The 284,772-nt window shown below is 49.7% G+C and overlaps 4 protein-coding genes across 16 annotated transcripts; 1 reads left to right on the forward strand and 3 right to left on the reverse strand.

Moving 5' to 3' along the window:
* Nucleotides 1-12,320: 12,320 nt before the first annotated feature.
* Nucleotides 12,321-34,297, forward strand: Cpt2 (carnitine palmitoyltransferase 2). Of its 2 annotated transcripts, XM_045139390.1 has the most exons (6): nt 12,321-12,502; nt 18,112-18,192; nt 19,147-19,253; nt 25,671-26,975; nt 29,885-30,223; nt 34,186-34,297. In XM_045139390.1, the coding sequence occupies exons 1-5, from the start codon at nt 12,336-12,338 to the stop codon at nt 30,214-30,216; spliced, it is 1,992 nt and encodes a 663-aa protein (XP_044995325.1). In that variant the 5' UTR covers nt 12,321-12,335; the 3' UTR covers nt 30,217-30,223; nt 34,186-34,297. The 2 variants fall into 2 exon arrangements, with proteins under 2 accessions (XP_044995325.1, XP_044995324.1); XM_045139389.1 differs by lacking the exon at nt 34,186-34,297 and having other exon boundaries at nt 29,885-30,512.
* A 2,472-nt stretch (nt 34,298-36,769) lies between these two features.
* On the reverse strand, nt 36,770-49,230 carry Czib (CXXC motif containing zinc binding protein). The gene is made up of 8 exons (XM_045139382.1): nt 49,127-49,230; nt 48,815-48,898; nt 45,607-45,663; nt 45,129-45,210; nt 44,902-44,933; nt 42,972-43,049; nt 42,145-42,210; nt 36,770-36,933 (listed from the first exon to the last, which is right to left on the reverse strand). Exons 1-8 carry the CDS (start codon nt 49,130-49,132, stop codon nt 36,856-36,858), a joined length of 483 nt encoding a protein of 160 aa, XP_044995317.1. The 5' UTR covers nt 49,133-49,230; the 3' UTR covers nt 36,770-36,855.
* A 1,583-nt stretch (nt 49,231-50,813) lies between these two features.
* Nucleotides 50,814-61,557, reverse strand: Magoh (mago homolog, exon junction complex subunit). The gene is made up of 5 exons (XM_004671336.3): nt 61,387-61,557; nt 57,789-57,847; nt 56,344-56,454; nt 52,716-52,798; nt 50,814-51,043 (listed from the first exon to the last, which is right to left on the reverse strand). The coding sequence occupies exons 1-5, from the start codon at nt 61,472-61,474 to the stop codon at nt 50,944-50,946; spliced, it is 441 nt and encodes a 146-aa protein (XP_004671393.1). The 5' UTR covers nt 61,475-61,557; the 3' UTR covers nt 50,814-50,943.
* A 9,992-nt stretch (nt 61,558-71,549) lies between these two features.
* On the reverse strand, nt 71,550-181,286 carry Lrp8 (LDL receptor related protein 8). Of its 12 annotated transcripts, XM_045139296.1 has the most exons (21): nt 181,113-181,286; nt 180,071-180,190; nt 134,048-134,170; nt 117,536-117,664; nt 113,826-114,230; nt 112,796-112,921; nt 111,750-111,872; nt 108,888-108,926; nt 107,084-107,203; nt 106,881-107,006; nt 102,569-102,743; nt 99,363-99,590; nt 98,508-98,626; nt 97,401-97,540; nt 92,198-92,339; nt 88,527-88,679; nt 86,320-86,541; nt 83,247-83,315; nt 77,569-77,741; nt 75,390-75,566; nt 71,550-71,961 (listed from the first exon to the last, which is right to left on the reverse strand). In XM_045139296.1, the coding sequence occupies exons 1-21, from the start codon at nt 181,240-181,242 to the stop codon at nt 71,923-71,925; spliced, it is 3,078 nt and encodes a 1,025-aa protein (XP_044995231.1). In that variant the 5' UTR covers nt 181,243-181,286; the 3' UTR covers nt 71,550-71,922. The 12 variants fall into 12 exon arrangements, with proteins under 12 accessions (XP_044995231.1, XP_044995237.1, XP_044995236.1 ...); XM_045139302.1 differs by lacking the exon at nt 113,826-114,230 and having other exon boundaries at nt 112,796-112,918; XM_045139301.1 differs by lacking the exon at nt 113,826-114,230.
* Nucleotides 181,287-284,772: the final 103,486 nt, after the last annotated feature.

Consider the following 284,772-nt stretch of genomic DNA (forward strand, 5'->3'; position numbering starts at 1 on the left):
AAACTCTGTATTAGTTTCTCCAGAGAAGCAAAACCAATTTGCATCTATCTCTCGTTATCTATGTCAACATTTCAGAGAAAGCGGGGAGAGCAGTGTGTGTTTATTAGAATGAGACAGTCTAATGAAAGAAGTCAGTGTTTCAAACTTTGTTTTTGTTTTTCGAGGCAGGGTCTCACTCTAGCTCACACTGGCCTGGAATTCACTATGGAGTCTCAGGGTGGCCTCGAACTCACGGCGATCCTCCTACCTCTGCCTCCCGAGTGCTGGGATTAAAGGCGTGCGCCACCGTGCCTGGCTTGAAACTTACTCTTAAACTCTCGTGTACCTGCAGATGTTCAAATATTGATTGTGTACTGCTTTCTGTTTTGTTTTGTAAGACTCTGTGGCTGGAGAGATTGTTTAGCGATTAACGTGCTTGCCTGCCTAAGAATGCTTGTTCAAATCTCCGGGTCCCACGGATAGCCAGATGCAAAAGTGATGCAATTGTGCAATGTTGCACACGTGCCCAAGCGGGTGCATGCCTCTGGAGTCCTTGCACAGTGGCTGAAAGGCCCTGGCATGCCAATTCTCTCTATCTCTCTCTGCCTCTTTCAAAAATAAAATAAAATGAGCCGGGCATGGTGACGCACACCTTTAATCCCAGCATTCGGGAGGCAGAGGTAGGAGGATCGCCGTGAGTTCGAGGCCACCCTGAGACTATATAGTGAATTCCAGGTCAGCCTGGGCCAGAGTGAGACCCTACCTCAAAAAGCCATATAAATAAATGAAATGGGAAAAAAAAAAAAGAAAAAAAAAAGGACTCTGGTGCCCTGGCTGACCTGGAACTCACTGCGTGGACAAGGTGGGCCCAATATTTGCAAAAATCCTCTTTCTGCCTCCCGAGTGCCAGGACTACAGGCGTGTACCATGCATCACATCCAGCCAAGGTTCTGCAGTTCTAAAGAGCTCCCAAATGATTCCAATCCACCACTGGACGCCCAAGATATTTAGCAGCAATCCTAACCAGATTGCATATGGGAATTATCCACGGGGACACCAAATACACACTTTGCACCTTGCAGTAGGTTCCACTGAATCAGAATTCCCAGTGGTGTTCAGGCACCAACAATTTTAAATATTATGTATTTATTTATTTGCGAGAGAGGAGAATGAGAGAAAGAAAGAGGCGGAGAGAGAGAGAGAGAATGGGCGCATCAGGGCCTCCAGCCACTGCTAACGAACTCCAGACGCATGCGCCCCCTTGTGCATCTGGCTAACGTGGGTCCTGGGGAATCAAACCCGGGCCTTTAGGCTTTACAGGCAAGCACCTTAACCGCTAAGCCATCCCTCCAGCCCTGGGCCTAGAGTTAATTATTTTTAAAAATTAATTAATTTACTTTTATTAGCAACTTCCATGATTATAAACAACATCCCATGGTAATGCCCTCCCTCCCCCCCACATTCCCCTTTGAAACTCCACTCTCCATCATATCCCCTCCCCCTCTCAATCAGTCTCTCTTTTATTTTGATGTCATCATCTTTTCCTCCTATCATGAGGGTCTTGTGTAGGGAGTGTCAGGCACTGTGAGGTCATGGATATCCAGGCCATTTTGTGTCTGGAGGAGCACGTTGTAAGGAGTCCTACCCTTCCTTTGGCTCTAACGTTCTTTTTGCCACCTCTTCCTAGAGTTTTTAATTCTTATCTCCGGATGATTCTGTTTCATCCATCAGCTGATATCTGCTGCGCTTGTACTTCCGGTCAGGCACTGACCACGGTGAGGACGCCAGCAAAAGGGCTGGTGATGAAAGAATGTGGGAGAAATCCTGGGCGCGGGGTGCTTTGTGTATGTGGGTGGGTGGGGGGCCAGGACAGGGGTATAGGATTCAGCCAGCTTGACCAGTGAGAAGCTGGGAGGCTTCTGTGTGTAATGAGAAGGTAGGCCAGAGCTTAAAGGATCATCAGAAGTAAAAACGAGACATTTTACAGCCTGAGAAAGTTCTGAGTTCACCCAGGCAGGGGAAAGCACCCCAGCTAGAGAAGCTTCGAGGGCAGGATCGTGAAGGATGCTAAGCTGAGGAGTCTGACCCTCATTCTCCAGGCTAGAATTTTAAGAAGTCTGAACGGGGCTTGGGAGATGGCTTAGCGGTTAAGGCGCTTGCCTGCAAAGCCAAAGAACCTTGGTTCAATTCCCCAGGACCCACGTTAGCCAGATGCACAAGGTGATGCACGTGTCTGGAGTTCGTTTGCAGTGGCTGGAAGCCCTGGCGTGCCCATTCTCTCCCTCTCTCTCTCTCTCTCTCTCTTTCTCTCTCTCTCAAAAAAAAGAGGTGTAACATCTGCTGCTGTCTGGCTCAATGCTCACCAAACTGCCCCCTAAACACTTCTCTTAATGTTCATAGCCTTATATTAATGCTACTCTCACTGTTGGTTAGAGAAGCTTCTCTTTTCAGATGGCAGTGACTTTGGGATGACTCTGAAGGCACCATGGTGCTAAGAATTAGCAAAGGAGTGCTTAGTACTGAAATGCCTCTATTATATCTTGCAAGGCTCAGGGTCCATTGCAGAAGAGGTGGTGGAAAGAATGTGAGAACTGGGGGGAGTGGAGAAATGGCTTAGTGGTTAAGGCGCTTGCCTGTGAAGTCTAATGACCTAGGTTTGACTCTCCAGGTCCCATGTAAGCCAGATGCACATAGTGGCACATGTGTCTGGAGTTCGCTTGCAGAGGCTGGAGGCCCTGGCGCACCCATTCTCACTCCCTGCCTATCTTTCTGTCTCTAATATATAAATAAATAATTCTTAAAAAATATGTAAGTACCTTGGGCTAGAGAGGTGGCTTAGCGGCTAAGCGCTTGCCTGTGAAGCCTAAGGACCCCGGTTCGAAGCTCGATTCCCCAGGACCCACGTTAGCCAGATGCACAAGGGGGCGCACGCGTCTGGAGTTCGTTTGCAGTGGCTGGAAGCCCTGGCGCGCCCATTCTCTCTCTCTCTGCCTCTTTCTCTCTCTGTCATTCTCAAATAAATAAATAAATAAAAATGAACAAAAAAAATTTTTTTAAAATATGTAAGAGAGCCAAAGGAAGGGTAGGACTCCTTACAACGTGCTCCTCCTGACACAAAATGGCCTGGATATCCATGACCTCACAGTGCCTGACACTCCCTACACAAGACCCTCATAATAGCAGGAAAAGTTGATGACATCAAAATAAAAGAGAGACTGATTGAGAGGGGGAGGGGAAATGATGGAGAGAGGAGTTTCAAAGGGGAAGGTGGGGGGAGGGAGAGAATTACCATGGATTATTGTGTATAACTATGGAAGTTGTCAATAAAAGAAAATTTTAGGGCTGGAGAGATGGCTTAGCAGTTAAGCGCTTGCCTGTGAAGCCTAAGGACCCCGGTTCGAGGCTCGGTTCCCCAGGTCCCACGTTAGCCAGATGCACAAGGGGGCGCACGCGTCTGGAGTTCGTTTGCAGAGGCTGGAAGCCCTGGCACGCCCATTCTCTCTCTCTCCCTCTATCTGTCTTTCTCTCTGTGTCTGTCGCTCTCAAATAAATAAATAAAAATTAAAAAAAAGAAAATTTTAAAAAGAAAGGAAAAGAATCTGAATGCTGACAAATAGCAAACACAATAAACGCTAGTCACGCTTACCATTGTCGCTGTTTTGTTCCTGTTGAAGTCACTGGCAGGCACGAGAATGGAGACTGGGTTAGGGGTAACCTAGATTGGAAACAGAGAAAGTGGTCAAAGGCATCACTCAGCTGATCTGGTTAAGGATCAGGAAAGAAATAGAGATGGTGGGTTTCACCAGGTTCTTGAACCAATTAAAAACCCCACAGCTGCCGGGCATGGTGGCGCACGCCTTTAATCCCAGCACTTGGGAGGCAGAGGTGGGAGGATCACCGTGAGTTCGATGCTACCCTGAAACTGCATAATGAATTCCAGGTCAGCCTGAGCTAGAGTGAGAGCCTACCTTGAAGAAAAGAAAAGAAAACCCCACAGCTGTGTGTTCCCGTTAGCAAAGACCTTTCACACATCAATCTTGAGACAGACTCAGTATAAGAATTAGTCCAGGATTGGAGAGCTGGCTCCCCAAGACCCACGTAAAGCCAGATGCACAGAGTGGCACATCTGGAGTTTGGTTTGCAGCCGCAGGAGGCACAGGTATGTCTCCCTCCTTGCAAATAATATATTTTTTTAAAAAGTTAATCTAATTTTACAAAATAAATGAAATTAAGCCAAGCACTATGGCTCATGCTCATAATTCCAGCACTAGGGAGGCTGAAATAGAAGGATCAAGAGTTTGAGGCTATCCTGGGCTACACAGTGAGTTCCAGGTCACTGTGGGCTAGAGTTGGATCAGAAGGAAAGAAGGGGCTGGAGAGATGGCTTAGCGGTTAAACGCTTGTCTGTGAAGCCTAAGGATCCCGGTTCGAGGCTCGGTTCCCCAGGTCCCACGTTAGCCAGATGCACAAGGGGGTGCACGCGTCTGGAGTTCGTTTGCAGAGGCTGGAAGCCCTGGCGCGCCCATTCTCTCTCTCTCCCTCTATCTGTCCTTCTCTCTGTGTCTGTCACTCTCAAATAAATAAATAAATAAAAATTAAAAAAAAAAAGGTATGTGCCACCACACCCGGCATAAATAAAAGAAAGAAGGAAAGAAAGAAAGAAAGAAAGAAAGAAAGAAAGAAAGAAGGGAGGGAGGGAGGGAGGGAGGGAGGGAGGGAGGGAGGGAGGAAGGAAGGAAGGAAGGAAGGAAGGAAGGAAGGAAAGAGGGAGGGAGGAAGAGAAGAAAGGAAGAAAAAAGAAAGGAAGAGAGAAAGAAAGAGGGAAGGAAAGAAGGAAAAAGAAAAGAAAGGAGGAGAGAGAAGGAAAGAGGGAGGGAGGGAAGGAAGGAAGAGAGAGAAGAAAAGAGGGAGGGAAGGAAGGAAGAGAGAGAAGAAAAGAGGGAGGGAAGGAAGGAAGAGAAAGAGAAGGAAAGAGTGAGGGAGGGAAGGAAGGAAGGAAGGAAGGAAGGTAGGTTAAGGCACTTGCCTGCAAAGTCTAATGACCCAGGTTCCATTCCCCAGTAACCCACGTAAAGCCAGCTGGGCTAGAGGACAGGAGAAAGGATGAAAATGGAACTAAAACGTTTTCATCCACAGCTGGGCTTGCGGCTGGGTTAAGCCTTCCTTCCCCCAAAGAGTCCTTTCCAGGAGTGTGGAACGTGGAAGGAAGATGGGTCAGGCTACCTAGCTCCATCCACCCTTTTCAATTAGCCAAGTAAACCATCCTGACTCCCCGTCCGGTCCGCACTTAGCTAGGTGGCACCCTCATGATCTGTGAGTCATCTCTGCATGCTTGGTGCTCTTTCCCTCTCACTGGTCTTTCAGTCACCCACCGGCCACCTATAGCTCGGTCCAAATGATGGCAGTTGGAGTGAGCTGGAGGTGAGTTTAGCTTGCTGCATTGTGTTTTTATTTTATTTTATTTTTTGAGGTAGGGTTTCACTCTAGCCCAGGCTGACCTGGAATTCACTATGGAGTCTCAGGGTAGCCTCGAACTCACTGCGATCCTCCTACCTCTGCCTCCTGAGTGCTGGGATGAAAGGCGCCACACCTGGCTTATTTTATTTTATTTGCAAGCAGAGAGAGAGAGAGAGAGGAGATAGACAGGGAGAGAATGGGTATGCCAGGCCCTCTAGCCAGTGCAAATGAACTCCAGATGTATGCACACCCTTGTACATCTGGCTTATGGGGGTCCTGAGGAATTGAACCTGGGTCCTTTGGCTTTGCAGGCAAGTGCCTTAACCACTAAGCCAGCCCTCCAGCCCAGCTTGCTGAATTTTGCAAGTGCTAACTGCGCACACAAAATTCGGAATATACTGCCAACGGGTCCGGAGAGAACTTCTGCCTCCTACCCTACTTTTTTTTCTTTTCTTTTGGTTTTTCAAGGTAGGGTCTGCTCTAGCCCAGGCTGACCTGGAGTTCACTAGGTAGTCTCAGGGTGGCCTTGAACTCACGGCGATCTTCCTATCTCTGCCTCCTGAGTGCTGGAATTAAAGGCATGTGCCACCATGCCCTGCTTTGCCTGCTCTATTGTATCCTTCTGAGGCCCAGAGGTCTGTCAGCTCAGAGGACCACAATGCACATCCAAGATGCATAAATGTGGCCATCTGGCTGCTTTAAAAATGCACTCTAATGCCGGGTGTGATGGTGCCTGCCTTTAATCCCGACACTCAGGAGGCAGAGGTAGGAGGATCGCCATGAGTTCGAGGCCACCCTGAGATTACCAAGCAAATTCCAGGTCAGTCTGGGCTAGAGTGAGACTGTACCTCAAAAGCAACAACAACAATAACAAAAGCACTCTATTTGTCCATAGTCTTATATACTAAGCTCCAATAGCTCTGAGAAATACTTCAAAAAATAGACGCTTGATTCATTGTAAAGCTAAAAAGGACAAGTTTCCCATACCAATTCCTTCTGGACTGGTTCAGTGAAATATCTGGTGTCTCCACACATCATATAAGTTTCTTTATAGGGCTGGAAAGATGGCATAGCGGTTAAGGAACTAGCCTGTGAAGCCTAAGAACCCAGGTTCAATTCCCCAGGACCCATGTAAACCAGTTGCCTAAGGTACATGGAGTTTGTTTTTAGTGTCTGGAGGCCATGGCATGCCCATTCTCTCTCTTTCCCTCCCTCTCTCCCTTTCTCTCTCTCTCTTTCTCAAATAAATAAATGAATAATAAAATATTTTTAAATTCCTTTATAAAGCCAGGTATGGTTGTGCAAACCTTTAGTCCCAGAACTCGGGAGGCTGAGATAGTTTCATGGCTATGAGTTCGAGTTCTGGTCAGCCTAGGGTAAAGACCCTGCCTCAAAAGAAACAGGACTAGAGAGATGGCTTTAGAGGTTAAGGTGCTTGCCTGCAAAGCCAAAGGACTGACCTCAGTTCGATTCCCCAAGACCCACGTAAGCCAGATGCACAAGGTGGTGCAATGCATCTGGAGTTTGTTTGTGCCCATTCTCTCTCTTTCAAATAAAATAAAAAATTAAATCGGGAGTGGTGGCACACGCCTTTAATCCCAGCTCTCGGGAGGCAGAGGTAGGAGGATCGCCATGAGTTCGAGGCCACCCTGAGACTACGGAGTGAATTCCAGGTCAGCCTGGGCTAGAGTGAAACCCTACATAGAAAAACAAAACAAAAACAAACAAACAAACAAAAAACTTTTACATACACTCAGTTTCTTTAAAACTCAGGTTTATTTATTTGAGAGAGATCTAGAGAGAAAATGGGGACACCAGAACCTCAAGCCTGATGCATGTGCCATTTTGTGCAGCTGCCTTATATGGGACCTAGAGAATCGAACGTGGGCCCTTAGGCTTTGCAGACAAGTGCCTTAACCACTAAGCCATCTCTTCAGCCCTCAATTTCTTTTTAAAGGATTGGAGTTCATTCTAACACATCCCATGGAATCAGACAATGCTTTTCAAAATCTGGCCTAACTATTTGTTGTGAACAGTATTTGACCCAGGAAAGATCTGGTAGAATCTGGGAACTGGGAATCTAGCCAGTTGTAGATATCACTTACTGTCATTTAAAAAAAAATAATAGGGCTGGAGAGATGGCTTAGCGGTTAAGCGCTTGCCTGTGAAGCCTAAGGACCCCGGTTCGAGGCTCGGTTCCCCAGGTCCCACGTTAGCCAGATGCACAAGGGGGCGCACGCGTCTGGAGTTCGTTTGCAGAGGCTGGAAGCCCTGGCGCGCCCATTCTCTCTCTCCCTCTATCTGTCTTTCTCTCTGTGTCTGTCACTCTCAAATAAATAAATTAATTAATTAAAAAAAAATAATTGAAGGCTGGAGAGATGGATCAACAATTAAAGGCACTTGCTTTCAAAGCCTCATGGCCTGAGGTCAATTCCTCACTTCCCACGTAAAGCCAGATGCACAGGGTGGCACATGCATCTTGAGTCTGTTTGCAGTGGTAAGAGGCTCCTGTGTACCCATTCTCTCTCTCTCTCCCTCCCTCTCCTTGCAAGCAAATAAATAAAACTATTTTTAAATATTTTATTCTTTTGTATTGATTTATTTGACAGCTACAGAGAGAGAGAGAGAGAGAGAGAGAGAGAGAGAGAGAGAATGAGCACACCAGGACTTCCAGCCACTGCAAACGAACTCCAGACATGTGTGCCCCTTTGTGCATCTGGCTACCGTGGGCCCTGGGGAACCAAACCTGGGTCCTTTCGGCTTTGCAGGCAAATGCCTTGACCGCTAAGCCATCTCTCCAGCCCTATTTTTGTTTTCTTGAGGTAGAGTCTCGCTCTAGCCCTGGCTGATTTGGAATTCACTATGCAGTCTCAGGGAGGCCTCCAGCTCACAGTGATCCTCCTACCTCTGCCACCTGAGAGCTGGGATTAAAGGTGTTCACCACCATACCTGGCTCAACTTTTATTTTTATTTTATTTTTTAAAAAATATTTTGTTTGAGAGAGAAAGAGGCAGATAGAGAATGGACGCATCAGGGCCTCCAGCTACTGCAAATTAACTCCAGATGCATGTGCCACCTTGTGCATCTGGCTTTATGTGGGTACTAGGCAATTGAACCTCGGTCCTTACGCTTCACAGGCAAGCACCTTAACCACTAAGCCATCTCTTCAGCCTGTGAATTCCTTTTGATTTATGTTATTTATTTGAGAGAAAGAGAAAAAAGAGAGAGGGGTGCAGATAGAGAGGCAGAAAGACTGTGCACGTGCCAGGGTCTAGGCACATGTACCAACTCTAGACACATGTGCCACCTGTGTATCTGGTTTATGAGGGTGCTGGGGAATCAGACCTGGGTTCTTAGGCTTTACAAGCAAATGGCATAACTGCTGTGAGCTTTCATTCTGATTATCAATACTCCCTTTATCTTGCAAGCGTGTTCTGCTCTTTCATAGTTGGTTCAAAGCAGCAAAACTCTGGGGATTATTTCCATACAACTCATTCATTCTGTAGGATTTTTCTCTAATTAGAGGAACTTTCTTGATCTTTACATTAGAAAAAAAAAAAGTGATCTTGGGCTGGGGAGATGGCTCAATGAATAAAGGTGCTTGCTTGCAAAACCTAACCACCTGGGTTTGATTCCCCAGAACCCATGTAAAGTCAGATGCACAAAGTGGCACATGTGTCTGGAGTTCGTTTTGCAGGGGCAGGAGGCCCTGGCATGCCCATTCTCTCTTTTCCTCTGAAATAAATTTTTTAAAAAAACTATTTTTTTTTAATGTGGTCTTCTGGGCTGGAGAGATAGCTTAGCAGTTAAAAAGCTTGCCTGCAAAGTCAAAGGAGCCAGCTTCGATTCCCCAGGACCCACGTAAGCCAGATGCACAAGGGGGCGCATGCATCTGGAGTTCACTTGTAGCAGCTGAAGGCCCTAGTGTGCCGATTCTCTCTTTCTCTATCTGCCTCTCTTTCTCTCTCTCTCTCAAATAAATAAAATAAATTAAAAAAAAAAAGTTCAAGCCGGGCATGGTGGCGCACACCTTTAATCCCAGCACTCGGGAGGCAGAGGTAGGAGGACCGCCATGAGTTCAAGGCCACCCTGAGACTCCAAGTGAATTCTAGGTCAGCCAGGGCTAGAGTGAGATCCTACCTTGGAAAACAAAACTAAAAGTTTGCTGTAAGGACAAGGGTGGGAAACAGTGGTACTGAGTACTTGGGATGACGTGTGTGTGTGTGTGTGTGTGTGTGTGTGTGTGTGTGTGGGCCGGGGTGGGGGTAGGGGAGCAGAAGTAAATAGGGCCAGAAAGTAACGGCCTAGGATGCCAGGCTGGGACCTGATTTGTTCTACCTATGCATTTACTTTTCACCCTTGTTTTAAAATATTTGGCTGAATAGGCCTTCTCATCCTTTTGCCTTGTTTTCAGGATTGAGCCATTGCAGAGCTGGAGAGATGGCTCAGTGGTTAAAGCCTAATGATCTAGGGTTTGATTCCCCAGTACCCATGTAAAGCCAGACACAGAAAGTGGCGCACACGCATCTGGAGTTCTTTTGCAGCAGCTGGAAGCCCTGATGTGCCCATTCTCTCTCTCTCTGTGTTTCTCTCTGCTTGAAAATAAATAAATTATAGATACAATATATAATATGTTGAGATAGGGTCTCATTCTCTAATGCAGGCTGACCTGGAATTCACTATGTAGTCTCAGGATGGCCTTGAACTCCCAGCGGTCCACCTACCTCTGCCTTCCTAGAAAGCTGGGACTAAAGGCATGTGCTACCATACCTGGCTAAATAAAAATATGTTTTTGAAGAAAGAATTGAGAGCGGGGCACGTTGCTGCATGCTTTTAATCCCAATACTCAGGAGGCAAAGGTAGGAGGATCGCCTTGAGTTCGAGGCCACCCTGGGACTACATAGAAAATTCCAGGTCAGCTTGTGATAGAGTGAGACCCTTTCTTGAAAAACCAAAATATAAAAAATAATAATAATAATAATAATAAATGGCAAAAGGGCAATGGCTCCTTATTTTTTTAGGTTTGGGAGGTAGGCTCTCACTCTAGCCCAGGCTGACCTGGAATTCACTAAGTAGTCTCAGGGTGTTCTCGAACTCACGGCAATCCTCCTACCTCTGCCTTCCGAGTGCTGGGATTAAAGGCGTGCAGCTCCACACCCGGCTTGCTATTTATTTATTTTTTTGTTAAATATTTTATTTATTTATTTGAGAGAGGGAGGCAGAGCAAGAGAGAGAATGGGTGCACCAGCGCCTCTAGGCACTGCAAACAGACTCCAGACCGCACGTACCATCCTTCAGGTCTGATTGAGAGATCGCAATATATGCATTTCTGCATTTCTTTCTTAAATTTTTTAATTTTTATTTATTTATTGACAAGTTCTATGATTGTAAACAATATCCCATGGTAATTCCCTCCCTCCCCCCCACTTTCCCCTTGGCAACTCCACTCTCCATCATATCCCCTCCCCCTCTCAATCAGTCACACTTTTTTATTTTACTTATTTTTATTATATATACTTTTTTTTGACAACTTCTATACGGACAACAAACTACGGTATATCCCTGCGCACCCCCCCCCCCAGTTTCCCCTTCATAACTCCGCTCTCTGTCATAGCCTCTCCCTCCCTCTATCCTTTAGTCTCTCTTTTATTTTGACTTCATGATCTTTTCCTCCTATTGTGATGGTCTTGTGTGTAGCTAGGGGCTGGAAAGGCCTGGAGTGGGCGTGGCCTCAGAACGAGTGGGCGTGGCCTCGTGGGGCGCTGTGGCTCGGGAGGGGCGTGGCTTGAGGGAGAAATGGCTCGGGAGGGGCGTGGCCTCAGGCAGGGCCGTGGCTGGAGAGGGGCGTGGCTTGAGGGAGAAACGGCTCGGGAGGGGCGTGGCTTCAGGCAGGGCCGTGGCTGGAGAGGGGCGTGGTTTGAGGGAGAACCGGCTCTGGAGGGGCGTGGCCTCAGGCAGGGCCGTGGCTGGAGAGGGGCGTGGCTTGAGGGAGAACCGGCTCGGGAGGGGCGTGGCCTCAGGCAGGGCCGTGGCTGGAGAGGGGCGTGGCTTGAGGGAGAGTCGGCTCGGGAGGGGCGTGGCTTCAGGCAGGGCCGTGGCTGGAGAGGGGCGTGGCTTGAGGGAGAGCCGGCTCGGGAGGGGCGTGGCTTCAGGCAGGGCCGTGGCTGGAGAGGGGCGTGGCTTGAGGGAGAGCCGGCTCGGGAGGGGCGTGGCTTCAGGCAGGGCCGTGGCTGGAGAGGGGCGTGGCTTGAGGGAGAGCCGGCTTGGGAGGGGCGTGGCCTCAGGCTGGGCCGTGACAGGAGAGGGGCGTGGCTTGAGGGAGAGCCGGCTCTTGAGGGGCGTGGCCTCAGGCTGGGCCGTGGCTGGAGAGGGGCGTGGTTTGAGGGAGAACCGGCTCTGGAGGGGCGTGGCCTCAGGCAGGGCCGTGGCTGGAGAGGGGCGTGGCTTGAGGGAGAACCGGCTCGGGAGGGGCGTGGCTTCAGGCAGGGCCGTGACTGGAGAGGGGCGTGGCTTGAGGGAGAGCCGGCTCGGGAGGGGCGTGGCTTCAGGCAGGGCCGTGGCTGAAGAGGGGCGTGGCTTGAGGGAGAACCGGCTCGCGAGGGGCGTGGCTTCAGGCAGGGCCGTGGCTGGAGAGGGGCGTGGCTTGAGGGAGAGCCGGCTCGCGAGGGGCGTGGCCTCAGGCAGGACCGTGGCTGGAGAGGGGCGTGGCTTGAGGGAGAGCCGGCTCGCGAGGGGCGTGGCCTCAGGCAGGGCAGCGGCTCGGGGTGGGCGTGGCCTGCGCACGGGAAGGGCGTGGTCGGAAGTGCGCTCCTGGGCGGGGACGAGCTGGCCTCTGACCGCTGCGTCCAGCAGCTCTTCTTGGTCGCTGCTTTTGCAAAGGCTCCGGGCCGCCCGGCACCATGGCGCCCCGCCTGCTGCTGCTGCAGCTGCTCCGCTCCGGGCCCCGCGGCGTGGCGGTGAGCCCGGGAGTCGTCCCCTGTCGGTCCCTGAGCACCGGCCCCGGCTCCGGCGAGTATCTGCAGCGCAGCATCGTGCCCACCATGCACTACCAGGACAGCCTGCCCAGGTGAGGGAGCCCCAGGATCGATCCTTCCCCTCCGCTCCTCACCCCTTTCCTGATCCCTCTTTGGATGATTGCGGAAGACATTTGCACCCCACACCCCCCCTAAACCCAAGCTTTCTAACCTTGGCGGGGGGAGGGGTAGTAGGCAGCCGTGTTGCACCCATGTCTGCAAAATCCCTGTGATTTCTCTGCCTGATGTGAGTTCGAGGCCAGCCCTGACAGTAACTCCAGGTCTGCCTGGGCTAGAGTGAGGCCCCAACTCGAAAAACTAAAACAAACAAAAAAAATAAAGAAAGAAAAGAAAGGGGGGGGGGAGGAAAAAAATCAATTGACTAATTGACTCCTCTTCCTGTAATTGTTTTGTTTTTTCAAGGTAGGGTCTCACTCTATCCCAGGCTGACCTGGAACTCACTATGTTGTCTCAGGGTGGCCCTGAAATCACGGTGATCCTCCTACCTCTGCCTCCCGAGTGCTGGGATTAAAGGCATATGCCACCACGCCTGACTTAATTTTTTTAAATTTATTTTATTTATTTGAGAGAGAGAGAGAGAGAGAGAGAGTGAGAATGGGCACGTCAGGGCCTCCAGCCACGGCAGACAACCCCAGACGCATGCGCTCCCTTGTGCACCTGGCTTATGTGAGTCCTGGAGAGTCGAACCTGGGTCCTTTGGCTTTGCAGGCAAACGCCTTCGCCGCTAAGCCATCTCTCCAGCCCCAATTATTTATTTATATGCAAGGAGAGAGAGAGAGATGGAGAGAAATGGGCCCTCCAGGGTCTCCAGCCTGTGCAAACAAACTCCAGATACACGTGCTGCTTGGTGTATGTGCTTTATGTGGCTACTATGAAATTGAACCGGGGTCTCTAGGTCTTAGCAGGCAAGCAACCTTAACAGCTAAGCCGTCTCTCCAGTTCCTAGAGGATCTATGACCACTTGGAATATAGGAAGCCAGTTCCTGGCCCTAGTTACCCTAGGTCAACTCCCAGGACTCCATCTTCTATGCCCATGACTACAACCTTCAGCCCATTCTCCTTCCAGTACCCTCCTCTTTTAGTACCCCATGTTACCACAGTCTTTCCCTCCACCTCGACTAGATGCACCATTACCCTTCATTTAGCCCTCTCCTCCTATCCTAATTCATTCTTTTTTTTTTTTTCGAGGTAGGGTCTCACTCTGGCCCAGGCTGACCTAGAATTCACTATGGAGTCTCAGGGTGGCCTCGAACTCACGGCGATCCTACCTCTGCCTCCCCAGTGCTGGGGTCAAAGGCATGTGCCGCCATACTCAGCCAGATCTACTCTCTCTAAAGTCAAAGCCACGCTGTCTTCTCTAGTCAGCTTTTACTTCCTGAAGCCAAGCTCAGGAAAATCCCCTTTCATTGCCTTTCTGGTCAAACCTGGATGCAGTGGGCATCCAGTCCAGGCGCTGAAGGCCAGGGCTCCCTTTAGCTCCCTCGAAGAAAAGAACGGACATTTTTTCTCCCACATCCAGCATAATTCCTGCTCATCTTGCCTCTCTCAGCAATGTCCTCCACTGTACAAAAATGTAAGACAAGAGCTGGGCATGGTGGCGCACGCCTTTAATCCCAACACTCGGGAGGATCGCAATGAGTTCGAGGCCACCCTGAGACTCCATAGTGAATTCCAGGTCAGCCTGGGCCAAAGTGAGACCCTACCTCGAAAAACCAACAACAAAAAAAAACAAAACTATATATATATGTATATATGTGTATATGTGTGTGTGTGTGTGTGTGTGTGTGTGTGTGTGTATATATAGTGTGTGTGTATATACACACACATACACACACACACACACACACACACACACATATATATATATTTTATATATATATATATATATAAAACAAGGGCCGGAGAAATGGCTTAGCAGTTAAAGCGCTTGCCTGCGAAGCCTATGGACCCAGATTCGATTCCCAAGGACCCACGTAAACTCGATGCACAAGGTGGCGCATGCGTCTGGAATTCAGTTGCAAGGCTTGAGGCCTTGGTGTGTGTATTCCCTCTTATCGGCACCCCTTCTTTCTCTGTCTCTCAGATAAATAAATAAAAATAAAGTAGGGCTGGAGAGATGGCTTAGCGGTTAAGGAGTTTGCCTGCAAAGCCGAAAGACCCAGGGTCAACTCCCCAGGTCCCACGTAAGCCAGACACACAAGGGGGCACACACGTTTGGAGTTCATTTGCAGTGGCTGGAGGCCCTGGCGCACCCATTCTCATTCTCTCTCTCCACCTGCTGCTTCCTCTCTCATTTTTCTCTCAAATTAAAAAAAATATTTAAGGGCTGGAGAGATGGCTTAGCAGTTAAGCGCTTGCCTGTGAAGCCTAAGGACCCCGGTTTGAGGCTCGATTCCCCAGGACCCACGTTAGCCAGTGCAGAAGGGGGCGCATGCGTCTGGAGTTCGTTTGCAAGTGGCTGGAGGCCCTGGTGTGCCCATTCAATCTGCACCCTCCTTTTTCTCTCTCAAATAAATAAATAAAAGAGAAAATATATTTAACAAGTAAGACAAACAAAAATGAGATTATCTGAATAATCCTGGCTGGGGAAGAGGGAAGAACAAAAGGTCGTTGCTCCCCCAGGATGAACCTCCACCCTGCCCTCTCCTTGTCAGCCTGGTTGACACAGGGCACCAGGATGTGGGGGAAAGGTGACAGCTGACAGCCTGTCCCGGCTTGCTGAGTCAGGTGATTGTTGCCGTCCCACCCAGGTTTCAGATCACTGGGACTGCCTGCATTTCAGAACTGGAAAGCTGTGAAGAACATTCACGCTCATCCACTCACTCCTGACCCCCGTCCACAGCACAGAAAGCTCTAGGCACCTGGGCGTGTACAAACTGTTAACTTGTCCCCTCCCTGTCCTCCTTTGTTCTCTCCCACGCGTCCAGCGCCTCATCTGTGAGTGGGAGTTATGAGAGATGAAATGTTTTGTATGCCTCAGCAGTTCTGGGCTAGTAAAAAAAAAAAAAAAAAAAGTATTCTCTTTGACACGCATGTTGATGTCACACTTGGCAAGGAGCCCCGACCTTGAGGTCTGGTGGAACTGACTTTCAGATTCGGCGGCATCTGAAGGTTTGGGTCATTGAATCCCAGAGCCACGGTAACCTGTCAAGTGAGTGGCATCTCACGCAGCTCTTTGAGTTATATTGAGAGGGTACTACTGAGATAAGATGCCAGAGGTAGGAAATGGCATAATCACTCTTTCCCTATCATTCCTTTCCTCATGCTGCTCCCCCTTTTTTAAAAAAATATTTATTTGACAGAGAAAGAGAGAGAGAGAGAGAGAGAGAGAGAGAGAGAGAGAGGGCTGGAGAGATGGCTTAGCGGTTAAGCGCTTGCCTGTGATGCCTAAGGACCCCGGTTCGAGGCTCGGTTCCCCAGGTCCCACGTTAGCCAGATGCACAAGGGGGCGCACGCGTCTGGAGTTCGTTTGCAGAGGCTGGAAGCCCTGGTGCGCCCATTCGCTCTCTCTCCCTCTATCTGTCTTTCTCTCTGTGTCTGTCACTCTCAAATAAATAAATAAATAATTTTAAAAAAAATAAAAAAATAAAAAAGAGAGAGAGAGAGAGAATGGGTGCACCAGGGCCTCCAGCCACTGCATATGAACTCCAGACTTGTGCATCTGGCTAACATGGGTCCTGGGGAATTGAACCTGGGTCCTTCGGCTTTGCAGACAAGCAAGCGCCTTAACCGCTAAGCCATCCCTCCAGCCCGGTTACTGTCTTTTTTTTTTCCCCCATTTTTTATTTTAGGATGGGGGGACCAGAGAATTGGCCTCAGCCGCTGCACTGGAACTCCAGACGCTTGCGCCACCTAGTGGGCACGTGCGACCTTGTGTTTGCCTCGCCTTTGTGCGTCTGGCTTATGTGGGGTCTGGAGAGTCGAACCGGGGCCCTTAGGCTTTGCAGGCAAGCGCCTTAACCACTAAGCTGTCTCTCCAGCCCCGTATTTATTTCAATCCCTACTCACCTTAACTGATAGCTGGTGGTCAAAACATAATTGGCAGACGTCTCATGCGTGGGAGGCAGAGTTGGCAGGGTTTTGAGAATGACAGGGTTAGGGACAGACAGGGTTCTTAAAGGCATGCCTCTCAGGCTAATCATCTCGAGCGTGAGCATTACTCCAGTAACACGCGAGCAAAGACAAGGCCTTGTAGCTTGTTGGATGGTGTGAGAGCCGTTGGGCGATGTCACCTGCACTAAATCTGCTTAGCACAGTTTCCTTCCTCTTTGTTAGGGCCCGTGGGGATTAGACGGGTGGGGGGGTGGTGGGCAGGGATTAGAGTCCACGTGGTTGAGATGATTAACTGTTGGGCATGTCTCCCATGGTGCCTCTACCTCTTCTGAGGCCAAGTGCATCCCACCACAGGGGGCCAAAGGAACTGTGCACATGCACCCACCTCTGGCTTTCTTTGAGGAAGGTAGAGGAAGCAGGGTGCTGCATAGGAACGGCAGGTGGACGGGCTGGAGAGATGGCTTAGTGGTTAAGACACTTGCCTTTGAAGCCCAAGGACCCAGGTTCGAGACCCCTGATCCTACATAAGCTGGATGCACATAGTGGCACATGCATCTGGAGTTCGTTTAAGAGGCCCTGACGGGCTGGAGAGATGGCTTAGCGGTTAAGCGCTTGCCTGTGAAGCCTGAGGACCCCGGTTTGAGGCTCGATTCCCCAGGACCCACGTTAGCCAGATGCACAAGGGGGCGCACGCGTCTGGAGTTTGTTTGCAGTGGCTGGAAGCCCTGGTGCCTTCATTCCATTCTCTCTCTCTCTCTCTCTGCCTGTTGCTCTCAAATAAATAAATAAAGATAGAAAAAAAAAAAAAAGAGGCCCTGACATTGAAACTGGAGGTGTTTGTTACATCTGTTTTTTTTTTTTTTTAATTTTTATTTATTTATTTGAGAGCGACAGACACAGAGAGAAAGACAGATAGAGGGAGAGAGAGAGAATGGGCGCGCCAGGGCTTCCAGCCTCTGCAAACGAACTCCAGACGCGTGCGCCCCCTTGTGCATCTGGCTTACGTGGGACCTGGGGAACCGAGCCTCGAACCGGGGTCCTTAGGCTTCACAGGCAAGCGCTTAACCGCTAAGCCATCTCTCCAGCCCCTTACATCTGTTTTTAAAAAAATATTTTATTTTATTTATTTGACAGAGAAAGAGGCAGAGAGAGAGAGAGAGAGAGAGAGAGAATGCGCATTCCAGAGCCTCCAGCCACTGCAAATGAACTCTAGACACGTGCGCCCCCTTGTGCATCTGCCTAATATGGATCCTGGGGAATCGAACCTGAGTCCTTAGGCTTTGCAGGCAAACGCCTTAACCGCTAAGCCATCCCTCCAGCCCTCATCTCTCTCTTTTTTCTTAATTTTAGGTTTCATTTTATTTTATTGTTTATTTATTTATTGGCTTTCCAAGGTAGGGTCTCACTCTAGCCCAGGCTGACCTGGAATTCACTGTGGAGTCTCAGGGTGGCCTCGAACTCACGGCGATCCTCCTACCTCTGCCTCCCGAGTGCCGGGATTAAAGGCGTGCACCACCATGCCCGGCTAAAAACTCACTCGTGTCTTCTCCCTATTGTGAGCCTCGCTCTGACCTTCCCTTCTTCCTAGGCTGCCCATCCCCAAACTTGAAGACACCATGAGAAGATACCTCAGTGCACAGAAGCCTCTCTTGGATGATGACCAGCTAAGGTAAAACACTGAGAACCTTTACTAACCGTGGCTGCGAAGTGGGGGGTCAGGAGAGACTAGAAAGTAGCGATCGACTGTCGCAGGCAGGTTTGCATTGCTGGCAGAAAACATTTGACAAAGAGCAGCTTTGGGCGGGGGGGAAAGGGTTGATTTTGGCTCAAGGGGAAGCTCCATGATGGCAGAGGAAAACGATGGCATGAGCAGAGGGTGGACATCACCCCCTGGCCAACATCAGGTGGACCATAGCAACAGGAGAGTGTGCCAAACACTGGCAAGGGGACACTGGCTATGACACCCATAAGCCCGCCCCCAACACTACACCGCCTCCAGGGGGCGCTGATTCCCAAATCTCCATCAGCTGGGGACCTAGCATTCAGAACACCTGAGTTTGTTGGGGACACCTGGATCAAACACCCACAAGGGCCAAGCTTCAGAACCTGGAGCCTCAGTACATTTGCAGGTTTAGGAAATAGCTTTTGATTTGCAAAGGGCTAACCAAGCTTGGCACAAGCCTCCCTCTGGCTAAGCAGACTCAACATACGGTTGATCTATAAGCCAGAGAACGGGGCGTGGTGGCGCATGCTTTTCATCCCAGCACTTGGGGAGGCAGAGGTAGGAGGATCCCCACAAGTTCAAGGCCACCCTGAGGCTACATAGTGAATTCCAGGTTAGCCTGGGGTAGAGGAAGACCCTCTCTTGAGGAAAAGAAAAAAAAGAAAAGAAAAAGATTTAGAATATGCCAGGGTGGGGTGGGGGTCGACTGTTCTCTTGGAGGGAGGGCCATTGGGGACCATGGGAGGACGGGGTGAGGGGGGCAGGGACTGGAGTGTTGCCTTCATAAGCCAGGAATTGGTGGCAAGGCCGAAGTTGAGAGAAAGGTGTGGGATAGATTCTTTCCCAGGGTGGATTGAGTCTTATCTTTTGTGTGTGTGTGTGTGTGTGTGAACTTTTCAGGAAAACAGAACAGTGCTGTAAAAGTTTTGAAAGCGGGACTGGAAAAGAGCTTCACGAGCTGCTGGTTGCTCAGGACAAGAAGAATAAACACACAAGCTACATTTCAGGTGGGTAGCTGGGGCACAGAGCTTCGGTCATGGAAAAGAAGGCGTCTGTTTTGTTTGTTTCTCGAGGTGCGGTCTCATGCTGGCCTCGAACTCGCGGCGATCCTCCTACCTCTGCCTCCTGGGTGCTGGGATTAAAGGCGTGCGCCACCACGCCTGGCTCTCTCTTCTATTTTGATATCATCAATTTTCCCCCTTGCTATTATGCAGGCCTTGTGTAGGCTAACCTCTTGTTAGGATTTGTCTCCAAATATAGTGACATTAGAGTTTGGGCTGCACAGGAATTTGGGGAGACATGACTGAATCCATAGAGAACTTCTAGAGAAATCTTTACATTGCAGAATTGGCAAGGGATGCAAACATCATGATTTGATTTTATTTTTTTCCATCTGACATTCCTTCCTAGTAGATCATCTCTGCTCAGTCTCTTTTCCTGAAGTGACATTGGGGTGGGGCAGGTGGGTGAGTAGACACACTTTTAGGTCTGGGTTCAAGCCTTGGGCTCCAGAAAAGACAGCAATTGTTCTTTTCAAAGGTCTTGACAGCCTGTAGGTTGGTTTTTCAAAGGCCCCAGGAGTTCCGAGGGAAAGCCCCTCTCCCTCTTACCCTGAGCTCTAAGGAGCTTGGCTTCCCCTCTCTTCACTCTGCTACGCTTTCCAAATGAAGGAAAAGAGGAAAATGAAATCGACAGGCAGCTTTTCTTATATCTGGAGCCACTTTAGACTCCCAAGAGAGAAGAGGATGTTGGGCAATGGTCCCAAGTATTAAGACTGTAGTGTTTGCAGTAACCTTTAGAAAGCGTCCTCAGTGTGAGGCCAAAGGTTTAGCTTCTCCCATTTTGTACTATGAGGTCTTTTCTTTTTCTTTTATTATTTTATTTTTTTAGAGAGAGAGGATTAGTGCGCCAGGGTCTCAGCCACTGCAATCGAATTTCAGACACTTGCACCACGTAATGGGCATGTGCAACCTTGTGCTTGCCTCTGGCTTACGTGGGATCTGGAGAGTCAAACATGGGTCCTTAGGCTTTGCAGGCAAAGCCATCTCTCCAGCCCCCTATGAGGCATTTTCTTATTAAGTTGCTGGAAGTAGGCTGTCTGAGACCTTAAGAGACCCTAGTGGTAAAATATTTAAGAAGCTTAAAGTGTAGCAATATCAGTCGACATTGCTGAACAGTTAGAATGAGTGCCTTTGTGGGTGTGGGTGTGCATGCACACACGTGCCTCCTTAATTTGCTACCTTAGGTCCTTTGCTCTCCTCACCCTAGAACTGCCCTAGATACAAATATCTTCCTTATAAATATTTGTGAAAATGAAATTATATGATAACTGAAAAGCACCTAGTACACAGTATACATTCAATAGATGCTAATGTTTTCTTCTTTTAAAAAACTTTAAAAAATATTTTTTGTTTATTTTTATTTATTTGAGAGCGATAGACAGAGAGAGAAAGAGGCAGATAGAGAGAAAGGGTGTGCCAGGGCCTCCAGCCACTGCAAGCAAACTCCAGATGCGTGCGCCCCCTTGTGCATCTGGCTAACGTGGGTCCTGGGGAATCGAGTCTCAAACCGGGGTCCTTAGGCTTCACAGGCAAGCGCTCAACCGCTAAGCCACCTCTCCAGCCCCTAAAAAACTTTTTGTTTGGAAGCTGGGCATGGTGGCTCACCTAAGCCTCCTCTTCCGCCCAAAATATTTTTATTGATTTGAGAGAGAAAGAGGAAGGGTGTGCCAGGACCTCCAGCCATCACAAATGAACCGGCTTCCATGGGTACTGAGGAATCGAACCTGGGTCCTTAGGCTTCCCAGGCAAGCGCGCCTTAACCGCTAGGACATCTTTCCAGCCCCGAATAAGGCATCTTCTGTCCACTTTTGGTCTCAGAAATGTTTCTAGTGAGACCAGCATTGAAGGAATGCCCCCTTGCTAATATAAAGTTCAAGGTTGCCCCACTAAGGTGTTGGCTGGCACATTCAGTAGCCTGCCCTCTCTTCGGTGGGGTGAAACAGAACGTGACAGATTGTCCCGTTGGAAAGGATGCCGGGTTCAGTCCTGGGTCCTCAGGTGTCATTGCAGTCCCTCACAGTCTGCCCTAACTGCCTGGTCAAGCCTCGTGTCCTGTGGCTGCACGCATCAACACCTGTGCCCCACATTGCCCCCCTGAACACACCATCTTCACCGGCTGTGCCTCGGTTCATACGCTCCCTTCCCTTCTTACCTGGCATTGTCTTTGTGTGGCTGGTCTGCAAGACTGCAGTCCTTTTCCCTCCCTACCCAGCACTTCTTTGTTTTCCTTCCTTCCTTTTCATCCCTCCCCTCCCCTCCCTTCCCTATCCTCCTTCCTTTCCTTCCCCTCCTCCTCCTTCCCTCCCTTTTCTCTTTCTTTCTTTCTTTTTTTTTTTTTTTTTTTTTTGAGGTAGGGTTTCACTCTGGCCCAGGCTGACCTGGAATTCACTAGGTAGTCTTAGGGTGGCCTCGAACTCATGGTGATCCTCCTATCTCTGCCTCCCGACTGCTGGGATGAAAGGCGTGCACCACCATGCTTGGCTTTTTTTTTCTTTTAAATATATATATTTTTTAATTTATTTGAGGGCGACAGACACAGAGAGAAAGACAGATAGAGGGAGAGAGAGAGAATGGGCGCGCCAGGGCTTCCAGCCTCTGCAAACGAACTCCAGCCACGTGCGCCCCCTTGTGCATCTGGCTAACGTGGGACCTGGGGAACCGAGCCTCGAACCGGGGTCCTTAGGCTTCACAGGCAAGCGCTTAACCACTAAGCCATCTCTCCAGCCCTTCTTTTAAATATTTTATTTCTATTTCTTTATTAGAAAGAGAGAAAGAGAGAGAATAGGTACGCCAGGGCCTCTAGCCACTACAAAGGAACTCCAGATGCATGCAGCACTATGTGCATCTGGCTTTCCGTGGATACTGGGGAATCAAACCTGGGTTCTTAGGCTTTGCAGGCAAGTGCCTTAACCGCTAAGCCTTCTCTCCAGCCTACAGCACTTCTAGTGGCCTTGAACTCATGGCGGTTCTCCTACCTCTGCCTCCCAAGTGCTGGGAATAAAGGCGTGAGGCACCATGCCTGGCTAAAATAGTATTAAAATAAATATGCTTATTTATTTGCAAGGAAAGAGAGAGAGAGGAAGAGAACAAACACATGAACAGATCTCTTGTCACTGCAAAGAAATTCCAAATGCATGAGCTACTTTGTGAATCTGGCTTTACATGGGTACTAGAAAATTGAACCTAGGCCATCAGCTTTTCCAGCAAGCATCTTATTAATTCCCTAGTCCCAGGATTTTTTTTTTAATTGACAACTTCCATGATTGTAAACAATATCCCATGTTAATGCCCTCCCTCCCCCCACTTTCCCCTTTGAAATTCCACTCTCCATCACATCCCCTCCCCCTCTCACTCAGTTTCTCTTTTATTTTGATGTCATGATCTTTTCCTCCTCTTATGATGGTCTTGTGTAGGTAGTGTCAGGCACTGTGAGGTCATGGATATCCAGGCCATTTTGTGTCTGGAGGAGCACGTTGTAAGGAGTCCTACCCTTCCTTTGGCTCTTACGTTCTTTCCACCACCTCTTCTGCAGTGGACCCTGAGCCTTGGAAGGTGTGATAGAGATGTTTCAGTGCTGAGCACTCCTCTGTCACTTCTTCTCAGCACCATGGTGCCTACTGAGTCATCCCAAGGTCACTGCCATCTGAAAAGAGAAGCTTCTCTAACCAAAAGTGAGAGTAGCATTCATATATGGGTGTGAACATTAGGAGAAGTGCTTACTGGGCAGTTTGGTGAGCAGAGTACATACAGCAAACATGGTAACTTTTACTCACAGGTGTCCCTGTGTGGCCGTCTTGGGCTGCCCCTAGTGTCTGGGTCAGCCTTTCTAGGAAATGTTTTCTAGTCAGCCTCCCATTGCTTGTGTTGTAGAAGTTGGGTAACCGAGAAGGCTTGTGAGCTTTTTTTTGTGGCTTGTGTCTCCCAACTTGACTTGATTCAAAAATAAATAAATAAAACGTGTCTTCCATCAGAGGGTAGAAGGAATCGTGCGGGGCAAGTATCTAATTAAACCAGTTTCCCCCAGACCCTCTGGAGGGGTCTGCCGTGTCAACCAGATTATTTCTTGCCTTCCTCTGGCCAGTTGATGATGGTCATTTCCAGTTGCCTAAATACTCACATGCTTCCACTGTCCCACTTTCTCGTTTTCTTGGCCTTTTGGTCTTGTATTTCTGTAATCCCAGCTGCGACGAGATCATCGGAGGCTAGCCTAGGCAACAGAGACACCGTTTGAGGGTGGGAGAAATAGATACAATCGCAAGTGAAAGGCTGTGGAAATTGGAACTCTTACATAGGGCTGGTGGGAATAGTGTAGCCATTTGGGAAAGCACAACTGTGTGTTACTCAAAAGGTTTAATACTAATCCAAGCACTGACGATGCTGAGGTAGGTGGATCGCCAAGAATTTGAGGCCAGCCTGAGCTACAGAGTAAGTAACAGGTCGGCCTGGGCTAGCAGAGAGATGCTGCTTCCAAAAAGTAAAAACAGGGGCTGGGCAAGATGGCTTAGAGGTTAAGGTGCTTGTCTGCAAAGCCAAAGGACCCACATTCGATTCCCCAGGACGCATGTAAGCCAGATGCACAAGGTGGCATGTGTCTGGAGTTCATTTGCATGTAGCTGGAGGCCCTGGCATGCCTTTCCTTTCTCTCTCCCCCTCTATTTCTCTGTGAAATAAATAAATGAAAAAAAAATTATTGCCGGGCATGGTGGTGCACACCTTTCATCCCAGCACTCAGGAGGCAGAGATAGGAGGATCGCCATGAGTTCAAGGCCACCCTGTGACTCCATAGTGAATCCCAGGTCCGCCTGGGCTAGAGTGAGACCCTACCTTGAAAAAACAACAACAAAAAAATATATTAAAAATTTGAAAATAATAAAAACAGGGCTGAAGAGATGCTTAGTGGTTAAGGCGCTTGCCTGCAAAGCCTAAGGACCCTGGTTCAACTCTCCAGATCCCATGTTAGCCAGATGCAGAAAGGTGAGGCAGGCACAAGGCCGCACATGTCCACTAGGTGGCGCAAGTACCTGGAGTTTGATTGCAGTGGCTGGAGGCCCTGGTGTGCACCAAGTGTCTCCCTCCCTCCCTCTCTCTCTCTCTCTCTCTCTCTCTCTCTCTCTCGCGCGCGCGCGCGCTATGTCTAAAATAAAATAAAAATCCTCATGATCTTAGCAGTTCTACTTCTTATATAATCTCAGAGAAATGAAAACGTATGTCTACCCCCAAAATTTTGTCTATAAAGGGTCACAGGCATATCACTTGTAATAGCTAAGAAATGAGAACCACCCAGTTGTCTGCTAACTAGTGGACAGATGATCAATGTAGTGTATCCATATAATGGAACGTGATTCAACAAGAGGAAATGAAGAACTGATGTGTGCTGTAACACGGCCGGACCTCAAAAACATGATTAAAAACTATAGACTCCAGATGCATAAGACCACATTGTATGATCCCATTTTTATGTCATGAATTATTATTATTATTGGGTTTTTTTTTGAGGTAGGGTTTCACTTTAGCCCAGGCTGACCTGGAACTCACTATGTAGTCTCAGGCTGGCCTCAAACCCATGGAGATCCTCCTACCTCTGCCTCCCCAGTGCTGGGACTACAGGCATGTGCCACCACACCTGGCTTAATATTTATTTTTTATTAATTTTTTTTGTGCGGGGGAGGAGGCTTCGAGGTAGGATCTCACTCTAGCCCAGGCTGACCTGGAATTCACTATGTAGTCTCAGGCTGGCCTTGAACCCACAGTGATCCTCCTACCTCTGCCTCCCGAGTGCTGGGACTAAAGGCATGTGCCACCGTGATTGGCTTAATATTTATTTTTTATTAATTTTTTTGTGGGGGTGGGGTTAGAGGTAGCCCAGGCTGACCTGGACTTCACTATGTAGGCTCAGAGTGGCCTCAAACTGACGGCGATCCTCCTATCTCCGCCTCCCGAGTGCTGGGACTAAAGGCGTGCGCCACCATGCCCTACCCAATGTTATGGATTGTTGTGCAGCCAAAATATAACCAGGAGATCCCACTCTTTTGAAGCTGGTACCATCTACCTGTGCTTGAACTTTTTTTTTTTTAATTTTATTTTTTAAATGATTTATTTATTTGGCAGAGAAAGGGGAAGACAAAAAATGAATGGGTGCGTCAGGACCTCCAGCCACTGCAGTTGAACTCCAGACATGTGCACCCCCTTGTGCATCTGGCTAACGTGGGTCCTGGGGAATAGAACCTGGGTCCTTTGACTTTGCAGGCAAATGCCTTAACCGCTAAGCCATCCCTCCAGCCCCAAACTTTTTTTTTTCCTTTCTTTCTTACATTTGATTTTGACAGATTAATATTTTATTTTATTTTATTTTATTTTTTCCAGGCCCTTGGTTTGATATGTATTTAACCGCTCGAGACTCTGTCGTTTTAAACTTTAATCCATTCATGGCATTCAATCCTGACCCGAAACCGGAGTATAATGACCAGCTCACCCGGGCCACCAACATGACCGTTTCTGCCATCCGCTTTCTGAAGACGCTCCGCGATGGCCTTTTGGAGCCGGAAGTTTTCCACTTGAACCCTGCTAAAAGTGACACGGATGCCTTTAAGAGAGTCATCCGCTATGTCCCTTCCTTTCTGTCCTGGTACGGGGCCTACCTCGTCAATGCATACCCTCTGGATATGTCCCAATATTTTCGCCTTTTCAACTCGACTCGATTACCCAAACCCGGTCGGGATGAACTCTTTACTGATGCCAAGGCCAGACACCTCCTGGTGCTAAGGAGAGGGCATTTCTACATCTTCGACGTCCTGGATCAAGACGGGAACATTGTGAGCCCCTCCAAAATTCAGGCCCACCTGAGGTATATTCTCACAGACAGCAGCCCGGTGCCCGAGTTTCCCCTGGCATACCTGACCAGCGAGAACCGAGATGTCTGGGCAGAGGTCCGGCAGAAGCTGGTGCACGGTGGCAACGGGCAGACCCTGGAGAAAGTCGACTCTGCTGTCTTCTGCCTCTGCCTGGACGACTTCCCCATCAAGGACCTCGTCCACCTGTCCCATACCATGCTGCATGGCGATGGCACGAACCGCTGGTTTGACAAGTCCTTTAACCTCATCGTCGCCAAGGATGGCACCGCCGCGGTCCACTTCGAGCACGCTTGGGGCGACGGGGTGGCGGTCCTGAGGTTTTTCAACGAAGTCTTCAAAGACAGCACCGAGACGCCCGCCGTCACCCCCCAGAGCCGCCCGGCGGGCACCGACTCCTCTGCCGCCGTGCAAAAGCTCCGCTTCGAGCTGAGCGACGCCCTGAAGTCGGCCATCGCCGCTGCTAAGGACAAGTTCGAGGCCACCATGCGGACCCTGGCCATCGACTGCTTCCAGTTTCAGCGGGGCGGCAAGGAGTTCCTGAAGAAGCAGAAGCTGAGCCCCGACGCGGTGGCCCAGCTGGCCTTCCAGATGGCCTTCCTGCGCCAGTACGGCCAGACGGTGGCCACCTATGAGTCCTGCAGCACGGCCGCCTTCAAGCACGGCCGCACGGAGACCATCCGCCCGGCCTCCGTCTTCACCAAGAGGTGCTCCGAGGCCTTCGTCAGGGAGCCCTCCAGACATAGTGCCAGCAGCCTGCAGCACATGCTGGCAGAGTGCTCCAAGTACCACGGCCAGCTGACCAAGGAGGCAGCGATGGGTGAGGCTCGGTGGGTGGGGTGGACACCCTTGGTGGCGGTGTCCTCCGGGCTCGGGTGAGACTCAGCAGGATCGCACCCACGCTGGATTCCTAGCCCATCCCTAGATGTCACCTACCTGCCCACTCCCAGGATGATTGACTTCAAAAAGTTTTGAGAGAGGGCTGGAGAGATGGCTTAGTGGTCAAGCGCTTGCCTGTGAAGCCTAAGGACCCCGGTTCGAGGCTCGGTTCCCCAGGTCCCACGTTAGCCAGATGCACAAGGGGGCGCACGCGTCTGGAGTTCGTTTGCAGAGGCTGGAAGCCCTGGCGCGCCCATTCTCTCTCTCTCTCCCTCTATCTGTCTTTCTCTCTGTGTCTGTCGCTCTCAAATAAATAAATAATAAATGAACAAAAAAAAAATTTTTTAAAAAGTTTTGAGAGAGAGAATGGGCGCGCCAGGGCCTCGGTCATTGCAATCCAACTCCAGACGCTTGCGCCACCTAGTGGGCACGTGCGACCTTGCGCTTGCCTCGCCTTTGTGCGTCTGGTTTACGTGGGATCTGGGGAGTCGAACGTGGGTCCTTAGGCTTCGCAGCCAAGCGCCTTAACTGCTAAGTCATCTCTCCAGCTCCCCCCCCCCACAAAATAATTTTTATTTCTGGGTTTTCAAGGTAGGGTCTCACCCTAGTCCAAGCTGACCTGGAATTCACTATGTTGTCTCAGGATAGCCTCAAACTCATGGCAGTCCACCTTCCTCTGCCTCCCGAGTGTTGGGATTAAAGGTATGCACCACTATGCCCAGTTTCCCCACAACGATTTTTGTCCAGTATTGTCAAGAATTAAGCAGACATAGGGAACTTTCCCCTCATTCACATCACTTTCAGCCATGACACAGTTCTTCCTTTTCTTTTTTTTTTGGTTTTCTGAGGTAGGGTCTCACTGTAGCCCAGGCTGACCTGGAATTCACTATGGAGTCTCAGGATGGCCTCGAACTCATGGCGATCCTCCTAACCTCTGCCTCCCGAGTGCTGGGATTAAAGGCGTGCGCCACCACGCCCGGCTCCTTTTCTATCTTTTTATTTACTTGTTTGTTTATTTTTTTGAGAGAGGGGCAGATGGAGAGAGAATAGACACTCAAGGGCCTCTAGCCACTGCAAACCCTGTGCATCTGGCTTTTATTTTTATTTATTTTTTATTTTTTGGTTTTTCAAGGCAGGATCTTGCTCTAGCCCAGGCTGACCTGGAATTCACTATGTAGTCTCAGGGTGGCCTTGAACTCACAGCGATCCTCCTACCTCTGCGTCCCGTGTACTGGGATTGAAGGTGTGCACCACCACGCCCGGCTTGTATCTGGCTTTATGTGGGTACTGGGGAATCCAAACCACTTTGCAGGCAAATAAGTGCCTTAACCACTGAGCCTGCTCTCTGGCCCCCTTTCTATCTCGTAATTGATTGCCAGATGCATTTTGACAGTTTAGGGTTCCTATACCCACATCTCTTAACATTACCTCAGATGCAGCGTCGACTCCCTGTGAACAGGACATCTCAGAAGTTCCTCTCCAGTTTCAGCTCTTTGTGGTAAAATTGAAGACCTGGAAAGGCTGTAGAGGGTCCCATTTTCTTAATTTTTTAAAAATTTTTTATTTATTTATTTGAGAGCGACAGACACAGAGAGAAAGACAGATAGAGGGAGAGAGAGAGAGAATGGGCGCGCCAGGGCTTCCAGCCTCTGCAAACGAACTCCAGACGCGTGCGCCCCCTTGTGCATCTGGCTAACGTGGGACCTGGGGAACCGAGCCTCGAACCGGGGTCCTTAGGCTTCACAGGCAAGCGCTTAACCGCTAAGCCATCTCTCCAGCCCCATTTTCTTAATTTTCAATTTTAATTTTAATTTATTTATTTAAGAGTGACAGAGGGAGAGGGAGAGAATGAGCGCGCCCGGGCCTCCAGCCACTGCAAACAAACTCCAGACACATGTGCCCCTTGTGCATCTGGCTAACATGGGTCCTGGGGAATAGAGCCTCGAACCGGGGTCCTTAGGCTTCACAGGCAAGTGCTTAACTGCTAAGTCAGCTCTCCAGCCCTCCTTTACAAGTTTTTATTTAAGCTATAGTGAGACCCTACCTACCACCCCCCAAAAAAATGTGCCTAGAAAGATGGCTTAGCAGTTAAGACACTTGCCTGTGAAGTCTAAGGACGCAGGTTTGATTCCCCAGTACCCACATAATCCAGATGCACATGGCAGTACATACTTCTGGAGTTCATTTGCTCCTGGCATACCCTCTCTCTCTCAAATAAATAAAAATAAAATATTGAGCTGGGCATGGTGGCACACACCTTTAATCCCAGCACTCGGGAGGCAGAGGTAGGAGGATCACCATGAGTTCGAGGCCACCCTGAGACTCCACAGTGAATTCAAGGTCAGCCTGAGCTAGAGTGAGATCCTACCTTGACAAACAAAACAAAACAAAACAAAACAAAATAATAATAATGAAATATTTTAGGAAAAAAAAAAAGAAAGTGTTCTGGAATAAGCTGTCCAGTAGGCTAAGAGCTAGAGGCTTGCATACTTCACCCAACTCTCTGGGATGCTGTGAAGAGAGACTCCTGTCCTGGCTGGGAGGTCAGCCTGAGCCCTTTTCAGGTGTGTGAGATGTTGACAGCCTTTTTTTTTTTAATAATTTTATTTATTTATTTATTTAAGAGTGACAGACAGAGAAATAGGCAGAGAGAGAGAATGGGCGCGTCAGGGCTTCCAGCCGCTGCAAATGAACTCCAGACGCGTGCGCCCCCTTGTGCATCTCACTTACGTGGGTCCTGGGGAACCGAGCCTCGAACCTGGGTCCTTAGGCTTCACAGGCAAGCGCTTAACTACTAAGCCATCTCTCCAGCCCAACAGTCTGTTTTTTTCCTTGTCTCTCTCCCTGCAGGCCAGGGCTTTGACCGCCACCTGTTTGCTCTACGCCACCTGGCGGCAGCCCGAGGAATTGCCCTGCCCGATCTCTACCTGGACCCCGCCTATGGGCAGATCAACCACAACATCCTGTCCACCAGCACCCTGAGCAGCCCAGCCGTGAACGTCGGGGGCTTTGCCCCAGTGGTCCCCGATGGCTTTGGCATCGCATACGCCGTTCACGACAACTGGATCGGCTGCAACGTGTCCTCCTACCCGGGACGTGACGCCCGGGAGTTTCTGCACTGTCTTGAGAGATGCTTGCAAGACATATTTGATGCCTTGGAAGGCAAGTCCATCAAAACGTAGCTTCCAGGTGGGTGAGAGACACCTCTCTTTGCTTCCTCGGTTCCCGAAAGCGGGGGCCCACGTAGCCAGCAGGTGCTCCTCTGTGCCTAAGAAAACTAACCATGCGGTGCCTAGGCAGCCTTGAACTGTAAGAGCAGCTTTAAAGCTAAACAGTGTCCTTCCTGGCCGGGGCTGAAATCAATCACAGTTGCAGATCATGAGAAACTTCCGTTTAAAAGTCCTTTGTTCAGGTCTGGCAAAAAAACTCAGGTGCATTTATTGTTTAAGCAGAAATAAAACTTTAATTGTTGCTTAGATAATGGTTTCCCCACCTTTTTGAACCTTGTTTCTTTCTTTTTTCTTTTTTTTTTTTTTTTTTTTTTTTTTTTTTTTTCCTTTTCGAGGTAGGGTCTCACTCTGGTCCAGGCTGACCTGGAATTAACTCTGTAGTCTCAGGGTGGCTTTGAACTCACGGCAATCCTCCTACCTCTGCCTCCTGAGTGCTGGGATTAAAGGCGTGCGCCACCACGCCCGGCATCTTTCTTTTTTCTTTTTTGAGGTAGGGTCTCACTCTAGTTCAGGCTGACCTGGAATTCACTATGGAGTCTCAGGGTGGCCTCGAACTCACGGTGATCCTCCTGCCTCTGCCTCCCAAGTGTTGGGATTAAAGGCATGCACCACCATGCCCGGCTTCTTCTTCTTTTTTTAATGTTTATCTTATTTATTTATGAGAGAGAAAGAGGCAGATAGAGAATTGGCACGCCAGGGGCCTCTAGCCACTGTAAACAAACTCCAGATGCATGTGACACTGTGTGCATCTGGCTTATTTGGGTGCTGGGGAATTGAACCTGGGTCCTTCCACTCTGTAGGCCAGGGCCTTAGCTGCTAAGCCAAGTTTCTTTTTAAAAAATTTTAACAATATTTATTTATTTATTTGAGAGAGGCCTCTAGCCACTGCAAACGAACTCCACCAGATGCAAGCGCCACTTTGTACATCTGGCTTTACGGAGGGACTGGGGTAATCGAACCTGGGTCCTTAGGCTTTGTAGGCAAGCGCCTTAGCCACTAAGCCATCTCTCCAGCAGCCCCCAAGGCAGCTTTTTTCCTAAGTGGAAAGCAGGGGCCCAAATGAGAGAGCTCTCATAGATAGATACATGGTCTGAGGCTGTGAGAGGCTTACCTAGTGGGAGCCAAGTGAAGCCAGTTGAAACTTGTGTTTCTCAATGACACAGTTTCATGCTTATGCCCGCTTGCCCTCTTTCCTAAACGAGGGTGCCTATGTCTGTGTTGGCTCCTCTCTCAAGTGTTCAGAGAAGTCCTCGGGGCAGATGTGCCGAGTGTGTGTCCAGATGCACAAAAGGTGCTGGGATTCAAGTGCAGGACCAAGAGTCCTACAGCCTTCTGAAGGCCAGGCCAGGAAGTGGCCTCCTCAGAGGCCTGGCTCGCTGAGGCATGGGGACTGTCATGCAACATGGCTAACAGCAGGCATGGCCCGATGCCCAGCATACCCATGGTTCATTTACAGGCCTATTTAGGAAGAATGCACTGGATAAGCATGGCACATCTTAAAAACTTTTTCTAAATATATTTTATATTAAAAGCTGGTCATAGTGGCGCACGCCTTTAATCCCAGCACTCAGGAGGCAGAGGTAGGAGGATCGCCGTGAGTTTGAGGCCACCCTGAGACTACGTAGTGAACTCCAGGTCAGCCTGAGTTAGAGGGAGACTCTACCTCAGAAAACCAAGATAAATAAATTTTTATCTATTTGAGAGAGAAAAGAGGCAGAGAGAGAGGGAGAGAATGGGCGCGCCAGGGCCTCCAGCCACTGCAAATGAACTCCAGACGTGTGCGCCCCCTCGTGCATCTGGCTAACGTGGGTCCTGGAGATCAAACCGGGGTCCTTTGGCTTTGCAAGCAAACACCTTAACCGCTAAGCCATCTCTCCAGCCCTATTTTAGTTTATTTTTATGTGAAAGAGACAGTGAGAGAGGGAGGGGGGGGAGAGAGAGAGAGAATTGTTGTGTCAGGGCCTCCAGCCACTCCAATCAAACTCCAGACACGTGTATCACCTTGAGCATCTGGCTTATGTGCAATCTGGGGAGTCGAACCTGGGTCTTTAGGCTCCGCAGCCAGGCGCCTTAACTGCTAAGCCATCTCTCCAGCTCCAGCGTGGCACTTTCAAACAGCTGCTCTGGGTACTTCAAGCGCAGCTGAGAATCTCTACTTAATGTCCAAGAGGAAAAAAGCAGGAAATTATGATTCACACAGTCTGCTCTTCCACTGTCCCCTTCCAGAAGCCTCAGTGTCTACCTGGTCAGGGTAGCACTGGAGCGTGCCGTGGGGGAGCTACCTCTTGTTACAGGTGAGGGTAAGGGTCAGGCTTACCATTAGGACTGGTAGCGAGTAACCCAGTGCCTCCATTTTTTTTTTAAACTTTTTAAAATTTTTTTTTTGTTTATTTGAGAGTGACAGAGAGAGAGTCAGAGAGAGAGAGAGAGAGAATGGGCGCGCCAGGGCTTCCAGCCAATGCAAACGAACTTCAGACACGTGCGCCCCCTCGTGCATCTGGCTAACATGGGTCCTGGGGAATCGAGCCTCGAACTGGGGTCCTTAGGCTTCACAGGCAAGCGCTTAACCGCTAAGCCATCACTCCAGCCCTCCATTTTTATTTATTTTATTTATTTTTTTTTTTAATTTTTTATTTATTTATTTGAGAGAGACAGACACAGAGAGAAAGAGAGGTAGAGGGAGAGAGAGAGAATGGGCGCGCCAGGGCTTCCAGCCTCTGCAAACGAACTCCAGACTCGTGCGCCCCCTTGTGCATCTGGCTAACGTGGGACCTGGAGAACCAAGCCTCGAACCAGGGTCCTTAGGCTTCGCAGGCAAGCGCTTAACCGCTAAGCCATCTCTCCAGCCCTCCATTTTTATTTTAAGAGAGAATTGGTGCGCCTCAGCTAGAGTAATCAAGCTCCAGATGCTTGCGCCACCTAATGGGCACGTGTGACTTTGCACTTTGTGCATCTGGCTTCCTTGGGATCAGGAGAGTCGAATGGGTCCTTAGGCTTTGCAGTCAAGTGCCTTAACCACTAGTCCATCTCTCCAGCCCCCCTTTTTTAAAAGTACCCCCATTTTTCAGATAGAGAAAATTAGTCCTGAGAAAGAGACACTTGCCCTCCCCTCCTCCTCCGGGGTTTGCCGTGGGCGCAGTAGCCAGCCCTGGGATCTCCTACTTCCTGATACCTCAGGAAGTTCATTGACCCTTGGGTAACATTTTTTTTTGGGGGGGGGTTTCAAGGTAGGGTCTCACTGTGGTCCAGGCTGACCTGGAATGAACTGTGTAGTCTCAGGGTGGCCTCGAACTCTCGGTGATCCTCCTACCTCTGCCTCCCAAGTGCTGGGATTAAAGGCGTGCGCCACCATGCCTGGCTTGGGTAAGATATTTCTGTGAGTGTAGAGTGAAGCAGAGTTCCAACCTTCATCACACAAACCTGAGCAAATGCCCTCCTTCCTCCCCCACCCACCCACCAGAGGTAATAATTAACATGGTGGCCAGCCACACCATCTGTCAGTAATCAAATTTCATAGGTCGATGGGTGTGTTTGTGTATCACAGGGCCGGAGTCATACTGGCTTAACTGCAATTGCTTTGCACGTTGTGGCGCTTGGACCTGTGTCTCAGACTGTAGAGTCCATGTAGGTTCTAACGAACAGGTGAGACTTCAGCCAGAACCCATCAACACAGAGCCGTTGAATCTTCCTTCACATCGGTAATACTATAGGCCTTTAACTGCTTTTAGTAAAGCTTGGCAGTAGTGTCCATTGTGATGTGTGTCTGAGACTAATGCCAACTTAAAAAAAAAATTATTTGAGAGAGAATGGGCGCGCCAGGGCCTGCAGCCACCGCAAACGAACTCCAGACGCATGTGCTTCCTTGAGCATCTGGCTTACGTGGGTCCTGGGGAATTGAACCAAGATTCTTTGGTTTTACAGGCAAGTGGCTTAACGGCTAAGCCAACTCTCCAGCCCAATGCCAACTTTTGAGGACTTTTTTGGGGGCCGCTGTTTATTTGCAATCTTGGGGATTGAAACTAGGGACTTAATACTTGCTAAGGTAAGTGCTATGTGCCTGAGCTACACCACCCTCTTGGCTATTTATAAAAGACATCTTTCCTTTTTATTTTAATATTTATTTATTTGAGACAGAAGGAGGCAGAAAGACAGAGAACAGGAAAATGGGAGCACCAGGGCCTCTTGCTGTTGCACAGTAACGCCAGCTGCACGTATCAGTTTGTGCATCTGGACCTGTGTGGGCACTGGAGAACTGAACCCTGGTCATCAGACTTTGTAAGCAAGCAAACCGCTGAGCCCTCTCTCTAGACCAAAAGGTATCTTTCCTTAAATATTCATTGAGATGTATTTGATTTGTACATAGACCTTTTATGGTGGGTGGGGGGCAGTATATTTAGAATTAACCAACTGGATCCAGTTGAGATGGTCTCCGTTTTGTTGGCAACATCCAAGCCATCATGATCGGGAGCCATCCAGACATTCCTTCTCTCCATTGGGACTGATCAGGGTAGTGACTTTGGCCACGTTTAGCGTCACACAGTTTCTTCACAGCCTGTCTGATCTGGTGCTTGTCAGCTTTGCGGTCCACAGTGGACACAAGTGTGTTGTCTTCTAGCTGACTTGGTGGTCAGGGGGAGCTGGATGATGGCAGAGCGGTCAAGCTTGTTTCACCTGGGGGCACTTTTTAAAAAAATAATGTGGGCTCTCACTTTAAAAATATATGTATTTATTTATTTCAGAGTCAGAAAGAGGCGGGGGGGGGGGAACTGGGCATGCATGCGCCCCCTTGTGCATCTGGCTTACGTGGGTCCTGGAGAATCAAACCAGGGATCCTTTTGGCCTTGCAGGCAAACGCCTTAACCGCTAAGCCATCTCTCCAGCCTGGGGGGGTGGGGGGGGGGCGGAGAGGCACTTTTCTTAGGGTATTTAGGCTCCCTCCAGAGAGGTGCAGTGCCTTGGGACACCGGCAGGTGGTGATGTGCAGATCATCTTGGGGCTGTGGACGACTTTCTCAGCGCTGCCTTGTGTGGCTTTCAGGACCTTTGTTTTGGCTGCAGTTTTGGTGCCATCTTGGGGGAAAAGCTACAGAGTTTGTGTGTGTGTTTTGTTTACTTGTGAGAAAGAGGCAGATGGAGAATGGGCACGCTTAGGGCCTCTGGCCACTGAAAACGAACTCCGGACATATGCGCCACCTTGTGCCTCTGGCTCTATATGGGTTCTGGGGAATTGAATCCGGGTCCTTAGGCTTTGCAGGCAAGTGCCTTAACTGCTAAGCCATCTCGCCAGCCCTGCACAGATCTTAAACACATCATTTGTTCATTTTGTTGTTGTTCATTTTTTTGATTTGATTGTGACAGAGAGAAAGAGGCAGATAGAGAGAATGGGCGTGCCAGGGCCTCCAGCCACTGCAAACTCCAGATGTGTGCGCCCCCTTGTGCATCTGGCTAACGTGGGTCCTGGGGAATCGAGCCTTGAACCGGGGTCTTTTTAAAAAATTATTTATTTATTTTAGAGCAACAGACACAGAGAGAAAGACAGCTAGAGGGAGAGAGAGAGAATGGGTGCGCCAGGGCTTCCAACCTCTGCAAACAAAATCCAGACGCGTGCGCCCCCTTGTGCATCTGGCTAACGTGAGACTTGGGGAACCGAGCCTCAAACCGGGGTCCTTAGGCTTCACAGGCAAGCGCTTAAGCGCTAAGCCATCTCTCCAGCCCTGAACTGGGGTCTTTAAGCTTCACAGGCAAGCGCTTAAGTGCTAAGCCATCTCTCCAGCCCTAGTTCTTTCTTTTGAAGTGGAAATCTGTGAAAAGCCAGGTTGCTGCTGACATTTGTGTCTGTGGTGGTTTGAATATAAATGCCCCCCAATTAGACGTATGTGTGCGCCTAATCCCCAGTTGGTGGTGCTGTTTGGGGAGTTTGTAGAGCCTGTAGTAGGTGGGTCTTTGCTGCTGGGGGCAGGCCTTGGGCTGTCAAAGTCCAGCCCCCGCTTGGTGCGTACTCTGAGTCCTCTCTGTTCACGTCTGCTCCTGCTGTGGTAGACTGACCCGGGAAACTCTTTCCTTCTGTAAGCTGCTTCCGGTTGGGTGTCTTGTCCCAGCGAGGAGAGAGGCCAAGTGCACCACCCATTCGTCCTTTTATACCTTGGCAGGTGGACAGAAGGCTTCCCATCACACCGTGATGTCGAGTGTTCGACTTCAAGCGTTTCTTCACTTAGGAAACATGACACTTGCTCTTGGTTTTCTATTTCAATTTTTTTGATAATATTTATTATTTTCAAGCAGAGAATGAATGGAGGAGAATGGGTGCACTAGGGCCTCTTGTCACTACAAACAAACTCCAGGTGTAGGCACCACTTTGTGCATCTGGCTATATGTGGGTAGCGGGGAGTCACACCTGGGTTGTTAGGCTTTGCGGGCAAGTGCCTTAACCGCTAAGCCACCCTCCAGCCCCAGAGTGCACTCTTCTCTGCAGAGGGAGGAGCTGTTTTGGTTCTACGTCCACGCAGCACGGTACACACAGGCTTTATTGATGGGGCTTGGGACAGCGACAGAGCCCTGCATGGCGACTGTGGGTTACAGGCGTCTGTTAGGCTCAGCACTTCACAAACTGGTGGGTGACCTCGTAGATCCCCACAGACTCCTGGGCCTTTTCATCATAGTCTGTCCAGTCCTGTGGAAGAAGACAGGCGGTCACTAAGGGTCCGGGTGTGTGGGTGCAGTCTGTCACTAAGGGGCCGGGTGATGTGTGGAGGCGGTCACTAAGGATCCAGGTGATGTGTGCAGGTGGTCACTAAGGGGTGGGGGGGGTCGGTGTCGTCTGTCACTATGGGGCCGGGTGAGCGGGTGCTGTCTGTCACTAAGGTAAGGGTGTGCGGGTGCAGGCGGTCACTAAGGGTCCGGGTGAACGCGTGCTGTCACTAAGTGTCCAGGTGAGTAGGTTCTGTCGGTCACTAAGGGGCCGGGTGTGCAGGTGCAGTATGTCACTAAGGGTATGGGTTAGGGTATGCGGGTGCAGGTGGTCACTAAGGGGGGGGGCCGGTGTCGTCTGTCACTAAGGGGCCGGGTGATGTGTGCAGGCGGTCACTAAGGGTCCGGGTGAATGCGTGCTGTCACCTAGTGTCCAGGTGAGTGCGTTCTGTCGGTCACTAAGGGGCCAGGTGATGGGTGCAGGCGGTCACTAAGGGTCCGGGTGTGCGGGTGCAGTCTGTCACTAAGGGTCCGGGTGTGCGGGTGCAGTCTGTCACTAAGGGTCCGGGTGTGCGGGTGCTGTCTGTCACTAAGGATCCAGGTGTGCGGGTGCAGTCTGTCACTAAGGTTCCGGGTGAAGGGGTGCAGTCTGTCACTAAGGGGCCGGGTGAGCAGGTGCTGTGTGTCACTAAGGGTCCAGGTGAGAGGGTTCAGTCTGTCACTAAGGGACCGGGTGAAGGGGTGCAATCTGTCACTCAGGGTCCGGGTGTGCGGGTGCAGTCTGTCACTCAGAGGCCAGGTGTCCGGGTGTAGGCGGTCACTAAGGTTCTGGGTGTGCGGGTGCAGTCTGTCACTCAGGGGCTGGGTGATCGGGTGCAGTCTGTCACTAAGGTTCCGGGTGAGGGGTGCAGTCTGTCACTATGGGTCCGGGTGATCGGGTGCAGTCTGTCACTAAGGGTCCGGGTGTGCGGGTGCTGTCTCTCACTAAGGGGCCGGGTGAACTCGTGCTGTTAATAAGTGTCCAGGTGAGTGGGTTCTGCCGGTCACTAAGGGGCCAAGTGACGGGTTCTGTCGGTCTTTAAGGGGCCGGGTGAGCGGGTGCAGGCGGTCACTAAGGGGCCGGGTGTGCGGGTGCAGGCAGTCACTAAGGGGCCGGGTGTGCGGGTGCAGGTGGTCACTAAGGGTCCGGGTGAACGCGTGCTGTCACTAAGTGTCCAGGTGAGTAGGTTCTGTCGGTCACTAGGGTCCAGGTGACGGGTGCAGGTGGTCACTAAGAGGCGAGGGGGGCCGCTGGCGTCTGTCACTAAGGGGCCAGGTGACATGTGGAGGCGGTCTCTAAGGGTCCGGGTGAAGTGTGCTGTTGGTCACTAAGAGGCCGGGTGTGAGGGTGCAGGCGGTCACTAAGGGGCCGGGTGTGCGGGTGCTGTCTGTCACTAAGGGGCCGGGTGACAGGTGTAGTCTGTCACTAAGGGGCCGGGTGTGCGGGTGCAGGCCGTCACTAAGGGGCCGGGTGAACGTGTACTGTCACTAAGTGGGTGAGTGGGTGCTGTCGGTCACTAAGGGGCGAGGTGACGGGTCCAGGCGGTCACTAAGGGTCCGGGTATGCGGGTCCAGGCGGTCACTAAGGGGTGGGGGGGGGCCGGTGTCGTCTGTCACTAAGGGACCTGGAGTGCGGGTGTAGTCTGTCACTATGGGGCCGGGTGAGCGGGTGCTGTCTGTCACTAAGGTAAGGGTGTGCGGGTGGAGGCGGTCACTAAGGGGCCGGGTGAACGCATGCTGTCACTAAGTGTCCAGGTGATGGGTTCTATCGGTCACTAATGGGCCAGATGAGCGGTTGCTGTCTGTCACTAAGTGTCCGGGTGAAGGGGTGCAGTCTGTCACTAAGGGACCTGGTGAACGGGTGCTGTCTGTCACTAAGGGGCTGGGTGTGCGGGTGGAGGCGGTCACTAAGGGGCCGGGTGAACGCATGCTGTCACTAAGTGTCCAGGTGATGGGTTCTATCGGTCACTAAGGGGCCAGGTGAGCGGGTGCTGTCTGTCACTAAGGGGCCGGGTAGCGGTTGCTGTCTGTCACTAAGGGGCCGGGTGAGCGGGTACAGGCGGTCACTATGGGGTCGGGTGTTGCCTGTCACTAAGGGACCAGGTGAGTGGGTGCTGTCTGTCACTAAGGGGCCGGGTGAAGGGGTGCAGTCTGTCACTAAAGATCCGGGTGTGCGGGTGCAGTCTGTCACTAAGGGGCCGGGTGTGCGGGTACAGCCTGTCACTAAGGGGCTGGGTGTGCGGGTGCAGTCGGTCACTAAGGGGCCGGGTGTGCGGGTGCAGGCGGTCACTAAGGGTCCGGGTGAACGCGTGCTGTCACTAAGTGTCCAGGTGAGTAGGTTCTGTCGGTCACTAAGGGTCCAGGTGACGGGTGCAGGTGGTCACTAAGAGGCGAGGGGGGCCGCTGGTGTCTGTCACTAAGGGGCCGGGTGACGTGTGCAGGCGGTCACTAAGGGGCCGCGTGTGCGGGTGCAGTATGTCACTAAGGGTATGGGTTAGGGTATGCGGGTGCAGGCGGTCACTAAGGGGGGGGGGCCGGTGTCGTCTGTCACTAAGGGGCCGGGTGATGTGTGCAGGCGGTCACTAAGGGGCCGGGTGAATGCGTGCTGTCACCTAGTGTCCAGGTGAGTGCGTTCTGTCGGTCACTAAGGGGCCAGGTGATGGGTACAGGCGGTCACTAAGGGTCCGGGTGTGCGGGTGCTGTCTGTCACTAAGGTTCCGGGTGTGCGGGTGCAGGCGGTCACTCAGGGTCCGGGTGTGCGGGTGCTGTCTCTCACTAAGGGGCCGGGTGAACTCGTGCTGTCAGTAAGTGTCCAGGTGAGTGGGTTCTGTCGGTCACTAAGGGTCCGGGTGGGCGGGTGCAGTCCGTCACTAAGGGGCCGGGTGGGCGGGTGCAGTCCGTCACTAAGGGGCCGGGTGGGCGGGTGCAGTCTGTCACTAAGGGGCCGGGTGAAGGGGTGCAGGCGGTCACTAAGGGGCCGGGTGACTGGTGCAGGCGGTCACTAAGGGGCCGGGTGAAGGGGTGCAGTCTGTCACTAAGGGGCCGGGTGACTGGTGCAGGCGGTCACTAAGGAGCTGGGTGAAGGGGTGCAGTCTGTCACTAAGGGGCCGGGTGAGTGGGTACAGGCGGTCACTCAGGGTCCGGGTGTGCGGGAGCTGTCTGTCATTAAGGGTACGGGTGAGCGGGTGCAGTCTGTCACTAAGGGGCTGGGTGTCTGGGTTTAGGCAGTCACTGATGGGCCGGGAGTGCAGGTGCTGTGTGTCACTAAGGGTCCTGGTGAGCAGGTGTGGTCTGTCACTAAGGGTCCGGGTGTGCTGGTGGTGTCTGTCACTAAGTGGCCGGTGAAGGGATGCAGTCTGTCACTAAGGGTCCGGGTGTGCGGGTGCTGTCTGTCACTAAGGTTCCGGGTGAGGGGTGCAGTCTGTCACTATGGGTCCGGGTGATCGGGTGCAGTCTGTCACTAAGGGGCCAGGTGATCGGGTGCAGGCGGTCACTAAGGGTCCGGGTGTGCGGGTGCAGGCGGTCACTAAGTGTCTAGGTGAGTAGGTTCTGTCGGTCACTAAGGGTCCAGGTGACGGGTGCAGGTGGTCACTATGAGGCGAGGGGGGCCGCTGGCGTCTGTCACTAAGGGGCCGGGTGACGTGTGCAGGCGGTCACTAAGGGTATGGGTTAGGGTATGCGGGTGCAGGCGGTCACTAAGGTGGGGGGCCGGTGTCGTCTGTCACTAAGGGGCCGGGTGAATGCGTGCTGTCACCTAGTGTCCAGGTGAGTGCGTTCTGTCGGTCACTAAGGGGCCAGGTGATGGGTGCAGGCGGTCACTAAGGGTCCGGGTGTGCGGGTGCTGTCTGTCACTAAGGTTCCAGGTGTGCGGGTGCAGGCGGTCACTCAGGGTCCAGGTGTGCGGGTGCAGTCTGTCACTCAGGGGCCGGGTGTCCGGGTGTAGTCTGTCACTAAGGGTCCGAGTGAACGGGTGCTGTCTGTCACTAAGGGTCCGGGTGTGCGGGTGTAGGCGGTCACTCAGGGTCCGGGTGTGCTGGTGCAGGCGGTCACTCAGGGGCCAGGTGTGCGGGTGCTGTCTGTCACTAAGGGTCCGGGTGGGCGGGTGCAGGCGGTCACTCAGGGTCCGGGTGAAGGGGTGCAGTCTGTCACTAAGGGGCCGGGTGAAGGGGTGCAGTCTGTCAATAAGGGGCCGGGTGAGCGGGTGCAGTCTGTCACTAAGGTTCCGGGTGAAGGGGTGCAGGCGGTCACTCAGGGTCCGGGTGTGCGGGAGCTGTCTGTCATTAAGGGTACGGGTGAGCGGGTGCAGTCTGTCACTAAGGGGCTGGGTGTCTGGGTGTAGGCAGTCACTGATGGGCCGGGAGTGCAGGTGCTGTGTGTCACTAAGGGTCCGGGTGTGCGGGTGGTGTCTGTCACTAAGTGGCCGGGTGAAGGGGTGCAGTCTGTCACTAAGGGGCCGGGTGTGCGGGTGCAGTCTGTGACTAAGGGTCCAGGTGTGCGGGTGCTGTCTGTCACTATGGGTCCGGGTGAGGGGTGCAGTCTGTCACTATGGGTCCGGGTGATCGGGTGCAGTCTGTCACTAAGGGGCCGGGTGATCGGGTGCAGTCTGTCACTAAGGGGCCAGGTGATCGGGTGCAGTCTGTCACTAAGGGTCCGGGTGTGCGGGTGCTGTCTCTCACTAAGGGGCCGGGTGAACTCGTGCTGTCAATAAGTGTCCAGGTGAGTGGGTTCTGTCGGTCACTAAGGGTACGGGTGAGCTGGTGCTGTGTGTCACTAAGGGTCCGGGTGTGCGGGTGTAGGAGGTCACTGATGGGCCGGGAGTGCGGGTGCTGTGTGTCACTAAGGGTCCTAGTGAGCAGGTGTGGTCTGTCACTAAGGGGCCGAGTGAGGGGTGCAGTCTGTCACTATGGGCCGGTTGTGTGGGTGGTGTCTGTCACTAAGGGGCCAGGTGACAGGTTCAGTCTGTTACTAAGGGTATGGGTGAGTGGGTGCTGTCTGTCACTTAGGGTCCGGGTGTGCGGGTGCGCTCTGTCACTATGGGGCTGGTTGAGCGGGTGCTGTGTGTCACCTAGGGGCCGGGTGACGTGTGCAGGCGGTCACTAAGGGGCCGGGTGAGTGGGTTCAGGGAAGTAGCCTGACATGGCCACGGGCCTCATACCTTTTCCTGCAGGTTTATGTCCATGAAGACTGTCCCCGACTCCACACCCTCAGCAGCAAACCCGGCCTGCAGGGGCAGGAAGGCAGTTGTTAGTGAGACAGAAGGCGCTGGGCCGGCAATGCCAACCCTGGCCTCGTTGTCAGCTCTTCTAGCAAAGGCTGTTATAAAGGGCAGCTGTTCTGGAAAAGGTGCTGAGCCGCCAGGACCTGGCAGCAGCCTGGGTGGCTACCATGGCTTCCCCAAATTTCAGCTCTGGGCTCCAAGGCAGCTGTGAGGTAAACTTCCACTCCCCCTGGATTACTTTGAAGGGCCCCAGGCACACGCTCACGGGTGTATCTGGATCTTAGGTGTTCTGCGGTTTGTTTTTGTTTTGAGGTGTGTCTCAGGCTGGCTTTGAAGTTACTGCGTGGCTGAAATTACACCCCTTGAACTCCGGATTCTCCTGCCTCCATTTCCCAAGTGCTGGGATTAAAAGCATGTTTTGTGGGACTGGAGGGACGGCTGAGCGGTTAAAGCGCTTGCCTGCAAAGCCAAAGGATCCAGGTTCAACTCCCCAGGTCCCACGTTAGCCAGATGCACAAGGGGGCGCACGCGTCTGGAGTTCGTTTGCAGAGGCTGGAGGCCCTGGCGCGCCCATTCTCTCTCTCTCTCTCTGCCTTTCTCTGTCTATTGCTCTCAAATAAATAAACAAACATGAACAAAAAAATTGTTTTTAAGTAAATAAAAGGAAGGAGAATTCCTATACACTGGCCTCTACATGTCTATAAGAAGCCAGCTTCTGCTGCCGTTTCATGTATCCCTCCTGAAAGACACCGAGAGGCACGTACCTGCGGCTGGAAGTCCACGGGTTCCAGGCCCCGACACTCAAACTCTACTATCGTCTTGAACCTCTCACTGTCTTCAGCCTACAGAGGAAAAGTGTGTTGAGGAGGCAGGCCTAGCTGCGCCCCATCACCCACCCCCTAGGTGCTTCCTGCCATGTGCGTCTAGAAGAGGACTCAGGAACAAACCCATCCCCTTCTGAAGGAAACCTGCCTTGGACTCTGCCCCCACAGGACACGGACCAGCAGGAGACTTAGCAACCTTGAACAGAGCTCAGCTCTCCCTCTTCTCGCTTTCTGGGCGTGATTCCTGAGCAGTCAGCAGAGCTGAGGGAAGCCTCCACACGTCTACTGTGAGAATTTGAGACATGCATAAAGAATCCAGCATAGGCCGGGCGTGGTGGCGCACACCTTTAATCCCAGCACCTCGGCACCTGCCAAGGCAGAGATCCAGAGGCTCCCAAGAGCTCATCCCCTAAAACTTAAAACTCACCCACCACGCCTCAGGGAATTTTATGGAAGAGGGGGCAAAATGATCATAAGAGCCACAGGTTGGGACATCATGCCCAAAAAAATAACTGCTCCAAGCTGGGCGTGGTGGCGCACACCTTTAATCCCAGCACGGGGGGGGGGGGGGGGGGCAGAAGTAGGAGGATCACCGTGAGTTCGAGGCCACCCTGAGACTCCATAGTGAATTCCAGGTCAGCCTGGGCTAGAGTGAGACCCTGCCTCAAAAAACAAAACAAAACAAAACAAAACAAAAAAAAAGAATCCAGCATAGGACCTGACATGATGCCCAAATGGTAAGTTATTAGTACCAAGGTACAAACAAGAGGGCTGGAGAGATGATGGTGTCATGGTTAGGTGCTTGCCTGCAAAGCCTAAGGACCCAGGTTCGATTCCCCAGTGTCCACCAGATACACAAGATGGTACATGTGTCTGGAATTCATTTGCAGTGGCTAGAGGCCCTGGTGTGCCCATTCTCTTTTTTTCTATCTGCCTCTCTCTCTAATAAATATAATACCATAAAAAAACAAAACACAAAAGTTAAGCTGGGAAATCTCATCATTCAGATTGACAGTCCCAGCATGCTTACCCATAGCCTTTTTTTTTTTTCCCCCCAATTTTTTTGAGATAGGGTCTCACTCTAGCCCAGGCGGTCCTGGAGTTCACTATGTAATCTCAGTGTGGCCTTGAACTCGTGGCGGTCCTCCCAACTCTGCCTCCCGAGTGCTGGGATTAAATGCGTGTGCCACCATGCCTGGCACCCACAGCATTTTTAAAAGACAGCTTTTATTTATTTATATTTACTTGAGAGACACAAAATGGATATGGGCATGCCAGGGCCTCCAGCCACTGCAAATTAAGCCCAGATGCACGTGTCACCTTGTGCGACTGACCGACGGGGATAGTGTGGAACTGAACCTGGGTCCTTGGGCTTTGCAGGCGAGTGCCTTTACCACTAAGCCACCGCAGCAGTAGTGTTTTGATGAACCTCCACCATCATGCTGTGAGCACACATGCCCGACTTAAGATCTTTGAAGGATATGGGTATGAAGAGGGTGCCTGTTGGGGGAGGATGAGTAGCTAGGAGATCCAAGCCTACTTCTCTCATTGGCTCAGTGACCCCAAGGCACCATGTCCACCCACTGGCACCCACTGAATGGTGAAGATGGACCGTGTGAATAACTGAGCTCAGTGGATTCAAGAAGGAAGAGGAAGCGTGGACTATGGGTGTCACGTGACTGTGATGTCTGCATTTGGGAGACGGAGGGAGGGAGGAGGAGGAGTTCAAGGCCGGCAGGGGCTACATGGCCAGGCCCTATCTCAAAACAAAAAGAATAAAGATACCCGCGAGACGGTGTCCTGCGGCAGGCCACTCGTGTGGCTGCGATCCCAGTTCAGATCCCATCCCACCCCACTGCACCCAACTTACGTTGTAAGACTTGATGGCACTGCTCAAGATCTCTGAAACAGAAAAAAGAAGAACTGATGTGAATCCACACCCTGGCTATCACCTGGCTATGTGCCTGGGAAACAGCAGGTGCACAGTTTTTTGTTTTGTTTTTTTTTTTAAAAAAAAGCATTTCGAGCCTGCTCTGGGTCTACCACAGAAAGCTGTGGGCTAGCTTGGCAGAACTCAGCCATCACAGCCTGACCTACCAATGGAGTTTTCCCGTGCACACAGCTTGCACTTTTGGACCATGGAGGCACTGCCACGGCCTCCCTTCAGTGCCACGCTGTCCTGACAAGGAGCAAACAGAGCCTTCAGTCACACAACGGTTAGATGCAAGGGGTTACTTACAAAGACGTCTCATCTGTGATCGAGATGGACAGACCGGGACCCACAGAAGTGAGTGACTTGCTGGTAAGAATCTTAGGGGTTGAGGCGCAGCTCGGTGGCAAAACACATTTTGTATGTGCAAATGCCTGAATTCAATCCCAAGCAGACATATTGGGGGGGGGGAGGAATCCCAAAGAGACCTATTGAGAAAGGAGTTCCCCTTGATTTTGAACTTTGCCTCATATCTCAAGATGCCTGCCCTCTTAAATCCCTAAAACCAGGGTTCAAAGGATGGAGAAATAAGGGCCAGTTTTCCCAAATCCCTACCAGGAAGTATAATGGGGGGGGGCACATTACCATCACCCGAATGTACTGCCACTTCTCTGAAATTTCACCACAGTTGCCGCATTTCATCTTGTGGGAGAGAGAAGATATTAAGACAGCTAGCCTCACTGCAGAGGCACCCAGCAAAGGATCAGGACTGTGCAAATTGGGGGTCTCAGTCTAGCCCAGGCTGACCTCAAACTCACAGCAACCTTCCCAGCTCTGCCTCCTAAGTGTGGGGATTAAAGGTGTGCGCCACCACGCCTGGCTTTCTTCGTTGAAAAAAAAAAAAAAGTAAAATAAAAAACAGCCGGGTGTGGTGGCACACGCCTTTAATCCCAGCACTTGGGAGGCAGAGGTAGGAGGATCACCGTGAGTTTGAGGCCACCCTGAGAATGCAGAGTGAACTACAGGTCAGCCTGGGCTAGAGTGAGATCCTACTTCGAAAACCAAATAAAAAGAAAAAAAAAAAAAATGAAGCTGGAGAGATGGCTTAGTGGTTAAGGCATTTGCCTGCAAAGCCAAAGGACCCAGGTTCGATTTCCCCAGGACCCACGTAAGCCAGATGCACAAGGGGGCACATGTGTCTGAAGTTCGTTTGCAGTGGCTGGAGGCCCTGGTGCGCCCATTCTCTCTGCCTCTCTCTCTCTCAAATAAATAAATAAAAATAAAGTTTTTTGTTTTTTTTTTTAAAGTAGCTCAAGATGGCCTTGAACTTGAGATTCTCTTGCCTCAGCTTCCTAAGTACTAGGAGTGTTATGTGCCACTGTGCCTGGCACAGCTGCCCTCTGGATGATTCTTGCTTCATCTCTGCAGCCAGCCCCAACAAGAACAAGTCCCCCACCTTCTCTAAGAATTGCGCCCTTTGGCTGGGCTTGTGTGGTACTGAAATGGCCTTGACAGGTGGCAGCCACCTGCTTGGTGAGAAGCTCCGCATTCCCACAGGCCCTCTGGGTGCCCTGATTAAGAATTCAACACTGGGCTGGAGAGATGGCTTAGCGGTTAAGCGCTTGCTTGTGAAGCCTAAGGAACCTGGTTCAAGGCTTAATTCCTCAGGACCCACGTTAGCCAGATGCACAAGGGGGCGCATGCATCTGTCTGGAGTTTGTTTGCAGTGGCTGGAGGCCCTGACGCGCCCATTCTCTCTCTTTCTCTCTTTGTATCTGTTGCTATCAAATAAATAAATAAAAATAAAAAATACATGAAAATAAAATATAGCAAAAATAAATATGAAAAAAAAAAAAAGAATTCGACACTTTGAGCTGGTGAGTAGGCTTAGTGGTTAAGGCAAGCCTAGAAACCCATGTGAATCCCCCAAGACCCATGTAAAGCCAGAGGAACAAGGTGGCACGTGCATCTGGAGCGCACTTGCAGTGGCTGGAGGCCCTGACATGTCCATTCTCTCTCTGCTTCTCCTTCTCTCGAGATAAATACAATTAAAAAACACAACTCAACATTTTGTTCTTACTCAGATTTCTGCACCCAACATTCTGTGCTCTATGGAGTCAAAGGACACTCACTGGTTCCCTGAATGAGCTCTTCAAAACATTCAAAACATTGGGAAGTCGTGCCTATGGCTTAGCTCGATGAAGTTTGCACCTGGCTCTGGGTTTGCTCCCCAGTACCAGACCAAAAAAAAAAAAAAATTGTGAGTAAAAGTGGCCAAGGGGTTGGGGGAGATGGCTTAGCTGTTAAGGCGCTTGCCTGCAAAGCCAAAAGGATCCTGGTTCGACTCTCTAGGACCCAAGTGAGCCAGATGCACAAGGGGGTGCACACATCTGGAGTTTGTTTGCAGTGGCTGGAGGCCCTGGCACACCCACTCTCTCTCAAATAAAAAATAAATAAATAAATGAAATATATTTTTAAAAGGTGGTCAAACACAGTCTCCTACAAACAGGGCTTGTTTTTTTGTTTTGTTTTTTTTTTTTTTGTTTCAAGGTAGGGTCTCACACTATCCCAGGCTGACCTGGAATTCATTATGTAGTCTCAGGCTGGCCTCTTGGAAGTCACAGACATCTCCTACCTCTTCCTCCCCAGCAGTGGCTGACTAAAGCTGTGCGCCACCGTGCCTAGCGCAAGCCAGGGCTTTGAAAGGATATGAAAGATTGCTGGGATTCAGAGAATACAGCGGGCGCCCTGAGATGTGGGACAGCTCATGGGCTTCATGTTGTTGAGACCTTTACATGCCACACCACTAGGGTAACAGTGAGGGCCAGGAGGATCATGCTCTAAATTATTTAACAACAAACAGAACCAGATCAACGCTGTGAGTTCTAGGTCAGCCTGGGCTAGAGTGAGTCCCTACCTGGAAAAACAAAACAAATAAACAACAACAAAAAAAAGCAGGTCAACTAATTCACATTAAATACAAGGCTCTTTCAAGCAGCAAATTTGTTCAGTGTCTGTGAACAAACCACAAAGGGAAAATAAAGTGAGCCCCAAGGGCCGGAGAGATTGCACCGTGGTAGAGTGCTGGCCTAGCATGTTTGATGTCCTCAGTTCAATCCTCCATACAGAAGAGAGGAGCGAGGGAGGGAGAACTCTGGGGAATGGTGGCAATCGCCTACAATCTCATCACTAGGAGGCTGGGAGATCGCGAGTTCAAACTCATCCTTGGATACATATCGAGTAGGAGGCCAGCCTGAGGTACGTAAGACCCTGTCTCAAATGTTACAAAACTTTCAATTAAAGATTAACCAATATTATTTATTTGATACTGAGAACGAGAATGGGAGCGTCAGAGCCTCCAACCACGGCAAACCAACTCCAGACGCAGGCGCCACCTTGTACCATCTGGCTTAACGTGGGTCCTGGGGAATCGAACCTAGGTCCTGTGGCTTTGCGCGCGCCTCAACTGCTAAGCCATCTTGCCAGCCCTTTCTTTATTATTTTTTGAGAGCGAGAAAGAAGAAATACTTCATTTTGGAGGTTAGGGTCTCACTCTAGATCAGGCTGACTTGGAGCTCACTCTACAGTCCCAGGCTGGCCTCGAACTCGCAACCCATCATCCTCCTACCTCTGACCCCCGAGGGAGGGCTGGTATTAAAGGTGTGTGCTGTCATGCCCGGCCAATAAATAAAAACATAATCTAACACTGCACCCAGAGGAAACGTGAGCACTTAAAATAAGTCTGGTTAGAGAGCGTGATGCCACAGAGCATGGGCCCCGGGCTCAACACCCTCATCAGGCCAGGACAAGCCCCGGCTGCGTCCAGCTGCTCCTCCCCCTTCCTCCGTCCTACCTTCAGGTACCACCGGAAGTCCTCCCCGACAGGCCGCACGTTGGTGACGTTCTCCAGCGTGGCTTTCAGCTGCAGGCCGATTTTCTGCAAGGAGACCGGACCCGCCTGAGCATGCGCGCCCGCGCGGCCCTGCCACGCCCACCCTCCCAGTTCAAGCCCGGCCCGCTCCCGCCGCCCACCCCGACCCGGGGCTTGGGCGCGAGCCCAAACCCTGGCCTTCCCTCCCGGCGCGAGCTCCTGCCTCAGCTTCTCTCCCTCTGCTCGCCCGCGGCCCGGCTCCCCGGAGAAGGACGAGTCCGCCTTTCCCCTTACCCCCATGGCTGCGGGATCCGAGGACCAGCCGTGCTGAGCACGCTGCTTTCCGACCCGTCGCAATAAGCCGGGTGGGCGGAGCCCGCTGCTGCTTTGCGGCCCGTCGTAATATAGGCTGGGTAGGCGGAGCGCTGATGAGCACGCTGCTTTCCGGCAGGTCGTAAACGGCCGGGTCGGAGGACCGCTGATGAGCCGCCACCTGCTTCCCGGCCCGTTATAATATGCGGGGTCGAATGAGCGCAGCTGAGCTTGCTGCTTTGCGGCACGTCGTAATAGGCCAGGTCCTCAGAGCGCTGCTGAGCACGCTGCTTTCCGGCTCGTCGTCACCTTTGGGGTGGGAGCAGTGGACCCGCACTCCCTGCCCCGAGCCCCTAAGCCCCGCCCTTTCGACCCCGGGATGCTTTTCCAGGGTTGGGAGTCTTTCATCTCAAACTCTCTTTCTTTTCCCCCCTTGACCTGTTATGTGGGATCCTTTTCAGAGTGATGCCCTGTGTCCGCGGCCTTCTTATGGCCCCTCTTCCGAGCACCTCAGCAGCTTTTTTTTTTTTTTTAATTTTTATTTATTTATTTGAGAGCGACAGACACAGAGAGAAAGACAGATAGAGGGAGAGAGAGAGAGAATGGGCGCGCCAGGGCTTCCAGCCACTGCAAACGAACTCCAGACGCGTGCGCCCTCTTGTGCATCTGGCTAACATGGGACCTGGGGAACCGCGCCTCGAACCGGGGTCCTTAGGCTTCATAGGCAAGTGCTTAACCGCTAAGCCATCTCTCCAGCCCCTCAGCAGCTTTTTACCCGTATGTGTAAATTTATTTTTCAAGCAGAGAGAGGAGAGAGAGAATGAGTGGGCACGCCTGGGGCCTCCAGTCACTAGTAATTTAACTCCAGATGCATGCACCGCCATGTATATATCTGGCTTATGTGGGTCCTGGGGAACCGAACCTGGGTCCTTCAGCTTTGCACACAAGTACCTTAACCGCTAAGCCATCTCTCCAGCCCAACTTTATATTTTTGTTTGTTTTTTCGAGGTAGAATCTCACTCTAGCCCAGCCTGACTACGTAGTCTCAGGATGGCCATCCTATCTCTGCCCCCCAAGTGCTGAGATTAAAAGGCGTGCACCACCATGCTCGGCTTCATCTTTATAATTCTTCATCAAAGTAGGATCGAAATTGTTAGGGCCAACCCATGATTCCTTGTCAACCTGTGCTCGTCATGAATTCTGGAGTGCAGAAAACCAGACAGCTGCTGTGGCTGGGATGGGAGGAATGCGTGTGGAGGAGGCGCATGTCCCTGTCCCCAACACAATACGGTCTGTCCCAACACAAAACATAACGTCCCCACCAGTAACCAAACAACAAGCCCAGATAGCTTGTCCTGGAATCACTTTTGAATATTGCTGAATAGGTTCTCATTGCATTTTAAAAACAGATATATTTTTTCATTCTTCTTCTTTTTGTGTGTGTTTTTGAGGCAGGGTTTTACTTTAGCCCAGGCGAAGCTCCTGATCAGTCCAGGGCTGGGACCAAAAGCATGTGCCACCCCACCTGACTGCATTCTCTTTTATAAAATGGTGGTTATAAGCAGCTGGGCAGTTTTTTGTTTTTGTTTTGGCTAGACTTACACAGCGTGTTTGTATTTTACACACTGAGACGAGCTTACACATACAGGCCTTTAAAAAATAGTAAAAATTGGATTTTATCACATTTATTAAAGACATTCATTGTTAATAAAAAATTGCCCCAATATACACAAAAAGTTCCTGATCATAGTAACTTAAACCCACTACTCCCACCCCTAGTGTCCACAGCAATATTCAATCTAGATTGGCTTGATCTTGAAGTGTAATCCAATGAGGCTGAAGACTAAACACTTCAGATCTTGGACAAGGTAATAAAATACTCGTAAGCCTTCTGGATCCCTGAAACACAAGAGAAAAGCAAGTGTTAGTAAGCTTAGAAAAATCAGCACATTAAAAAGTATAACAAGAATTAACAACACTGATTATTTACCAAATATATATATATTATTGTTTCTGAGATTGCAGCTTGCTATAAGCCAGGCTGGCCTCAAACTTGAGATCCTCCTGCCTCAGCGTCACAAGTGTTTCGATTACAGGTGCGCACCATGATGCCTAGATCCTACAGTATTTTCTAATGTGTACGAAGGCTTAAAAAATACATTGCAAGGGCTGGAGAGATGGCTTAGCGCTTAAGCGCTTGCCTGTGAAGCCTAAGGACCCCGGTTCGAGGCTCGATTCCCCAGGACCTACATTAGCCAGATGCACAAGGGGGGGCATACGCATCTGGAATTCGTTTGCAGTGGCTGGAAGCCCTGGCATGCCCATTCTCTCTCTCTGCCTCTTTCTTTCTCTGTCGCTGTCAAATAAATAAATAAAAATAAAAAAATATATATTTATTATATAAAAATAAATATAATAAAATAATATATAATATATATTATATATTAAAATAATATATAATATATATATATATATATTTATATATATATTGCAAGAGCCAGGTGGGCGTGGTGGCACACGCCTTTAATCGCAGCACTCGGGAGGCAGAAGTAGGAGGATCGCCATGAGTTCGAGGCCACCCTGAGAGTACATAGTGAATTCCAGGTCAGCCTGGACTAGAGTGAAACACTACCTTGAAAAAAAAAGCAAGATATTAATTGGGCATAGTGTTACAAAGCTTTATCCCAACACTCAGGAGTCAGAGGTAGGAGGACAACTGAAAGTTTTAGACAGGCCAGCTCGACATGATGAGATCCCATCTCTAAGAACCAAAAAGATATTAACAATGGTTGTCTAATAAGATCATGGGAGAATCTTTCTGCCTTTCTCCATCTCCTGTATTTTCTATTATGAGCATGCATTACTTTCAGAATTAGGGGAGAATGTGTATGTATGTGTGTGGATATGTATTTTTTTTTTTTAAGTTTTTCAAGGTAGTTCTCACTCTATCACTCTAGCCGAGGCAGAGCTGGAATTCACTATGTAGTCTCATGGTGGCCTGAGCTGCTCCTATGCGCCACACGCTGTGCTACTGGGGAGCTGGAAGGTGCAATGACTGAAACGCAAAAGGAAAGGAGGCAACCTGTGAAAATACTGCCCGCCTGCACCCACCGGCTCGGCGCCAACCACCGAGCGTGCAGCAGAGCCTGTGCCCGCTCCGTCTGCCCTGCACACGCCCTGACCACTTTCCCTGACACGAGGCGTTAGACAACACAGGGCAACGTCTACTTGTGTCGCCTTTACACGGATTAGCTACTACACTCTGCAGGTGACTTAAAGTGTACAGAAGGAAGGAGCACGCAGGGTATATGCAGACGTGGCCGCATTGTACACAAGGGACTTCAATAGTCAAAGACTCCGGTGCCCGTGGGGGCTCCTGGGAGCAACTCCTCCTGGATACTGGGTGGGTGGGGGGCGACTACTTTGAGTCCCTTCCTAACAAGGAACAACACCGCCCCCTTCTGCCTTGCATTTGTACCTCATCTTCCTATACTGGCCCCAACCTGGTCTAGGGTTTGTTTTTAATCAATCTCCAAAAGGGATAGTAGATACAGGGATCACACATTCTTACTTGGACTGATTAACATCAATAAGGGAGCCGATTTTTGATGTTGTGAAAGAAATGTGTTCATCTCCAATGACGATTTCAAGCTCCTAGAAACATAAAAACAAACAGCACCTAAGTTGGGCAGAAATGAAGGACTCCTCACACACAGAAGGGCTCACCGCTTGCCAAATCACCCAGACTCTGGCGCAGATGGTCATGTGCGCCAGGTCAGCTTGCTGTAAGCACTGATCTGCCGAGCACTACAAACAGCCATGACTGGTCTTGCTGGAGAAAATCATTCTCTTAGAGCACAAGGCACAACTAAGATTTCCCAGACGGGAATTTATATGCCACCGTGTAGCTAGGTTTTCACTGTTAATAATGTGGTGGAATACCACAGACAAGAATGTTTTTAAAATACCAAAGGAGCTAGAGAGGGCTCAATGGTTAAAGGCACTTGCTTGCAAAGCCTGATAGTCTGTGTTTGACTGAATCCCCAGTACCCACGTAAAGCTAGATGCACAGAGTGGTGCATGTGTCTGGAGTTCATATGCAGTGGCAGAAGGCGCTGATGTGTCCATTCTGTCACTCAAACTAATAAAAATATTAAAATACCAAAGGATGGGCTAGAGAGATGGGTTGAAATTTAAGGCACTTGCCTTCAAAGCCTGAAGGCCCAGGCTTAACTCCCCAGTTCCTACGTAAAACCAAATGCACAAAGTGACACACGCATCTGGAGCTTATTTGCAGTGGCAAAGGCCCCAGTGTGCCCATTCTCCCTCTTTTTCCGAGTATAAATAAAAATAAAAAAAAAATTAAACAAACAAACAAACAAAAAAACGGGGGAAGAGGACAGAAAAGGATAATGCTATGAGGCCATGACCAAATTGCAGTATGTTCATATAGCAAAGTTGTCAATAAAAAATAAAGCTGGGCATGGTGGTACACACCTTTAATCCCAGCATTTGGAAGACCGACGTAGGAGAGGATTACCATGCGTTCAAGGTCAGCCTGGGCTACAGAGTGAGATGTCCTTGGGTGGCCTCAAACCCATAATGATCCTCCTACCTCAGCCTCCCGCATGCTGGGATTAAAGGTATGTGCCACCATGCCCAGACCTTGTCCATTCTTGCCTTTTTGATTGTTCCCATTCATGTAATGCTCATCCTGTTAGGCTATAGAGAAGCTTCTCTTGTGACGCGCCTTGACCTGGAGTGGACTGGCTTTGGCTGCAGTTCAGAGGCTCATGCCTGTAGCCGGCACCTGGGAAGCTGAGGGAGTCTTCCACAAGCGCAAGGCCAGCCCGGGACATGGCACAGTGCGAGAGGGGCTCACAGACCGCGGACAGCACCCACACTTGCTGGCTGACTGTACAGGGCACTACAAATTACACAGACAAAATGATGCCAGCCGGGCACGGGGGCACACGCCTTTCATCCCAGCACTTGGGAGGCAGGGGTAGGAGGATCGCCGTGAGTTCAAGGCCACCCTGAGACTACAGAGAGAATCCTAGATACTTAGGAATTGAACCTGGTTCCTTTGGCTTTGCCAGCAAGTGCCTTCACTGCTAAGCCATCCTTCCAGCTCCCTAGTTAATTTGGAGGCTGAGGCAGGAGGATCACAAGGCCTTCCTGGACTACATAATGAGTTTGAGGTGAGGCCAGTCTAGCAAGACCTTGTTGAAAAAGAAAGAAAACACTGGAGATGTATCTCAGTGATAGCTTGCCTCGTATACACAAGGCCCTGGCTTTAATTCCTAGTGCCACCAAAAAAAAAAAAAAAAAAAAACAAACACAAAAGAATTTCTGGTCCTCAAAGTGAATTATAGAAACTCAGATCTTCCTCTGCCTTTCTGTGTTGACCTACCTCTGATGCATGAGGCTCCAAGTCCTCCTAATTCAAGAGGGGTCCTACCTCATGCTGGAGGAAAGAGCATTGCATACAGGGAAGAATCTGAGTAGACAGACCTTACTTGGTTCCCCAGTGTGGAAGCAATACAATCTCCCTAAAAACCCAAAAGATAGGGTTTGAAGACACATGGAGATTCCTGGAGCTGTGCCCAGACCTTAAACCTAGGTGAGATGGCACACGCCTTTAATCCCAGCACACTAGAGGCAGTGGTAGGAGGATTGCTACGAGTTCAAGACCACACTGAGATTACATAGTGAATTCCAGGTCAGCCTGGGCTAGTGAGATAGTAAAAAAAAAGGGGGGGGGGCAGGACCCTTAGATTAGATGGGCAGACAACAGGGAGGAAGTGACATCTGAAGACCCTAGAAACATTGTACATACTGGGCAGAATATCTCAAGATTTAGGGCTTATTCAAGGTCCTGAAGAAAAGGTTAGGTGGGCTGGAAGTATAGCAACGAGTGAGTATAAAGTGAGAGACTGTCAGTGACAAAAATAAGAGAGGAATTTGGAGTTTTTGCAATGAGGAACCACTGGTGAGGTTAAATCTGTAGAACAGATAAACATGTTTTGTTTTTTTTTAATCTATTTATTGGTGGAGGAGGAGAATGGGTGAAGCAGGACCTCTAGGCACTGCAAACAAACTCCTCCCAATGCATGCGCCACCTTGTGCATCCGGCTGACGTGGGTCCTGCAGAATTGAACTTGGGTCCTTTGGCTTTGCAGGCAAGCACCTTAACCACTAAGCCAGCCCTCTGTCTCCCCAGCCCAGTAAACGTTTTTTTTTGGCTTTTCAAGGTAGGGTCTCACTCTAGCCTAGGCTGACCTGGAATTCACTATGGAGCCTCAGGGTGGCCTCGAACTCACAGCGATCCTCCTATCTCTGCCTCCCGAATGCTGGGATTAAAGGCATGTGCCACCATGCCCAGCTTGATAAACATGTTTTTTAATCCCACTGGACTTAGGAAATGTGGACTGTACAGGTCGAGAGAAGGAACAAGGAAATCAGACATCTAGATGGAGATGATAGCAGTCAAGGCAGAATGGCATTAACAAAACGGTGATTGTTTGAGAGAGAATGGGGGCTCTCGGGCCTCTTGCACTAAGTCAGATGCACCACTTTGTGCAGCTGGCTTTGAGTGGGCACTAGGGAGCCAAACCCTTAACAGGAGGGTTGGCATGCACGCGCCTCAATCTGCTGAGCCACACTCCTAGCCCTCAGGAATTTCGATACATTCATCTACTGACCTGCCTGTGTGACCCTCCTTCTGTCCCAGTGCTGAAATAACTGCTTTACTCATCGTCCATCTCCTACGATGCTGTCCATAGTAGCTCTCCACTGAGGTGGACAGCAAAAGCTTCAAGGGGAAGGGCTTAAGAAGAAACTCATAGCTGGGCGTGGTGGCACACGCCTTTAATCCCAGCACTTGGGAGGCAGAGGTAGGTGGATTGCCATGAGTTCAAGGCCACCCTGAGACTATATAGTGAGTTCCAGGTCAGCCTGGACTAGAGTGAGACCCTACCTGAAAAACCAAAAACAAAGAAGAAGAAACTCAGGCCTGGGCTCCGGGGCCCAGCAGCACTGCTCCGCCTGTTCTCTCTGATCCTCCCTAAGGCGCTAACGACGCCTCAGGCCATGGGGCTCCTGGTCTGCTCCGTGGGGGTCAAGCACCCACATTTGCCCTCGCCTCTCAGGAAACGCTCGTGGGCCGCACAGCGCAGCGCAGCCCAGCACACACTCACCTGGCGGCCTACGCGGTCCGGAGGCGGCCACAAGGCGTCGTCTTCCTTGGTGATCTCACTGTCGTCGATAATCCGCTTTAGCTCCTCCATCACACTTTTATGTACGTAAGCCTGGAATCGAGTTGGAAAATTGAGGTTCAGTGGTGCCCCTCAACTACCCTGGGGTCCACAGAGTGATGGAAGGAGGACGGGTCACCAGGACCTATTCCGGGAACCTCCGTAGCTGGGAGGGCGCTCGTGCCTGAGGCTCGGAAGTGACAAATGACAACGCCCCGGTTCCGCAGCTGGCTGCTACCATGGCACGGTCGCCATCACGTTCACGCAGATCAACCCCGGCTCGCACACGCGACTCACACCCGGAACCCAAACAAATGGCCCTTGCTTGTGCCTGGGGAATGTGTGTGTCCTCTGCAAGGTTTATGCTGAAACTTAGCCACCACATGAAGAGATGTGGCCTGCAGGAGACGACCAGAGCACAAAGTGGGTAGAAGTACGGGGCGGCTCTGACGGCCTTACGGCCTGCGGAGATCACAGCGGGGGGCGCGCTTGAACTTGACCTGAGCTGTGCTCGGGCACGGCTCCCCACCGCCGTCTCTTACTAGCAGCAGTGCCGCCAAACAAGCTTCCTATGGAACTGCTGGGCCTTCAAGTTTTTCGAGGTAGGGTCTCACCCTATTCGAAACTGATCTGGAACTCATTCTGCAGTCCCAGGCTGGCCTCGAACTCACAAGGAACCTCCCACCTCTGCCTCCTGACTGCTGGGATTAAAGGTGTGCGCCACCAAGCTCGGCTTTCAAATTATTATTACTATCATTTTGGTTTTCTGAGGTAGGGCCTTGCTCTAGCTTGGGCTGACGTGGAATTCACTAGGTAGTCTCAGGGTGACCTTGAACACAAGGCGATCCTCCTGCTTCTGCCTTCCGAGTGCTGGGATTAAAGGCGTGCGCCACCCGGCTCTAATTTTTTTATATGTAAAGACATAATGCCCGCATCACATGGGCTTATTATAAGCAGGGCCGAAGAGCATACTTGTATGCAAAGTATGTGACATTCCCGAGTCCCCTTTTCCTTTGAGACATAAACTTCAACAGCTCTGTTCATGGAGCGCTACATAGTCCTTCTGTGACAGCCCGTGACAGAGGCGGCTTAGTGTGATTATTCCTGGTTTCAGAGAGGAAGAACCACACGTCACCAGCCAGGGAAACTGCCTGAGGCCACATGGTTAGTAAGCAGCATACTGAAGGTTCAAATCAAGACACACCGGACTTGAAATGGTTAGTAGCAATTAGGGCAGCACTAGGGAAGAAAAGCACAAATGAAAACCCCTGAGAAATAACCCAGCTTTGACTAGACATGTAGTTCCTACATCTTGATCATTCAATACCACTACAGAGAGAACAAAGACAAGACAAAGGGCCGAACTGCAGTGAGGAAAAGGCTCATACCTCTTTCCTGATCATGACGTCATTTTTGTAATTGCTATTGTTGGCGTATCTCAATTTCCCTGTAAGGGGCAATAAAACAAAATAAAAGCAGTGTACAAAAGAACACGTGTCATCATTAGCCCAATGAGACCATCAGCTTTGGCTAAACTGTATCCTATTCTTCAAACCAGTTCACTTACACTTTGGTATTCCAAAACATTAGTCTTTTCAGTTCTTTGCTTCAGGCTGCTAAACTTCCCAGTCAAAATGCAGCTGTGCATGCCTTTAATCGCAGCACTAGGGAGGTAGAGGCAGGAGGTCACCCTAAGACTACATAGTTAATTCCAGGCCAGCCTGGGCCTGGAGAGCCTACCTTGAAAAAACCAAAAATAAATAAATAAATAAAAATGCAGCTAACAGTGAACTCCAGTTCAAGCAAAGGCAACTATGGTGTGGGAAAAGAATCCAGGCAGGCTCTTTTGTGACTTTGGCAAATCACATTTTGTCACAGATTAATGTCCTCAGCTGAAAATAGGTATGGTAATTGATAAATGGCCTGCGCAGAAGACATGCTAATACTCAAATGGGTAGTGAAGGAATTCTAAAAATTGTAGGATGCGTTATAGATGGCTTAGTGGTTAAGGTGCTTGCCTGCAAAGCCAAAGGACTCAGGTTCAACTCTCTGGGACCCACGTAAGCCAGATGCACAATGGGGTAATAGGCATCTGGAGTTCGTCTGCAGTGGCTGGAGGCCCTGGCATGCCCATTCTCTCTATCTGCCTCTTTCTCTCCCTCTCTCTCTAAAATAAGCAAATAAATAAGAATTATAAGAAATTATAGGAGCTGTTTAAACATATTACCACGTGGCCATGTGAGCCTGAACTGTGAAGGACAAGTTGTGCTTTTTTGTTTTGTTTTGTTTTTCGAGGCAGGGTCTCACTGTAGCTCAGGCTGACCTGGAATTCACTATGTAGTCTCAGGGTGGCCTCAAAATCACGACAATCCTCCTACCTCTCGAGTGCAGGGATTAAAAGCATACGCCACCACGCCTGGCAACTTGTGCTTTTGAATCCAGCATGTTTGGTTCATAAGGCCCTTTATGAAAATGTGCAACCAACAAGATAGTTTAGGTATATGGTGAGGAGTGAAAAACAGCACGATTTTTCTACTGTAGAAGACATATGTACAAAGAACAAAATAGGGCTGGAGGGATGGCTTAGTGGTTAAGGCGTTTCCCTGCAAAGCCAAAGGACCTCGGTTGGATTCCCCAGGACCCACGTTAGCCAGATGCACTAGGGGGCACACACATCTGGAGTTCCTTGCAGTGGCTGGAGGCCCTGGCGTGCCCATTCTCTCTCTCTCCCTCTTTCTCTGTCAAATAAATAATAAAATATTTTAAAAGAGCAAAATAATTTATTCCAATAGCCTCTGTGCTGTTTCTGCCTCACATCTCTGCCCTTTCCAGTTCATTCTCCATACAATGGACGAGGAAATGCAGAAACAGACCCATCTAGTTAAGTCTCTCTACTACCCTGATACTGTCAGTAGCCTTCTCTGCCTTTCTAACAAAATTAAAACTTCTCTAGCCACTGGAAACAAACACCAGATGCTCGCACCACCTTATGCATCCGGCTTACGTGGATCCTGAGGAATCAAACCTGGGTCCTTTGGCTTTGCAGACAAGTGCCTTAAGTGCTATGACATCTCTCCAGCCCCAAATCCAAACTTTAAAAAAATTTATTTATTTATTTGACAGAAAGAGGGAGGGAGAAAGAGAGAGAATGAATATGAATGGGCATGCCAGGGCCTCTAGCCACTGCAAACAAACTCCAGACACATGTGCCACCTATTACATCTGGCTTATGGGGTCCTGAGGAATCAAACCTTTGTCCTTTGGCTTTGCAGGCAAGTGCCCAAAATCCAAACTTTTATTTTTGTTAACATGGCATACAGCTAAGCTGAGCCTGCCTTTCCAGCCACACTCCTTCAATATTCTCCTCCAGCTGGAGACAAATTAACTTGGTTTCTGCCCAAAATATCCAGTGGTTCTTTTCCCTTACTGTCTCCTGTGAATGCTGTCTAAAATACCTTCATGGCTTGCCTTAGTCTCTTACTCAACTCCTACACTTTGTAACATTTAACTACTACCCCTGTAGAATGTATCTTCTCCTGAGCTTTCCAGACTGGCTCTGTCTAGTCTATTAGGGCTCAATTCAAAGCTAATCTTGGGCTGGGATGGAGAGATGGCTCAGTGGGTAAGGCACTTGCCTGTGCAGCATAAGGACCCGGGTTCGATTCCCAAGTACCCATGTAAGAAAGATGCACAAGTGTCTGCAGTTTGTTAGAAGTGGCTGGAGGCCCTGGTACGCCCTTCCTCTCTCCCCCCACCCCAAATAAATATAATATATTTTAGAAAAACCCTAATCTTCACAGAGATCTTTAAGGACTATCCATGTGAAAGCAGTCTTCCTGGCATTGTTTTTTTTTTTTAATTTTTTTTTTAATTTTTTTTTTTACCTTTCTGGTCACTCATCACTATCAAGGATTTAAAAAGTTTTTTTTTTAATTTTTTGGTTCATTTTTATTACATTTTTATTTATCTGAGAGTGACACAGAGAGAGAGAGAGGCAGATAGAGAGACAGAGAGGCCAGGGCCTCCAGCCACTGCAAACGAGCTCCAGACGCGTGCGCCCTTTGTGCATCTGGATAACGTGGGTCCTGGGGAATTGAGCCTCGAACCAGGGTTCTTAGGCTTCACGGGCAAGCGCTTAACCGCTAAGCCATCTCTCAAGCCCTAAAAAAGTTTTTAAAAGTATTTTATTTTTGAGAGAAAGACAGACAAGAGAGAGAGAATGAGCACTCTAGGACCTACAGCCATTGCAAACGAACTCCAGATGCATGCGTCATCTCGTCCATCTGGATACTGGAGAACTGAACCTGTGTCCTTAGGCTTCATACACAAGCAAGCCTCTTAACCACTAAGTGATCTCTCCAGCCCTTGCTGTTTTTGTGTAAGGTTCCTCCCAGCCCTGAAATCCAAGGTCCACGAGAGAGGATGTTTGTCCGTCTTTGTCACTCTATCCCAGAGATGCAACGGCTGACTGCAAAGCCAGAGGACCCAGGTTCGATTCCCCAGGACCCACGAAAGCCAGATGCACAAGGGGATGCTCACATCTGGAGTTCGTCTGCAGTGGCTGGAGGCCCTGGTATGCCCATTTTCTCTCTCTCCCCTCCACTTAAATAAGTAAATAAAAATAAAAATAGGGAGCACGTCTTTAATCCCAGCACTCGGGAGGCAGAGGTAGATGCATCGCCGTGAGTTCGAGGCCAGTCTGAGACTACCTAGTGACTTCCAGATCAGCCTGGGCTAGAGTGAGATCCTACCTCGAATATTAAAAAAAAATAATAATAATCCAAAAAAATAAATAAATAAAAACAATTAAAAAAAAAACACAAAACACCGGCACGGGCAGCAAAACCAAGGAAGCGATCAAAACGGCTCGCTCTTCTCGCCACGGAACTGCACGGGCCTTGGTTCCCTGCCTTCCCGCCGTCCCCCGCGGCCACCCGTCCGTCCTCCCGCCACCCGTCCCGGGTCCCGCCCCGGCTCCGCTCGTACCGTCAGGTCGGAACTCAAACTCCAGGAACTCGTGGCCGAATTTGCCTTTGTGACCCACGTAGTAACGCAGATAGAAGTCACTCTCCATGGCTCGCCGGACACCAATCAACTCCTCCCAACAGGCCACACGGACCCCGGGGGAGAAGGCGCCTCGTGATGACGTAGACGCCGGGGGGCCGGGGACGCTCGCGGAAGTGACGCAGGAACCGGGCGGAAGTGGCAAAAGAGACCGGGCGGAAGTGGCGTCAGGATTGATGTCTACATACACTTAGGCACGTGTCTGTGCTTCGCCCTCGGGTCCGGATCAGACGCCCAGGCCGGCTGGGGGGAGGGGAGGGGAGTTCTCTCTGGTTTGGGTCAGGGGCCTGGGAGAGATGGGTTTTGTACTGGTTAAAGCGTTCGTCTGCAAAAAAAAGTGGGGATACTGTGGGGAACCAAGCCTCGAACCAGGGTCCTTAGGCTTCACAGACAAGCGCTTAACCGCTAAGCCATCTCTCCAGCCCAACTTTCACCCGTTTAAAGGTAGAACTAGGGGGCCTAGAACACATGGCTTAGTGGTTAAGGCACGTGCCTGCAAAGCCTAAGAACCTAGGTTTAATTCCCCCAGAGGTCCAGCTGAAGCTTCATGTTATCACATATATACAAGCCCTGTACGGTAGTGCATGCGTATGTACTTGGGAGGCTGGGGCAAGAGAATTGCGAGTTCAAGGGCAGCCTGGGCTACAAGGTGAGGCACATTTCAAAAACATAATTTATGGGGCTTGCCTACGAAGCCTAAGGACTCAGGTTTGATTCTCAAGTACCCACATAAGCCAGCTTCTCCAAGGGGGTTGCATGCATCTGGAGTTCATTTATAGCGGCTGGAGGCCCTGGTGCAGCCATTCTCTGTCTCTGTCTCTCGTTTTTTTTTTTTTTTTTTTTTTTTTTTTTTTTTTTTCCGAGGTAGGGTCTCACTCTAGCTCAGGCTGACCTGGAATTCACTATGTAGTCTCAGGGTGGCCTTGAACTCATGGCAATTGTCCTACCTGTGCCTTCCAAGTGCTGGGATTAAAGGCGTGCACCACCATGCCCGGTTCTTTCTCAAAAAAAAAAGTTAAAGCTTACTTCTCTTCTTTTACCTAGCCTCACTAGGATAGGTACTGTGAGTGCAAGGTAAACTTTCCAATTCGATTCCCACTTCCTAGCCTTCCCACCCAGCAGGGGTTCTCAGAGCTGGGTCACACTGGTCGAACCATACTGTGTGGGAGCCTCAGAAAAAGACACCCCAGGTGAGTCAGACTCAGGGACCACTGCACAAGGCTCATCTTTCAGAGCTAAAGTTGACCTTTGGTGGGCTGGAGAGATGGCTTAGTGGTTAAAGTGCTTGCCAGCATAGCCTAAGGACTCATGTTCAAATCTCCAGGTCCCACATAGCCAGATGCACAGTGACACAAGTGAGCAATGTTACACATGCTTACAAAGGGGCGCGTGCATCTGGAGTCTTGTTTGCAGTGGCTGAAAGCCCTGGTGCCCCATTCTCTCTCTCAAAATAAATTTCAAGAAAAGTTGACCTCTGTGAAAGATTTGTGTGTCTCTCTGCCTCTTCCTCTTTCTCAAACAAATAAATAAAATATATTTTTCAAAAAAGGGGGGGGGCTGGAGAAATGGCTTAGCGGTTAAGCACTTGCCTGTGAAGCCTAAGGACCCCAGTTCGAGACTCGGTTCCCCAGGTCCCACGTTAGCCAGATGCTCAAGGGGGCGCACGCGTCTGGAGTTCGTTTGCAGTGGCTGGGAGCCCTGGCACGTCCATTCTGTCTCTCTCTTTCAGCCTCTTTCTCTCTCTGTCTGTCACTCTCAAATAAATAAATAAAAATTTAAGCTGGGCGTGGTGGTGCATGCCTTTAATCCCAGCACTCGGGAGGCAGAGGTAGGAGGATCACCGTGAGTTCGAGGCCACCCTGAGACTCCATAGTGAATTCCAGTTCAGCCTGGGCTAGAGTGAGACCCTATCTCGAAAAATCAAAAAAAAAAAATTTTTTTTAAATAATTTTTTTAAATTTTTTATTTATTTATTTGAGAGTGACAGACACAGAGAGAAAGACAGATAGAGGGAGAGAGAGAGAATGGGCGCGCCAGGGCTTCCAGCCTCTGCAAACGAACTCCAGACACGTGCGCCCCCTTGTGCATCTGGCTAACGTGGGACCTGGGGAACCGAGCCTCGAACTGGGGTCCTTAGGCTTCACAGGCAAGCGCTTAACCGCTAAGCCATCTCTCCAGCCCTTAAATAATTTTTAAAAAAGGCCGGGGTGGGGTTGCTGGAGAGATGGCTTAGCCGTTAAGGTGTTTGCCTGCAAATCCAAAGGATCCTGGTTCGACTCTCTTAAGACCCACATAAGCCAGATGCACACGGATCTGGAGTTCGTTTGCAGTGGCTGGAGGCCCTGATGCGCCCATTCTCTCTCTCAAATGATTGAAAAATATTTACAAAAAAATGGGAGGAGGAAAGCCAGGCATGGTGGTGCACGCCTTTAATCCCAGCACTCGGGAGGCAGAGGTAAGAGGATTGCTGTGAGTTCAAGGCTACCCTGAGACTCCATAGTGAATTCCAGGTCAGTCTGGGCCAGAGTGAGACCCTACCTCGAAAAAAAAAAAAAAATGGGCGGAGGATTTATGTCTTTACAAGCAGTTCAAGGTTGAGTGGGCCAAGAACAATCATAGCCATAGTAAGAGAAGACTGCTTTAGTTCTAGCCATCCAGAGAACGGGTCTTGAGACCATGTTGAGATGGTACCATTTCAGGAGCCTGGAGACTGTACCAGGCTGTAAACTGGGCCATCAGTCTTTGATTCTTGTTCCCAGTCTTTAAATCATTCCTGTTCTCCCTGAAAAAACCTCAGTAGCAGAATGTACAGTAGACGTGGTCAGAAGGAAAGAAACCACTGGAGCCAGCCAGGCCAAATGAGCCAAGGGGTGCAGTAGTGGCACATCAGTTATGGGGGAGACCAACTGCTTTCTAACTGGGCTGGAGGCCCGCTTCACAGGACAGGAACGTGGCTGAAACTGAAAACCTGGTCAGAACCCTATGGCTTACTGGGCGTGGTGGGTGCGCGCCTTTAATCCCAGCACTTGGGAGGCAGAGGTAGGAGGATCACCATGAGTTCGAGGCCACCCTGAGACTACAGAGTGAATTCCGGGTCAGCCTGGGCTAGTGTGAGACCCTATCTCAAAAACACAAAACAAAACAAAAAACACCTATGGCTTGGGTGGAGATAAACCATGGTGGACACTGCAAGCCTTAAGCTGGGCCAGCCAGACCCAATGAGCCAACAGATGTAATAGTGGCACATCTGTCATGGGGGAAGTCAACTGCTCTATAATTGGACTGGAGGCCTGCTCCACAGGAGGGAACGCATGCCTGATACTAAAAACCTATGACGAGAGGTCATGAGTCCTAAGGGGTGTAACGTCTGCAGGTGTCTGGCTAAAAGCATATATTATGCTCACATAACTGCCTAGTAAGCACTTCCTAATGTCCATACCCATATATACTCTCACTTTTGGTTAGAAAAGCTTCACTTTTCAGATGGTGGTGACCTCTGGGATGAATCAAAAAGCACCATAGTGCTGAGAAGAAGTGACAGAGGAGTGCTCACCACTGAGACATCTCTATCACACCCTCCAAGGGCCAGGATCCATTGCAGAAGATCTGGTAGAAAGAGCCAGAAAAAGGGGAGGACATCTTACAGTGCCCTCTTCCAGACACAAAATTGCCTGGATATTGCCTGGATATCTATGACTCTGAGAGTGGCAGAGAGAGAGAAAGAGGCAGAGAGAGAGAGAGAGAGAATGGGCACAGCCACTGCAAACGAACTCCAGACACGTGCACCCCCTTGTGCATCTGGCTAACATGGGTACAGGGGACTTGGGCCTCGAACCGGGGTCCTTAGGCTTCACAGGGAAGCGCTTAACTGCTAAGCCTTCTTTTCAAGGTGGTGTCTCACTCTAGCCCAGGCCGACCTGGAACTCACTCTGTAGTCTCAGGGTGGCCTTGAACTCACAGCAGTCCTCCTACCTCTGCCTTCCAAGTGCTGGGATAAAAGGCATCCACTACCGCAATGTTTAAAAATTCATTTGTGTGTGTCTGCATCAGGATCTGATAGTGCTGCAAATGAACTTCGGATGGTTCCCCAACACCCACATAAAAATGCTGGGCATGTGTGTTTGTAATCCCAGCGTTCCTACAGCTAGATAGGAGGCAGAAGCTTATGGGCTAGTTGGGCTGGTTACCACAGTAGTGAGCAAGAGACTTTGCCCCAAACAAGCTACAAGATGAGGAGGGACATGTGAAATTGTCCTCTGATTTCTACATACATCTCATAGAACATATGATCTCTCACTCTCTCTCTCTCTCTCTGTCACACACATACACACAAAGAATTTGGGCAAACCGAAGAATATTGGACTTAAATAAGGGAGTCAGTGGATGGGCTTATAAATGCTTGGTACCTGGCTGGTGGCAATTTGGGAACTGAAACTTTGCTGGAGGAGGTGTGTTTCTGGGGGTGAGCTTACGGTGAGACAGCCAGCTTGGCTCAGTCTCCTGCTGTGGCAGAGGTGATGTCCAGCCTCCGTTCATGCCACACTTCCCTGTGCCATCACGAATCTTACCCTCAAGACAGTCAGTTAAAATAAATCCTTTGCAGCTGGGCGTGGTGGCACACGCCTTTAATCCCAACACTTGGGAGGCCAAGGTAGGAGGATCACCGTGAGTTCGAGGCCACCCTGAGACTCCATAGTGGATTCCAGGTCAGCCTGGACTAGAGTGAGACCCTACCTCAAAATAAATAAATAAATCCTTTGGGCTGGAGAGATGGCTTAGCAGTTAAGGCACTTAACCTGTGAAGCCTAAGGACCCAATTTCTACTCTCCAGATCCCACGTCCACCAGACGCAAGGGCACTAAGTTGCAGCCTGAGAGACAGAGAGAGAGAAAGAGAGAGAGAGAGAGAGAGAGAGAGAGAGAGAGCAGTAGAGATAACCAGTAATACAGGACGAAGGACTCTAAAGCAAGAGTATTGTAAGAAAAGAGGAGCTAAACAATGTTAAGAACTCCTAGATCAAGGATGAGAAGTATAGATATAATTTACAAGATTTATGGTAGAGGAAGTCCTTATGACCTTTCTTTGGTTTTTGTATATTTATTTATTTGAGAGAGAGAGAATGGGCGCACCAGAGCCTCCAGCCACTGCAAACGAACTGCAGACACATGCGCCACCTTGTGCAGCTGGCTAACGTGGGTCCTGAGGAATCGAACCTGGGTCCTTCGGCTTTGCCCGCAAGCACCTTATCCGCTAAGCCATCTCTCCAGCCCCTTGTGACCTTTCTAAAGCTGTGTCATTGGCTTTGGAATCAGCGACAGGGCAGAAGTTTGGGGATGTAGTTCTAAACTCATTGTGGAAGCAGAGTTATCGAAGCCACACCGAAAATAAAACCAGAAAAAGTGAATACTCAAAGACAAGCAAGAGCCAGCCAGGCCCAGGCAAAAAAGAAATCCAGGGCCAGGTGTGGCGGCAGGCGCCTTTAATCCCAGCACCCGAGAGGCTGAGATAGGTAGGTAGGATCACTGTGAGTTCGAGGCCAGCCTGAGACTACACAGAAAAAGAAGTCCAGGTGGAAAATGCTACGTGTCCACTGCTCTGCAGAACGGTGGCTTTGGACGTTTACTTGACCAGTTTTCCTCATTGTATGAGCCAGGGACGGATATGGTGACAGCCTGCATATTCCAGGTTGATGGCCAAGGTGTAAAACATCCGGTGGACTTAGAGAATTGGTCAGTACAGTTCACCCCACCCCTCATTCAAGCATTACAAGGAAACAGTATTTAACAGATTTTTAAAAAATGAATTTAATCTCTCTAAAAACAGGGTACTGATTTTTTTTTTTTTTTTTTTTTTTTTTACAAATGTCCACATTTGGTTTTCAGTTCAGGATGACGTCAATGCAGTTAGTGAGATGTAGCATGCCTCCCCAGTTCCTGTCTCGCAAGAGAAGCCAGAATGCCGAGGCACTGAGGACAGAAGCTAATTAACAGAACTCGGTTAGTGTGACCCAACGCTCTAACATGCCTCACTATTACATCAAATATGGTAATTTGGAGACAAGGTGGGAAAAACGAGAAAATCCATTTGGATAATGTGATGTTACAAACCAGTATTTTACCTGCCCCCTCCCCTCCCCGCCAATTAACAGCATGTATAGAACAAAATTTTAAAAGCCAACAGCTGGTAGTTTTATTTTGTAGTTTTTGTAAAAAAAGGAAAAAAAAAAGTATCAAAACCTCATCTTTAAATATATATATATTTATATTTATATTTATACAGGTGGCTTTTAAAAATTAAATTTATATAGCAAAGTGTTTGCAAATGCAATTTCTGCTGTTTTTTTTTTTTTCTTTTTGGCTACACACATGGTGCATAGCCTCCTTCCGTTTCTATGAACCGAAAATTTGGAGCCGTTATTTCCTCCACCTTCTAAATTCTTCATATCCCCCCACCCAAAACTCCCAATACCCTAAAAATATAGTGTAGAAGATTCTGATGCTGGGTCCTCATGCATTTATGGGAAGAGAAATGATTTACGGTGAACCTCTGAACTGCTAACTCGCTGATGTTTGTGTCAAATGGTGAGCCGGAGCCTTGGGGAGGTGTTTTACGTTGTGTGGGATGAAAATGGCCTTCTCCCCACTCCCATGAATGCCTGTACAGTGCCTGGGATTCCCAGTCTTCCTTCTTGGTTGAGAACACAAGACATGCTTCTGTGACAACCCCACTGCCCTTCTATGAGCCTTTGCCAACCATATGGACAATCTGTGACTCAGACCGATGGAGAAACAGTGAGCATTTCCCTGTGGCCACCAGAAAGCCCAAGGCTGAATGACTTGAGTCATGTCTTCAAAGGGCTGGCAACAATACCCCCTCCGAGTTTCTCACGATGCCTCCTTGTAGGCAGTAAGTGACCAAAGAAATGTCTGCTGAAATACATCAGAAATTAAAGGACTTTATATAAAGTGCTCATGTTGAATCTATCTTTCCATCCACTTCCATTTCTTCTTGCCAAGTTTCCTTGAGTCTTGAACTCCTGCGGGTTCATGGTTCTGTGTTTTAGCTGTTTCTCCTCTGCCTGAAACAGTTTCCTTTTAAAAACATAGCTTCAGGTCACTTCTATGATGATGTCTTTTTTTTTTTTTTTTTTAATCTCCTCAAGTGAAATGACCATCTTTTCTTGTGCATTGACAGTGCTTGAATTTTTTTTTTTAATCCACATGTATCTTCTACTGCTGTGAGCTATGCAAGAATAAAAACCATTTGATTGGTTTTGATATGTGCAGTGCCTTGGCACACAGTTGTCAAGGTAGTGAGTCATCATCTGGGGGAAGGAGCAAACAGAGAGCCAAGGAAGGGCTCAGTAGTGTTTATTTACATCTCATCTTGTCATGTTATCTGTTTCTGGTTGTTAGAGGTTATTCTGGTCTGTTTTCTACGTGATCACGTGACGAAGAGTAAACAGTTTTCGCTCCTGGTTTCTGGAAAGCCATCTCTGGCAGGGCCTGGATCAGTTCCCCTAGAAAGATGGCTACTGAAGGAGGCAGTACAAAGTCAAAGTGGGGAATGAAGGGGAAGGAAAGGACCAAGGCTGTCTTCTCAAAAACAAATGATTGGGCCGGAGAGGTGGCTCAGCGGTTAAGGCGCTCACCTGCGAAGCCCGAGGACCCACGTTCGACTCTCCGGATCCCACATGAGCCAGACGCACAGAGGCGAGGCGAGCGCAAGGCCGCACACGCCCACTAGGTGGCACAAGCGTCTGGAGTGAGACGGCCGTGGCCGAGGCCCGGACATGCCAATTCCCTCTCTCTCTTTAAAAAAAAAAAAAAGACAGAAAATTATTGCTGGTGAATTTTCTACCTTCTTGGTCCTTCCCTCATAGTGCAATGGATTTGTAATGTTACTGGCTGTAGATACATATGCACAGGGGCAAAAGGCAGAAAATTATTTTAACTACGCCTCAAAACAAGACAACAGAAAGACTCCAAAAAAAAATAGGAGGAAGGCGGCTCTAATGCCTCCTGTGGCCTTCGTTGCTATTCATGTTATTTCTCAGATTTGTTTCTGGTAGGTTGCTCCTGGCAGCATCTCCTCATTCAAACGTCACTTGTAGCATCTTCAGGAAATATACACGTTGGAAAGTTGTGAATTTCACCATATCGGAGAGCCCAGGCTGTACGTCCCAAACTTACTCTCCGCCCCCCTCCAAAGCCCAGATGTAACTGGAAGTTGAGAAACCATGCATTGACTATTATTTTTTTGGTTCCCCCCACCACCTCCGCCGAGGAAATTCACTTTCTTTGGAGGCAGATGAGAGCAAAGCCCACTTGTTTCGGGCCGAGATCAGCGCCGTTCACTGCCACTGTTTTTTAATTCAGTCCCTATTCTTGAGTGGACAGTAGTGAGGAAGGTCTGCCCCGTTCCTAAGACTGCCTGGGGTGTGCTCTTGCGACGGATGCCTCGGGGGCCATCGGTGCACGTATACCAGAAACAAGTTGTCCAACCTAATGCCCAAGTCTGGTATACGTTGCTTTCTTAGCGGTCAGCAGCATAGTGACGTGCAGGGCACCAGCTCCTAGGAGCAGGATGACAGAATTCCAGGTGGCCCGTATGAAAACTCACTGGCTTCACTCTGCTGGGAGGAAGCTGCAGTGTGAAAATTGACATTTGCTTAAGGGTATCACGTTCCATGGAAGTCAAGGTTAGGTCCATGCCTTCTCCTCCTATTTAAGGGAGTGACATGGTGGGACAGCAGAATTTAGGGGACTGAATTCTTCTGGGGTTCTATGATTAAGTTTCCAATGGTAGAGCCTACAGAGAGAAAATAGCATTTCTCCCCGCCTCCCCCAAGGCCCAGGAAAAGTAAGGTGACCCTAATGCCAAAAAAAAAAATAAAAGTAAATCTGTACATATACCCAGAATTTTTCCTTTTATTTACAAAGCAGTAAACCAAAGCCCTGTGCAAACATGTATCTAATATTCTGTATTAGTATGCTGTTTCCCCTCGAAAAACAAACAAATAAACAACAACAAAAAAGTGAGGCAGGGGCTGGAGAGATGGCTTAGCGGTTAAGCGCTTGCCTGTGAAGCCTAAGGACCCCGGTTCGAGGCTCGGTTCCCCAGGTCCCACGTTAGCCAGATGCACAAGGGGGCGCACACATCTGGAGTTCGTTTGCAGAGGCTGGAAGCCCTGGCGCGCCCATTCTCTCTCTCCCTCTATCTGTCTTTCTCTCTGTGTCTGTCACTCTCAAATAAATTAAAAAAAAACGTGAGGCAGTAGAAGAAACAGAGATGTATTCAAACATACTTCAAAACCCTTATCCTATCGGGTTTGGACTGCCTGAGCCAGCGTCACTGTAGGAAACTTGGGCCAGTCTGGAAACGTCCCCACGCTTGGTACTCTACATAAAGATGGCATTTCAGGAGGTTTAGAAACCTACTGACTTTGACCCCATCGCCGTTACTCAAAGAACCAAACTTCAAGGGGGCAATGTCTGACATGGTATGCCATGTGTACAATGACCTCAGCCACAAACATGAAGGCCCTAAAGAGCTTTCTCCTGGCTTGGAGGGAGTGGGGGGGTCTCTCAGAATCAGCCAGAAGTGAAAAGATGTGCCTGTTCCCCACTACATGTTTGCACAAGCTACAGCAACTGCTTTCTGAGCAAAAGCGCTCAAAGGCGCCTCTGAAATGCGATGCCCCCCCACTTTGACCGGTCTTTCAAATACACTTGTACAAGTATGCCTGTCTTCCGACAGATTTTCCTTACACACACACACACACACACACACACACACACGGAGTCTGTACTGGGCCTCTCATACCCCAAATAAATAACTTTCACTTCTCTAAATGACTTACAGAGCTAACCTTAAGTTTTGAAATATGTTAATAAATAATCTACGTGAGGGAGGGAGTTGAAGCGCTCTTTCTTTTTATACTTATGTTGATGGATAGCCACAAAGTATAAATCATTTTATTTACAAAAACCCAAAATCCTCAAACCTTTAAAAAAAAAAAAACCCCAAAACCACCACCACCAACAAAAAAAAAAACCCACCCCCAAATCCAACTGAGTCCAACATCCTGTGTGAATATAGTATTTAAGTGGTGAGTAAGATTTGTACCATTGGCCCCATTTGGTTAATGCACATTACATTAGTCACTCCGCGGTAGCCGTTCCATGAATCCATGGGTAGTGCAACCAGTTAAAAAAGTGTATAAAACATTATACATATAAAAACACTCGCATCCTTTGGATGTCTGCAGCTCATCATAACTTTGTGGTTATCTTTCTGCAACATAAATTAAAAAAAAAAAAAAAAGTCACGCACGCGCACACACCTCGCACGCACTCCTTCACGCAGACCCACGCATAGAAACCCATTCGTGCGGTCACACAGCCGGGAGACTCAGGACTGAACTCCACGCGGCACGGAGGGGGAGAGGTCCCATCTTCAGGGCAGTCCATTGTCTTCCAGACTTAATGCCACACGCTGGAGGGAACAGACCAAAGAAACCAGCATTAGATGCATGACATCGCCTCAACCCCAAGCCCACAATCATGTCACAGGGATAACCTCACTGGATCTTCAAGCTGCCAAGGACAAGATTTATCACATTTAGAGATGACAAGAGCGACTCAATTGCATCGTGTTTGCTCTGGATCACGCAGCAAGCCCACGTCTACGTAAACATAGAGCTGTCGCTTCCCTCCCGCCCCCCATAATTCTGTTTGTCTTTTTTTTTTTTTTTAATATATAAAGAAGGGCAGCAGAAATCTAGACTCCCTCCCTCCCCCTAGGATTTCAGGCTGCTTGAATTCAAGAAGGTTAGCACCGTCAAAAGTTAAAACAGCGCTGGAGAGAGGTTTAGGGCATTTGCCTGCAAAGCCAAAGGACCCCCGGTTCGATTCCCCAGGACTCGCGTAAGCCAGATGCACGATTCTCGGCCATTCTCTCCCTCTCTCTCTCTCCCCCCCTCTCTGTCTGCCTTTTTCGCTCTCTCAAATAAATAAATAAAAATAAAGTTAAAACAAGCCAGGCGTGGTGGCACGCGCCTTTCACCCCAGCACTCGGTAGGCAGAGGTAGGAGGATCGCCGTGAGTTCGAGGCCACCCTGAGACTCCATAGTGAATTCCAGGTCAGCCTGGGCTAGAGTGAGACCCTACCTCGGAAAAATAAAAATATAGTTAAAACATGGGCTATTAGCTACTTGCCTCCAGGATACAAATGACAATGAGGCGGGTACCATGCTATATCCCTCCCAACAGAGGCAATGTATACTTGACTCACTCACGGATAACCACGGGATGGTGAACCTGTAAAGCTCTGAGCTAGTCTGTTCCCTTGTGGACAGTGGGTTCAATCCCTCCCCGCCCCCCCACTCCCTCCGGCGCCCCATATGGATGTGAAAGCTGTTTCTAACTGCTCATTTTCCTGGCTCTGTCCAGACAAGGATGTCTACACAGGAAAGCTCTTTGAAACAGTGCTTGACTTCTCTTCTTCTCCAGGACACTCATTTATCTTGTCTGCCATTCTTCCATTTCCTGGGCACCTTCCTTTGGACGGACCCAAGCTCCACTGCTTTTCCCAAAGCCACCAGGGCGAGTTACGCGCCACCTCTCCAAGCCTTCATTTCATCATCTGTCAAATGAGGTTAAGCCTACCCCACAGAGTCGATGGGGAACCAAATGAAATAATACACATAGAGGTTTTTCGTTTCGTTTTGTTTCTGTTTTTGTTTTTCGAGGTAGGGTCTCACTCTAGTCCAGGCTGACCTGGAAAATCACTATGTAATGTCAGGGTGGCCTCGAACTCACGGTGATCCCCTACCTCTGTCTCCCAATTGCTAGGATTGAAGGCGTGCGCCCCCACACCTGGCTTTCCCATAGAGTTTTCAATATGGCACCTAACAAGTATGGAACTTGGTGTATTCTAGATCTGTCTAATCAGCATAAAATGAAGTATTTTCAGGCTGGAGAGATAGCTTCACGGTTAAGGTGTTTGCCTGTGAAGCCAAAGGACCCAGGTTCGATTCCCCAGGACCTGCGTAAGCCAGATGCACAAGGTGGTGCATGCGTCTGGAGTTCGTTGGCAGAGGCTGAAGTCCCTGGCGCGCCCATTCTCTCTCTCTCTCAATCTCCCTCTTTCTATCTCTCAAATTAATCAAATAAAAATTTTAAAAAATTAACTATTTTCCATATTTGCACATTCTAGATGATACAAAGAAACTCCACAGCTTTTTAAGTCTTTTCTGGGTTATTTTAGTTTTCCACACTCCACCAACACTGATATTAGGAGACTCTCTTATTCTTTTTTGTTGTTGTTGTTGTTTTTGAGGTAGGGTCTCGCTCTAGCCCAGGCTGACCTGGAATTCACTGTGGAGTCTCAGGGTGGCCTCGAACTCACGGCGATCCTCCTACCTCTGCCTCCCGAGTGCTGGGGTTAAAGGCGTGCGCCACCACGGCCCAGCCTGAGACTATCTCATTCTATCTTGACCTAGAGTCTGACTTTCTCCAAGGCCTATTGCTAGGGGCGCCCCCTCCCCCCAGCTACAAAAACCACCTGTGCCAGGCACTTGTGCAGATTCAATGAGACAGACAAACTCGAAACACCGAGGATGTCTGGCACATAGTAAGCTCCAGTGGGCTACCAACTTCCTCACCCCATTATTTTGTTTCTCTGACAACAGCTGTGGTTCCTGATGAGAAATCCAGTCATGGGTCAGGAGTAATTCCCCGCCTCACTTGCTTCTCTGGACAATGCCACTTTATACGTGCAGACTGCTTTGGAATTTGCAAGGTCCTGTCTTACATGCGCTGTCTCGCTTGAACTTCCTAATTTGGGCTGGAGAGATGGCGTAGCGGTTAAGCGCTTGCCTGAGAAGCCTAAGGACCCCGGTTCGAGGCTCGGTTCCCCAGGTCCCACGTTAGCCAGATGCACAAGGGGGCGCACGCGTCTGGAGTTCGTTTGCAGAGGCTGGAAGCCCTGGCGCGCCCATTCTCTCTCTCTCCCTCTATCTGCCTTTCTCTCTGTGTCTGTCGCTCTCAAATAAATAAATAAATAAATAAATAAATAAATAAAAAAAGAATGGGCGGTTATAATCCTCACTTCTCCACTCAAAATAAGTAGCCTGAGGGCTGGAGAGATGGCTTAGTGGTTAAGCGCTTGCCTGGGAAGCCTAAGGACCCCGGTTTGAGGCTCGATTTCCCAGGACCCATGTTAGCCAGATGCACAAAGGGGTGCACGTGTCTGGCGTTTGTTTGCAGTGGCTGGAGGCCCAGGCACGCCCATTCTCTCTCTCTCTTTCTGTCTGACTCTCTGTTGCTCTCAAATAAATAAATAAAAATAAACAAACAAACAAACAAAAATAATTAGCTGGGAGTCATCCTCTTGCATGGTGAGTTCTCTGATTTTTTTTTTTTTTTTTTGTTTCAAGGTAGGGTCTCACTGTAGCCCAGGCTGGCCTGGAATTCACTGGATAGTCTCAGGGTGGCCTCGAACTCACGGCGATCCTCCTACCTCTGCCCACACCCCCCTCCCCCGAGTGCTGGGATTAGAGACGTGAGCCACCATGCCTTCTCTGATCTTTAAACATCACTTAAGCAGCCATTTGCTTGGGCTGGGTGTTAAGGATCTTTAAGATCAACGATTACCCTCTCTGCATGCCCTGCGTTCATTACCCACATCTCCCCTCAACGGGCAGTTTACTTCATTGGCCTTTCTGTCTGCCCTGCGTTCAGTCCCCTTCTACCAGATGGCATTTTTCTTGGTCTGGGATTAACCCAAGTTTCCTCTAACCCCGCCCCCCGCCCAAACACCCTTCCAGAACGAGAAAGCCTTCTGTGATTGGCTACTCCTGCCTAGGGTTCAGGCCCTCACCCACCAGCTCCTCGGGCTGTGTGAGTGGCTCTGTACCCTACCTTGCACTTGACGACAGGAACCTCGGAAAGAGGGTTCTTCGGGAGTTGGTGCGGCTGTGACCTCGGTTCCCCCGGCAAGACAAAAAGCTCCTTGAGGGCAGAGGCTGGGTCTTCCAGATCTCTGGTCTCCCCGGGACAGGGCTCTGCCCACAGTGGGCGATCAAAGCTGCCGATTGCCTGACAGGGGGATGAGCTGGATGACCTCTGAGGTCATGCTCAGCCCCCTGATACCTGTTCTAGCCACTTCTTCATGTCCTCGTTCCCCCAATAAAGCAATTGTCTTTGGACCTCCAGGGGCACACACACTTCTTCTGTCTGCAATGCCATCTCCTTTGGCAATTTTCTATTCATTTTTTTGTATGTTTCCGAGGTAGGGTCTCACTCTCGCTCAGGCTGACCCGGAATTCGCTATGGAGTCTCAGGGTGGCCTCAAACTCACGGCGATCCTCCTGCCTCTGCCTCCCCTCCCCTTTAAAGGCATGCGCCACCACGCCCCAGCAGCTATTCATCTTTTAATGACACAGCTCATCAGATACTGTGAGGCATCACATGCCCACCGTCCCCAGGCAGAATGAACAGCTTCCTTGTTGATGCTTCTCGTTCAAATATATATATATATATATATATATATGTGTATATACACATACATATTTATATATATATATATATACATACACACACACACATATATACACACACACACACGTCCCACGTGCCAGGCAGTGTTTCTAGGCCCTGGGAAAAATAGACTTGCTGAAGGCAAGTGGTTGGGAATTAGCAGAGGGTCAAAAACTTCTTTGTACCTGTATATATATATATATATATATATATATATATATATATATATATATATACATACATACATATATATGTATATGTATATATGTGTATATATGTATATGTATATGTGTGTGTGCATATATATATATGTGTGTGTGTGTGTATTTATTTATTAGAAACCAACTATCTGTACTAGGCCCCTGAGAAAAAGGTTAATCCCATCCTACCCTGCCCTTAAGGACCTCACAGTCTAGTGGGTCAGCCACTGAGTAAATGGTGACTGGACTATGGTGATGACCTCAGCAGGATGGAGACAGGCCTAGCGGACAGTGGGTTAAGTAAAGCAAGCCAGGCTTCCTAGGAGAACAGACTCCCATGCTGGAGAGGCGGCTTAGCGGTTAAGGCATTTGCCTGCGAAGCCTAAGGACCCAGGTTCGATTCCCCAGGTCCCACGTTAGCCAGATGCACAAGGGGGCGCATGCATCTGGAGTTTGGCTGCAGTGGCTGGAGGCCCTGGTGTGCCCATTCTCTCCCCCCCCCCCACTGCCTCTTTCTCTCTCTCTCTCAAATAAATCAATAAAAAATAAGAATTTATTTTATTTTTATTTATTATTTTTTTATTATTTTATTTTTTAAAGAACAAACTCCTGGGCTTTCACTTGTGACTTGAAGCACACAGCTGCCTAACCACGTGTTAGCATCTCTAAGTCCCCCACCCAGGAGCAAGTAAGTGCAATTCTTTATGGATTTGAAACACTCGACATCTAATATCGTGCTTTGCAAATAACTGGTGTGCTGTGTTTGCTGGGATGAATGTATTTGAGTTAAACAGTCACAGTTACCCTTTTAGGGCTGAAAGTTCTAAGCATGACTCAGCCGAAAGAAGGCCTGTTATCTGCCACTCAGTAGAGAAAGGGCACTTGGCTTTCTAACTGCCAGGATGAGGCTTCAGGTACAAAGTAGTTTTTGACCCTCTACTAATTCCCAACCACTTGCCTTCAGCAATTCTATTTTTCCCAGGGCCTAGAACACTGCCTGGCACGTGGGAAGTTCTTGATAAGGTTGAAGGAAGGGAAGGAGGGAGAGAGGAAGGGAGGAAATAAAATAAAATAAAAGGGCTGGAGAGATGGCTTAGCGGTTAAGACGCTCGCCTGCAAAGCCTAAGGACCCAGGTTCCACTCTCCAGATCCCACGTGAGCCAGACGCACAAAGGTGAGGCAAGCGCAAGGTTGTGCATGCCCACTAGGTGGCGCAAGGGCCTGGAGTTTGATTGCAGTGGCCGAGGCCCTGGCGTGCCAATTTTCTCTCTCTCTCTCCAAAGCAAAGATAAATAAGTAAAAAGGAAAGACAAGGAAGGTAGGGAGGAAGGGAGGAAACACTTCAGGCAAGGGGCACTTACTGCGGGGTAGACATGGCCGATCTGAGTGGTCCTCCCTATGTGTAGCTCATCCTCTTCCTCCTCCTCCGTTGTCTTTCTGTACACGGGGTTGTCAAAATTCATGCTCTTCGTGTTCTTCCTCTTCCAGTTCCTCCAGATCAGGAACCCACTCAGGCACAGGAGGGTTATCACCGCTGCAGGACAGGACACATTACGCTGGACACTGAGGGGACTCCAGCCCACTGCCCAGGCATCAGCACAGAGCTCGCCGCCACCGCCCCGGCTCCTCCACCCCTTGCTCCCCATGGAATGTCTCTGCACCTTGCTTTCCTTTCTTTTTAATTATTTTTATTATTTTAATTTTATTTGTTTATTTGAGAGCGACAGTCAGAGGGAGAAAGAGGTAGAGAGAGAGAGGAGAGAGAGAGAGAGAGAGGAGAGAGAGAGAGAGAGAGAGAGAGAGAGAGAGAGAGAGAGAGAGGGAGAGAATGGGCGCACCAGGGCTTCCAGCCACTGCAAACGAACTCCAGATGCATGTGCCACCTTGTGCATCTGGCTAACGTGGGTCCTGGGGAATCAAGCCTCAAACCAGGGTCCTTAGGCTTCCCAGGCAAGTGCTTAACCACTAAGTCATCTCTCCAGACCTTTATTTTTATTTGAGACAGGGTGGGACACAGGGAGAGAGAGAGAGAGAGACAATGGACACGCCAGGGGCCTCCAGCCACTGCAAATGAACTCTGGATGCATGCGCCGCCTTGTGTGCCTGGCTTACGTGGGACCTGGAGAATCAAACCTGGGTCCTTGGGCTTCATAGGCAAGCGCCTTAATGGCTAAGCCATCTCTCCAGCCCTGCACGTTGCTTTTCTGATGCTCACAAGCCCTTCGCTATTTTCGGTTTCTTTCAATAACTACTCATCCTTTAGTTCAGCTCCAATATGAAAGCTTCTTCAAGCCCTCTAGTTGGTTACTGCCTCATTCATTCATCCATTCATTCATTCATTCACCTGCCTGTCCCCGAGCCCAGTACTGAGCGGGTGCTCAGTGATGTGTTGAGTGATCAAAGGAGTCTTGCCTTTACTTTTGCTTCCATACTGTGAATTTTCTTTCTTTTTTTTTTTTTCTGGATCCCTGAGACAACCATTCTCTGTCCAAAGTCGAAGGGGAGGGGGGAGGAGCTAGAATTCTATCAGAGGAAGAGCATTGCCAAAAAAAAAAAAAAAAAGATACAGTCAGTGATAATTGATTGCAAAGCTGAGGTGTAGGCTCACACCTATAATCCCAGGGCTCAGGAAGCTGAGGCAGGAGAATTGCTTTGCATTCAGAGCAGGGGCCACATAGTACCTTTGCATATTTTTTTTGAGAATCTGTTATATTCTGTGGCATGTCCTGCCCAGAAGATAAGTTTTTTTTTGTTTTGTTAAAGAATTAGACTTTTTCCAGGCATGGTGGCACACGCCTTTAATCCCAGCACTTGGGAGGCAGAGGTAGGAGGATCGCCGTGAATTCGAGGCCAGCCTGAGACTCCATATTGAATTCCAGGTCAGCCTGGGATAGAGTGAGACCCTACCTCATAAAAACAAAAACAAACACACAAAAACAAAACAAAAAAAAAGAATTGGACTTTTAATCATGAACTATTATTTATTTATTTTTATTTGAAAGAGAAAAGAGAGAGATAGAATGGGTGTGCCAGGGCCTCCAGCCACTGCAAACAAAGTCCAGATGTGTGAGCCCCTTGTGCATCTGGCTAATGTGAGTCTTGGGGAATCGAACTTGGGTCCTCTGTCTTTGCAGGCAAATGCCTTAACCGCTAAGCCATTCCTCCAGCCCTGGGCTAAATTGTAAATTCAGGCCTGTCTGAGCTACAGTGATATCACATCTTTATTTTTATTTATTTATTTAAATATTTTATTTTCATTTATTTATTTGACAGAAAGAAAGAGGGAGAGAGAGAATGGGTGCGCCAGAGCCTCCAGCCACTGCAAACGAGCTCCAGACGCATGCACTGCCTTGTGCATCTGAGTTATGTGGGTTCTGGGGACTTGAACCTGGGTTCTTAGGCTTCACAGGCAAGTGACTTAACTATGAATCCATCATTCCAGTGTCATATCTTATAAAACAACCAAACAAACAAAAGGCATAGCCCCCCAAATAGATATTCAGCAAATGAAATGGAATATGAATGCATATATGATAGTATATCAAAAAGTATAAAATATCTAACAGATCTTAACAAGAAATATGATCTATGAAATTGAAGTAAAGAGCTGGGCATGGAGGAACACACCTTTAATCCAAGCACTCAGGAGGCCGAAGTAGGAGGATCGCCATGCATTTGAGGCCAGCCTGGGACTACAGAGTTGAGTTCTAGATCAACCTGGGCTAGAGGGAGACCCTGTTTTGGAGAAAAAAAAAAAAAAAAAAAAAAAAAAAAAACACTAAAAGGGGAAATAAAATAAAATTGAATTAAAGGCCAAAATGAAGACTGAAATAAAGACAAGGATGTCAGGTTTCTGGATGGGAAATTTCGACATGGTAAAACTATAAATTCTTTTCATATAAGTTTATGTGCCCAAAGCAATTTCAATGAAAGTCCAGCAAACTTTTATAGGATTGACAGACACTCTAAAAGAGAAACCAGATAAAAATAGCTGACCAAATATTGCGAGCTTAACAATACAAAGTGCCGCTAGTTTATGGGAATAGACATAACTGGTGGAAGAAAATATACAGGCCAGTATATATTCAAGTCAGAAGGATGGATCATTCAGTAATGGTTCTGGAGAATCTAGGCAGGTTTGCATTAAAAAAAAAAAAAAAAAAAAAAAAGATTCCAGGTCAGCCTGGGCTAAAGTGAGACCATGCCTGAAAAAAGCAAAAAAAAAAGAGTCTTGGCCAGGCGTGGTGGTGCACGCCTCTAAAGGCAGATGTAGGAGGATTGCCATGAGTTCGAGGCCACCCTGAGACTACATAGTGAATTCCAGGTCAGCCTGGGCTAGAGCGAGACCCTACCTCTGAAAACCAAAAAGAAAAAGATCTTTCTGGTGGAAAGATTGTCAGAGCCACACATTGGGACATTATGCACAGTGACTTTGCCTCTTCCCCATAACTGATGGCTAACCCCACAATGAACAACCCACATTCCCTAATGAGGAGGGTCCCTGTGGACGGGGGGAGGAGAGGGAGGAGGCTCATGATGGTACCAACATGCCTGTATACACAGTGTGTACATAACTAATAAAATAAAATGCATTTGAGAACTTTGGAGGGAAAAAGAAAAAAGAAAGAGTAGAGAGTCAACTGTCTACCATAAGATGAGTCACCTCCACTTCTGTCCAGGCCTAGAAGCCACTGTAGAGGAAGTGGTGACCCAAATACTGCTGCCACAGCTAGTTTGAAAACCAGTTCCAGGGGAGATGGTGACTGACGCTGTGGCCACTCACACGTCATCAAAGCAGAGATCCAGCCGGGCGTGGTGGCGCACGCCTTTAATCCCAGCACTCGGGGAGGCAGAGGTAGGAGGGTCGCCGAGAGTTTGAGGCCACCCTGAGACTACAGAGTGAATTCCAGGTCATCCGTGCGGCAAGGCAGTGAGAACGGAGATGAACCACCATTCACGCTTCAGCCAGGACCCAGGTGGAACCAGAGGAGCCAGTGGGACGAGCAAGAGCGCTGCTCCCACCATGAGCCTGACAACCTGCACCAGGGTGATGCAGACTGACACTGAGGAGACTCAAAATGCACCAGAGCAGAAATCCAGAAGCTGCTGAGAGCTCAGCACTAAAGTAGACTTAAAGCACGCCCACCACGGTGCAGGGAATTTTCAGGAAGACCGGCGGGGGGGGGGGGTATTTGTAAGAGCCACAGAGTGGAGGCATTGCCCGCAACCCCACCTCTCACCTTACAAAATGGCTGTCTGTTGCTCTCACAGCTCATAATGCACAAGCCCATGCTGAACGCCGGCAAAGCCCTCAGCGGAATGGGGGCAGGGAGGAGAGAGATGATGGCACCCACCCATGATGTAGCCATACAAAGTTACTATTTAATTTAACACACACACACACACACACACACACACACACACACACACACACACAAAGCAGGACTGGAGGGATGGCTAAGCTGTAAAGGCACTTGGCTGCAAAGCCAAAGGACCCAGGTTCGATTCCCCAGGACCCATGTAAGCCAGAGGCACTAGGTGGAGCATGCATCTGGAGTTCATTTGCAGCGGCTGAAAGCCTTGCATGCCCATTCTCTGCCTTTTCCTCTCTCTCTCCATCAAGTAAATAGAATAAAATTTTAAAAAATAGCCAGGTGTGGTGGTGCACGTCTTTAATCCCAGCACTCGGGAGGCAGAGGTAGGAGGATCGCTGAGAGTTCGAGGCCACCCTGAGACTCCACAGTGAATTCCTGGTCAGCCTGAGCTAGAGTGAGACCCTACCTCAGAAAACCAAAAAGCAAACAAATAAGGGCTAGAGAGATGGCTTAGCATTTAAGGCAGTTGCCTGCAAAGCCAATGACCCAGGTTCGATTCCCCAGTACCCATGTAACCCAGATACACAAGGTGGCGCATGCTTGTGGAGTTTGTTTGCAATGGCTGGAGGCCTTGACACACCCGTTCTTTAAAAAAAAAAAAAACATAAAAAGGGAACCAGAGACTATGGAGAAAGCAACCCTAAATCAGATCCCTATCTTGCCGCCTAACACTCAGTGCAGAAGGGATAGGAAGATTATAAGAGCCCCAGGGTGTGTGGGAATAGCCTAAGGCACCATATCTGTGCCCCCCACCCCACTGACTGAGGTCTCATGGTCCCCAAAATGCATACCAGCAACCACATTGAAGAGGACCCTCAGCACTACAAGGGTGGGGGGAGAATCAAGGAGTCTAAGAGTACAACCATTTATAAAAAAATAAATAATTCCAAATAATTTAAACCAGAAGTAAAAAAAAAAAAAAAAAAAAGGTATTTTTATTTTAATAATACAAAATGACCCAAGCCTGCCTAAGCAGGGCAGAAAACTCAAGACTTCATTAAACAAAAGATGAGCAGATCTGCTACTTAAGAAATTTAAATATATGCGTGGCAAAGGAGACTGTGAATAAATTTAAAATTAAGTGTCAGACGGGAAGAAAGTATTTGTCACATATATTCATTCTCAAATGTTTAATAGTCGTCATGCATGAGCGTCACCACACATGAAATAACCCAGAGAAAAATGAGGGCTGCAGAGACGGCTTACGGGTCAGGGCGCTCGTCCTACAAAGCCTGAGAACTCATGTTTGGATCTCCGGGGCCTGGATGGTGACCTAGAGCAGATCCTGAAGAGTCCTGCGCGGCGGGCAAGAAACCAAACTAAAGGCGGCCAGCACAGAGCAGTCAACCTTCTTCCTTTTTTTTTTTTTTTTTTTTTTTTAATTTTTATTTATTTATTTGAGAGCGACAGACACAGAGAGAAAGACAGATAGGGGGAGAGAGAGAGAATGGGCGCGCCAGGGCTTCCAGCCTCTGCAGACGAACTCCAGACGCGTGCGCCCCCTTGTGCATCTGGCTAACGTGGGACCTGGGGAACCGAGCCTCGAACCGGGGTCCTTAGGCTTCACAGGCAAGCGCTTAACCGCTAAGCCATCTCTCCAGCCCAACCTTATTCCTTTCTGGTGCCTTTTTTTTTTAGTGCCAGCGACCTTAGTCCACACTCACCTATAGGTACGATGATCCCAATGACAGCCGCCGTCACCGTTGAGCCCATTTTGTTCCCTTCATTCCCATCTGCAAAACACAAACATTTACAGGGCAACTTCCATACTGTGGGTTAGCCTCAAGCCATCAAAACTATCCAGCGGCTGTTTGTTTATTTCTTTTTGATTTATTTAGTTATTTGAGAGCCTCCAGCCACTGCAAATGAGCTCCAGACGCCTGTGTCACCTTGTGCATCTGGCTTATGTGGGTCCTGGGGAATCGAACCTGGGCCCTTTGGCTTTGCAGGCAAGCACCTTAACCACTAGGCCATCTCTCTAGGCCTAACTTTGTTTCTTTTTCTTTGTGAGGCAAAGCCCAACAAACTGGCCTATTTTTTTGTTTTTGTTTTTGTTTTTGTTTTTTGAGGTAGGGTCTCACTCTGGTCCAGGCTGACCTGGAATTAACTATGTAGTCTCAGGGTGGCCTTGAACTCATGGTGATCCTCCTACCTCTGCCTCCCTAGTGCTGGGATTAAAGGCGTGCGCCACCACGCCCAGCAGACTGGCCTATTTTTTAAAAAAAATTTATTTATTTAAAGCGACAGACAGAGAGAAAGAGGCAGAGAGAGAGAGAGAGAGAATGGGCACACCAGGGCCTCCAGCCATGCAAATGAACTCCAGATGCGTGCGCCCCCTTGTGCATCTGGCTAACGTGGGACCTGGGGAACCGAGCCTCGAACCGGGGTCCTTAGGCTTCACAGGCAAGCGCTTAACCGCTAAGCCATCTCTCCAGCCCCAATCCGGCCTATTAGGAGAGTGAGAGCAAGAGCCAGAGAACTGGCACTCCAGCGCCTTCAGCCACTGTAATCGAACTCCAGACGTGTGTGCCACGTTGTGCACATGGGTGACTTTGCACACTTGCGTCACCTTGCATGTGTGGCTTGCTTGGGATCTGGAGAGTCAAACATGGGCCCTTGGGCTTCGCTGGCAAGCACCTTAACCGCGAAGCCATCTCTGCAGCCCCAACTTTCTCTTTAAAAAGAAAATAAAATTATTTATTTGATTTCGTGCCAGGGACTCTTGCTGCTGCAAACAAATACCCATCCAGCCTTACATGGGTTGTTGGGGAATCGAACCCACGCTGATAAGCTTTGCAAGCAAGCGCCTTTAACTGCTGAGCCATCTCCCCGGCCCACAGAGGACCACTTTCAGGTTTCAGTCCTTGCTTTGAGCCACGGTGCCTAGCGTTTACCGCTCTATTCCCCAGGCTAGCTGATTGGAGAAGCTTCCGGAAATTCTCCTGCCTCCTGCCTTGCCATGGGCATGTCGGGATTACAGAAGCCCACCATGGCTCCCTGCTTTTTAATCAGGTACTGAGCTTGCCCACCAATCACTTTTTCCAGTGAGTCACCTCCTCAGCCCTCAGCTACAATTTTCAGTGTGATACATGTCTCTGTTGTTTTTTGGGGGGGGGTCTGCCTATCCATCCACATTATCAGCTTGCTTGTCCTAATTACAATATATTTTATTTTATGTATTTATTTGAGAGACCGAGACAGAGCGAGGCAGATAGAGAAAGCAACGGGGAGAGAGAGAGAGAGGGAGAGGGAGGGGTTAAGATGCTTGCCTTTGAAGCTTAGGGACCTAGGTTCAACTTCGCAAAGCTCATACGCCAGATGTATATGGTGGCGCATGCATCTGGAGTTTGTTTTCAGTGGCTAGAGGCCCTGGCATGCCCATGCTCTCTCTCAAATAAATAAATAAATAAACAAACAAACAAATGAAAAGCATTTTCCCCTGGACAGCCTTTGGAGGCATGAAGAGAACCTGTTATCCAGGTTTGCCCCAAGAGAGATGACCGTTCCTTGGCATTGTCCTCAATCCCATCAGTGAAGATTTTTTTTTTTTTTAAGTTTTATTTTTATTTATTTGAGAAAGAGGCGCAGAGAGGGAGAGAGAGAGAGAAAGAGAGAGAATGGGCACGCCAGCGTATCCAGCCACTGCAAAGGAACTCGAGACGCACGCGCCCCCTTGTGCATCTGGTTTACGTGAGTCCTGGGGAATGGAACCTGGGTCCTTTGGCTTTGCAGGCAAGCAAGCGCCCTAAGCACTAATCCATCTCTCCAGCCCCCACCAGTGAAGCTTTCTTTCCAAGGCACCTCAAGCACATCTACCTAGCCAGACAAGCTGGCTCTGCTTACAAAGCGAATTGGAAGCCCGCTGTCCTCTCGCTCCGGGGTGATAGGAACCTAGGAGCCTGTGGAAAGAGGCTCGGCCCCAGAGGAGGGGACCTGGAATTCCCAGATGTCCCACCTCCGCTCCTGATGGAGCTCGGGGTGAGTGTTCAAGCGCCTGGCTTCTGCTGGCAAAACAGGCCCATTCAGAAAGTTGCTGCCAGCTTGTTTGGGTTCTGTGCCATCTGGGCTTGGATAAACAGTAATAGATCATTTATTCTTTTAAATGAACGTCCCCCCCCCCACAACCACCCCCACAACCCGGAGATAACTCAGTTAAAAAGGTATTTGATAGGGCTGGAGAGGTGGCTTAGCGGTTAAGGCGTTTGCCTGCAAAGCCAAAGGACCCTGGTTCGTTTCTCCAGGTCCCACGTAGGCCAGATGCACAAAGGGGCACGCATGTCTGGAGTTCGTTTGCACTGGTTAGAAGCCCTGGAACACCCATTCTCTCTCTCTCTGCCTCTTTTTTTTTCTCAAATAAATAAATAAAATATACTTAAAAAAAAAATCTGAAACAAAAACAAAAGAGAGGGAAGGGCCGGACAGATGGCTTAGCAGTTAAGCGCTTGCCTGTGAAGCCTAAGGACCCCGGTTCGAGGCTCGATTTCCCCAGGACCCACGTGAGCCAGATGCACAAGGGGGCGCACGTATCTGGTGCGCCCATTCTCTCTCCCTCTATCTATCTGTCGCTCTCCAATAAATTAAAAAAAGAAAATGGAAAAGTTCAGAGATGGGCATATTTAGCTCTGGTATGTACAATCTCCCTCTCCAGGCAACCCCCTCCCCCGCCACTGCCCACCCTAGCTCCCACCCAAGAGTCACCCCCAAGTCATCAAAGAAGGCAGAACGGGGGCTCCTTACAGTGCTGTGGGTGGTTGCTTGTCCCAGGGCTTGGGGTAGATGGGCCGGGGCTGGGAGCCCCGGGGACACTGACTGAACTTGGGGTGGCAGACGCCAGGCCTGGTGGGTCTGTGCTGTGGTTCTGGGAGGCGGGGCTGTGGACGGTTGTCGCCGGGGCTCTGGACACAGGCGCTGCCCTTGTTACAGCGGAGGCTAACGTCGTAGTTGAGGTAGATGGGGGTGCTGGACGGGAAAGAGCAGGGAGGTCACTTGGCAGAACGGTCTGTCGTTTTTAGTGACTAGATTGATTGCTGCTTTGAGTTCCACACACAGGAGCTGATCCTCAAAGCCGTCCCCTCACCCTGCTGATCAAGGAATCCTAAGGGCTTTGCAAATACAGTGAGTCAGTAAAACCAGGCTGGAGAATCAGGCGTGGGAAAGGCCTCTGCAAAAGATTAGGGGGGGCTATCCCGGGTGCGGCGGCGCATGCCTTCAAACCTCAGCGCTTGGGATGCAGAAATAGGAGGATCGTGAGTTCGAGGCCAGCCTAAGACTACATCGTGAATTCCAGGTCGGCCTGGGCTAGGAGAACCTACCTGGAAAAACCAAACCAAAAGATTAGAAAGAGGGGAAATCACAAATTAGAAGCATTTTTTTTTTTCTACAATGCTTATGTCATTAGGTTATTTATTTAAGAGAGAGAGAGGAATGGGCATGCCAGGGCTTCTGGCCATTGCTAACGAACTCCAGAAGCAAGTGCCCCCCCCCCCGCCCCCTTGTGCACCTTGCTTATGTGGGTATTCCAGAATCAAATGTAGGTCATTAGGCTTTGCAGACAAGTGCGTTAACTGCTAAGCCATCTCTCCAGTGCTAGGTGTTTTCTTTTAAATATTTATTTATTTGCAAGGAGAGAGAATGGGCACACCAGGACCTCCAGCTGCTGTAAACGAACTCTAGATATATAAGCCACTTTGTGCATCTGGCTCTACGTGTGTCCAGGAGAATCGAACTCTGGTCATTAAGCTTTGCAGGCATGCGCCTTAACTGCTGAGCCATCTCTCCAGCAACGCCCGCCCCCCACACACACAGTAGGTTTTAATTCTTATTCCACTTTAAACATTTGGGTCTGGAAATTATAAGTGATGCAACAGACGTACGTTCAGACCAAAGGCCTCCGGTGTACATCAAGATTGGGAAATAAGAGGCTGGAAAGATGGCTTAGCAGTTAAGGCATTTGCCTGTGAAGCCAAAGGACCCAGGTTCGATTCCCCCAGACCCATGTAAGCCACATGCACAAGGGGGCGCATGCATCTGGAGTTTGTTTGCAGTGGCTGGAGGCCCTGATGTGCCCATTCTCTCCGTCTCTCGCTCGCTTTGCCTCTTCCCCTCTCTCAAATAAATAAATAACAATAAAATATTAAAATAAGATTGGGAAATAAAATGTACATGATTGAAGAATTGTCTATTAGTCACAATCATACCTCCAAAGGGCTTTTCTATGTAGTATATGCTAAGATCTAGGTAAGAAATAAACAGTCATCTGTGTAGAAACAGTGAATGAAGTTGTGGAGCTCAAGGGTTTGACTTGAGGTTTTCAAGGACTTCTAGAAATGTCCTAAAATTGAATTTAAATATTGTATTCTGTTTTTTTCCCCCCTTGGCTAACCTGGAATTCACTATGTAGTCTCAGGGTGGCCTCGAACTCACAGGAGTCCTTCTACCTCTGCATCCTGCGAGCTGGGATTAAAGGCGTGTACCACCACACCTGGCTGTATTTTTTTAAATTTTTATTTATTTATTTATTTATTTGAGAGAGAGAGACAGAGAGAGAGCAAGAGAGAGAGAGATAATAGGTGCACCAGGGCCTCCAGCCACTGCAAACGAACTCCAGACACGTGCGCCCCCTCGTGCATCTGGCTAACGTGGGTCCTGGGGAATTGAACCTGGGTCCTCTGGCTTTGCGGGCCATCGCCTTAACTGCTAAGCCATCTCTCCAGACCCTAAACTTTGTATGTTTACGAGCCCCCCCCCCCTTTTTTTTCTTGGAAGATGAGAAAGCCTTCCTTGGAAGACCACTGGGAAGGTGGAAAAAAAAAAAGGGAGGGGGAAGAACATTTAAAGACAATGAGCAGCCAGGAAAGATGGGAAAACAAAAGAAAACAAAACATAACAAATAACCCCCAGGAGGGCATCAAGTCCCAAAGGCAACGTCAGGCTGCAGTACTAACCTCGGTAGCATCTCTTCATGTCTGGGCCCAGCCACATGGTGTCAGGACAGGCGCACGTGTACTTGGGGGAATGGCCCGAGGTCTGCGGGGCGGGAAGGCACAGGTATTCGCAGCCTCCATTGGGCTGAGCGCTCAGCTCGCAGGCATCCGCAGCTAATGGCAGAGAGACAGGACAGGTATTAGGAGCCGGGTCCTCTCACCTCGCCTTGTTCCTGGGAAGGAGGCCCCTCCCACTGAGCTTGCTCAGAAAGCTTTTCTACATTAAAAAAAAAATTTTTTTTTAAATTTTTTTTTGTTCATTTTTTATTTATTTATTTGAGAGCAACAGACACAGAGAGAAAGACAGATAGAGGGAGAGAGAGAGAATGGGCGCACCAGGGCCTCCAGCCTCTGCAAACGAACTCCAGACGCGTGCGCCCCCTTGTGCATCTGGCTAACGTGGGATCTGGGGAACCGAGCCTCGAACCGGGGTCCATAGGCTTCATAGGCGAGCGCTTAACCGCTAAGCCATCTCTCCAGCCCAAATTTTTTATTTATTTATTTGAGAGCGACAGACACAGAGAGAAAGACAGATAGAGGGAGAGAGAGAGAATGGATGCACCAGGGCCTCCAGCCACTGCAAACGAACTCCAGACGCGTGTGCCCCCTTGAGCATCTGGCTAACGTGGGACCTGGGGAACCGAGCCTCGAACCGGGGTCCTTAGGCTTCACAGGCAAGCGCTTAACCGCTAAGCCATCTCTCCAGCCCAGCTTTTCTACATTTTCTAATTTTTATTTTATTTATTTATTTTTGGTTTTTCGAGGGAAGGTCTTGCTCTAGGCCGGACTGACCTGGAACTCACTCTGTAGTCTCAGGGTGGCCTCGAACTCACGGCGATCCTCCTACCTCTGCCTCCCGAGTGCTGGGATTAAAGGCGTGCGCCACCACGCCTGGCTATTGTTAATTTTTTTTTTGTTGTTGTTGTTCATTTTTTATTTATTTATTTGAGAGCGACAGACATGGAAAGAAAGATAGATGGACGGAGAGAGAGAGAATGGGCGCGCCAGGGCCTCCAGCCACTGCAAACGAACTCCAGACGCGTGCGCCCCCTTGTGCATCTGGCTAACGTGGGACCTGGGGAACCGAGCCTCGAACCGGGGTCCTTAGGCTTCACAGGCAAGCGCTTAACCGCTAAGCCATCTCTCCAGCCCGTTAATTTTTTTTATCATTATTTTTAGTTATATGAGAGACAGAAAGAGTGAGGAGAGAGAGAGGGAGAATGGACACGGCAGGGTCTCTAGCCGCTGCAAACAAACTCTAGACACATGCACCATCTTGTGCATCTGGCTTATGTGGGTCCTGGGGAATCGAACCTGGTTTTTAGGCTTCGCAGGCAAGTACCTTACCCCCGAGCCACCTCTCCAGCCCTGTTTTCCTACTTTTAAAAAAAATTTTTATTAGCATTTTCCATGATTATAAAGAAATATCCCACGGTAATTCCCTCCCTCTCCCCCACTTTTAAAAAATTAATTAATTATTATTATTATTATTTTTTTTTTTTTGGTTTCTCGAGGTAAGGTCTCACTCTAGCCCAGGCTGACCCGAAATTCACTATGTAGTCTCAGGCTGGCCTTGAACGCATGGCGATCCTACTACCTCTGCCTCCCAAGTGCTGGGAATAAACACATGCCACATCTCTATAATTTAAGTTTCCAGAAACTAGAATCGGGCACCATTCTTTACCGCCTTGCCATCCTTTGCCTTCTCACTTTTGTCCTGGCAGCCCATACCTCAGTTAAGTTTAGAATCAGGGCTGGAGAGATGGCTTAGTGGTTAAGGCGCTTGCCTGTGGAGCCTAAGAATTCAGCTTCAAATCCCCAGGTCCCACCGAGCCAGGGCACAATGATGCATGTGTGCAATGTCGCACATGTGCCACAAGGGGGCGCACACACCTGCGGTTCCTTTTCAGCAGGTTGAAGGTTCCAGCAGGTTGAAGGTCCTGGAACACCTATTATCTCTCTCTCTCTCTCAATTAAAAAAAAAAAAATAGAATCAATATATCCTGGTGACAGAGGAAGGGAAAACCTAGTAGTAGGATTCCTAGATTCTGTTTCCAAACTCCCAAGTGACTTACTGTGTGGCCCTAGGACACACTAGTTAATACTACTTAAAATGAATGAATAATGAATAATAAAAAATAACGAATAATGAAAAATGAACAAAGGTGTGGTGGCGCACGCCTTTAATCCCAGTACCCGGGAGGCAGAGGTAGGAGGATCACTGAGAGCTTGAGGCCACCCTGAGACTACAGAGTGAATTCCAGGTCAGCCGGAGCTAGGGTGAGACCCTACCTCGAAAAACCAAAACAAACAAACAAACAAAAAACCCCAGACAAACAAACAAAAAAAAAAAAAAAGGAAATAAGGAGGGGCTGGAGAGATGGCTTAGCGGTTAAGCGCTTGCCTGTGAAGCCTAAGGACCCCAGTTCGAGGCTCGGTTCCCCAGGTCCCACGTTAGCCAGATGCACAAGGGGGCACACGCATCTGGAGTTCGTTTGCAGTGGCTGGAGGCCCTAGGGCGCCCCTTGTCTCTCTTCTCTCCCTATCTGCCTCAAGCTGGCCTCAAGCTGAGAATTTCTTTAGGGAAAAAAAAAAAAAAGGAAATAAGAAACTTTGAAATCTGAAAGACCTGAGTTTAAGATTTAGTTCTAGGGCTGGAGAGATGGCTTAGTGGTTAAGGCGCTGGCCTGCGAAACCTAAGGACCCAGGTTTTACTCTTCAGATCCCACGTAAGCCAAACGCACAAGGTGGCTCAAGTGTGCACGGTTGCACACGCACACAAGACGGTGCACGCAGTTTGCAGTTCAATTACAGTGGCTGGAGGCCCTGGCGCGCCAATTCTCTCTCTCGCTCTCTCTCTGTCTCATAAAAAATAATAAAAAGACGAAAAAGAATTGTGGGGCTGCGGAAATGGCTTAGGCCTTAAGGCATTTGCTGAGAAGCCTAAGGACACTGGTTCGATTCCCCAGGACCCACGTTAGCCAGATGCACAAGGGGGCATCTGGAGTTCATTTGCAGTGGCTGGAGGCCCCAGTGCACCCATTCTCTCTTTCTCTTTGCCTCTTCCTCTGTCTCTCAAATAAGTTAATTTAATTAAATTAAAAGCCTCAGTTTCTCTTTTTTAAATTTTTAAAAAATTTTATTTAGTTATTTGAGTGCAACAGGCAGAGAAAGAGGGAGAGAGAGAGAGAGAATGGGCGCACCAGAACTCTCAGCTACTGCAAACGAACTCCACGTGTGTGCGCCCCCTTGTGCATCTGGCTAACGTGGGTCCTGGGGAATCGAGCTTAGAACCAGGGTCCTTAGGCTTCACAGGCAAGCACTTAACCGCTAAGCCATCTCTCCAGCCCCTCAGTTTCTCTTCAATGAGCTTTATAAACTCTCCTCCAGATGTTTGTGGCTCCACTCCAGCCTCTCTCTAAAAAAAACAAAAAAACAAAAAACAAAAAGCCCAGGAAATCTATGTATCTTCTACCCTGTCTTGCTTCAAAAGGGACCTGGGGCAAAACGAGACAAAAAAAAAAAAAAAAAAAAATGGCAGAAAGACTCTAATGAGGGATTGTTATTGTTGTTTTCCTGGGTGCTGGATCCCAGTGGGAATGGGAAACCCCAAGACACCAGCGAAGACTAACCTCTTGGCTGCTTTAGCTCATGGAAGATGACGATGTCATGCGGGTTGTTGAGGTTTTCAGCCAGGACGGAGATTTCTAGGCCATTGAGCCGATTTGCACTGAAAATGGCCTCATTCTCCAGGTCTGTCCAGAAGACCTTGTCCTGCGGGGAGTACAGAGGGACAGGGTAAGAGGCCCAGAGTCTTTACACGTCACCTTTGTCTGAAGGCTCAGCCCCAGATATCAGTGACAATTATAAAATTGCCCCAACATCTTCCTGGAGCTCTTTGTCCTGACCACAGGTTCTTTTTTTCTGCTGTTGTTTTGGTTTTTTCGAGGTAGGGTCTCACTCTAGCCCAAGCTGACCTGGAATTCACTATGGAGTCTCAGGGTGGCCTTGAACTCATGGCAATCCTCCTACCTCTGCCTCCCGAGTGCTGGGATTAAAGGCGTGCACCATGCCCAGCTTATGACCACAGGTTATTAACGGGGATGCTTAGCATCGGCTGTACAATCTCAACTCTTTCAGTTTCTGTGTACCACAGAGTATATTTGGTGATTCTTCGTTTGTTTTTTTTTGTTTGTTTGTTTGTTTTTGTTTTTCGAGGTAGGGTCTCACTGAGCTCAGGCTGACCTGGAATTCACTACGTAGTCTCAGGGTGGCCTCGAACTCATGGCGATCCTCCTACCTCTGCCTCCCGAGTGCTGGGATTAAAGGGGTGCACCTAGCTATTTGGTGATTCTTTTTTTTTTAATTTATTTATAATATTTTTATTTATTTATTCAAGTTTTTATTAACAACCTCCATGATTATAAAAAATATCCCATGGTAATACCCTCCCTCCCTCCACTTTTCCCTTTGAAACTCCACTCTCCATCATATTCCCTCCCCCTCTCAATCAGCCTCTCTTATTGTGATGTCATCATCTTTTCCTCCTATTATGATGGTCTTGTGTAGGTAGTGTCAGGCACTGTGAGGTCATGGATATCCAGGCCATCTTGTGTCTGGAGGAGCACGTTGTAAGGAGTCCTACCCTTCCTTTGGCTCTTACATTCTTTCCACCACCTCTTGCGCATTACACCCTGAGCCTTGGAAAGTGTGATCGAGATATTATAGTACTGAGCACTCTGGTCACTTCTTTCCAACACCTTGTTTTTGTTCTTTCAAGGTAGGGTCTCACTCTAGCCCAGGCTGCCCTGGAATTCACTACGTAGTCTTAGGGCGGCCTCGAACTCACGGAGATCCTCCTACCTCTGCCTCCCGAGCTCTGGGGATTAAAAGCAAGCGCCACTAAGGCCTGGCTATTTGGTGATTCTTTTTTTTTTTTTTTTAATTTTTTTTTATCATTTATTTATTTGAGAGCGACAGACACAGAAAGACAGATAGAGGGAGAGAGAGAGAATGGGCGCGCCAGGGTTTCCAGCCTCTGCAAACGAACTCCAGACGCGTGCGCCCCCTTGTGCATCTGGCTAACATGGGACCTGGGGAACCGAGCCTCGAACCGGGGTTCTTAGGCTTCACAGGCGAGCGCTTAACCACTAAGCCATCTCTCCAGCCGTATTTGGTGATTCTTAAACTTTCAACAGAAGATCACTCCATGCTGGGCTCTTCCTGTTTCCTAGATCCAGCAGAAAGCCAAGGTTTGGTCTGTGTAGATAGTACTATTCAAACTCAGATCCGGAGTCCTTAGGCTTCATAGACTAGCTGCTGCTGGGCCCCCAAAGACAGTGAGTAGACGTCCACGTGGTGGCCCATACCAGCCTGGACGTGCGGCTCTAGGCAAAGCCACAACTACAGGTATGACCACGTATCTGCTGATCCAGACATGCACCCAAATGGCCATCTATGTGCTTATACTAAAATAAGCTTTTCTGGCCTAGAGGGATGGTTTAGTGGGTTAAGGATGCTTGTCCTGAAAGGCCCAAGAATTCAGAAGCCCAGAAATACTATCACGCTCCAAAGGGAGCTTAAGCGGGCCCCTGCATACCTCAAACTCCAGGCTTTACTCTCTGTTGGAAGCAAGTAAAGAATCCCTCTTCTCATTATATCAGAGCCCGCTCCTAATATAAAACTAGGTAAATAGCCTGCACCATAAGCTTTAATACCCCACACCGTAAGCCTTAGTAGCCTGCACCATAAGCCGTAGCAGCCTGCCTCAGACCACCACGGTCATAGGAGGCTGATACCACACTCTGCTACCCCCACCCAAGGACCTGCGCAAATGCTGACCACCAAGGTCATAAACTAATTGGCTTAGAAACTATGGGGTGGCACAAACTGACTGGCTCGCACCCCGCGGGCTCCTGATGTTAAAAACTGATTGGTCTAAGGCACAGGCTTTGTTAGAAACCCTATAAAAACTGTCCCGTTCCTGCATCCGGGGCTCTGCAGTCCTCTACCCCTGTGAGGTGTACGACTGTGGGCCCCAGCGCGCTTGGAATAAAATCCTCTTGCAGTTTGCATCCAGACCGCTTCTCGTGAGTGATTTGGGGTGTCGCCATATCCGGGCAGAGCGTGGGGTCCTCGTTTTGGGGGTCTTACAGTCCGTGAAGCCTAATGATCCATGTTTGACTTCCCAGATCCCACGTAAGCCAGACACACAAGTTGATACATACGCAAGGTTACACACGCGCACAAGGTGGTGCACGCGTCAAGACTTTGATTACAGTGGCTGGAGGGCCTAGTGTGCCACTTCTCTTATTAAAAACACAAGGGGGAGGGGCTGAAGAGATGGCTTAGCGGTTAAGCGCTTGCCTGTGAACCCTAAGGACCCCGGTTCGAGGCTCGATTCCCCAGGACCCACGTTAGCCAGATGCACAAGGGGGCGCATGCGTCTAGAGTTCGTTTGCAGAGGCTGGAGGCCCTGGAGCGCCCATTCTCTCTCTTTCTCTCTCTGCCTCTTTCTCTCTCTGTCTGTTGCTCTCAAATAGATAAAAATGAACAACAACAACAACAAAAAGGCTTGCCGAATATGGTGGCGCACGCCTTTAATCCCAGCACTCGGGAGGCAGAGGTAGGAGGATCGCTGTGAGTTTGAGGCCACCCTGAGACGACACATGAAGTCCAGGTCAGCCTAGGCTAGAGTGATACCTACTTTAAAAAAAAGGTGGGGGGGGGGGCTGGAGGGATGGCTTAGCAGTTAAGGCGCTTTCTTGCAAAGACTAAAGACACAGGTTTGATGTCTCAGACCCGCATTAGCAGATGCACAAGGTGGCGCACACATCTGGAGTTCATTTGCAGTGCCTGGAGGCCCTGGTGCCCCCATTCTCTCTCTCTCTCCCTCTACTTCTTTTTCTGTCAAATAAATAAATAAATAATAATAAAAATTTTTTCAAAAAAGAAGGTTGGGCATGGTGGTGCACTCCTTTAATCCCAGTACTTGAGAAGAAGAGGTCGGAGGATTGCCGTAAGTTCGAGGCCACCCTAAGACTACATAGCGAATACCAGGTTAGCCTGGGCTGGAGTGAGACCCTCCCTTGAGAAAACAAAAAAAAAAGGGTTGTTAGGATCCAGGCAAAAGGCGTTCTTGACTCCCGGTCTTCTTGGAAGCAAGTTGAGAACTTGCAAAGTATCCGATTCACATCTATGGCCCCAGGGCCTGGCAAAGATCAACAGAAGTGAGCTGAATTGTGTTTCTCACATGAAATAATTGTTTCTTACTTTTTCAAACTTTTTTTTTTTTTTTTGAAATGTGATAGTCCTGACTCCTAGGACAGGAGAGGGGAGACAGAAGTGTGTTTCTTTCTTTCTTTTTTTTTAATTTTTTTTGTTTACTTTTATTTATTTATTTGAGAGGGACAGGTAGATAGAGGGAGAGAGAATGGGGTGCCAGGGCCTCCCGCCACTGCAAACGAACTCCAGATGCGTGCACCCCCTTGTGCATCTGGCTAACGTGGGTCCTGGGGAATCGAGCCTCGAACCGGGGTCCTTAGGCTTCACAGGCAAGTGCTTAACTGCTAAACCCCAAAACCTTTTTTATTTAATTTTTATTTGAGAGAGAGAGAGAGAGAGAGGGAAAGAATGGGTGCACCAGGGCCTCTGGCCACTGCAAACGAACTTCAGATGCAGGTGCCACCTTGTGCATCTAGCTTACGTGGGTCCTAGGGAATCGAACCGAGGTCCTTTGACTTTGTAGGCAAGTGCCTTAACCACTGAGCCATCTCTCCAGCCCTTATTTATTTATTTATGTTTTGGTTTTTTGAGGTAGGGTCTCACTCTAGCCCAGGCTGACCTGGAATTCACTATGTAGTCTCACGGTGGCCTCGAACTCACGGTGATCCTCCCACATGAAATAATTCTAAGGCGTGGTACATTCTTTCTTCCCTTCCTCCCTCTGTTGGATGCCTTTTTTTTTTTGTTTTGTTTTTGTTTTTTGAGGTAGGGTCTCACACTAGCCCAGGCTGACCTGGAATTCACGATGGAGTCTCAGGGTGGCCTCGAACTCATGGCAATCCTCCTACCTCTGCCTCCCGAGTGCTGGGATTAAAGGCATGTGCCCGGCTTTGTTGGATGCCTTTTGTATGAGATCCATAGCTGGGTGGCTGAGGGTACAAAGAGGAAGCTCTCACATTGAGCATCGCCTGTGAGAAGGGCTCCAAGAGAGGCTCCTGGTGCATGAGCACAGGGGGGGCGCTACCTAGCCAGACTGCTCTTCAAAACCCCTAAGTGGGGGCTGGAGAGATGGCTTTGCCGTTAAGGCGCTCGCCTGCGAAGCCTAAGGACCCAGGTTCGATTCTCCAGGTCCCACGTAAGCCAGATGCACAAGGGGGCGCACGCACGTGGAGTTCGTTTGCAGCGGCTGGAGGCCCTGACGCACCCGTTCTCACTCTCACCCACTCTCGGTCTCTAATAAATAAAAATAAAATTTTTTAAAAGTCTTAAATTCCTAAGTGTGGGCAACCCTCGATTTGTGAACGGGCATATTTGGTAGCTTCTCTGAGCCTTCCTTCCTTTCTTTTTTATTTTTGTTTTTGTCTGTCAAGGTAGGGTCTCACTCTAGGCTGACCTGCAATTCACTACGGAGTCTCAGGGTGGCCTCGAACTCACAGCGATCCCCGTACCTCTTCCTCCCGAGTGCTGGGATTAAAGGCGTGCACCACCACGCCCGGCTTGAGCCTTTATTTCCATATGGACCAGTCTGCCTGGGTTGAGAGAACCAGGAAGCGGAATATCCTATTGGAGCTTCCTGGGGGGGGGGGGCACACCTGCCCTCAGAGGTCTCACCTCAAACACAGCTATCCCAAAGGGGTGGCTCAGGAAGTCAGTGGAGATGATCAGCATCTTTCTGTTCTTTCCACTGAAGTCAATACTGGACAGTTGGTGCAGCTTGGAATCCACCCAATACAGGCGCTGGTTCAGCAAATCTTTGGCAGGAAGAAGGGAGAAAGGGAGGTAAAAAGGGAAGGCAGGATCAGGCCGGGAATTGGGGACTGCAACCGCATTTACATCCCTCTGGGCCCCTCCCTACCAACATTCCCAGCCTTGGGCTGGAGAGATGGCTTGGCAGTTAAGGTGCTTGCCTGCGAAGCCTAAGGACCCATGTTCAAATCTCAGGTCCCACGTAAACCAGACGCACAGTGATGCAAACACTCAATGCCGCACACACACACACACACACACACACACACACACACACACACACACACACACACAAAGGGGTGCATGCATCTGGAGGTCATTCACAGCAGGGCAAAGGTCCTGGAGCACCCATTCTTTCTCTGTCTCTCTGATTCTCTGTCTCTCTCAAAATAATAATAAATAATAATAATAGGGCCGGAGAGATGGCTTAATGGTTAAGCGCTTGCCTGTGGAGCCTAAGGATTCAGGTTCGAGGCTGGATTCCCCAGGACCCACGTTAGCCAGATGCACAAGGGGGCGCACGCATCTGGAGTTCATCTGCAGTGGCTGGAGGCTCTGGCGCGCCCATTCTGTCTATCTGCCTCTTTCTCTCTCTGACTGCTGCTCTCAAATAAATAAATAACAATAAACAAATAATAACAATAACAATAATAAAGCTGCGCATGGTGGCGCACGCCTTTCATCCCACTCGGGAGGCAGAGGCAGGAGGATCGCCGTGAGCTCGAGGCCATCCTGAGACTCCATAGTGAATTCCAGGTCAGCCTGGGCTAGAGTGAGACCCTGCCTTGAAAAGCCAAAATAAATAAATAAATAAATAATAACAATAACATTCTCAGTCTCAAACTGAACTCAGCCATCTGGGAACAAAGGCATTGGCACCATGAAGGACCCCGGAAACAACATGCCTGAGGCTCCTGTTAAAAGTCATTGCTAACAGCTGGCTCTCAAGCCCGGGAAGTTGGCAGGACTCACCCAGGGTGATACCATTGGGCCATTCAATATCGTCCGACACCAGTGTTTGCCGGTCCACCCCGTTGAGCCCAGACTTCTCGATCTTCGCCCGGTACCCCCAGTCAGACCAGTACATGAACCTGTAAGAAAACCTCACTCTGATTCTTTTCTTTGTTTTTGTTTATTTTCTCGAGGTAGGGTCTCACTCTACTGAACTGAACTGAAATTCAGTACATAGTCTCAGGGTGGCCTCGAACTCACGGCGATCCTCCTACCTCCGCCTCCCCGCCCTCCCCCCACCCCCCGAGTGCTGGGCTTAAAGGCTGCACCACCACTCTGGCTTCTTTCTTTTGGGGGGGGCGGTTTGAGGTAGGGTCTCACTCTGGTCCAGGCTGACCTGGAATCAACTCTGTCATCTCAGGGTGGCCTCGAACTCATGGCGATCCTCCTACCTCTGCCTCCCCAGTGCTGGGATTAAAGGTGTGCGCCACCACGCCCGGCTTTTAACTCTGGCTTCTTATTGGAGATGACTGGGACTGTCTGAGTCCTGAAAAAACTCAGTGACTCCCTGCAAAGTCGAGAGTGGGGCACAGCATCTTGGGGAAGGACCTCTATACAGGGGGCTACCATGAGGGCATCTCTACAGACTTGCACTGCTTTGAAACTTCTAGATTCTATGACATGAACGAGCGGACGGTCCAGGGGGGGGAAACTCTGCGTCCGATCCCTTGGTTGGGAATAATTAGGATGAGGGATTGGGCGTAGACTTTCATCCCACAGCCTCCTAGAGCCCTCAGCAGCTCTTGTGACATACACGTGAGAATCGAGCATCTATAATGGCAGAATGGGACGTTGGGAGTCGGGGGACACACTCACCCTCTCAGAGGATCAACAGCGATGGCCCGGGGTTCGCTGAGGTCACGGCTGAAGAGAGTACATCGGCGGTGACCGTCCACAGTGGCCACCGAGATGGTCTTGTTGCCGGAGTCTGTCCAGTAGATGAACTTATGCACCCAGTCCACCGCCAGGCCCTCTGGGGAATGCAGCTGCTGGTCAATGAGAACCTCCTGCTCGGCCGGGTCACTGGCCTTGTCCATGTAGGCACTTGGTGAGAAAGTAGCAAGGCTGGCCATGGGGTGCATGCTCCCCCCAAGGTGCCCATCTGAAGCTGCACCCCTCTCCCTTCTGTCTGCCCAGTGGGTCATGACAATGGGTTTTATTTTATTTATTTTTTTTTTCAGATACTTATTTAATTTTATTTTTTGGTTTTCTAAGGTAGGGTCTCACTCTAGCCCAGGCTGACCTGGAATTCACTCTGTAGTCTCAGGGTGGCCTCGAACTCACGGCGATCCTCCTACCTCTGCCTCCCGAGTGCTGGGATTAAAGGCGTGCGCCACCACGCCTGGCTTCAAATGTTTATTTTTTTAAAAAATATTTTATTGATTTATTTATTTGAGAGAGAGAGAAAGAGGCAGAGGGAGGGACAGAGAGAGAGAGAATGAGTGTGCCAGCGCCTCCAGCCGCTGCAAATGAACTCCAGATGCATGCGCCCCCTTGTGCATCTGGCTGATGTGGGTCCTGGGGAATCGAACAGGGATTCTTTGGCTTTGCAGGCGAGCGCCTTAACCACTAAGCCATCTCGCCAGCCCTCAAATATTTATTGTTATTCATTCATTTATTTGAGAGAGAGAAAGAGGCAGATAGAATGGGTGCTCCAGGGGCTCCAACCACTGCAAGAGAACTCCAGACACATGCACCCCCTTGTGCCTCTGGCTTACGTGGGTCCTGGGGAATGGAACTTGGGCCCTTTGACTTTGTAGGCAGACGCCTTAACCACCAAGCCATCCCTCCAGCCAACCCACCCTGCCCCTGACAATTTTCTTAAGGCCCAGACTGCAAAGCCAGCCTTTGTATGTCCGTGGGCATTTCGAACGTGTTCCAAAACTGCTCAGCCCCATTCCTGTCCCTCAGTCACCCCAAGTCTCCTCAGCCCTGTAACAGCACTGTTTGTGAAATTTCAAGCCAGATATCAAGAGGCTCTGCAGAATTAACCTGGGAGACTTGACAATTCCTCCTTCAGTGTCCCCTCCCCATCTCTTAACAGGGTCCCCTCTTCCAGGCATGACTGTTGCTCTTTTCTGTGTGTGTGACGGGGGAAGGTAGGAATCTAGTTGTCACAATTCCCTGGTGATTTGCTTCCATCCACCCACCCATCCTATGACACTTTCTGCAGTGACTCCTTATCCACCCAGGGACAGGCCGGCCGAGAAGTTGTGCCATACGGATCTTGGGACCAAAGGGACATAACCATCCCAGGAGAACTGTACGGAGAAGAGGGTGGGGGGCACAATGGTGGCATCTGAGACAGACCTAGGACAGTTCCCAAACCCACAGTCAGCGACCACAGTCATCGATGGCAGCTGCGGTACGGCCATCTAAAAAGATTGCTCATGCCCTAGATTGGGTCAGGTGTGGGGGGGGGGGGCGGGGCGGAGGAGGGCAGGGTCTCCTTTGGGCCTTCCCATCCTAGCCATACCTAAGTGTGGTGGTTTGATTCAGGTATTCCCCCATAAACTTAGATATTCTGTATGCTAGGTTCCCAGCTGATGGAAATTTGGGGATTAACGTCTCCTGGAGGCGGTGTATTGTTGGGGGCGGGCTTATGGGTGTCATAGCCAGTGTCCCTTTGCCAGTGTTTGGCACTCTTTCCTGTTGCTGTTGTCCACCTTATGTGGGCCAGGGGATGATGTCCACCCTCTGCTCATGCCATTGTTTCCCCTGTCATCATGGAGTTTCCCCCTCAAGCCTGCAAGCCAAAATAAGCCTCTTTTTTTCCCCCCCGCAAGCTGCTCTTGGTTGGGTGATTTCTACCAGCAATGCGAACCTGACTGCAACAGTAAGGATGTCACTAGACATGAGTGCAAATCTCCAGGCAGAGATCAGAACTGAACCACTGAATCCCCAGAGTCCCACACAGATGTGAGCTTCTTACAAAAGACAGGGTCCTGGCTGGGGCATGGTGGCACATGCCTTTAATCCCAGCACTCAAGAGGCAGAGGTAGAGGCTGGTTAAACGCTTGCCTGTGAAGCCTAAGGACCCCGGTTCGAGGCTCGATTCCCCAGGACCCACGTTAGCCACATGCACAAGGGGGCGCACGCGTCTGGAGTTCATTTGCAGTGGCTGGAGGCCCAGGCACACCCATTCTCTCTCTCTCTCTGCCTCTTTCTCTCTCTGTCACTCTCAAATAAATAAATAAAAATAAACAAAAAAATTTTTTTAAAGAGACACAGGTAGGGGAATCCCCGTGAGTTCCAGGCCATCCTGAGAATGTGAATTCCAGGTCAAGCTGAGCTAGAGTAAGACCTTACCTTGGAAAACCAAAAAAAAAAAAAAAAAAAGATAGGGCCCTGGCAAAACGTTTCTTATCCTGCATCAGGGCCACCAGGGATCAAACACAACCCCAGGCATGGGGGCTCAAGGCAGCGCTTCTCCTACCAGAGCTCTTACTGACTGTGGTGGTGTGAATAGATGGCCCCCAATACATTCAGGATCTTATTAGTTTGCAGTTTGCATCTGCAGCCACCTGGCTGGAGGCATTGTCAATGGGCTGATCCTAAGGTGTGGTGGTGGGTTTTGGATTTCAATCTCAAGATACGCAACGTGGGCCTAGCTGGAGTTCCTGAAGCGTGCTGTGCTGTGTGGCTTTTGGCTGGTGCCTCTCTCTCTCTCTCTCTCTCTCTTTCTCTCTCTCTCTCTCTGTGTGTGTGTGTGTGTGTGTTTGGTCCTGTGAAAGCAGGCCAGCTTCTTCTGCCATTATGGAAATTTCCCTGGATCTGTGAGCTCCAATAAATATCCCTTCCTCCATAACCGTGCCTGGTCTGGGAGCTCATCGCAGTGACCCTGGAGCTGTCTGCCACACCTATGTCAGCCCAGGGGTGAAATCCTGTTATGTCTTGGGGCTGGTACCTGCTCAAGCTCAACTCTGTCAGAGGAGAACCCGGCAGTAGAGTCGTCCCTTCCTCTCCTCCTCTGTCAACTGGCCCTCGCCTCTCCAGCCTGGCATGCAGGGCATGCCACTTACCTGTAGATTTTGCGGTAGGACAGGTCGCACCAGTAGATGCGATTGGTAGCTACCTCCACGTCGAGTGCCACGACGTTCTTGAGCATTGGGATAAGGCGTGAGTAGTCTCGCTTCACCAGGTCTATCTTCCGCACCTCATGCCGGTTGGTAAAGATCAGGGACGGGTTCCTGCCAGCTGCCACACAGGGAAGAGAAGGATCAGAAGGTAAGGGGGTGGAGGAGGGCGGGGTCCTGGAGACCAAGCCTTTGTCACTAGTTGGCTGGATGACGCCTCATCTCCCTGGGAAGGAGGGGTGACAGTCCCTACGTCACAGGATCGGGAATGGATGCAATCATGAGTAGAAAAGGCACAAAGTGCATTTAAAAAAAAAAGCACACGCGAGGGCTGGAGAGATGGCTTAGCGGTTAAGCGTTTGCCTGTGAAACCTGAGGACCCTAGTTTGAGGCTCGATTCTCTAGGACCCATGTTAGCCAGATGGACAAAGGGGGCGCAGGCATCTGGAGTTCGTTTGCAGTGGCTGGAGGCCCTGGCGCGCCCATTCTCTCTCTCTCTCTATCTGCCTCTTTCTCTCTCTCTCTCTCTCTCTCTCTCTCTCTGACCATCGCTTTCAAATAAATAAATAAAAATAAAAATAAAATAAAAAAAAGCACACGCAAGGGCTGGAGAAATGGCTTAGCTGTTAAGGCATTTGCCTGCAAAGTCCAAGGACCCAGCTTTGATTCCCCAGGACCCATGTAAGCCAGATGCACAAGGGGAACATGCATCTGGAGGTTGCTTGCAGTGGCTGGAGGCCCTGGCACAGCCATTCTTTCTCTCCCTCTGTCTCTCTTCTATCTCTCTCTCTAATTGCAAATAAATAAATAAAAATTTTAAAAAATACTGGCTCTTTGAAAGAATGCAATGATTTAAAAAAAATGAAAATTAAAAAGCACACATAAGGGCTGGAGAGATGGTTTGGCGGTTAAGGTGCTTGCCTGCAAAACCTGAGGATCCAGGTTCAATTCTCCAGGTCCCACGTAAGCCAGATGCATGTGGCGGCGCACGCGTCTGGAGTTCATTTGCAGTGGCTGGAGGCCCTGGTGTGCCCTTTCTCTCTCTCTCCCTACACATCTCCCTCTCTCTGTCTCTAATAAATAAATAATAAATAAAAATCAATAAAAAAAGAAATTGTAAATAAAGTCTTTAAAAGAAAGAGGGATGAAGAGATGGCTTAGTGGTATGGCACTGGTCTGCAAAGCCAAAGGACCCAAGTTCGATTCTTCAGGACCCACATAAGCAAGATGCACAAGGGGGCACACACATCTGGAGTTAATTTGTAGTGGCTGGAGGCCCTGGCAGACCCATTTTCTCTCTCTTTCTCCCTCCAATAAATAAACAAAAATAGCCAGGCATGGTGGTGCACACCTTTAATCCCAGCACTTGGGAGGCAGAGGTAGGAGGACTGCTGTGAGTTCAAGGTCACCCTGAGACTACATAGTGAATTCCAGATTAGCCTGGGCTACAGCGAAACTCTACCTAAAAAAAAACAAACAAAACAAAAAAAAAAGCCAGACATGCACCAAAGCAAATAGGTTAATAATAATAATAATAATAATAATAATAATAATAAAAGGCCCAAGAAGGCTAGGTGAAGTTTGCTCTTTATCCTAAGTGACAGAGATAGACCATGTGTGATCCCCAGCAATATTATAAACATGAAGTATATGCACGCAGACGCTTCTGTTAGCCACCTGGTCCTTGTTCACGACATCTGTGCCAGGCTACTGTGTTTTCTGTGGGCAGAATGGAGCCAGCAGAGGGCATATGTAGGAGCTGGCTCCCAGGGTGTCTAGCGATGGAGGCACAGGGAAGTTGTGATACAAACAGCAACAGTGAACACGGCACCCAAAGTGCAGGAGGCGGAGGGAGAAACGCTAGGTTCTAAGTCTGTTCTGCCACCAAGAAGTTGGGATTTTTCCTCCCCTTAAAATGAGAGCAGGAGGGGCTGGAGAGATGGTTTAGCGGTTAAGCGCTTGCCTGTGAAGCCTAAGGACCCCGGTTCGAGACTCGATTCCCCAGGACCCACGTCAGCCAGATGCACAAGGGGGCGCACGTGTCTGGAGTTCATTTGCAGAGGCTGGAAGCCCTGGCGCGCCCATTCTCTCTCTCTCCCTCTATCTGTCTTTCTCTCTGTGTCTGTCTCTCTCAAATAAATACATAAATAAAATTTAAAAAAAAATGAGAGCAGGGGGGCTGGAGAGATGGCTTAGCAGTTAAGCACTTGCCTGTGAAGCCTAAGGACCCCGGTTCGAGGCTCGGTTCCCCAGGTCCCATGTTAGCCAGATGCACAAGGGGGCGCATGCGTCTGGAGTTCGTTTGCAGTGGCTGGAGGCCCTGGCGTGACCATTCTCTCTCTCTCTCTCTCTCTCTCTCTCTCTCTCTCTCTCTCTCTGTCTGCCTATTTCTCTCTGTGTCGGTCGCTCTCAAATAATAAATCAATAAATAAATAGAGTAGGATTGGAGGGAAAAAAAGAGAGCAGAGCTGGAGAGATGGCTTAGTGGTTAAGGTGCTTGCCTGCGAAGCCTAAGGACCCATGTTTGACTCTTCAGATCCCATGTGAGCCAGACGCACAAGCTGACGCGGGTGTGTACGGTTGCATACATGCACAAGGTAGTGCACATGTCTGGAGTTCGTTTGCAGTGGCTGGAGGCCCTGGCAGGTCAATTCTCTCTCATTAAAAAAAAAAAAATGAAAAAGAAAACAGAGAGAGAAAGCACAATTCACTTTACCTCTCTAAAGTCACAAGCTGAGTTAGAGGGCATCTTCAGGTGATTTTATTTTATTTGAGAGAGAGAGAGAAAGAGAGAGGGAGAGAATGGGCGTGGCAGGGCCTCAAGCAAATGAACTCCAGATGTATGCGCCACCTTGCGTATCTGGCATACGTGGGTCCTGAGGAACTGAACCAAGTCCTTTGGCTTTGCAGGCAAGTGCCTTAACCTCTAAGCCATCTCTCCAGGGTGATTTTAAATGAGATATGACTGTACCGGGTATCTGTTTATGATTTGAGTTTTGTATAATTAGGTTGCTGCTATATTATAATAATCTTTGTGTTGCATAAAGCGTTCATGTACACGAATCCTAAACTTATATCTAGCTTGCCTGCTCATCACCTGCATTTGGAGATCTATGGTTTTCTTTTTAATTAATTAATTTATTTATTTATTTGAGAGCAACAGAGAGAAAGAGGCAGAGAGAGAGAGAGAGAGAGAGAGAGAGAGAGACAGAATGCACACGTCAGGAGGGCCTCTAGCCACTGCAAACAAACGTGCGCCCCCTTGTGCATCTGGCTAACGTGGGCCCTGGGGAATCGAGCCTCGAACCGGGCTCCTTAGGCTTCACAGGCAAGCGCTTAACCGCTAAGCCATCTCTCCAGCCCGATCTATGGTTTTCTTATACTCAACATGTCCTATAAATGAAGAAATGAAGATATGGGTCACCCATACCTCCTTTGACTCCCTCCCCAACAACACAAAAGTTTTATTTATTTAAATTTTTGTTTTTAATATTCTGAGCCAGGCATGGTGGCGCACGCCATTGAAATACTTTTGTTTATTTTTATTTATTTATTTGAGAGTGACAGACAGAGAGAGAAAGAGGCAGATATATATAGAGAGAGAGAATGGGCGCGCCAGGGCCTCCAGCCACTGCAAATGAACTCCAGACGCGTGCGCCCCCTTGTGCATCTGGCTAACGTGGGACCTGGGGAATCGAGCCTCGAACCGGGTCTTTAGGCTTCACAGGCACGCGCTTAGCAGCTAAGCCATCTTTCCAGACCCCTATTTACTTATTTATTTATGAGAGAGAACGAGAATGCGTGCACTCCAGCCTCTTGCCATTTCAAACCAACTCCAGCTGCAAGTGCCATATTGTGCATCTGGCTTTATGTGGGTGCTGGGGAGCTAAACCTTAGCCATAAAGTTTTGCAAACCAGTGTGTTCAACCACTTAGCCATCTCCTTGGTCCCTACTCTCTTTCTCTCTCTGTCTAATATTCTACATGGACTTTATAAGCAAATCCCATTGCTTGGCCTTCAAACTACACACAAACCAGGCCTGCCATGGTGGCGCACGCCTTTAATCCCAGCACTCAGGAGGCAGAAGGTAGGAGGATCGCCGTGAGTTCGAGGCCACCCTGAGACTACAGAGTGAATTCCAGGTCAGCTTAGGCCAGAATGAGACCCTACGTCAAAAGACCAAACCAACCAAACAAAGAGAAAAAAAAAAAAAAAAACCCAAAAGCAAACCGTTCGCCTTTCCTCGGGGTGTCCATACCTACAGCCTTGCAGTTCTTGGTTAGTGTGTCCATCTCGTAGCCGGGGTGACACTCGCACTTAAAGTAGCCCTTGTAATTCACACAGATCTGGCTGCAGGCATCTGGGTCCTCACATTCGTCAATGTCTGTGGGGGGACGAAGCAGGGGGTTCAGAACGGGCAGGGGGACGCGTTTCTGCCTGGGCAGATAGGGGAGGGCTCACCGCCACATGTCTTCTGGTCTATGAGCCGGAAGCCTGCCGGGCACGTGCATTCAAAGCCGATCTTGAGGTCCGTGCAGATGTGGGAACAGCCTCCGTTGTTGTGCAAACACTCGTTTAACCCTGTGGGGGGGGACGGGACGGGACACAAGCTCCTGAGCCCCTCAGACAGGCAGAGGTGGGGCCCAGACGAAAAGCAGAAACTCGGGAACAGCGGAACCAGGAGGGACCGAGGAGGTCCGGAGCGCAGCTTAGCGACAGAATGAGTCCAGCACATAGGTTCTGGTCCTTCCAGGACAGGCCCAGCGTTAGGTCCATTACCGGACAGGAACATATTTGTTCCTTCTCCCTCCTAACTCCCAAGCTGAAGCCTGCATGTATAACATCCAATTCTTTTTGCACACCCCGTCTGCTTTGCTCCTAAAGCAGTTGGCTCCACTCTTCCCCTTATTAACTTCCTCCCCACGGGATCTGCCTCTTGTAGCTTAAGAAAAAAATTTTTTTTTTCGGGGCTGGAGAGATGGCTTAGCGGTTAAGACGCTTGCCTGCACAGCCAAAGGACCCAGGTTCGATTCCCCAGGACCCACGTGAGCCAGATGCACAAGGGGGCGCACGCATCTGGATTTCCTTTGCAGTGGTTGGAGGCCCTGGCGCGCCCATTCTCTCTCTCTCACTCTGCCTCTTTCCCCTCTCTCAAAACCAAGTAAGTAAATAAAATATTTGAAACAACCTTTTTCATTTGTTATTTTATTAAGTTTATTTGAGAGAGTGAGAGAATGGGCACATCAGGGCCTTCAGCCTCTGCAAATGAACTCCAGGCGCGTGCGCCCCCTTGTGCATCTGACTCATGTGGGTCCTGGGGAATCGAACCTGGGTCCTTTGGCTTTGCAGGCAAACGCCTTAACCGCTAATCCATCCCTCCAGTCCTCTTTTTTTGTTTTTATTTTTTTATTTTCTGTCTCATTCCAATTCTACTCTGCAGGGCTGCCCAGGATGCAGGGGCCCCCTCAGAACTCTGCGGTGCTGACTTCCAGGACTGCCGCTCAGGAGTCTTTCCCTACACACATTCCATCAGTCACTATCTTTCTCTGCTCAGGGCCAGCCAGGGGTCCTGCAATTACAGACTTGCGCCGTTTCGCTATGGCCAAGTCGCATAAGCCAGGCCTTGATCTACACACGTCTCATAGCCCAGTCGGTTCCCTCCTCTCTGCACCGTCCTCCTATGACACAGGCCTGGCCCCCAAATTCCCAACTAGCGCCGGGGCGTGGTCATCCCAGCACTCGGGAGGCAGAGGTAGGAGGATCGCTGTGAATTCGAGGCCAGCCTGAGACTACGTAGTGAATTCCAGGTCAGCCTGGGCTAGAGTGAGACCCTACCTCGAAAACAATAAAATACAATAAAATAAACATAAATAAATAAAACCCCACAAAATTCCCAACTGCTGCAAGGATCTTGGTTTCCCCCATCCTCCACTTCCTTATCACCTTCTTGAGGGTGCTAAGAGAGGCCAGGGAATCCAGGAGCAGTGCCCACCATGTTCTGAAAGCATTTCCTAAGCTTTCAGAATCGCAGAAAGTTAATCCCCCAAGCCAAGGGAAGCTACCATACCACCCTTGTGCCCGCCAGGCTCATGCGCCGCCGCTCCAGCTAAGCCAAGCAGAGCTGAACGGAGCCAGCTGTGGCCATGCATCCAGCTGCTGTGGTCCGCCCACCCCAGGCCATGCATGCAGTTACGGGTGCCCCCACCTCCAGCCAGAGCCATGCTGGGGGGGGGGGCGGGCAGGGAGGGGGGAATGTCCTCTTTACCCCTGGGCCTCCTTCTGTTTCCCTGGAATGTTGTTGAAACTGAAAGAATAAGACCATAGTGACCCCATGACTTTGGAGGCCTGGGTTAGTTCCGCACGGCCCAGCCCCAGGATGCCCCGGGGGGGGGGGGTCGGGCTGAACCCCGTGAGAGCTTTGGAGGGGCTTCTGGGTTTCTGACTTCAGGATCCCCTCACTGTGTTACTCCACGTCCTCTCTGGCCTCTCTTGTGTCCTGTGATTCCCCTGAGTGACAGCCACACACCTGTGCGCGCTCTCTACCCAATTCCTGTACCCACTCTGTCCACCGGGCATTTATTTGATGGGAGTGACGTACAGGCTGGCTTTGCTCAGAGCGAGTTCAAAATGACTGTGGGCTTCTGTTTATTTTTACTTGAGAGCGACAGACAGAGAAAGAGGCAGAGAGAGAGAGAGAGAGAGAGAGAATGGGCGCACCAGGGCCTCCGGCCGCTGCAAACGAACTGCAGACGTGTGCGCCCCCTTGTGCATCTGGCTAACGTGGGTCCTGGGGAATCAAGCCTCGAACCGGGCTCCTTAGGCTTCATAGGTAAGCGCTATTTGGAAGAAGATTAAGGCCAGTAGGTCCAAATCTGTCTCTCTCTGTCCCTCTTCTCTGGAAGGTCCAAAGGGGGGGGAGGGGTCTCTGGTGCTCCCTGATTGCATATATCCTGGAGGTGATTTTGTTGAGGAGTTGGGGGAGGAAGGAGGTACAGTGGTCCCAGAGACGCCCAAGTGTAGAGTGTGAGGCCTTTTTCTTCGACGTTACTTGCCCCAGCACATGCACACACCTGCATGCACACACACTTACATGAGACACACACCAACTTATGTGCAAAGGCACAGACGGGCCTACAAGCTCCACAGACACATTACACGCATGCGCACACACACACACACGCAAGCGAGGTCACACGCATGCAGAGATGCCCGAATGCATTCCCCTCCCCCCCCCCCCCCGCCTTACTCGGAGGAGACGTGGGTGCAGACGCTGGCCTCTCGCCAGCACAGAAATTACACGCATAGACACGAGACCCAAGACCCAAACACACGCGTGCACACTCCTCCTTGGCGCCTCATGCGCAAGACAGGCGGGAGAGGAGAGATTAGTAGGTTAGTAGTCCCTAGCTAACTGCAGATCTGGGGATGGAGCAGCCAGGCTCAGTGGTTTCTCCTGACCCTTGTTCCTTCCCACTGGCTCCTTTTGGGCCTCGGTTCCTGGCAAGTCTTGGGGAGAGGGTGGGAGGGAGCGGCAGTGTGTCTGTCTCCTGAAGTGTCAGCTACTTCAATCGGTTTGTTTTCTTTCTAAAAAAACAAAATTAAAAAAATAAAAAAAGCCAGGCATGGTGGCGCACGCCTTTAATCCCAGCTCTCGGGAGGCAGAGGTAGGAGGATCGCCGAGAGTTCGAGGCCACCCTGAGACTACATAGTGAATTCCAGGTCAGCCTGAGCCAGAGTGAGACCCTACCTCAAAAAACAAAAAAATAAATAATAAAAAAAAATAAAAAAAGCCAGGCATGGTGGCGCACGCCTTTAATCCCAGCTCTCGGGAGGCAGAGGTAGGAGGATCGCCGAGAGTTCGAGGCCACCCTGAGACAACATAGTGAATTTCCAGGTCAGCCTGGGCTAGAGTGAGGCCCTACCTCGAAAAAACCACACACACCCCCCCCCCTAGAAAAAAAGAAAAGCCGGGCGTGGTGGCGCACGCCTTTAATCCCAGCACTCGGGAGGCAGAGGTAGGAGGATCGCCATGAATTTGAGGCCACCCTGGGACTCCATAGTGAGTTCCAGTTGGAGACCCTACCTCGGAAAACCAAACAACAACAACAAAACTTCAAAACAGGAGGAAAGAGACTGATCCTGGTGAGTTGAAAGCATGAGAACCCCCTTGGGTTCCCAGAACGGAAGTTTCTAGAAAGTTCATCCCAGGAGAAAGAGAGGAGGGGAAGGGGCTGGCCTATAGGTACTCTTCTCTTAGAACTCCTCTGTCTGTGACTCCTGAACCCTCTCAGGGACCCCCCCCAACCCCACCTAACACAGAGCCTCTGCTCTCCACCGGCCATCACGTTGGCTGCCTCGACTCTACTTCTCGGCCTAGTCCACCTGCAAGTTTGGCCTCTCCCCTGAGTCCCAGCTCCCCGGGGCTTCATGGTCCACTCCCAGCAACTGGACTCCCCTACTTTTCACCTCGGTGTGGCATGCGCCCTGGGACGTGTTTCAACTGAGTGCCTGGCTGCTCCCACTTATCACTTTATGAAGATCTCCTGCCAGGGGCTAGAAGGCTTCAGAGGCCAGGGCCTGTCTTAAGTCTGCAGGACAGAAGTGCAGGAGGAAGATTGCAATAAATAAATACATAAATAAACAACCACACACTCAGAGGTCTGAATATGAAAAAAACAACAGGAGAGGCCAGTTTGGTGGGAACTGTTTTGAGCATCTGAGCTGGAGAGGTAAAAGCCTCTCTTAGCACTATGGACCCAAGGAGGTCCAAGGCAAGGGCGGGGGGGCGCTGTTACAATGATCCAGAAAGGAGATCTGAGCGGTTAAGCGCTTGCCTGTGAAGCCCAAGGACCCCGGTTCGAGGCTGGATTCTCCAGGACCCACGTTAGCCAGATGCACAAGGGGGCGCACGCGTCTGGAGTTCGTTTGCAGTGGCTGGAGGCCCTGGCGCGCCCATTCTCTCTCCCTCTCCCCATCTGCCTCTTCTCTTTCTATCTCTGTCACTCTCAAATAAATAAATAAAAATAAAGAAAAAATATTAAAAAAAAAAAAAAAGAGAGGCATGGGAGCGCCTCGGACTGGCACGCTGGGAAGGGCGCAGCCGCTGGGCGGGGGGCGGGTACCGTACCACACTCTGTCGGGGGCTCATCCGACCAGTCGCGGCAGTCTTTCCGGGAATCACACACCTTCCCGCCGTCCACGCACTCTCCACTCTTACACAGAAATCTGCGGGGACCCTCACAGGTTGACTCTGTCGGGGGGGCCAGACAAGAGAGGGCACAGGGCCTGTGAGACCACGGGGGTGGGGGGAAGAGGGGTGGGAGGAAGGGAAGGGCCGGGCAAAGCGAGGACCCACAGAATGTAGGCAGAGTCCTAGTTGGCAGTCTTCGGGACAGAAGTCGGGGAGCCCGGTCCCCATCTGGCCAGGCAGGGGCTGATCGAGGCCAGTACCACCAAGGCAGCAGCTCTATTAAAGAGATTGACCATCTCCTGGGGGGGGGGAGACCTCTGCACCATGGCCTTCTTGTCCAATCTACAGTCCACCACCAGGGACGTCAAGTGGGTTGGGGGGGGGGTCCTCTGTGCCTCTAGGGCAGGTGACCGGCAGAGCGATCGGAGGTAGAATGGGGGCTCCTTTGGGGGAGAGGGGAAGGGGGGCAGAGGGGTACAGCATGATTCAACCTTTGCTGTTTGGGCCTTAGTGAGAGGGAAGCCCTCAGAATCTTGGGCGTGAACAAACAGTAGGGAGACTGAGATTCCCTTTTATGTCTTTTTTAGCTTTCACAAACTCCTTGAACATCCGGTTCTTGCTCTCCCAGGATCCCACGAGAGGGGTGCAAATAGGGATGAAATAGACAAGGGATGCTCTAGGGGGAAATATATAGATAGATAGATATAATATATACAGTCTTAAAGATCAAGAGGGCACCTCCCCCATCTCTGCTCTGTCCAGACCTGGAGGGAGGGGCTCAGGGGAAATAGATAATCTCAAAGACCAAGAGGGCACCTCCCCTATCTCTTCTCTGTCCAGACCTGGAGGGAGGGGCTCAGGGGAAATATATAAGCTCAAAGACCAAGAGGGCACCTCCCCCATCTCTGCTCTGTCCAGACCGGGGAGGTGGGGCTCAGGGGCAGCGCCCAGAGGGCGCACCCCTTCATCCCGCCCACACGCACCCTGCACACAGCTAGCTTCATCGCTCCCGTCCGGACAGTCACGTTCCTGGTTGCAACGTTTGCTGGCGAGGACACAAGTTCCATCGCCACACTGGAACTCATCCCCGCGGCAGGTCCCCAGGGCTGCTGAGAGAGGGCGAGAGGGCGGGGTCAGTCATGGCGCGAGGACAGCTGTCCCCCCCACAACTTCAGGCTGTGCCCACCCCCCCCCCCCCCCCCCCCCCGGTAAGAACCAGACTCCAGCCGGGCCAATGAATCCGCAAAAGGGCACTCGGCCAAGGCATCTCCAGAGGACGCGTGGGAAGACTGAAGCTCAGAGAGGGGGCAGGCCTTGCTTGAGGGGTCACCCCAAACACTCAGCTCTCCCGGGGTTCCCGGTCCACTACCTCCGAAAACAGACACGTGGCTTTCAATGACAACGGGTGTTTTCCACTCAATCAATCCCTCCGGAGCCTGGCCGTGGTGCCGGGTGCTGACTGGGGAGCCCCAGGCACTACAGAACCCTCCCCTTTCCTTCTAGGGGCCCAGGTGCAGAAGGGGCCGTGGATCGCATAGATAAGCCCATGACAGCAGTGTCTGTTGTTCAAGAAGGCGGGCAGGAACCCACCAAAGTCCACGAAGGCCCCAAGCCGGCTGACACGTAGCCTGACATTAAGCCCAGTAGGTAGGAAGAGCCAGCCAGAATAGCTCTTGAGGGCACATGAGGTCTGTGGGCAGAGGGACCAGTGGGCACGCTGCCAGGCACAGAGAAGGGCAGTGAGCGGGTGACATGGCAGGGCCCCAGGGCTCTCTATTACAGGTAGGTACCGGTAAAAGATGCCTGGCTTCTGGGATCACGCCTGAGCTCCAGGGACCCGGCCAGCCACATGACCTCCCCACAAAGTCACTTTCTTCTCTTGCCTAACCCTCTCCTGCTCAATCAGAGTTAATGCATTACCAGCAGACCCTGGGTGATGTCGGAGGAGGAAGTTGGGGGGGTACGGGAGGACGGGGGTGGCGATGGATGGTGGGTGGGTGGGGGGCTGCTTACGGCAGTCGGCCTCATCCGACTTGTCCTTGCAATCACGGTCGCCGTCGCAACGCCAGCCCAGGTGTATGCACTCGCCGCTGCGGCATGCAAACTGGGCAGCCGGGGCGCAGGCCGCCCCTGGCACGGATGGCATCATCGTGGTCGCCGCCGGGCCCGGTGGGCGGCGGCTGGCACAGAGCCCGGCGGCCTCATCGGAGCCGTCCAGGCAGTCGAAGTGACGGTCGCAGAGCCAGCGCTCCGGGATGCAGGCGTCGCCCTGCCCGCAGCGGAACTCGAGGGGCGGGCAGGCCGGCTGGGCACAGCCTCGCTCGTCGCTGCCATCGCCACAATCATCGTCGCCGTCGCATACGAACACAGAGGCCAGGCAGGAGCGGTTGCTGCACTGGAACTCGTGCGGGGAACACACTGAGCGGGACAGAGAGCCGGTCGGCCGGCCGGACCTCGGGGACCCCCGCCACCCCGGCCCTCGCCCCACGCATAGGTTGGCAAACGGGTTCCTCCGGAGGCCGTGCATGCCATCGGTGTGTGTCGGACACTGGGTACGCTTGCCCTCCCCGAGGACTTGCGACCATCCCCAGCCCCGAAAGGCCAAGTGACCCACTGGGGCTCTCGAGCAACAGAGCGGAGCGGTCTTGAAGGACAGGGCATCATCTGTAATCGTGACTGGCACCAGGGTCGTCTCCCCTGTGCCACAGCTGCACATGGACGGCAAAGGCCATCCAGTCTCCGCTGCTCTGCCTCCCCCACCCCACCCCCACCCCCGTCACCAAATGTCCAAATGGGACAAGGCCTCAGCTCTGGCCGCCCTTGCGAAGTTGCCAGGCCCAGGGTGCAGGGTCCCCCTCTCTCCAAGTCTTTGCGGAAGTGGCCTCGTTTTCTGGGAATCATGTCACCCAACTCCTCACGTCCTCTGCCTCTCTCGATCACGAGCTCTTTTCCCTCAAGGGTTCAAATTCCGTCCCTTCCCTCACACAGTTGCTGACTTCCTCACTCGGGGAAACCTCTGTCCGCCCCAGCCTGTCTACTGTGGGCCTCTCACAGCCAGCTCACATGTCTGCATTTTCTTGATCTTCTCCCTCCATCCCATTGCCCTGAGGCCTGGCCTGGAACTCCAGGCAGGGGATGGGTTTGGAATTAAAGGCACAGGAGCCCTGCACCCTCTTCCTGGGTCTGAACTCAAGTCACAGGACACCCCGGAGAACGGCCAGCTAGCTGCTAGTTTACAAACAGAAAACTGAGGCTCGGGCTGGAGAGGTGGCCTAGTGGTTAAGGCGCTTGCCTGCGGAGCCTAAGGGCCCATGTTCGACTCGCCAGGACCCACGTAAGCCAGACGCACAAGGTGACGCAAGCATTCAAGGTTGCACACGCACACAATGGGGCACGTGTGTCTGGAGTTCGACTGCCGTGCCTGAGGCCCTGGTGTGCCAATTCTCTCTCTCACTGTTGCATTAAAAGGGGGAGATGTCTGGAGGATGGCTTAGCGGTTAAGGCGCTTGTCTGCAAAGCCAAAGGATCCAGGTTCGACTCCCCAGGACCCACGTAAGCCAGATGCACAAGATGGCGCACGCATCTGGAGTTTGTTTGCAGTGGCTGAAGGTCCTGGTGTGCCTTTTCTCTCCCTCCCTCTTTCTCTGTCAAGTAAATGAAAGTAAAACTTTTTTTAAAAAAAGGCCAATCTGTCGGGCTTGCCAGAAAGAAAGGAAGAAAGAAAACTGAGGTTCAGAGAAGTCAGCCAGCAACTTGCCCGGGGTTAGACAGGCAGTCCACGGTGATAGATTTAAAAAAAAAAAAGAACTAAAAGTTTGGGACATTTCTTTCCTATTCTGGCCCCTCTTTCTCAGGTTTTATTACATTTTTCTCCCTTCTCAGTGTGTAAGCTTGTTTTTAAGGTCGAGATTTATACCCCCTCTTTCTTCAGACATTGGCCAAGAACTGGCTGGATGTGTGTGTGTTTTGGGGGGATAGGGGTGGGCGGCAATGATAGCAACACCAGATCTGTCCACACGGGGGCGCCGAGAGTTTGTGCTTCTATTTTCTGATGTGGGGGGGGCGGGGGGGGCAGGGCGGAGTCCATTTCATTGCTACTGAATATAAAGTGGTATCTTCGGGTTTTAGATTGTAGGCAGATCACGTCGCGTTTTCCTGACAACTCTGCCAAGTTTCTGACAGTTTCATTTATATATATATATGTATGTATATGTATTGCCTTTTGGGCTCTTGGGATGGTGGGACATTGGTGGGAAAAACGCAAGCTAGGGGGCCATGACGCGGACACCTAGCTGAGCGACTTTGTAGATAGACCTGTTTTGTACAGGTTGGAGGGAACTCTATTGCCTTCTGAGAATCCTGACAGGTGGTGTGTGGTAAAATACCGAATCCTCAGCAAGGTTTGAGACTAACAATCATTAGCACATCCCCCGCAGAAGCTCAGAGACAAGAGAAATTGGTCAGGGGCTGGAGAGACGGCTGGGCTGTTAAGGCGCTTGCCTGCAAAGCCAAAGGACCCAGGTTCGATTCCCCAGGATCCACGTAAGCCAGACGCACAAGGGGGAAGCGCATGTGTCTGGAGTGCGTTTGCAGCGACTGGAGGCCCTGGCATGCCCATTCTCTATCTCCTCTCTCTCTGCTTGCAAATATATATATATATATATTTATATAAATATATATATATATATTTAAAGAGAGAAATTGGTCAGAAAATTGCTCACACTCCTGGCTCCTATAATTAATGGGGAATGTTCCTGTCCTAACATCTCCTAGTTATTACCTCTGCCCCTGCAATGGTAGCTGATTTGCAAAAGCCCCGGAGAGTCCATCCGTATCAGTCCAGCCTCACAGCCTAAGAGCACCACATCCAGACTGTTGTCCCTAACGGTCCCCCCAGGGGGACTGTGGGACTCACTTCCTCGTCCCTTCCAGAACCTGCCTTCAGCACACAGCAGGTGCCCATCCAAGGGGAAGGAGGCCAGACCACGGTCCCCGCTGGCCCAGGCCTTCCTCCCGGGGAAGGAACCGATAATCCTGTGTGAAGCTCAGCCACCTGGAACGGTCCCAATGTCCACTTCCATCTGTCCCTTCATGAGGCTTCTGGGAATGCCCGCCCCACCGACGCGTGCGACCAGACTGGATTTAGGCCACCCTCATCCTTCACACCTCAGGAATCTCCTGCCTTCCCCAAACAACACTTGATGGTGCCCCAGGCTCAAGCTATCATTTTACTGCCAAACAGCCAGCTCTCTGGTTGTCCCCCCCCCCACCCCGCTCTCCGCCCGGCGACCCCCGCCACCCACGCCACCATTACTTGTAGAATGAATGAGCAGATGTCACGCATGGTAAAAAAAAAAAATAAAAATAAAAATAAAAATAAAAATAAAAAAACCCAGCCTCGTGTTGGACCTGAATTTGAATCTCGGTTCCACTCTCTAGCCTGAGGACACTTTTCCTCCCTTATCTGAGCCTCAGTTTTCCTCATCCATAAAATGGGGATGGCGGGCGAGGTCCACTCGTGAGGATGAAACAAAGAGAACGTCTCCCAGAGCCCGGCCATTTCTAGTCTCCTCATGGCCAATCTACCCCTCTCCACCCACCGGGCCTCCCAGGGCAACCCGCTCTTCCCCAGAAACGGTCCCCACTCCCCGGGCTGTCTTGACTGCCCGCAGGCCGCGGGATCGTGTCCCCCCCCACCCCCCGCCACACACACACACACTCACACGTGGTGCAGCCGGCCTCGTCCATGCCGCCGTCACAGTCCTTCTCGCCATCACAGCGCCACGAGGCGGGCACACACTTGTGGCTGGTGGGCCCACAGCTCAGCTTCTCAGCAGGACACACTTGTTTGGCTGTGGAGACAGATATCGATGCCTGGCTTGGCCAGGGACGCACACAGGGCGTCGTGCCAAGGCCCCGGAAGTCCATCAGGGCCCTCCTGGGCTGTGTCTTGCCTGTCGACTTTCCAAGTCCAAAATCTGACCCCACCACACTGTCTTGCCTAATAGTCTTTCTTTCTTTTTAAATTTTTTTTTTTTGCTTTATTTTTATTTATTTATTTGAGAGCGACAGAGAGAGAGAGAGAGAGAGAATGGGCACTCCAGGGCCTCCAGCCACTGCAAACGAACTCCAGATGCGTGCGGTCCCTTGTGCATCTGGCTAACGTGGGTCCTGGGGAATCGAGCCTCGAACTGGGGTCCTTAGGCTTCACAGGCAAGTGCTTAACCGCTGAGCCATCTCTCCAGCCCTCTCTTTCTTTTTTATTAAAGATTTTATTTTAATTTTCTCCTGCCCCCCACCCACTTTTTTTTTTTGTTTGTTTGTTTTTTCGAGGTAGGGTCTCACTCTGGCCCAAGCTGACCTGGAAATCGCTTTGTAGTCTCAGGGTGGCCTTAAACTTACGGCGATCTGCCTACCTCTGCCTCCCTAGTGGAGGGATTAACAGCATGCGCCACCGCGCCCAGCTTAATTTCACTTTTTTTTAAAAAATATTTTTTGTTCACTTTTTTTTAATTATTTATTTATTTATTTGAGAGTGACAGACACAGAAAGACAGATAGAGGGAGAGAGAGAGAATGGGCGCGCCAGGGCTTCCAGCCTCTGCAAACGAACTCCAGACGCGTGCGCCCCCTTGTGCATCTGGCTAACGTGGGACCTGGGGAACCGAGCCTCGAACCGGGATCCTTAGGCTTCACAGGCAAGCGCTTAACCGCTAAGCCATCTCTCCAGCCCTGTTCACTTTTATTTATTTATTTGAGAGCGACAGAGAGAGAATGAGGCAGATAGAGAGAGAGAGAGAATGGGCGCGCCAGGGCCTCCAGCCACTGCAGACGAACTCCAGACGCGTGCGCCCCCTTGTGCATCTGCCTAACATGGGTCCTGGAGAATCGAGCCTCGAACTGGGGTCCTTAGGCTTCACAGGCAAGCGTTTAACTGCTAAGCCATCTCTCCAGCCCTAATTTCACTTTTATTTACTTATTAGAGATAGAATTAGAGAGACAGAGAGAGAGAATGGGCAAGCCAGGGCCTCTAGCCACTGCAAACACATGCGCCACCACGTGCATCTGGTTTACACAGGACCCGGAGAATCGAACCCGGATCCTTAGGCTTCACGGGGATGTGCCTTAACCGCTAATCCATCTCTCCAGCCCTTGCCTAATATTCTTTTATGGTCCCCTGGAAGTCTCTGACACTCAAGTGTCAATGTGTTCCAAGGATTCATTCATTCCTTCCTATGCACCCCGACACCCTCCTTCCCCTCCAGACCTCCCTTTAAGCATTGCCAACATGGAGCTATACCCTACGCTCTTCCCTGACGTGTTCCAACAGATCAAGCGAAATCTGACTTTGGGGGATCACCCTCCCAAAACCCTGTAGCTGGAGCGACCCCTTCCAAGTCCCCCCCACTTCCTGCAAGGATGGTGCCAAGCTCACCACCGTGTGACGGGGCCCCAGTGGGATTGCATAGCTATAATTACCGCATCTGTAATCGGCAGCTGACGGAATGGTGGTGGTGGTGGGGGGGTCGCCTGAAGCCCCCGGGGTTGATTCTCAATTGGAAAGAAAGAATGAGAACTTTTATTCAGGGCCGGGGGGGGGGGTGGTGGTGGTGGTGGTGAGGGTGGGGGGCCGCTCTCTCATCCTGAGCAGCTCCCCAGTCACGTGGCAGCAGAGGCAGATGTATGTGAGACCTCCTGAGACACCCTACTGTCTGCATTTGGGGTGCGGGGGGGGGTGGGACCCATCTCGGTGGTCTCTAAGGAGGTGCTGGGCACAGTGTTAGAGATTTCCATTGAGCGCTCCACAATGCCCCAGCAGGCTAAGGATTATCCTTCCGGGGCCTCCGGCATGGGCAGTAAGGACATAGGCTCCTGGGCTGGCATCAGAGCTCAATCATTCACTGGCGATGTGACCTTGGCCAAAAAAAAAAAAAAAAACCCACTTCCCTTTGTGCCAACAGAAGAGGGGATAACACTATGACCTGCCGCATGGGACCGTTGTAATGACCGGATTAATGTCTGTAAAACATTTGGAAAAACGGTACTCGCTAAATGTGTCCCATTATCAGGATCCACATAATAGCTGGGGCCGTTCAGACTTGTCAACTGCTCGGTACCAGACAGGGGACTAACCCTCCCCCAACCCCGAGTTTCTGGTCACAGGCACGGGAAAGAACGGTCCCCCCACCCCGAGGATCTGAGGGGCTGTGTCCGATGCCAGGGAACTGGCATGGTCTTTGCTGCGCCCCCTGAGGCCGCAGTGACCCACGTCTCAGATCTGTGTCCTCTGCTCTTGTGTGGCTCAGATGAGAGGCCACAAGAGATGGAAAAAAAAAAGGCAGATAGTGGGGTAGAAGAAGAAAACTGTTAACCCCTTGTGTGTGAACCCCAATGTTATCCCGTGGGACGCATTTCATGAAAAATATGGCGATGCACTAAGGATACACAGCATTCTTAGGATCCATTTTATACGATTTTTAATTTTTTTTTTTTTTTTTTTGGTTTTTCGAGGTGGGGTCTCACTTTAGCCCAGGCTGACCTGGAATTCACTATGGAGTCTCAGGGTGGCCTCGAACTCGCGGCAATCCTCCTACCTCTGCCTCCCGAGGGCTGGGATTTAAAGGCGTACACCACCACGCCTGGCTAAAAAAATTTTTATTTTTATGTTTTTAACTTATTTATTTGAGAGAGAGAGAGAGAGATAGAGGAAGAGAATGGGCGCGTCAGGGCCTCCAGCCACTGCGAAAGAACTCCAGAAGCGTGCGCCCCCTTGTGCATCTGGTTAACGTGGGTCCTGGAGAAGCGAACCAGGATCCTTTGGCTTTGCAGGCAAATGCCTTAACTGCTAAGCCATCTCTCCAGCCCTTATTTATTTATTTTTACCAGTAACTGCCAAGGCAGAGTTCTGGAAAGCCCCGACAGCCAAGGAAGCTTTAAGGCTCCCTTAGGAACCTACGACCCCGGCCCCGAGGGAATCCACTCACCAGGGTCTCCAGTTCATACTGACTGAATGTGGACATCGAAGGCAGGGCCGAGGGGTCTGCTTGTCAGTTATTTCACCTCTCCACCGCCCCCCCCCCCCCGCCTCCCAGCCACACACACACCACCGGCCCAGGTAATTCCCAGGTACCGCTGAGTTCAGTATGCTGCATGTCTAAAAGACGTGTCAAGCCAGGCGTGGTGGCGCACGCCTTTAATCCCAGCACTCGGGAGGCAGAGGAAGGAGGATCGCCGTGAGTTCGAGGCCACCCTGAGACGACAGAGTGAATTCCAGGTCAGCCTGAGCTAGAGTGAGACCCTCCCTCGGAAAAAAAAAAAAAAAAAGATTTGTCACACTCCATCTCTTTGAGGTACAAACGATGCCCTAAAAATGATGCGGACAGATGTTCTACGCCTTTGCAAACCCCTGAGGAAAATACCAGGATGGAAGGGGCAAGGCAGTCACTCAGCACTAAGCCACAACTCAAGAAAATAAACCTCACAAGGGGGTGGGGGGGGGGCTTGAAGGGCCACGTTTACCAAGTATCTGAGGTGAGTTTGGCTGTACCATGGTCACCACTACCTTCCCACGGCTAAGTGCAGGTGTCCCTCGCCCAAATTCTTTCTGGAATTTACTCCCCAATGAGAAAGTGTCAACATGGGGCCAATGCCCTCTTATAACAGAGAACTAAGGGGCTGGAGAGATGGCTTAAGTGGTTAAGGCATTTGCCTGTGAAGACCAAGGACCCAGGTTTGATTCCCCAGGACCCACACAAAGCCAGATAGATGCACAAGGTGGCACGTGCATCTGGAATCCATTTGCAGTGGCTAGGAGGCCCTGGCGTGCCTATTCTCTCTCTGCCTCCATCCCCCCCCCCAAATAAATAAATAAATCATTTTATGAATTCTTTTTTTTTTTTAAGTTATTTATTTGAGAGGGACAGACACAGAGAAAGACAGATAGAGGGAGAGAGAGAGAATGGGCGTGCCAGGGCTTCCAGCCTCTGCAAATGAACTCCAGACGCGTGCGCCCCCTTGTGCATCTGGCTAACGTGGGACCTGGGGAACCGAGCCTCGAACCGGGGTCCTTAGGCTTCACAGGCAAGCGCTTAACCGCTAAGCCATCTCTCCAGCCCAAATAAATCATTTTAAAAACAAGAACTGAGGAACAGATCAAGAAGATGCGGCACATATACACAATAGAATGTTTTATTAAAGCTTTACTATTATTAATTTTACGAGTGAGAGAGAATTGGCATTCCAGGTCCTCTAGCTGCTACAAACTCCAAACACTTACGCTACCTTGTGCGTGGCATGCGTGGGTTCTGGAGAGTCGAGCCTGGGTCCTTAGGCTTCGCAGGCAAGCGTCTTAACTGCTTAGCTATGTCTCCAGCCCAACAATGGAATTTTTTTTTTCCTCCGGCCATAAACCAAGAACCAAATTATGTCGTTTGCTAGAAAATGGATACAGCCGGAGATTGTCATATTAAACGAAATTAGACCAATCTCAGAAGACCAATATTGTATGCCTTCTCTCATTTGTGATTCTTAGATTTTACAGATACATAAAATTGAATGTATTTATGTATGACATGTAAGTAGAACTCAAGCCATCTAGGAGAGCCTCCGATAGAACAGGAGAGAGGGAGAGTGCAGGGGGAGGGGGTCATGCTAAAAGTATGTCCTATAAACAATATATGCTTGTATGAAAATGTCCTCATATAACACAGGACCATGCATAATCACACACAATCAAAACTTTTTAGGTATACATATATATGTATTTTTTTTCTTTTTTAATTTTTTAATTTGTTTGTTTGAGAGAAAGAGAGAAGGATAGAGAAAAAGGCAGACAGAGAATGGGTGTGCTAGAGTCTCCAGCCACTGCAAACGAACTCCAGACGCGTGCTCCCCCCAATGTGCATCTGGCTTTACGGCGGTCCTAGGGAGTTGAACCTGGGTCCTTTGGCTTTGCAGGCAAACGCCTTAACCGCTTGCCTGTAAAGCCAAAGGACCCAGGTTTGACTCCCCAGGACCCACGTAAGCCAGATGCACAAGGGGACACACGTGTCTGGAGTTTGTGTGCAGTGGCTGGAGGCCCCTGGTGCACCCATTCTCTGACTCTCTCTCTCTCTCTCTCTCTCTCTACCTATTTCTGTATCTCTCTCTCGAATAAATAATAAAAATAAAAATTACAAAAAAAAAGAGGCTTAAGCTGGGTATCATGGCGCACATCTTTATTCCCAGCACTCAGGAGGCAGATGTAGGAGGATCACTGTGAGTCTGAGGCCAGCCTGAGACTACACAGTGAATTCCAGGACAGCCTGGATTAGAACAAGACCCTACTTTTAAAAACCAGAATAGGGCAGTTAAGGCATTTGCCTACAAATCCAAAGGACCTAGGTTCAACTCCCCAGGACCCACGTTAGCCAGATGGACAAAGTGACTCATGCGTCTAGAGTTCATTTGCAGTGGCTGGAGGCCCTGGCATCCCCCCCCCCCGCCACATTCTCTCTCTTTCTCCTTCTTTCTGTCAAATAAATAAAAATTAAAATAAATAAATAAGTAGAAGAAGGCTTAAGAATCCCAGTTCCCGAGTCCCTTCTGCCACGAGAACTCTGTAAGAAGGCACCATCTAGAAGGAATAGGACTTCAACAGCATCCTGATCTTGAAATTCTCGGCCTCCGGAATTATAAGCAAAAGCTTCCTGCTGCTTACAGCTTACTCAGGCTGGGGTATTTTGTCTGAATGGCCATCATCAACTAAGATCCACCTTCATCACCCTCATCTTGCAGGTGAGCCCAGATTCCAGGAGCACCCTTTTTTCTTTCTTTCTTTCTTTCTTTCTTTCTTTCTTTCTTTCTTTCTTTCTTTCTTCCTTCCTTCCTTCCCTCCTTTCTTTCTTTCTTTCTTTTTTTTTTTACAAGGTAGGGTCTCGCTCTAGCTCAGACTAACCTCGAATTAACTATGTAGTCTCAGGGTGGCCTCGAACTCGCGGCGATCCTCCTACCTCTGCCTCCCAAGTGCTGGGATTAAAGGCGTGCGCCATCACGCCCAGCAGAAGGAACACCCTTTACAAAGGGTCTCATGCCGGTAATGTTCCCTCGATGCAGTAGGGCAGCGACCCAACAGGTAAGCACGACATTTTACGATGAGGAAACGGAGGCCCCCAGGAGACCCAAATGTGGATGGTAGGCGAGGAGATAGAGAGTCAGGGTTCTGCTGATGAGAGATGCGTCTTTTCATCAGTCTTTGCACACTGGAGAGCCAGCCCCCAAACTCCTCTCTCCGTGAAGCCCGGATGACTGAAAGGGCTCTTGGCCATATGCACCACCTCCAGAGGCCTGGTTCTATAGCCCCCCGGTACAGCAGGCAGCCGATTGAACTTTTAATGAATATTTATATAGTTAATGGCATAACCTTTCAACAAGGACAATGATTAAACAATCCCGTCTGCTTCCTTTCTTTATAATTAATAAAACATTTTCTGTGTGTCCCTAAATAGGCAGCTCTAATTACAGGCCCTCGAGGACTCCTCAGTGTCTGACATCAACCAGTCCCCTCGTCCCCTGAAGAGCCCAGGGCTCTTCGGGTGCCAGGACAAAAGAGTCTGAGGAGGTCACACTGATGGTCAGCATCTCCCAGGATAGCCGGAGTCCGGGGTCCAGAGGGAAGCAGGATGCTGGGCGTGTCAAATAACCTGTCTCCCCTGGGATGCTTTTCCCCGACCCCCCGCCCAAAGCTAGGGCTCAAAGCCAAACGGAGCTGGCTCTCCAGGCTCCAGGTCAGAAAAACTCACTGCCCAGCCTGATGAACAGTATCTCCTTAGCAAGTGGGCCCTTCCTCCACTTTACAGATGCGGAGACAGAATAAGGCCTGGATAGCAAAGCTGTTTTTTTTTTTTTTTTTAATTATTTTGAGAGAGAGAGAGAATTGGCCCGTCAGGGCCTCAGCCACTGAAATCTTACTCCAGATGCTTGCGCCACCTAGTGGGCATGTGTGGCCTTGCATGCTTGACTCACCTTTGTGCATCTGGCTTACGTGGGACCTGGAGAGTCGAACACGGGTCCTTAGGCTTTTCAGGCAAGTGCCTTAAGCGCTAAGCCGTCTCTCTCTAGCCATTCTAGGAATTCCATTCTAGGTTTGCACTGCATAGCCACTGAGGAACCCCAGTGCTGTCCCCAGCATTCCCCGACAGGTTACTGAGAGAACAGACTACAGGGTGGCTATCTGAATCTACATTCAGGATCCTTCAAGCCAAGGCCCACAGACAACCTGAGGTAGGAGAAAGGGCATGGGTTTTAGAATCAAAGACAGACCTGGATCCAAAAAACCATTTATTTATTTTTAACATTTAAAACTAATTTATTTATTTGAGAAAGAGGCAGAGAGAGAGAGAGAATGGGCACGCCAGGGCCTTTAGCCATTGCAAATGAATTCCAGAAGCATGCACCTCCTTGTGCATCTGGTTTATATGGGTCCTGGGGAATCGACCCTGGGGTCCTTTGGCTTTGCAGGCAAGCGCCTTAATGACTAAGCCATCCCTCCAGCCTTCCCCCACCCCGCTTCCACCAACCATTTATTAACACTAAGATCCTTAGACAAGACATTTAACCTCTGTGTTCCCTGGGTCCCCTCCTCTGAAAATGGGGTTGAATATTCTGGGGTTGATGGGTGGTGGGAATAAAGCAATGGTAGAAACCTCTTATACTCAAAATCCTGGAACATGCGTGGCACTCAGAAAAGGGTGGCTTTTGTTTTGCCGCATGAAATGAAAATGCAAATGGGGACCGGGCAGATGGCTCAGTGGCTAAAGCTGCTTACATTCAAAGCCAATAGGCTCAGGTTCAAACTCCCCAGCACCTACATAAAGAAAGATGTACAATGTGGCTCATGTGTCCGGAGTTTGTTTACAGCAGCCAGAGGCCCTTGTGCTCCCATACTCTCTCTCACAAATAAATTAATGATAAATATTGAATAATAATAATAATAACAGGGCTGGAGAGGTGGCTTAGCGATGAAAGCACCTGCCTGCAAAGCCTACGGACCTATGTTCGACTCCTCAGATCCCAAGTAAGCCAGACGCACAAAGGTGAGGCAAGCGCAAGGTCACACATGCCCACTAGGTGGCGCAAACGTCTGGAATTCCAATGCAGTGGCTGAGGCTGTAGCGTGCCATTTCTCTTTCTCTCCTGCTCTTTCCAAAATAAAAAATGGCCTGGATATCCATGATCTCACAGCGCCTGACACTACCTACACAAGACCATCACAATAGGAGGAAAAGATCATGACATCCAAATAAAAGAGAGGCCGATTGAGAGGGGGAGGGGATTATGATGGAGAGTGGAGTTTCAAAGGGGAAAGTGGGGAGAAGGAGGGAACTACCATGGGATATTGTTTACAATTATGGAAGTTGTCAATAAAAAATAATATTAAAAAAAAAATACTAATAGTAACTGTGGCTCACCACGATGCACTTCCCCTCCCAGAGCAGCTTCTCCTTCTGAGGTAAGATGCCTCAAGAGCCAGTGATGGCCTGTAATCCACGTACCACTACTTCTAAGAGGCTAAAGGAAAACAACCTCATTGCCAAACAGCAGGAACCCTCCAATGCTGAAGCGGGGGAGGGAGGAAGCTTAACCCCCATCCTGGCCCACCAAACTGCCCTCTAAACACTTATGTTCATGCCCGTGTAGCAATGCAGCTCTCACTTTCGGTTAGAGCAGCTTCTCTTTTCTGATGGTGTTGACCACTGGGGTTGACTCAAAATTTACAATAGCCGGGCGTGGTGGCGCATGCCTTTAATCCCAGCACTCGGGAGGCTGAGGTCGGAGGACCGCCGTGAGTTCGAGGCCACCCTGAGACTACAAAGTGAATTCCAGGTCAGCCTGGACTAGAGCAAAACCCTACCTCGAAAAAAAAAAAGTTTTTAATAAATATCTGTGTGTGTGTGTGTGTGTGTGTGTGTGCACACGCACATGCACCAGAGTCTCTTGTCACTTTAAACACCACACACGTGTCACTTTTTGCGTCTGGCTTTAAGTGGGTACTGAGGAATTGACTCTGGGCTGGCAGGCTTTGCAAGCAAGTGCCTTTAACCACCGAGACACCTCCCTAGCCCCCAGATGACATTGTTTCATTTCCCATGGAAATCAGATGCACAAGGTAGTGAGTGCACCTGGAGTTCCTTTGAAGTGGCTGGATGCCCTGGCATGCCTATAGTTTCTCTTTCTCTCCCTGCCTATTTCTGTATCTCTTTCTCAAATATATATATATTTGGTTTTTCGAGGTAGGATCTCACTCTAGCCCAGGCTCTGACCTGGAATTCACTCTGGACTCTCAGGGCAGCCTCAAACTCACGGCGATCCTCCTACCTCTGCCTCCCGAGCGCTGGGATTAGAGGCGTGTGCACCCACCACGCCCGGCAAATAAAGATATTTTTAAGCAATCACGTTGTCGTTTACTCTTGCACTCACAGCTGCATTTCCCATCAGGCCCTCACATCTCTAGGAGGCAGGTGCCATTTCACGGATGAAGAAACTGAGGCTCAGGAAGACTGAGCAATTTGTGCGAAGTCTCACAGGCTAACCGACCCGACCCAGCTGTAGCAGATACCAAGCCTCCGTATACCTTCCTATCTATGATCGTTCAGTTAGAGATGAGGAGTGGGATGCAACGCCCAGAGCTGGCCCGGTTCCAGAAACCCGGTGGGCTATGGGGGTTGCTATGGCAACGCCCATTAAAATGGACAGCGGGCTGGCTGCTGGGTGTTCGTTGAGCTGGGAAGCTATTGAACAAGCCTGCTTCCAGATCGTGCGGCCTCAGACTCTTCCTTATCCTCACGGTCCCCACTCTTGCCTATTTCTCCAGGCAGTGCTCCCCAGCCCCAGGCCCCACCTGCCTCTGGATCAACGTACTGGGCACAGGAAGCAGGCATCCTGGTTGGCCCTTGCCACCCACTGGACACAGTGAAGAAGACAGAGAGAGGAGGGGATCTCAGGGTTTTTTTTGTTTTGTTTTGTTTTTATTCCCAAGGTAAAGTCTTACTCTAGCCCAGGCGGACCTGGAAGTCACTATGGAGTCTCAGGGCGGTCTCGAACTCACGGCGATCCTCCTGCCGCTGCCTCCCCAGTGCTGGGATTTAAAGGCATGCGCCACCACGCCCGGCTGGATCTCCGAATTCTAAGAGCTCGGGAGTCTTGGAACGGAGACGGCTTTAGAATTCTGGGATTGGGTCACAGGAGGGAGAACTACCCTGACCAAGCTGGGTGTTGGAGTCAAGTTTCCACTGCTGCTCACTCAGCTAGCTGTCAAGTAAAAGGGGACCTGGGAGGTTGGAGGAGCACGGCTGGTGGCCCCTGCACAAACTGTGAGAGAAGGCAGGGAATTAGAAGAATGGGGTCTGGAGAGAGATGGCTTTGCGGTTAAGGCACTTGCCTGAGAAGCCTAAGGACGCAGGTTCAATTCCCTATGAACCCACGTAAGCCAGGTGCATAAGGTGGCACATGGAGTTTGTTTACAATGGCTGGAGGCCCTGGCATGCCCATTCTGTCTCTCAAGTAGATAAATAAATAGGGCTGGAGAGATGGCTTAGCGGTTAAGCGCTTGCCTGTGAAGCCTAAGGGCCCCGGTTCGAGGCTTGATTCCCCAGGTCCCACGTTAGCCAGATGCACAAGGGGGCTCACGCGTCTGGAGTTCGTTTGCAGAGGCTGGAGGCCCTGGTGCGCCCATCCTCTCACTCTCTGTCTGCCTCTTTCTCACTCTATCTGTCGCTCTCAAATAAATAAATAAAAGTAACAAAAAAATTTTTTTTAATTAAATAAATTCTTTTGTTGTTGTCGTTTTTTTCGAGGTAGGGTCTCACTCTAGCCCAGGCTGACCTGGAATTCACTATGGAGTCTCAGGGTGGCCTCAAGCTCACAGAGATCCTCCTACCTCTGCCTCTCAAGTGCTGGGATTAAAGGTGTACCTACCGTGACCAGCTATTATTATCATTTATTATTATTATTATTATTTTGGTTTTCAGTGGTAGGATCTCATTCTAGCCCAGGCTGACCTGGAATTCACTATGGAGTCTCATGGTGGCATCAAACTCATAGCAATCCTCCTACCTCTGCCTCCCAAGTGCTGGGATTAAAGGCATGTGCCACCACGCCCGGCTAAAAATTATTATTATTTATTAGAGTCAGAGAGGGAGAGAAAGAGAGAGAATGGGGCACTCCAGGGCACTGCAAACAAACTCCAGATGCATCTGGCTTACATGGGTCTTAGAGACTCGAACCTGGGTGCCTAGGCTTTGCAGGCAAGCGCCTTAACCGCTAAGCGCCTTAACCGCTAAGCCATCTCTCCAGCACCCACCCACACACCCAGTTTTCTTCTTTAAGGTGATCCACCGTCCTGCATGAGGACGGCAGTCACAAGTGAGCGTGAAGGGCTTTGTGCTTTCCGAAGGACAACACAAAGCCGGGCGTGGTGGCGCATGCCTTTCGTCCCAGCACTCAGGAGGCAGAGGTAGGAGGATCGCCGAGAGTTCGAGGCCACCCTGAGACTACAGAGTGAATTCCAGGTCAGCCTGGGCTAGAGTGAGTCCCTACCTCAAAAAACAAACAAAGGACAAGGCAGAACACTGGGTCTCCCTGGGTCCGTGAGTCTCCAGGACAGCACTGGATCTTGGCACTTTGTGGTGTAAAGAAAGGATGGGGGAATGGGGGGGTGGGAGGGTGGGGGGAGCCACCTGCAGAGTGTCTAGGGAGGGCAGGGCAGTGTGCAAGGAAATGAGGGGCCTTTGTCTGGTCGGGGGTCACTTACTCTGCTGTTTCTTTTTTTTTTTTTTTTTTTTTTTTAATTTTTATTAACATTTTCCATGATTATAAAATATATCCCATGGTAATTCCCTCCCTCCCCACCCCCACACTTTCCCGTTTGAAATTCCATTCTCAATCATATTACCTCCCCATTACAATCATTGTAATTACATATATACAATATCAACCTATTAAGTATCCTCCTCCCTTCCTTTCTCCACCCTTTATGTCTCCTTTTCAACTTCCTGGCCTCTGCTACTAAGTATTTTCATTCTCACACAGAAGCCCAGTCATCTGTAGCTAGGATCCCCATATGAGGGAGAACATGTGGCGCTTGGCTTTCTGGGCCTGGGTTACCTGACTTAGTATAATACTTTCCAGGTCCATCCATTTTTCTGCAAATTTCATAACTTCATTTTTCTTTACCGCTGAGTAGAACTCCATTGTATAAATGTACCACATCTTCATTATCCACTCATCTGTTGAGGGACATCTAGGCTGGTTCCATTTCCCAGCTATTATAAATTGAGCAGCAATAAACATGGTTGAGCATGTACTTCTAAGGAAATGAGATGAGTCCTTTGGATATATGCCTAGGAGTGCTATAGCTGGGTCATATGGTAGATCAATCTCTAGCTGCTTTAGGAACCTCCACACTGTTTTCCACAATGGCTGGACCAGATTGCATTCCCACCAGCAGTGCAGAAGGGTTCCTTTTTTTCCACATCCCCGCCAACATTTATGATCATTTGTTTTCATGATGGTGGCCAATCTGACAGGAGTGAGATGGAATCTCAATGTAGTTTTAATCTGCATTTCCCTGATGACTAGTGACGTAGAACATTTTTTTAGGTGCTTATATGCCATTCGTATTTCTTCCTTTGAGAACTCTCTATTTAGCTCCTTAGCCCATTTTTTGATTGGCCTGTTTGATTCCTTATTAGTTAACTTTTTGAGTTCTTTGTATATCCTAGATATTAATCCTTTATCAGATATATAGCTGGCGAAGATTTTTTCCCATTCTGTAGGTTGCCTCTTTGCTTTTTTCACTGTGTCCTTTGCGGTGCAAAATCTTTGTAATTTCATTAGGTCCCAGTGGTTAATCTGTGGTTTTATTGCCTGAGCAATTGGGGTTGTATTTAGAAAGTCTTTGCCAAGACCAATATGTTGGAGGGTTTCCCCTACTTTTTCCTCTAGCAGTTTCAAAGTTTCCGGTCTGATGTTAAGGTCTTTAATCCATTTGGACCTCTGCTGTTTCTTTCCCAGAGACTGGTAGCTGCGTTGCTAGGAGACCAGGAAACCCAGTTATCACCCAACCACAGACTTACATGGGACTCTGCCCCCCCACCCCATTGTCCAGGCCTATACCTCTGGGACAACAGCTGACCCTGAAGAGAGGCTCCTGGGTCCTCCCTCAGTCCCAGCAAACTCCAGGCGCCTTTCCTCCCAGGCCCCAGCCTCTGGGACTCGGGCTCAGCTCCACAGCCCTGACCCCGGACTTGCCGGCAGCTCCCTCCTCATCAACTTTTGGTATTTCGAGGGAGGGTCTCACTCTGGCCCAGGATGACCTGGAATTCACTATAGAGTCTCAGGCTGGCCTCGAACTCACGGCGATCCTCCTACCTCTGCCTCCCGAGCGCTGGGATGAAAGGCGTGCGCCAACATACCCGGCTCATTTTTATTTATTTATTTGAGAGCAACAGAGAAAAGAGGCAGATACATATAGAGAGAGAATGGGCGCGCCAGGGCCTCCAGCCACTGCGAACAAACTCCAGACGCGTGCGCCCCCTTGTGCATCTGGCTAACGTGGGTCCTGGGGAACCGAGCCTCGAACCGGGGTCCTTAGGCTTCACAGGCAAGCGCTTAACCACTAAGCCATCGCTCCAGCCCCCCCCCCTCCTTTTTTTAATTTAACCAAATGTCATGGAATGACCCCCCGCTGGGTGTAAGTTTGCTTTGAGGATTAAGGCCTGGGAAAAGAAATCATCGGGGCTGCACAAAGCGCTGGGGGAGGAAGGAGGGAAGGCAGGTGGTCACTTCAGCCCTGATTCTGCCTCTGTCACCACCCAGCTGGAGGCGACCAATGAGGAATTCCGCCACCGGGTCACCCGAGGCAGAGGAAAGAGCTGGGCCCTCAAAGTCCAGGCTCGTGAGTGGCCATGGGCAAGCAGATCACTCCAGTTTCTCTGAGCTCCGGTGTTCATCCCCCCGCCTGTGAAAATTCAGAAAGTGGGCGCACCCGCCTCTAGAGGTTGCTTGCAGGGATAAAATGAATGAACGGATACAACAAAAACCTTAACACGGCGAGGCAGGCAGTAAGTGCTTAACAAGAACCGGCGCCGTTCGTGAATTATGTGCAAGAGAACGGTAGCAGACCTGAAAGAGACCTGAAACGAACCCGACATGGCTCTTGGAAATTCACGGAAGAGGGGACGGAAAGGTTGTTAAGAGCCACAAGTTGGGGACTTTATGCGCAGAGGCATTGCCTGTTCCCCATAACTGATGCCTTCACCCCCACAATACACGATTCACATTCCCCACGGGGGGGGGGCGGGTTAACTGGCCTCCCCAACAAGGAGGGTCCCTTCGGAGGGGGGAGGACAGGGATGACGGTAAGCATGGTACCAACGTGTACCGTTCACACACTGAGTATGTACATAACTAATAAAAGAAGAAGAGGAGAAGGAGGAGAGAGAAAGGGCTGGAGGGATGACTTAGCGGTTAAGGCGTTTGTTTGCAAAGCCAAAGGACCCAGGTTCGATTCTCCAGGACCCACGTTAGCCAGATGCACAAGGGGGCGCACGCGTCTGGAGTTCATTTGCAGTGGCTGGAGGCTCTCCCATTCTCTCCCTCTCACCTTCTTTCTCTCTGTCAAATAAATAAAAACAAAATATTTTTTTTTTAAAGAATGGGGTTGGGCATGGTGGCGCACGCCTTTTATCCTAGCACTCGGGAGGCAGAGGTAGGAGGATCGCCAAGAGTTCGAGGCCACCCTGAGACTACAGAGTGAATTCCAGGTCAGCCTGGGCTAGAGTGAGACCCTACCTTGAAAAACCAAAAGAATAAAAAATAAATAAAATAAGAATGGCGGGGCTGGAGAGTTGGTTTAGTGGTTAAGGCGTTTGCCTGCAAAGCCAAAGGACCCCGGTTCGACTCTCTAGGACCCGTGTAAGCCAGATGCACAAGAGGGCGCATGCATCTGGAGTTCTTTTGCAGTGGCTGGAGGCCCTGGTGCACCCATTCTTTCTCTCTATCGAATAAATAGATAAAATATATTTTAAAAAAAGAAAGAAAAGAATGGGAGCAGAGGGGCCTGAGAGATTTACCATGGCTACTTCAAGGAAGAGGAATGGGGGGGGGGCTATTTCTAGTTTCTGATGTTAATAAAAAACAGGGTCAAGGGCTGGAGAGATGGCTTAGTGGTTGAGGCACTTCCTTGCAAAGCCAAAGGACCCAGGTTCAATTCCCCAAGGACCCATGTAAAGCCAGATACATAAGTTGGCATGTGTCCAGAGTTCATTTGTCGTGGCGAGAAGCCCGGATACACCCATGCTCTCCCTCTCACCCTCCCTCTTTCTCTGTCAAACAAATAAATAATAGTTATTTTTTGTTATTCTTTTGGTTTTTTTTCAGGTCGGGTTTCATTCTAACACAGGCTGACCTGGAATTCACTATGTAGTCTCAGAGTGGCCTTGAACTCAAGGCAATCCTCCTACCTCTGCCTCCCTAGTGCTGGGATTAAAGGTGTGCACCACCATGCCAAGTAAATAAAATATCTTATTTTATTGTTTTTTTTGGAGGGGGTAGTTTCGAGGTAGGGTCTCACTCTAGCCCAGGTTGACCTGCAATTCACTATGGAGTCTCAGGGTGGCCTCGAAATCATGGCAATCCTCCTACCTCTGCCTCCCGAATGCTGGGATTAAAGGCATGCACCACCACACCCAGCTATTTTTTTTTTTCAAAAAGAAATATTAGGGGCTGGAGAATTGGCTTAGTGTTTAAGGCGCTTGCCTGTGAAGCCAAAGAACCCAGGTTCGATTCCCCAGGACCCACATAAGCCAGATGCACAAGGGGGCGCACGCATCTGGAGTTTGCAGTGGCTGGAGGCCCTGGCGCGCCCATTCTCTCTCTCTCTCTCTCTCCCTGCCTACTTCTCTCACAAATAAAGAAAGATAAAGAAATATTAAAAATAATAATAATAACAGGTTCCAACGTGCAAGAAGGCTGAGAACAAAAATCCAGAAATGGGTAATTGAGCAATTAGGCACACACTTGACTATTTGTCACGAGCCTCCCCTCCTCCCTGGGGACCGTCGCAATGTCCACTGACCATCTCATGGGAGCCTCACGAAACCTGCCAGCACCAAAGCGCTAAGGAGGAGATGGAGGCCCAGGGAAAGCCGCACCCCATCACGCCCTCCCCCACGCCCGGGCCCAGGAGGCAGGACTCACTACACGTAGCCTTCGACTCATCGGAGCCATCGGGACACTCCTCATCACCGTCACATTTCCACCTCTCGGGGATGCAGTGGCCGCTGTCACAGGTGAAGTCCGTGTCCGCGCACGTCTTCTTGGCTGCGGAGCAAGGAGAAAGACGTAAGCGGTCAGCGGGCACAAGAGGCTCTTCTTTCCTTTCTTATTTTCGTAGACAAGCCCAGTGGACTGGCCTTTAAAATAATAATAATAATAATTTTTATTCATTTACTTGAGAGAGGGAAAGAAGCAAAGAGAGAGAGAGAATGGGTGCACCAGGGCTTCCAGCCACTGTAAACGAACTCCAGATGCACGCGCCACCTTGTGCATCCGGCTTACATGGGTCCTGGGGAATCGAACAGAAGTCCTTTGGCTTCTCAGGCAAGTGTGTTAACTGCTAAGCCATCTCTCCAGCCCTGGCCTTTTTTTTTTTTTTTTTAATATGTTTTGTTCATTTTTATTTATTTATTTGAGAGCAACAGACAGAGAGAGAAAGAGGCAGATAGAGAGAAAGAGAGAGAACGGGCGTGCCAGGGCCTCTAACCACCGCAAACGAACTCCAGACGTGAGCGCCCCGTTGTAGCTGACGTGGGTCCTGGGGAATCGAGCCTCGAACTGGGGTCCTTAGGCTTCACAGGCAAGCGCTTAACCGCTAAGCCATCTCTCCAGCCCTGGCCATTTTTTTTTAATTATTTATTTGAGAGTGGCTTACAGACATAGAGAAAGACACAGACAGAGAGACAGAGAATGGGAATGCCATGGCTTCCAGGCACTGCAAACGAACTCCAGATGCATGCACCACCTTGTGCATCTGGCTTATGTGGGTCCTTGGGAATCAAGTCTCGAACCAGGGTCCCTAGGCTTCACGGGTAAGTGCTTAACCACTGAGCATTTCTCCAGCCCTGGCCCCCCCTTTTTTTGATGCAAGAGAATGAGAGAGAGAGAGAATTGGTGCGGCAGGGACTCCAGCCACTATAATCGAACTCCAGACGCTTGCACCATTATTGTGGTCAGATTTGCATTTCTGGCAGAAATCACCTAACCAAGAGCAGCTTTTTGGGGAAAAAAACGGGGGGTTATTTTGGCTTATAGACTCGAGGGGACGCTCCATGATGGCAGGGGAAAACAATGGCACGATCAGAGGGTAGACATTATCTCCTGGCCAACATAAGGTGGACAGTAGTAATAGGAGAGTGTGCCCAATACTGGCAAGGGGACACTGGCTATAACACCCATAAGCCCGCCCCCAACACTACACCGCCTCCAGGGGGCGCTAATTCCCAAATCCCCGTCAGCTTGGGACCCAGCATTCACAACACCTACATTTATGGGGGACACCTAAATCAAACCTCCACAGCCACCTAGTGAACATGTGTGACCTTGTGCTTATGTCACCTTGCGCGTCCGGCTTATGTGGGACCTGGAGAGTCGAACATGCGTCCTTAGGCTTCGCAGGCAAATGCCTTAACCGCTAAGCCATCTCTCCAGCCCCACAGGAGGCTTTTATAAGAGAGTCAGGCAAAAGCATAGCTTAAATGTGCCCAGCTTCAAACCTGGACCACAGGACCTCCCACAGCACCAGGTCAGGAGCTCAATCAAGTCCAGCAATGGTAACACCATCATATGCCATCACACCATCACATCATCTCTTCCCGCAAGGTCTAGTACCTTCGCCACCTCCAAGAAGCACACACTGATCCCCTTCAACCAGTTGTCAGACCCTGAACTCGCTCATTCCTCCACTCAACCAGAATGGAAGTCAAAGCCCTTTCCAAGAAACACCAAGGGGGCTGGAGAGATGGCTTAGCAGTTAAGGCACTTGCCTGCAAAGCCTAAGGACCCAGGTTTGATTCCCCAGGACCCACGTAAGCCAGATGCACAAGGGGGCGCACATGTCTGGACTTCATTTGCAATGGCTGGAGGCCCTAGAGTGCCCATTCTCTCTCTCTCCCTCTTTCTCTCTGTCAAATAAATAAATAAATGAAAAATCTTTTTAAAGAATGGGGACACTTCCTGGGCTGGAGAGATGGCTCAGTAGTTAAGGTTAGGACACTTCCTGTGCATTGGGACCCTGGGAAAGATGTCTTAAGGACAAGACCCAGCAAATTGAAGGTTCAAAGCAAATGGGAATGCTCATTTCTTTTGAAAGGTGGCCTGAAGGAAGAATGCTAAAGGAGTTCCCACCTCTTCAGGGTCAGACTTCATCCACACCCAGCAGAAAAGAAAAAGGACAGGGAAAGTGAGACAGGAAAAGAGGAAGGAAAGTCAGCGTCGCTCACATGATACTACTGGCTTTGGAAATATGGAAACTGCAGGAAATGAAGGAGGTGGATCGCAGCATGGCTCCAGAGAGCTGCTGAGACTGGCCGTGTGAGGCAGGGCTGAAGTCATTGCAACGGAGGCCCCCGTGAGGATGGACCACGAGTTGCCGTGGAGACCCTGGAACGTGGAAGATGTCAGGATGTGCTGGCAAGAGTGACTGACGACCCTGCCTAAGTCCAGGCTGCATAGCTGGAGGGACGGAGCTAACCGATGGCTTTCTGCATCATGAGACCCACAAGAGGGGACACGGAGCCATGGGATTTGAGGTCTGCCCTGCTGAGCTTTGGTCTTCTGTGGGTCCAGTCTTTCCTTGCTTTGCCCCTCATCCCTTCCTTCCGAAGGGAGAATGTTTGTTGCATGACATAATAGGTTGGAAGTATGGAATCTGTGCTTTATTTTATTTTATTTTTATTTTTTGTTGATTTTTATTTATTTATTAGCGACAGAGAAAGAGGCAGAGAGAGAGAGAATGGGCATGCCAGCGCCTCCACCCACTGCAAATGAACTCCAGACGCACGTGCCACCTTGTACATCTGGCTAACGTAGGTCCTGGGTAATTGAGCCTTGAACTGGGGTTAGGCTCCATAGGCAAGCGCTTAACTGCTAAGCCATCTCTTCAGCCCTATTTTTATTTTTATTTATTTATTTTTTTTTTGAGGTGGAGTCTCACTGTAGCTCAGGCTGACCTGGAATTCACTATGTAGTCTCAGGGTGACCTGGAACTCACGGTGATCCTCCTACCTCTGCCTCCCAAGTGCTGGGATTAAAGGCGTGCGCCACCACGCCCAGCATTGATATATTTTTAAAATGTATTTTATTTTATTTGAGAGAGAGAGAAAGAGGGGGAGAGAGAGAAAGAGAGAGAGAATGGGTACACCAGAGCCTCCAGCCACTGCAAACAAACTCTAGATGCATGCTCCACCTTGTGCATCTGGCTTACGTGGGTCCTGGAGAGGAGTTCAACCGGGATCCTTTGGCTTTGCAGGCAGATGCCTTAACCACTAAGCCATCCGTCCAGTCCTGTGCTTTGACCTTATAGGGCTCACAGTTAAGATATCGTCTCAGGTCTCAGAAGAGGCTTTGGCATGAACTCATGAACAATGTCGGGTCTCCTGAACACTAGACGATGTAGGGTTTAAAAGATTTTTGTTGTTGTTCATTTTTATTTATTCATTTGAGAGCAACAGACAGAGAGAAAGAAGCAGGTAGAGAGAGAGAGAGAAGGGCCGCGCCAGGGCCTCCAGCCGCCGCAAACAAACTCCAGACGCGTGCGCCCCCTTGTGCATCTGGCTAACGTGGGACCTGGGGAACCGAGCCTCGAACCGGGGTCCTTAGGCTTCACAGGCAAGCGCTTAACCGCTAAGCCATCTCTCCAGCCCGCATCAGGGGTTTTTGAGCACAGCTGGTCCTCACACTTGTGTGACCTTGTGAGGATGATACTAACCTCTAGCCCTCTCCTTTTATTTATTTTTAAATATTTTATTTATTTATTTATTTGACAGAGAAAGAGGGAGAAAGAAAGGGTGCGCCAGGGCCTCCAGCCACTGCAAACGAACTCCAGATGCACGCGCCATCTTGTGCATCTGGCTAACATGGGTCCTGGGGAATCGAACCTGGGTCCTTTGGCTTTGCAGGCAAATGCCTTAACCGCTAAGCCATCCCTCCAGCCCTCCTTTCTTGACTATAAAATTAGGCGGAAGGCTGGGGAGATGGCTTAGCGGTTAAAGCGCTTGCCTGCAAAGCCAAAGGACCCATGTTAGACTCTCCAGGTCCCATGTAAGCCAGATGCAAAAGGTGGCACATGCGTCTGGGGTTCGACTGCAGTGGCTGGAGGCCCTAGCACGCCTATTTTCTCTCCTTCTCTCATTAAAAAAAATGCATAAAAGGCTGGAGAGATGGTTTAGTGGTTAAGGTGCATGCCTGCGAAGCCTAAGGACCCAGGTTCGATTCTCCAGGTCCCACCTAAGCCAGATGCACATGGTGGCGCATGCATCTGGAGTTCGTTGGCACCCTTGCGTACATCTGCACCCTAGGGAGAATTTTCTTCACTCTTTCTTTTGACAGATGCCTCTGTATGGACAGGGCTAGGAGAAATCTAAGGACTGGGGAGGGGGCTATCTATAGATAGAGAGAGCCTGAGACCCAGAGAGGGGGAAAAACAACTGGCCCAGAAAAATGTAGCAATACAGGGACAAAATTCCACTCTTCTTGCGGGGGGTGAGGGGTGGACCTCCCCAGCCCTGTGTCAGGAAGTTGTCCACCAACACCAACCCTCCTCTTTGGTAAACCATCACCCATGATCATGTAAGGTAAACTATCAGTAGGAACCATACCTCCTGGGGAATTCCACCCGCACACAAACCCCGCATCCAAATGCAGACAAAACTGTGTTCTCTTGGGCCGGAGAGATGGCTTAGTGGTTAAGGCGCTTTGCTACAAAGCCAAAGGATTCCGGTTCGCTTCCCCAGGACCCACGTAATCCAGATGCACAAGGTGGCGTATGCGTCTGGAGTTCGTTTGCAGTGGCTGGAGGCCCTGGTGTGCCCATTCTCTTTCATAGACAAATAATCTTTAGGGCTGGAGAGATAGCTCAGCAGTTCAGGCATTTGCCTACAAAGCCAAAGGACCCTGGTTTGATTCCCTAGGACCCACACAAACCAGATGGACAAGGTGGCCAATGTGTCTGGAGTTTGTTTGCAGCAGTTGGAGGTCCTGGTGTGCCCATATTCTGTCTCTCTCTCTCTATCACACACACACACACACACACACACACACCTGCTTCTTTCTCTAATAAATAACAAGACAGGCATTGTGAAGCACACCTTTAATTCCAGCGCTCGGTAGAAGGATCACTGAGTTCCAGGCCAGCCTGAGACTACATAGTGAATTTCAGGTCAGCCTGGGCTAGAGTGAGACCCCCATCTCAAAAAAAATAAAAACAAGCCGGGCATGGTTGCACATGCCTTTGCTCCCAGCACTCCGGAGGCAGAGGTAGGAGGCTCACTGTGAGTTCGAGGCCACCCTGAGACTACATAGAGAATTCCAGGTCAGCTTGAGCTAAAGTGAGACCCTACCTTGAAAAACCAAAAAAATAAAATAAAAAATAAATAAATAATAATATAAATAAATAAACAAAATTACAAAACTTTAAAAAATCTGTTCTCTTTTTAAATTTTTCTAGCTCAAACTCTCCCAAAGGACAGACTTGCAGAAGAAAATAATGTAGGGGTTCTGTCAGCTGGGCACAGGACAGCAGATTGAAGGACCCTCAAGAGTGAACGAGGCCCCTTCCATGTGCCAAGCCCCAGCAGCTCCAGGAGAGAGGACCAGAGCAGCCAAAAACCCCATCAAAAAATATCTCTATCACACCTTCCAAGGCTCACGGTCCACTGTGGAAGAGGTGGCGGAAAGAATGTAAGAGCCAAAGGAAGGGTAGGACTCCTTACAACATGCTCCTCCAGACACAAAATGGCCTGGATATCCATGACCTCACAGTGCCTGACACTCCCTACACAAGACCCTCATAAGAGGAGGAAAAGATGATGACAACAAAATAAAAGAGAGACTGATTGAGAGGGGGAGGGGATATGATGGAGAGTGGAGTTTCAAAGGGGAAAGTGGGGGGAAGGAGGGAATTATCATGGGATATTGTTTACAATCATGGAAGTTGTCAATAATAATAATAATAATAATAATAATAATAATAAAAACCTCGCTGGGCGTGGTGGCGCGCGCCTTTAATCCCAGCGCTTGGGAGGCACAGGTAGGAGGATCGCTGTGAGTTCAAGGCCACCCTGAGACTCCATAGTGAATTCCAGGTCAGCCTGGGCTAGAGTGAGACCCTACCTCACAAAAACAAAACAAAGCAAAATACCTCATCACAGGCTTGAAGGGCAGCTTTGAAATCAGCCAGATGCAAGGGTGGCGGACCCAGGACAGCCTTCTGCAGAGCAGACTGGGTCACTATTTGGCTCCACGTGAACATTTCCCACCTTGGCTCCGGCCTCACACCTAAATCCCAGGGACCCTCCACAGCTACTGCGGTAGCTGCTGCCAATCCACTTCACAAAAGAGGAAACTGAGGTTCAAAACAGTGAAGGTGTAGGTGGCAGAGGCAGGATTTCGGCTCCGTGTGGTTAACGTGCAAACCACCCAGGCAAATTATGTTTATTTTTTTTTAATTTTAATTTTAATTTTTATTTATTTGAGAGCGACAGACACAGAGAGAAAGACAGATACAGGGAGAGAGAGAGAATGGGCGCGCCAGGGCTTCCAGCCTCTGCAAACGAACTCCAGACGCGTGCACCCCCTTGTGCATCTGGCTAACGTGGGACCTGGGGAACCGAGCCTCGAACCGGGGTCCTTAGGCTTCACAGGCAAGCGCTAAACCGCTAAGCCATCTCTCCAGCCCTGTGTTTATTTTTACTTAATTATTTGAGAGTGACAGACAGGGAGAGAAAGAGGCAGAGAAAGCGAGAGAGAGAAAGAGAGAATGGGCGTACCAGGGCGTCTAGCCACTGCAAAGGAATTCCAGATGCGTGCATCACCTTGTGCATCTGGCTCACGTGGGTCCTGGAGAGTCGAACCGGGGTCCTTGGGCTTTGCAGCCAAAACGCCTTAACCACTGAGCCATCTCTCCAGCCCCACCCAGGCATATCTTCACAGGCTTACCAGACACCTCTCACATCCGGGGGATTCCCCAGGACAAAGCGGCCAGCCAACTGAGCAGAAGTTATCCGCACAATGACACGGTCCCTCACCACGTGCCCGAAAGCGAGTGCCAAATTAAACCCGGGCACGAAGGACATGCGCCCCGTTCGCACGCGATTCTGGGAAACTGAGGCAGCGTGATCGCCTTCAGGTCTGGGGCTAGGCTAGCCCTATTATCGGATATCTGGCATCTGAGCCAAAACTGAATCCTGGCACCGTCACCTCCTCACCGGGTACCCGAGGGGAAGCACCTTGCCCCTGTGACCAGGGAGGATGTGGCTCTCCCATGCACGGAACAAAAGGCAAAGAAGCTCCTGGAGGTGACAGTGAACAGCTCGGTTCACTTGGGTCCTCCAGGAACAAGGCCAGCTCAGCCCTGCCACGGGAAGAGGCCGGGCGGTGGTTTAAAGCTGCCAGAGCAGACCATGCCAGTCCCTACTTCTCCTGGCCTTGCCTCCAGTTCCCAGGGAGATACCCCAGCTGGGCTCCAGGCCGTGGCTCCCTGTTTCCAGGGATTTATGTCCCTTCATGCCAGTGTGCCCCCTTGGACAATGCCCACCTCTGTGAATCCCTGTACTCCACCCCGCAGGAGTGATAGATAGTCATCGGAGGGTCTGCGACATCATAATCTGGCGCCATGGCAACATATGGATTGCCACAAAGGACCCAGGATTCCAGAGGGTAGCGAGGAAGGGGGCAGAGAGAGGGGACAGTGGGAAATCCAGTACAAAGGAAGTGGGGGCTATTTATATAACAAGATCAAAAGCCAAAGAAAACATCAGCTAGCCCATGGTCAAATAGACTCAAGTCTGCCACCCATGGGCTGTGTGACTTTACTCCACATACACAACTTCTCTGAGCCACACTTAAAAAACATTGGGCTGGAGAGATGGCTTAGTGGTTAAGCGCTTGCCTGTGAAGCCTAAGGACCCCGGTTCGAGGCTCGGGTTCCCCAGATCCCACGTTAGCCAGATGCACAAGGGGGCGCACGCGTCTGGAGTTCGTTAGCAGAGGCTGGAAGCCCCGGCGCGCCCATTCTCTCTCTCTCTCCCTCTATCTGTCTTTCTGTGTCTGTCGCTCACAAATAAATAAATAAATAAATAATTTTTTTTAAAAAACATTTTTTTTGTTTATTTTTACTTATTTATTTGAGAGCAACAGAGAGAGAGAATGAGCACAGCCCATTTTTTAAAAATTTATTTACTTGCAAGCAGAGAGACAGAGGAAGAGGGTGCACCAGGCCCCCCAGCCCTGCAAATGAACTCCACGTGCCTGTGTTAATGTGTGTCTGGTTTTATATAAGTACAGGGGACTCGAACCCCGGTCATTACTCACTGCAGGCAAGCGCCTTAACCGCTAAGCCATCTCTCCGGCCTGCTGAGCCATACATACTCTCTTCATCTGCACTCAACAACAATATTTTTTCTTTCCTTCTTTCTTTTATTTATTTATTTGATTTTTCACGGCAGGGTCTCGCTCTAGCCCAGGCTGACCCGGAATTCACTATGGAGTCTCAGGGTGGCCTTGAACTCACGGCGATCCTCCTACCTCTGCCTCCCGAGTGCTGGGATTAGAGGCATGCGCCACCGCGCCCTGGCTTTCAACGACAATGCCATCAACCCATCTGAGCAGCACTGCTTGTCAGGAGACTGCGGTGTGTGGTGTCGACTTAAACTTACCCCGCTCTCAGCCCCCCAGAACGACCTTGCAAAGCTACTATCACTCAGCGCCTGCTCCCCCTGTCGCCTCCCCCAGAGGTGTCCTTCTTCACACGACACCCCCTCAAGCTGTGGAACCCACCCACACGCGTCCTGCACCCTAATGCAACCGCAGGGCTTAAAAAACAAATGAGCCAACGGGCGCAACAGTGGCACGTCTATCATGGTGGAAACCAACCGCCCTCTAAGTGGACTGGAGGCCCGCTCCATGGGAGGGAACACATCCCTGATACTGAAAACTTAAAACAGGGGTAGTCATGAGCCCTAGGGGTGTAACATCTCCTAATGTCTGGAAAAATGTATATACTATGCTCATCAAACTGCCCAGTGAGCACTTCTCTTAATGTTCATACCCTTATATTAATGCTACTATCACTTTGGGTAGAGAATCTTCTCTTTTCAGATGGCAGTGACCTTGGGACGACTCAGAAGGTATCATGGTGCTGGAAAGAAGTGACTGGAGTACTGAGTAACATCTCGATCACACCTCCCAAGGCTCAGGGTCCATTGCGGAAGAGGTGGCGGGAAGAACGTAAGAGCCAAAGGAAGGGTAGGACTCCTTACAACGTGCTCCTCCAGACACAAAACGGCCTGGATATCCATGACCTCACGGTGCCTGACACTCCCTACACAAAACCCTCATAAGAGGAGGAAAAGATGATGACATCAAAATAAAAGAGACTGATTGAGATGGGGAGGGGATATATATGATGGAGAGTGGAGTTTCAAAGGGGAAAGTGAGGGGAGGGAGGGCATTACCATGGGATATATATATATCTATTTTTATAATCATGGAAGATGTCAATAAAAATTGAGAAAAACAAAAACGAAGATCAGTCCCTACTGTCTGGGCACCTTCCTGGAAGCCACCAGAACATTCCACCGTGCCAGAGCCCTGCCCGCTCACCACGCCCACATACGTTGACGACCGTACGCATGAGGCTGGGTACTGCTGCCTGGGCCCGCTGGGTGGTCAAGAAGCCAGGGGAGGAGGCGCTGGGAGAAGGCTTGTGTCCGAGAAAGAGGAGTCGCGAAAACTGTGGGTACAGGGGGAAGAAGCTATGAGGGGTGCGGAGGTGGCAGATGGCATGGGGCATGGAAGCTCCCATAGACCAGCAGCAAGCTTGCCCTGCCTGGCATCGAGCTGCCCCCCCCCTCCCAGAGACACAGCTTGCCCTGGCTGTCCTCGAACTCGCCCGGAGACTCCACGCGGTGTCTTGTTAAGCGCAGGGCTTGCTCGCTCAGCAGGCAGCGAAACCCACGCCTGCGCGACTCTGTCGTTGCTGCGGGATCCGGTCAGACTATGTGACGTGGGTGAAGAGAGGAATTTAAGGGTACGGGACGGACACAAGGGGTGGCTATGTGCTCAGACCTTTGTGATAATAAATATTTATTTATTTGATCAAAAGAGGCACAGAGAAAGAGAGAGAAAGAGAAGGGGCATGCCAGGGGTTTTAGCCACTACAAATCAACTCCAGACAGGTGTGCCACCTTGTGCATCTGGCTTACGTGGGTCCCGGGGAAATCGAACCTCGGTCCTTTTTTTCTTTCTTGCTTGCTTGCTTGCTTGCTTTTTGGGGTAGGGTCTCACTCTGGTCCAGGCTGACCTGGAATTCACTCTGTAGTCTCAGGGTGGCCTTGAACTCATGGCGATCCTCCTACCTTCTGCCTCCCGAGTGCTGGGATTAAAGGCGTGCGCCACCACGCCTGGCTTCGCAGGCAAGTGCCTTAACCATCAAGCCATCTCTCCGGCCCTGGAACAAACACTTTTCTAACTTCAGAGATCCACAGTGCCAAAGGCCCTGAGAAAAACCTGCCGTATGTATCTGATTTGTTCTCTTGAGGCACATCCAACCTTAACCAAGAGACGCCTCTTTTAGATGCCACGCTAAATTTCCTGAGAAAAGGAGAGTCAGTGAGTCATATGTGATTGATAAAGGCTTCCAATCCTACCAGGAGCAACTGAGACCCACACAAGGCATACAGCCGTCTCAGTGGGAGCCTGAAGTTCACAGAGTACTCAGCTCAGATAAACTCAGGGGGACCCCTAAAGGGGAGACCCCAGGCCTCAGAGCAAGAGGCTCAAGTCAGGGAGAGGGGACTGACTCAGGCCGTGTGGGTTAGGGAAGTGAGGTAGATGTAAAGACACGAGCTCTGGTTTCCTAAGCCCCAGAGGAGCAGAACAGAGAAGATACTTCTGGCTTAACAAGGCTACACAGCACCCCAGGGCCTGTCCTGCCCATCCTGGGGTGTGCTTGGGGGCTGGGGAGGAAGGGGGCTCGGCCATAGACAAAACCCCAGCCTCAGAACGTACACACAGGGGGCTGGAGAGATGGCTTAGCGGTCAAACACCAAGCCTAAGGACCCCGGTTCGAGGCTCGATTCCCCAGGTCCCACATAAGCCCGACGCACAAGGGGGCGCACGCATCTGGAGTTCGTTTGCAGTGGCTGGAGGCCCTGGTGTGCCCATTCTCTCTTTCTCTCTCTGTGTCTCTGTCTCTCTCTGTCTGTTGCTCTCAAATAAATTAAATTAATTAAAAAAAAAAAAAAGAACATACACACAGGGACTCAAGGATGCTTCCATTTTCTCACCCAGCCTAGGGCCCCCCAAGGCAGCTGGGCCACTTGTCCCCTGGACGGACAGATGAAAGGAATGCTCCCCGTAGTTACCATTCTATAGCGCTTGCTTGCCAGGCCCTGACGTCTCCAAGACAACCATCCGGGCGGGGGCAAGGGGCGTGCCAGCCCGCCCCTGGCCTACTAACCTGGCAGGCAGATTTAAATGACAGCCCAGGAAGTTACTATTACATTGCCACCCTTGTTAACAGGGCGGCAGACCCCCGCAACAACACAGCAGGAGTGAGAAGGGGAGGAGACGGTGGCCTGGGGCAACCTGCACCCCCTTTCTGCAGGAGGCCCTGGCCTGCTTGCTCATCCACCCACTGCCAAAGCCACTCACCCCCCCAGCCCCCCTTCAGGTCCTGGCGCAGAGCTCTTAGTTCAACGCAAGACCCAGCAAACTTTACTCTTCCTTCTTAAGCCGAAAAGACCTCTGTGCCAAACGAATCTCCCAACGCGAAACAGATAAAAAAATGGACTTGCAAGGGACTGGGAGAGATGGCTTAGCGGTTAAGGCCGCTGCCTGCAAACCCCCCCCCACCCCGGGGAGGGGGGGGTTCGAGTCCCGAGAACCCACGTAAAACCAGATGTGCACGGGGGCGGGGCAGCGCGCGCATCTGGAGTTCCCTTGCAGGGGCTGGAGGCCCTGGCACGCCCATTCTCTCTGTTTTCTCTCCTCTCCATCGCTGCTTGCGAATAAATAAATGAACTTTTTTTTGTTTGTCTTTTTCAAGGTAGGCTCTCACTCTAGCCCAGGCTGACCTGGAATTCGCTATGTAGTCTTGGGGTGGCCTCGAACTCACGGCTACCCTCCTCCCTCTGCCTCCCAAGTGCTGAGGTTAAAGGCATGCATCACCATGCCCTAATATATATAGATGTATATGTATTTTATTTTAGGTAGGGTCTGGAGAGATGGCTTAAACCAGTAAGGCGCTTGCCTGCAAAGTCAAAGGACCCAGAGGTTGGATTCTTCCCCAGGACCCCTGCAAGCCAGATGCACAAGGTGGCACATGCATCTGAAGCTCATTTGCAGTGGCTGGAGACCTTGGCACGCCCATTGTCTCTCTCTGGCTCAAAACTAAACTAAACTAAATTAAATTAATAAATTTAAAAAATAAGGCAGGAGTAGGCCACAGGAGGCCAGATACGAGACGGTAGCAGGGACACCTTGTGTGGGTGTGTCTGGTGATGGCCTGGAAAGTCAGGTCCACCTAGTATCCCATGACCATGGCAAAGGGCATAGATATCTCTCCTGAAGCTCCAATGACAAGCTGAAGACTCTTGTCACTTTCAACCGGGGCCCTCAGAGGAAGATGCCATCACTAGGCAAGGACAGGAGATAGTTCCAGGAAGAAAGACTTCACAGCCAAGTGAAGAGCCAGGACTTGAACCCATGTCCCTGGCCTTGGTTCAGGGTTTCCCTTCCTCACCGTCTTCAGGCACTAATGACAGGAGCCCCCTCGAAGAATCTGGAGAGACAACTCAGTCCTTAAAGTGCTGGCCATGCAAGCATGAGGGGACCTGAGTTTGAGACCCCCCCCACAGCACCCATAAACACGAGAACAGCGGCACCTGTAATCTCAGCATGAGGGGAGCAGACAGGAAAATCCCTAGGGGTTTGGTTAATTAGCTAGTCTCGATGAATTAATGAGCTCCAGACTCAGGAACAGACGCTGTCTCAAAAAAAAAAGCGGGGTCTGGAGAGATGGCTTAGTGGTTAAGGCACTTGCCTGCAAAGCCTGAGGACCCAGGTTCGAGGTTCCCAGGACTCACGTAAGCCAGATGCACAAGGGGGCGCATGCGTCTGGAGTTCGTTTGTAGTTGCTGGAGGCCCTGGCATGACCATTTTTTCCGTCTGCCTCTCTCTCTCTCTCTCTCAAATAAATAAATTAATTTAAAAAATTATAAAGTGGGCTGGAGAGATGGCTTAGCGGTTAAGCACTTGCCTGTGAAGCCTAAGGACCCCAGTTCAAAGCTCATTTTCCCAGGACCCACGTTAGCCAGATGCACAAGGGAGCGCACATGTCTGGAGTTTGTTTGCAGTGGCTGGAAGCCCTGGCGCGCCCATTCTCTCTCTTTCTGCCTCTTTCTCTCTCTCTCTGTCACTCCCATCTGTCACACTCAAATAAATAAAAAAAATTGAGGTTCCTAAAACAGCTAAAGATTGATCTACCATATGACCCAGCTATAGCACTCCTAGGCATATATCCAAAGGAATCATCTCATTTCCTTAGAAGTACGTGCTCAACCATGTTTATTGCTGCTCAATTTATAATAGCTGGGAAATGGAACCAGCCTAGATGTCCCTCAACAGATGAGTGGATAATGAAGATGTGGCACATTTATACAATGGAGTTCTACTCAGCGGTAAAGAAAAATGAAGTTATGAAATTGGCAGAAACATGGATGGACTTGGAAAGGCTTATACTAAGTGAGGTAACCCAGGCCCAGAAAGCCAAGCGCCACATGTTCTCCCTCATATGTGGATCCTAGCTACAGATGACTGGGCTTCTGTGTGAGAATGAAAATACTTGGTAGCAGAGGCCAGTAAGTTAAAAAGGAGACATAAAGGGTGGAGAAAGGAAGGGAGGAGGGTACTTAATAGGTTGATATTGTATATATGTAAGTACAATGATTGTAACGGGGAGGTAATATGATGGAGAATGGAATTTCAAATGGGAAAGTGTGGGGGTGGGGAGGGAGGGAATTACCATGGGATATATTTTATAATCATGGAAAATGTTAACAAAAATTAAAAAAAATTAAAAAAATAAAAATAAATAAATAAAAATAAAATAAATAAATAAAAGCCCTGTGTGGTAGCACATGCCTTTAATCTCAGCACTTGGGAGCCAGAGGTAGGAGGATTGCCATGAGCTCAAGGCCAGCCTGGAATAGAGAGAGACCCTACCTCGAACAACCAAAAAATAAAAATAAAAAATCAAGTGAGTAATCAAGGATCTACCCCATGTCACCCTCCAGCCTCCACAGGCACATACACATATACATGTGTGCCCACACACGTTTTTTTTTTTTTTTTTGGTTTTGCGAGGTAGGGTCTCACTCTGGTCCAGGCTGACCTGGAATTAACTCTGTAGTCTCAGGGTGGCCTCGAACTCATGGCGATCCTCCTACCTCTGCCTCCCGAGTGCTGGGATTAAAGGTGTGCGCCACCACGCCCGGCTATCCACACACGTTTAAACATGCACACTACACACCACACACGCAAGTGTACCCACATATAGCCTCAGGCCTCACGACTGCTTTCACTCTGTCTATTATCTCACATGAATCAATCTGTTTTTTAAAAAATATATTTTATTTATTTACTTATTTGAGAGAAAGAGGGAGGCGGAGAGAGAGAGAGGAAGAGGCAGAGAAAGAGAGAGAGAGAATGGGCGCAAAAGGGCTTCCAGCCACTGCAAATGAACTCCAGACGAAAACGCCACCTTGTGCATCGGGCTTGTGTAGGTCCTGGGGAATCGAACCTGGGTCCTTAGGCTTCGCCGGCAAGTGCCTTAACCACTAAGCCATTTATCCAGCCCACATGAATCAATCTTTTCTTTTTTCCTAGTTTTGTTTATTTATTTATTTGAGAGTGACAGACAGAGGGAGAAAGAGGCAGAGAGAGAGAGAGAATGGGCGCGCCAGGGCCTCCATCCATTGCAGATGAACTCCAGACGCGTGCACCCCCTTGTGCATCTGGATAACGTGGGTCCTGGGGAACCGAGCCTTGAACCGGGGTCCTTAGGCTTCACAGGCAAGCGCTTAACCGCTGAGCCATCTCTCCAGTCCCACAGGAGTCAATCTTTAAGAACTTTCCCCAGCTGACATTTTGGATTAGCAGCCCTGTGACACAGTCTGTGACCCTCGGTACGTTCCTAGTCTCCCCCATCCTTCCCCCCGACCCCCCAATAAAAGTATCACCTGGGCTTTCCCACAGCTAGTCCCTTCTCCAGACCAGGCACATCTCAGCTGCTCTCGGACCCTCCTCGACCCCTGCCCGGCTGTCACCAAGGGAGGCCCAAGTCCTCACCGGGGTATGTGGGACTCCCTGTCGCCACAAGGAAGATGTCTCTCAGGGACAGACAACAAAGGCATCTTCCTGTGTCAGTGATTTGTGGACGCAGGCGGTATTGAACCAGTGATAGCTTTGGGGGGGGGGGTGGTTGGTTGCTGGGGACAGGGGACAGAGTAGACATGGGCAGAATGAGATCAGTAGGGGTCCCAGGCTGGCACCTGCCAAGAGCCCAAACCCGGGGCACATGTGCTGCACCCCGAGACACAGACACACGCAGGAGGCCGTCTCTCAGAATCCCAGTGGCCTCACCCTGGACTGCGTCCTGCCCGCTTTGCACTGGGATCGATTATAGACTCCGGGGAAACAGCTAGAGTTGAAAACTCAGGCTGTCCACAAAGTAGAAGAAGTCAGGAGGCGAGTTTGAAAAAACCTAGGGACTCCAGCCCGGGGTCCTGCCCGGGCTCCAGCTTCACAACAACCCCCCTCAAGAGTGGCAGAGCGCACGCACCCCACGCCGAAACACGGGGTCTTCCTGTCGAACCCTAGTCAAGCTCCCTGGCACTGATGGGGGGGGGGTGACAGAGCAGTCTGTGGCACTGCCCTGTTTTGTTTTGCTTTGTTTTCGAGGTAGGGTCTCACTCTGGTCCAGGCTGACCTGGAATTAACTCCGTAGTCTCAGGGTGGCCTCGAACTCTCGGCGATCCGCCTACCTCTGCCTCCCGAGCGCTGGGATTAAAGGCGTGCACCCCCACGCCCGGCTGGCGCTGCCTTTTTTGGGCAGGGGATGGGAGTCTATAAGGCCCCTCATGTTCAGGCCCCTGGTCTCCTGGCCACCAGCGCCCTGATGGAAGGAATGGCAGCGTTTCCGCAACCCAGTCGGCTTCCGAATAACATTCCAGCCCTACTCTGCCCAGTGAGAAGACTCTGAGAAGGGCTTAACCGCTAAGCCATCTCTCCAGCCCCTAAATTTATTTTTAAATTTTTTTATTTATTTGAGAGTGACAGACATAGAGAGAAAGACAGATAGAGGGAGAGAGAGGGAATGGGCGCGCCAGGGCCTCCAGCCTCTGCAAACGAACTCCAGACGCGTGCGCCCCCTTGTGCATCTGGCTAACGTGGGACCTGGGGAACCGAGCCTCGAACCGGGGTCCTTAGGCTTCACAGGCAAGCGCTTAACCGCTAAGCCATCTCTCCAGCCCCTAAATTTATTTTTATTTGAGATAGAGAGAGAGAGAGAGAGAGAGAGAGAGAGAGAGAGAGTGTCTCCAGCCACTGCAAGCGAATTCCAGACGTGCCACCTTGTGCATCTGGCTTACGTGGAACCAGAAGGATGGAACCAGGGTCCTTAGGATTCCCAGGCAAGTGCCTTCCCCGCTAACCACCAGCCCCCAGAACCGCGCTCTCCAGGCAGGCCCAAGAAAGCCACAGGGACAGGAATGGGGCATTTCCAGGTGCAGGCTCTGCCTGACCCAGAGTGGGGACAACGCCCAGCCCTTCAGGAGATTGGGGCACCCTCGCCCCCTGAGGCAGAGGCCGCACACACGCACGCTGGGGAGCGGAGCTGGATGAGCTGGAACAAAGGCACCCATTAGGTGGGTTGGAAAAGCATTCCCGGGGAACTCCAGGGGCCCATCCCGACTTCACTTGGACCCCATGACGCTGTCACTGAGCAATCCATCTCCTGGGGCCAGGCTAGTTATCTCTCTAGGGCGCACACCTGTGCCCCCCAGACCTCTTGTTTCTCACCAACAAATGTGGGGCGGGCAGGGCCCAGAAGGTCCAGGCTTTCTCACTTTCAGCAGCCCACCACTATCACCAGCCTTTGACATCCAGAGAGCTACTGCTCATCCCATGACCAGCAGGAAGACTGCACGTTGAGGGCATGGCTCTGTAAAGTTGATGGGGCAGAGGCAACTGCTTGAAAAGCTGCTGGCTTAGTGGCTTAGGCGCTTGCCTGCAAAGCCAAAGGACCCAGGTTCAATTCCCCAGAAGCCACGTAGGCCAGATGCACAAGGGGGTGCACCCATCTAGAGTACGTTTGCAGCAGCTGGAGGCCCTGACCGCAGGTTGGGACATCATGCCCAGAGGCATTGCCTTCTCCCCCCACCCCCAATACCTGACTGTTGCTCTCACAACACAGAATCCACAGCCCCATGGGGAATACCAGCAACCCCACTAAGGAGCGCCATCAGCAGAATGGGGACAGGGAGGAGGAAAAAGATGGTACCAATACTTGATGGATCTATACTAAGTATGCTCTTAATAAAAAATACAAAGCCCAGTCCATGGGAGGGAATACATCCCTGATACTGAAAACCTACAACAGGGGTAGTCATGAGCCCTAGGGGTGTAACGTCTGCTGCTGTCTGGCTAAATGTATATATTCTGCTCACCAAACTGCCCGGTAAGCACTTCTCTTAATGTTCATACCCTTATATTAACGCTACTCTCACTTTTGGTTAGAGAATCTTCTCTTTTCAGATGGCAGTGACCTTGGGATGACTCAGAAGGCACCATGGTGCTGAGAAGAAGTGACAGAGGAGTGCTCGGCACTGCAATATCTCTATCACACCTTCCAAGGCTCAGGGTCCATTGCGGAAGAGGTGGCGGGAAGAATGTAAGAGCCAAAGGAAGGGTAGGACTCCTTACAACGTGCTCCTCCAGACACAAAATGGCCTGGATATCCATGACCTCACAGTGCCTGACACTACCTACACAAGACCCTCATAATAGGAGGAAAAGATGATGACATCAAAATAAAAGAGAGACTGTCATGTCCAGTGAGACCTTGTGACGGCCACACAGTCAAGGCTCTGGGAGCAAGCTGTATGGAGGGTGAGCTCACTTCTCAGGGCTTTGGTTTCCTCACTAGATGGGACTCACCACATAGGGCGAGGGTCTTTAAGGGGAGGTGGATGTTGAAATTATATGGCGCACAATACGGTCCCTGTCCTTGGTGCTGTTAACTGTTCCGGCTGTCCCCTCAACCAGTTTCCTGCTGGTATTCAGGAAGGGAGGGACACGCCCAGGACCAGGGCTCTGGAGGCCATCTGGCCCAACTCTCCAAACATAACCGGATGCTCTCAAGAGAAGCCCGGGGGAGAAGCAAGTCCTCTCCCCCCCCAGGACTGGAACTCACCGCAGCTCAAGACATCTCGGGGATCGACAAAAAACGAGCAGTCACAAACCGAAGAACAGACGCTCCGCGGGTCACAGCAGACACACTGACACCACCCCGGGCCTGCGCCCCGTGGTCACCAGATCTCCCCGATGTCACCAGATCTCCCCGATGATACACAGCACTCACGGAGAACTGTCACCTGTCAAACTTGCGGGATCTAATCCTGGAGGCAGACGCGTGACGGGGTTGCTCCTCGCCTAACCACAGGCCCCGGTTCTACGCCCTTCCCCCCCAAAGGGCCTGGGTCAGCTGGGCTGGAGAGAGAGAGAGAGACTGGACACAGTCCTTCCTCAATCAGGGAAGGGAAATCAAGTTCTCAACAGGAGACCCCCACTTTGTACAAACGGATCCTTCATCGTTCTCTTTCTTTGGCTCCGGGCAGAAAGATTCACAGGGAAGTGGCAGGGGGCCAGGAGTCTGCCACCAAATGACTTTAACAGCAGACAGACTGGTAATAGGTTTCGGTGGGAAAAAAAAAAAAAAAGGAAGGAAGGGGGTGACGATCTATTCCAGCTTGTCATGAGATAAAGGAAATTAAGGCATAACACCAAAGAGGCAGCAGCTCCGTTGACCTGTGTGGAATACCAATTACTACAAGCTTCTCGAAATTGCTAGAACTCAAGAGAAAAAAGAGAGAGAGAGAGAGAGAGAGAGACAAAAAAGACCAGAAGAGTGTGATTGTGCACAGGGCTCTTCTGGATTGGGCTGTTTGTTTGCCCTGGCACCCTGAAGATGGGAATAAGTCCTCGTTTCCTGGGAGACAGCTATGCCCCAAGTGGGGGAGGAAAGGCGGACCCACGCGCAGCCGCCGGTCTTGGCTTGGCAAGGGATCGGGGTGGCCCCGCTGTAGGGAGAGCTAGGTACAGGGGCTGTCAGGGCCACCCATCGCCCAGCCCTCTTGGGTCTCGTCCACCGTCCCCGGTTCTGGCGTCTGGCAGGTCCAAATTTCATTCAACGTGTCCTAACGAGAAAGCCCTCCTCCGGTTTTCTGCTCCTAGAAGTTAAATCAGGCACGGGCCTACTGAGTCAGGTACATGCTGGGTGCTTTAAGCCCCTCATTGAGTAAGACCTCCAAAGGGGCCTTTTCGCAAGGGTATTGGTCAGCCATGGACCATAACAGTGCCTCCAGCCTGATCTTGGCAAGAAAAGATACAGCCCGGAGGAGGGGAGGTTGTTGGCGGTCAGAGGCAAGGCATGGGGTCAGGTGCCTGGAATAACCCCCCCTGTCCCCAGGCCTCAGCCACCCCTACTTCTTCTCAGAGCCCCTTACACAGGGCATCCAGCAGTCTGGGACCCCGAGTCAGCAGGTTTCCCCAGCAAGACAGGACTTAACAGTCAGCGGCTTGCATGGACAGAAAGCCACTTTGGAAACAGTGTATTCTGGGATCGAGGCCCGTCACCCCAGAGCAAATCCATTCACACTGGCCTTTACTCTTTTAAATATTTACTTATTTATTAAATTTTTGTTTATTTTTATTTATTTATTTGAGAGTGACAGAAAGAGAGAGAGAGAAAATGGACATGGCAGAGCTTCGAGCCACTGCAAACGAACTCCAGACACGTGCGCCCCCTTGTGCATCTGGCTAACGTGGGTGCTGGGGAATCGAGCCTCGAACCGGGGTCCTTAGGCTTCACAGTCAAGTGTTTAACCGCTAAGCCATCTCTCCAGCCCAAAATATTTATTTGAGAGAGAGAGAAGGAATGAATGGGTGTGCAAGGACCTCCAGCCACTGCAAAAGAACTCCAGACACATGCACCCCCTTGTGCATCTGGCTTACTTGGGTCCTGGGGAATCGAACCTGGGTTCTTTGGGCTTCGCAGACAGGCACCTTACCCGCTAAGTCATCTCTCCAACCCCATGGTCTTTATTTTTAAGTACACAGTTTTCCCCCACACACACAACCCACCCCGACACAGAGGTTTGGGAGAATTGAATCTGCTGCCCTTACCCCACCAGGAACATATTAAGGGGTGCAGAGCTTAACTCTTGGCTTTGCCACGTGCTACCCCTGTGAAGTCAGACCAGTTACTCGAGCTCTCTGTGCCCGCGTGCGTTGATCGTAGAGCCGATGACAACCGTTTACTTGCAGGCTAGCTCACGGCATGCTCACCTGTACTGTCAGGGTGGCACACGGAGAACTCAGGAAGTTCTCAGCAGTGCCAACACCTCAGGCTGCCCCACCCAAAGGGCACCCTGCACACGGCCCGCCCTTCCAAATCATCTCTGTTAGGATTTTCAAAGGGCACGAGGGGGCAGGGGGAAGGCTGGATTCTTGTGTCCTGGACCACCTGGGTCCTCTCCCACTTCTTCCCTCCATCTAAAGAAGCAGAAAGGAGAGAGAGAGAGAGATGCCAGGGTGGGTGGAGTTTCCCATGGGCAGCCATCCAGCAGCTATCTGACCCACCTCTCAAGTGACTTACAACCACGATGCGCCACAGCCTCAAGGGCCTGCCTGGATGAGCAGGGGGGAAGGGGAACCTGCCGGCTACCGTTGCTTTTTATTATTATTTTAATATTTATTTATTTATTTATTTGAGACACAGAGAGAGAGAAAGAATGGGCACGCCAGGGCCCCTGGCCACTGCAAACAAACCCCAGACGCATGCGCCACCTTGTGCATCTCACTGTACGTGCGACCTGGAGCCTCGAACCTGGGTCCTCAGGCTTCACAGGCAAGTGCCTAAACCGCTAAGCCATCTCTCCAGCCCCACTTTCTCCAGCATCTCAGAACGTGGGGTGATGCCACCATAGTCAGAGCGGGGTCTTGCTACTTCTGCTAATCTAGGCCAGCACTTGACGCGGAGGGGACTCCTGCGAAACTCTGAGCCAGCCCCATCTGGGAGCTGAAGCTGGACGGCAGTGTAGCAACCAGGTACCAATATTCATATACCAATATGCCCATCTGGGGAAGGGCATCAGCCTCTGGCATGGGCCCAAGGTCCTGGCCTGCTCCTCAGAGAATCCCTGGGGTCATGTGGACTTGACCTTGACCACAGATTGATGGTGGCCACCAGACCAGGTCTCTCCTCTGTCCACCTCACTGTACCTTGTGGTTTATAGAACCCTCTGTTTCCTTAGTTTATTCTTGCTCTTTTTGCTTTTTTTTGGTTGTTGTTTGGTTTTGTTTCTCATTTTGTTTTATGTTTTTTTTAAGGTAGAGTTTCACTCTAGTCCAAGCTGACCTGGAATTCACTGTGTAGTCTCAGGGTGGCCTCGAACTCATGGCGATCCTCCTACCTCTGCCTCCCTAGTGCTGGGATTAAAGGTGTGCGCCACCATGCCCAGCTGCTTTCTTTGTTTTAGGCGCAGGGATCTGAACCTAGGACCTCATGCCTGCTAGGTAAATACTTTACTACTGAACTACTTGACAGCCCTAATCTTTTCTTTTTTTTTTTTTTTTTCCAGGTAGGATCTCACTCTAGCTCAGGCTGGCCTGAAATTCACTATGCAGTCTCAGGGTGGCCTTGAATTCACAGCTATCCTCCCACCTCTGCCTCCAGAGTGCTGGGATGAAAGGCGTGTGCCACTACGTTGGCAAAATTTTTTTGTTTTTAGGTTTATTTATTTATTTATTTATTTATTTGAGAGCGACAGACACAGAGAGAAAGACAGATAGAGGGAGAGAGAGAGAATGGGCGCGCCAGGGCTTCCAGCCACTGCAAACGAACTCCAGACGCGTGCGCCCCCTTGTGCATCTGGCTAACGTGGGACCTGGGGAACCGAGCCTCGAACCGGGGTCCTTAGGCTTCACAGGCAAGCACTTAACCGCTAAGCCATCTCTCCAGCCCTGTTTTTAGGTTTTTATTTGTTTGCAGGCAGAGAGAGAGAGAAAGAGAGAGAGAGAATGGACGCACCAGGGTCTCCAGCCACTGCAAACGAACTCCTGACGCGTGCGCTCTTTGGTGCATCTGGCTTTCCGTGGGCCCCGGGGGACCGAACCCAGGTCTGTCAGTCCTTGCAGGCAAGCGTCTTCACCCCCACCATGGAAAGTTAATAGCATAAAATATGCCGAGAGCACACAGAACGTGCTGGCCGGGGCAATGGCCCACTGGAGCTGAAATACCATTGCATGGGGAGCCCAGGGCCTGGGCTCCCGTCGTACCCCTCCTCTCTGGCTCTGATTTTGGACAAGCAGGCCTGGGTTTCCCCATCTGTCAAACAAGAGACAAGGATTCCTGCTCTCCCCCCCCCCGCACCCGACAAATGCCAGGGTGTACCTGCCAAACGTACCCCCATGGGTACCTTCTGCCCAGCCAGTCTGTGACTACCATTTCCACCAAGAGGGCTCAAGAGACCCACTGGGCACACAGCCCAGATTAACTCTCTGTGCCCATCAGCCAGGCCTGGACACAGACCACACACACACACACACACACACACACACACACACACACACAGAATGTGCCCTGACAAGACACGCAGGCCCTGGGGCACACAGCACGCGGACACACGGATGGGCACGCGTGCACAGAGACGTACACCCAGATACAGCCGCCGCGCCCCGCGCGCAGACCACATACCCACACACGGGCACAGGTGGCTTCCTGCGTCGCTCACAGAAATGCAGAGATTTGCCTCTACTGTGACAGGCAGATGGTGGGATTCCCCCATTGGGTACCATTTAACGCTCTAGTTAATTTTAAAAAAATTCTAGGTACCCCAAACCTGGGTTTGTTCCAATAACCCCAGGCAGAGCCTAGCCAGAGGGCAAGGAACGTATCAGGACGGAGAGGGAAGGGGGTGTGCTGCCGTGGTTAGGGTCACAGGCTGCTTGTCTAGAATGTGGGCCTCACCCTGGGGTTCTTAGGACGCACTATGGCTCAGGATGGAGAAAGACGCCACTGTGGCGTCCCTTGCATCGACCTCTGGCCCTGCCTGCACCCTCAAGAGGCCATCAAGGGGAGCTCCGGCCCCCACCGTGGCCACTGGTTTGTCTGACTATCCCGCAGGACGAGGGTGTTTGCCGACAACCAGGCAAGTCCAAAGCCACCTCTGCTGTACCCTGCTTTGGACAAAGCATTCCCCAAGGGAGCAGGGGACAAACCCGTATGGATCGGGTAATGCTGAAAGTCTAATCCCCTGAGCTTTTTTTGCACTCCACCAAGCAGTGTTCTCCTTGGGGAACCCCAACCTGTTGTCCAGGCCGGCAAGGATGGCTGAGGGTGAGGAGGGGGGGCAGGCTTTTCCTAGCAGTCTTTGCTGCCAGAGTGTTTTTTTTTGGCGGGGGGGGGGGGGGAAGCGAAATGCAGCCATAAATTTACAGCCTCACTTATGAGTAATCTGCTGTCACGAGCTCAGGGCTGAATTAACAAGGCTTAATTAACGTTAATGTTGTGACAGATCGCGACTCAAGTCAGGAAGCCATCCCCCACGCCCCATCTTCACAGCTCTTGCCTGCGCTTTCCTGTTCACATGGGAGGGGAGAGGCCCGAGGGGGGTTCTCCTCCCTGCTAAAGGGCAAAGCTGCCTCTTTCCCAGGATTAGGAGGGATCTGGGGGTCTCTGAGAGGAAGACCAGCCCAGGACACCAAGAGCCTGGCATGTCCTGCTTCCAAAAGGGCTCCCACACTATCTTAAAAAAAAAAGGGCTGGAGAGATGGCTTAGCGGTTAAGAGCTTGCCTGTGAAGCCTAAGGACCCCGGTTCGAGGCTCGGTTCCCCAGGTCCCACGTTAGCCAGATGCACAAGGGGGCGCACGCGTCTGGAGTTCGTTTGCTGCAGAGGCTGGAAGCCCTGGCGCGCCCATTCTCTCTCTCTCCCCCTCTATCTGCCTTTCTCTCTGTGTCCGTCTATCTCAAATAAATAAATAAAAATTTTTTTAAAAAAGATATCATAATTTAAAAAAAAAATTACTTATCTATTTGACAGAGAAAGAGTGAGAGAGAGAAAGAGAGAATGGGCACCCCAGGGCCTCTAGCCACTGCAAATGAACTCCAGACGCGTGCGCCCCCTTTTGCGTCTGGCTAACATGGGCCCTGGGGAATCGAACCTGGGTCCTTTGGCTTTGCAGGCAAGCACCTTAACTGCTAAGCCATCCCTCCAGCCCAACACTATCCTTTTTCGTTGTTGTTTTCCAGGTTACGGTCTCACTCTAGCCCAGGCTAGCCTGGAATGCATTATATAGTCTCAGGGTGGCCTTGAACTCACGGTGATCCTCCTACCTCTGCCTCTCGAGTGCTGGGATTAAAGGCGTGCGCCACCACACCCGGCACTGTCTTAACAGTTTTTTTTTTTTAATTTTTTTTGTTCATTTTTATTTATTTATTTATTTGAGAGCGACAGAGAAAGAGATACAGATAGAGAGAGAGAGAATGGGCGCACCAGGGCTTCCAGCCACTGCAAACGAACTCCAGACCTGTGCATCTGGCTAACGTGGGTCCTGGGGAATCGAGCCTTGAACCAGGGTCCTTAGGCTTCACAGGCAAGCGCTTAACCGCTAAGCCATCTCTCCAGCCCCTTAACAGTTTTAAAAACCTTGCATTCCACCTCAGAGCAAACCACACCTTGACTGGGGCCCCAGTTTCCTGCTGAGGAACCAATCAGCTGATTCTTGGTGGCAAGGATCTGTCTGGGAAGAGGGTGAGGAGGTGAGAGGAGATTCGCGGATATTATAACATTGCGTGGGGTTCCTTTGCAGTGGCTGGAGACCCTGGTGTACTCATTCCCCCTCCTGTCTTTATTAAATAAAATAAAATAAAATAAAAATTATCTGGAAACAGCATACATGTGTGAAATGAGTACAAGAGGACCCTCTCCCCTCTCTCAAGAGGCAAGCTTCTAAGATAGAGGGAACACTTAGTTACAAGTACCCCCTGCTCAAATCCCAACACTCCCGTTTCTGCCAAGATCCCTCCACTCTAGCAGGACTTTTCTAGACCAGAACCGCCCCCTCCTAATTCAGTATGACCCCCCCCCCCCTCCAACGAGGGCACACCTTATCTTCTACCTCTCCTCTGCAAATTGGAGGACAAAACTGATTCGCTTCAAGCAGGCGTGGTGGCGCACGCCTTTCATCCCAGCACTCGGGAGGTAGAGGTGGGAGAACCGCCGTGAGTTCGAGGCCACCCTGAGACTACAGAGTGAATTCCAGGTAGGCCTGGGCTAGAGCGAGACCCTACCTTGGAATTTAAAACAACAACAACAACAAAAAAAATCTGCTTCAAGAGACAGATGTAAGGACTGCCTGACTCACAGTAGGGACTCAATACAGGGACCCTAGCCCTGCCAGGGGCCACTGGGAAACTGGGCAGGTTCAGGAGAGTCACTGGCGTCCACAGGGCTGCTGTGATGTAGCAGGATTGACCAGTGACGCTGGTGGACCCTCTGAGAGGTGGCCTGGACCTTCTAGGACCTTTCAGGACAGGCAGGAAAAAAAAAAAAAAAAAACTTTCTGGAAATCTTTTCTTTTTAAATTTTTTTGTTCATTTTTAAAAAATTTATTTGAGAGCAACAGATAGAGAGGAAGAGGTAGAGAGAGAGAATGGGTGTGCCAGGGCCTCCAGCCACTGCAAAGGAACTCCAGATGCATGCACCCCCTTGTGCTAAGGTGGGGTCCTGGGGAATCGAGCCTCGAACCGGGGTCCATGAGTTTGAGGCCACCCTGAGACTACCTCGAAAAAAAAAAAAAAAAAAGTAAAATAAAAGACAAAACAGCCGAAGTGCCAGATCTACTCCAGGTCACGCCTGCTCACCCCTCCCCGCCCCCTGCAAGGACATCAGAGCCTGGAAGATATACAAGGTCCCCATCCCCACGGAGGGGCTTGCCGAGCAGCCAGAGTTCTGGCTCTGCAAGACAGCTTGCTGAGCCTCCAGTGTCCACCGTGATCCACGGGCCTCCCTGTCTCTTGGCTCTTCCTACCCTGGTTCACTTTGGCCACAGCTCAGTGCCAGCCTTCTGGGAGCCCTCTGCCCACCCCCAAGCTCCCAGTGACGGAACCCTGTTGGCATCAGGGTGTGGTGCGTCCTGCTGCCCGGATGGGGGCAGAGGCGCAGCCAGCTCCAAGCAGGTGGCAGGCTGACCCCCTCTGCCCACTTTCCTGCCTCCCAAGTAACCCCTCTCTCAGTTCCTGGGGAGCAGGCTCCAAGGAAGCCCGAGAGCCAGACCACCAGCTGCTCTTCCTCCCCCTGCATTAAGCCCGGGCCACAAAGCACCCTCCTTCCCCCACACCCCAGCTCTGCCCGCCTGCGGTGACAGCCTCTTGGCAAGAACTCTTCCCTTCCCTCCATCTGTCAGAAATCGGTGCAGACAGACTGTGACAACCACAGAGAAAGTAGCAATGCTATGCGGACCCCTCCCCTCTCCCTACCCCCCCTCCAATTCTCCCTCCCCCAGCCTCCGCACTCCCTCCAGTGTCTCACCCTCCCCATATGTCCCCATCACTCCCTGCTGCTGAGGGACAGAGCGGGCAGGTGCAGGGGAAGAGGACAGGCCACCACAACCACAGCCCAGCCTCTACTGCCCTCTCTTTCTCCCAAGGATCAGAGCAGGCCTCGTGTGTGCCTCCCCGCCATCTGTATAATGGGTACAGTCATTTCTGCCAGGATACTCACTAGGGGCTGCTATGAACCTAGAGACCACAGTAAGGACTTGCTACACAGAAAAGCTATCTGTAAGACCAGTGGCCTATGTCTCGGCTGCCCTGCTCTGAGGTGATAATAGGATCTGGCCAGACAGAAAAAAAAAAAAAAAAGCTCTGAGGCAACAAGAACAAGGGAGGGCATGTCAGGATTACGATTCTCACCTTATCTGTGGGCAGGTGGGCACCTATCAGAGAAGCGGTGGGAAAGTTGCCCAATGAGACCAGTCACATGACTGTCACAGGAGACAGTGTTGGCGGCCAGGTGCCCACTTCTACACAGCACCTCGGAAACTCAGCCCCACCTCTTCCCGACCTCCGGGCGTGGGTGGCGCACGCCTTTAATCCCAGCACTGGGGAGGCAGAGGTAGGAGGATCGCCGTGAGTTCGAGGCCACCCTGAGATGACAGAGTGAATTCCAGGTCAGCCTGGGCTAGAGTGAGAGCCTACCTCAAAAAAACAAAAACAACAACAACAAAAGAAGTGCTTACTGAGAATTCAAAACGTGGAGGGAGAAGCAAGCCTTTGTTTTATTAAAAAGTTTTTATTAGTGGGCCGAAAGGATGGCTTCAGCTTGCCTGCAAAGCCAAAGGACCCAGGTTCGTTTCCCCAGGTCCCATGTCAGCCAGATGCGCAAGGGGGCGCACAGCGTCTGGAGTTCGTGTGCAGTGGCTGGAGGCCCTGGCGCACCCATTCTCTTTCTCCCTCTTGTTTTCTCTCTGTGTCTTCCTCTCTCAGATATAAATAAAAAATGAAGTATTAATTTTTTTAAAGTTTTCGTTAACATATTATTGATGACTAATAATGAACTTCATTAGGTCATTTTCATGCCCGTTTCACATATGTCTATTACACTCAGACCTGACTCTCCTCTCTGGTTCCCCGCAGCTCAGCTCTTTCCTCACCCCAACTGGTCCCCTTGCAAGTTTCACGCGTCAATTTCTTTGTCTGTAAGTGAGCCACCAACAGCTGCCAGGAACAGCCCCTAGTGCTGCTGAGGAGGGAAGCCCTGCTGCGGAGCTAAGAGCAGCGACCTGCAAAAGCTGGGGTGCCGGCTCCTCTCGCACAGGCTGGCCCAGGGCCCCCGGGGGACTGGCTTCCAAGGAGGGGAGAGCGTCTGAGTTTTAGATCTGGGATGGTCTGCACAGATCAGAATGAGTGGGCCACCCCCCTTCACGAGAGAGACTCGGCACAGGCAGGCATGATCACTGGGTAGAACGAATCCTTGACCTGCCCACTCCACCTGTCAGGCAGGGTCAGGACTCCAAAGCCCCACCCCTCCCCGCCACAACCCCCGGGGGTGAGGAAGCTCTGGGCTGACCCCAGTCACGGCATCTCTGTGCCCAATGCCAGGGAGAGGCAGTGGCAGGCTGGAGGGATGGCTTAGCAGTTAAGGCATTTGCCTACAGAGCGAAAGGACCCAGGTTCGATTCCCCAGGACCCACGTAAGCCAGCTGCACAAGGTGGTGCAGGCGTCTGGAGTTGGTTCACAGTGGCTGGAGGCCCTGGCGCACCCATTCTCTCTCTCTCTCTCTCTCTCTCTCTCTCTCTCCCTCTTTCTTGCTCTCAAATAAATTAAAAATAAAAATATTTAAAAATAAAAGAAGACAGGTGAACAGCCAGGCGTTGGTGGCGCACGCCTTCAATCCCAGCACTCGGGAGGCAGAGGTAGGAGGGTCGCCGTGATTTTGCCACCACCCCGATACTACATAGTAAATTCCAAGACCCTACCTTGGAAAGCCAAAAAAAAAAAAAAAGAAAAAAGAAAAGAAAGCCAGGTATGACGCACGCCTTTAAATCCCAGCACTCAGGAGGCAGGGATAGAAGGATCGCCATGAGTTCAAGGTCACCCTGAGACTATGTAGTGAATTCCAGGTTAGCCTGAGCTAGAGTGAGACCCTGCCTCAAAATAAATAAATAAATAAATAAATAAATAAATAAATAAATAAATAAATGAATGAATGAATGAAAAGGCAAGTGCAGAGCCCAGCACAGGGAACATTAGGAGGGACTTTTTTTTTTTTTTAAGGTAGATCTCACTGTAGCCCAGGCTGACCTGGAATTCACTACGTAGTCTCAGGCTGGCCTCGAACGCACGGCGATCCTCCTACCTCTGCCTCGTTCTGGGATTAAAGGCGTGCGCCACCACGCCCGGCCTCCCCAGGAAACGCTGCGTAAGGACTCCAGGGATCCGATCGGCTTCCCTGGGATTCACGGCAGCTCTGTGCTCAGGCCTGGATCGCGAGGGAGGTAACACACCATGAGGCCCTGGGGACACCCTCCACCCGCCCCATCATCTCCCCCCACCCCATCCCAACCCTAAGTCTCGCAAGTCTGCATCCTGAACCACACACGCTATCAGACCATCGCAGGCTAGACTGACAACAACAGAGATGGAGGAGAAAACAAACAAACAAACAAACAAACTGGATGGGACAGCCCAGGAGGCTCTGACCCGTAGAGGCCCGGGTTCCCTGTAGAGGCGAAGTGGGGATTACAAACAGCCATGGGGCTTTGAGGCCAACGGAGAGCCTTCAAGACGGGGTGAAGCTTTTGTGGCAGGAACACAGTCCTGGGGTGTGGGTGGGGTGGAAGACTGGGTGACCTGGGGTTGCAGAGGAAACAGGTGTGTGTTAGGTCGTGGGCACCGGGCACCCATTGAAACGACCTAAGGGAAGGGGTCCAGGGGAGGAAGCCTGGCTTTGGAGCCAGGGGGTTGCTGCCCGGAGTCCAGGAAGGACAAGGCAGCGGAGGTGGGGAAGGGGCCTGGAATGATGGGTGTTGGGGGGAAATCAAACAACTTAGGGACCGTGGCAGGTAAGGGAGGGAGGGGCTATAATGATTCCGAGGCTCCTGACTGAGGTCCGGCAGCGCCCATACTGGAGACAGGTATAAAGAAGTCCGTTCTGCACCCCTGTGCCGTGCCCTAGGCCCTGGTAGAACTGGGTACCTCTATCCCGCTGGAGGACAAGCTATAAGGACGTCTTGCCTTTGCCTCTAAGTGTGCATGTCTATCCTCACATTCTATTCTTTCTTTTAAATTTGTTTTTGTTTATTTTTATTTATTTGAGAGCGACAGAGAGAGAAAGAGGCAGAGAGAGACAGAGAGAGAGAGAGAGCGTGCGCCAGGGCCTCCAGCCACTGCAAACGAACTCCAGATGCGTGCGCCCCCTTGTGCATCTGACTAACGTGGGTCCTGGGGAATTGAACCTCGAACTGGGTTCCTCAGGCTTCACAAGCAAGCGCTTAACTGCTAAGCCATCTCTCCAGGCTGCTTTTTGTTTTTTTTAACTATTTATTTTGATTTATTTATTACAGAGAGAGAGAGAGAGAGAGGGAGGGAAGGAGAGAATGGGCATGCCAGGGCCTCGAGCCACTGCAAATGAACTCCAGACACATGCGCCACCTTGTACATCTGGCTTACGTGGGACCTGGGGCATCGAACCTCGATCCTTAGGCTTTGCAGGCAAGTACCTTAACCGCTAAGCCATCTCTCCAGCCCTATTTTCTTTTATTTATTTTTAAATATTTTATTATTTATTTATTTGACAGAGAAAGAGGGAGAGAGAAAGAGAATGAATGGGTACACCAGGATCTCCGGCCACTTCAAACGAACTCCAAATGCATGCAAACCCCCTTGTGCATCTGGCTCATGTGGGTCCCGGGGAATGGAACCTGGGTCCTTTGGCTTTGCAGGCAAATGCCTTAACCTCTAAGCCATCCCTCCAGCTCTATTTATTTATTTTTATTATTATTATTTTTCTTTTGGTTTTTCGAGCTAGGGTCTCACTCTAGCCCAGGCCAACCTGGAATTCACTATGTAGTCTCAGGGTGGCCTCGAACTCATGGCGATCCTCCTACCTCTGCCTCCCGAGTGCTGGGATTAAAAGCGTGCGCCACCACTTTCCAGAGCTCCGGAAGGCAGGTCATGTTACGGGAGGTGACACCCACGCCCACAGGCCCCACTTTGGAGGTTAAGGAGGAGAAGGGCCCGGATTTACTGGACCACCTATGCTGGGGGGCTGTGGGAAGGGCAGAAGGGAGCAATTCAAGGCAGGTTTGTGTGAGGGAGGGGGCAGTCTGTGTAAACGAAGTTTCTGAAAAAACTGGGGTCAGAGACCAGGAGGCAGAGTTGACCTGATGGAAAAGAAGAGGTTTAGCTAGTCATGGCGGCTTACTCAGGAGGCAGAGGCGGGAGGATCGCCGTGAGTTCGAGGCCACCCTGAGACTACATAGCGAATTCCAGGTCAGCCTGGGCTAGAGTGAAACCTTACCTCACACACACACACACACACACAAGTAATAATAATAATAGATAAATTTTCATCAGGTACACACACTGTCCCTGGCAGAAGAAAGCAGTGGCTCACCAGTGAGCTACCTGTCTCCAGAGTGCTGGGACCCTTCCCCGTGCGCCCCCACGCTCCCCACATGCCAAGAATTCTTGCACTTGGAAGGATTAAAAGGCCTCCTCGGTCACATGAGGACCACAACTCACTCATCCATCCCCTCATTGTTTTCGTGGGGACTGCTCCGTAAGACGGAAGCCATCAGTGGCACACAGGTGGGAGTGGGCAGGGACTGTGGAGGTTGGCACTGAGCTGTGGCCAAAGTGGGCCCGGGTGGAGAGGATCTGGGGACAGAGCGGGGGAGGGGGGGCGGTGGCGTTCAGCAAGGTGTCTCAGAAACCAGCCACTCGGGAAGACCGCAAGCCCGCCTTTGCAGCGGGGTGGATGTGGGGGGAAGATCCTTGCATGTCTCCCCCCGGCGCTGATGTTCTTGCCGGGGTGAGCAGTTCTGACCTGGAGTAGACTTGGGGCTCCTGAGATGTACGCCTCTTTAGAGTAAGACTTAAAAACATGCGCCTCCTCCTTCAGCCCTCCCTACCCTTGCGGGATGAGGATGTCACAGGCAGGGGTCAGAGGATAAAGACACCCCAACCCTTCGGTCTCGGCTGTAAAAGTCCATCACTGTGCCCTTTAAAAGACCTAGAATCCTCGCCCTTCTGGGTACATCTAGGGGCAGGACCAGATACACACCCTCCCTCCCTTGCGCACCATCTCCACAGGTCCCCAAGGCTCTGGACTCATTTCCTAATAAGGCCCCTTGGAAGGACTCCTAACTAAACTGGGCCAGTAAGTTCCAACCAGGGGCCACAGGGGGGGAGGATGACAAGGGAACCTTTTGGGGCCCTCTCTGGCTCGTCCTACTGCAGCTAGCACCGTGGCACAAGAGGCCATCCCTTGAGGATGAGTGGCATACATGGGTAAGGAGGGTGTCATAGCTTGCTGGGCCTTGGGCATGCCAGGGTCTTACTGTCAGTAACGGACCCTACTGGCGCCCGGAAGGAGGTCTTGATGGCCCCGTTCACAAGTGATCTCCTAAACTCTCTCTGGCACACAGGGGAAGGTGCCCCCTCCCCCTCTCCAATATAGTCAGGATTTTTTATTAAGGTTGGTGGTTTCACTGTGGGTGGATCCTAGGGTCCAGCCCTAAGATGTGGAGGCGGATTGAGAATTCCAGTCTAAAGATTCGCAAGGTGCATGAGAGCTTTGCCCTGGAATTCACTATGGAGTCTCAGGCTGGCCTCGAACTCACGGCGATCCTCCTACCTCTGCCCTCGAGTGCTGGGATTAAAGGCGTGCGCCACCACACCCGGCTGCCTGGAGTTCATAAGTGTGCTTTTGGCTTGTGGCTCCTCTCTCTCTCTCTCTCTCTCTCTCTCTCTTTCTCCTTGGACCTGCCTTCACAGGCATGAGCAGAGGGTGGACATCACCCCCTGGCCAACATCAGGTGGACAATAGCAACAGGAGAGTGTGCCAAACACTGGCAAGGGGACACTGGCTGTAACACCCATAAGCCTGCCCCCAACACTACACCGCCTCCAGGGGGCGCTAATTCCCACATCTCCATCAGCTGGGGACCCAGCATTCAGAACACCTGAGTTTATATGGGGGAGACGCCTGAATCACAGCACCACACAGACCCCAGGTCAGAGAGACAAGACGAATCTTACAGTCTGGTGGCAGGCCCTCACTATGTGACTTCTTCAATTGAGGATGTACTAGGGTTTGGTGGAACCCCACGCTGTGTGGGTCCACTGGGTTTCTGGTACTTTCCACGGGCTGGAGTTCAGGCTCAAGGGACCTGAGCTGCAGCTGAGCTGGGCTGTAGCCAGGACTGGCTGACCCTGACAGGTCACACATGCTAGCCCTCTCTGTATCAGACATTCCAGACAGGTGAGGCCGGAGGGAGCCGACATAACTGTTGTGGATGGTTTACAGGCTCATCAGCAAAAGCATCAGCATGTAAAAGCTCCAAGTAAAACCAAAAAAGAAAAACAAAAGTGTCCAACATTTGCTGGGCATGGTGGCGCATGCCTTTAATCCCAGCACTCGGGAGGCAGAGGTAGGAGGATTGCCATGAGTTCGAGGCCACCCTGAGACTCCATAGTGAATTCCAGGTCAGCCTGGGCTAGAGCGAGACCCTACCTTGAAAACCAAAAAAACAAACAAAATCCAAAAAGCTCCAAATAACTGGAGGTCCTCTACAAGGGAAGGAATACATGCCTGATACTGAAAACCTAGGATGGGCAAAGTCATGAATGAGCCCTAGGATGTAACATCTGCTGGTAAATGTATATACTACATTCACCAAACTGCCTGGTAAGCACTTCTCTTCATGTTCATACCCTTACATTAATGCTACCCTCACTTTTGGTAAAGAACCTTCTCTTTTCAGATGGCAGTGACCTTGGGATGACTCAGAAGGCATTATGGTGCTGAGAAGAAGTGACAGGAGTGCTCAGCACTGAAATATTTCCATCACACCTTCCAAGGCTCAGGGTCCATTGCGGAAGAGGTGGCAGAAAGAAAGTAAGAGCCAAAGGAAGGGTAGGACTCCTTACAACGTGCTCCTCCAGACACAAAATGGCCTGGATATCCATGACCTCACAGTGCCTGACACTACCTACACAAGACCATCATAAGAGGAGGAAAAGATCATGACATCAAAATAAAAGAGAGACGGATTGACAGAGGGAAGGGATATGACAGAGAGTGGAATTGCAAAAGGGAAAATGTAGGGTGGGGGAATTATTGACTATAATTATGGAAGTTGTCAATAAAAAGTTAATTAATTAAAAAAAAAAACAAGGACTGGAGAAACGGCTTAGCAGTTAAGGTGTTTGCCTGCAAAGCCTAAGGACCCCCAGTTTGATTCTCTAGGACCCACGTAAGCCAGATGCACAAGGGGGCGCATGCGTCTGGAGTTCGTTTGCAGTGGCTGGAGGACCTGGTGCACCCATTCTCTCTTTCTCTCTATCTGCCTCTTTCTCTCACCTCTCCAGCTACCAGTAAATACACACAGCCTGGTGGGGTGTATTCACACGTTTGGGCCACCTTCATGGGGGTGGAAAGGAGAGGGTCGTTTTGGCCTCAGCCTTGACATGTCCAGCATGGTATTTTTTTTTAATATTTGATTTATTTATTTATGAAATAGAAAGAGAGAATGGGCAGTCCAGGGCCTCCAGCCACTGCATACAAACTCCAGACACATGTGCCCCCTTGTGCATCGGGGTTCGATTCCCCAGGACCCACGTCAGCCAGCTGTTGAAATGGACAAGTTCACGAAACCCCTGGCTGGCCGTCCCTCTGGATGGACACAAAGCCGTCATCGTGAAGAATATTGATGACAGCCTCTCCCCACAGCCATGCTGGGGTGGCTAGAACTGACTGCTTTACCCACAAAGTGACAGCTGCCGTGGGCAAGAAGAAAACTGCCCAAAGATCAAAGACCGAGTCTTTTGTGGAGGTTTATAACGATAATCACCTCACGCCCACAAGGTACTCCGTGGATATCCCCTTGGACAAAACTATAGTCAACAAAGATGTCTTCAGAGACCTGGTCAGCTCTGAAAGGTAAGGGCCAGACGGGAGGCCAAGGTCAAGTTTGAGGAGAGATACAAGATGGGCAAAACAAGTGGTTCTTCCAGAAGCGTCGGTTTTAGATATAATAAAACGATCAAAACAGTACTTAAGGACTGGAGAGATGGCTTAGCGGTTAAGCGCTTGCCCGTGAAACCTAAGAACCCCGGTTCGAGACTCGATTCCCCAGGACCCACGTTAGCCAGATGCACAAGGGGGCGCACGCGTCTGGAGTTCGTTTGCAGTGGCTGGAGGCCCTGGCGCGCCCATTCCCTCTCTCTCTCTGCCTCTTTGTCTGTCACTCTCAAATAAATAAATAAAAATAAACAAAAACTATATTTTAAAAATATTTTAAAAACTAAAACACACACACACAAAAGCTCCAAGGAGATGTAGACTGTACTACTGAAACTGGTTTCTGGCTATGCATGTACACAGTTCAGACCTGAGGGTTATGACAAGATTCTCAGGGGGGCCTGTAGGTTAACTCTCACAGCTCCTATCCACCCCCCCCCCCCCCCGGGCAGGGCACCCTGCTTCTGGCTCTGTGCCTCAGGGACCTGAGCAGCTCCTTGGAGACCCCTGCATTGTGGGTGTGTGGGGGGGTGCTGGCTAGGGTGGGACTCCAGCCACCATGAAAGCCCTGGATCTCCGGAAAACAACAACATTCCAGAGAATTAGGGTGGAGAGGGTGGCTAGACATGCCCCACGCCCAGTGAGTGAGATGCCAAAAGCAGTAAGTACCTACCGATGGCTACTTGGCAAGGTGGGCCTGCAGCCTCGGCCCCCGCTGCTTATAACTACCCGAGCCCTCAGGATGGGGCCCAGACAGCTCGCCGCAGGCTGTGGCAAGCGGGGCAGGCCGGGAACAGCTTATTGGCACCTCTCCAGCTACAAGTAAATACCGGGCACAACAGCCCGGTGGGGGACATTCGATTGGTTTGGGCCACCCTCATGGGGGTGGAAAGGAGAGGATCATTTTGGCCTCATAGCCTTGACATGTCCAGCATGGTTATTTTTTAAAAATATTTTGTTTTTTTATTTATGAGAGAGAAAGAGACAGATAGAGAGAGAGAGAGAAAGTGGGCACGCCAGGGCCTCCAGCCACTGCATAGGACCCCCAGACACGTGCGCCCCCTTGTGCATCTGGCTAACGTGGGTCCTGGGGAATCGAATCCGGGTCCTTAGGCTTCGCAGGCAAACGCCTGAACTGCAAAGCCATTTCCCCAGCCCCCTGTTTGTTTGTTAATATTTTATTGTTTATTTATTTATTTGACAGAGAAGGAGGGAGAAAGAGAGACAGAGAGAGAGAGAGAGAGAGAGAGAATGGGTGCGCCAGGGCCTCCAGCCACTGCAGACAAACTCCAGACACGTGCGCCCCCTTGTGCATCTGGCTTACGTAGGTCCTGGGGAATCGAACCTGGGTCCTTAGGCTTCGCAGGCAAATGCCTTAACCACTAAGCCATTTCCCCGGCCCCCTGTTTGTTTGTTAATATTTTACTGTTTGTTTATTTATTTGACAGAAAAAGAGGGAGAAAGAGAGAGAGAGAGAGAATGGTCATGCCAGGGCCTCCAGCCACTGCAGACGAACTCCAGACGCGTGCGCCCCCTTGTGCATCTGGCTGATGTGGGTCCTGGGGAATCGAACCTGGGTCCTTTGGCTCTGCAGGCAAACGCCATCCCTCCAACCCCCATGGTGGTTGTTTGTTTGTTTGTTTGTTTACCCACTCAGGTACACACACCCTGCTCTCCAGTACACACTTCCAGGAACATGCAAGCGTGCCCACAGCCAACAGAAAGCGCTGCGAGGGTACGGGGGTGGGGGGTGGCAGATGGCAGCTCTGGGCCTAGGGAGAAGGTGGGGGGTGGGGGAAGGCTGGCTTGAATGTCGCTGGATCCAACCGGGGCGGTCAGGAGAGCCCGTGCTTGTGGCCTGGCAGCTATTTAGCCATGCAGCTTAACCTGGGCCTGACAGAGCCTCCCTGTCTCTCAACAGCTGCCTACACTGTGAACCAAGGGAGCCACCAGGCCCTGGGGCCACCCAGAAGCAGCCGCCCTGGGACCCAAGGCAGCCGTCCAGGTAGCCAAGTCCTCCCTCCCCGCCTCCACCCCCAGGCAGCTGACCTACATCTACATTTCCCTGGCTGGCTCTTCTAGGAGCTTCCCTCTCTCGGACGTGTCCTTGGAGGAAGAGGAGGAGGACTGGAGCGGATGGTTCCCTGGGCAGAAACCACAGGCTCAAGAAGGAGGTGGGAAGGCCTCTCTCTCTCTCTCTCTCTCTCTCTCTCTCTTTCCCTCTCTCTCTGTGCAGGCATGACTACTGTGCCTCAGTCTCCATCACCCTTGCATTGTATCCAACCCAACAGAAAAGCCCAAGAAGACAGAAGGGAAAAGGACCCGAGGGATGGCTTAGCGGTGAAGGCCTTTGCCTGCAAAACCAAAGGACCCAGGTTCGAGTCCCCAGGACCCACGTGGGCCAGATGCACAAGGGGGCGCATGCGTCTGGAGGTCATTCACAGTGGCTGAATTGCACATTCTCTATCTGCCTCTCTTTCTCTCTCTCTCTAATAAATCAAGACATAATAAAATAATTTTAAAAAAGAAAAGAGGGCTGGAGAGATGGCTTAGCGGTCAAGCGCTTGCCTGTGAAGCCTAAGGACCCTCAGTTCGAAGCTCGATTCCCCAGGACCCACGTTAGCCAGATGCACAAGGGGGTGCACGCGTCTGGAGTTCCTTGCGTGGCTGGAGGCCCTGGTGCACCCATTCTCTCTCCCTCCCTCTCTCTCTCTTAAATTATATATATTTTTTTATAAAGAAAAGAAAAAAAATGAAAGAACCATTTTGATCTCTAGTTTCTCAGCGGGGTGAGAAGTCCTTGGGGCTAAAATAACATTTACCCTTTATCCCTGCTTTGCTCTGAGCAGCCTAGACATGATTACTTTGTGTCAAGGGGCTGGGACAGGGTGGCCCTGAGCTTCAGGAATAGGGAGATCTTTTTGAGCTGGTTGTCTGACTGGAAAGATGACCATTCAAGGGTATTGTAGAGATGGGAAAGTCCTCTCTGGAAATAATGTGACAGTGATGAAAATGCCCATGTCAGCGATTCCTTCCTAAGCCTTCATCTTTTTTAGTTTTGAGGTTTTGTGTGTGTGTGTGTGTGTGTGTGTGTGTGTGCACGTTTTCACCAGATAGGTTCTAGCTGTGTAGCCCAGGCTAGCCTAATATGCAAGATCCTCCTCAGCTTTCCAGTGCTGAGATGTACCACCTATTCAGACCTCCCACGAATTCCTCTTAGGGGAGGGGAAAAAAATCAGATAAATTCTCAAAGGTATAGTAAGAGAATCCCAGCACTGCATAGCCCAGAAGAAAATCAGTACAGGTAAGCACTCATCCATCAACAGGAAACGACGTCACAGAATGTGTGTGGGCCACTCATGCATATACATACTCACACACGTAGCAGAGTACAGCCCAACTCTCTACAACAGCCGTGTGAAGCCGGGCGCGGTGGCGCACGCCTTTAATCCCAGCACTCGGGAGGCAGAGGTAGGAGGATCGCCGTGAGTTCGAGGCCAGCCCGAGACTACATAGTGAATTCCAGGTCAGCCTGAGCTAGAGTGAGACCCTACCTCAAAAAACCAAAAACAACAGCAACACCAAAACAATAAAACCGGGGCTGGAGAGATGGCTTAGCAGTTAAGGCACTTGCCTCCAAACCCAAAGGACTTCAGTTTGATTCCCCAGGACCCATGTTAGCCAGATGCACAAGGGGGTGTACGCATCTGGAGTTCGTTTGCAATGGCTGTAATTCCTGGTGCACCCATTCTCTCTCTCTCTCTCTCTCTCTCTCTCTCTCTCTCTCTCTCCCCCCCGCAAAATTAAAAACAATGGTGTAAATATACATAATTATGTGCTATGAAGAAAAGACAATTGGCATAACATGACCTCATTTTGTTCAAGAAATGTTAGGTTTCCTATTAAAACCATGAAATTACTTTTCACATAATCAGAAGATGCTTGCTGCGAGGAAAATAAATACATAAATAAAATCAATTGAAGGGGCTGGATGGGATGGCTTAGTGGTTAAGGTGTTTGCCTGCAAAGCCAAAGGACCCAGGTTTGATTTCCCAGGACCCATGTAAGCCAGATGCACAAGGGGGCGCACGCGTCTGGAGTTCTTTGCAGCAGCTGGAGGCCCTGGCGCACCCATTCAGTCTCTCTCTCTTTCACATAAATAAAGAAAATTAAGATATTAAAAAAAAAAAACAAAACATGGATTGAAGTAAGTTTCAGTTCCAGAATTACCAGTAACTAGCTAAATCTCATTATTTCCCTGAGCTTAAACTTCCCCTACAGGACAAGGGCAATAGTTGACACTTTGCCTCCCAGGCACATGTCTGTGAGGCACAAACTGGAAAAGGACACACTGGCGGCCAGGAAGAAGATGGCCCAGTGGATAAAACCCTTATTGCACAAGTCTTGAGTATATGAGTTCAGATCCTCATTCCCCATATAAAAGTCAGAAGCTGAGCCGGGCGTGGTGGGGCACGCCTTTAATACCAGCACTCGGGAGGCTGAGGTGGGAGGATCGCCGTGAGTTCGAGGCCACCCTGAGACTACATAGTGAATTCCAGGTCAGCCTGGCAGATGTGTGCCCATACACATGAACACACACACACACACCAAATAAACAAATAAATGAAGGGCTGGGCCGATGGTCCAGTAATTAAAGGCGCTTGCTTGCAAAACCTGGTTTTGTCCAGGTTTCACTCCCCAGTGCCCACGTAAAGCCAGATGCACGAAGGGGCTCAAGTATTTGGGGTGCCTTTCCAGGGGCAAAAGGCCCTTGGGTGTCCCTTGATACTCTATCTCTGCTTCCAAATAAGGAAAATACTTAAAAAAAAAAAAAAAAGAGAGAGAGAGAGAGAGAAGAGATATAATGGGTGCGACAGGTTTATGGCTGGAAGCTGATACAGTCTCCAGAGTGGTAGAGATGAAGTCCCTTGAGACAGTTCAAGGCCAGTGCCCAGGGCAGTGAAGGTCACTCCTAAGGATTCGGGGGAGGCTTTCGGCAGTCTGTCCTGCCACGTTTCAGAGGGCAGGTGTGCACCGGCAATGAGGGGGCGTTTTTTGTTTTTTATTTATTTATTTGAGAGCGACAGACACAGAGAGAAAGACAGATAGAGGGAGAGAGAGAGAATGGGCGCGCCAGGGCTTCCAGCCTCTGCAAACGAACTCCAGACGCGTGCGCCCCCTTGTGCATCTGGCTAACGTGGGACCTGGGCAACCGAGCCTCGAACCGGGGTCCTTAGGCTTCACAGGCAAGCGCTTAGCCGCTAAGCCATCTCTCCAGCCCTTTTTTTTTTTTTTTTTTAAAGTAAAGGAGAGAAAGAAAAGAGCTGAAATTTCAGAAAGGCTTGGACTGTGGACCACGTATAGCAAGTCACATCACTACCAATGGCCAAGTCGCTCCTCTGAGTCTTTCATTCCCTTTAAGACGGGAGTAAGAAGAAAATGGCCTTCACTCGTGAACAGCAGCAAAACTAAAGAAAACAAGCTGCCCCGGTGACTCCATGTGTGGGACAAGCCGGTATCTGTTGTTGGCAACTTCTGGAAAGATCTACCCAGTGCCCCACACGAGGCTGGCAGAGCGAGGAGAAGGGCAGGAGATTGAGGGGAGGGTCTGGTTAGGAGGAAAGGTCCTGGGGAAGGTGGCACCTCGTACCAGGAGCAGCCTGCCTGCACGGTATGGGCATTTTCTGGCTAGGCATCAGTTGGCCACTTAAAGGCTGGAGGCCAGCCTGACTCCAGAGCCCCCGTGCCTCCTTCAGCCCCAGGCTGGACTTCCTGGAAGGGCGAGAGGCCTTGAGGGACATGACCACTGTCCCTGGGCCAGGAAAACCATGTCACCTGGTTTACTCACCGAGACAACACCTGCCTCACCAGCCTTCTGCGTCTCCCTCCCTCTCCCTCTGGGAGGGACCCTTTTGGCTTCACCTGTTAATTGCATTTCCCCAAGGACAGGAAGCTATGGAACCAGCCTCCTTAGCCACGCAGCACCTCAAAAGCTCAGCAGGGAGTCTGACCCAGCAGGGCCCATGGGACACCTAAGAGACAGCGGGCACAGCCAGGGGAAGAAGCAGGAAGCCAGAGAGGCTCTTGCCCTTCCCAGCTTCCTTACTGAGACCAAACGGGCCTTGACTGTTGGATTCCAGCAGACTGGGCTGGGGCGCTGGGACTTGGGGTGTCTGCTGGGTTTGGTACCCTGCAGGGGCTCTCTAGTGAAGCTCGAAGCTCCCCCCATTATCCTAACCCACCGCCACTCACAGCCCACCTGCTGCTTACCAAAGCACGCGATGTCATGTGAACCCCCCCTCCCGTGTCTGGGAAGGACCGTTGTCACCTCGAGGCCATCAGCCAAAAGGACGAGAGCTGTGTGTCTGATCCAGGAGTGCACAGAATTGGGATTTTTTTGTTTGTTTGTTTTTGGCATGATCGAATTCCCTTATCTCAGTTGGGGAGGGGGGGTAGCCAGGAAGGCTTCCTGGAGGAGGTGACCCCTGCACTAAATCTTCTCACATGACCAAATAAAGAACAGACAAGGGCTGGAGAGATGGCTTAGCGGTTAAGCGCTTGCCTGTGAAGCCTAAGGACCCCGGTTCGAGGCTCGGTTCCCCAGGTCCCACGTCATCCAGATGCACAAGGGGGCGCACGCGTCTGGAGTTCGTTTGCAGAGGCTGGAGGCCCTGGCGCGCCCATTCTCTCTCTCTCTCCCTCTATCTGTCTTTCTCTCTGTGTCTGTCACTCTCAAATAAATAAATTTTAAGAAAATTAAAAAAAAAAAAAAAAAAAGAACAGACAGTGAGGGAGCAGGAAAAGTGTCCCAGCCAGGTGGGCCAGCACAAGTCGAGAAACAGATGGGCAGAAGCAGCAGAGCTGTAGTAGTGTCCCGGGTCAGAGAAGAGGCAGGAAGAAGCCGGAGGGCACTGAAGACAGAGCTTGGCACAGAGGGCCAATTGAGAAGCCACTGGGGCTGATTTATCCTCAGGGCACTTGGGAGAAAGTTGCCTGGTTAGTTGAGGAAACCAAGGTTCAGAGACAAGCAGCACACCTCTCAGAGGCTGCATCCAAAAAGAGAACCGGGGCTGGACAGACAGCTCAGGGGTTGAGGCGCCTGCCTGTGAAGCCTGAGGACCCGTGTTCGAATCTCCAGGTCCCACGTAAGCCAGACACACTGACACGAGCATACAATGTCACACATGAACACAAGGAGGTGCACGTGTCTGGGGTTCCTTCACGGCGTGCCTATTCACAAGCTCTCTCTCTCTGTCTCTCTCAAAATAAAAATTAAAAAAAAAAAAAAAGGCTGGAGAGATGGCTTAGCGGTTAAGTGCTTGCCTGTGAAGCCTAAGGACCCCGGTTCGAGGCTCGGTTCCCCAGGTCCCACGTTAGCCAGATGCACAAGGGGGCGCACGCGTCTGGAGTTCGTTTGCAGTGGCTGGAGGCCCTGGCGCGCCCATTCTCTCTCTCTTTCTATCTGCCTCTTTCTCTCTCTCTCTGCCTCTTTCTCTGTCACTCTCAAATAAATAAATAAAAATGAACAAAAAAATAATAATGAAGTGGGGGGGGGAGGCTGTACCCTGGAAGCCACTAATTGTCACTAGTTACAAGTACCACTACCCAGTGAGCGAGCTCCAGCCTGCAGCGTGGCCCAGGCCAGTTAGGTGACCGTGAAGCTCTGGTTACAGGGCTGTGGCCACTCTTCGCTAACCAGGAGGGACCAGTGACGGTGGCCGCGGCCAAGGGGAAGGCAGGTGACCACAGAACAAGGGGGATCTGGGTGCCAACTCACAGACCAGCAAACCATTCTTTCCAGGGAGGAGTTGGTGGGTAAGGGGCTTAACATGTCATCCAAGGATGATGGCCTAAGCTAAGGGGGTCCAGTTCCTTCCCTCTCTGGGCCCCTCACAAATTGAGAACGACTCGGGTCTTCACAGGATCACCCCCATATTACAGAATGGAGGAACACCAGAGGATTGCCATGGCCAGGGGCTGCTCTGTGAGCGTAAATCCACGCTGTGGTGCTTGTTGCTTTAGGAGCAAAGAACCAGCCAGAGATTAGAGCCCCCCACCCCATCTCTACCCCATACCAAGGAGCAACAGGAAATGGAGGCCTACGTGACCTTCATCCACATTCTGGAGTCCCGCCTGACTTCCCCTGGCTGCGTACTGCCCCCCCCGCCCTCTCTTTAGGGGTCCCCCATCCTTCCTCCCCTTTGAAGATGGGAGCCGGACCTCAAGACCTATACAAGCTTCCTCAGTTTTCCAGCTCCCGGTCCCCAAGGGGCCAGTGCCTCTCTCTCTCTGTGGATAAGGATCAAGACTTAAAAGCCCTCAGTGTGAGTTCCAGAGTTGGGTCACCTCTCTGAGCTCCAGAGCCCTCTGGAGCCACATGGGGTGGGGGGGGGCATGCCTGCCACCTATTGGAAGATGAAAAGCTCTGGGCTAGAGAGGTTGCTCAGCGGTTGGCGCACTTGGAGCTCAACTTTGAGTGCCTGAGCTGGGGTTCCCAGACAAACCACATAAAATCTGCAAGCTGGGGTGGACCTCTGTAATTCCAATATGCCCGTGCTGTCGGAGTTTCCTAGGGCTCAAAAATGAAGCCATGAGCCGGGCGTGGCGGTGGCGCACGCCTTTCATCCCAGCACTCGGGAGGCAGAGGTAGGAGGATCACCGTGAGATCGAGGCCACCCCTGAGACTACGCAGTGAATTCCAGGTCAGCCTGGGCTAGAGTGAGACCCTACCTCGAAAAACCAAAAAAGAAAAAAAAAGAAAGAAAGAAAGAAAGAAGGAAGAAGCCATGAATGAGAGAGACAGACAGACAGATAGAAAGAGACCTTAAGCCAGGCGTGGTGGCGCACGCCTTTAATCCCAGCACTCGGGAGACAGAGGTAGGAGGATCGCTGTGAGTTCGAGGCCACCCTAAGACTACGCAGTGAATTCCAGGTCAGCCTGGGCTAGAGTGAGACGCTACTTCGAAAAACCAAATAACAAAGTAAAACAAAATAAAGCCTTGCCACCAAAGAGTTAGAAGATGAGGACTCACTTAAACGTTGTCATCTAACCTTCACATATGTGGCACATTTCACCCCGCCCCGCACCCCCCAACAAAGATGACAGGCCCTGAGGCAGGGAGAGTGGGCATTAGCTATCATTCCTCAAAGCCAAACTCGGGTGCCACTTCCTCCAGGATCCACTCCCCCCCAATTCCTAAACCCCCAGAGTTCCTTCCCTTATCAGCCTCCGGGTACTAAGGGTCTGTGATCTGCACCTTGGGAGGGTTGGGGGGGGGGGGGATTCGAACTCATTCTTTTTTTTTTTTTTAAATTATTTATTTATTTATTTATTTGAGAGCAACAGACACAGAGAGAAAGACAGAGGGAGGGAGAGAGAGAGAGAATGGGTGCGCCAGGGCTTCCAGCCTCTGCAAACGAATTCCAGACGCGTGCACCCCCTTGTGCATCTGGCTAACGTGGGACCTGGGGAACCGAGCCTCGAACCGCGGTCCTTAGGCTTCACAGGCAAGCACTTAACCGCTAAGCCATCTCTCCAGCCCTCGAACTTATTCTTAACCTTCCTGCTGACCTCGCTGATAAATCCCAACTCCACATTTTGCAGCTCAGACGCAGATACAGAGGTGGAAAGTCAACGCCCCTTTGGGCGGGGGAAGGAAGGAAAGGGGTTAGCAGTACCATGGGAGGTGTGGGTAAGGAGATACCAGAAGTCTGGGTGAGTCTGGGCAGGTAGTCTAGAATGGCGGAGGGGGGGACCCTCAGTGGGCTTCTAAAACGTCCAGCCTCCCCTCTTCTTGTTCCTAGACAGCCTGGCATGAACCCTTCCGGAGCTCCAATGGGAAGAGGCAGGATGGGAGGGACGCGGCTATTGCTGCCAGGCACACAGGGCAACGGGCTCCACAAAGCCCGCCTGGCGCCTCGTGCAAGCTACCTAACTCGCTTCTCCGCCCACCCCCCCCCCGTGGGTGCGCCCTCCGTGCGCGCGCGTGGGGGACGGGGCGGTGGGGTGGGAAGGAAACTTCACACAGTTGCGCGGGACAGCGTGGGGCCTCCACGATCCCTTGGCTCGGTGTTCCCCCAGGACTCATTCATCCGCGGTCTGGGGCTGGCTGGCTGGCAGGGCGCGATCGGGAAGGGTGACTCGACATAAAAAGCAAAGAGGGCGTCGGCCTGGGACCTGCGGTCACCACGAGGGTGAGGTGTGGCGCGCCCGAGCGCACGCGCGCGCGCGCGCTCGGAGAGGTTGAAACCCCGGGACCCCGATCTCGTGGGGAGGGGGGGCGCAGAGTCCCGCACACCCACCGCCGCGTGATGATTGGTGGCTCCGGCCACCGAAGCCTGTGGGGTGGTCCTTGCCCAGCCAATCACGGCCCCCCCACCCGGGGAGTCCATTCATTCACAAAACCATGCAAGGTGGGGGGGGGGAGAGAAAATAAATAAATAAAAGGTGGTGGTGGTGATCGGAGGAGCTGCGTGGAACTTAAAAGAGCCGCGTGCGCCCCCAGCAAGGTGGCGGTGGGGTTTGGTCCAGATAAAAGGGGGATCCGGAGGGTTTGGATGGTGGACTCCTGGGAAGGTGGGCAGGACGGTCAACTTCCCAGGCCCACAGTTCCGGCCCAACCGTCCTGGGTTCCACCCAGCTCTCCGCCTAAAGAGCTAAAGGGCCACCCAGCCCCGGGGGGTGTGTGTGTTGGTGGTGGGGGGGTGGTGGTTCCTGCTTGCCCAGGCTTTGGAGCAGGTGGCCCGGTGACGGCTGGAGCCACGTGCGCCACGGAGCCCTGCGCCCCCTCTTCCATCCACGCCCTCCCTCCCCAACCACAAACACACACACACACACACACCATCCCCCGACTCACGACAGTCGTCCTCGTCGCTGTTGTCCGAGCAATCATCGTCTTCGTCGCATCTCCACACCGAAGGGATGCAGCGCCCGTTCCGACACCGGAACTGACCGTCTTTGCACTCCTGGAGAGGCCCTGCGGAAGGGGCATTGTGAGCAGAGGCGGACCCAGTGTTCCACCGGGCAACAACCCTTCCAGGCGCTCCCAACCCCTCTCCCCACAACCCCAGCCACTGCCGGAGGAATAAAATAAAGCTTGGCGAGGGGTGTGTGTGTGGGGGGGGTCGATGCCAAATTGCCCGGAGGCCCTGGGCACCTCGATCCCTCCAAGGGAGGAGAGGATGCTATCTAAGGAAGGGTTCCACGGCTGTCGGTGGCATATCCCTCCACCCACCCCTCCCCAAGACCAGGCACTGGTTCCCATCCGTTATATACCTTCCATTGAGACACAACCGCCCCACAGTGCACAGTCAGACCCGGCCCACGGGGGAGCACCCTTCCCCTTCGCTCCCCCCCCCACTGCACACGCGCGACCCGGGGCGCCCCCTCCCTCCCTCCCCATTTCGCCGTCGGCCACCCTCCGCGGTGTACGCGCAAGGGTCCCGGGCAATGCATTGTCGCCAAGGGAACCCTCTGGGCTTTTTTTTTGCACACCCGGGCTATGAGAATCCAACAGCTCAACCCCACCCCCCACCCCGAAACACACACACACACACACACACACACACTGTCAAAGTTCACGGTCGGTCGAGCAGCATCGCCCCCCCCCCCCCGCGCACACACACACACACCATGCATCCATCCACCCTCACCTCCCCCCCCCACTCCGCACCCCAAGAAGCAGGAACCCGGAGGGCAGAGCTCTGCACCGTGCACGGTACATTCAGCCAGCTTGCTACCCTACCCCGGGGGATGGGAGGAAGCTCATGCATGGCACACACCACCACCATCACCGATCTCTCTTTGTTGGACGTTCCGAGTCAGGCCCCAGGGAGCCACCAGCCACCCCCCCCCAACTCCCTCCCCCCAACACACACACACACATTGCATGCACGCACCTTGACCGCCGGGTTGCGGGTTCGCAGCCGCCGCCGTCGCCCTGAGATGTCGGGGTGGTAGGAGCAGCAGCAGCAGCAGCAGCAGCAGCAACGCCAGCGGCCCGGGCACCCCCCGCTCCGCTCGGCCCATGACGGGGCCCGAAGCTCGGGCCGCCGCGACTCAACCTGCCGAGTCCTTGCCGCGGCGCCGGGGCTGCCGCTGCCCCCGCCCCGGCTCCTCGGGTGCATTTCAAGCAGGTTCCGTGACGCTCGGCGGCGGGGGGCGGGCTCAGGCTCTCGGGCGCGCGGCCCCGGGGCCCGGTGGGCGGGTCTCCAAAGCGCGCGCGCAAGCGCGCAAGCGCGCACTGTCTCTCTCTCTCTCTCCCTTCTTTGCAGCCTCCTCCTCCTCCCTACTGCCTTTGATCCTCCCTTCTTTACCCCCCCCCCCAACCCACCAACCTTTGGCACCACGATCCCTGTCCTGGATCCACTCTGGAAAGCCTGCGGAGCCCCCAACCCTCTCCCCCCCGGGGGGCGCTGCATCCAAGCCGATCCAAGGAGGCTGCGCTGGAGACGGTGGAGGGATGCTGGGCGCGAAGCGAAAGAGGACGTTGCCCAAGTGCACGCTAGGCTAAGGGACGGTGTGTGTGTGTGTGTATATAATCGAGAGAATCATCTGGAGAGAATCTGGGGTGCTGGGTCTGCCCACCCGCTCCGGCATGGCTTCAGACGCGGGCCCGGGTAGCGAGCGGCTTTCTGCGCATCTGTGCGTGAGTGGCGCGCTCGTGGCGCGCTCGTGGCGATCCTGGCCGGGGAAGGGAAGGAGGTATCTCTGAGCTGGACGTACTGACCGTTCACATGAGCACGCGCGGCCTTCTCCACCGCGCAGAGGGACAGATGATCAGCCCACCCCTAAGGCGCCCGCGCCCCCCCCCCTCCACATCCCACCTCCCCGCTGTGACCACAAAGTTAATCCTTCTGTAGGGGGTGGGGAGGGAGGCGGAAGTTGTGGCTGTCAGCCCGAGGGAGGTGTGATCCCCGCCGCTAGAGGCCGCCCTCGCATCCAGGGCCTTTGTGAAAATGGAGGAAACCCAACAAACAGCCTCTGGGGAGTTGCAACCCCACCACCCCCCATCCAGCCCAAGGTATGGGACCTGGAGAGCCTAACTCACACGTAGATCAAGCCACAGCTCCCATAAGCCAGGCTCAGCGGCGCAGTGAGGTTTTCAGGGCATGGGCTGCTGATCAGAACCCGTTGAGGATGCCAAAGACCAGTGTCCACCGCCCCTGTTTATCCCTTCTACACTATAGAAGGGTGAGAGCTGTGTGAACCCTAGACCTGAAAGCCACCTTGCCTCAGCAGCCAACTGGGCCCTATGACTTCTCCCAAAGGGCGCAGGCCATCCCATCAGAAAAGGACAGAGACCCTTAGGATGCCCCCTGCCATCACCTCTTGATGACCTGGTCATTGTTTTTTTATTATTGACAGCTTCCATAATTACAGACAATAAACCATGGTAATTCCCTCCCCACCACTTTCCCCTTTATAACCCCACTCTCCATCATATCCCCTCCCCCTCTCAATCAGTCTCTCTTTTATTCTGATGTCATGATCTTTTCCTCCTCTTATGAGGGTCTTGTGTAGGGAGTGTCAGGCACTGTGAGGTCATGGATGCCCAGGCCATTTTGTGTCTGGGGGGAGCACGTTGTAAGGAGTCCTGCCCTTCCTTTGGCTCTTACATTCCTTCCGCCACCTCTTCCGCATTAGACCCTGAGCCTTGGAAGGTGTGATAGAGATGTTTCAGTGCTGAGCACTCCTCTGTCACTTCTTCCCAGCACCGTGATGCCTCCTGAGTCATCCCAAGGTCACTGCCATCTGAAAAGAGAAGGTTCTCTAACCAAAAGTGAGAGTAGCATTCATACATGGGTGTGGACATGAAGAGAGTGCTTACCGGGCAGTTTGGTGAGTATAGTATATACATTTAGCCAGACAGCAGCAAAACATTCGCCTGATCATTCTCCAAGCACACGTGGGCCCCTATGCTGGTTCTGGGGGTGCTGCGGTGAGTCGGTTTGGTGGCAGGCACAGTGAGGTCCCTTGCTGGGAGTGGGGGAGGAGGGAGACCATCAACAGAGGACAAGGGAATGGAACAAAAATTTATGAAGGACTGGGAGAGAATGGCTCGGCGGTCAGGGCGCTTGCCTGCAAAGCCCGAGGACCTGGGTTTGATTCCTGAGGACCCACATAAAGCCACATGCACAGTGGTACATGCATTTGGAGTTCGTTTGCAGTGCCCTGGAGGCCCTGGTGTGCTCATTTTCTGCCTCCTCTCTATCTCTCTCTGCTTGCAAATAAAAGTATTTTACAATCAAAAAAGAAAAAACATGGGCTGGAGAGATGGCTTAGCACTTAAGGCACTTGCCTGCAAAGCCTAAAGACCCAAGTTCGATTCCCCAGGACCCATGTAAGCAAGATGTACAAGGTGGCGCATTCGTTTGGAGTTCGTTTGCAATGGCTGGAGGCCCTGTTGTGCCCTTTCTCTCTCTTCCGCTGTGCCTCTTTCTCTCTCAAATAAATAAATAAAATTTTAAAAAATTAAAAATAAAACCACTTATGAAGCACCTATGACATGTCAGGCACTATGCAAAGCTCAAGGCTGTAGAACAGAAATAAATAAAATCCTCTCTCTTTCCTCCTGGAGTTTATAGCTTAGCTGGAAGAGAAACACAGCAGCAAAAAAAAAAAAAGAAAAAGAAAGAAAAAAGGTTATGGTTTAGCAGTTAAGGCATTTGTCTGCAAAGCCAAAGGACCCAGGTCAACTCCCTAGGACCCACATAAGCCAGATACACAAGGTGGCACATGCGTTCACTCGCAGTGGCCAGAGGTCCTGGCATGCCCATTCTCTCCCTCCCCTCACTCAAATAATTTTTAAAATATATTTAATTTATTTATTTGAGAAAGAGGAAGAGATAGAATGGGTGTCGCCAGGGCCTTCAGCCACTGCAGACGAACTCCAGATGCACGAGCCACATTGTGTGTCTGGTTTATGTGGGTCCTGGAGAGTCAAACTGGCATCCTTTGGCTTTGCAGGCAAATGCCTTAACCACTAAGCTATCTCTCCAGTCCCTCAAATAAATCAAAAAAAAATTTTTTTTTTAACCTGATAGCTACCCAACTCAAACAATACAAATTGATAGATTACTCAGGAGGCAGGAGAATTGCAAGTTCAAGGCCAGCATAAGCAATTCAGAGGAACCCTGTACCAAAATCAAAACTAAGAAAGGGGGGGTCACTAGAGAGATGGCTTGGCAATTAAGGTGCTTGCCTATGAAGCCTAAGGACTCATGTTTGCCTCTTCAGATCCCATGTAAGCCAGACACACAAGGTCGCACATGTGCACAAGGTGATGCACGTGTCTGGAGTTCAATTGCAGAGGCTGGAGCCCTGGAGCACCAATTCTCTCTATATATTTCTCTCTTGCTCTCTCATTAAAAAATAAAATAAAATAAAACTAGGGCTGGAGAGATGGCTTAGCCATTAAGGTATTTACCTGCAAAGCCAAAGGACCAGGTTCAATTCCCCAGGACCCACATAAGCCAGATGCACAAGAGGGCGCGTGCATCTGGAGTTCGTTTGCAGTAGCTGGAGGCCCTGGTGCACCCATTCTCTCTCTGTCTGTCTCCTTTCTCTATCTTTCTCTGCTTGCAAATAAATAAATAATTGAAAAATCTTTTATGAAAATAAAAATAGTGGTGCACACCTTTAATCCCAGCACTCTGGAGGTAGAGGTAGGAGGATCGCCGTGAGTTCGAGGCCACCCTGGGACTACATAGTGAATTCCAGGTCAGCCTGGGCTAGAGTGAGGCCGTACCTCGAAAAACCAAAAATAAATAGAACCTGAGGGGTGTCTGAGACAGTTAACATCCGTGAGGTTCAAAGAGAGAATTCGAGCCCTTGAAGGGATGGTAGTTTGAATGTAGGTCCCCAGTCGATTTGAGGGTTCAAAGTCAACTTATAACTTGGATCTCCAGCCAAATGGCTGCAGGAGGTGTCACTGATGGTGATCCTGGAATCCATCCCTTAAGGTGACCCTTGGGGTTGGGGTTGGGGTGGGGGTTGGGGTTGGGGGCTGATTTGAATTCCAGCCCACAGGTATGCAGAGAAGTTTGAGCTCCAAGGGTCGCGCTTGCTCTCCGTTCATGCTGGCTCACTTCTGATGTTTGCTGGCCTTTTTGCTTGTTGGCCCTTCTGAGGAACACCCTCTCCCCCCCCAAAGCCCACCTGCCAGTGCAGTGAACTCCCTGTGGTCAGATATTGGTGACCCTCCACCTGCTTGTCACTGCCCCTATGACTGCCACACCACCATGCTGGGCTCCAGAGCCACCAGAGGCCAGGGAGCCCGCTTGGACGCTTGGTCTTCACACTGGGCAGAGAACTGAACTCCAAGCCTCAGCTAGGCTGCTCCCTCTGCCGGGGACACTTACTCTGCCTGACATCTGTGTTCAACCTTGTCTTTGGTCCACATGTCTCCTCCTCTAGAGAGCTCTCGAGTCTCTGCACAGCCTGCTTCCCAGGTTCCCATACACCCATGTGCCCAGTGTCCCTGGACTATCCTAGGATCCTCCAGCCAACGCAAGTGGTCCAGTCAGAGGGTCATCTACTGACTAAACGGAAGCGGGATCTGCGTGAATTCTTTCAGGAGACAGGGCCAGAGGGCCTGTTTGTTGTTCTGGCTGGTCCCTGTCCCGGGGAGTGGGAAGGGACATGACAGGTGATCAAGACTCCAAACCGGGCATGCCGAGGCACGCCTTTAATCCCGGCACTCGGGAGGCAGAGGTAGGAGGATCGCCGTGAGTTCGAGGCCAGCCTGAGACTCCATAGTGCAATTCCAGGTCAGCCTGAGCTAGAGTGAGACCTTACCTCGTAAAAGCAAAATAAAATAAAAGAAATTTAAAATTAAGAAATAAAAATAAGAAGGACTCCATCCCCACCCTTTTTTTTTAAATATTTTTTAAAATTTATTTATTTATTTATTTATTTGAGAGTGACAGACACAGAGAGAAAGACAGATAGAGGGAGAGAGAGAGAATGGGCGCGCCAGGGCTTCCAGCCTCTGCAAACGAACTCCAGACGCATGCGCCCCCTTGTGCATCTGGCTAACGTGGGACCTGGGGAACCGAGCCTCGAACCAGGGTCCTTAGGCTTCACAGGCAAGCACTTAACCGCTAAGCCATCTCTCCAGCCCCATCCCCACCCTTGAAGATCTCTAGTGTGGGGGCAAAGAGAGCTGAGTACAAATGAGAACTAGGAAAGGGACTGCTCAGCGTCAGAAAGTCCCACCCTCTTCACAAGGGCTTTGGGTGGCCACTGTCTCCTCCCTTGTCTTCTATAGGAGGGTCACCAATATCAGGCTCGGGGTCTTCATCTCTCACCCGGGCGTTGGACGAGGTCACTGTTTCCTGTGACTCCCGGCACTCCACGTGGATATGTTTTCCATGTCCTGTGTCTCCTCAGCTGTCTTCCCGCTGCTACAGTTGTCTGTCAGGACTTGAAGGAGGGTGGTCCTGGGACCCCTTCCACAGGGATACCAGAGTCAGTGGATGGCCAGGCGAAATGGCACGTGCCGATAATCCTTGGGAGATTGAAGCAGGACAGTTGTGAGTCCCAGGTCAGCCCGGGATACATAAAGAGACCCAGTCTCAAAAGAAAAAAACAAAAAAAATCAGGGGGGAGGGAGGGTATTACCATGGGGTATTTCATATAATCATGGAAGTTGTTAAAAAAAAATAATATTGGGCTGGAGAGATGGCTTAGCGGTTAAGCGCTTGCCTGTGAAGCCTAAGGACCCAGGTTCGAGGCTCGATTCCCCAGGACCCACGTTAGCCAGATGCACAAGGGGGGGCATGCATCTGGAGTTCGTTTGCAGTGGCTGGAGGTCCTGGTGCGACCATACTCTCTCTCTCTCTCTGCCTCTTTCTCTCTCTGTGTTGCTCTCAAATAAATAAATAAAATAAACAAAAAAAAATTTTTAAAAATCATAGTTGGGGCTGGAGAGATGGCGTAGTGGTTAAGGTGCTTGCTTGCAAAGCCTAAGAACCCATGTTTAACTCTCCAGATCCCACCTAAGCCAGACGCACAAAGGTGAGTCAAGCGCAAGGCCGCGCATGCCCACTAGGTGGTGCAAGCTTCTGGAGTTCAATGGCAGTGGCTGAGGCCCTGGTGCGCCCATTCTATCTCACATACTCTTTCTAAAATAAAGTAAAAATACTAATAGTTGTTCAGGTACGAAATGACTTAGTATTTACAAATAACCTGCGCGCCTTGATACTTTAATCTCAAGAATGCTTAAAATACTTAATTCTATGCAGATGATATGTAAATAGTTGTTCTACTGTATTATTTAGGAATAATGACAGGGGGAAAAGGTATGTATGTGTTCAGTAGAAACAGTAGTTTGTTGTTTTGTTTGTTTCGAGGTAGGGTCTCCCTCTAGCCCAGGCTGACCTGGCATTCACTATGGGGTCTCAGGGTGGCCTCGAACTCACGGCGATCCTCCTACCTCTGCCTCCCAAGTGCTGAGATCAAAGGCATGCGCCACCACGCCTGGGCTGAGACAGTTTTTTTTTGTTGTTGTTTGTTTGTTTTTGTTTTTAACATTTTGCTACCCCGTGGCTTATTGAATTTGAGGATATGAAGCTCATAGATATGAAAGGCCAATTGTGTTTTCCTTAAACCCTTTTGCTTCATTCTAAGCAATAATCCCCATGAAATCGCAAACTTGATACGCTAATTGCATTTTCCAATGAACATTAAGATGAACGCGTGACTATGAAAATAAACAACCGACCACTGTTGGTGCAGATGTGTCTCACTCCCTGAGGGATGCTCTGAGGGAGCCCGCTTGTTCTGGGGCGCGGGGGTGGGAGGGTAAAGATGGAGAGCAGGAGCCTGGGCCACCCTGCCCATGATAGTGTTTTTCCTCAAGATGATCTTCAATTATTTTCTTTCTTTATTTTTTATTTATTTATTTGGTTTTTTGAGGTAGGGTCTCACTCTGGCTCAGGCTGACTTGGAATTCATTATGGAGTCTCAGGGTGGCCTCGAACCCATGGCGATCCTCCTACCTCTGCCTCCCTAGTACTGGAATTAAAGGCGTGCGCCACCATGCCTGGCTTTTCAATTATTTTCTTTTTAAAAGTATTTCTTTCTTTTATTTATTTCGGCCAGGCATGGTGGCGCACGCCTTTAATCCCAGCACTCAAGAGGCAGAGAGGCAGGAGGATCACTGAGAGTTCGAGGCCAACCTGAGACTAGTGAATTCCAGGTCAGCCTGGGCTAGAGGGAGACCCTACCTCAAACAAACAAACAAATACACACACACACACACACACACACACACACACACACACACACACAATTTATTTGAGAGAGAGAGGCAGAGAATGGGTACACCAGGACCTTTAGCCACTGCAAAAGAACTTCAGACACATGTGCCACCTTGTGCATCTGGCTTACGTGAGTCTTGGGGAATCGAACCTGGGTCCTTTGGCTTTGCAGGCAAATGCCTTAACTGCTGAGCCATCTCTCCAGTTTTCAACACCACAGGGAAATAGAATCATGTAGTATTTGTTCCTTGGCACGTGACTGTTTCACTTAGCGTACTGTCTTCAAGGCTCATCCACAGTGGAGCATGTGTCAGAACTTCCTTCCGCTTGCAGAATGAATGATAGTCCATGTCTAGTCCACGTTTTGCGTATCCCACATTTTGTTTGTCCACCCATGAACACTTGGGTTATTTTCACCTGTAGCTTTTGTGAATATACCCAAAAATGGGATCACTGGACTATATCATGATTGTAATTTTAATTTTTTAATGCTTTGTTCATTTATTTATTTATTTTGGTTTTTCAAGGTAGGGTGTCGCTCAAGCCCAGGCTGACGTGGAACTCACTATGGAGTCTCAGGGTGGCCTCGAACTCATGGCGATCCTCCTACCTCTGCCTCCCGAGCACTGGGATGAAAGGTGTGCGCCACCATGCCCAGCAATTTATTTTGAGAGAGAGAGAGGGAGAAAGAGAGAGGCAGAAAGAGAGTGAGAATGGGCACACCAGAGCCTCCAGCCATTGCATGTAAACTGCAGATGCATGCGCCCCCTTGTGCATCTGACTTACGTGGCTCCTGGGGAATCGAACCTGGGTCCCTTGGCTTTGTAGGCAAGTGTCTTAACCACTAAGCCATCTCTTCAGCCCACCATTTTCAAATCTCGACAGAACCCAGTGTATGTACTTTTTCTCTTGTTCCCTAAGCTTTTGCTGTCATAGCTTGTAGATTTTTATGTGAACATAACAGAACAAATAATATTCCCAGTGTGTCATGATTAATATTTTCCTGCATAGCTTTTGTTTTCCTTGAAATTAATAATTGATATTTTTGTTTTATTATCTTATTTCTTGCTTGGTTTTATTATTATCTTTTATTGACAACTTCCATGATTGAAAACAATATCTCATGGTAATTCCTACCCTCCCCCCCCCACTACTTTCCCCTTTGAAACTCCACTCGGTTTTTACTTTATTTTTATTTATTTGCAATCAGAGAGAAAGAGAGATAGAAGAGAGACAGAGAGAGAGAGAATGGGCGCGCCAGGGCCTCCAGCCACTGCAAAGGAACTCCAGATGCGTGCGCTCCCTTGTGCATCTGGCTAACGTGGGTCCTGGGGAATCGGGCCTTGAACCGGGGTCCTTAGGCTTCACAGGCAAGCACTTAATCGCTAAGCCATCTCTCCAGCCCTCTTTTTAAATGTTTATTATTTATTTGAGAGTGACAGACAGAGAAAGAGGCAGAGAGAGAGAGAGAGAGAGAGAGAGAGAGAGAGAGAATGGATGTACGAGGGTCTTTCAGCCATTGCAAACAAACTCCAGATGCATGTACCACCTGTGTATCTGGCTTATGTGGGTCCTGGGGAATCGAACCTTGAATGGGGGCCCTTGGGCTTTACAAGCAAGCACTTAGCCGCTAAACCATATCTCCAGTCCAAACCTTTCTTTTAAAGAAATATTTATTTATTCATTTATTTTTATTAACAGCTTCCATGATTGTAAACAATATCCCATGGCAATCCCGCTTTACCCTTTAAAACTCCACTCTCCATCATATCCCCTCCCCCTTTCCATCAGTCTCTCTTTTATTTTGATGTCATGATCTTTTCCTCCTATTGTGATGGTCTTGTGTAGGTAGCGTCAGGCACTGTGAGGTCATGGATATCCAGGCCATTTTGTGTTGGGAGCCATAGAGCAAAAGCTTCTCCATTTTACCTGGGCCTGCTCATAAGCTGACTCATTACTCAGAAAGCTGGTCCATCCAGCTTTCTGTTAAGTACTTCTGGAACGTCGGTCAGCAGACTGCTTACAGCATCTTATCTTTTGCAAAAGGCCAGTTTATGGTCAGGATGTGAAGCCTGGTGCAGTCAGGATGTTAAGCCATTAAAGCAAGATTAGATGAACACCCAATTACATCCCCTCTAGGTTTCCTGACAGCTCCAAAGCCCTGAATCATGTCATCCAGCTTATTCCCCCACTTTTCTTCCCCTATATAATCACTGTGTAAAAAATAGACTCTGAGGCCTTGACAAACATCTAGCATGGTCTCCTTCTTGTGTCTGTTTGCCTTCTCTCATTCAGGTTAATTTCTCCTTGAGTCCTTGTTCAACTCCCCGCTGGCCGGGGCAATTTTGTGTCTGGAGGAGCACGTTGTAAGGAGTCCTACCCTTCCTTTGGCTCTTACATTCTTTCCACCACCTCTTCCACAATGGACCCTGATCCTTGGAAGGTGTGATAGAGATGTCAGTGCTGAGCACCCCTCTGTCACTTCTTCTCAGCACCATGATGCCTTCTGAGTCATCCCAAGGTCACCGCCATCTGAAAAGAGAAGCTTCTCTACCCAAAAGTGAGAGTAGCATTAACATAAGTGTATGAACATTAAGAGAAGTGTTTACTGGGCAGTTTGATGAGCATAGTATGTACATTTAGGCAGACAGCAGCAGATGTTACACCCCTAGGGCTCATGACTACCCCTGTTATAGGTTTTCAGTATCAGGGATGTATTCCCTCCCATGGAGCGGGCCTCCAGTCCAATTAGAGGGCAGTTGGTTTCCACCATGACAGATGTGCCACTATTGCATCCCTTGGCTCATTTGGCCTGACTGGCCAAATATAAGGCTTGTAGTGTCCACTGTTGAATATCTTCACTGGTGATCTCTCTCTCTCCCATTGAACTGCATGCAGCGTGGCTTCTTCCAGGTTTCTGTCAGCTGTTCTACATGGAGAAGGTTTTCAGCTCAGCTACAGCAGGAAGAAATATTTTATTTATTTATTTATTTTTAATTAATTAATTTATTTATTTATCTGAGAGTGACAGACACAGAGAGAAAGACAGATAGAGGGAGAGAGAGAGAATGGGCGCGCCAGGGCTTCCAGCCTCTGCAAATGAACTCCAGACGCGTGCGCCCCCTTGTGCATCTGGCTAACGTGGGACCTGGGGAACCAAGCCTTGAACCAGGGTCCTTAGGCTTCACAGGCAAGCGCTTAACCGCTAAGCCATCTCTCCAGCCCTCTCTCTGTCTTTCTAATAAGTAAAAGAGAATGCGCACGCCAGGGCTTCCAGCCTCTGCAAACGAACTCCAGACGTGTGCGCCCCCTTGTGCATTTGGCTAACATGGGACCTGGGGAACCGAGCCTCGAACCGGGGTCCTTAGGCTTCACAGGCAAGCGCTTAACCGCTAAGCCATCTCTCCAGCCCTATCCCCCTGATTTTTGAAAACACTAGCCAAAAATTGGGGGAGTATGTCATCTCATGAAAAATGACTCGGCACTCACAATATATAAAGAACTCTTGGGTTGGACAGATGGCTCAGCGGTTAAGGTGCTTGTCTGCAAAGCCTAATGACCCAAGCTTGATTCTCCAGTACCCACACAAAGCCAGATGCACAAGGTGACATGCGCATCTGGAGTTTGTTTGCATGTGGCTGAAGGGCTCTGGATTGCTTCTCTGCCTGCCAGGCATGGTGAAGCACACTTTTAATCTCAGCACTTGGGAGGCCAAGCTAGGAAGATCACTGTGAGTTTGAGGCAAGTCTGAGACTACAGAGTAAGGTCCCAGTCAGCTAGGGCTAGAATGAGACCCTACTTCGTCAAACAAACAAACAAAAAAAAAAAAAAAAATGGGCTAGAGATAAGGCTTAGCAGTTGGGAGCTGGCCTGCCAAGCCAAAGGACCCAGGTTCAATTCTCCAGGACCCACGTAAGCCAGATGCATAAAGGGACACATGCGTCTGGAGTTCATTTGCAGTGGCTGGAGGCCCTGGCATGTCCATTCTCTCTCTCTCTCCCTCTTTCTCTGTCTCTCTCAAATAAATGAATAAAAATAATCTTTTTAAAAGATCCATCCTGCTTTTTTAAAAAATATTTTATTTTTATATATTTATTTATTTGACAGCAAAAGAGGAAGAGAGAGTGAGAGAATGGGTGCACCAGGGCCTCCAGCAAACAAACTCCAGACGCGTGGGCCCCCTTTTACACCTGGATAACGTGGGTCCTGGGGAATCGAACCTGGGTCCTTTGGCTTTGTAGGCAAATGCCTTAACCGCTAAGCTATCCCTTCAGCCCCCAATTTTTTTTTTTTTTTAAGGCAGGAGAGACCGAGACACAGGGTGTATTTGACCAGGGCACGCAGATTCGCAGGAGAAGAGATTCTTGGAGCCCAGAGAAGGCCAGTCGTCCCAGGGTCTGGTCAGGGCAGCTTTCCCTAAACTCGAGTCTGCTCAATTAGCAGCATTGCTAATTCTTTTCCAGCAAGCAGTCTGGCATGGGGGCTTTCCTATTCTTAAGATTTTTCAATCATAATCTCTTAAACCCCTGGTGCCAACAAGTTCGCCCACAGGGCCCAGGACAGTCAAAGACTGTTCACTTCCTCAGGTTTTGTGGGGGCGGGGTTGGACCTTGAGCGTCCCACAGGAAGCTGCCAGAAACAAAAACCTGTATCTGGCCACCTACCCACAGTTTGCTGGGGCTTAGGAGTGTGTTGCGGTCCGACCTGAAGCCTCACCTCCTGGCAGGTGGTGGACATTGCCCCCCCAGACCCAAAGAAAAAAAACTCCCACCCTTTGGCTGGGGTGATGGCTCAGTGGTTAAAAGTGCTTTAAAAAAAATTATTTAAGGGCTGGAAACATAGCTTAGCAATTAAGGCACAAGCCTGTGAATCCTAAGGACCCCAGTTCGATTCTCCAGGTCCCACCTAAGCCAGATGCCCGGGGAGGGGGGAGGCGGTGCCTGCATCTGGAGTTCATTTGTATTGGCTAGAGGCCCTGGCGTGCCCATTCTCACACACTCTCTGTCTCCCTCTCTGTCTCTAATGAACAAATAAATAAATGAGAATTATTTAAGACAGAGGGAACAAGGCAGTCAGAGAGCAGGAGAGAGTATGGGCGTGCCAGGGTCTCTTGCCAACTACGAACCTTGCACAGAAGGCTTTGCGACAAAGCACTCTGGCTGGAGATATGGCTCAGCAGTTGAGGCCCTTGTCTGCAAAGCCTAATGACCTGCTTCCATTCCCCAGGACCCGCGTAAAGCCAGATGCACAAAGTGGCGCATTCATCAGGGGCTCCTTTGCAGTGGCTAGAGGCCTTGGCCCTCCCGTTCTCTCCCCGCCCCTCTGAAAATAAATAAATAAATTAAATATTTAAAAAGAAAGCACTTTTGGACTAGAGAGATCGCTCAGCGGTCAAAGGTGCTTCCTTGCAAAGCCTAATGACCTGGGTTCAATTTCCAGTACCCACATAAAGCCAGAGGCACAAAGTGGTGCATGTATCTGGAGTTTGTTTGCAGTGGCTAGAGATCCTGGCATGTCCACACATGCTATCTCTCTCTCTCTCATAAATAAATAAATAAATAAATAAATAAATAAATAAATAAATAAATATTTTTGTAAAGACTTCACCCCATGGGGTCCAGCCTGCTTCTATTGTTTCCATGGTAACAGGAGAGGATCAGAGGGGGCCCTGAACCTTGGGGACAAAGGGACCAGGAGCCACCCTGAGAAGAAGACTGGGCCACTTCAGGAAATGTCCTTAATCTCTCTGAACTTCTGATCCCCCACCTGTCAGGTGCCAAGAGAATCATGTGAAACGATAGATCTACAGAGGAGCACTTGTGGGCTGGATGGATGGCTTAGTGGTCAAGGCATTTGCCTGCCAAGCCTAAGGACCCAGGTTCCACTCCTCAGAGCCCACATAAGCCAGATACACAAGATGGTGCATGCCCACAAGGTGGGCTTACGCACCTAGAGTTTGATAGCAGTGGCTAGAGGCTCTGATATGCCCATTCTCTGTCCCTATCTCCCTCTCTTTCTCTCTTTTCCTCTGTCTCTCACTAATAAAAATTATTTATTTATTTATTTTATCCATTTTGAGAGAGAAAGTGAGGGGAGGCGAGAGGCAGATATATACAGAGAGAATGGGCACGCCAGAGCTTCCAGCCACTGCAAATGAACTCCAGATGCATGTTGCCCCCTTATGCATCTGGCTTACTTAGGTCCTGGGGAATCGAGCCTCAAACCGGGGTCCTTAGGCTTCCCAGGCAAGCACTTAACCTATAAGCCACCTCTCCAGTCCTATAAAAAAATATTTTTTATGTTTTTTTAAAAGAAGAGCAAGGGCTGGAGAGATAGCTTAGCGGTTAGACCCACGTTAGCCAGACGCACAAGGGGGCTCACGCATCTGGAGTTCGTTTGCACACCTATTCTCTCTCTCTCTGTGCCTCTTTCTCTCCGTCTATCATTCTAAAATAAATAAATAAAAAGGGCGTGCCAGGGCTTCCAACCACTGCAAACGAACTCCAGACGCGTGCGCCCCCTTGTGCATCTGGCTAACGTGGGTCCTGGGGAGTCGAGCCTTGAACCGGGGTCCTTAGGCTTCACAGGCAAGTGCTTTACCGCTAAGCCACCTCTCCAGCCCTATTTATTTATTTAGGTTTTTCGAGGTAGGGTCTCACTCTGGCCCAAGCTGACCTGGAATTCACTCTGTATTCTCAGGTGGCCTTGAACTCACGGCGATCCTCCGGCACATTTCTCTGGGGTGCATGTTTCTGAGGGCGCTGCTGCATTTTGGAGGGAGCTTGTGTGATGCAGGTCAGTGCACAGACCAGGGTCAGAGGTGGGGTGACAGAGGCCACGTGAGCTGATGGGTTTTAGAGGAAGGCAAACTCTCATCTAGAAGGGAGGGAGGGGCTGAAGTGATGGCTTAGCGGTTAAGGAGCTTGAGTGCAAAGCCAAAAGACCCAGGTTCGATTCCCCAGGACCCATGTTAACCAGATGCACAAGGGGGCGCACGCGGCTGGAGTTTGTTTGCAGTGGCTGGAGGCCCTGGCACGCCCATTCCCTTTCTCTCTCTTTGCCTCTTTCCCCCTCTCGCTCTCTCGAATAAATAAATAAGATAGAAGGAGAGGGAGATCTTCCTGGAAAAGGGAGAGAGCCTTCCGGCATGGGGAACCACTAGAGAAAAGGCTTAAAAGTCAGAAAAAGCACCAGGCATTGGTGGCACAGGCTTTTAATCCCAGCACTTGGGAGGCAGAGGTAGGAGGAGCGTTGTGAGTTCGAGGCCACCCTGAGACTCCATAGTGAAGTCCAGGTCAGCCCGGGCTAGAGTGAGAGCCTATCAGAAAAGAAAAAAAAGTCAGAAAAGCAGGTTGAATGCACAGGCGGTGTGTGTCGGGGGGGTATAAGATAGGAGAAGACAGAGCGGGTGTGGGGGGGCAGGTACGCTCCTGGGGGTTCCAGGCCTAAATTCTGGGAGTGAAGAGAGGAGGCTATGCTAGGAATAGAGACCAGGAGGGCAGGTGGGCCACCCAGCATGCCCTGGGCCAGCTGACCTCCTGTTTCTAGGGACATAATGGGTGTTCACACTTGCAATGTTCCTACACAGCCAGTTTTTTTTTTTTTTTTTTTCGGGGGGTCACAGCCATGCAGACCGGGGCTGGGATTGGAGGGATGGGTGCTTGGGGGGCAGGGATGCCTGCGCCCCGTGTTCTCATTGCTACCGTGTTCCTGGTATATGTTACTTGCTGGAGCTATGAGGAGAGACATGGGGGAGGGGCGGTTGTGGTGGTTTGATTCAGGCGTCCCCCCCATAAACTCAGGTGTTCCCAGATGATGGAGATTTGGGAATTAGGACCCCCTGGAGGCGGTGTATTGGGTGTATTGTTGGGGGCGGGCTTATGGGTGTCATAGCCAGTGTCCCCTTGCCAGTGTTTGGCACACTCTCCTGTTGCTGTGGTCCATCTGATGTTGGCCAGGGGGTGATGTCCACCCTCTGCTCATGCCATCATTTTCCCCTGCCATCGTGGAGCTTCCCCTCGAGCCTGTAAGCCAAAATAAACCTTTATTTCCCCACAAGCTGCTCTTGGTTGGGTGATTTCTACCAGCAATGCAAACCGGGCTGCAATGGGGTGTGGGGGGTCGGGGGGGGCTGGGGTTCAGTACATCTATGTATTATCACATGTATGTATCTATGTACATCTATGTATATTCAGGATTAGTGGGTTCAACAAGCTCACAGGAGCCTCAGGCAAGACACCTAATCTCTGTACGCCCCTCCTGTTTGCCAATTTGTAATGAAGGTGATGATATTTGCACTGGGGCCTGTTGAAAGTGTTGATTAAATGTGCTAATATGTTGGAAAAAAAAAAATCCGCTTAGAACAGCACCTGGCACGGGGACCAGGGAAGCATTTGCTACTCTTTTGTTGTTTATTATCTAATTATACTCTCACAGTCACCATATGAGGTTCATTTTAAGAAAAAAAAAACAAAAAAAAAACAGGCTCTGGGCCTAACCCAGATCTGGGCTGGAAGCCTGGCTCAGGATTCACATGTGGCTGTGAGATCTTGGGCTTGGTCTCTGGGTCCATGAACTAGGGTTGTGAGGGGCCAGTGGAGCCATGAGGCAAGGTACTGGTGCCCAGGGGTGACGATTGGTGAATTGTGAAGGGGTGCAAGCAGAGACTTTGGCCAGGGTCTCAGAGCCGGTGCCGCTTCGGGCCGCTTTGGCACCTGTCTTGAAGCCCAGGCATCTGTCCCTTGCAGGTCATCTCTCCTGGCCCTGTGGCTTCTCCTGGGCAGGTGTGCAGGGGAACTAAGAAGGTCTCCAGGGCCTGGTGGCTCCTCCGGAATGGAGGGTGACTGTCAGGCTGTGCAGAATGGTGGCACACACAGCAGTTTGGGCAGAAAGGACACTTGGATGTGACAGCAAAATCCGAATCACGTTCCCGTGACCCGGTCTGGGCACTAGAGGCTGTCTCTGAAGTCTGACACCTCCTGAGAACTGTTTCCCGGGGTGTGTGGGGGTGGCCCCAATGTGTCACAGGTGCATCCCCCACCCCATCACCCATGACCTTGGAGCCAGTCTCTTAATTTTTTTAAAATATTTATTTATTTATTTGAGAGCGACAGACAGAGAGAGAAAGAGGCAGAGAGAGAGAGAGAGTGAGAGAGAGAATGGGGGCGCCAGGGCCTCCAGCCACTGCAAACGAACTCCAGACGCGTGCGCCCCCTTGTGCATCTGGCTAACGTGGGTCCTGGGGAACCGAGCCTCGAACCGGGGTCCTTAGGCTTCACAGGCAAGAGCTTAACCGCTAAGCCATCTCTCCAGCCCCAGTCTCTTAATTTCTCCCGGTTTCAATCATCTCATCCGGCCACCACATGACCTCACGGGTGGTCAAAGCGCCTGACCTGTGTGTCGATGGCCAGCTGTTTGTCCGACAATTACACCAGTCCCTCTTTTGCTAGGCACTTTCCCTGTGTGAATTAAGTTAACCGTCTCCTGTCCTGTGCCTCGCAAACCAGTGAGAGTCAGGGAGTCTCTGTCCCCGCTTCCCCAAGTACTGGAGTTACAGAGATACACTGCCGCATGTCCAGCTTCTTTTGTATGGGCTCTGGGGATTTGAACTCGCGTCCCCATGCCTGGGCAGTAAGCGTTTTCATGACTAAGTCATCTCTCCATCCCCTCAAGGAAGTGGCCTTGGTTAAGCTTGGATGCCTGGTAAGTGCTACGTGAGTCTTTGTGGCTATTACCATTTCTCAGTAATTCAAAAAGTCCTTGGAAGTGCGGCAGGCACAATTATCACCCTTATTGCGTCCATCCATTCATCTATCCCATCAACTGAGCAGCCAGCCAGTGGCCAGAAACCCGGAGATGAGAGGCTGGGGGCTCCCAGCTTGACTCTGGGAGGAAATGTGGGGAGTGGGAGAGCTCTGCCACTCTGTCTACAATAGTTATTCAGCTCTCAGGCCTTGGTTTACTTATCTGTAAATTGGGGGCAAAAATTCTTTACCTTGATTATTTAAAAAAAAAATCCGTTACCTGGGCTGGGGAGATGGCTTAGTGGTTAAAGGCACTTGCTTGCAAAGTCTGGTGGTGTGAGTTCAATTTCCTAATACCCACATAAATTAGACACACAAGGTGCTAAAGGCATCTGGAGTTTATTTGGGGTGGCAAGAGGCCCTGATGTGACCATTCTCCCACTCCCCTCTCTTTCTCTGTGTCTCCAAAATAAATAAAAATGTATGTTTTTAAATCCATTGCCACCAGGCATGGTGGCTCACGCCTTTAATCCCAGCACTCGGGAGGCAGAGGTAGGAGCATCGCCGCAAGTTTGAGGCCACCCTGAGACTACAGAGTGAATTCCAGGTTAGCCTGGGCTACAGTGAGACCCTACCTCGAAAAACAAGAACAAAACAAAACAAAAAACAAGTCCATTGCCTGCTGGGCATAGGGACACACACATCTAATTTCAGTAATCGGGAGGCAGAGGTAGGAGGATTGCTGTGAGTTCAAGGCCAGCCTGGAAGGATATAGTGAGTTCCAGGTTCGCCTGGGCTACAGTGAGACTCTAAATTGAAAAAAAGAAAATGCTAAGACAAAAAAGATGAAGCGTTGGGCTGGAGAGATGGCTTAGCAGTTAAAGCGCTTGCCTGTGAAGCCAAAAAGGACCTTGGTTTGATTCCCCACGTCAGCCAGATGCACAAGGGGGCGCACGCATCTGGAGTTCGTCTGCAGTGGCTGGAGGCCCTGGTGCACCCATTCTCTTTTTCTCTCTCTGCCTCTTTCTCTTAAATAGATAAAAATATTTTTTTTTTAAATGGCACTGGTCAAAAAAAAGGACGAAGTGTGAAAGATGAAAGTGTGATAGGAATCGCTGACATGGGCATTTTCATCATTCTCCGGAGAGGACTTTCCCATCTCTACAATACCCTTGAATGACCTTATGGTCCCTTTTCCAGCCAGACAACCAGGTCCCAAAGATCTCCCCATTCCTTAACGCCACCTTGTCCCAGCTTCATGACAGACAAACAGGTTACACAGAGGAAAGCAAGAATAAAGCTTCCGGGCAGACAAGAAGCCAGTCTCAGAGGCTGCTCAGCCCAGACTCCTGTTTCCATGACCCACCTTATCCTGCTCCTAATTTCCTTGCTGTTATATCTACTTCCATTTATTTATTCATGAGAGAGACAGATAGAGAGAAAGAGAGAATGGGCATGCCAGGGTCTCCAGCCACTACATACGAACTCCAGACGCATGTTGCCCCCTGGTGCATCTGGCTTACGTGGATCCTGGGGAATCAAACCTAGGTCCTTAGGCTTTGCAGGTCAATCACAAAGCTGTTTCCCAAGTCCCAGTTTTATCTACTTCTGCTCTGACCCCTGAAGTCTTTCCTCCCGCCCACCCAGAAAGAGTGTCTAGACCAAGCGACCACCTTACTGCTCCTCTTTAATATTTTTGTTCATTTTTATTTTTTTTTTATTATGTTGCTGTTTTATTTTTTGAGGTAGGGTCTCACTCTAGCCCAGGCTGACCTAGAATTCACTCTGTAGTCTCAGGGTGGCCTCGAACTCATGGCTATCCTCCTAACCACTGCCTCCCGGGGATTAGAGGCGTGCGCCACCATGCCCGGCTATTTATTTATTTGAGAGCGACAGAGAGAGAATGGGCGCACCAGGGCCCCCAGCCACTGCAAACAAATTCCAGACCCATGCGTCCCCTTGTGCATCAGGCTTATGGGGAACCAGACCCTTAGGCTTCACAGGCAAGCGCTTAACCGCTAAGCCATCTCTCCAGCCCTGTCCCTGAACCTCTTTAATAACCCGGCCTGGCTCTCAAACATCTGAGCCTCGGGGCTTGCTTTCTTCCCATCCTCACCTCGTGAGGACCTTATAACGAGACTCCCAGCCTCCATCTACACCGTCTTACATCATCTTGTGCTCTGTCATCCCCCGCCCCCCGGAATCTTTGCTCATGCTGTGTCCTTCCTTCTATTCTCTCTGGGTTGAATATTTGAGACACAGTGTTCCAGGAATGCCTCCAAACACAAATACACAAAAGCAGACGGAAAGGACCCAGGCTCCCCGCCCCCTCCTGGCTCATGGAGTGCACCTTCAGTGGGAAAACCAGAGAGTGGACCTGTGAAGTAGGTCAGATGGCAGTAATTGCAAATATATATAACATTAAGGCCTGAACGTGCTGACACGAAGAAAAGGGCTGGAATTTTTTTTTTAATTTTATTTATTTATTTATTTGAGAGCGACAGACACAGAGAGAAAGACAGATAGAGGGAGAGAGAGAGAATGGGCGTGCCAGGGCTTCCAGCCTCTGCAAAAGAACTCCAGACACGTGCGCCCCCTTGTGCATCTGGCTAACGTGGGACCTGGGGAACTGAGCCTCGAACCGGGGTCCTTAGGCTTCACAGGTAAGCGCTTAACCGCTAAGCCATCTCTCCAGCCTTTTTTTTTTTTTTTTTTTTTTTTTGAGACAGGGTCTTACTCTGTAGCTAAGGTTGGTTTGGAACCTTAAAAAAAATTGTTTATTTACTTATTTATTGGTTTTTCGAAGTAGGGTCTCACTCTAGCCCAGGCTGACCTTGAATTCATTCTGTAGTCCCGGGCTGGCCTTGAACTCATGGTGATCCTGCTACCTCTGCTGGGATTAAAGGCGTGTGCCTGGGCTGGAGAGATGGCTTAGAGGTTAAGCGCTTGCCTGTGACGCCTAAGGACCCCGGTTCGAGGCTCGGTTCCCCAGGTCCCACGTTAGCCAGATGCACAAGGGGCGCACGTGTCTGGAGTTCACTTGCAGAAGCTGGAGGCCCTGGCGCACCCATTCTCTCTCTCTCTCTCTCTCTCTCTCTAACGGCCTCTTTCTCTGTCTGTCTCTCTCAAGTAAATAAATAAAAATAACAATTTTTTTTTTAAAAAAGAGTGTGTGCCACTATAAAAGGCACATCTTTTGTTTTAATCCCAGTTGGGGTCACTTCTGAGGAATAAAGAGATTGAGTTCCTCATGGCAGGGGCAGACAACCAGAGGCTGGAAGGGCCTGTCAGATAGCACCAGGCTCAAGGTGTGAATGTAAACCCCAGATCACCAGTTTGTTCCGCACGTGCCCGGTATGGACTGGTCTCAGACACCAGCGTTACAGTGGACCAGAGCTCCCTCAGGAAATGAAGCTCAGTTGAGGGCACTTTAGCTGCCGGTCAGCAAAGACTCTCTGAGACAGAGCATCTGCACAGAGGGCTGCAGAGATGGCTCAGCGGTTGAGGCGCTCGCCTGCAAAACCTCAGGACCCGTGTTTGACTCTCCAGATCCCACATAAGCCAGACGCACAAAAGTGAGGCAAGCACAAGGTCGCACATGCCCACTAGGTGGCGCAAGCGTCTGATGTTCGATCGCAGTGGCTGAGGCCCTGGCTTGCCAATTCTCTCTCTCTCTCTCTCTCCATATATATATATATGCCTCTCTCTGTCAAACAAATAAATGAAAAAATTTTTTAATTTTTTTATTAACAACTTCCATGATTATAAAAAATACCCCATGGTGATACCCTCCCTCCCCCCACTTGCCCCTTTGAAATTCCACTCTCCATCATATCCCCTCCCCATCTCAATCAGTCTCTCTTTTTCTTTTGATGTCATCATCTTTTCCTCCTCTTATGAGGGTCTTGTGTAGGTAGTGTCAGGCACTGTGAGGTCATGGATATCCAGGCCATTTTGTGTCTGGAGGGAGCACGTTGTAAGGAGTCCTACCCTTCCTTTGGCTCTTACATTCTTTCCACCACCTCTTCCGCATTAGACCCTGAGCCTTGGAAGGTGTGATCGAGATGTTACTCAGTACTCCAGTCACTTCTTTCCAGCTCTATGATACCTTCTGAGTCATCCCAAGGTCACTGCCATCTGAAAAAAGAAGATTCTCTATCCCAAAGTGAGAGTAGCATTAATATAAGGGTATAAATATTAAGAAAAGTGCTTACTGGGCAGTTTGATGAGCATAGTATATACATTTTTCCAGACAGCAGCAGATGTTACACCCCTAGGGCTCATGACTACCCCTGTTTTAAGTTTTCAGTATCAGGGATGTATTTCCCCGCATGGAGCGGGCCTCCAGTCCAATTGGAGGGCAGTTGGTTTCCACCATGACAGACGTGCCACTATTGCACCCGTTGGCTCATTTGGCCTGGCTGGCCAAATATAAGGCTTGCAGTGTCCACTGTTGAGTATCTTCACTGGTGGTATCTCTTTCTCCCATTGAACTAAAAATTTTTTTTAAAAAGGGTTTCTGGAGCTGGTGAGATGGGTTAGCAGTTAAGGTGTTTGTATGCAAAGCTAAAGGATCCAAGTTTGATTCCCCAGGACCCACATAAGCCAGACGCACAAGGGGGCGCATGCGTCTGGCGTTCGTTTGCCATGGCTGAGGGCCCTAGTGCGCTCATTCTCTCTCCCTATGTATATTTCTCTCTCTCTCTCTCAAATAAACAAATTAAATATTTTTTCAAAAGGGCTTCTGAGGCTGGAGGGCTGGCTTAACGCTTAAAGCATTTTCCTGCCAAGCCAAAGGACCCAGGTTCGATTCCCCAGGACCCACGTTAGCCAGATGCACAAGGCAGTGCACACATCTGGAGTTCGTCTGCAATGGCTGGAGGTCCTGGTGCGCCCATTCTCTCTCTCTCTCTCTCCCTCTTCTTTCTCTGTCAAATAAACTAATAAAAATAAAAACAAATTAAAAAAACAAAAGGGTTTCTGAGCTCAGGGAACAGATGGTGCTGTGTGGTCTGTGTCTGCTCAGTCCCCGCCTAGAAGGCTGACTCCTGGAATCTCCCCACCTCTGGCCCTCCCCCCCCCAGCCCTCCCACCAAAGGGTTTGGGGAGCATACAGCCTTGTTGAAAGCAGCGGCAGTTCTACCCGGAGAGGCACCCCCCCCTTTCCTGTCTCACTTTGACAATGGGGCGGTGCTCAGACCACCAGGAGTGTGCCGGGACTTTGCAAATAAACATCTTCATAACTTTCCTCTTGATGCATTCATTTTTAAATGAATCTGTCACTAAAACCAACAAGCGTCACCAAACCTAGAATTATTGCCAAGTACACTTGGGTGGGAAGAGGCTTTGTTTGTTTCAATTCAAGCGAGAACGTGCACATGCCGAGAAAGAATGTTAGCAATTGCAGAAGGCTACATAAGGTGTGCACTGGACCAAATTCGGCGCTTGCCTGCAAAGCCAAAGGACCCAGGTTTGATGTCCCGCGACCCACGTAAGCCAGACGCACAAGGTGGCGCATGCGTCTGGAGATCGTTTCCTGGTGGGCCCATTCTCTCTCCATCAATCTGCTGCTTTCAAGTAAATAAATAAAAATAATATTTTTTTAAAAAAATGTTAAAGTCTATTTGAGGCAAGTCTTGCTGTATTTTTTTTTTCTATTTACAGAAATATAATGTAGTGCTTTCTTTTAAAATAAAACTTTAAGAAGCGAGTCACTCTCTTAGCTATCTGCACTGCATTTCTGTGAATCTAAATTGCTCTAAAACAGAGAGCTTATTTATTTATTTATTTATTTGTTTGTTTATTATTATTTGTTGTTTTGAGGTAGGGTCTCACTCTGGTCCAGGCTGACCTGGAATTAACCATGTAGTCTCAGGGTGACCTCGAACCCTCAGCAATCCTCCTACCTCTGCCTCCTGAGTGCTGGGATTAAAGGTGTGCGCCACCACGCCTGGCTGTGAGTTTAATTTTTCTTTTTTAATGCAAGCTCAAGTTTTTTAAATGAGGTATTTATTTTATTTATTTATTTATTTTTGTAGAGTAACAGTTGATGAAAGTATTAATCAACACCGTCTCTAAGGAGCTTAGCAGGGAACCCCACTTTGCTGGATTAGCTTCCTCCCCGGCGTGAATCAGGGGTTCACAGGACACCTTGGCAGACAGGAATGAAGCTGGAATTGTGGGTGACAAGTCCACAGCTCTTGTGGGTGGGGGGGGTATGCATCGAGTGTCTGTGGGTCTGCCTCTCAGAGGCCAGTTGAAGGGCAGGTGAACCCCAAGACCAGCAAAAGAGGGAGCAATTCTACCAGGCCCGTGAGCAAGCCGTGCGTTCTCCCTGGAGCCTGGAAGAGGGAGATCTGGCTGAGCAGGAAAGCACCCAGAGAGGTAACCCCAGCCCTCTCCCCCACACACCCAGCCTCCCTGCAGCCCCTCCCCAAGCTTCCCCCCACCCACTCCAGCCTGCCTCTGCTCCCTGCATCCTAACGATGTGTTTCTGGGGGCAATCGGAGGGCGCCTAGTTCCAGCGGTTGGAGTTGTGTGTTTGCAGAAGCTTCACAGAAGTGCCTAGAACGCTCACCTGTTAGGTCAAGACAGGCTGCCCCCCAAAAATGGAGTCACCGAGGACAGCCGGAGGGCAACAGAGACATAAGGAAGTGGGTCATCCACATTCCTCAAGGAACCACTGAGCCATGATCCCTTCCTTGCCTAACAATGCCCCAGGTCTAGGTTTCCTGTCTCTTTATCTGCCCGGTCACCTGCTCACTGTTCTGGTCTCAACCCCTAGCTATGTGAAATGGTTAATGTAAAGAACAAAGGAGAGCCGGGCGTGGTGGCGCATGCCTTTAATCCCAGCTCTCAGAGGCAGAGGTAGGAGGATCGCCATGAGTTCGAGGCCACCCTGAGACTACATAGTGAATTCCAGGTCAGCCTGGGCTAGAATGAGACCCTACCTTAAAAAATAAAACAAAAACAAACAAAAAGAACAAAGGAGTTCTTTTCCCTTCCTCACCTTCCCCCAAATGAAAAGCCCTGTAAAGCCCGCTATCTGGAATCTCAGGTTGGCTGTGCTCCGCTCTTGGGAGTCAGTCCTGGCAGCTTGTGTTTTTCCCAAACAAAAAGCTTCCATCTTTGCCTCAGAGTGGTCTGCATGGTCTTGGTCACTCCCGAACCTCACATCACCCACGTCTCCTTCCTCCCCCACAATGCCCACGGCACAGGATGCGACCGTCCTCCAGCACGCTTTAGTCACCTCACCTGTCCCCTGCTTCCCCATGGCGCAGAGAGGCCAGCATATGGGTCCTGGACACACAGTGGCTCTCAAGTCAAACACTAAGCACCCTTCTGGGAACTAGTTTCCTCTTCTGGCCTAAGGGACCTCCTGGGGAAAAGAGAGAATCCTAATCAATGCTTTGCCTTGTCAGTAATTCTTTGGTAATTAAACACCCACAAGACTGTTTGCTACCTAACCATACAGAAGAGAAAAAAAAAAATAATTCAAATTCAGGGAATAAATAAATCCAACCTTGTAGTAGTGTGGGGAAAGGTTGTTATCATTTCGAGTCACTTAAAAAAATTTTTTTAATCTTTAATTTTTACTTATTTATTTGAGAGTGACAGACAGAGAGAGAGAGAGAGAGAGAGGCAGATAAAAAGAATGGGCGCACCAGGGCCTCCAGCCACTGCAAACGAACTCCAGACGCGTGCGCCCCTTGTGCATCTGGCTAACGTGGGACCTGGGGAACCGAGCCTCGAACCAGGGTCCTTAGGCTTCACAGGCAAGCGCTTAACCACTAAGCCATCTTTCCAGCCCAACACTTTATTATTATTATTATTATTATTATTATTATTATTATTATTATTATTTGTTTCTCGAGGTAGGGTTTCACTCTAGCCCAGGCTGACTGGAATTTACTATGTATTCTCAGGGTGGCCTTGAACTCACAGTGATCCTCCTGCCTCAGCTTACCAAGTGCTGGGATTAAAGGCGTGCGCCACCATACTTAGTTCCCCATCCACTTCTATCTCAACCCATATATATTTGAGGGAGAGAGAGAGAGAGAGAGAGAAGTGCTCCAGAGCTTTCAGCCACTGCAGATGAACTCCAGACGCATGCACCACCTTGTGCATCTGGCTTATGTGGGTCCTGGGAAACTGAACCTGGGGCCTTTGGCTTTGCAGGTGTGTTAGTTTGAATAGATGGCCCCCAATATATTAAAGTGTTTTGTTAGTTTGTAGTTTGCAACTGCAGCCATCTGGCCAGAAGTGTTGTCTCTGGGCCTGATCTTACGGTGTGGTGATGGATTTGGGATTTCAATCCAAAGATATGCAAAGTGTGCCTAGCTGGAGTTCCTGAAGTGTGCTGTGCTGTGTGGCTTTTGGCTTGTGCCTTCTCTCTCTCTGTTTGGAACTTCCCCTGGATCTGTAAGCTTCAATAAATATCCCTTCTTCTATCACTGTGCCTGGTCTGGAAGTTCATCTCAGTGAACCTGAAGCTGTCTGCTACAGCAGGCAAGCACCTTAACTGCTAAGCCATCTCCCCAGCCCCCACCCCATTCCTTTTTGAAAATTTAATTTATTTATTTTGCAAGCAGAGAGAGGGAGAAAGAGAGAGAGAGAAAGAGAGAGAGAGAAAGAGAAGAGAGGCAGACACAGAGAGAATGGGTGCACCAGGGCTTCCAGCCACTGCAAACGAACTCTAGATGCATTTGCCCCCCCTTGTGCATCTGGCTTACGTGGGTCCTGGGGAACTGACTTGGGTCCTTTGGCTTTGCAGGCAAACGTCTTAACCACTAAGCCATCCCTCCAGCCCCTCACCCCATTCTTTAAAACAACAAAATAAGTACTGCTTACTCAGTCATGTTTGTCATTGCTTCATTCACAGTGGCTAGGAAGTGGAACCAGCCCATCAACGGATGAATGGATAATGAAAATGGGAGCCTATATGCACAGGGAAATTCTTCTCAGTGGTAAGGAAAAATAAAATAACAAAACTGACGGGAAAATGGGTGGAGCTGGGAAAAAAATCATACCAAGTGAGGTCACACAGACTCAGAAAGACAAATGCCGCGTGCTCGCTCTCTCTCTCTCTCTCCCTCTCCCTCTCTCTCTCTCTCTCTCTCTCTCTCATTTGCAGTTCCTAACATGGAACAGCTTGAGATGTAAGTGGCACTTTTTTCCTAGCTTCATTCCAGTTCCATGTCAATAGTCTTGATGAAAATAGAGAGGGAGGAGAGGGGCTGGACAGATGGGTTAGTGGTTAAGATGCTCGTCTACAAAGCCCAGGGACCCAGGTTCAACTCCCTAGAACCCACAAAAGCCAGACACACAAGGTCATGTCATGAGTTCGATTGCAGTGGCTAGAGGCTTTGGCGTGCAAATTCACTCTCTCTCTCTCTCATAAAAACAAATAAAAATAAATAGGGAGGAGAGGAGGGGATAGATGAAGGACAGAATATAGTGTCTTGGAGAGAAAAGGAGGGAAGGAAGGAGGGGACACACAAAACTAATGATAGCATAAAGAAGTACCATAGAAACCTTCCTCCTGGATATAATGAGCTAAAAGATAATAACCCTTGGGCTGGAGGGATGGCTTAGCGGTTAAGGTGCTTGCCTGCAAAGCCAAAGGACCCAGGTTCAACTCCCCAGGACCCACGTAAGCCAGATGCGCAAGGTGGTGCATGCCTCTGGAATTTTTTTGCAGCGGCTGGAGGCCCTGACACGCCTGTTCTCTCTCTCTCTCTCTGCCTCTTTCTCAAGTAAATAAATAAAAATAAAATACTAGCCAGGCTTGGTGGCTCACGCCTTTAATCCCAGCACCTAGGAGGGAGAGGTAACAGGACGGCCGTGAGTTCGAGGCCACCCTGAGACTACACAGTGAATTCCAAGTCAGCTTGGGCTAGAGTGAGACCCTACCTTGAAAAACCAAGAAGTGCCCTGCATAGGTTGGAGCAAGCTTACTATGGGCGCTAGCTGATAAATCCCAGTTTCAGAACTAGGTAACCCACCCTAACCCAGCCCCCAACCCACTGCACCACAGTGAGCTATTGGGCAGAGAGGCCTATGAAGTCCCCAACACAATTCAGGCCATTGCCGAAGCACTTGGTTATCAAGACCCTATGGCTGGGCTGGAGAGATGGCTTAGCGGCTAAGCGCTTGCCTTTGAAGCCTAAGGACCCCGGTTCGAGGCTCGGTTCCCTCTCAAATAAATAAATAATATTTTCCTTCACCTATTACTTTTATTCATTTCCTTTCAATTTTATTTATGCTACATCAGATATGATTGAGTTTTGCATGCATGGACATACTCTTAGGAATTCTGGGCTGGAATCATTTGAGAAAAGTTTTCCCATCCCAAAGTGAGAGCAACCAACAAATTCCTCATGTTTGCGTCAGCACCTAAAGGGCTTTATTTATTGCTGTTAAATCTTCGATTTCCACCAGAAATTAACGTCGGCATGAGAAGTGCTATGTGGCTCTGATTTATCTTTGTTTTGGTTGCCTCAATAGAACTATCAAATAATGCACTCCGGGCCTGGAAAGATGGCTCAGCAGCTAAGGTGCTTGCCTGCAAAGCCTAATGACCCAGGTTCGATTCCCAAGTACCCACGTAAACCAGATGCGCAAGGTGGCACAGGTATCTGGAGTTCATTTGCAGTAGCTAGAGGCCCTGGCACGCGTATTCTCTCTGTCTGTCTCTCTCCTCTCTCTGTGTCTCTGTGTATACATAAATAATTCACTCAGAGCTGTGCGTGGTGGCGCATGCCTTTCATCCCAGCACTTGGGAGGCAGAGGTAGGAGGGTCGCTGTGGGTTTGAGGCCATCCTGGGACTATAGAGTGAGTTCCAGGTAAGTCTAAACTACAGTGAGATGGTACCTCAAAAAAAAAAAAAAAAAAAAAAAAACAAGCAAAGCAAAAATAATCCACTCATCTGTTCCTTTAAAACTAAATTGACATCTGTGTTTGAATTCATTATTTCATTTACCCTCTTTCCAGCTATTCTCTTTGTTTTAATCATAGAATAATTTGCATATACCAAAAGGCATCGATTTTTCAAGGGTGCAGTTTGATAAGTTTTGGCAATTGTATGCACATGTGATTCTCAACACGGCACACAGAACATTCCCATCATCTCGGAAGGTTCCCTCCTGCCCCTTCCCATCTCAAGGGCAGCAGCTGGGAGGGGACTTCAATACGCATTTGTTTTACTCATTCTAGAATTTTCTCCTGGCCGTTATGTGTATCTACCATTCATTGCTTTCTACTGTTGCGGAGCTGCATTAGCCATGTGTCCAGCCCATCTCCTGGCTACAGTTACTTGGACTTGCTTTCAGTGCAAGGCAACTATGGATAAAAGTTACCGACATTTGCAGTATATTCTATGCTCACTAAACTGCCCAGTAAGCACTTCTCTTATTGTTCATATGCATATATGAATGCTACTCTCACTTTTGGTTAGAGAAGCTTTTTCTTTTCAGATGGCAGTGACCTTGGGATGACTCAGAAGGCATCACAGTGCTGGAAAGAAGTGACAGGAGTGCTCAGCACTGAAATATCTCCATCACACCTTCCAAGGCTGAGGGTCCATTGCGGAAGAGGTGGCGGAAAGAACGTAAGAGCCAAAGGAAGGGCAGGACTCCTTGCAATGTGCTTCTTCAGACACAAAATGGTCTGGATATCCATGACCTCACAGTGCCTGACACTACCTACACAAGACCCTCATAATAGGAGGAAAAGATGATGACATCAAAATAAAAGAGAGACTGATGGAGAGGGGGAGGGGATATGATGGAGAGTGGAGTTTCAAAGGGGAAAGTGGGGGCAGGGAGGGAATTACCAGGGGATATTGTTTACAATTATGGAAGTTGTCACTAAAAAAGAGTTATCAAAATTTTCATATAAATCTTTTTCTGTGATATACATATTCATTTCTTTTGGGTGAAATTGCTATGTCCAAGAATAAATGTATGTTTGTTTTATAAGACTATTGAGGGGCTGGAGAGATGGCTCAGCAGTTAAGGCCCTTGCCTGCAAAGCCTAACGACCAAGGTTCAAATCCCCAGTTCCCATGGAAACCAGATGCACAAGGTAGTGCGTGCATCTGGAGTTCCTTTGCAGTGGCTGGAGGCCCTGGCATGTCCATACTCACTCTGTGTGTCTGTCTCCGCATCTTTCTGTATCTCTATGCTTTACAACAAAGAAATTACATTTTTAAAATTTTATTTATTTATTTAAAAGAGAGAGAGGGCTGGAGAGATTGCTTAGTTGTTAAGGCACTTGCCTACAAAGCCAAAGGACTTTGGTTCGAGTCCCCAGGACGCATGTAAGCCAGATGCACAAGGGGGCACATGCATTTGGAGTTTGTTTGCAGTGGCTGAAGGCCCTGGCGTGCCCATTCTCTTTCTGTCTGTCTCTCTTCTCTCTCTCTCTCCCTCTTCTTGTAAGCAAATAAATAAATAAATAAAATTATTTTTAAAGAAACAGTGAGACAGAGAAAAAGACAAATAGAGAGAGGAAAATAATGGGCAGGCCAGGACTCTAGCCACTACAAACACATTCCAGATATATGCGGCACCTTGTGCATGTGGCTTACGTGCGTCCTGGAGAATCAAACCCAGGTCCTTTGGCTTTCCAGGCAAGCACCTTAACCGCTGAGCCATCTCTTCAGCCTTAAAAATAAAGTTAAAAAGGCTATCAGATCTGGGAATATAGCTTGGTGGCAGGGTACTTAGCATGCACTAAGGCCCTGGGGTCTTAGACACTTCACAAAACAAACAAACAAACCAAGAAGCTATTATATTTTTTTTCGAAAATGATTGTATAATGTTATATTCCCACTAAAAGTATATGACATGTTATCTCTTCTAGGAAAGGAACTCCTTGCTAATATTTAGTGTGGTAGTTTTTAAAAATATTTTATTTTTATTTATTTGAGAGAGAGAGATACAGAAATAGGCAGGGGGGGGGGGGAGAGAGAGAGAATGGGCGTGCCAGGGCCTCCAGCCACTGCAAACGAACTCCAGATGTGTGTGCCCCCTTATGAAGCCAGCTTACATGGGTCCTGGGGAGTTGAATCTGGGTCCTTTGGCTTTGCAGGCAAGTGCCTTAACCGCTAAGCCATCTCTCCAGCCCTGGTGTGGTAGTTTGAATGGATAATGTGCCCCAATAGATTGAGGAGTTTATTAAAGCTTGTAACTTAGATCTTCAGCCCTGGCTGGGCGGGGTGTCATTGGGGGGAAGATCCTGGGGTCCAGATATAACCAGGACAGATCTGAATTTCAGCCTGAAGGTGTGCAAAGTGCTTGACCTATGCCTGGGGTTCCCAGCTGTTGATTTGGTGCTGGTAGAGTTTTGTTTTTGTTTTTCCTTTCTCTCTGCTTGAATCTGTGAAAGGGGGCCAACCTCTCTTACCATTATGGAACTTCCCCTCAATCTCTAAGCCTGAAATAAATCCCATAAACTGTGTCTGGATTTGGAGGTTCACCCCAGCAGCATAAATCTATGACATTTGGTACTACCGATCTTTTCAGGTCTAACTCTTCTGGTGGGTGTGGTTTCATTTCTATGACTAATGGGTACAGAATAAATTACTCAGTTGCCTTTTGGTCATTTGCACGCTTCTTAGTGAAGTGCCGCTTCAAGCCTATTGCCTAATTTAAAAATTAGCTTGTCGGGGCTGGAGAGAAACCTCAGCTGTCTTGGGCTTGTTTGCAAGGCCTGAAGGTGAAATCAGAAGAGAATGCGGGCTGGGGAGATGGCTTAGCGGTTAAAGCGCTTGCCTGGGAAGCCTGAGGACCCAGGTTCGACTCTCCAGGTCCCGTGTAAGTAAGCCGGAAGCACAGGGTGACGCTAGGGCACAAAGTCACACACGCGCGAGCTGGAGTTTGATTTCAGTGGCTGGAGGCCCTGGCATGCCAATTCTCTCTCTCATAAAAAAAAAAAGCCAGTCTGTTGGACGTGCCTTGAAAGGAAGAAAGAAAGGAAGGAAGGAAGGAAGGAAGGAAGGAGAGGAAAGAAAAAGAAAGGGCTGGAGAGATGGCTTAGCAGTTAAGGCACTTGCTTGAGCAACCTAAGGACCCAGATTCTATTCCCCAAGACCCATGTAAGCCAGATGCACATGTTGGCACATGCATCTGTAGTTCATTTGCAGTGGCTGGAGACCCTGGCGTGCCCATTCTCTCTTTCTCTCCCTCTCTGTCTCAGATAAATAAATAAATATAAGTAAATCAGAAAAATATAACGAAAAGAAGAAAAAAGAGAAAAAAAAGAAAGAAAGAAACGAATGCCCCACCTTTTCTACCTGATTAGCAATAGAGGCTTCATCGCAAGGCTTCCTATACGTTTAGGGGTGAGGAATTCACGAGATGCTTGGAAGATTGTAAGGGCTGAAGCGAAGGCAGAGGATGCTGTCAGAGCTATTACCCTGGCCATTTCCTGCTATGAGCAGGAGGCTGAACTCAATCAACTCTCAAGTGCCTTCAATTTCGCAGATCACATCTCATGTCCGGCTCGGAGAAGGTGGTTTAGTGTGTAAATAGCTTCAAATTCGTGCTTCTCTGGGGAGAGGGGCAATTGCCCAAGGGTCTCAGGCACCCCCTTCCCTCAGTCATGCCTTTTGTTAGCTTTTAACTTCAAATTCGAATTTATTACACTTTGTCTTTGATTTTTATTTTTTTTTTATGTCTTGCCATCCAAGAAATTTTTGCTTAATCCGAAGTCCTAAAAAAGCCCTTTCTGGAAATTTCGTGACGATGTGTTTTTCATTTAGGCCTACGATTTAAGATTTGGATGTGGGGTTGGAGAGATGGCTTAGCGGTTAAGGTGTTTGCCGGAGAAGCCAAAGGACCCACGTTTGATTCCCCAGAACCCACAGAAACCAGATGCACACAGTGGCGCATGATTCTGGAGTTAGTTTACAGTGGCTGAAAGACTCTGGTGTGTCCATTCTCTCTCCCTCTCTGTTACCCTCCCCCCCACACACTTTTTCTCTATCAGCATCTTTCCCTGTCTCAAATAAAATAAATACATTTTTTAAGCCAGGCATGGTAGGGCACACCTTTCATCCCAGCACTCAGGAGACAGAGGTAGGAGGATCGTCGTGAGTTCAAGGCCACCCTGAGACTGCATAGTGAATTCCAGGTCAGCCTGGGCTACAGAGTAAAACCTTACCTCGAAAAACCAAAAACAGTAACAACAAAAACTTTTTATAAACACTTGTGTGTGGAGTGAGAGAAGAGCTAAATGTAATATTTCCTAATATTTCTTCATATAGGGCTGAGAGATGGCTCAGCAGTTAGAGATACTTCCTTTGCAAGCATTAGGGCTTGAAGTGACCTGAGAATGGCTGAAATTTAAATCTCCAGAGATGGCTTAGCGGTTAAGGCGTTTGCCTGCAAAGCCAAAGGACCCCGGTTCGACTCTCCGGGACCCACGTAAGCCAGATGCATAAGGGGGCGCACGCATTTGGAGTTCGTCTGCAGTGGCTAGAGGCCCTGGTGCACCCATTCTCTCTCTCTCTTTTTTTTTGTTTTTTGAGGTAGGGTCTCACACTGGCTCAGGCTGACCTGGAAATCACTCTGTAGTCTCAGGGTGGCCTTGAACTCATGGCGATCCTCCTACCTCTGCATCCCCAGTGCTGGGATTAAAGGCATGCTTGCGCCACCTAGTGGGCATGCTCGAGCTTGCCTCACCTTCGTGTGTCTGGCTTACATGGGATCTGGAGAGTGGAACGTGAGTCCTTAGGCTTCTCAGGCAAGTGCCATCTCTCCAGTCCACAAGGTTTTATTTTTAAAGGCCTGAATGTAGAAGGCTAATTACTTTGAGGGGATCAATGGGAGAGGAGCAAACGTGGGGGGGGGGCGCACAGGGCAGTGATGATGATTGAAGTATATTACATACAGGTATGGAAAGTCACAATGAAACCCATTGTTGAAGTTTGGAAAGAGGCTCAGTGAAACGTTTGCCTCGCGTGAGGACCTGAGTTCAGATACCCAGCAGCCACATAAAAGCCCAGCCCTGGGGAGGTGGAGACAGAAGTTTCCCTGGGGAGCTGCTGGCCAGCCAATCAGTCTAGCCTAATTGGTGGACTCCAGGTTCAGTGAGAGGCCCTGACTCAAAATATTAAAAAACAAACAAACAAACAAAAAAAAAAAACACTGTAGGGATGGAGAGATGGCTTAGTGGTTAAGGCATTTGCCTGCAAAGCCAAAGGACCCAGGCTCGATTCCCCAGGACCCACATTAGCCAGATGCACAAGGGCACACACACGTCTGAAGTTTGTTTGCAGTGGCTGGAGGCTCTGGCCCGCCCATGCTCTCTCCTTTCTCTCTCTCTCTCTCTCTCTCTCTCTCTCTCTCTCTCTCTCTCCTTCTTTCTCTGTCAAGTAAACAGTAAAAAATAAAATATTAAAATATATTTTATCTATCTATTTGAGAGAGAGGGAAAGAGACAGAGAGAAAAAAGAGACAGAGGAGAGATTGGGTGCACCAGGGCCTCTAGCCACTGCAAAAGGCCAACTCCAGACGCATGTGCCACCATGTCCATCCGACTTACTGGAGTTTCTGGGAACTCGAACCTGGGTCCTTAGGCTTTGCAGGCAAGCGCCTTAACCGCTAAGACATCTCTCCAGCCCTCCTTGAGGGTTCTTTAAGCCAGCCAGGATCGGGAGCCACTCACATGGGCCTCCGATCACCCAGTTGATGCTGGGTCGCTCCCAGCCTCTGCAGAGGTCAAACCTGCCGGAGGGAGCCGTGCCATGGTGGGCTGGGCATTTGGCAGCAAGTACCCGAGCTCCAGCCTCCCCTCCCCCGTGGCTATTAGCCTGGAGTTTCATCCCAGCCTGGCAGAAAGTCGCTTCAATAATTTATATAGACGTTATCACAACACCCACTCCAGGCATGGCGGGAAGTGCTGGGCGGGGGGGTGGCGGGGAACAACCACAGCTGGAATGACAAGCAGGTGAGCAGGCTCACCTGAGGGGGAGGAGGTGGACTTGGGCTTCCCAGCCTGTCTGTCTCTTTCTGCTCAGACTTATCCATAAAACCTGTCTTGATGCTCTTTTGTTTGTTTGTTTGTTTGTTTTGGTTTGGGTTTTCGAGGTAGGGTCTCGCTCTAGCCCACGCTGACCTGGAATTCACTCTGTAGTCTCAGGGTGGCCTCGAACTCACGGCCATCCTCCCGAGCGCTGGGGATGAAAGGCGTGCGTCCCCTCCCCATGCCCGGCTCGTTATTGTTTCAACTCGTTCCCTACGACCGTGAGCTTTTCCAACCCCATCTGAGGGCGGTCAGGCCTGGAGCGTGCTTGCCTGGGTGTAGAAGAAAGGATGCGAAGAAGAGAAAAAGGAGAGGAAGGGAAAGAGGAGGGTCTGATCTGCCCTGAATGCTGCTGGCTGACGGCTCGCACGCGCTCTGATCAAATATTTAGGCTCTCAGAGCCTGCCTGCAATATTAATGCCGCGGGCCAAAGGCTCTGGCTGCAGCCACGCTGAGGTCTGGGGGCGTCGATAATGAAGGAGGCCTTTACCTGCCTGCAGAAATGGAGGCCGCTCTGGCTCCTGAGCAGGACAAAGACAGTGGACAATCTGAGAGGATTCCCCATTGCTCCTTTGCGGCCACCACCGCTGCCCAAACACACGTGATCTGTTACAGTCACATGGAGTTTGGTTACAGGCATCAGAACCCCTCTCTCCCGGTCGATTATCTATCTGTCTGTCTATCTATCTATCTATCTATCTATCTATCTATCTATCTATCTATCTATCCATCCATCCATCTACCTATCATCTATCTATCTGTCATCTAAATTTATTTATTTACTTATTTATTTTTGTTTGTTTTCTAAGCAAGGCATGTGGCGGCACATGCCTTTATTTATTGATTTCTATTTATTTACTTATTTATTTTGTTTTTTGAGGTAGCATTTCACTCTGGCCCAGGCTGACCTGGAATTCACTATGGAGTCTCAGGGTGGCCTCGAACTCATCGTGATCCTCCTACCTCTGCCTCCCGAGTGCTGGGATTAAAGGCGTGAGCTACCACGCCCAGCTTTTTAATTTATTTATTTGAGAGGGAGAGATACAGTAATGGGCAGGGAGGGAGAGAGAGAGAGAGAGAGAGAACAGACGCACAAATGCACTCCAGACACATGCATCCCCTTGTGCATTAGGCTAATGTAGGTCCTGGGGTGTCAAACCTGGGTCCTTTGGCTTTGCAGGCAAACGCGTTAATCACTAAGCCATCTCTCCAGCCCTTATTATTTTACACAGAGAGAGACAGAAACAGGGAGAGAGAATTGGTGCACCAGGCCCTCAGCCATTGCAATCGAACTCCAGACGCGTGCGCCACCTAGTGGGCATGTGCGACCTTGCGCTTGCCTCACCCTTGTGCGTCTGGATTACGTGGGGTCTGGAGAGTCGAACATGGGTCCTTAGGCTTTGCGGGCAAGTGCCTTAACCGCTAAGCCATCTCTCCAGGCCCTATCTATCATCTATCTATCTATCTATCTATCTATCTATCTATCTATCTATCTATCTATCTATCTATCTATCTATCTAAGACAGGCCCATGTAGTCCTGGCCTTGAACTACCTAACCCTCCTGCCTTCCACCTCCGGGGAGCTAGGAATACACCACACCTATTTTATTAACTGGGTTTCTGTTTTGTCTTGCCTTGCTTTGTTCTGAGACACTGGCTATGGAAACCAAGGACCCCTACCACTGAGCTATAAATCAAGCCCCTGAGGTGGTGGTTTGAATCAGATGCCCCCCCCCACACACACACCACTGCATGTGTTTTGAATGCTTGGTCCCCAGCTGGTGGGTGAAGGACCTTGCTGGAGTAGGTATGCTTCTGAAAGTAAGTTTTAGGGTGTTATAGCTCAGCTCCCCACTTTCCAGACTGAAACTCACGGCCTTGCTGACCTCTGCCACTGGCTGTAGCAAGCAATGACGTTCAGCCTCTGCTCTAACCATCCTTTCCTGCCATTATGAAGCTTTCCCTCGGGACTAAGCCAAAATAAACTCTTTCCGCACCTCCCTCCCACCCCTTCCCCCCACACACAAGCTGCTTGTGGTCAGATGTTTTTTCACAGCAACCTGAAGGTAACTCCAACACAAAATTGGTACCAGAGGGGGTGGAGTTTTTGCTGCTAGAAACCTGGCCATGTGGGTTCGTCTTTTGGAACTGATCAATGGAAGGATTTGAAACTTTGGAGCAAGAGATGCCATGCAGTGCTTTAAAAGAGAGCCTGATGCAGCCAGGCGTGGTGGCGCACGCCTTGAATCCCTGAACTCTGGAGGCAGAGGTAGGAGGGTCGCCATGAGTTCGAGGCCACCCTGAGACTACACAGTGGATTCCAGGTCAGCCTGGGCTAGAGCGAGAGCCTATCTGAAAAACCCCAAAAGAACTTGACGGGACATTCTGGTGATGGTTGAAAGACCCAAATGCAGACAGAACTGTACACTGCGTCGTTTGGTTTATGAGGGGAAATGAACTTTGTCCAGACTGGGCTAGAGTAGAGACATTTTGTGTGAGAGGCTAGCTGCATTTCCCCTGTCGCATAAACTCGAGTTGAATGTTCAAGTAATGGATTAGGGCTGGAAAGATGGCTTAGCAGTTAAGGCGCTTGCCTGCGAAGCCTAAGGGCGCTTGTTCGAATCTTCAGGTCCCATGTATAGCTAGATGCAGAAAGCTGACCCAAGCATGCAATGTCGCACATGCACACAAGGGGGCGCATGCATCTAGAATTCGTTCACGGTGGCTTAAAAGCCCTGGCACACCCATTCTCTCTCTCTCTCTCAAAAATAAAATAATAATAAGCAAAAAAAAAAAAAAAATTTAAAGAAGTAATGGATTAGTGTGAGTACAATGATATGGCACAGAAAAGACAAAATGAAGAGTTCAGGCCAGAGATTGCAGACCACTTCAGCTGCAATGGTTTCAGAGATCACCAGCATTGCAATTGGGTCAGGGGTTCTGCATATTGAAACAGTAGGAATAATGATTCTTTCTCTCTTATATATTTTAATTTTTGATTTTCCGAGGTAGGGTCTCGCTCTACCTCGGGCTCACCTGGAATTCACTATGTGGTCTCAGGGTGGTCTTGAACTCACAGCGATCCTCCTACCTCTGCCTCCTGAGTGCTGGGATTAAAGGCATGCGCCACCACACTTGGCTGCAATTTTTGTTTTTATTGGACGTGTCTCCTAGGTGATATGGCGCAGGGTCATAGAATCTGAACAGAGGCCATGGGGACCACTGCATGGAACTGTGGTTTGCAGTAAAGACCCTGGGATTTTGGAGATGCCAGGACTATGAGATGGCCACCAAGAAGAGCAGGTGGCTCAGGATGGATTTCCTATTGGGTTTTATGCAGCCCAAGTGGAAGGGCAGAATTTGAACCCCAGAGACATTTTATTACGGTTCCCTGATGCCAGACACAGACCTGCGGGGTTAGATCATTGCCTGCTTGTGTTAGATTTTGCAGTGGTCCAATCTTTCCTTTCAATGCCTTCTTTTTTTGCTGTGGGAATGTATTCTCTGTGCCATTATACATACGTAATTTGTATTTTGATTTTTCTTTTGTTGTTGTTAAGGCTCTCGCCTGTGAAGCCTAAGGACCCATATTCCACTCTCCAGATCCCATGTAAACCAGACGCACAAAGGTGAGGCAAGCGCAAGGTCGCACGTGCCCACTAGGTGGCAGAAGCGTCTGGAGTTCAATTTCAGTGGCTGAGGCCCTGGCGTGCCAATTCTCTATCCCTCCTCTCTCTCTCTCTCTCTCTTAAAAAAAATTTTTTTTTTTTTAAAGTAAGGTGTGGTGGTCATGGTAGCACACGCCTTTCATCCCAGCACTTTGGAGGCAGACGTAGGAAGATTGCTCTAAGTTCAATTCCATCCTGAGACTACAGAGTGAATTCCAGGTCAGCCTGAGCTAGAGTGAGACCCTACCTTAAAAAAACAAACAAAAAACAAAATTTAGTTTATAAAGCTGGAAAGACTGCTCAGTGGTTAAGGCACTTGCCTGCAAAGCCTAATGACCCAAGTTTGATGCCCCAGTACCCAGGCAAGGCCAGATGCACAAAGTGGTGCATGCATCGGAAGTCTGTTTGCAATGTTAGAGGCCCTGGCACACCCATGTTCTCTGCATATGGGCATGGCGGCTCATGCCTTTAATTCCAGCACTTGGGAGGCAGAGGTAGGAGGATCGTTGTCAGTTCAAAGCCACCCTGAGACAACAGAGTGAGTTCCAAGTCAGTCTGGACTACATTGAGACCCCTACCTCTAGAAAAAGAAACAAAGTTTTTTTTAATTGCTGTTTACTAATAGTTTTCAAAGCATGTGGACATTCTCATTAGATGATTAAACAAAGAAAAACTGGGTTTAAAAACGCCACTTGGACTAAAGGCCAGCTCCATGGGAGGAAATACATCCCTGATACTGAAAACTTAAAACAGGGGTAGTCATGAGCCCTAGGGGTGTAATATCTGCTGATGTCTGGATAAATGTGTATATTATGCTTATCAAACTGCCCAGTAAGCACTTCTCTTAATGTTTATACCCTTATATTAATGCTACTCTCACTTTTGGTAGAGAATCTTCTCTTTTTAGATGGCAATGACCTTGGGACAACTCAGAAGGTATCATAGTGCTGGAAAGAAGTGACTGGAGTAATGAATAACATCTCGATCACACCTTCCAAGGCTCAGGGTCTAATGCAGAAGAGGTGGCGGAAAGAATGTAAGAGCCAAAGGAAGGGTAGGACTCCTTACAACGTGCTCCTCCAGACACAAAATGGCCTGGATATCCATGACCTCGCAGTGCCTGACACTACCTATACAAGACCCTCATAAGAGGAGGAAAAGATCATGACATCAAAATAAAAGACAGTGCCAAAGGACCAAGGTTCGATTCCCCAGTACCTATGTAAGCCAGGTGCACAAGGCGGGGAGGGTGCATGCGTCTGGAATTCGTTTGCAACAGCTGAAGGCCCTGGCATGCCTTTTCTCTTTCTCTCTCAAATAAATAAATAAAAATTTAGAAATACATATATAAAGCCGGGAGAGGTGGCGCATGCCTTTAATCCCAGCGCTGGGGAGGCAGAGGTAGGAGGATCACCGTGAGTTTGAGGCCATCCTGAGACTACAGAGTGAATTCCAGGTCAGCCTGGGCTAGAGTAAAACCCTACCTTAAAAAACCAAAACACACAACAACAACAACAAAAAAGAAAAAGAGTGGGTTTCAGTGGATATTTGATGAATGAATGCACAGGGGGTGGTATGTGGCTAAATGGATGAATGAATGAATGAATGAATACATCTCAACCTCACGAGGAGTCGGTGAAAGTTGCTCCTTGTTGCTAAAGGTTCCGGGAATCGGGGAGAGAAAGAGAAAAGGAAAGATAAAGATGTCCAGGGTGTTCAGGGTGACCGAGCTGGAGGAGTGAGCATGTGAGAGCAGGATGTGGAGGGAGTCTGTGGGTGGCCCTGTGACTTATCTGAGAGATAAGCAAACCGTGGGCTCCAAAAGGGACCAGCCAGTCAGCTGGTGTGGGGACAGCCTCCCTCTCCCTGAGGACGCTGGGGACAGGGCCTCACCACACACGATCTGGGTGTTGCTTGGCAAAACATGACTGTGACCTCTGATGATCAACGCTACGCACCTCTTGGTGGCAGCTCAGATTCACATCAGCAACGGTGCCCAGAGAGAGAGAGAGAGAGAGAGAGAGAGAGAGAGAGAGTTAAGCACTGCTGTGATTCAGACAAAGTGTCCCCTGATTTCTAACCCCACACACTAAGTCCATAAACACATAAATTAAATAAGAGACGACGCTGCAAAAAAAAAAAGAGACGCTGCTCAGCATGCCTCACTGTAACCTAATTTTGTCACTCAGCAGTATTGAGAAGTGTTTGTATCATCATTTTCAAGGTGATAAGACTTTTTAGCTCAGACACATCAGGCCAGATGCCCCCCCCCCCAGGCTCTTCTTTCTTGCCCTCCTTTTTTCTTCCCAAATGACTGGCTTCTTAAATGACAGAGAAAGACAGAGAGAGAGAGAGAGAGTGAGTGAAAGAGAGAGAGAAAAAATGAGCCCACTGGGTCTTCAGCCCTGCAACTGAACTCAGGATGCTTGCGCCACCTAGTGGGCATGTGCAACCTTGCGCTTGCCTCACCTGTGTGCATCCGGCTTACGTGGGATCTGGAGAGTTGAACGTGGGCCCTCAAGCTTTGCAGGCAAGCAAGCAAGCGCCTTAACGGGGAAGCCATCTCTCCAGCCCACGGATGGGTTTTGACACTGTTATGGACTCCATGCCTCAGGAGCAGTCTGAATAAACGCAGGCCAGTGTCTTTTCCACTGACAAGCCCAGAGCCTTTTAATGAAAGTGACTTGGGAGGGGACAGATGTGAAATACACGGGGGCCCTGGAGGGGTGTTCCTTAGCGCCACTGCCGTTGCTGGGAAACTATGCACCCAACCTGGCCCAGTAGTCCCAGGAAGAGGGCAAGAGAGCACGTGATACCAATAACATGGAGAGGAATTGAGGAAGATATCTGATGGCAACCTCTGGCCTCCACATGCATGCGCACAGATCTGCATGCACACGTACATGTATAATACATACACACACATGAAAAAAAAATAGAGGGTCTGGAGATGGTTTAGTGGTTAAGCGCTTGCCCGTGAAGCCTAAGGACCCCGGTTCGAGGCTCGATTCCCCAGGACCCACGTTAGCCAGATGCACAAGGGGGCGCACGCGTCTGGAGTTCGTTTGCAGTGGCTGGAGGCCCTGGCATGCCCATTCTCCCTCTCTCTCTGTCTCTTTTTCTCTCTCTGTCACACTCAAATAAATAAATAAATAAATAAGAAAAAAAAAGTAGAGGGTCTGAAGATGGCTTAGTGGTTAAGGTGCTTGCCTGCAAAGCCTAAGGACCTCGGTTCGATTCCCCAGGACCCACCTAAGCCAGCTGCACGAGGTGACACATATGCATCAGGTGGCCTATGTGTCTGGAGTCCGATTGCAGTGGCTAGGGGCCCTGGTGTGCTAATTCTCTCTCTCTCTCTCTCTCTCTCTCTCTCTCTCTCTCTCCCTCTCTCTCTCATTAAAAAAAAAAAAAATTAAGTAGGGGGCTGGAGAGAGATGGCTTAGCAGTTAAGGCACATGCCTGTGAAGCCAAAGGAGACAGGTTCGATTCTCCAGGTCCCACTTAAGCCAGATGAACATGGTGGCGCACGCGTCTGGAGTTCCTTTGCAGTGGCTGGAGGCCCCTGGAGCACCCATTCTCTCTCTCTCCCTCTCTCTGATAAATAAATAAATCTTAAAAAAAAACAACTTTAAAGTAGGAATATCAATGACTTGCCTCATGAGACTTTTGTACAAGTCCAGTGAATGCCTAGCTTCACAGCTGGTCCTGAAGACGTGATTAGTACCATCTCATTAATGCACAGCCTTCAACCAATGCGCTGCTTTCCACGTGACAAGGCCCCCCAAATGGGCCTTGAAGCCAACCTAGTGCGGCATCGCCAGCTTTTTATTTGGACGTGCTAGGCCGAGGTAGAAAGTTATCATAGCACTTCGCAACTTGGAGCAGTAAATATTGTTCTCAATGACACTGCTGTCTCTGAGTGTGTCTATAAAACAAATTTCCCATGGACTACAGACAAGCCAAAAAAAAAACAAATTAAGTGTTTTGTCTGAGTGTCCAGGCCACTTTCTTCCCTGGCTCCTGGCCCTTGGTGGACAAGGGACACTGAAGGCCAGGGTCACGAAGTCCACTCTTTCCAGGGGTGCTGAGCTCCAAACAGGATCGTGCACAACGCGCAATAAATGCTTAATAAATACAGCCATTGCTCATTTCATTAGCCCTGTGTCGTTCCCAGGGTTTTTCTACTAGCCACTCCATTTACTCGCTCATGTGTTTATTCAACAAAAGTGTGTTGCGATGGGGCATAAGGATCACCGAGCCATGGTCTCTGTCTATCCAGAAGCCAGCATTTTGATTTGCTATACTGGCCATTGAACCGAGATCCTTGTATGTGATAGTCTCTACCCCGGGGGCCTAACTGCCCAGCCCTCTGAAAATTTTTATATTCTGAAACAAGGCTTCATGAAGCTATCGTTCAATTCTCTCTGTAGCCCAAGCAGGCCTTGGACTTGCGATGCTCCTGCCTTGGCCTCCCAGGTCGCTGTCTGGGGCTTAGGGCATATTCAGGGACTGGATTTTGTGATCCTCTCTCCCTGCCCCCCCCTTTCTCTCTCTCTCTCTCTCTATCTATCTATCTACACATATATGTCTCAGTGAGAGGTTAAGAGTTCAAAATCTGGGCCAGGAGCTGGAGAGACAGTTTAGCAGTTAAGGCGCTTGTCCGTGAAAATAAGGATCCAGGTTCAACTCCCCAGGACCCACGTAAGCCAGATGCTCAAGCTGACTCTTGCGGGCAAGGGTGGTGAATGGGCACAATGTGGTGCATGCATCTGGAGTTCACTTCCAGTGGCTAAGGCGCTGTTGTGCCAATTCTCTCGCTCTCACACTCACTCTTGCTCTCTCTCATAATTTTTTTTTTTTTTTTTTTGGTTTTTCCGAGGTAGGGTCTCACTCTGGAATTCACTATGGAGTCTCAGGGTGGCCTCGAACTCACGGCGATCCTCCTACCTCTGCCTCCCGAGTGCTGGGATTAAAGGTGTGCGCCACCACGCCCGGCTTCTCTCATAATTTATTTTTCGAAGTATTTATTTATCTTTATTGACAACTTCTATAATTATAGACAATATCCCATGGTAACGCCCTCCCTCCCCCCACTTTGAACTTCCACTCTCCATCATATCCCCTCCCCCTCTCAATCAGTCTCTCTTTTATTTATCTTTTCCTCCTATTATGAGGGTCTTGTGTAGGTAGTGTCAGGCACTGCGAGGTCATGGATATCCAGGCCATTTTGTGTCTGGAGGAGCACGTTGTAAGGAGTCCTACCCTTCCTTTGGCTCTTACATTCTTTCTGCTCTCATAGTTTTTTTTGTTGTTGTTGTTTGTTTTTCAAGGTAGCTTCTCACTCTAGCCCAGGCTGACCTGCAATTCACTACGGAGTCTCAGGGTGGCCTCGAACTCACGGCGATCCTCCTACCTCTGCCTCCCGAGTGCTGGGATTAAAGGTATGTGCCACCACGCTCAGCCTCATAAATTTAAAAAAAAAAAAAATCTGGGCCAGGTGGCCTGAGTCTGAATCCCACCTCCCCTGCCCGCCAGCTGGGAAACCTTGGGCCACAGTTGCTGACTGTGCCTTCTTTATAAGATGGGCCCTGAGCCACGCTCCCAAGCTGGCGGGGTGCTCTGCAAGCAGTGAACTTAATGGGAGGACCTAGGAGCTTCCAGTACTTCTCTCAAAAGTCAAACGTAGGAGCGAGAGAAAGAGGACTCAGTGGTTAAAGGCATTCGCTTGCAAAACATGAAAACCCGGGTTTTCCCAGGGTAAAGCCAGATGCCCAAAGTGACACGTGCATCTGGAGTTCTCTTGCAGCCCCCGGGGCATCTATTTTCTCTCTCACTGTCTGTCTCTCTACAAATGAATAAATATGTGACGTGGAAGGAACCTCAGAGATTCTTGTAGCCCCAGGGTAGACTGGTAGTTTGAATAGATGCCCCCCCCCCAAATAGTCAGTGTTTTATCCCTTTGTAGTTTGGATCTGCAAGCACCGGGCTGGAGGAGGTATCCCTGGGCGGTGCGGTGATGGGTTGGAAATTTTGAAATTCCAATCTAAAGATATGTAAAGTGGTTGGGGCTGGAGAGATGGCTTAGCGGTTAAGGAGCTCGCCTACAAAGCCAAAGGATCCAGGCTCGACTCCCCAGGACCCACATAAGGCAGATGCACAAGGTGGCGCATGTGTCTGGAGTTTGTTTGCAGTGGCTGGAAGCCCTGGTGCGCCCATTCTCTCTCTCTCTCTCTCTCTCTCTCTCTCTCTCTTTCTCTTTACCTGCCTATTTCTGTATCTCTCTCAATAAAATAAAATAAAATAAAATAAAAAATAAAATAAAATATGCTACGTGGGCCTAGCTGGAGTTCCTGAAGTGTGCTGTGCTGTGTGGCTTTTTGGCTTGTGGCCCTTCTCTCTCCCTCTCTGAAAGCTGGCCAGCTTCTTCTACCATTAAGGAACTTCCCCTGGACCTGTAAGCTTCAGTAACTATCCCTTCTCCCATAACCGTGCCTGGTCTACAAGTTCATCTCAGTGACCCTGCACTTCATGGCTAAGTAGCCCAGTCTTGGAGAGCTGTATGGAGAAAGAATGTGGACTGGCTCTGGGCCAGGAAGCAAAGCCTTGGGTGATAAGGGCTGGCGACAGGAACATAGCGAGGCCAGAGAGAAAAGTGCACTCTTCCTTGGACTTCCCTAATCTAGCCTGAACTGGCTTTACAGATAGCGATAACCCTGGGGCTGCCAGTGGTCAGGACTTGGCATCTGTTGATTTTCCTTCTACCCTGAGATGTGTGTGTGTGTGTGTGTGTGTGTGTGTGTGTGTCGGGGAGAGAGGGGGTGGATCTGAGGAACCAGTGGAGCAAGACACTCATGGTGATGCCAACCCAGGCCTAATGGGGTTCAGGAACCCCAGGGGCGAAGGCTGGAGCCGTGGGACACTCTCCTGTTCTTCCCTTGAAAAGGCATGATTTAATGCTTCCTTCCTTCCTTCCTTCCTTCCTTCCTTCCTTCCTTCCTTCCTTCCTTCCTTCCTTCCTTTCTTTCTTTCTTTCTTTCTTTCTTTCTTTCTTTCTTTCTTTCTTTCTCCTATCGCAATTAGATAGACACTCTGGGCTGGTTTTGCTTCTCTACTGCTGACATTGAATAACACCAAACAAAGATAGCGGCTCTGCTTCCCTCCACAGCCCCCCACCTTGAGATGTGCCCGCAGGGGTGGGGAGGCAGCCTGTACCACCGCCTTGGGTGACGTCATGGCTCTTGGGAGGAGGGGAGCTAAAAGTAGCTTAGAACATCTAGGTGACCCCTGCCCAGCTGTCCCTGTGAGGCACCGCCCATTCCATGACATGGTCTCTACGCTGTGGATCTAGGAACTCATCATTAACCCCTATGTATCAAAGAGCCCCCAGAGTCCACGTTTTCTACCTGGGGCCCAAGGTTTTAAGTGCAGAACATGGCAAATGGCCATCATGGGGAAGTCACATGAGTTTAGTGGGGGCCCTCAGGTTTGGATCCCTTCTCTCTGCAGGGGCAACCTCAGCAAAGTCGGGGGGGGGGGAGCAATGCAGGGGCCATGCCTTCACCCTGGGAACAGAATAGATGGTCTCTCCTCTTCCTAAGAGCGAGGACTCAGACTTCGCCCAGAACCATGCTGGAATCTAGACTCCTGAAGGGGGCACACAAAACAAAGGTGACCATAAGAAATGGTGGGAAAGAAAGTAAACATGGGCTGGAGAGATGGCTAAGGGGTTGAGGCACTTGCCTGCAGAGCCTAAGGACCCAGGTTCGATTTCCCCAGAACCCACATGAGCCAGATGCACAAGGGGGTGCACATGTCTGGAGTTCGTTTGCAGTGGCTGGAGGCCCTGGCGTGCCCGTTCCCTCTCTCTCTCTCTTTCAAATAAGTAAATAAATAAAATACTTTTAAAAAGAGAAAACAGAAAGTCACACTCCTTTAGTCTCAGCACTCGGGAGGCAGAGATAGAGGATCGCCACGAGTTCAAGGCCACCCTGAGACTACATAGCTAATTCCAAGTCAGCCTGAGCTAAAGTGAGACCCTACCTCAGAAGACAAAAATAAAAACACAACAAAACTAGAAAAAAGTAGGGCTGGAGAGATGGCTTAGCATTTGGTGGCAAAGCCAAAGAACCCAGGTTCGATTCCCCAGGACCCACGTACAGCCAGATGCATAAAGTGGCGCATGTGTATGGAGTTTGCAGCGGCTGGAGGCCCAGGCCCTGGCACGCCCATTCTGGTGTCTGTCTCTCTTCTCTCTGTATCTCTATCCGCTTGAAAACAAATAAATAGATTATATATGTGTTTGTATATATGTATGTATGTATGTATGTATGTATGTATGTATAGATAGATAGATAGATTTTAAATTTTGTTTTGTTTTTGTTTTGTTTTTCGAGGTAGGGTCTCACTCTAGCCCAGGCTGACCTGGAATTCACTATGGAGTCTCAGGCTGGCCTTGAACTCACGGCAATCCTCCTACCTCTGCCTCCCGAGTGCTGGGATTAAAGGCTTGTGCCACCACGCCCAGCTGATAATTCCTTTTTTTATATACAAAAATAAATAGCATTGGTTATGGAGGGCAAGCTCTGGACTAGTCAGCCTGGTGTGTGTGTGTGTGTGTGTGTATGTGTTGGGGGGCTGGGATTCCTGGCCCTTCCGTCTATTACCTGTGGATAGCGGGTAACTTGCCTTGCCTTTTCCAGCCTATTTCAATTTCGTCATCTAGGCGGTGAGTTCCGGTAGGAAAGCGGTGATCAAGCGCGTGTCCCGGGCCAGGCTGGTAGCTGATGTCTGTGAAGATAATGAGCCAGGGTCACACTGCTGGTGGAGGCGAGTCTTTGGTTGCCACCCTTCAGCTGGGGATGCCGGGGTGACAGGCAGGGCCGTCTTACGATCCAAAGACAGTTGAGACAGTGTCGTGTGGGCCTCACTGGCCTGACCAGCCTTGGCACAAACCAGTGTCCTTTCGGTGAGGTCAGGACCGAATGGATTCACGGAGGGAGACAGATACCAGATGCCAGGGAGTGGAGCATCCGCATTCCTCAAGGAAGCACCCAGCCATTATCCCTTCCTTGCCTAACAGTGCCCCAGATCTAGGTGCCCAGTCCCCTTCTCTCGCAGGACACCTGGTCACTTCTGGGGTCACACCCTGGCTATCTTAGATCTCCCAACTGAAGAGCTCTATAAAGCCCATTGTCTGTAACCCCCAAGTCTTGAGAGTCAGTCCTGGCAGCTCATGGATTTTTTTTTTTTGTTGTTGTTGTTTTATAATTTTTGTTCATTTATTTATATATTTATTTGAGAGCGACAGACACAGAGAGAAAGACAGATAGAGGGAGAGAGAGAGAGAATGGGCGCGCCAGGGCCTCCAGCCTCTGCAAACGAACTCCAGACGCGTGCGCCCCCTTGTGCATCTGGCTAACGTGGGACCTGGGGAAGCGAGCCTCGAACCGGGATCCTTAGGCTTCACAGGCAAGCGCTTAACCGCTAAGCCATCTCTCCAGCCCCATGTTTTTGATTTTTTTTTTAACCCCCCAGAATAAAAGCTTCCATCTTTGCCTCAGAGTGACCTGCATGGTCATGGTCACTCCTGAACCTTACACTTTCAAAAAGCTCCCCTGGCCTCCAGCCCCCCCCCACCCCCACACCCCATTCCTGCTTCAGTCCGTTTTTGTTGCTGGAATTAATCCTCCGGATGTTTTAGGAGAAATCAATCGTGGCGGCTGGGGATTAAGAATGCAATATTCCTTATCCGTCTGATCCTGAATATGTCCCTCCCCCAGAGAGGCACAGGGCGTCCTCTGTTTCCCACCTGCTCCTTAAGGATTTGTAGACTCACATGAGAGATAAGAGGCCTGGAGGCTTTCCCCTCCAGTGGGTCACATTTCAGCCTAGCACGACAGCTCAGATCCAGCTTCTATCTGTCACTTTCTTTTTCTCCTTGTTGGGACAGTTGAAAGGATAAAACCCAGAGAATTCTGTCAAAGAGCCGCTCACTGGGGGCATTGGCGGGCAGAACATTGAGCTCACTAAAGAACTTACTGGTGTGGGGCTGGAGAGATGGCTTAGCGGTTAAGGTGCTTGCCTGTGAAGCTTAAGGACCCAGGTTCGCGTCCCCAGGACCCACGTTAGCCAGATGCACAAGGGGGCGCACGCGTCTGGAGTTCGTTTGCAGTGGCTGGAGGCCCTGGTGTGCCCATTCTCTCTCTCTCTCTCTTTCTCTCTTCCTCTATCTGTCTCTTTATTTCTCTCTTGCTCTCAAATAAGTAAACAAGGGGCTGGAGGGATGGCTTTTGCCTGCAAAGCCAAAGGACCCTGGTTCAATTCCCCAGGACACACGTTAGCCAGATGTACAAGGAGGCGCACGCATCTGGAGTTTGGTTGCAGTGGCTGGAGGCCCTGGCTCGCCCATTCTCTTTCTCTCCCTCTTTCTCTGAAAAATAAATATAAAGAAAATATTTTAAAAAGTAAACAAAAATATTTAAAAAAAAGAACTGGGCTGGAGAGATGGCTAAATGGCTAAGGTGCTTGCCTGCAAATTCAAAGGACCTCGGTTTGATTCCCCAGGACCCACATAAACCAGATGCACAAGGGGGCACATGCATCTGCAGTTTGTTTGCAGTGGCTAGAGGCCCTGGCATGCCCATTCTTTCTCTCTCTCTTTCTGTTTCTCTGCCTCCTTCCTCCTTCTCTCTCTCAAATAAATAAATAAAATAAACTAATTAAAAAAAAAAAAAAGAAGCTGGGCGTGGTGGCGCACACCTTTAATCCCAGCACTTGGGAGGCAGAGGTAGGAGGGTCGCCGTGGGTTCGAGGCCACCCTGAGACTCCATAGTGAATTCCAGGTCAGCCTGGGCTAGAGTGAGACCCTCCCTTGAAAAACAAAAACAAAAAGGAAGAAGAAGGAGAATTTACTAGTTCTTTCAGTTTGTATCAGGAAGAGGGCTCCAGACCATCTCCAGACCTGCACTGGAGATCTGAAGACTCACCGACTTCTCTCTGGCTCTTGGCTTTACCCAGGCCAGGCCACGCCACTCTGTGGTCAGTCAGTTTCAGGACCGACGTTTTTCTTGGGCCAGCCATCTTGATCTGATGGCCATTTTGTAGAGATTTAAAAAAAAAATAGAAAAAACCAGAAGGGCTTCTGGGAGCTAAACCAATCATGGACTATTTGATTCCTGAGGCAGATGTCAATCTCAGCAATGCCACCAACTTGCTGTATGGCCTTGAGTAGGGTCAGTCACTTCTCTGAGCCATCACGTCCCCCCAGTTTCTTCCTCCTGTGATTTTTCTGAGAATTTAAGCAGCTGCCACTGTCACTGGGTTCAAATTCCTCACGGAGCGCCCCCCAGATCTCCCCAGCATCAGAGGAGCTGGATCAGGTCAGTAACAGCACGCTCCGGTCTGCCCTGGGCTCGGCAGAGGAGATGACCAAAATCTAGAACAAACCACAGCTTGGGTCCCGAGAAGATGCTTGAGGCAGACAGGGAGGCCCCCGGGTGGAGCTCCAGCTGATATTATTTTGGGCACAGAAACTCATTCAGAAAGTGGATGAGTTTAATTACAGGAAGTTGTTGAATGATGTGATTTCTTTCATTCCTGTGAATGCAACTTCCAGACACCTGCTCCATTCCGGAGAAGAAGAAAAAAAAAATAAAAGGTTAAAATTGAAAATCTTTTCTTCCACAGTCTTCAATAACCACCACCTCATTGAAGTTGGCGCCATGGCATGTCTCCTGTGAGAGAGAAAGTCCCTCAGAGTGCCAAGCACAGTCTGAAGAGGGACGGGGGACCTCTGGGGTGGCCGCTGTCCCACCGGGCTAGGCCATGGTCAGGGGCAAGTCAATGAAATTTGGCCACAGCCTCCACAGCGAGTGGTCACATCCCTCCAAATGACCATCTGTGAAAAAGCTTAAAGTCACATAAAAATGTTTATGTGAGGGCTGGAGAGATAGCTTGGCGGTTAAGGAGCTTGCCTGCCAAGCCTGAGAACCTATGTTGGACTCTCCAGGTCCCACGTAAGCCAGACACACAAGGTCACTCAGGCACACTAGGTGGTGCGTGTGTCTGGAGTTGGATTACAGCGGCTGGAGGCCCTGGCATGCCAATTCTCATCTCTTTCATACAAAAAAAAAAAAAAAAAGGCCAATCTGTTGGACTAGCCTCAGAAAAATAGAAACAGGGTTGGAGAGATGGCTTAGCGGTTAAGTGCTTGGCTGTGAAGCCTAAAGACCCCAGTTCAGGGCTTGATTCCCCAGGACCCACGTTAGCCAGATGTACAAGGTGCGTCTGGAGTTCGTTTGCAGTGGCTGGAGGCCTTGGTGTGCCCATTCTCTCTCTCTCTCTCTGTCTGTCTCTCCTAAATAAATAAATAAAAATAAACAAAATTCTAAAAAGTGAAAACAACACCTAGATCTATGATTATCTGGTCAAATGATCCCATCTCCCTGAAAATAAGCAAAATATCTTTTTTAAAAAAAAAAAACATTTATTTTTATTTATTTATTTGAAAGCCACAGAGAGAGAAGGAGAGAGAATGGGCGCACCAGGGCCTCCAACCACTGTAAACGAACTCCAGACGCGTGCGCCCCCTTGTGCATCTGGCTAATGTGGGTCCTGGGGAATCGAGCCTCAAACTGGGGTCCTTAGGCTTCACAGGCAAGTGCTTAACCGCTAAGCCATCTCTCCAGCCCAAGCAAAATATCTTATACAACAATCTGGGGCTGCACTTCTGAGATGGCTGTTGAGACAGGAAAGATGGAGGAGTAATTCTTTATATGTATGTATTAATTTATTTATTTGAGAGAAGGAGAGAGAAAGAGAGAGAGAGAGAGAGAGAGAGAGAGAGAGGGAGAGGGAGGGAGGGAGAGAATGCGCCTGCCAGGGCCTCCAGACGCTGCAAACAAACTCCTGACTCGTGCGCCCCCTTGTGCATCTGGCTTTACGTGGGTCCTGGGGAACTGAACCTGAATACTCTGGCTTTGCAGGCAAGCGCCTTAACCACTAAGCCACCCCTCCAGCCTAAGAGTTGTCTTTGATTACATGGCAAGCTAGCTAGCGTCCTGGCCACAGGGCAGGGATGGGAAACCAAGTGGAGTCGGGCCTTCCTGGGTTGTGGGAGGGGGTGACGGAGACAGAGTGAACATCCAGGGACCTAAGTACAGAGTCTCCCAGGAGAGGGAGCTGTCCGGAGAGAGGGTGCTGGCAATTTTTTTTTTTTTTTGTTTTTTTGAGGTAGGGTCTCACTCTAGCCCAGGCTAACCTGGAATTCATTATGTCGTCTCAGGGTGGCCTCGAACTCATGGCGATCCTCCTTACCTCTGCCTCCCAAGTGCTGGGATTAAAGGCGTGCACCACCACGCCCAGCTACATAAATAAAATCTTAGAAAAGAAAGCTCATGTGATGTACCTTAAAATAAAGGTTGAAAACCGGTTGTGGCAGGGCATGCCTTTAATCCCAGCACTTGGAAGGCAGAGGTAGGAAGATCGCTATGAGTTCAAGGCCAGCCTGAGACGACATAATGAATTCCAGGTTAGCCTGAGCTAGAGTGAGACCCTACCTCAAAAACAAAAGAGAGAAAGAAAGAAAAAGAAAGGGCTAGAGAGATGGCTTAGCAGTTAAGCACTTGCCTGTGAAGCCTAAGGACCCCGGTTCGAGGCTCGGTTCCCCAGGACCCACGTTAGCCAGATGCACAAGGGGGCGCACGCGTCTGGAGTTCGTTTGCAGAGTCTGGAGGCTCTGGTGTGCCCATTTCTCTCTCTCTCTCTCTGCCTCTTTCTCTCTGTCTGTCGCTCTCAAACAAATAAATAAAAATAAACAAAAAAATGTTAAAAAAAATGGAAGTCTTCCTTAAAAAAAAAAAAGAAAGAAAGAAAATGCAAAAGCAAGCCACAGACAAAAGAAAATATTAGGAACGCATGTGCTCACGTAGGTATGAGGAATGGCCGCTTTGTGAGTATACTAAAACCCGGTGGATTTTGAATGGATGACGTTGAAGGTACGTGAATGATTTATCTCAGTAAAACCTTAAACAAAAGCAGCCTATGTCCAACCCCAGGCCTGCCTGCCTGAGGGACTCTCGCAGCTCAGTGGATGAGCATTGAGCAAGAGATGTGAGCTGCTCTCTCACCCAAGCTAATACGTGAGTGACAAGTCATGCATAGAACATACCCGACGTCACTGCTCGCCAGGGATATGCAAATTAAAACCGTGAGGAGAGCTGGAGAGACGGCTGAGCAGTTAAGGCGCTTGCCTGAGAAGCCTAAGGACCCATGTTCGACTCTCCAGATCCCGCATAAGCCAGGTGCACAAAGATGAGGCAAGCGCAAGGTCGCACATGCCCACTAGGTGGCGTAAGCATCTGGAGTTCAATTGCACTGGCTGAGGCCCTGGAGTGCCAATTCTTTCTCTCTCTCTCTGTGTCTGTCTCTTTAAAATAAACACAAATGGGCTGGAGGGATGGCTTAGCAATCCAAGCCAAAGGATCACAGTTCGATTCTCCAGTACCCACATAAAGCCAGATGCACAAGGGGGCACATGCATCTGGAGTTCGTTTCGCAGTGGCTGGAGGCCCTGGCGTGCCCATTCTCCCTGCACCCCCCCCACCCCTCGACCTCTTTCCTTTCTCTCAAATAAATAAATAAATAAAATATAAAATAATAATTTTTTAAAAGCCGGGCGTGGTGGCACACACCTTTAATACCAGCACTCGGGAGCCAGAGGGTAGATAGATCACTGTGAGTTCGAGGCCAGCCTGAGACTCCATAGTGAATTCCAGGTCAGCCTGGGCTAGAGCGAGAACCTACCTCGAAAACAAACAAACAAACAAACAAACAAACAAAAAAAGAGAAGTCACTTGGTGAAGGAGGGAGTAGACTCTGCAGTTCAGGGACAGGGGTCTGGAGGGAGCTGGTTTCCATTTCAGCTGGCTTGATGTCACCAGGCGAGCTTGGGTGGAGGCAGGGAGAATAAGTCTCAGAAAACATCCACGTACCACCAAAGACGCACTCGGGGCAGGGTCATTTATGGACAACACAGATTTCTTGCCCGCAGTACTAGATGCTGACCCTGAGAAGTCTAAGAGCCAGCAAGGTCCCTGCTGATCCGGTATCCGTGAAAAGCGGCACCCTCCAGGCCTCATTGCTTCCCCAGCAAGGCCTCGCCTTTCCATGTCCTCACACTAGAACAGGCTTCGGAGGGCTGGAGAAATGGCTCAGCGCTTAAGGTGCTTGCCTGCAAAGCCTAATGGCCCGGGGTTCGATTCCCCAGTACGCATATAAAGCCAGCGGTGCATGCATCTGGAGTCTGTCTGTTTGCAGCACCCGGAGGTCCTGGCATGCCCGTTCTTTCTCTGTCTCTCTTCTCTCTATCTCTGTCTGCTTGCAGATCATTGCCTGCTTGCAGATCGTCAGTGGAAGGTCCCGGATCACACAATGACCAGGGAGCCGTAACATGAGGAGCAGTAACACAAGAGAAGATTCATGCCACTAGGTGTGTGTGTGTGTGTGTGTGTGTGTGTGTGTGTGTGTGTGTGTGTGTGACTAAGGGTCAGAGAGACCCAGGCCAGAGCAGAACAGACAGATCAGGGCCAGGGGTCATGTGCAGAAGGACACCAATATGCCAAGGGAGGAAAAGGGTTCAGAAAGAGCCACCTGTTTCTCTGCCAGCTTCTTGTTGGCTGTGTCTTGAGACAGCAGATGGCAGAAAAGGGGAAGGGGATGCTGGTACCCCCAAATCTGAAGAGACGTCTCTCACGTAAGTACCAGACAAAAAGAGTCCATTCCAAGCCACTTACCAACCTAGTTTCCTGTCTCAGTCTGATGTTTTGATTCTTTGGAGGCAAGCCCAAGAGACTGGCACTTTTCTTTTGTATGAGGGAGAGGGAGAGAGAATTGGTACTCCAGGGCTTCCAGCCACCGTAATCAACCTCCACACACATGCGCCGCCTTGTGTGCATATGTGACCTTGCATGTTTGGGTCACCTCTTGTGTCTGGCTTACACGGGACCTGGAGAATCCAACATGGGTCCTTAGGTTTCACTGGCAAGCACCTTTAATCATTAAGTCATCTTTCCAGCCCTCAATCTGGTATATATATATATATTTTTTTTCAAGGTAGGGTCTTACTCTAGTCCAGGCTGACCTGGAATTCACTACGTAGTCTCAGGGTGGCCTCGAACTCACGGTGATCCTCCTACCTCTGCCTCCTGAGTGTTGAGATTAAAAGCATGCGCCGCCACGCCCGGCTATTGGGCCAAGTTCCTATCTAAAATCCACTAGCTCTTTTTTTTGAATTTTATTGTATTTCTTTATTTCTTTGCAAGCAGACAGAGAGAGAGAAGAGAAAGAGAATGGGCACGCCAGGACCTCTAGCCACTGCAAACAGACTCCAGATGCATGCACCACTGTGTGCACCTGGCTTTACGTGGGTCCTGGGGAATCAAACCCGGGCCGTTAGGCTTTGCAGTCAAGCGCCTTAACTGCTGAGCCATCTCGCCAGCCCACCACCAGCTCCTCTGTGTTCTCCTTATTTTCCTTCACTTGTTTCCAGCTCAGGTGAGCAGTGTCTGAGAACGTGCGTGGAAACGAGGGGTTCACGGTTTTTAGGCTGCTGGCAACCGGCACCCCAACTGGCTGGCTCCTTCTGGAATTATCCGAACCCTTTTTCTTCTCGGCCCCCAGGTTTTCATCCTCCCTTCACATGGGTGCTCCTGGGTGCCTGGCCTCACTCCCTCCCCCCCCCCCCCCCGTGGCTATAACTTCATTCTCAGATATTCCCTCCCAGAGGCTATCATGCTCCCACACCCAGCAGCCCACTGGGGCAAGACTGGTATCCTGTGGGGGCACACAAACCGTCACTAACAAAGTGCAAGCTGCTATCTTTTTTCCATGGCATAGTCTTCGCTCCTTGGCCAACCTTACTCCTCTTTCTCGGGCATGGCTAGATCCAGGTGCTCGAGCCACATAGGGAGGACCCGGTCCCAGTCTCTTGGCTTTGGTTTATTTATTTACTTATTTGACAGAGAAAGAGGGAGAGTGCGTGAGAGAATGGGCGCACTGGGACCTCCGACCATTGCCAACGAATTCCAGACGCGTGCGCCCCCTTGTGCATCTGGCTAACGTGGGTCCTGGGGTATTGAGCCTTGAACCGGCGTCCTTAGGCGAAACAGGCAAGCGCTTAACCACGAAACCATCTCTCCACCCCCCTTCTCTCTTAAATACATAAAAGATAAGTACTGTGGCATTGACCATGTTGTATGTGGTATGTAATTCAGCCCTGAACTTTGCTACCATGAGATGTGTATTTGCACAAAGGGCTCTCCTCAGCCAGGCCACATGCTCCTGCCCTGACGTAATTACAGTGGACCTCCTTCTGTGTCCATAGCACCTAGGCAATCAATTTTTTGTTGTTGTTGTTGTTTTGAGGTAGGGTCTCACTCTAGCTCAGGCTGACCTGGATTCGCTCTATAGTCTCAGGGTGGCCTCGAACTCACGGCGATCCTCCTACCTCTGCCTCCCTAGTGCTGGGATCAAAGGTGTGCGCCACCACGCCCAGCTTTATTTGTTTATTTTTGAGATAGCGACAGAGAGAGGGAGAAGGAGGCAGAGAGAGGGAATGGGCGCTCCAGGGCTTCCAGCCACTGTAAACAACCTCCAGACGCATGCGCCCCCTTGTGCATCTGGCTAACGTGGGTCCTGGGAAACCGAGCCTCGAACCGGGGTCCTTAGGCTTCATAGGCAAGGGCTTAACCGCTAAGCTATCTCTCCAGCCCTGGACCTAATTTTAGGATGAAATTGATGCGCACACTTGGCCTTGGATCAGAACCAGTGTTTCCCTGACTCTTGGGGTGCGGGTGTCATACACCCATACACTTGAATCCTTCCAAATCAGGGCCTCTCCACCTCTGCCCCAAGATTCTCTTGACCCCTTACTTGAGAGGATTGGCCAGGTATCTTGCTGAAGTTTCTGCATCTGGGGTCTTGTTGAGGACCTTGCCAAAGTACCCGGCGTGCTCGAGGGTATCCAACGCAGAGGCACTTGTCCAAATATGATTTGTCGAATGTATCTGGCCATCTAGTCCTTGAGATGAGGAGGGGGGGACACTAGGTTGGGCAGATGAAGGACACATTTCCAGGGTCGTACCTATGGCTGTCCTAAGTTGTCTGTCCTGGAGCGCCCCCTGGTGACCACAGATATAAATGGTGTGTCTCCAGGGCTTCCTGTTGGCTGGCTGGACAGAGCTATAGACAAGCTCTACTCTGCAGGCCTGGGGACTGTCCAGGCCCGTCAGCTGTTTCCTGGGCCTGGCCAGGGGACATTCCAGGACAGACCTCAGGCCCTGCAGCCTCTGTCCACAGAAACGTGCAAATGGCCAGGCGTGGTGGCGCACGCCTTTAATCCCAGCACTCGGGAGACAGAGGTAGGAGGATCGCCGTGAGTTCGAGGCCACCCTGAGACTCCATAGCGAATTCCAGGTCAGCCCGGGCTAGAGTGAGACCTTACCTCGAAAAAGCACACAAAAATAATGTGTAAATGGCGTTTCTCTCCTTTCTTCGGCCCACGGGATGGAGAGAACATGCCAGACTTCAAGTCTGTGCCAAGCTGGCAGTGCCCGGGGTGCGCTGTGGGCACATCTCTTCTATTTCCTCAGACGCTGTCGGCTTGCTTGGGAGGTAAGGGTGAGGCCTGTGACCCTCACAGGGCTGCGTGTGGGCCACAAGATGTGCCCGTGTGTCCAGGAGACATCCGCCAGCATTCATTCCAGGGGCCTGGGGTGTGGTGGCTCAGCGACAGAGAGCATGCTTAACGTGCCCGAGGCCCAGGTCCCTGTGGTCAACACGTCCTCCGACTCAGGGAGAAGGTTCAGTGGACAGTGGCCAGGAAGAGGAGGGGAGAGGCGTTGCGGCAAGTTCCCCTGTCCTAGCTGAGCCCTGGACCCTGGGGAAGTGTGTGTGTGTGTGATGATGCCTGTGGTGTGTGTGTGTGTGTGTGCATGTGGTGTGTGTGTGGTGTGTCTGCCTGAGACCTACGTCCCTTCCTGGTCACCAAAGGAGACCATTTGAGACCCCTCTCCCCTCACGCACATAGCATACCGCCTGGCTGCCCTCTGCTCTGTTGCTGCCTACACTCCAGCTTAATAATAATAATAATAATGCATAAGTGTAATTTTTTTTTTGGTTTTTCAAGATAGGATCTCACCGTAGCCCAGGCTGGCCTGGAGTGCACTATGTCATCTCAGGGTGGCCTCGAACTCACGGCGATCCTCCTACCTCTGCTTCCCGAGTGCTGGGATTAAAGGTGTGTGCCACCACGCCCGGCTTCTTTTAATTTTTTTTACATTAATTTTTTTTTGTCATTCTTGATTATTTATTTGACAATGACAGAGAGAGAGAGAGAGAGAGAGAGAATGGGCGCGCCAGGGCTTCCAGCCACTGCAAACGAACTCCAGACGCGTGCGCCCCCTTGTGCATCTGGCTAACGTGGGTCCTGGGGAATTGAGCCTCGAACCGGGGTCCTTAGGCTTCACAGGCAAGCGCTTGCAACGACGGTAAGACTGACCTAGTCAACCGCATTTGAGAAGCTCCAAAGGTCACCACCCTATAGCATGTATTGCCATCATCCTCCAAAGTTCCCCAGGACCCTTTGCCATCGTCCCTTTTCCAGGCCTGGCTCTGACCACACTGGTCTGTCAGCGTAGAATTATTTTTTTCTTTTCAGAATATAGAACTGGTTCACAGCATGCAGCCTTCGAGGATTGGCTTATTTTATTATTTGTATTTTATTTTATTTTATTTTATTTTTAATTTGAGAGAGAGAGAGAATTGGCGCACCAGGGCCTCAGCCACTGCAATCGAACTCCAGACGCTTGCACCACCTAGTGGGCACGTGCGACCTTGAGCTTGCCTCATCTTTGTGCGTCTGGCTTACGTGGGATCTGAAGAATCAAACATGGGTCCTTAGGCTTTGCAGGCCAGCACCTTAACCGCTAAGCCATCTCTCCAGCCTGGTGATTAGCTTCTTTAATGTAAAATCTGCCTTTGAGACACATTGATGCTATGTGAGGTTTATTGCTGAGCAGCCCTCCTGGATAAAGATATATGTCAGTTTACCCATGCTCCAGTGCAGGGCCAAGCCTTTCCTCTTAGAGAGAGAGAGAGAGAGAGAGAGAGAGAAAACATTGCTAAAGAACTGTGTATAAACTGGATATGGAAGCCCAGCTCTGGGGGGGGGGGGTCTGAGGAGGAAGATTGGGTAGAAGCCTATCCTGGGCTGTCTAGGAAGCTTCAGGACAGGGCTGGAGGAATGGCTTAGCAGTTAGGGAGTGTTGCAGTCCGGTCTGCATTGCTGGCAGAAATCACCGAACCAAGAGCAGCTTCTGGGAAAAAGAGATTTATTTTGGCTTACAGGCTCGAGGGGAAGCTCCACGATGGCAGGGGAAAACGATGGCATGAGCAGAGGGTGGACATCATCCCCTGGCAAACATAAGATGGAACACAGCAACAGAAGGGTGTGCCAAACACTGGCATGGGGAAACTGGCTATAAAGCCCATAAGCCCGCCCCCAACAATACACTCCCTCCAGGAGGCATTAATTCCCAAATCTCCATCAGCTGGGAACCTAGCATTCAGAACACCTAAGTTTATGGGGGACACCTGAATCACACCACCACATTCCGCCCCTGGCCCCCATAAACTGATATCCATACATGATGTAAAATACAATGCATTCAGTCTGATTTTAAAAGTCCCCATAGTTTTTATCAATCTCAATGATGTTCATACATCCCCATAGTTTAAGATCTTTGAACTGAGCCATAATACCAAAATATAACCTCAAAAAACCCATAATGGCACAGAACAAATATTCACCCTGTAATAGATGGCATTGGGCATAGCAAAGAAACATTCAACCAATGCAAGATTTAAAACAACCAGGGCAAATATCAAACTCTGTAGCTTCAAGTCCAGCAACTCTAGCCAGTGACAAATTTTCAAGTTCGATCAACAAGTCTCTGGCATTCCAATTCCGCCCCTCCAGCTAGGCTACTCACAGTCCTGGGAAACTTCATCGGGGCCGGCAGCTCCTTGGCAGCCATCTCATGGTCCCGGCATCTCCACTGGGTCTCCACTGCAAGCCACGGTTCATCCTCATGGCCCCATGGGGTCTCTATGCAGGCAACCAGCAAACCTGCTTCACACTGCCCATGGCCATTTCCAAAACACAAGACCATGTTACAAACTCAATGACCCTCTTTCCAGCATTTCTTATACTCCACGATACCAGGTAGGGTGCCAATTTGTTAATCCAGGGGGGAATAAAGCAGACTTTGAAGAACAGGACACTCCTTGAGCACTCAGGCCCCTTCAAAAGAGTCGACATTCTTTCTGTTGCCCCAGCGCAGGTCAGCTAGCCCAGTCTCAAAGGTTGTAATCTCTCAGTTGCGGCTGAACGGGCAGCAGTTCACCCAAAGATTTTTCTTTCTGTGCCATATTCCTCTGCTCACATCAGTTCATTTCTATGCAAAGCAACCCTGCACAACTTCTCAGGACACGGGCACAAGAGCAAGCTTCTCACACAAACTGCTAGCCCGGTCCAAGCAAAGCTCTTTCTCACCCTCATAAGCCAAACCTCACAGTCCATAGTTCTTACTGCATTCAGGTCTTGCAGCTCTGACCAGGATAGACCATCAAGCTGTACTTACAGCACTGCAAGGCATCTCTTAGGCCAAGGTTTCAACTCCTTCCACTTTCCTCTTGAAAATCAGCTACAAAAGGCTGAAGCCACATAGTCAGGTGTCTAGCAGCAATCCCACTCCTTGGTACCACTTTACTGTTGCAGTCTGGTCCGCATTGCTAGTAGAAATCACCCAACCAAGAGCAGCTTCTGGGAAAAAGAGATTTATTTTGGTTTACAGGCTTGAGGGGAAGCTCCACGATGGCAGGGGAAAACAATGGCATGAGCAGAGGGTGGACATCATCCCCTGGCAAACATAAGATGGACCACAGCAACAGGAGGGTGTGCCAAACACTGGCATGGGGAAACTGGCTATAAAGCCCATAAGCCCGACCCCAACAATACACTCCCTCCAGGAGGCATTAATTCCCAAATCTCCATCAGCTGGGGAACTAGCATTCAGAACACCTAAGTTTATGGGGGACACCTGAATCAAACCACCACAGGGAGCCTGCCTGCAAAACCAAAGGACCCAGGTTTGATTCCCCATGACCCGCACAAGGTGACACATGAATCTGGAGTTCAATTGCAATGGCTAAAGGCCCTGATGTGCCCATTCTGTCTCTCTCTAATAAATAAAATAAAATCATCTTTTTTAAAAAAAACATGGGCTGGAGAGATGGCTTAGCGGTTAAGTGCTTGCCTGTGAAGCCTAAGGACCCCGTTTCGAGGGTCGGTTCCCCAGGTCCCACGTTAGCCAGATGCACAAGGGGGCGCACGCGTCTGGAGTTCGTTTGCAGAGGCTGGAAGCCCTGGCGCGCCCATTCTCTCTCTCTCTCCCTCTATCTGTCTTTCTCCCTGTGTCTGTAGCCCTCAAATAAATAAATAAAAAATGAACAAAAAATATTAAAAAAAAACGTTATGATTTTATTATCTTAATAGTTGACATCCTGAAAAACAGCCAGGCATTGATTGTACTGCCTTTTCGTGTGTGCATGGGAAGACTTAATGGGTACATTTCTGCATCAGTTTGCCACGCTTCTTACTGTTTGATCTAAATAAAGTAACTGAAATTTTTATGTACCATTAAAAAAAAAAAAGCTTGAGGCTAGCTTTGACACTCAAGGCCAACCTAGGATAAAAAGTGAGACCTTGTCTCAAAACAAAGAAACAACCAAAAAAACTAAACCAAAACCAAACTTAAAAGGAAAAAAAAACAAACCCCAACTATTGGAAAATATGGGTCTGGGAATAAAGGGGTGCCAGGAACCCCTTCGAGAGGTGTGGTTGGGACAGTCCCCTCCTGAAAGCTTCTTTGACCAAGCAGCTGTCTCTTCAGGCAGTGGAGAGATAGAGATAATTTTCCTGGCCAAATTCTTAGGTCTGAGCAGGTGCCTTCCCCACCCAGAGTCTCCTCAAAGTTCTTTCCTCCAATGACAGATAGTAAAGACTTTCAAAAGCCTGCATTCAGGGGGCTGAAGAGATGGCTTAGCGGTTAAGGCGCGTGCCTGAGGAGCCTAAGGACCCAGGTTCATTTCTCCAGGTCTCACGTAAGCCAGATGCATGGCGGCACATGCGTATGGAGCTTGTTGCAGTGGGTACAGGCCCTGGTGTGCCCATTCTCTCTCTCTCTGCTCTAATAAATGAACAAATAAAAATAAAATCTTAGCCAGGTGTGGCTATGCCTTTTTTTTTAAAAAAAAATGGGGACTGGGGAAATGGCTTAGCGGTTAAGGTGTTTGCCTGCGAAGCGTAAGGACCCTGGTTTGATTCCCCAGGACCTACGTAAGCCAGATGCACAAGGGTCACACGCATCTGGAGTTCGTTAACAGTGGCTGGAGGCCCTGACGAGCCCATTCTCTTTCTCTGTATCTGCCTCTCTCTGTCTCTCTCTCTATCCCCCTCTCTTAGATAAATAAATAAATATATTTAAAAGCCGGGTGTGGTGGCGCACGCCTTTAATCCCAGCACTCAGGAGGCAGAGGTAGGAGGATCGCCGAGAGTTCAAGGCCACCCTGAGACTACAGAGTGAATTCCAGGTCAGTGTGGACTAGAGTGAAACCTTTCTGAGATTAGAGGAACTCTGTCCTGGGTTCCCAAAGTTAAAACCTTGAGGGACAAAACACATCGTCAATATGTTGCTTCTTCAAACACCTTAACCACTAAGACATTTTTACCAGCCCAGGAAAGTCACCTTCTCACGTCTGTGAGAATCTTAGCAGATGAGGGCTTTTGCCTAGCTTGGCCTTTTTTTAAAGAAAAAATTTATTTTTATTTATTTATTTGAGAGAGAGAGAGAGAGAGAGAGAGAGGATGGGCACACCAGGGCCTCCAGCCACTGCGAATGAACTCCAGATGCATGCGCCCCCTTGTGCATCTGGCTTACGTGGGGTTCTGAGGAGTCAAACCTGGGTCCTTTGGCTTTGCAGGCAAGCGCCTTAACCGCTAAGCCATCTGTCCAGCCCCTAGCTTGGCCTTTTAACCTTGGCCTTTTGCCCTTAGCTAAAGCTGAGCTTTTGATGAATATCTCCTTAAGAACCTTGGGGGAGCCTCGGGTTACATATGATAGTTAATAACATTGTAGAAAAAAAGAGTCTCAGGAGACTGGTGAGCTAGAAGTGTCCCCCTCAGAACTGGGGTTACAGACATATCTGATTTTTATTTTATTTTTTAAAATTTTTTTTTATTTTATTTATTTGAGAGCAACAGACACAGAGAGAAAGACAGATAGAGGGAGAGAGAGAGAATGGGCGCGCCAGGGCTTCCAGCCTCTGCAAACGAACTCCAGACGCGTGCGCCCCCTTGTGCATCTGGCTAACGTGGGTCTTGGGGAACCGAGCCTCGAACCGGGGTCCTTAGGCTTCACAGGCAAGCGCTTAACCGCTAAGCCATCTCTCCAGCCCAACATATCTGATTTTTATTTTATTTTTTTTACGTAGGTGATCATGCTTGCACAACAAGCTCTCTTGCCTGCTGAACCATCTCTCTGGCCCCCTGTCACATACTTTTATTTATTTTAGAGAGAGCAAGTGTACCTGTGAGAGAGAATTGGCACACCAGAGCCTCAGCTACTACGATGGAACTCCAGGTGCTTGTGCCACCTAGTGGTCATGTGCGACCTTGCGCTTGCCTCACCTTTGTGCGTCTGGCTTACGTGGAATCTGGAGAGTCAAACATGGGTCCCCAGGCGTCGAAGGAAAGCGCCTCAACCTAAGCCATCTCTCCAGCCCAACTGTCACATCTTATACGGGCACGAATGCCATCAGGGGAGGCCCATCCTCATGACGTCATCTAATCACCACCTCCTGCAGACAAGAGGAAGCTAGGAATTCAACACAGGGATGGGAAACACGGTTCTGTACCAGGTGCGCCCAACCTGCAGCCCATGGGCAGATGCATGCCTACACACAGATAGTTATGAATGTGGCCAGACGCATTTGTGGAGGACAGCATCATAATGTAGCAATATTAAAAGGTCAGGCACCCTGATTTAGTCCATATCACTCTTTGTCTAAAACTTAAACTGTTGCTTGGGGCCATAGTAGTAGAAACACTTTTCTTCTAGGGCACACCATGTAAAAAAAAAAATAATAATAACCTTGCGTCACTTTGTGCATCTGGCTATCGTGGGACCTGGAGAGTCGAACATGAGTTTGCAGGCAAGCACCTTAACCACTGAGCCATCTCTCCAGCCTGTGGGCACTTTTTTAGAAAAATATTTTATTTATTCATTTATTTGAGAAACATTGAGAGAGAGGCAGAAAGAGAGAGAGAGAGAGAGAGACAAAGGGGACACTCCAGATGCATGGGCCCTCTTGTGCGTCTGGCTTACTTGGGTCCTGGGGAATAGAACCTGGCTCCTTAGGCTTCACAGGCAAATGCCTGAACTACTAAGCCATCTCTCTAAGCCCCAGTGGGTACTTTCTATCTTGCTTCTTTTTTTAAAAAAAAGTATTATTTATTTGACAGTGAAAGAGAGAGAGAATGGGCATGCCAGAACTTCTAGCCACTGCAAACGAACTCCAGACACGTGCGCCCCCTTGTGCATCTAGCTAACGTGGGCCCTGGGGAATCAAACCTGGGTCCTTTGGAGTCTCAGGCAAATGCCTTAACTGCTAAGCCATCCATCCCTCCAGCCCTCTATCTTGCTTCTTTTTTTTTTTTAATTTTGTTCATTTTTATTTATTTATTTGAAAGTGACAGACAGAGAGAGAAAGGCAGATGGAGAGAGAGAGAGAGAGAGAGAGAGAGAGAGAGAGAGAGAATGTGCACGCCAGGGCCTCCAGCCACTGCAAACGAACTCCAGATGCGTGTGCCCCCTTGTGCATCTGGCTAACTTGCTTGGGTCCTGGGGAATCGAGCCTTGAACCAGGGTCCTTAGGCTTCATAGGCAAGCGCTTAACCACTAAGCCATCTCTCCAGCCCTCTATCTTGCTTCTTATTACCAATGGTTGGGGACCAAGCATTCCAATGACATGAGGCTATGGAAGACATCTTATTCAAATCTCCACAAAAAGGGCTTGCTATAACTTCTCTTTTTAGTTGTAAAGGACCTAAATGGCCCCAACCAGAGACCTAGGAATCCCTGATCATTTCTCAGATCATTGCCATAGTAACTCCTCCTCCTATAACCTTTCTGCACTGTAGGAATGAGAGAGTTCTTAAAGAAGTGAAGAAACTAGTAAAATATTATTTATTTATGTATGAGAGAGAGAGAGAAAGAGAGAGAGAGAGAGAGAGAGAGAGAGAGAGAGAGAGAGAGAGAGAATAGACACACCAAGGCCTCCAGCCACTGCAAATGAACTCCAGATGCATGTGCCCCCTTGTGCATCTGCCTTACATGGGTACTGGGGAATCGAACCTGGGTCCTTAGGCTTCTCAGGCAAGTGCCTTAACGCCAAGCCATCTCTCCAGCCCTAACATATCTGTGATGAGTATAGAGAACACACATCCCACAGACTCTCTTGTGCAATTTTTCTATACATATTGACACAGCTAATCTTTGCTTCTGCAGCATGCATGCAAATATTAGCCAAGATGACTGGCGTATGGCACTGTTTATGTGTCTTTTAAGAAAATCTCCAGATGAATGCAATATTTCCCACGTGGCGCCTGATACACTGTGGGCGTCGGGTATTTATAGAGCGGTAATAATATTTGAAAACTAATGTCTAAAGGCTCCATTTTCTTGCAGATTTCATGTAGGAGACTGTATATTTTTTTTTGCAGGCAAAAGCTCTTGCCAGCCATTCGCAGTGGTGGCTGGGAAGCTGAAAGCTGTTTGGCTTCCAAAAAGAGCTTTCTAAGCACTAATGCCTCTGAGCCTTTCAGCAGGAGAGTCACCTTTGTCATGTCGGTGAGAATGTTGGAAGGTGAGGGCTTGTGTCTAGCTTGGCCTTTAAAAAAATATTTTATTTTTATTTAGTTATTTGAGAAAGAGGGAGAGAGAGAGAGAGAGAGAGAGAGAGAGAGAGAGAGAGAGAGAGAGAGAGAGAATGGGTGCACCAGGGCCTCCAGCCACTGCAAAGAACTCCAGACACATGGACCACCTTGTGCACCTGGCTTCACGTGGGTCCTGGGGAATCGAACCTGGGTCTTTTGGTTTTGCAGGCAAGCGCCTTAACTGCTAAGCCATCCCTCCAGCCCCTAGTTTAGCCTTTTAACCTTGGCCTTTTGCCCTTAGATAAAATTGAGCTTTTGACAAATTTCTCCTTAAGAACCTCAGGAGAGCCTCAGGTTACAAATGATAGTTTATAACATTGTAGAATAAACAAGTCTCGGGGGATTGGTGAGCTAGGAGTAATAGGAGTAAACTCTTTTTTTTTTTTTAAACATTTTAACCAAAACCTCACTTTTGTTTTTTAAACCAACAAAGACAGAGATCTTTCTGGGTCTACCCAGAGCTCAGTCCATTCTTCCGTGGTTTATTTCTGTAGCTAGTGGAATATTGTATTTTTCTGGGTTCAGTCCAGTTCTATTTAATTTAGTCCTTGTTCCTAAGAGTCCCATTGTGAAAATAGTTCCTGTGTTCCAGGCTGAACTCTGCATGGGTTCTAACAGGTCCATTTGAATCACCTAGTTTAAATTTTTTTTTTTTTTTTTTTTTTTTTTTTGGTTTTCCAAAGCAGGGTCTCACTCTAGCCTAGGCTGACCTGGGTTTCACTCTGGAGTCTCAGGGTGACCTCGAACTCATGGCGATTCTCCTACCTCTACCTCCCGAGTGCTGGGATTAAAGGCGTGCGCCACCATGCCTCATTTAATTTTTATTTATTTAGTTTATTAATTAATTTATTTATTTGAGAGCGAGAGATAGAAAGAGGGAGAGAGAGAAGGCGCATCAGGACCTCCAGCCTCTGCAAACGACCTCCAGACACTTGCGCCACCTTATGTGGGTCCTGGGGAATCGAACCTGAGTCTTTTGGTTTTTCAGGTAAAGCGTCTGAACCGCTAAGCCACCTCTCCAGCCCACCTCATTTAATTTTTACCAGACCCTTAGGAGGTAGGCATGATTCCCAATTCACACATGGGAAACCAAAATGGGGCAAGGCCAAGTGTCTTATCTGAGGTCCTAAAACTTGTTAAGGGGTTCAGTCAGGATTGGGGGGGGGTCCCTCTGACTGAAGTCCAGGGTCCTGTCCTCAGAGCTGGTGAGGAGAAGACATAGTCTTTTCATATGAACAGGAAACATTTTTTCCCCCCACTGGCCAGACAGGGGTTATGAATATTGGATATGCAGATGCTGACAATTGCATCACGTGCCAGGCCTGGGGATTAGAGGGGACAGAGGCCTGATCTCTATTGTGGTAACACTCTGGCTAAGCGGGAAACATCTGTGGATAGAAAAATAACACCTTCTGATAGAGGCTGGACAGAGAGACATTCAGAAGCTGTGGCCTTAACCCTAGAGGCTGGGGGAAAACCATTTGGGAGGTGGTGGTAAGCAAGCAGGAAGGTGGGCGGGACTTTCAGGCCAAGGGACCTGCACGTTTCTGGATAGCAATGGGGAGAAGGCCCAGGGGAGGCAGGGGAGACTCTGTGAGCTTGGTAGACACAGAGCACAGAGGGCCACCAGCGTACTGCTGAAGTCACGATCTGCCAGGACAGACTCTCAGGAGCGGAGCACAGCCCACCTGAGATTCCAGATACTGGGCTTTCTAGGGCTCTTCAGTTTTGGGGGAAGGTAAGGAAGGGAAAGGAACTCCTTTGTGATTTACATCAGCCATTTCACACAGCTGAGACCAGAAGTGACCAGGTGACCTGGGAGATAAGGGGACAGGAAGCCTGGACCTGGGGCATTGTTGGGCAAGGAAGGGATCGTGGCTGGATGGCTCCTTGAGGAATGTGGATGCCCCACTTCCTTGTGTCCCTGCCGCCCTCCGGCTGTCCTTGGTGACCCCATTTTGGGAGCCCACCCGACCTAACAGTTACGGTAAGTGGACCCCACCTAGGACAGCAGCAAGAAGCACCTGGTCAGAATTGGGCAGTAGTGAGCGTGGAAGAGGCAGGGTCATTGGCCTGTCCTGAGCTGGGCTTAAGGAAGGGTGCAGAGGAATGGGGCACCCCTGCCTTCAAATGTAAGGGTTGTCCCAGAGAAGAATGGAGGCCCAGAGGGCCCGAGAACACGCTCCGAGGGCTGGGCTGAAATCTGAATTCACACCCGTCTGTCTGTCTGTCCCCTGCATCTGTGGGAACCTGGGACCTCAGCTGCCTCGCCCAAGTCTCATGACAAAGCCACCCCTGCCATGACTGGGGCTGCAGAGTTTCGGTGGGCCCAGCACGTGCAGAATTTAGCCCAACTTAGCATTCTAGAAAGGTCCTAGATCTCAGAGCCAGGTTATCTAGTCTAGCTACCCTGAAAGCCTTGCAAGCGGCCTTAAGAAAGGTTTCCTGGGGCTGGAGAGATGGTTTAGCGGTCAAGGCGCCTGCCTGCGAAGCCTAAGGACCCAGGTTCGATTCTCCAGGTCCCACGTAGGCCAGATGCACAAAGATGAGGCAAGTGCAAGGTCGCATGTGCGCACTGGGTGGGCCACACGTTCAGGGTGTGATTAGAGCAGCTGGAGGCTCTGGCATGCCCTCTCTCTCTCTCTCTCTCTCTCTCTCTCTCTTTCTCTCACTCTTGCACCCACTCTTGTTCTCTTGCATAAAAAAAAATATTAAAAAGGGTGGCTAGAGAGATGGCTTAGCAGTTAAGACACTTGCCTGTGAAGCCCAAGGATCCAGGTTCGATTCTCCAGATCCCACGTAAGCCAGATGCACATGGTGGAGTTTATTTGCAGTGGGTGGATAGAGGTCCTGGCATACCCATGCTCACATTGTCTCTCTCTCCTTTGCTAATAAATAAATGAAAGATAAAATATTTTAGAAAAAAAGGTCAGTCTGTTGGGCTTGCCTCAAAAAAAAAAAAAAAAAAAGAAAGAAAGAAAGAAAGAAAAAAAGAAAAGAAAAGAAAAGAAAAAAACCAGGGACTGGCTTAGCTGTTAAGGCATTTGCCTGTGAAGCCTAAGGACCATGGATCGATTCCCCAGGACCCACGTGAGCCAGATGCACAAGGGGCGCACGCGTCTGGAGTTTGTTTGCAATGGCTGGAGGCCCTGGCATACCCTTTCTCTCTAGCTGCCTCTTTTCTCTCTCTCTCTCTCAAATAAATAAATAAAATACACTTTAAAAAAATTCTTAAAAAAAAAGAAAAGAGGGCTGGAGAGATGGCTTAGAGGTTAAGCACTTGCCTGTGAAGCCTAAGGACCCCGGTTCGAGGCTCGGTTCCCCAGGTCCCACGTTAGCCAGATGCACAAGGGGGTGCACGCGTCTGGGGTTCGTTTGCAGAGGCTGGAAGCCCTGGCGCGCCCATTCTCTCTCTCTCCCTCTATCTGTCTTTCTCTCTCTGTGTCTGTCGCTCTCAAATAAATACATAAAAAAATAAAAAAAAATGAAAAAAAAAAAAGAAAAGAGCAAAAACAAAACAAAAAAAGAAAAGACAGGTTTTTAGAGGATTGTGTGATGGGGTGTAGACCTTTGAGAGAGGCGTGCTCCTAGACAATCATTGCAGAACCAGCTTTCCAAGTGCTGATAGAAAGAATGCACCTGCCCTGGTGCCTGAATGGGTTCCCAGCAACATCTCTGTCGCCTGAGCAACACACACAAACACACACACACACACATACACATGCACGTACACATTCCACCACACTACTGTCTCTGAGTGCTGACCTGGGGCTGACAGGACCCCCCCCTACCCCCACCCCCGCTGGAGGGAGCGCCCCTGTCTATCTACATAGAGAGATGGCTTCCTCCCCTCCTCCCACGCCAGCCTGGTGCCCAGGACCATTCCCGGCCATCTGCGTCACTTCTCTCCAATGCAGCCTGGCAGGCACTTCAGCTGAGGGGCAGCAGCGTGGAGATCTGGAGGGTACCCGTCTGCGGCAGGAGACTGGCGAGGTGTTTGCGGGCGACGGATGTCCTCTGGCGAGCTGTCTGTAGCAGGAGGGAGCTGCTGGGAACCAGTTCTGTCACTCTGAGTTAGGAAAAGGCGACTTGAGCTCTCCTGGTTTCCTTTCCTTTCTGCATCACTTCTGGAGTCATGCTTCTTTTTTTTCTTTTGTTAAAAATTATTTATTTATTTGAGAACAACAGACAGAGAGAGAGAGGGAGAGAGAGAGAGACAGAGAGAATGGGCGCACCAGGGCCTCCAGCCACTGCAAAGGAACTCCAGACGCGTGCGCCCCCTTGTGCATCTGGCTAACGTGGGACCTGGGGAACCGAGCCTCGAACCGGGGTCCTTAGGCTTCACAGGCAAGCGCTTAACCGCTAAGCCATCTCTCCGGCCCAAAATTCTGCTTTTGTAAATCGTGCCTGCTCGCTCTTGCAAAAGATAATTGGGAGGGAGGGGGATGATTGAAGAGGGAGGGATAGGTCGTTGTGAAGGAATGTGGTCTTTGCCTGGAGAGATGGCTTAGTGGCCAAGGCGTTTGCCTGTGAAGCCAAAGGTCCCAGGTTCGATCCCCCAGGACCCATGTAAGCCAGATGCACGAAGATGGCGCGTGTGTCCGGAGTTCATTTGCAGCGGCTAGAGGCCCGGGTGCTACCGTTCTCTCTCTCTCCCTCTCTATCTGCCTTCTCTCTCTCTCTCCCTCTCAAAAAAAATAAAATAAAAATAAGGGAACTGCGTTTGCACTCTCCCCTGAAAAAAATAAATAAATAAAAACTCAGCGTGGATTTGCTGATGTCTGAGAAATGTATATACTATGCTTATCAAACTGCCCAGTAAGCACTTCTCTTAATATTTATACCCTTATATTAAGGCTACTCTCACTTTGGGTAGAGAATCTTCTCTTTTCAGATGGCAATGACCTTGGGGTGACTCAGAAGGTATCATAGTGCTGGAAAGAAGTGACTGGAGTACTGAGTAAACATCTCGATCACACCTTCCAAGGCTCAGGGTCCATTACGGAAGAGGTGGCGGAAAGAATGTAAGAGCCAAAGGAAGGGTAGGACTCCTTACAAAGTGCTCCCTCCAGGCACAGAATGGCCTGGATATCCATGACCTCACAGTGCCTGACACTACCTACACAAGACCCTCATAAGAGGAGGAAAAGATCATGACATCAAAATAAAAGAGAGACTGATTGAGACAGGGAGGGGATATGATGGAGAATGGAGTTTCAAAGGGGAAAGTGGGGTGGGGGTATTACCATGGGATTTTTTTATAAACATGGAAAATGTTAATAAAAATTGAGGAAAAAAAAAGAAAATTAAAAAAAAAAAGAAACTCACTGTGGAGATGGGACAGGGCTGCTCTCCTCCTCGCTGTGAGGGGACAGTCGCCCGCTGGCTGAATAAAGACTGTCCTTTTAAATTTTTAATTGTTATTCGTGTGGTCTTCTGATCCCTTTTAGGTCTGGGACTCGCTATGGTGGTGATGCTGGTGCCAGGATTAGGGGACAACCGTGGCGACTGAAGCCCTCCCTGAAAACTAAAGGATAATAATAATAATTAACCTCCTATAAATTTGAACCCCAGCCCAGCTCAGACCTTCAGCCTTTATCCCGTGGGAAGGCTGCTGCCCCCCTCTCTCTCTGTACCCCTCGATAAGCAGTCTGTCTGTAGAGATCAAGTCCGGGGTTCTCTTTTTCTTTTCTCTTACCCTTTCCTTACAGTGGGGTCCCCAGCCCTGAAGGCAGCAGCCTACTTTCTGCTCCAATCCCCACAGCCAAGCTTGACTCTCAGCTGGCGGTGACCTTGAGAAAGTTACTTGATTTCTCTGTGCTGATGTTTCTATCTTGCACGCTTGTGATGCCTTGGGCAATAAACCCTGAGACAGACTTACTGTGAGGTCTCTAGTTGATTTCCCGTGTTGGGAAGTTTATCTGGGCTGCAATGGATACTTTCTATCTTCTACATACTCAATGTCAAAATCCTTTCCATTCATTGCTGGTCCTACTGGGAGGCAAGCAAAGCTTACCTACACTTGGACTGGAGAGATGATTAAGCAGTTAAGGCGCTTGCCTGAAAAGCCAAAGGACCCAGGTTCGATTCCCTCAAGGAGGTGCATGAATCTGGAGTTCGTTTGCGGTAGCTGGAGGCCCTGGAGTGCTTATTCTCTCTCTCAAATAAACAAATTAATTTATATATATCATTAATTTTATATATATATATATACATATATATATATATGTATATATATATAAATTATATATATTTTAAAGCTTACCTACACCAAAGAGGCAGAGGGTATTTAAGCCCAGGAGTAAGACACTCTCATAGAGAGCAAAATTTCTCCAGGAAGGGCCAGGGTGTGTTTTTCAGCCTGTTGCGAATGACAGTGTAAATAAACACAAAAGATCCCTGGTTGAAGCAGTTGCTAAATGTCTTTGTTAGATGAATAAGATTAGGAAGATCTGGGCAGACTTTCAAGTGCTGATTCTCAAAACCTATCTTCGGAGGGTGCTGGAAACTGCAGCAGGCCCCGGGTGGATTCTGGGTATGGGAACACACTCTTTTCTGTTCAAAAGTGCAGATTTCTCCACGTGCAAGAAAGAAATCTATCGTCAGGCTCTGATCATTTATACTCACCTGCCTGTGCCCTGTCTGTGCTTTTATTTTTTTTAATTAATATTTATTTATTTATTTGACAGAGAAGGAGGGGAGAGAGAGAGAGAATGGGCGCGCCAGGGCCTCCAGCCACTGCAAAACAAATTCAGGACGAGTGTGCCTCCTTGTGCTTCTGGCTAACGTGGGTCCTGGGGAATCGAACATGGGTCCTTTGGCTTTGCAGGCAAACGTCTTAACTGCTAAACCATCAGCCCCATGTGCTTTTTAAAAAAATATATATTTTAAAATATTTATTTGAGAGAAAGAGGCAGATAGACAGACAGATAGTGTGCCAGGGCCTTCAGCCATTGTAAACAAACTCCAGATGTATGCGCCCCCTTGTGCATCTGGCTTAGGGGGGACCTGTGGGGAACCAAACCTGAGTCCTTTGGCTTCGCAGGCAAGCGCCTTAACCGCTAAGCCATCTCTCCAGCTCCGATCCGTGCTTTATTTTTATTTTTTATTATTTTTATTTTTATTTGACAGCATCAGACAGAGAAAGAGGGAGAGAGAGAGAGAGAGAAAATGGCCTCGCCAGGGCCTCCAGCCACTGCAAACGAACTCCAGACGCATCCCTTGTGCATCTGGCTAACGTGGGTCCTGGGGAATTGAGCCTCGAACGGGGGTCCTTAGGCTTCACAGGCAAGCGCTTAACCGCTAAGCTATCTCTCCAGCTCCACCCCGTGCTTGTTTCTAATCAACAGGTTAGCGTCTATGGTCACACCCACATGATTTTTCTCATCTTTGCCCTCCAGCTGTGAATGACTTTGAAGGCATCCTGAACACTTCAGCAGCATTTGGCCAGACTCTCTAGCTTGTGGGCGAGATGCATTTCAGCAAAGTTTACTGAATGACTTTCTGTAATACAAATCCTGTCTTTCCTACTGACTCACATTACATCATGAATGGTGTGCCCCTCCCCCCTAGTGAAAGGTAGCTACCTTCCCCCTTGGCATGGTGCTAGGGTGGAGTTATGGGAGACGGGGGGGGGGGGGTGTACATGGTGCTGCCAGGGTATCTCTGCTTGCTAATCTTCTCCTTTTTTTTTTTTTTGAGGTAGGGTTTTACTCTAGCCCAGGCTAACCTGGAATTCACTATGGAGTCTCAGGGTGGCCTTGAACTCACGGCGATCCTCCTACTTCTGCCTCCCGGGTGCTGGGATGAAAGGCGTGTGCCACCATGCCCGGCTTAATCTTTAGAGTGTCCCGTCATCCCCTGGCACCTCTCCCTCGGCATTCCTTGGGCTGCATGTGGTTTGAGTGTGTTCTGAAGATTGTGGGAGAATGAAAAGATGGATTGGCTGGGCATGGTGGTGCACGCCTTTAACCCCAACACTGAGAAGGCAGAGGTAGGAATATCTCTGTGAGTTCGAGGCCACCCTGAGGCTTCGTAGTGAATTCCAGGTCAGCTTGGACTAGAGGGAGACTCAACCTCTGGTGGGGGGGGCGACGAAGAGCCCTGTGTGGTGGCGCACATGCCTTTAATCCCAGCACTGGGGAGGCAGAGGTAGGAGGATCGCCGAGAGTTCGAGGCCACCCTAAGACGACATAGTGAATTGCAGGTCAGCCTGAGCTAGAGTGAGACCCTGCCTCGACAAACCAAAAGGAGAAGGAGGAGGAGAAGGAGGAGATGGATTGATGTGTTTCAAAGGCTTTGAAATCCACCCAGGACTATGGTCAAGTAAGACATTTCCTAAGCATCTTCCTCCATGACTCCACTGTGTTCTTCGGACGCATTCTCTTGGCTAGCCCACAGCGTCGCCATGTGGTTCCTTGGTCACCCTGAGCGGTGGCAGACCTGCTGGCCTGACTGACTGACCCAGCTCCTTCCGGGTCATGCACTTCTGAACCATAGCCCACCTCCTAAGGTTCGAGGACAGGGCTGCTCTTCTGGTACATGCCTCAGCCATGTTTGGAGGCACATAACCGGTCCCTCCTAGTTTTCAGCCTCCCCATCGGACTCTGTGAAGAGCTCTTTAGGGCCCTTTCAAATTTGCTTTCATAGCATCTGTGCCAAGCTTGACAGGTAGCAAAAATAGGAGGACTCTATAAATGTTAAGTGAGGGAATGATCATAGAAATGAATGAATGGGGCTGGAGAGATGGCTTAGGGGTTAAGGCGTTTGCCTGTGAAGCCCAAGGATGCGTGTTCGACTCTCCGGGTCCCACGTAAGCCAGACGCACAGTGAAACGAGTGTGCAAGGTCGCACACAAGTGCAAGGAGGTGCATACATCTGGAGTTCGATTGTGGTGGCTTGAGGCCCTGGCGCATCAATCCTCTCCCTCTCTCTAGCATAAAAGAATCCAGTCTGTTGAGCTTGCCTCAAAAACAAAAATGTTCATGGAGACACATGTAAGAAATAGCTTTAACCAAAATGCTTTAAAGAAATAAGAGCTTTAAGGCTGGGAGAGATGGCTTAGCAGTTAAGGCACTTGTCTGCAAAGTCCAAGAACTCATGTTCAAATCTCCAAAGACCACGTGAGCCAGATGCACAGTGACCTAAGCATGCAATGTCGCACAAGCGCCACAAGGGGGCGCACGTGTCTGGAGTCTGTTCGCAGTGGCTCAGGGCCCTGGTATGCCCACTCTCTCTCAAAAATAAAATAAAAAGAAGCCAGGTGTGGTGGCACATGCCTTTAATCCCAGCACTCGGGAGGCAGAGGTAGGAGATCGCTATGAGTTTGAGGCCACCCTGAGACTACAGAGTGAATCCCAGGTCCACCTGGGCTAGAGTGAGACCTTATTTTGAAAAACAAAAAAAACAACAACAAAAAAGTTTTAATCAAAGGGTTTTTCTGTATCATAGAGTTTCATACCCATTGGCTGACATGGGTAGTAACACTGTAAACTTCAAAAAGTGGTTAAATGCCATAACTCCAGTGGGTGAGGTCAACGTGCCAGGCCTTGACTAAGCATGCCCCGTTAACCCCAGGATGGTGCGAGGTAGACAGACATTTTTTTGCGGTAGGGAAAGGGTTGGAAACTTCTTTAATGTCTGAGTAGAGATTGGGACGCACATCTTGGGACACTAAAGCCTTTCAGTCCTGGGTGTCCGCTGAGATCCAGGAGGATGGACCAAGACAGAGAGGCCTGAGTGAAGTCTTGAAGGTTCTAAACACAGCCTTCATGGTGGATTCCACAGAGGCATGGAGGGAGGGGATGGCGATCAGACAGGTTTGGGACGTGGGTCTGGAGGGACTGTGTTGAGGGCGTGCAGCGGCCAGGAAGCAATCAAAGCCAACGTCCAGGAGGGATTGGCCACGCCAGGGTACAGCTGGACGTCATAGGCTGCGGCAACCATCTGGTCAAGCCATCAGGTGACCTAATATATGGGTCAGGGAGAAACAGATATCTGAAATGTTGAGAATATTTTTTCACACTACCCCATCTTCCAATTCATTTTTTAATGCTTTCTTTTTAAATATTTATTTATTTATTTGAGAGAGAAAAAGAGAGAGAGGATGGGCACACCAGGGCCTCTAGCCACTGCAAATGAACTCCAGATTCATGCGCCACCTTATGCATCTGGCTTATATGGATCCTGGGGAATCAAACCTGGGTCCTTTGGCTTTGCCGGCAAGCACGTTAACCACTAAGCCATCTCTCCAGCCTCCATTTTTTAAATGATATTTATTTACTTATTTGACATAGAGATAGATAGATAGATAGATAGGGAGACAGAGAGGCAGATAGAAAGAATGGGCATGCCAGAGCCACCGCAAACAGACTCCAGACGCATGCGCCCACCCAGTTGTGCATCTGGCTCACGTGGGTCCTGGGGAATCGAACCTGGGTCCTTTGGCTTTGCAGGCAAGTGCCTTAGCTCCAAGCCATCTCTCCAGCCCTCACCTTCCATTTTTAGACCAAGACAATTTCTCAAGTGAAAGAATGCCTTATCCTCGGCCGGGGGGGGGGGGAGGTCGGGTCTCCTACCCCCAAACTCACTGTCTCCTCTGCTGGGGGCCCCCAGGGATCTGTTTTCTCCCTACCCATCGGGGTGGAGTGCACAGGGCCCCTATCCTTCAGAGCCCTGCCTGTTTGTAACACTGAGCAACCTCTCTCCAGCCATGGAGCGGGACCCCCCCCACACACACACACCTGGGCACACCCGTGTGGTTGAGACTGTTTGCATCTTCGTATCCTTGTGCCTAAATCGATGCTAACACCCAGTAAATAGGAAGTCAAGTGAGCCAACATAAGCGTGGGTAAACTGCATAAATGGGTACACACCTGAATGGAATACATGCCTGAGCGGTCCCAGGAATCAGTGAGTGCTGGAAGACGTTCGTGTCCTCTCTCCTTTGCTGTGGAGGGACGTGATGCCCTCTAAGTAAGCCTAAGCCACGCTTGCCAGTCTCTAATTCAGACCACATGCATTGTCTTCCCAAGTACTTGCAAATTAAATTTCATCTTTATTTATTATTATTATTATTATTATTATTATTGGTTTTTCATGGTAGGGTCTCACTCTGGCCCAGGCAGACCTGGAATTTCACTCTGTAGTCTCAGGGTGGCCTCGAACCCACAGCGATCCTCCTTCCTCTGCCTCCCAGAGTGCTGGGATGAAAGGCGTGCACCACAAAGCCCTGCTAAATTTCATCTTTTATAAGATAATTGAGGATCTCATTTAGCAAGGTTTAAAACAACCCCCCACACACACAAACAAGCATAAATAAATAAACAAATAAATAAGTAAATACCCCTGGATAGAATGGCAAGAACTGGAGAAAATGAAGGGACCAAACTGACGCCATGACAGGTTTCAGTAAGGTGCCGCCCTAACTAGGCCTGAATTTCATTTTCCTGGAGAGGCAGGCAGGACTTCTGAGAAAGGGTGGGCTGTTGTTAAATCAACAGTGACCCTGACATGTGGCCAGAGAGAGTGATACAGAACTTCCTGGAGCATATTTGAGGACAGTAGAAAAACCCAGGCCTGGGGCTGGAGGGATTGAAAGGCAGGATGGAAAATTTTAAAGTAAACTTAGTAAAGAAACGGCTGGTTACTACAGCTAGAGGTCAGCCTGAACTGTATATTCAGGAGTAAATCAAAAATAGGCTAAAAGATAGGCTGCGGGTGGCCCAAGATATGGGTTGGTCGGGTCAACCTAAACTTCATGTCCCGGGAAGAGGATAAACAAAAATACAGTTTTGAGAAAAACCAAAATAATAAAATAGTTTCCCAAGACAGCCTGACCAAGGACTTAAACTCTGGTTATGCACAAATAAGATATGTAGACATAACTGTGCAAGCTTGGCAAATACCCTTGTGAAACCCCCTCCCCTTTCCCTTCCTTGCTAAAAACCCTATAAAAAGAAACACCCAATAGGGCTCAGGGTCGACTCCTCTGTCTCCTGCATGAGATACGTGTCGACCCCAGCGCTCTGGTTCCCCGAATAAAGCCTCATGCTTTTGCAGCAAGTTTGGTCTCCTGTGTGTCTTTGGGTGCGTGCTATCTCAAGACTTGAGTGAAGGTCTCCCCCTGGGGGTCTTTCAGGATGGCTTAGCAGTTAAGACGTTTGCCTGCAAAGCCAAAGGACCCTGGTTTGATTCCCCAGAACTCATGTTATCCAGATGCTCAAGAGGGTAGGGGGGGCGCACACATCTGGAGTTCGTTTGCAGTGGCTGGAGGCCCTGGCGAACCCATTCTCTCTCTCTCTCTCTCAGAAAAATTAAAAAAATAAATAACAATATATTAAAAAAAAAAAAAACAGGCCCTGACACTCTCCAGAGACCCCTGTCAGAAGTGACTATGGATACAGTGTTTTATATATATATTTATTTATTTTACTTCACCTCTTCCCACTATACCCATGAGGAGACAATGGGAAAAAGCTTTGAAACTGGTAAGCCCCCTCCCCCCCCCCACCGAGGAAAGAGGCACATGTTATTATTCTGCCCGGATGATAAGATATCACCCCCTGGAGAAGTAAGTGCCAGCTTCTGTTTGCCACCAAAAGGAAAGCTAATGTAACATTTCCCTTACCTAGGACTATACTTATTAGAGAGAGACTTTTTTTTTTTTTTTTCCAAAAATGTAAAAATCGAATCTCTGAGTAAGCACAGTTCTTTAAGGAGAAGCAGGAAGTTTTGGGGGATAAGCAGACCACCCTCAGACGGGAAGCCATCTGTGATTTCAGAGCAAGCCTTTTTGGGGAGCTGGAGGTGGCTCGCTGTTGTGAGATGCTAAATTAAACACCACTATGCATTATCGCGGCTTCAAAAAAAGAAAAAGAAAAAGTCGTTTCAGGCTTCAACAAGCGCACTTTTTATCACAGGAACACACAACCTAAAGCCAAAACAGTTCAGTTCAGTTGTGCCAAAAATCTGCTCACCACCCCCCCCTCCACCCGTACATTGTTAGAAAGAGCAGTAGGGGAAAGAAAACAAAAAATCAGAAATTTGCTGCCGTTTTGTTTGGCGGTAGCCAACATCGCCTCTCTTCCTTGGCAAGGAGGCCATTTTTCTATAATGTATTTTGCACACGGAAATCTGCATTCGGTGATTTGCATACCAAAACCACGTTTGTAAAAGAAACTTCGCAGAGAAGCAGCCAAGGGGAGAAAGCCTTGTCACCTCTGGCTGCTATATACGACGCCCCCAGGGTACTTGCTTTTCATTCTCCTCCATGCTGAACCCACACAAAGGGTGGTATACTTCGTGATGCATACCAGCAAGGGCTGGAGAGATGGCATAGCGGTTAAGGCGCTCGCCTGCGAAGCCTGAGGACCCACGTTCAACTCCCCACATCCCACGTAAGCCAGACACACAAGGCGATACATGGGCAAGGTCACCCATGCACACAAGGGGGCGCACGTGTCTGGATTTTTGTTTGCAGTGGCTGGAGGCCTTGGCACGCCAATTCTCTCTCCCTCTTTCTCTCTCATAAAAAAAAAAAATCAAGCAAATACATGCTGTGTGCTTTTTTATTTATCTATCTTAATTTTTATTTATTTACTTTTGGCTTTTCGAGGTAGGGTCTCGCTCTAGTTCAGGCTGACCTGGAATTCACTTTGTCTCAGGTTGGCCTTGAACTCACAGTGATCGCCTACTTCTGCCTCCCGAGTGCTGGCATAATTTATTTGAGAGAGAGAGTGGGTGCTCCAGGGCCTCCAGCCACTGCAAATGAACTGCAGACATTTGTGCCCCCTTGTGCAGCTGGCTAATGTGGGTCCTGGAGAATCGAACCTGGGTCCTTTGGCTTGGCAAGCAAACGCCTTTGCCACTAAGCCATCTCTCCAGCCCTGTGCTATGTATTTGCATGAACTGAACTGCTCTAACAACAAAAAATGATGGGGTGGAGGGAGGCGGAATCCTTCATCTGACAACAGACAGGGCATGCTGTTTACTAAAAGACTGCTAATGACAGTTCTCATTGGGACAACAATACAGTAAGTGCATTATATCCCACGGGCTTTGTGAACGGCTGTGGATTCTCACTGGCTGTTTTCAGAGCACGTTCTGTGTGAAGAAACTGCAGCATGGCACAATAAAGGTAACTTGCCAAAGCCGGGATAGGTGCCGCCTGAGTGATCAGCTTTCCTGCCACTGTTGTGTGCCCTTCCCCAGCCTGGCTTCCTTTTTTTTTTTTTATGTTTTTTGTTTATTTTTATTTATTTATTTGAGAGTGACAGACAGAGAGAAAGAGGCAGAGAGAAAGAGAGAAAGAGAGAGAGAGAGAGAGAGAGAATGGGCGCGCCAGGGCTTCCAGCCACTGCAAACGAACACCAGACGCGTGCGCCCCCTTGTGCATCTGGCTAACGTGGGACCTGGGGAACCGAGCCTCGAACCGGGGTCCTTAGGCTTCACAGGCAAGTGCTTAACCTCTAAGCCATCTCTCCAGGCCTTATTTGAAAAATTTAAATAACATGTTTTTATTTATTTATTTATTTGAGAGGGAAACAGAAGCAGAGGGAGAGAGGGAGCGAGAGAATGGGCACGCCAAGGCCTCCAGCCACTGCCAACGAACCCCAGACGCGTGCGCCCCCTCGTGCATCTGGCTAACATGGGTCCTGGGGAATCGAATGGGGCCCCTCTGGCTTTGCAGGCAAATGCCTTGACCTTAGCCGCTAAGCCATCTCTCCAGCCCAGGGCTTCCTCCACCTACCCCTCCCATGGTGCCCAGGGAGGGCAGGATTGCTCTCCCGCAAAGGCCACACTGGTGGCCACCAAGATGCCATGGCAGGCTCCTGTATACCAGCCTGGCTCTATTCTTGGAAACATAACGTGTTCTGTGTGGCTTTACTATAATGCTACTTACAGAGACCGCATCAAAAGCACGCCAGGCGCCGTTCTTCCTGAGAGAAGAGGTCAGCTCTTCAAAATTGGTGTATCTGGGGAGTCTTATGGAATTTTTTTTTCAATATACAGCATTCCAAATAATTAATATCTGGAGAGAGGAGAAAGTATGGAATGAAAAGACCGTGGATGGCTACAAAAAACAGGATTGCAAACACTTGTTTTTTTTAAAGGTGTGTACCACCATGCCCCACTTTATTTTGATATTTTATTTCTTTAATATTTTACTTTATTTCTTTACTAGAGAGAGAGAAAGGCAGAGAGAGGAAGACAGAGAAAGGCAGATAAAATGGGTGTGCCAGGGCCTCTAGCTATGGCAAATAAACTCCAGATGCATGTGCCACCTTGTGCATCTGGCTTATGTGGGTCCTGGGGAATTGAACTTGGGTCCTTAGGCTTTGCAGGCAAATGCCTTGACTGCTAAGCCATCTCTCCAGCCCTTTTTTTCCAAACATTTTTTTTTTCCTTCTTTTGGTTTTTTAAGGAAGAGTCTCACTCTAGCCCAAGCTGACCTGGAATTCACTATGTAGTCTCAGTGTGGCCTTGAACTCACGGCTATCCTCCTACCTCTGCCTCCTGAGTGCTGGGATTAAAGGTGTGCCCCACCATGCCCCTCCCCCTTTTTAATAAATGTTCCTTTGTCTTTGTGCTTTTTTCTTTTCTAATTTCTTTTATTCAGGCATAAGAGCAAAATTTACATGATGTGATTCGCAGATTCATCACTGCCCAAGGGCTCCTGGTGTTGGGACTTCATCGTGTATTAATCACTGTTAGAAGACAGTCTTGGGGCTGGGGAGATGGCTTAGTGGTTAAGGTGCTTGACTGCAAAGCCAAAGGACCCAGGTTCAAGTCCCCAGGACCCACGTAAAGCCAGATGCACAAGGTGGCACATGTCTGGAGTTTAGTTGTAATGGCTAGAGGCCGTGGCACACCCATTCTCTCCATCTCCCCTCTCTATCTCTGCTTGCAGATAAATTTTAAAAACATGTTTTTAAAAAAGGAAGAAGCTTACAGAGTTCCTTCCTAACAAATAAATAAAGGGGGCTGGAGAGATGGCTTAGTGGCTAAGCGCTTGCCTGTGAAGCCTATGGACCCCGATTTGAGGCTCGATTCCCCTGGACCCACGTTAGCCAGATGCACCAGGGGGCGCATGCGTCTGGAGTTCGTTTGCAGTGGCTGGAGGCCCTGGTGTTCCCATTCTCTCTCTCTCTCTCTCTCTCTTTCTCACTATCATTAAATAAATAAATAAACAAATAAAGCCTGCAATGCAGTAGCTTTTAGTACAATTCACAACATTTCGTACCATTGATTCCAGAACATGATCATCACCCCAGAGAAACTCTGACCTCCCTAGCCACCCCCCCCCCCCATCCTTCCTTCCCACTTCCACCCTCCACTCCAGCCTCTGGCTTCAATGTATTTTCTGTCTCCATGGCTTTGATAAATCAAGACGTTTTCTATAAACGGATCACACATTATGTGGCATTTGGGGTCTGGATCTTTTACTCAGCACAATTATTTCAAGGTTCATCCAGGTGATAGCGTCTATTTCAGTTGTAAGGAAACAGTGCTTTATTCCTTTTCGAATAATTTAAAAAATTTTATTTATTTATTTATTTGAAAGCAACAGACAGAGAGAGAGATAAAGAGGCAGATAGAGAGAGAGAAAATGGGCGCGCCAGGGCTTCCAGCCACTGCAAACGAACTCCAGACGCATGCGCCCCCTTGTGCATCTGGCTAACGTGGGACCTGGGGAACCGAGCCTCGAACCGGGGTCCTTAGGCTTCACAGGCGAGCACTTACCCACTAAGTCATCTCTCCAGCCCTCTCTTTTATTTTGATGTCATGAGCTTTTCCTCCTCTTATGGGGGTCTTGTGTAGGTAGTGTCGGGCACTGTGAGGTCATGGATATCCAGACCATTTTGTGTCTGGAGGAGCACGTTGTAAGGAGCCCTACCCTTCCTTTGGCTCTTGCATTCTTTCCACCACCTTTTCCACAATAGATCCTGAGCCTTGAAAGGTTTGATAGAGATATTTCAGTACTGAGCACTCCGGTCACTTATTTCCAGCAACTCGAGGGTCATTGTGCACTTTAGGGCTCTTGGGAGATTTTCTGTTAGTTCCAGGAGTGAGGTCTCAGCTATTAATACATACTATAATGCCTGCACGGAGCACATCAGGGTGGCCCTGGCCAATGGGAAAGACCCTTGGGCCCTCAGGATGTCACGTTTGCTGTGTCTTCCTGTAAGCAAATGGCTGCAAGATTTGGTCGTCTGACTTTGGTTCTGATGTTAGCCTTTGAGAAAAGCTCAGAAGTAGTGGCAATGAGACTCAGAACCTCAGTACTTCGGTTCCTCCCAATCTTGATCACGCGATGTCGGCAGGGAAGTGTGGCCTTAGTTTAGTGAGATTGGTTTTTGCTGTTGTTGTTTTGTTCCTTGCCTATGCTCTTTTTTGACGTCTCAAAGGGCAGATGAGGGGAGGAGATTACAGCTCTCTATCATGAAATTAATCTTGTATACTTGAGAGAGAGACTTTAATCACCACCTGCAGGAAAAGATACATCGCCTGAGCCAGCTTTCTTAGGGGTTGGAACTTAAGATTAGAGGGGTGAACGAAACCACGTGTACTAGAACAAAGCATTAACACCCAGACTCACACGCGCTGACACACCCAGACTCACCCATTAACACACACAGACTGAGTCACACCCATTAACACACAGACTCACTCACACCCATTAAACACACTCAGACTCATACCCACTAACACACCCAGACTCCCTCACACCCATTAACATATAAGATTCACTCACACCCATTAACATATAAGATTCACTCACATCCATTAACACACACAGACTCACTGACACTCATTAACACACAGAGATCCACTCACACCCATTAACACACTCAGGTTCATTCATCCCCACTAACACACAGCCTCACACCCATTACTCTGGATTAACACACACAGACTCACTCACACCTATTAACACACAAGATTCACTCACATCCATTAACAAGCACAGACTGACTCACATCTATTAACACACACACATTCCCTCACACCTACTAACATGCACAGCCTCATGCTCATTCCTCTGCATTAACGCACACAGACCCACAACCATTAAAGGCACATTTTATGGTCAGTCTCTACAAGGACTGGAGCGCCATTAAATAGCTTAAACATTACATGAAATATCTTGCAGTTTGATTACCTTTTTATTTAATCCCAGAGTACTGGGGTTCGAAACCAGGGCCTCACACATGTTACACAAGCCTTCCATGACTGAGCTACATCTCCAGCTCTCTTCACTTTTTTTTTCCGAGGTAGGGTCTCACTCTAGCCCGGGCTGACCTGGAATTCACTATGGAGTCTCAGGGTGGCCTCGAACTCACGGCGATCCTCCTACCTCTGCCTCCCGAGCGCTGGGATTAAAGGCATGCGCCACCACGCCCGGCTCAGAATATCTTTTATCTTCAGGAATATATGTTCCACCTTTTGGCAGATAGAGGGATGGCATTGTGCTCTCCTGAATTTGCTTCTTAAGCTGACTTTAACTGAACAGTCCATGATTCTGGAGTGGAATGTTCTGGTCTCCCACACAGGCAAGGTAAAATATTGCATAGAAGCTTAAATTGTTCCCAAGGAACAAACTTTAATACGCTGAGCTCCATCCTTAAACGAGCCTTTTTACTTTACTGTAAGCTATCCAGGGCCTTATTAAACAGGCATTTGTAGATCAGCAATGAAAACAATGCTACTTTAAGTGCACGGACTGCAAAGGACAGCTGTTGACCCACACTCCAAAGTCCCGGGGTGACCTCATTCACGACAGCCAGACCTCCTTAGACTGCACTTCTCGAAACAGACTCAGTGTGTGCTACAAGAGACCATTAGGACATACCACAGCCCCAAATAAGTGACCTGTGACTCTTAAAACCCATGTTTTATTTTTGAATTTATTTTTATTTTATTATTATTATTATCATTTTGTTTTGTTTTTTTTTGAGGTAGGGTCTCGCTCTAGCTCAGGATGACCTGGAATTCACTCTGTAGTCTCAGGGTGGCCTCGAACTCACGGCGATCCTCCTACCTCTGCCTCCCAAGCGCTGGGATTAAAGACATGTGCCACCACGCCTGGCTTAAATCCATAATTTTTAAAGTTATTTTACTTATTTAATTGTAAGGAGAGGGAGAGAGAGAGAGAGAGAGGTTATTAGAGAAAGGATGGGTGGGTCAAATCCTCCTGCCTCTTAATGAACTCCAGATACACGCATCTCATTGTGCGTCTGGCTTTACATAGACATCGGAGAATCAAACCCAGGGCGGTCAGGCTTTGCAGGCAAGTGCCTTTAACTGCTGAGCCGTCTCCCCAGCCAAACATGAAGTTGTGCTTTCTTTTTTTGCTTTTTGAGGTAGGGTCTCACTGTAGCCCCAGCTGGCCTGAAAATCACTCTGTAGTCCCAGGCTGGCCTTGAACTCATGGTGATCCTCCTCCGTCTGCCTGCCAAGTGCTGGGATTAAAGGGGCACGCCACCATGCCCAGCTGAAATCCGTAGGTTTTGAAGCTATCGCTTAATTATATTATTGATATAAAGTACTATCATCCATAGTTGACCAGATAAACTTCTCACAAACATATAAGGGAGATGGATCAGCAGTTAAAGGCACTTGCTTGCAAAGCCTGATGGCCTGGGTGCTACTCCCCAGCATCCATGTGAGGCAAAATGGCAAAAAAGTGGTCTGAGCACATGCCATTTGTCTACACGGGAACCCTCCGACATCTGCCTCCCAAATGCTGGGATTAAGGCTGTGCACCACCACACCTGGCAAAAAAAATAAAAAAGCCAGCACTAGGGCTAGAGGGATGGCTTAGTGATTAAGACGTTTGCCTGCAAAACTAAAGGACCCAGGTTCGATTCCCCAGGACCCACGTTAGACAGATGCACAAGGGGGCGCACGCGTCTGGAGTTCGTTTGCAGTGGCTGGAGGCCCTGACGCGCCCATTCTCTGTCTCTCTCTCTCCCTCTGTCAAATAAACAACAACAAAAAAGACAGAACTAGCAGATGTATGTATCAAATACATGTATTACATTCGTGTTAAGCCCAATTTGCATAATTAAGTGAATTAAATTTATCCTTCGCTGAGAACTGATTGTTCTCAAAACTCATCTACTAACTTAAGGAGCGCTTACGTGTCTTAGCAATAAATAACAGCCCTGTAGAATACACCACCAAGAAGTATTAAATATAAATAATATTCATTCCATTTTATTCACAAGTTCTTTTTCCCCTTTTTCTTTTTCTTTTTTCTTTTTTGTTTTTTTTTTTCAGGTAGGGTCTCACTGTAGCCCAAGCTGACCTAGAATTCACTCTGTAGTCTCAGGGTGGTCTTGAACTCACAGCGATCCTTCTACCTCTGCCTCCTGAGTGCTGGGATTAAAGGCGTGCGCCACCATGCCTGGCTTAAGTTCTCACTTCTAAGGTTTTCACTGTCCAATCAACATAGTGCAGGCATATAAGAAAATATATTTTAAAACTTCTTTAACCATGAACACCGTTTTACTATTACAAAGCTTAAACATTAATGTATTGACATGCTCTAAGTTTGTACTCCTTAAACACATGCTGCTAATGTTAGTTTGGTAAATTACATAAACTATCATGTTAAAGTTTATTTCTTTATTTTAAAAATATTACTTGGGCTGGAGAGATGGCTTAGCTGTTAAGCACTTGCCTGTGAAGCCTAAGGACCCCAGTTCGAGGCTTGATTCCCCAGGACCCACGTTAGCCACATGCACAAGGGGGTGCACGCATCTGGAGTTCATTTGCAGTGGCTGGAGGCCTTGGCGTGCCCATTCTCTCTCTCTCTCTCTCTCTCTCTCTCTTTCTCTCTGTTGCTCTCAAATAAAGAAAATTTTTTAAAAATATTATTTATTTATATCCAAGGAGAGAGAGAGAGAATGGGCGTACCAGGGCCTCTTGCAGCTGCAAATGAACTCCAGATACATGCGCCCCTTCATGCATCCAGCTTTTTGTGAGTACTGGAGAATTGAACCTATGCCGTCATGCTTAAACAGGCAAGTGCCTTAACCACTTAGCCATCTCTCTAGCTCCTTGAAGTTTATTTCTCTTTTTTAAAAATATTTTCTTTTTATTTATTTGAGAGAGAGAAAAAAAGAGAAAGAGACAGATAGTGAGAGTGTAATAGAGAGAATGGGCACGCCAGGGCCTCCAGCCACCGCAAATGAACTCCAGACCCATGTTCCACTATGTGCAGCTGGCTTACGTAGGTCCTAGGGAATCGAACCTAGTCCTTTGGGTTTGTAGACAAGCGCCTTAACCACTAAGCCATCTCTCCAGCCCTTGAAGTTTATTTATTTATCTATTTGAGAAAGAGGTAGATGGAGAAAGAGAGAGGGAATGAATGGGCGCTTTAAGGCCTCCAACCACTGCAAATGAACTCCAGACGCATGCGCCCACCTTGTGCATCTGGCTTACGTGGGTCCTGGCCAATAGAACCTGGATCCTTTGGCTTTGCAGACAAGCACCTTAGCTGCTAAGCCATTTCTCCAGCACCTTGAAGTTTATTTCTTATCCACATCTCTAATTCCCAGGCTACCATTGACTTTATTATTTCTGTTTCTCCTATCTGACCTGTGAGGGCTATGCGAAATTGAAAGTACTTTATAACTTCAATAATTTTACGATGGGGCACACCTTTAATCCCAGCACTCGGGAGGCAGAGGTAGGAGGATCGCCGTGAGTTCGAGGCCAGCCTGAGACTACATAGTGAATTCCAGGTCAGTCTGGGCTAGAGTGAGACCCTACCTTAAAAAAACCAAACAAGCAAAAAAAAAAAAAAAAAAAAAAAAAGCCCAAATAACTTCATCTCTGTTCATAGAAGCATCTACCAAATTAATAGCATTTATTACATTTCAAGTAAGATTTTCTTTCCAAAGTCACCAAAACCATCCTTTAATATTCAGCCCAAAATAAAAATGGTTGGAATTTGTGGTTTGATTGATTGATTTTTACTGTCAGGGTGGTACAGTCTTCTTTGGATGCACGGCTGTTGAAAGCTGAATTACACAAAAGAAGTCTTTGGAGGACAGAGAATTTTTTCTCTACATATTTATTCCCAGATCCTGCCCTTCATGTTGCCTTGGTTTTCCACACTGAAACAATTTCGGTGCTTCCCGGGGGAGCTCTGGCCTCTAATCAGCACCACGGGGAAGGGAAATGAGAAGATGGAGACTCGCTCCTGTCTCTGCAGATGGTGAGTACATTCTTGTCTGTGGGGCCATGCTTTGAAGCTTCTAGAAGTTTTCACCTGTCTGGAACATAGACAAGGCCTATTCGACGAACCTTTCATCCATTCAATAGGCACAACAGGCTCCTACAAAGAGAACATGGCAGAGGCTGGAGAGATGGCTTAGCGGTTAAGCGCTTGCCTGGGAAGCCTCAGGACCCTGGTTCGAGGCTCGATTCCCCAGGACCCACGTTAGCCAGATGCACAAGGGGGCGCACGCGTCTGGAGATGGTTTGCAGTGGCTGGAGGCTCTGGCACGCCCATTCTCTCTTTCTCTCTCTCTGCCTCATTCTTTCTCTATCTGTCACTCTCAAATAAATAAAAAAAATTAATTAATTAATTTAAAAAAAAAAAGAATGACAAGGCTTAGCCGGGCGTGGTGGCACACGCCTTTAATCCCAGTGCTGGGGAGGCAGAGGTAGGAGGATCGCCGTGAGCTTGAGGTCAGTCTGAGACGGCCTGAGCTAGAGTGAAACCCTACCTCGAAAAACCAAAAAATAAAAAAAAAGAATGACAAGGCTTGAGCATGACAAGTTTTCACAGAGCATCTACCATGCTGGAAGTCCGGTGTGTTTGGGGGAGTCTTCTCCATGCAGCTGGGGACCTGGGACATCTCCTGTCTGCATCGCCTGCTCCGTCTGCAGGTGGACTCCACCATCACCACGTCTCAAAGGCGCAGCTAGACACAGGCCATCCTCCATTAGCAGGCCTGAAGAGCTTGCAGAGGCCTGGTCAGGCCCAGCGGCTAAAGAGGTGAGACTCACCTGCTTACAGAGACTTTGGCCAGGGGCCCTGTCAGCACACAGCTGGCCATCCTGCCCAGGCCACAAAGCCACCCTTGTCAGTGAAGGGACCACACTGACGCCATGACAGGCTTCAGTAAGGAGCCGCCCTAACTAGGCCTAAATTTCAGTTTCCCTGGAGAGGTAGGCAAGACTTCTGAGAAAACACAAACAAAGGTCGGTCCTTTAATCAACAGTGACCTTGACATGTGGCCAGGGGGGAAAGATAGTGGCCATTTTGTGCCCTGTTGGCCAGGGAAGATAGCCACCATGTTGTGCTCTGAGTCAGCTCCTGGAGACATGTCCAAACGTGCCCAAACATGTCCCTTTCACGCATGTTTGCCCCAGCCAATCAGAGGCATACAGCTATAACCTAACCAGCCTTGAATTCCCCTGGCTGTGCTCCTCCTGGGGTCACCATTTTGCATGAATGGCTGACCCCTGCATGCTGGCTGATTTCTGCAGAGTACACGCTCTTTATTTTTACATACTTTTTGAGTCCGGCCAGGGTCTTTCTCCAACGATCTTTGGACCCTTACATTTGGCGCCCAATGTGGGACCTGGTCAGCCTGCCCAGGCTTCCCATACAGTCAGGGCATCCACTGCCCTCAGAGGTGTCTGTCTCCCATGCAGACAGGGTGAGGTTATCCTTGAAATTCCCCTGAGAACCCAGCAGCTCTATGGTCTAGGTGAAGACGTCCCGATGCCCCTGCCCAGGGGGTACAGTGTGGTGCATCAGGTAACACCAACATTGTCCCATTCCCTTCGTGTCTCTTCATCTCTAGGATCTACTCCTATCAGCCGGTCACCATTCCAAGACTGCCCCTCCCCACTTCCCAGCAGAAACTCCTCCTTCTGACCACAACAGCCTCCTTTCCACCAAAATCACCGTCTTCCCACCAGGTCTACGGCAATTGTGCCAAGACTGGCCCTCCAAGAGCCTTTCCCCTCTAAGCTCACCTCTTTCCCAGCAGCATCACCTCCACTCTGCCAGAACTGCTTCCTACCCACCCAAACAGCCTCCCTTCCTACCAAGGATACCCCTGTCCCTTCACTACCTTCTGGTAGTGGCTGGCACCGTACCACTCGCCCCTCCCTGGACACTGTTGGTGGTCATAGATCTTACCATGGGTGGCGGGTAGGACGTTCTCTAGGCAAAGAGGCTTTGGTGCAGCTGGCTTGCCTAACCCTCTATAAAGATGCTGACAACATAAATCAGCACGTACAAAGAGGAGTAGACACAGAAATAGGCAAGTAAATAGATAAGGAAGTGAATCAGGGGGGGAAGAGTCGCCATGAACAGTTGCCTTCCGGACGAGGCCTTTCTGGAGGCTTCTTTCCACTGTGTGCAGTCATCTCCACAGCAACCGAGTTCTACAGAGGGAATCCTGTGCTAGAGGCTCTTCTGTGCCTCCCGGATCTCTTGAGGGTGGGTCTGTAGGTCTTCATAAGCTCCTAGCTGGATTCCTGGCTGCGTTGCAGAAGAGTTTCAGAACCGCAGTTATGTGGCTGCTAGGACATCATCAGAAATGAAGTTTAAAGAAAATAAGCCATAAAGAGGGCTAGAGAAATAATAATAGCAGCCACCATTAGTTCAGTGCTTAAGTTCTATTTCCTTCTATCTTTTTTTATTGGTTTTCTGAGGCAGGCACTCTAGCCCAGGCTGACCTGGAATTCACTCTGTAGTCTCAGGGTGGCCTCGAACTCTCGGCGATCCTCCTACCTCTGCCTCCCGAGTGCTGGGATTCAAGGCGTGCACCACCACGCCCGGCTAGGCTTCTATTTCTTATCTTTAGACATTGAAAAAAAAATTATTGACAACTTTCATAATTATAGGCAATAAACCATGATAATTCCCTCCCTTCTCCCACTTTCCCCTATACAAATCCATTCTCCATCATATCCCCTCCCCATCTCAATCAGCCTCTCTTTTATTTTGATGTCATGATCTTTTCCTCCTCTCATGATGGTTTTGTGTAGGGAGTGTCAGGCACTGTGAGGTCATGAATATCCAGGGCATTTTTTGTCTGGAGGAGCACATTGTAAGGAGTCCTACCCTTCCTTTGGCTCTTATATTCTTTTTTTTAAAATTTTTATTTATTTATTTATTAATTAGAGAGAGAAAGAATGGGCACCTAGGGCTTCCAGCCACTGCAAATGAATTCCAGACGCATGTGCCACCATGTGTATCTGGCTTCTGTGGAACCTGGAGCATCAGACCTGGGTCCTTAGGCTTCATAGGCATGTGCCTTAACCACTAGGCCATCTCTCCAGCCTGGCTCTTACATTCTTTCCGCCGCTTCTTCCGCAATGGACCCTGAGCCTTGGAAGGTGTGATAGAGACGTTTCAGTGCTGAGCGCTCCTCTGTCACTTCTTCCCAGCACCATGGTGCCTTCTGAGTCATCCCAGGGTCACTGCCAACTGAAAAGAGAAGCTTCTCTAACCAAAAGTGAGAGTAGCATTAATGTATTGATATGAACATTAAGAAAAGTACTTACAGGACATTTGGTGGGCATAGTATATTCATTTAGACTGACACCAGAAGACATTATACCCCTAGGGCTTGTGACTTCCCCCATCACAGGTTTTCAGTATCAGGGATGTAGTCCCTCCTGTGGAGCGGGCCTCCATCTCAGTTAGAGGGCAGCTGGTTTTCCCCACAACAGACATGCCACTGTTGTACCCATTGGCTCATTTGGCCTGGCTGGCCAAACTTAAGGTTGGCAGTGTCCACAGTAGTTTATCTCCACTGATGGTTTCTCTCCCCCATAGAGATGCCTGCAGCGGAGTTTTTTTTTCCCCCAGCTTTCTGTCAGCTTGTCTACAGGGAGCAGATTTTCAGTACATCTCCACCAGGATTTCTCAGTGACCTTGCAGCCCAATCATGGGGACTCTTCAGCAATGGGCGGGGTTGGGGGGGGGCTTCTACTTATTAAAGGTAAAACATGAAAATGAAAAAATTTTAACTGAAACAAAGGGGAAAGAGGGTAAGCCGGGCGTGGTGGCACACGCCTTTAATCCCAGCACTCGGGAGGCAGAGGTAGGAGGAATCGCCGTGAGTTCGAGGCCACCCTGAGACTCTGTAGTGAATCCCAGGTCAGCCTGGGCCAGAGTGAGACCCTACCTCGAAAAAACAAAGCAAAACAAAACAAAAGGCTAGAGTGATGGCTTAGCGGTTATGACACTTGCCTGCAAAGTATAAGGACCCAAGTTCAACAACCTGGAGCCTATGTAAGCCAGATGCACAAGGTTGACACATGTGTCTGGAGTTCATTTGCGGTGGTTAGAGGTGCAGGCACACCAATTGTCTCTCTCTCTCATAAATAAAATAAATAAATTAATTAAAGCTCTGGGGAATTCAGTTGAAAGGGGAACTTAGTATTTATTGAGTTACTATGTCAGTACTGTGATCTGCTTACACTCAGGTTGCTGATACCAAAATGGTAAATTTTTGACTTTTGGGGGAGGGGGCAGGGAGCGAGACTGTAAGAACACTCGCTTTGCTCCAGCTCTAAGGTGTTAGCTTTCTCACTGCTGTTGTAAAATACTTGAAGGGGGCTGGAGAGATGGCTTAGCGGGTAAGCGCTTGCCTGTGAAGCCTAAGGACCCCGGTTCGAGGCTCGGTTCCCCAGGTCCCACGTTAGCCAGATGCACAAGGGGGCGCACGCGTCTGGAGTTCGTCTGCAGTGGCTGGAGGCCCTGGCGCCGCATTCTCTCTCTCTCTCTATCTCTTTCTCTCTGTCTGTTGCTGTCAAGTAAATAAATAAAAATAAAAAAAATACTTGATGGGAGCAGCTTAAGGGAAGAAAGGTTGCTGTTTGCTCTCACGTTAAGAAGACATGCTGGGGCTGGAGAGTTGGGTTAGTGGTTAAGGCGCTTGCCTGCAAAGGCAGAAAGGAAGGACCCAGGTTCGATTCCCCAGGACCCACGTAAAGCCAGGTCCACAGGGTGGTGGTGCATGCATCGGGAGTTTGTTTGCCGCACCTTGAGGTCCTGGTGCACCCATTCTCTCTCTCTGCCTCTTCCTCACTCTCTCTTAAATAAATAAATAAATAATATATTTTAAAAATTTTTGTTCATTTTTATTGATTTATTTGAGAGCAACAGACAGAGAAAGAGGGAGAGAGAGAGAGAGAATGGGCACGCCAGGGCCTCCAGCCACTGCAAACGAACAAATGAACTCCAGACGCGTGCGCCCCCTTGTGCATCTGGCTAGCGTGGGTCCTGGGGAATTGAACCTCGAACCGGGGTTCTTAGGCTTCACAGGCAAGTGCTTAACTGCTAAACCATCTCTCCAGCCCAAATAAAATGTTTTAAGTAAACTAAGAGAAGGGATGCCGTCCATTAAAGGACTATGGTGGTTTGATTCAGGTGTCCCCCATAAACTCAGGTGTTCTGAATGCTAGGTCCCCAGCTGATGGAGATTTGGGAATTAGCGCCCCCTGGAGGCGGTGTAGTGTTGGGGGTGGGCTTATGGGTGTCATAGCCAGTGTCCCCTTGCCAGTGTTTGGCACGCTCTCCTGTTGCTGTTGTCCACCATATGTGGGCCAGGGGGTGATGTCCACCCTCTGCTCATGCCATCGTTTTCTCCTGCCATCGAGGAGATGCCCCTCGAGCCTGTAAGCCAAAATAAATCCTTTTTTTTTTTTTTCCCCACAAGCTGCTCTTTGTGGGGTGATTTCTGCCAGCAATGTGAACCTGATTGTGACTTTAAATGGTCAGACCGTGTCTGCAGTCAAGATACAGACACGAAAAGCATGTGTTCCACTGTTCCCTTTCCCCTTCTTCTTTTTCTTTTTTTTTTTTTTCGAGGTAGGGTCTCACTCTGGCTCAGGCTGACCTGGAATTCACTATGGAGTCTCAGGGTGGCCTCGAACTCACGGCGATCCTCCTACCTCTGCCTCCCGAGTGCTGGGATTAAAGGCGTGCGCCACCACGCCCGGCTTCCTTTCCTTTTTCCTAGTCAGTCTGAACCCCAGCCCATGGGATGGCGCTACCCACATTTAAGGTGTGTCTTCTGTCCTCAGTTAACTTTCTCTGGAAACTCCCACGTTGAAATGCCCAGAAGGGGCTGAGGAGATGGCTCAGAGGTTAAATATACTTGCTTGCAAAACCTGCCAGCCCAGAGTTTCAATTCCCCAGCCATCCATACAAAGCTTAATAGTCATTCATTCTCTGTAGCAAGAGACCCTGATGCATCCCCCCCCCCACACACACAAACACACACATGAAAATAACTAAAAATAAAAATGAAGTGTGACCATGGCTTAGCGATTAAGGCACTTGCCTTTGAAGCCCAAGAACCCAGGTTCGATTCCCCAGATCCTACATCAGCCAGATGCACATGGTGGCTCATGAGTCTAGAAGTTCATTTGCAGTGGCTAGAGGCCCTGGCGTGCCCATTCTCTCTCTCTTGTCTTGTCTTTTCTAATAAATAAATAAACAAATATGAATATATTTTATTTTTATTATTTATTTATTTATTTATTTACAAGAGAGAGAGAATGAGCCAGGGCCTCTAGCCACTGCAAACTCCAGATGCATGCTCCACCTTGTACATCTGGCTTACATGGGGCTTTGAGAATCGAACCTGGATCCTTAGGCTTCACAGGCAAGTGCCTTAACTGCTAGGCCATCTTTCCAGCCCAAATAAAAAAAATTAATTTATATATATATATAATATATATATATATATTTTATTTTTATATTTACTTGAGAAAGAGAAAGAGGCAGAGAGAGAGAGAGAGAAAGAGAATGGGCATGCCAGGGCCTCCAGCCACTGCAAATGAACTGCAGACACATGTACCTCCATGTGCATCTGGCTTGTGTGGGTCCTGGGGAATCAAACCTGGGTCCTTTGGCTTTACAGGCAAACGCTTTAACCGCTAAGCCATCTCTCCGGCCCAGAAATACATTCTGATTTTTTTTTTAAATTTTATTTCCAGCTACGTGGCCTTAGTCATGCTATTTTGTCTTTTCCTGGATTTTTTTTTTTTCCTGTAATTTGGCTGTTACAAGGAGAGACTGTGCATGGACACGTGAGGTAACATGCACACAGCGCCCTGCTCAGTGCCCCGCGCATTGAATGAGCTTTCTGTGGGCATCAGCTCGCCTGCTCCCACTGCCCCCTTGGACCCTCCTTCCCCCTCTGAGAGAACTCATTTGCTGATGATGCCAGTTTTTTCCCCTCCACTAGGCTGGATGATTCCGTTAGCTAAATTCCTACTGACTGATGATTTGGAGCAGAAGCATCACTAGCAGGGATGTGAGCTTCTTTGACAATGCCGCATGACGTGCCAAGGCAAAAAAGAAAAAATAAATCATAAGTAGGCCAGAGATTGCTCACCCATGGCTCTACAGCCTGGACATAGAGGGAGGGCACACCATGGCACAGAATGCTTTTCTAAACAAATCCTCCTACCCCGGTGTTTTGTTCAGCTGGAATTCAGCACCGTGACCTCCTCACTTTACTGTGAATGTCCCTCTTTTTTCTTTTTCTTTCTTTTTTTGCTAGCCCGGGCTGACCTGGAACTCACTATGGAGTCTCAGGGTGGCCTCGAGCTCATGACGACCCTCCTACCTCTGCCTCCCAAATGCTGGAGTTAAAGGCGTGCGCCACCACGCCCGGCTAAGTGCCCCTGTTTTATCACTGCAAGTCCATGGTTCCTAAAATCTCCATCCTACGCAACTCAGGACAATTGGAGGGCAAGCTTTTGGGAGCCTGTGCCCCGGTGCCTCTCTCCCTTGGCAATGCACAAGAGTGTGGGCAGCTGTGGGGCCAGGCATTCCCAGGTCCTTGTGTGCACATTCTCTCTCTCTCATTGCAAATAAATAAATAAAATTTTAAAAAACTAAAACAAGTAAATAAATAAAAGAATATATATATATATATATATATATATATATATATATATATATATATATATACACACACACACATGAAATATTCTGTCTTAACTTTGTAATTGAGACGGGGCTAGAGTTAGGGTAACTGGACCTCTGAAGGTGAGAAGCGCAAGAAAGTGCAAATTATTAATCAAAAATGATTTAGTTTCCTATCTCTCTTGCCTAGTTCCCTAGAACTATTTTTCCACAGTCAGGACCCCTCCTGGGAGGGAGGTCTTTCTTTCATAGGATTTAAACATTGTGGTTGGTCAAGCTCAGCTCCCGGAACTTGGTGCCAAATTCCCGAGACAGCCCCTAGCCCTGACCAACCAGCTGAGGCGGATGACAGCCCACCACCCTAAATGATAAATACTTTAAAATTATTTATTTGAGAGACCAAGAGAGAGAGAGAGAAAGAGAGACAGAGAAGGAGAGAGAGACACACACAGAGAGAATGAGAGCACCAGATATTCAGCCACTGCAAATAAACTCCAGACACATATGTCATCTTGTGCATCTGGCTTTACATGGGTCCTAGGGAATCAAACCTGGATCCTTTGCTTTGCGGGCAAGAGCCTTAACAGCTAAGCCATCTCTCCAGCCCCTACTTTTTTTTTTTTTTTTTAAGGTAGGGTTTCTCACTCTAGTTCAGGCTGACCTGGAATTCACTGTGTAGTCTCAGGGTGGCCTTGAACTCACAGCAATCCTCTTACCTCTGCCTCCCAAGTGTTGGAATTAAAGGCATGTGCCACCACGCCCAGCTTGCTATAAATACTTTTTTTTAATTTAAAATTTTATTTATTTGCAAGCAGAGAGAGAGATAGAAGGGAGACAGACACAGAGAGAGTGGACACGCCAGGGCCTCCAGCCACTGCAAATGAACTCCAAATGTGTGCGCCCCCTTGTGCATCTGGCTTACATGGGTCCTGGGGAGTCGAACCTGGGTCCTTTGGCTTTGCAGCCAAGCGCCTTGACCACTAAGCCATCTCTCCAGCCCCCCTCAGTTTTCTTTTTTTTATTCAATTCTTTGACTAAAATTAAAAATGAACCTAGGATTTGGGGTTCAAGGACTTTCCTGGACCCTTAGCACCCCCTAAATCATGAACTTTCTATTACTAAGCTAAATACTAGCACAATTCTTGTGGTGGCGGAAGCCCGCAGTGAATCTTGTTTCCTTCATGACTTCTGCGTCATCACCCCTTGGGATCTCACGACTCTTAAAACTTCCAGTTTCAGCCGGGCGTGGTGGGCGCACGCCTTTAACCCCAGCACTCGGGAGGCAGAGGTAGGAGGATCGCCATGAGTTCGAGGCCACCCTGAGACTCCATAGTGAATTCCAGGTCAGCCTGAGCCAGAGTGAGACCCTACCTCAAAAAAAACAAAACAACAAAAAAAAAAACTTCCAGTTTCACAGAGCGGGGGGGGGGGCACTCCTGAGATGGGGGGGCCACTGCTGCCACCATTTCATCCTTTCCTACACCCCACTTCAATCCTCACACCAAAGTGAAAAAGCTTTTAGCAATTCACCGATGAAAGACGGACAAAACCTTAAAGCTACACTTCTTTGTTTTTGTTTTTCGAGGTAAGGTCTCACACTAGCCCAGGCTGACCCGGAATTCACTCTGGAGTCTCAGGGTGGCCTCGAACTCACGGCGATCCTCCTACCCCTGCCTCCCGAGTGCTGGGGTTAAAGGCATGCGCCACCACGCCCGGCTTCCAGCCCAGGACTTTCTAAAGGCTTGGCTTCGGTGTTTATTTGGCAAATGGACACAAGAGGAGAACTATCTCTCACATACATAATGTGGTCTACATGAGACCATGCATGCAAAGCTGTAAGCATTCGCTATTATCAATATCATCAGTGGGTTACATGTAGGATCCTTTGGGCGCCACACACACTATACAAATGTAACTATCACGATTGAGACTGGGAGAAGTGACTTCACTTAGCCTAGGATCATAGCAAATAACTAATGGCGAGGTTTTCGCCTGGTGTGCCTATCTTGCCATTCATTTTTCCGTGTGATATGGACTGAATTTGATCCAGGCGTGGTGGTGCACGCCTTTAATCCCAGCACTCAGGAGGCAGAGGTAAGAGGATCACTGTGAGTTCGAGGCCAGCCTGAGACTACAGAGCGAATTCCAGATCAGCCCCAGCTAGAGTGAGACGCTACTTTGGAAACCAACAACAGCAAAAAAGGACTGAACCTTGCAGTTTAAATGTAATGGCTGGCGCACTTTATAAAACTGTGTATGGGGGATGGAGAGATGCCTCAGCGGTCAAGGTGCTTGCCTGCAAAGCCTAGCAACCCAAGTTTGATTCCCCAGGACCCTTGTAAAGCCCAGTGCACAAAGTGGTGCGCGCATCTGGAGTTTGTTTGCAGACCGTTCTCTCTCCTCACACCCCACTTGCAAATAAGCAAATAAATAATATTTTTAAGATGTGTATGTACATGTTGCAGTTAGTTTCTTGTTTCTGGCAGAAAACACCTGTCTAGAGATCCAGAAGCTCCCAAGACCTCATGACTGAGGTAGACCTAAAACGAACCCAACATGGCTCAGGGAAATTGGCAGAAGAGGGGGCAGAAACATTGTTAGCGCCACAAGTTGGGACATTATGCACAGAGACATCGCCTCTTCCCCATAACTGATGGGTACCCCCACAATGCACAACCCACCTTCCCCAACAAGGAGGGTCCCCTGTGGAGGGGGGAGGACAGGGAGGAGGCTAATGATGGTACGACATGACTGTATACACACTGTGTACGTAACTAATAATTTTTTTTTTTTTTTTTTGGTTTTTCGAGGTAGGGTCTCACTCTGGTCCAGGCTGACCTGGAATTAACTCTGTCATCTCAGGGTGGCCTTGAACTCATGGCAATCCTCCTACCTCTGCCTCCCGAGTGCTGGGATTAAAGGCGTGCGCCACCACGCCCGGCTCACGTAACTAATAATTTTTTTTAATAAAATAAAAACCTGACGAAGACCAGCTTGTGAGAGAAAGGGCTTATGTTGGCTTACAGACTGTAGGGGAAGCTCCACGTTGGCAGGGGGAAAACGATGGCATGAGCAGAGGGTGGACATTACCCCCTGGGCACCATAAGGTAGACAACAGCAGCAGGAGAGTGTGCCAGACACTGGCATGGGGAAACTGGCTATACCACCCATAAGCCTGCCCGCAACAATACACTGCCTCCAGGCGGCTCCAATTCCCAAACTGTCACCAGCGGCGGACCCAGCATTCAGAACACAAGTTTGTGGGAGACACCCAAATCAAACCACCACAGCATGTAAATATTTTCCATCAAAGTAGCAAATAAGATTATAACAGGACTGGAGAGATGACTCAGCAGTTACGGCATTTGCCTGTGAAGTCTAAGGTCCCAGGTTTGATTCCCCAGGACCCGTTGTAGGGCAGGTGCACAAAGTGCCCATGCATCTGGGGTCCATTTGCAGCGGCTGGAGGCCCTGGAGTGCCCATTCATGTTCTCTCTCTCTCTCTCCTCCCTCTCTCTCTCTCTTCTCCTTTTCTCTCTGCTTGCAAATAAATAAATAAAAATTGTTCGAAAAAATTAAAACAGGCCTGGAGAGATGGCTTAGTGATTATGGCGCTTGCCTGTCAAGACTAAGAACTCCTGTTCGAACCTCCAGGTCCCACGTAAGCCAGACTCACAGTGATGCAAGTGCGCAATGTCACACATACACACAATGGGGCGCTCGTGGGCCTGGACCCAGGAGAAATTGTGCAGGAAGTGATGTCATGAACACTGCTCTTACTGCTAGACTGACAACCAGCCCCAGGGTGATGGCGACAGACACGGTGATTAATCAAAACCTATCAAGCCAGGCCGGGTGAGGTGATGCCCGCCTTTAATCCCAGCGCTCAGGAGACAGAGGTAGGAGGATCGCTATGAGTTTGACTTTGAGGCCCACCCTGAGACTCCATAGTGAATTCCAGGTCAGCCTGGGCTACAGTGAGACCCTACCTTGAAAAAAAAAAAAACCAAGAAATAAATAAATAAAATAAATAATAAAACGTCTCAAAGAGGCTGGAGAGATGGCTTAGTGGCTAAGATGCTTGCCTGCAAAGCCAAAGGACTGAGGTTCAGTTCCCCAGAACCCACGTAAGCCAGATGCACTGGGGGGGGGGCACATGTATCAGGAGTTCTTTTGCAGTGGCTGGAGGCCCTGGCGTGCCCATTCTCCCTCCCTCTCTCTGCCTATTTCTCTCTCAAATAAATAAAGAAAAATAATAATAATAAAAGAACTGAACACTGAATCAGACTTCCAACAGGCCTGCCATGGCTCAGGGAACAGTGAGGAAGAGGGGGCAGAAAGATTGTCAGAGCCACAGAGTGGGTAGGAGTGCCCTGGGCCACAGTCCCCTGTCACTCCACAGGGAGTGACTAAGGCCCTAATGACCACACAGTGAATACCATTACCCCACTGAGGAGGGCCCCTAGGACCAGCTTGGCCTGGAGAAACAGCTTAGTGGTTAAGGCATTTGCCTGCAAAGCCAAAGGACCCAGGTTCGATTTCCCAGGGCCCATGTAAGCCAGATGCACAAGGGGGCGCATGTGTCTGGAGTTTGTTTGCAGTGGCTGGAGGCCCTGGCGCACCCATTCTCCCTATCTCTCTCTCTCTCTCTCTCTTTCTTTCAAATAAGTAAATAAGCAAGTAAATAAATACTAAAGCTCTGTTGGACTTTACCTACACAAATTGAGACTGGGAGGAAAAGAAAAACAAATTTCTGAGGTTTGTTTACAACGCACATCCTGAGGTTTTCTGCATCTTATAACATGACTACTAATTAAAAAGACATATGGTTGTTTATTAAAGTTCCCTAAGCACTATGCAAATTCATATCACCTTGGGTACGTTTTGCCCCTAACGCTATGAAATGAATATGGAAACATTTTGCGTCTAACCAAGCTAAAATATGTTAACTCAAATAGCTTGCTCTGAATAGGATTATTTCTTTAAATTATTAGTGAGAAAATGAAGAGAGTTTTTGGTGGTGAGGCTTGAAATAAAAATGGGTAGTTTTTCTTTCTTACTCCCTATTATTCAATGTTAACCTTACGGTCACACTTAAATTTGATAATATAAAAATTAACCTTGAGCCGGGCATGGTGGCGCATGCTTCTAATTCCAGCAGAGGTAGGAGGATCTCCGTGAGTTCGAGGCCATCCTGAGACTACGTAGTGAATTTCAGGCCAGCCGGAGCTAGAGTGAGACCCTACTTTGAAAAACCAAAACAAACAAACAAACAAAAACAAATTTATTTTCTCTTTTTCGTGTGTGTACATGTATTGTGTTTTTTTTTTTTTTTAAACAGGTCTTACTTCATAATACTGGCTGCCTTGAAACTTTCTCTTTAAAATATTTTTACTTATTTAGTTATTTATTTGAAAACACGGCGAGATACAGAGGAGACAGGATGGGTGCGCCAGGGCCTCCAGCCACTGCAAATGAACTCCAGAAGCATGCGCCCCCTTGTGCATCTGGTTTTATGTAGGTGCTGGGGAATCAAACCCAGGTCACTAGGGATTGCAGGCAAACACCTTAACCATTGAACCACGGCTCCAGCTCTCGCCTGGAACTTTCTATGTAAACCAGGCTGGCCTCAAACTTGCAGCAATCCTCCTGCCTCGGCCACCACACCCTACTTAAAAAGGGTTTGTAAATAATGTTATTAGTCATTTTCTGTTTTGATCCTGATAATTGAACCCAGGACCCCACATCTGCTAGGCAAGTGCTCACTGTATCCATGAGCTACATCCCCAGCTCCTTCCCCAGTCTGGCTTCAAACTCACAGGAATCCTCTTACCTCTGCCTCCCCGGGGTCTGGGATTAATGGCGGGCATCACCATGCCTGGATCTCACAGAATTTTTTAAAAACTTTTTTGTTTATTTAGTTATTTGAGAGAGACAGACAGAGAAAGAAAGAGGAAGAGTGAGAGAATGGGTGTGCCAGGGCCTCCAGCCACTGCAAACGAACTCCAGAAGCATGCACCTCCTTGTGCATCTGGCTTATGTGGGTCCTGGGGAATCGAGTCTCGAACCGGGTTCCTTAGTCTTCACAGGCAAGCGCTTAACCGCTAAGCCATCTCTCCAGCTCCTCTTCCAGAATTTTTGACAGCACTACGATTTTCCGGGAGTGGGGTTGGGGCAGAGTCTCACTCTAGCCCGGGCTGACCTGTAACTCACTCTGTAGTCCCAAGCTGGCCTTGAACTCACAGTAACCCTCCTGTCTCTGCCTCCTGAGTGCTGGGACTTAAGGTATACACCACCACGCCTGGCTAACACTTCCGATTTTGATTAAGTCACTTAAACTTTTTCTTTTGTCAAAAGAGCTGAAAATTTTATGTTAAGTATGTTTGTCCATTATTATAATAAAAATTCTCCCCTTGATAAACCCTGTTAACATATCCTCAAGAGCCATGAGAAAAATCCTTTTCTTTTTAAAAAAATATTTTATTTTTATTTATTTATTTGACAGAGAAAGAGGGAGAGAGAGAGAGAGAGAATGGGTACGCCAGGGCCTTCAGCCACTGCAAACGAACTCCAGACGTGTGCACCCCCTTGTACATCTGGCTAATGTGGGTCCTGGGGAATCGAACATGGGTACTTTGGCTTTGTAGGCAAACGCCTTGACCACTAAGCAATCCCTCCAGCACCCCCCTTTTTCGTCTTTTTCAATATTTTATTTTTATTTATTTGAGAGAGAAAGAGGCAGAGAGAAATAAAGGGAGTGAACATGCCATGGCTTCCAGCCACTGCAAATGAACTCTGTGGGTACTGGGGTATCCTATCTGTGTCCTTTGACTTTGCAGGCCAGCGCCTTAACTGATAAGCCATCTCTCCAGCCCAAATCCTGTTTTTTAAATAAAAGAATTATTTAACCAGGGGTGGTGGCGCACGCCTTGAATCCCAGCACTCGGGAGGCAGAGGTAGGAGGATCACTGTGAGTTTGAAGCCACCCTGAGACTCCATAGTGAATTCCAGGTCAGCCTGGGCTAGAGTGAGACCCTACTTCTAAAAACCAAAAAACAGGCTGCAGAGATGGCTTAGTGGTTAAGCGCTTGCCTGTGAAGCCTAAGGACCCCGGTTTGAGGCTCATTTCCCCAGGACCCATGTGTTGCAGTCCGGTTCGCATTGCTGGTAGAAATCACCCAACCAAGAGCAGCTTCTGGGAAAAAGAGGTTTATTTTGGCTCACAGGCTTGAGGGGAAGCTTCACGATGGCAGGGAAAAACGATGGCATGAGCAGAGGGTGGACATCACCCCCTGGCCAACATAAGATGGAACACAGCAACAGGAGGGTGTGCCAAACACTGGCATGGGGAAACTGGCTATAAAGCCCTTAAGCCCGCCCCCAACAATACATTCCCTCCAGGAGGCATTAATTCCCAAGTCTCCATCAGCTGGGAACCTAGCATTCAGAACACCTAAGTTTATGGGGGACACCTGAATCAAACCACCACATTCCGCCCCTGGCCCTCATAAACTGATATCCAGACATGATGTATTCAGTCTGACTTTAAAAGTCCCCATAGTTTTTGATCAATTCCAATGATGTTCATATATCCCCATAGTTCAAGATCTTTTAACTGAGCCGTAATACCAAAAAATAACCTCAAAAAACCCTGCAGTAGATGGCATTGGGCATAGCAAAGAAACATTCAACCAATACAAGATTTAAAACAACCAGGGCAAACATCAAACTCTGTAGCTTCAAGTCCAGCAACTCTAGCCAGTGACAAGTCTTCAAGTCCGATAATTCTAACCAGCAACAAGTCTCTGGCATTCCAATTCCGCCCCTCCAGCTAGGCTACTCACAGTCCTGGGAAACTTCACCGGGGCCGGCAGCTCCTCGGCAGCCATCTCATGGTCCCGGCATCTCCACTGGGTCTCCACTGCAAGCCACGGTTCATCTTCATGGCCCCATGGGGTCTCTATGCAGGCAACCAGCAAACCCGCTTCACACTGCCCATGGCCATTTCCAAAACACAAGACCATGTTGCAAACTCAATGACCCTCTTTCTTTTCTTATACTCCACAATTCCAGGTAGGGTGCCAATTTGTTAATCCAGGGGGGAATAAAGCAGACTTTGAAGAACAGGACACTCCTTGAGCACTCAGGCCCCTTCAAAAGAGTCAACATTCTTCTTGTTGCCCCAGCGCAGGTCAGCTAGCCCAGTCTCAAAGGTTGTAATCTCTCAGTTGCAGCTGAATGGGCAGCAGTTCACCCAAAGATTTTTCTTTCTGTGCCATATCCCTCTGCTCACACCAGTTCATTTCTACGCAAAGCAACCCTGCACAACTTCTCAGGACATGGGCACAAGAGCAAGCTTCTCACACAAACTGCTAGCCCAGTCCAAGCAAAGCTCTTTCTCACCCTCATAAGCCAAACCTCAGTCCATAGTTCTTACTGCCTTCAGGTCTTGCAGCTCAGACCAGAATAGACCATCAAGCTGTACTTACAGCACTGCAAGGCATCTCTTAGGCCAAGGTTTCAAATCCTTCCACTTTCCTCTTGAAAATCAGCTCCAAAAGGCCAAAGCCACACAGTCAGGTGTCTAGCAGCAACCCCACTCCTCGGTACCACTTTACTGTTGCAGTCCAGTCCGCATTGCTGGTAGAAATCACCCAACCAAGAGTAGCTTCTGGGAAAAAGAGGTTTATTTTGGCTCACAGGCTTGAGGGGAAGCTTCATGATGGCAGGGGAAAACGATGGCATGAGCAGAGGGTGGACATCACCCCCTGGCCAACATAAGATGGAACACAGCAACAGGAGAGTGTGTCAAACACT

This window comes from Jaculus jaculus, chromosome 21 (assembly GCF_020740685.1).
Source record: "Jaculus jaculus isolate mJacJac1 chromosome 21, mJacJac1.mat.Y.cur, whole genome shotgun sequence".
NCBI lineage: Eukaryota > Metazoa > Chordata > Mammalia > Rodentia > Dipodidae > Jaculus > Jaculus jaculus.

Bases quoted from the DNA above. Each gene is read 5' to 3' on its own strand.
- Cpt2 (XM_045139390.1), top strand. From the start codon at position 12,336: ATGGCGCCCCGCCTGCTGCTGCTGCAGCTGCTCCGCTCCGGGCCCCGC. The intron at 19,254-25,670 runs GTGGGTAGCTGG...TATTTTTTCCAG, and splicing joins ACACACAAGCTACATTTCAG to GCCCTTGGTTTGATATGTAT. The intron at 26,976-29,884 runs GTGAGGCTCGGT...CTCTCCCTGCAG, and splicing joins GACCAAGGAGGCAGCGATGG to GCCAGGGCTTTGACCGCCAC.
- Czib (XM_045139382.1), bottom strand. The intron at 45,211-45,606 runs GTAATGTGCCCC...GCTCCTTGTCAG, and splicing joins GGCAGTACATTCGGGTGATG to GACAGCGTGGCACTGAAGGG. The intron at 36,934-42,144 runs GTATGAGGCCCG...CTTCTTCCACAG, and splicing joins ACATAAACCTGCAGGAAAAG to GACTGGACAGACTATGATGA.
- Magoh (XM_004671336.3), bottom strand. From the start codon at position 61,474: ATGGAGAGTGACTTCTATCTGCGTTACTACGTGGGTCACAAAGGCAAA. The intron at 57,848-61,386 runs GTACGAGCGGAG...TGCCCCTTACAG, and splicing joins GTTTGAGTTCCGACCTGACG to GGAAATTGAGATACGCCAAC. The intron at 52,799-56,343 runs GTGAGTGTGTGC...TTATGTTTCTAG, and splicing joins CGGACCGCGTAGGCCGCCAG to GAGCTTGAAATCGTCATTGG.
- Lrp8 (XM_045139296.1), bottom strand. From the start codon at position 181,242: ATGGGCCGAGCGGAGCGGGGGGTGCCCGGGCCGCTGGCGTTGCTGCTG. The intron at 180,191-181,112 runs GTGCGTGCATGC...CCCCTTCCGCAG, and splicing joins CCCGCAACCCGGCGGTCAAG to GGCCTCTCCAGGAGTGCAAA. The intron at 99,591-102,568 runs GTAAGTGGCATG...TTTCTCACCAAG, and splicing joins TCCTACCGCAAAATCTACAG to TGCCTACATGGACAAGGCCA.